At 41.7% G+C, this 263,507-nt stretch overlaps 1 protein-coding gene across 3 annotated transcripts; it reads right to left on the minus strand.

The window, feature by feature from the left end:
• Positions 1-4,437: 4,437 nt before the first annotated feature.
• NKAIN3 (sodium/potassium transporting ATPase interacting 3) lies at positions 4,438-218,710 on the minus strand. 3 transcript variants are annotated; one of them, XR_014159606.1, is made up of 7 exons: positions 218,619-218,710; positions 121,104-121,241; positions 109,836-109,916; positions 71,307-71,504; positions 20,431-20,491; positions 6,942-7,378; positions 4,438-6,891 (listed from the first exon to the last, which is right to left on the minus strand). XR_014159606.1 is itself a non-coding variant. In XM_081874835.1 (6 exons), the coding sequence occupies exons 1-6, from the start codon at positions 218,670-218,672 to the stop codon at positions 7,365-7,367; spliced, it is 546 nt and encodes a 181-aa protein (XP_081730961.1). In that variant the 5' UTR covers positions 218,673-218,710; the 3' UTR covers positions 4,438-7,364. The 3 variants fall into 3 exon arrangements, 2 of the variants coding, with proteins under 2 accessions (XP_081730961.1, XP_081730962.1); XM_081874835.1 differs by having other exon boundaries at positions 4,438-7,378; XM_081874836.1 differs by having other exon boundaries at positions 4,438-7,378; positions 20,383-20,491.
• Between the last annotated feature and the right edge of the window lie 44,797 nt (positions 218,711-263,507).

The following is a 263,507-nucleotide window of genomic DNA, read 5'->3' on the forward strand; positions in this document are numbered from 1 at the left end:
TAAGCTGTAATTAAGCTGCATTTCTGTCTAGAAATACAAGGCAATGCTCAAGTACAGTATTGGGAGTGAAAATGTTTTTTACATTTACATCTTCTTTCTTTTTTTCCACCAAGATCATTGTGTTAAAATAATCTCCCGTAGAAACTTAATTGAAAACCATCTTGAGAACAAACCCTCATAGCAGTTGTGGATGCGAAATCACATTTTCCTTAGAAAAAGCACAAATTAATTCCAGTTTCAGTGTTTACAAACAAGCATCTCCCAACATGAAGTACAGTCAATGATTTGTGTGTTTTAACTTAATTGATTTACATATATGCTTCTTGCATTAGGTGTCAGACAGATGAATGGCTTTTAATTGCTTTTTAGAAGATCAAACCTATCCATTCTGAAGGAAATCAGCCCTGAGTGCTCACTGGAAGGACAGATCATGAAGCTGAGGCTCCAATACTTTGGCCACCACATGAGAAGAGAAGACTCCCTGGAAAAGACCCTGAGTTTGGGAAAGATGGAGGGCACAAGGAGAAGGCGACAACAGAGGGTGAGATGGTTGGACAGTGTTCTCGAAGCTACAAACATGAGTTTGACCAAACTGCAGGAGGCAGTGGAAGACAGGAGTGCCTGGCGTGCTCTGGTCCATGGAGTCATGAAGAGTCGGACACGACTAAACAACAACAACAACCATTTGAACTGCACACTCTGGGTTGCGTTTCTGTATGGAATAGTAGGGAGTTTCTGCTGTGCTAAACTTACACTTGAAGATATTCTTTGTAGTCTAGCATTCTGGATCCTGTGCCATTTACTTCATTTGAATTACTACCCTCATGTTCAGAAGTGGATTTCTTCAGTACTGAGAGCAGGGCTGTAGCCACTGGGTGGAGCTGCAGCTCCCTTAAAGATATTCCAGGTCACTTGCTGCATTTTCAGCTTTCCTTTAAAAGAAAAAGAAAAAGAGTAAGCAGAACAGACATCTTTTCCAGGTGAGGACCTGGCTAACCTGCCCAGAAGTTTTTAACACTATTTAGGACTTCTAACCCTTTATTAGTCTTTGCTCTATGGCTATGCTACAGTTGCTTCCCTAAATACCAGGTGCATTCAGACATGGGGATTATTGTGTTAGGTTTTCTGATTATAATGCTAGAGCTTCTGTTCCAGTTCCCTGCATTCCTTTTACACTGCATTACCTGTTGAGTTATGGAATGGTGACATTTTGATTAATATACCCCCATTCGCCCCAAAGGGTGTGGTGCGACATGACAGCGAGTATCATTAGACATGTAGCCTTTATGCACATATGTGCTTCGGTTCCCTGTGATTCATCCATGGGAATGGTGGGCGGGGAGAACTATATGTTGAGATACCACCCCAAATTTCATCACATGGTATGATTCATGGAAATGGTGGGCAAATTACAGCACAAAACTCCCCCGAGTTAACGGGGTTGCAAAATACTTTTTTACTGGAAGCAATTAATGCAGAAATGAGCACTAAACATCCAATAGATTTCCAGAAATGGGTTTTATGCCATGTGAAAGCCTACATGAAGAAGACCATTAACAGTTAAGGAAACATCAGGAAAACAGAACGAAGCACTGTTTGAATGCAGCCACCAACTTCTAAGTGAAAGTTACTCAGGCACAGTTGGCTGCAATCCTAAACCCATTTACTTGGGAATAAGTCCCACTGAATTCAATGGAACTTACTTCTGAGTAGGTACTGGTGTTCTGAGCCAGCAGCAGGCTCAGACTTACACCCCTGTGGGACATCATTGCCTGTTTTATGACAAAGATGGAATTTGGTTTCAGAGTAATGCTCTTATTGAGGGATGCACTGCTTTTCTTTGGCTTGTTTTCTATGTGGCGACCTGTCTTGTGTCATCTGGTTTGAAAGCGTGTGTGTGTCTCCCAAATGTGTTTTCTGGGATTCCTGTACAGCACAAAACTAGACTTGAGGGGAAGAAGGAAGGTACTTAGTGCTGGGAACCCAAAGCAGGATTTGGATTCTGTTGTGGGTACTGTTTACTCTGCCCAACAGAGCTATTAGATGTTGTTTGAAGGACCTAAAAGGATGCTACTTTACCACAGTGGTGCAAAACAGTCCAGCCATCATATAGGAAGAAGCTGCAAGCCTCTAGTGCAGGGTTGCTATACATCTGGAATTTCCTGGACATACCCGGAAAACTGCAGTTGGAAGCAGTGTCTGGGTGGAAATCGGCAAAATGTCTGGGAAAATCTCAATGCATGGCAACTGATGTTGGCAGCTCAAAAATGTTGATTTTTGTGTGATTTCCCCCCAAAAGCTCAAGCAACCCTACTCTAGTGGTGCAGTCATAATACTGATTTTTTCAGCAAATGCATTCCTAGGATAAAAGCTCTTGATGGCTACACCAGCATGTAATAAAAAAAGAGGATATTTACACTTGCGTTGTAGATGGACAAGCTGATGCAAATGCTTAGGGTCAGAGTGCCAGATGGATGGAGGAAAAACATCACCCAGTTTCTTTCTGCTCAAAGGCTTTTTATGCTGGGAATGGGCTACAATGGGTTCTCAAAGGGAAGATGCAGAAATAATGTTTATACATGACAAATGCTTTACAGGGCTAGGAGGCAATATATTTTTTTCACTGCATAAAACAGCTCCGGGCCTGTAATTTATTATAATGAAACTAAACGAGGCTGAATTTAGGAGGAGGAAGGCCAATTAATTTGGCACATCAATTTTTGTTTGCTACTGTCAAATACTGTAACAGGAACTTGATAGATTGCAGACTTGGATTTTCTAATCAGGTGTTTCTAAAGCAAAAAGGAGGAGAGAGAACTTGACAGAGGAACATATCGTATCATAGATGTCAGGCAGTTTGTGGGTGTTTTCGCAGATTGAAAGAATGCAATGTCTCTTGTTTCCTAGGGCCAAGTTCAGGTGTCCATACAGAGTCCCTTACACAGATGTTACACACAGCTTTTATCATGATTGGCTGTTGCCTCAGACCTGCTCTTTCAAAGCCTGCCCCTCCTGCCCTTGAACTTTGGAATTCCAAAGCAGGAGAGGTCAAAAGTATTATATTTGATAGATATTATTGCATAACTTAGGGACACGGGTGGCGCTGTGGGTTAAACCACAGAGCCTAGGGCTTGCCGATCAGAAGGTTGTTGGTTCGAATCCCCGAGATGGGGTGAGCTCCCGTTGCTCAGTCCCTGCTCCTGCCAACCTAGCAGTTCAAAAGCACATCAAAGTGCAAGTAGATAAATAGGTACCGTTCTGGCGGGAAGGTAAACAGCGTTTCCGTGCGCTGCTCTGGTTCACCAGAAGTGGCTTAGTCATGCTGGCCACATGACTCGGAGGCTGTACGCAGGCTCCCTCGGCCAATAAAGCGAGATGAGCGCCGCAACCCCAGAGTCGGCCACAACTGGACCTAATGGTCAGGGGTCCCTTTACCCCTTTACCTTTACCTTATTGCATAACTTATTTTGCATACAATGAGAAACTTACCTGTGGTATCTGCACTGTGCAATGTTGAGAACTGGTGTAGCCACTCATTTATCGTATAGAAAATGCCTTCAATAAATGAAGGATATATTTTGTTACTAGATATTCCTGTATGCAACAAAATGTGTGATGATGACAATCTTACTGCCAGCTACAGGATTCATCCTGGTGTCTGAGGAAAGCAGGGGAAGCTGGTTGTGTCCTTTTTGTGTGCCCTTTGTTGCCTGCCTCTCTCTCTCTCTCTCTCTCTCTAGCATACACTGTCTGAAGTGAGCTTATTTCTTACACCTGGAAACCTGTGACCCTCCAGACAGAGTTGGGACTTCAGTTCCCATCAGCCTCCAGCTAATGGTCAGGGATGATGGGACTTTTATTCAATTTTTTTTTATGTAGAAAGATTTGTAGACTGCTTAATCACATAACTCTCAGATTGTAGAACACAGCTAAAATCCACAAAACTGTTAACAAAACTAATCTAAGTAAAGTGATCGTCAATAAAGCACATATAAAACCAGTAAATCTTAATATATATAAAGCCAGAATACCTGCCTAAGGTCAATGGGCAGGGAGTTTCAAAGTATAGGTGTTGCAGCTGCACAAAAATATTAACTCCTTGCAAACACAGAATGGAAATTACCGTATATGATACTTGTAAAAGTGCAAGTTCTGCTGACTGAAGTGGTTGAAAAGGCAAACGCAGGCCAAGGTGATCCCTTGTATAAACTGGTTCCAAAATGTTGAGGACTTTAGATACCAATAGTAAAATCTTGAACTTGGTCCAGTAACAAGTTGGTGGCCAGGGCAGATCTATGAGCAGAAGTGCAATAAATGATCTCGCTGCTGTCACAATTGTACTGCAGCATTTCATACTGCAGCTTCTGGAAAGGGAAGCCCCTCACCGAGTGTTGTTGTAAACCATGTTGATATTTTTTTTTTAAAAAAATGATATAGTGGCACAGAAATATTTTAATAACTAAACAGAGTGTGTCACAATAGTCCAGTCTTGAAGCGACCAATATCTGAGCAACTGAGGCCAAGCTATTCCAGTCTACAAATGGATCCAGCAGAATCCCAGGCTGTGTACCTGCTCTTTCAGAAGAAGTGCAATCCCATGTAGGGTAGGCAATTAGGCAATTTCTTGGACATGAGAACTACTCAGCCCCAGAGCCTCTGTCTTGCCAGGATTCAAGCTCAGTTTATTTCCCCACATTCAGGGGCCGGCATAGCCCCTTCTGATACAGATATTACGGAAAAATAGAACTGAGTGTCATCAGAATGATGATGGCACCTTGCCCCAAATCACTCAAATGACTACTCTTAATGGCTTCATGTAGATGTTAAACAACTTTGGGGGATAAAATACAGTTGTGCCCTGTGCTGCCCCATAGCATATTTGCCAGGGAACAGAGCAGCAGTTTCCCAGAGCTATTCTCCTGACTCAGTGTGGGGAGTACAATGGCAGCTAAAGAGGATGTTTGCCATCTCCAACCACATTAAAGGATTTGCAGCAATCTTTCTCTTGCTCATTCATGGGTACCTGCCTTAATCTGCAGCACAGAAAGGTTCTTGACCTACTTGCCATTAGCATCAACCCACCCTGAAATATTTTAATACATAACAGCAAAATTACAAAATATTAGTCATAACCACCAATTGAGAAAGGATATAATCAAACTCTCTGTATTTTTTGAACAATAACCCACTTACTCCCCATTCATGAAGACAGAGAAAACAGACGTTGAATGCAAGAGCACTAGATGGAGTGGGTTACAGAAATCATATTTGTTGTAAATAAAGCAAACACAAATGAAGAGAGAAGTGGATGAACATCACAAATAGGTTCTGAACAGTTCCATGTTCCCTACTAAAAGAGCAGTGATTGGGCCCCTGGGAAAACATATAATTCTGCACCCCGTGAAGAACTGATTTTGTAGACAGCTGGCAAGAGTCCCCAGGAATATGCACCATGGGAACCGAGCTAAACACTTTCCTACAATACACAGAAGAGAAACAAAGACAAGTAACTAATTCAGATAGTGCCAAATATACAGACAAAAGAATCACTTGTGTGCGTCACTTTTTATACCATTGGAAACTAAATTAAAAAACCCAAAATGCCACATTGATGCATATTCATATTCTAAAGGTATTTACAGATAACTTTACAAATTTTTATACATATTTTCATAATTAATGCCTTCTGGCCATCTTTTAAGTTAAGGGCATCATGAACCCTCAGAGGATCATAAGGCTGTAGTTGGTGCCACCCCTTGGCTCTTTACCCCAGTGTAGTATAAATTTCATATTTGGCTCCTTCTTAGGAGAAAAATGAAAAGACCATGTGTGCAAATTACAGTCATCTGCACTGAATTTCTGGAGAATGAAATAGTGTTTCCATTCATTTCTCTACCGATCATCAAGAACAACAGTTAATGCATGTATGGAAGGGGGCAACCTGGGCAAAGAAGCCATATGCAAATTAGGTTATAAATGCTTATGCATACTTAGTTACTTACTTGGGAGAAAGCACCATTGAACTCAGTGGGGCTTCCACTGAGTAAGCACACACAGACCTGGGCTCTTACGATGTTTAGATAACGATGGTGATCATTACAATCAATGGGAAATAATTGCAGCATAGAATTCCTACATACACAGTAGGTTGATCATGGGATTTGAAGTGTCCTCATTGGTCTGTCATGGGAAGCTAATGGCTCATGAACATACAGATTGCTCCTTTGCAAGCGGGAGCAACAAACCACAATCCTTAACATACGAACATGGTTTCTTTCAAAGAAGCAAGCCACTAACAGGAAGCCAAGAACAAACATTGGCTTCAGAACACTTTCTACTCAGAGAGAAACTGACCACCCCCCCTGTTTTGGGCTTCCACATGGCCACTATTTTCAGATGGATTCAACCAGCAAATTCAGGTTGGGCAATTATAGCTTATCTGTAGATCTTGTGCAACAAATCCCCCCCCCCCCATTGGACTTTTTGTGATAAGAAAAGTGGCAGAGAAACGCACTGGAAAGTGTGGGATAATACTTTGAGTCAATACCATCTAACCTCGCTGCAAGCAAATGCTCATCAAACAGTGAATGTTGTCAGCACTCCCTGCAAAGAAGTCAGGATGAATGGTCAATAAACAGGTGGTCTGGAAGTGCCTAAGTATAGGGTTGTGGTTTGTTGCTTTTGCTTGTGCTGGGGGGTGGAGCAAAGCAGGAGTGATCTCCTTGTTCATGGCAAACTATTAACCGTGGCTTCCCATGGCAAACTGTCCCACTGTAAGTGCAGAGCGCAATGTTGTGTCCCAGTTGTAGCTCCCCACCGCTACTGCCCCACAACCTGGTGCTTTTTGAGGAAAGTGTGTGTGCGTGTGTGTGTGTGTGTGTGTGTGTGTGTCTGTCTGTCTGTCTGTCTGTCTGTCTGTCTGTCTCTGTGTGTGAAATAACGACTAGCACATGCAGGTACAGTATGGTCGCATTAGTCCAAAAATACTGGCTGAATTCTGGGGGGGGGGGGACTCCCCCCACCTCACACACATTCAATTATTTCATGCCTTAAACATTAGATATCTGTTTTTAAAAAATTATTTAAAAAGAAAAAAAGTTACAATTTACAAGTGTCCATAAAAGTGAATAATTAAAAGAAAATTCAAGATAATCTAACAGGAATCCACCTAACAACAATGATAAGAAAAATGAGTCTGTGGCTGATCTATTCAGTCCCACGTTGGCAGAGGAATCCACAGTCCAGGTTAAATGCATGTTGCGTCCCTTCTGTAAGACGGTCTTGCAAGGCTGGTGCTCCCTTTGAACAGGTTGATTCCTCAGCAAAATGTTGCTAAAAGTAATGGACAGCTCCATCAGTGCTCATTACTTATTTCGACCTGAAATGAGAATATACAAGTTACTGAGGGGAGGAGAGAAAGGAGGCTGTTTTCTATATTCCATGAGCTCTGTGATGTTGTCAGTGTGTCAACAAACAATGGCAAACATTTTATTCCGGCTAATCTCCTCAGGATCGTTTTACCACTTACGCTTTTCAAATTCAGATTGTGTTTACATTTCAAGTGTTAAGACTAGGTTATGTTGATGTTAACCATGCTGTTATTGTATTTGAGTACTGTTCTGTGTTTTAATCAATTTCTGAAAGCAGTACAGGCGTTTTTACAATTAAGGGAGCAATTCTATACCCATTTGCCTCGGGAAAAGCCCCACTGAACTCAACAGGACTTATTTCTGAGAAGACACATAGCAGTTTCCACTGTTAAGTGAGAGACAAATGTAATAAATGAAATAACAACGTTGAGAGTGCTTTTCTGTTAATATGGGGTATAAATAACCAACAATAGTATTTGTTTCACCAAAATTAAATGGGTGTATTAAAATGTTCAAGAAAAAGAGGATTTATTAGAACTTCAAATTGCTGCTTTGGGTGCCCTTTCAGATGTAAAACTTTAGTTCTTTTGTTTTGTAAACTTTTAGTTCTTTGGTTAAAATTTTTATTTTGAGTCATTAAAAGTAAAGCTGTTGCTCAGTCAAAGAAGATTTGTTAATTGTATGGGTTGGTTTGATCAATTAGTTGACTGACCACTTAATTAGTTAACACTGAAGAAATGTGCACATAGGTGGCTAAGAGACTGAGTTATGAATCAGAAAGCCCCAATCTGAATGTCATCACTAAGCAGGCTTCGGCACAGTCATTCGCCCCCCAGCCCTCCATCCCCATCTTTATAATACAAGATACCAATATTAGCTTTCCCTACAGCTGTAAGTATTACAGGTAGATAAGGCATGTGAAATGTTTTGATCACTTGTAAACACCTATAGTTAAGCATCACCAGTGCTTTTTTTCAGGAGGTATTCAAGGGTACACAGTACTGGCACCTCTTTTTGTTGTTGTTACAAAGTTTGGCCCTTAATGTAACAGTTCCAGGGTGAGTACTGGCACCTATTTTCCCAGAAAAAAAATCACTGGGCATTACTATACTGGAAAAGCAATAGTTCTGGAGATTTTTAGCTGATATTTTTGAACAGGGGTGGGGAACATTCGGCCCACCAGGTCTCCCCATTTGGCCTTCATGCCTATTTTGACCAAGCCATAGAAATGATGCAAAAGTAGGGCAAACCAAACTTCTGGTTGGCAAAAATGAGAAACTGAGAGAATCCAACAGCGACAGCCCCATTGATCCCTACTGGAGGTACACAGTGGGTAACTTTTGTGGAGAATGCAGAGTTAGATGGAGCATGGCAGTTTTAACACAGCATTCAGCAACAGTCAATGTGATTCTGAAAAAGCTGTGCTTTGGCATGCCAATTGCCTAAGGGACATAAATAATACATAATATTCTGTGGGAGGGTGCAGGAATGGATTCACCTTTTAACATCATGTTTCAGCCTGTCTGTTGCATAACCTTTATTCATTTTTAACTGAATAGTTTATTTGTTCTTAATGGATTGTTATCTGCTCTGAGGCTTTGGGATAGGATGAAGCAGAAACCTATATGAATAACTCGGCAGCAAGAATGCCGAGAAATAAAATAAAATCTAAAGGCGCACAAGTGCTTTCAGGTTTGAATGAAAGTTAGAAAATGCCGTTCTTTTCCTCCAGCTCTGAGCATGAAAGAGAGTGGAGTTTTTCACAATTTGGATAGTGAAAGGCCCATTAGCTCTGAACGCAGCAGCTTTCCTGGCCCATTTGCAACAGATACTGATACCAATTATCTTATTGTGAATCCAAGTGGGCAGCCTGCCACACCACCGACAGATCAGAATCGAGAAACTAGGGGATGGCACAGTTCACTGCCTACCCAAATTGTTTTCTGCAGCTTGGCTTTTAATGGAAATTCACCTTGGTCATTGAAATTCTTCATTCTTTAGAGCCTATTTGCAGTCTGTGACTGCACAGGCACACAAGGTCCCTAGGAAAATTTGTTTTTGTATTCTCTCCCCCCAGAGAAAACCAGCAGTGATGGGAACCAGGTCAAGCCCCAGTACTACTCCATACCCTCCAACATTTCTCCAATGAAAATAAGGATGCCCTATATTGTAGTAATAATAATAATAATAATAATAATAATAATAATAATAATAATAATTCCCCACCTATTTGAATAGATAGCTTCCAACATATATTAAAACATAATAAAACATTAAATGTTAAAAAACTTCCCTATACATGGCTGTCTTCTCAAGGTTGTGGAGTTACTTATCTCCTTGGCTCAGGGGTTGCATAACTCCATACCCGCCAACATTTTTCTGATGAAAATAGGGACACGTTAAGAAAAAGTGGGACATTCTGGAATCAAATCAGAAAGCAGGATGGCTTCTGCAAATCTAGGACTGTCCTTGGAAAATAGGGACACTTGGAGGGTCTCCTATTGTACCCAGCCTGGCACTGGGGTCTCAGGTGGAGATTCAGATAATTTTTTAAACATGTATTAAACTGGATAAAAAAAGGTAAAGGGACCACTGACCATTAGGTCCAGTCGTGGCAGACTCTGGGGTTGCGGCGCTCATCTTGCTTTATTGGCCGAGGGAGCCGGCGTACAGCTTCCGGGTCATGTGGCCAGCATGACTAAGCCGCTTCTGGCGAACCAGAGCAGTACACGGAAACGCCGTTTACCTTCCTGCCGGAGCAGTACCTATTTATCTACTTGCACTGCATGCTTTCGAACTGCTAGGTTGGCAGGAGCAGGGACCGAGCAACGGGAGCTCACCCTGCCGCGGGGATTCGAACCGCTGACCTTCTGATCAGCAAGTCCTGGGCTCTGTGGTTCAACCCACAGCGCCACCCGCATCCCTTTAAACTGGATATACTAAAGAATAAATGTTGAAGCTACTGTCATTCTTTTAACATCTTTTAACCTGCTCATTATTGCTGAATCAGAGCAAACAACAGTCTGGATGAGCCCTTACAGACAGAAGGAGATCTTGCTTCTGTCGCTATTGGGAATAACCAGGAGTGAGAAACTCTTGTCAATCTACAGCAAACCCCCTGAAAATCACCCAAAGATCTTGATCTACCTTCTGCCCAGCCCATGAGACTCATGCCTTCCCTCATGCCCACAGATGGATGCTGCTGTTCGGCCAATGGAAGCTACCGATGTGGACTGCAGAGCCTCTTGCATCTGAACCAAGCCAAGGAGGATTGATCACTGAAATGGCTGATGCCTGGGGCCAGTGTGTCTTGGGAAGTTCTTACGCAAAGCAGGAAAAAAAACCCTGCTACATAAAATCTATGGAGCATTCATTGGTAGATCGGATAGCAGTCACATAATGTAAAGTGACTCTGCCGGCACATTTTAAATAGTTATTGCACCTTGAGGGAGTTGGAGATAATGTTAGTAATCTCATGCCAAACCTATCTGAGCAGCAGATTGAAATTTCATTGTAGTTAGGAGGATTAATGTGGTTCTTTTGACCAATCTCTTAATTTACAAGCTTTGCAGGCTTTAACTCAAAATGTTCCAGGGAGTGGGGTTGTTGGTAGAATAAGTGTCAACAAGTTCACCTAGGAAATCAACTGAAAATACAGTGTAGTTCAACATGAATTTGTGGAAATCAATTGTGTACACACTGTCTTAAAATTAAAGTAAATGGAAAACAGTGTAAAATAAGAATTAAATAATGGCTTCGCCTGCATACCTATATCTGAAGTATTCAAGATATTCTGTCATTCTCCCCATTCAGCTTTAACATGATATGCAGATATTGTTCTTTTTTTATATAGAGAATTGAGTTCCATTTTGAGAGATGTTGTGGGGAGGGTGTCCTTACAATTAGCCAGCTGAGGCACCCCCTTTTTTGCCTACTTTACACCGTTCTGTCTGGGAAGCATATCAGCTTGCTAATGTGATTGTTTGCATAAATTATTGTTGGCACGGCTGGTGGGAACAATGTGGGCAGGGAGGGACTACGGAACAGGACACTGAGAATATCTAAATCAAGTACAACTATTATGAGTTATAGCCATCAAAGCAAGCTTTAAAAAAAGACAGGTTTTTGTTTGTTTTTTACATTTAAAGAGTTAATGTATAGACAACATAAACCTTAATAAACTATCCAGTGAAAATGGCATCATTTATTCCAAATATGGCATGGTAAAACCTACTTTATCTATCTTGTGCTAGGTTGATCTCTATAGGTGAAAGCTATTACGGGTCCTCAATATGATAAAAAAAAAGCTTTGAAAGTCACAAATTCTGGGGATATAATCAGACGAAGACACAATCTCCTCTTCTATATAGTCTATAGAAGTTCAAACAGCCTATGCATTGAGAAATAGTTTAGTGGGACCTGTACCTTCTTACTACAAAAAGAGCCCTGTGTGGAGCCCAGCTATTAAGCAATGTCTTGCAGAGTTGAAGAGAGGAGTTTTCCACAACCTGCGGATCACTGCTGGTTGCAGGAGAAACTAGTTGTTTTAGATGCTACTGGCTGCAAAATACAATTTATTTTCCAAGGGCAGCTGCTTTGTAGCTCTGCAGGAATCATAATAGCTGATATCTAAGTCACCTTAAATAATGAAGGTAACGCTGGAAGGAGCTGGTGCCAGAAGGAAGCAATAAAACAATGTAGGAATAAACAGCAGTTGGCAACGAGTCTAAGATTGGCCTTTTGCTTCTTCCCCCTTGGTGCCATCAGCAAGCTAATGCTCTGAACCAGCAACTTTTTGTGCAGGAGAAAAGAAGACCACAAGAGTGGGTGGTACAACCTGCAGTTTTCTGCTATTTCCTATCCCTCTTGAAAATATCTGTATGGTTGATAGCTAGGGCTAAGGTCTCCTTTCATTTGCTGAAAAAAATATAGATGAGTATTACAGATACAGATGAGTAGTGCAATGGGTCAACTGGCTTGGGAGAGTTAGAGGAGGATGACTGTGTCAGGCGGACCCCACCATTAAATGTGGGAAGAGGAGGGACACGTGGCATGGAAGCAGCTGTTTGCTATGAAGCTATTTTATTTGTATCTGAATCTGTTTTACTTGCTGTGGCCTGTAACTGGGGTTAGCTAGCCATGTTTACAATAGAGAGATGTGACACAAGTCATTCAACAAAACAACATGTTCTTAGCTTGCTTCTTCACAGAGGACAGAGCTTCAGGCAGCTCTTAGTTTTGGCTCTTGGTCCTAAAAACCATAGTACATTATGTGGTATCAATGACTGAGAACAGCCTATCCCTCTCACACACCAATTATCAGCTCCCAGAACCTCCCTCTTTCAGTATTTTGGCTGCCCTTTCATCTCCAACACAGTCGTCCTCTGTATTGTAAGTCGTCCTCCTCACCACTTGCCTCTCCGGTGGTCTCTGCAGCTTATAAAGAGGAAGTAGCTTTCCTGCTTGCTTTGTGCCTCTGCTTTCCGAACCCCACTCCTGAAAAGTCCACCTGGGCTTCATTCCAGCCAGTTGGGAGCCAAGCTGTCTCATTGTCTTTCCCAGACTAACCATAGATCATCCTCCTCCTCTTGAAACAACTAATACTAACAGTACAATCATATAATGTCTACTCAAAGGTAAGCCCAAATGAATTTGATAGGATTTGTTCATGGTGAGAATATAGGATAACAACCATGCTAATAGAGCAACTACTACTTCTTTGGATAAACTTAGCCTGTGATAAGGTAGCATGCATGGATGAACACCGAACTGAATTGTCATAGTTGCTGTGGGTTGGATCATCTGAGGTATAGAATGGGATAGCACTATACTGGAAACTGAACTAGTTGAAGGCAGAAACAGTCTAACGATTAAAAGAAAATTACTTTTCTGTCTTTGTCCAACAGATAGTTATCCTTTCTGAAGAAACTGTTTGCTGTTCTAAATTCACAGGCTTTTCAGAAAATGCACCCACTGAGTGTTTCCATGCATCTAATTTTTTTTAAAAAAAGAATGTTTAAAAGTCTTTTAAATTTTGCTCACCCTCCCCTTTTTTTTGAAACACGCACACACTTTCCCAGCAAGAACTGTACTGTATTGTGTTCTCAGTGGAATATAATAGTGCCTTTTCTCACTTCCAGTGGCATTTAGGCTGAGATTTGAGACAGCACAAGGGCCTGTTGCCTTTAAAAGTCCTTAGGCCCCAAAGACACCACATCAAGCTATCAAATCTGACGAAGAATCGTCCTGGGTGGCTGTGCAGTAAGCTCAAATAACCAGCTGCTTCTCTATCTCTATCTTTCCATGTCCACATCTATATATCTTATAAAAGATGCTCAGATATAATCATGACAAGTTGCCAGCCCAATTCTGCATGAATCAGCAGCCCACTACTGCCACCCCAGACAAATATTCAGGTACCTTCTTTCATTCCCTCCTTCAGGCCTCAAATAAAAGCTGATATTCTCTGTCGCAGTTCTGTGTCCTAAACAGCAAAAGGCCCAAGAGAAAAGCCAAGCACTGCATGCTAATATGCTGAGAATGGCAAACTAATTCACTCTTAACAAAACAAAACAGACATATAAAATATTAGGGAGGAAATTTATCTAAACTGAATCCCAAGATCATTCACTGGTATATAATTAAGTTAATTTATGGTCAGGGCACGTCAGGTGTAGGGCCTGATTAATTTACTCTATCATCTATTCTATTCCACACACAGCCTCATAATATATAATTACCTCTCCACCAAGGATGCTGTAATAAAAGCAATGCTGCTGCTAAGGAACGACTCTTGTGTGGTGGGAAAAAAAGAGGCAAAGCCTCAAAATGATGCTTGACATGAAGAAATTTATTAAACAATACAATCTATCCAACCCTAAGTGACATAGAAGAAAATGATATATACTAGAACACAATGGACTTACTGCATCCTTTAATAAACTAATCCCCCCTGAGCATCATTTTGAAGTGATGCCTATATTTTAATTTTCATCCTTGCTACTGCCCCTTCCCTTTTCTTTCTCCAAGATGGTGGGAAACTACTTGACTCTGGCCAATTAGATCGTTTTTATTTATTGGAATTTTACAGATGCACAGCTAAGTCGGTTGAAGCAAAAAGCAGCAGAGGGGTTTGTGACAACTTGCTAACCTTAAAGGCGCCACAATATTATTTGGCGAAACAGTATGTTATGCTTAAGGGGCAGCATGCAGCTCCATCTCCTGATTTTATTTAATTAATTGGGGGTGTGATTATTATCCATAGAGCAGCACACATATTGGTTTATCCTTTCCTATCCAGCTGTAATTGGAATGAAAATCACCCCCTTTGCTGTGCAGCTAGGAAGCTTAGGAAAAGATGGCTTCTAAGTCAAAATATTCCCTCTGCAGAGTTCCATTCAGGTGATATTCCTGCAGTCTAAGGTGGCGACAGAAGTGACCAGGGTCAATTCACTTCCCCCTGCAACCTCCCGTGACACTTTCCCATTGTTCTGGAGGGACAGGGACCCTCTGGAATAGTGTGTGAGGTGACAATGAGGACTGAGAGGAAATTAGCAAAGTCAACTCGCCCCATCAGTGGGATCTCTCTGCTGGACAAAATGTCTCCTTTTGCTGGCTTGAAAGGAGCATTGCCAAGGCAAGGTCTGGATATACAGTGGTGCCCCGCAAGACGAATGCCTCGCAAGACGGAAAACTCGCTAGACGAAAGAGTTTTCCGTTTTGGAGGTGCTTCGCAAAATGAATTTCCTATGGGCTTGCTTCGCAAGATGAAAATGTCTGGAAGAGTGGCAGATGCAGCTGATGGACTATATGCAACTGGCCGAGATGACTGGCAGAATCCGAGATCTGGGAGAAGAAAAGATGGAGGAAGACTGGGAGAAATTCAAGATGTATCTACAAAAACATTGTAACTTGTTTGAATGTTAAGAAGGATGCTAGATTATAAAAAATTGGCCACCACTAAACTAGATTTAAATTTGATGCTAAGTGAGATTAAAGAAAATATAAAAATTTTATTGGAAAAAGTGCTAGATTATATTTGAATGTGTGGACATGTGACTGTAAACAAGTTGATAATTTGTTTGGAAAAAATTTTTTAACGACGTAAATGGGAGAGGGGGACGTGAGGGAGTCCAAAGAAGCGAAGAATTTGTTGTGATAGAAGCAAGATTGTTTTATGTGTGCATTTTATATCTAAAAAAACCTTAATAAATATTTAATAAAAAAAAAAAAAAGGAAAATGTCTTGCGAGTTCCTGCGGTTTTTCCCCCCTTCCCTCCCCCTTCTTCTAAGCCGCTAAGCCACTTATCCGCTTATCCGATAAGCCGCTAAAAGCCGCTAAACCGCTAATAGCGCTAATCTGCTAAGCTGTCAATGGGCTTGCTTCGCAAGACGAAAAAACCGCTAGACGAAGTGACGCGCGGAACGGATTCTTTTCGTCTTGCGAGGCACCACTGTAAATCATCCTCACATTAGGGCACTAATCAATTATCCCCAACTGAATGGGAATTGCAACCTGAGATGCACTCTTGAGCAGTGTCTTGAGAACTATGTAGTCATGAACACACACTGATGTGAATAAACATTTTTCAACTGTACGCGCTGCACAGTTTTCTAAATATTGTTCACCAGAAACCTTTTGCTCTTATGAATAAGTCAGTCAACTGCAATATATACTAAACTTAAGTTTTGAAGCTAATTCATATATTGTTTAAGGCAACTTACTATGGCTGCTCCCAGAAAATAAGTGGAAGGAAATATTGTAATGCCCTCCAGGCCCCCACAAGAAATGTCGCACATGCCAGAAAAGCACTACTTTTAGTTTTGTTTTGAATCAGGTTCACAAAAGCCAGTTATTTGTGACCATACCTGCCTTCCACTGTACCTATCAGATTTGTCCAGTTTATGGCACACCCACATAATATGAGGTGAGTGGGAAAATTGGGACATGTTCTGCTCCCTAGGAATATGGACTTAAAAAGTAGTATCTCAGACACGGAATATGAAGGATACAGCTGGCGTGGAAGTGCCCAATGTCTGTTAGTGTAGAAGCTCTTTTCAAAATACTACTATGCTGTTTACTTCAAAATCCAACCAAATCTAGCAACACTGTTAATGAGAACAACAGGTTTGATCTAGATTAGTTTAGTCTCACTGAAATCAACAGGATAAGTTAATCATCATAAACTTAAGTCCTGTTGCTTTCACTGGGGCTAAAGTGTGCCTAACTTAGTCTGGATCCAACTTGTTCTTGTTAATGTGAATATATTCATGAAAATGCTTTTTTTAATTAAAAGTTACTGAGAAGAAGGGTGCATAACACCTAGCTGTATAAATATTGAATGGAACAACTAAAAACAAACCTCACTTTATTTAGAATGTTAACAACAGATGGCTGGTATTCATGTGTAAATTCTGCATTATATTTCATTTAGTGCAGTCAAATATTACAGCTTGAGAGGAAGGGCAATAATGTATTATGTGTTAATTAATACTATAACAGCTGGCTATTTCTCTGGGGGTGTCAGAAGATTCTGCTATTATGCAACATTCTCCTTCGAGAATTGGCAAAGAATGATATGGGGGCTCCTAGAATATATTAACTTTAAATAATAGCTTGATATAAATTACACTGTGTAACGAATTTAGGAACTGTGACTTCTATTCCTGGACGTTAGAAGAATCTTTTTGATTTCAACTGCTTTTAGGGGCTTAAAAGGTACCTCTACATTGAGGAGCCAATTATGTTTGTAGATTATTTTGTCCATGCCTTTGAACTCAAACGCAACAACAATGCCATATGTACCTCAGGATGCACATATGAAAATGCAGTTAACTTTTATTGAAACAATGGGACATTAAAATGTATCAGTGGCCCCAAGTAAAGAACATGTACACTTTTTTCTCCAGTTGCCTATGACATGTATATGTAAAGCTAAATCATATTCCATTCTCCCATTCCATTCCAGACTGTTCTCAGCCTACCATTTGGCAAGATAATAAGTTTCTGAGTTTGTTTTCTGTCTGCTCTGAGTGTAATTTTAATTCTATATATAGCACAGGTTAAGATTAATACAGATACAAATGAAAGGCTGACAAATTAAAGGAAGTAATTAATATAAACAGACTTTGTTGTTAGTGGGAGAATACAAGTGTGTTGCTGAAATGCTTATTTAACATGTCCCCCACCCATTATAATCCTTTTGAGCTACAATAATCTTTATACTGGACTGATGCATCCTTCCAAATATATGAGCGAAGGTAATGGGAGAACAATAACCTATGGGAACTGGATCTGGCAGAAGAGTCACTAAAAGGGCAAGAATCTGCATTTCATCTCTTTTCTAACCAAACACATTATCCCTTTCTCTTTCTCATGAACATGTGCACACATATATTTCTGAGGATAGTGGGAAGTGAGAGGAAATATATGCTCTCCAAACTTTTACTCCACCTTCCCTTCAACCTACATGTGCCACCCCTGGTAGCACACCACCCCAGTTACTCCACGGAGCTTGTTGGCGCGACTACTAAGAAACCACTCAAGCCATGGCATTTCATCAAATAGTGTGTCTGGCAAACAGAATGCTTGACAAACACTTAGCCCAATAGCCCTCTCACATTGGGCATTAGCACATTTAAAAAAGAGGAGCTTGGACAGGAAAGGGGAGCAATTTCCAGCAGGGAAAATAGTGTGGGGAAAGGATTAACCTCCATACCCCTGAGTCATGGTCTTGACCAGGATCTACCTCTTCTCCGATGGCTGCTTTTTCAAAGTATGTGCAGGGAGACAAACTACACAAAACACTGGAGAGCCAAGAGATCTATACATTTAAGCAAGCAACAGCTGTAGGAAAGACATACAGTACTTCAGCTCAGAACCATAGTGCTGAGAGGCAAGGAATTAATATTTTTGTCCAGTGTTATTTTGCCAAGTGAAACGAGGAGCCTACTATTGCTCCATTGAGGAAAATGGATGTGTACCCAGTTCTACAATATTTCAGAGAGCCATTTTTCTGAGTGTTACTTACTACCTGGGATTCATTAATGGGAAATGAACCTGGGACTGCATACATATGTTGTGACCATTGAATTACAAGCCATTTGAAATAAATAATGAAAGGTGTCCCCATATGAGACAAAAACTAGAAGAGCAATCACTTTAAACAACATTCCTTTATTGCCCTTTGGAATGCATTCATTGGCTGATCCTCAACCATATCCCTTTAAGCCCTGCACGGCAATGAAAGAGGTTGCTATTATTAATTTTTAAGCCTTCCTGCCAGGTTTCAGACCAATAACTTCCGTGAACTGAATAAGGCAAGGATATTTCATTAAGGAAAGTCTTAAAGGCCAGTGCCCATGGGGCCCCTTCTTCACTAGACATTTAAAGTATCATCACACATCATGGCTTCCCCCAAAGAATCATGGCAGATGTAGTTTGTTAAGGGTACTGAGAGATGGTAGGAGACCCTCATTCCCCTCACAGAGCTACCATTTGCAGAGTGGAATTATGGTGCTGGAGGAGACTCTTGAGAGTCCCATGGACTGCAAGAAGATCAAACCTATCCATTCTGAAGGAAATCAGCCCTGAGTGCTCACTGGAAGGACAGATCGTGAAGCTGAGGCTCCAATACTTTGGCCACCTCATGAGAAGAGAAAACTCCCTGGAAAAGACCCTGATGTTGGGAAAGATTGAGGGCACAAGGAGAAGGGGACGACAGAGGACAAGATGGTCGGACAGTGTTCTCGAAGCTACCAACATGAGTTTGACCAAACTGTAGGAAGCAGTGGAAGACAGGAGTGCCTGGTGTGCTCTGGTCCATGGGGTCATGAAGAGTCGGACATGACTAAATGACTAAACAACAACAACAAATAAAAATCAACCCCTCTTCCCTGGGATCTCTGGAAACTGGAGCTTTGCCAGGGCACCCTTTATAAACCACAATCCTCAGGATCCTTTGGGGCAAGTCATTACTGTTTCAAGTGGTATAATAGTGTTTTCAACATTTAGCAAAAATGGGTTCTTGGCTGACAATGCTGGAATTAAGATGTAAAACTATACAATTTTGATGGTTTCCAAAGCTGTGTATCTCTTATATTTAGAGTAAAATCCAGCTGTTATAGATCCTTATGGAGCACAGAGACAAAAGACAGACTACGAGCCAAAAATCATCCATTCCCAAGGATCATGCTGACCCAGAAGACAGTCAGAACAGTGATAAACGTGGTAAGGATGTCAGAGCATTCATTTCAAAGAATTGGTACAGTCATGAGGAAATTGGGTCTTTAGGGATGCTAGAATTGTTTTCCATTCCTTCATATTATGCTCACTGTGGAATCATCTGTCATATGCTCCAACTTTTCAGGAACGAGAAAAATGTCCCTCAATAACTGCAGGTCAAAGTGGGAAGGAAGATAGAGGGGGATAAGTGGATGGCTGGGAGGTGGAGATTCAGACATCCATATAAACACATAGAAAGGACACATAATGGTAATTGCAGGGTCACATTGGCTAGTTCTTGCCTGCCCCCTGCAATGCACAGTGCAGCCACATATCCTGACATCTGTGCAATCACCAGGGGTCAAGAGCTTCTATGCACCGGATGCTGGCTGAATGTGTGGGCAGTGGGGCTGCAGCCACAGTACACAGTGGTGGGGTGGAGCTGGTGCATGAAAGCCCCTCACATATTCTTTCAATGTGTGGGGGTGCTCTCTGGATCCCGCACACGCCAGAATCACATTGCATTACAAGAAATTGCCACTGCAATGGAAAACATAGATTATCACTGATAATCACCATTAACCAAGTTGGCATGCCAAGTATCAATGAAACTGTAGGCACATTTCAGGAAAACGTTGGTTGTGTAAGCCTTTGCAAAGCACATGCACACTTCCTGCAGAAAAAGGACTGATTTAGGACAAAGCTACTGGTGATCAATGAAAGGATGCCTTTTGCAAATATAAGCCACCAGTTCTGAGCAGTTGGCTGTAGCGTAATACTAAATCTCACCCCAGCATTGTGGCTCCAGTGATGGGTAGGTGTGTATTCAGTACTTACAGCTGTCCTCTTCCTCCATGAAAATGCTGATCACGTAACAGGCATAAACAAAGCCAATCAACTGTGGGAAAACAAAAGGAGAAAACCCATTAGTTGTAACTTATGCAGCAGTGCTAAGGCTGCAGTACAATATCATTTACTTTCATTTTCTTTATTTATTATTATTATTTACTTTTAAAAAATGCATTGCTAGAACAGTCCTGAATTCAAACATGCAGGCACTTTCAAGAACGACACCAGTTTTTTAAAATAAATGTTTTGGCCTGAGAATGCAGTACACACTAAAAGCCCATTGAAATTAGTGGTTTTTAAGAGCATTGGTGATTAAGCCTCATTTGTTTTCATGGGATGCAGGCACAGTGAATTCTCAAGTTTGCCAGCACTATTTTTGACTGGTGTTTGATTTGGAATCTAGGGCAAAACTTTCTGTGAACTATAACTTTTCTTTTTCTTGTCCTCATGGCTTCAGTGGGTGGGTGGATTCAAACATCTGCAGCCAGTATCCTCAGAAAGGAATGGAAAGCAAACACCAACTTGAGAGGTACTTGACCTCAATAAGTGTTTAGCATTATTTCAAAACTGTCTGCTACATGCAGGTATTATATAACAGATTTCAAACACTCATTGTTTCAGGCATTTAACTTAGTTGCAAATGCCATGTTCTGATGTGATTCATAAGCTCCAGAAAATTCTTACTGATGGATTTTGGAAACTATCTCAAATACTTTCAGAATCCTAAGGGATGAACCAGACACACTGTGACAATATTTTGAATAAGGTGGTATTCTAAAAACTCACTTAACCTTATACCACTGTCATATGTGCTTCAGGACAAGAGCTTAGGGAATCTAGTTGTTTGTCTTCCAACAATGACAAAATGTTTCCTTAGCTGCAGCCAAGAAAAGAAGCCTTGTCTCTGGGCAAACAATACTTGTTAGAAGAGAGTGCCCCAGATATGTGATAAAGAAAAAATCCAAAGGCAGAACAGCTCTCAGAGTGTTTTCACGGAGTGCTAATCTTGGGTTGTAGGAGACTAATAGTGCAATCCTAACAATTTCTAATCAGAAGGAAGTCCTACTGAATTCAGTGGGGCTTATACCTAGGCATGTAAGGATGGGGAGTGTAGCCTAAGTCATATTCAGGGAGGGCCCACTGAAACCAATGGACTTAAGTTTGAATTTAAATTCATTGAACTCAATGGATCTACTCAAGAGTTTGATTTATTTTTATTTATTTATAATATTTCAAAAATCTCTATGTAGTGTACAGTCTAAAAAGCAAACAAACAAGGAATCATTCAAACAAGAACAAAACTACAACCTATAACAAAAAGTAAAAGAAAAACATTAGTAGTAGTAGTTGTACTAGTAGTAGTAAAAACTGTATACTGCTCTATACTCACAGGTTTCAGGGCAGTACACAGGATAAAATCATATGAAGGCAAATATGACAGACAATTTGAGGATTCAAACATATTATACAAATCTCTTTCTACATAGCAATGCCACGATTTGTTTGAACAAATATATTTCCCCTAAGATAATACACTTCTCAGCTTGAAGGACAATGAGTCAGTTCAAGAAAGCATTAAGCACTTAGTGCCCTGAGTAATTTCCATATACTCAGAGCAGGGGACATGAAGGTTTGGTATGCTTTATTGCTACTAAATAATTACCTAGACCTGTTTGATAAAAGGATCATTGTTTGAACTGTGTTTTCTCTTTGCATGTTGATCTTGGCCTACAAAATTCCTAAACGAAAGTGATTCAACATTTGTAGTTGTAGTTGTCAGTTGCAGATGTTATTGATGTGACATGGAACATCGACCTTGCAAAAGTTCTATACATAGATTTCATCTTCTGAATTGGCCATTTAAGTGCTGTCCTTTCCCCACTGCCACTGTGGGCTCCAATTCCCAATAATAGTAATAATAATTTATTAGTTGTACCCCGCCCATCTGGCTGGGTTTCCCCAGCCACTCTGGGTGGCTTCCATAAAAACCAAAAATACACTAAAATATCACACATTAAAAACTTCCCTGAACAGGGCTGCCTTAAGATGTCTTCTGAATGTCAGGTAGTTGTTTATCGCTTTGACATATGATGAGAGGGCGTTCCACAGGGCAGGCGCCACTACTGAGAAGCCTGGTTCCCTGTAGCTTTGCCTCTTGCAATGAGGGAACCGCCAGAAGGCCCTTGGCGCTGGACCTCAGCATCCGGGCAGAACGATGGGGGTGGAGACGCTCCTTCAGGTATACTGGGCCGAGGCCATTTAGGGCTTTAAAGGTCAACACCAGCACTTTGAATTGTGCTCGGAAACTTACCAGAAAGGGAGAGAGAGAGAAACCCTGAACACTTGCCTTATAAACAGAGTTTATGTCCACTAATACTTAGTTGAAGAAATCAGACACACCAGTAATTAGATGGGTGACTGATGTTTGAGCAAGTTGTGCACACTGAATCAGTGGCGTAGCGTGGGTTGTCAGCACCCGGGGCAAGGAAAGTAATTTGCGCCCCCTAACCCGTGGATTTGCGCCCCCTAACCCGTGGATTTGCCCTAACCCCAGATGTTGCGCCCGGTGCGGCCGGCCCCCCCTGCACCCCCCACGCTACGCCACTGCACTGAATGACTTCCCTACCCAATGGCAAATGTTAAATCCTGCAAATGTAGATATTAAAGGGGGTAGGGGGTGGGGAGTCCACAGCTTGAATGTTGTTAGAAGGAAATTCATTAAGATATTCCCTTTTGCTTTATTAATGGCAATAAAATATTTATTCCTACAAATTACTTTTGGTATCTTGATTAACCCAACTGATGCTTGATTAATAAGGCTGCACTCACAAAAGCCATCTAACTGTTAGGTTAATCACCAATTTGCAGTGGGCCAATTGGTGTGCACTGCTTGGTTTATCGATGTCTTAATGAAAATAGCCTTCCTTGGCAATTTGCCCAGCCTCAATTGGAAGAATGTAACTTGTATTCACTGATAACAAAAGAGAATGTGATGCACCCAATTATTCACAGATAAGTTTGAGATCATCTTGGGGTGGAATAAAGTTTAACTGCAATGACTAAAATAGTAAAGTTTTAAGAAATGTGATTGAGTCTTAACCATTAAAAATAGGCTCCCGCCTCTTCCTGAACATTATCTTCTATTCCACACACTCCTGATGATAGACCCCAAATATTCCCCAACCCACCATTTGCTTGATTTAGAACTATGGTGAATTAACACAAACAATATCTTGTGGCTCAGCGATATCCATTTCTTGGGGGTAGCCCTTCAGATGCTATTGAACGGCAACTCTCATCAGCCCTAGCCAGCACAGACAACAGTATGGGATGATAAAAGTTGTAGTCCAACATTGGGAGGGAACCATATTGGCTACCCCTCGACACCATTTACCCACATAAAATGCCCATTGTTTCCTATCGTGGGCCACAATCTCTATGACACACTCTTGCAGCACCACATCTAAGAAGAAGCAGACACATACTCTGTGCTCCTCTAATTCTGTTTCTGGCAGCTGATCCTCTCCCCTCCTCCACACATGCACACACACTTGCCTCTTCCAGGTGAATGACTCCTAATTCAGTCTCCTCTCACACAAAGTTTATTGGGATGTATAGGGCAAAGCTCAATCCTCTTGAGAAAATCTCTCTCTCTCTTAAAGTACCCATATAAATGTGTTCATTAGTGCTGGTGTTTCTTCATTCTGCAGCTCAGAAGCACTCACCAGGCTTCAGTAAGACCCTGGATTTTATATATCACACTGTAAAATAATTTGATGCAGAACTTATGCAGCTGAGAACTGCCTTACATGATACTTTTTGAAGGCACAGAGATGGACAGAGATGTTTTAAGGTGCAAAGGGACTTTGGAAAGGAGAGCATGTGTGCTTTTTTCTCTACTTAGGCACCAAGGCTGCATTCCAAAGGTGGGTGGGCAAAATCTAAACGTGATTTAAGCATCTCACCCTACACCCTGCAGGGCTAAAATTGACAGGGCAGCAGTGAGGGCAGAGGAACTCTCTATGGTCCTCCATCAACTTCTGGGTTATTATTTTTTAAAATGTATCGGTATACATTCCACTAGAGGCAATGAGAAGGAGAAATCTGGACATTCCTGAGTGTGTCTAAATTTCTTCCCAATGTGGGAGTTGATCAAGGTACTGGGATGACTGTGGATCCAAGCAGATTCTTGGTCCTCTGCTAGCATGCCCCTGATAAGCCATCTTTGTGGCCCAACTGATGTTAGAGTCCCAGTGTTGGCTGGGACAGGGAATCAGGATTCAGGATCAGCAGAGAGGGGTGGATGATGGAACCAACACTCAACTTTCCTTGACAGTACTGGAGTTCTGTCCTTGATGCTGGAGAGGGAATCCAATCTGTCGGATGTTCCTTGGGATGCCCTATCGTGGACCACAGGACTGCAGTCGAAGTGCTCTGTGAACAGTTTTCAGATTACTCCCCCTCCAAATGTCAGAGGTGGATTTAGGACAGTGCAACCAGTTCTGCTACACTGGACACCAAAACTAGGGGCACTGCAGGGCGTCACAACTATGACGTAGTGAATTGAGCAGAATGGAAGGTGAGAGGCTGGGGTGTGTGTACTAAATGTTGACCTTACATAGGGACCCACTGAAATTTGAAAGGCCAAAGTCTTCCCCTGAAAATGTACACCTTTTCTAGAATATAAACAGATCTGTCATTCTACCCATCAAGGGTGACAACTTGAAAAAAAATGGGGGAGACAAGTAAGCTCCACCCCACATAATCAATCACATGATGCAGCACACAAAAACCATTTGAATGCCAATGCCCATCAACTTGGGGGGAGGCTGACCCACTCAAATATTTTATTGGGGCCCCTGAAGGGCCCTCGGCCCCTAGGAGTTGGCTCCTATGCTCCCCATGTTCTTTCTGCAGAATTTTTTAAGCATGGGATTTCAGACATCTTTAAAATATGAATACTTTTGTAGTGGCATCTTGCTTGAGGTGTGATGTGCTAACATTTGCAAACTATGTTAAGTTCCACCACCTATTTTGCACTGTTTAATAAGAGTAAAATGTTAACTCTGCATGTGCTTCCAAGCAATACTTATCATTTTCTGAAATCTATAACCAGGCCTTTAGTATCAATCAACATTACCAGGGCAGCTTACAACAACACAGGGAAGGGAAGGGCTGTAACCTCTGAGGGTTTTGTTTCTTTCTTTCTTTGTTTTTTTACAATCAAGCAGTGTACAAATTTTGTTAAACAAATTAATTAATAAATATTGATAATAAAAATACAGTGGATTAGATCTAGAGAAAAGTGCATAGCTAGGAGCTAGTAGAAGATGACTTACCTCCCCCTCCTCTCCTAATAACCATCATTAACAGCCTCTCTGGGGGCTCAGAGACCTTTGCTGAATGAGGGAGATGCCCTATAATTGGGTATAAGCAACATCTGCAACAGTCGCTCTCCAAATAATTTTATTATATCTTTTGAAACACAATAATAACTATTCAGAATCCTGCAGATCCTGTGTGAGTTTCTAATTTTTCTATATATATATTTAATGTTGAGCACTGTTCAGAATTCTGCTGTACATACCAGTGGAGAAGCACCAATAATGTAGTACTGATTAACATAATTTTGGAACATGGTTTATTTTTTACATATTATGTAGAAGATCTTTTTATGTTCATTCCTAATATCTGTCTTTCTTCTGTAGCACATTGTCCTCTGAATTTATCATTTAGTTAGTGCCTGAAAGTATGCTAAGCTAAAAGACTCAAGTTAGAAAGAACTTAAAGGCTTCTAACAAGATAACTGGAATTTGAGATTAGAAGATGGTGAGCCATATTTCATGGTCTAGTTGATACAACCCATCATTGCCTCCAGCTCTTTAACAGACATTGATTCTTAATACGATGGGTTTGCTACTCTGTCTAGGGATGTCATGTTGACCCAATTAACTTAATGAACTTTCTCTAGTGGGGGAGGCAGATAGCTGCCTCTTACTGGTAAAAAAGGCAGGGTGTGAATGCTCTGAGTTTATGCTATAATTTCCTAGCTTATACTTTCATGTTTGCCATATTTAGATGGAATAGAAGCCAAAGAATGAGTCCAAAATCTGTACACAAACCCTAAACAACTGCAAAGTTTCTAGGCCCTCTGTGCCTCCTTAACATTTGCTGCAGTAGCAACTGATGCCACAGCTGGTGGAAGTCTCTCTCTAGGCATATTTTAAAGGTACAATAGTATTACATGGCTCCAGAATCAAGATTAGCAACCCCGTATTCCCTTGGCTGACTGACACATAGCTGACTCACGCACACCAAATGAGTTTTATTATATTCACTCTTTTACAATATATCCTTCATCTTGCTTATTGCCTCATTGCCTGATCTCATATGCTGACCAAAGCCTTGTCCCCGAAAAACTTATTTTCTATGTGAAAGAAATATTCTGTATGGAGGAGCAATCACTCCTGAGATCTCCTAAGAATGACCATACTGGATCCGAACAAAGTCTTATATAACAGCACACAGAACATATAAAGCTGCTCTATTCTGAATCAGATCTTTTGTCCATCTAGATCAGTACCCAGTGATTGGCTGTGGCTCTCCAGTATTTGATAAAGAGGTCATTTCCCTGCATGCAAATTAGATGTGCTGTGGCTGAGCTAAGACCCTTTCAGCAGCCTGTTTCTGACATTGGCCAACCTGCAGTCTGAAGTGGAACAGCCATTTCAATCAGCGCTAAAGAACACACACTTTCAGGTGACTCATGTCTGATGTTCTGAAGTATGTTGTTTGTTTGTTTACAAAATGCATCCACTGGGGGAGAGGATCCGGTACTTTAACCAGGGAAGTGGTGCAGGGACTTTCCTCTCCAGCACAATTTTCTAAATCAAAGTTTGGGGGTGGGATGGGGTAAGAGAGAAATGCAGATGTCCAGTTCACTTCTGTATTTTCCCCCATGGAGTAAATGGCAGCTCATGGATGGGACAATCTCAATCAAGTAAATTATGGGGCAGGGAAGGGTTAAACACCCTCAAATCAAATGAGCAGCCCCCATGTATGAATTTTAAGAACAACAACAAATTATGAATCTTTCAAAACTAAGTGTGAACCTGCTTGATCTTCTGTCTTCCCAACCTGCTCCCTGGTCTTAGCAGTAACCAGTTTGCTTTGCCCGCATGTCCTGGTTGCAGGTTTCCCATGAGCATCTGATTGATGACTGTGAGAACAGGATGTTGGACTGGATGGACCATTTGCCTAATCCATCAGCCTTTTCTTATGTTCTTATGACCTAATCCTCAAGAGTTCGTGCTTGGCCTGAGCTCAGGGATGAAGAGGCAGGCCCCAGCACATCCAGTTGCAGTTCATTCCAGAATCCCCTAGTAGTATGACTAAGAGTCAGGAAACCAAACAGCCACCACATGGACACTGTTGTGAATTACAGTTGTGGCGGCATAGATCTGCACGGTGAATCATTTCACACTTTCAGGCCACCACATGGAGAGTCCTCCATCATTGGTTACCTAAAGCAGACCTTCGTAGATTCAAGCTCTGTCACATTTCACCCACAGATCAAAACAGTACACATGTTCTGTGATGGGGGGGGGGGGGACACACACACACAAACTTCTACAAGAGAGAAAGGTATGCCTATAGTGTCTTTTGAATTCATTGATTACAGAGCTCCTTTTCAATAACACTTCCACTTTTTTTTTTAAAAAAAAGAACATCCAGATTATATTGCTTTAGGGTTTTTTGTTTTTTTAAAAGCACATTAACATTTAAGACCTGAAGGAACACCAAACTATTTCCATGTACATTAATTTACAAGCATGAGATAAAGACTGTAGAAAATAAATGTTCTACTTGCTCTATTAATGACAGTTACTGAATTCTTCTCTGAAGCTCGCTACATGCCAAGGATGGGCATTCTCCAGAAAACCTAAGGCACCATCAAATCAGCTTATCTCAGGAAATGTTTGAAGATCTAATGGACTGTGTGGTAGCATTTCCCTCTTCCTTTGCCAGGCTGACTTTATTAGCCCCCCTAGTGAAACCTTCAAACAGGAGTTGCGGGAGATGTGGGCAGAGGAATGCACTTCAAAAGCAAGCTCCAGAATCTGAAAGATATTCACTTAGCCCTGGCAATAATTGAAATCACACAACAATGCGTCCAGACAATTCTTAGAGGATGATTAAAGTTTATAGCTGTACAGAATGTTTCAGTCCAGCGCCTCATCAATAGGATAAAGTATGATTTAATCTAACTCCCAGATTTTTAGGTATGGTGGATATTGAGTCTGATAAACCACTTTTAAAAAAGTACCTTTTAACATTCAAGTTCAAACAGAGATGACAGACATTCTCATTTGGAAAGTATTGTTTTGTGTGCGCTCAGAGCAGTGGGATGTTAAGAGTCAGCCTTACATGGCCCCTGTGCATTTACAGGTAGAAAAATAATAATTGTGAACAAGCAGTGAGTACAGACATGACTATAACCCCATTCCTGGATCAATAGGGGTCACAACCTAACAAGCTCAGAAGCCCCCAAGTTGAGCCCTTGTTTCAAACATCCTACCAGCTAGATGTCCACTCAGTTTCCTTTCCTTATGAAGTGCTGTAGTTCACATGCAGATGGTTAGCCCAAGAGATTCTGTTAGTTCACAAACCACACTGCTACGTATAGGACTGTCTGATAATTGATCCAAGGCTCCAGTGAATCACTAGGTTTTACTCTGATCAGTACACTGCCACAAACAAGTTGCACTTTCAAAGGTATGCATGCAAAATCTACCTGATAATAACTAAATATGAATATATGGATTCACAACTCAGACCTGCATGCTTTCTGTACCAATTGCACAATCATAATTCTGTTGTTGAAAATTAGGCACATCGGGTAAAGCCTTGTGGCAGATCTGGATGCTACCTTTCTTCACATATCTACTCTAGCAACACTGTTGCAGGACCATCAAATGTCACCCACATCATTGGGTGTTCATTTGCAACATCAGGGGTTCATTCATCTTCTAATATTATATGTGCCATCATCTGCCAGCAATGCACTTCTGTATTCTACGGTATATAGGACAAACAAGCTGGGATTTACACAAAAGAATGAATGGACACAATTCTGACATCAGAAATGGCAACCTTAAAAAAGGCAGAGGGGAACATTTTAACTCTCCAGGATACACTGTAAATAACACTGAAGTAGCCATATTGAAGCAAAGGAACTCCAAAGCAAGATTGCACCTGTAAAACTGCTGAATTACCATAGACATAGACACTATATGAATGCCAGAACTTGGTTAGAGCACCTGCATAAATAAATTGTGCCACTGAAGTGGCTTTGGGCAGAATAGAAGGCTTACAAATGTCCCCTTCTACTGCCTCCTACAGACCATAGCTGTAAGGTCATCTAATGAGTCATTCTTACTTGGAGTTATCAAAACTGAAACTAAGGAAGCAGCACAGAATCAGCACCAGAGTGTTAAGCTTACTAAGGACCATGAATTAAGACAGGGGTAGGCAACCTAAGGCCCATGAGCCACAAGCAGCCTGCAGGGGTCATTTAACCGGCCCCCAAGCCGCTCCCAAACCGAGCCACCCGTGGCACAGCGTGGCACGGGGACTCGCTTCTGCGGCACCAGAAATTGCGTCTGTGCAATTGCAGATGCCGGAAAACGCAATCTGGCCCATGGAGGGATCTCTGCTGGAGTGAACTGGCCCAGGCAAGGCAAACCTTACCGACCCCTGAATTAGGACAATTAGTTGAGAATCATGGCATAGCACAGGTCACACTTTGGATTGCCAGCATTTTCTAGGATAGTCATTGCTTCTCTTTTGCAACCTAGAGCAGTGGTTCCCAATTAGCTAATTACTGAGGACCACCTATTTCTCAAAAGCCAAGCCACGGACTCCCTACTTTTGAAAATTTTGATAACTCTATGGTAGTCACCTGTGCAAAGCAATGTTTTGAAGAAAATGTGGGGTGGCCCCTAATAAGCATACTAAAAAGCAGGCCATGAAATTTGTGATATTACCACAAATTGCCTTTCCCCAGACAGTAGGAAAAACTTGTCTCCATTGCTCCACTGCAGCTGAATAAATAAAAAGCAATTGTGTCCCTAACTATGTTTTGAACCACTGACCTAGAGTATTCACAACCGGGGACTCTCTCTTTTGCAGCGTTCCTGATCACACAGAGAGAGCAATGTCTGCCGGCTTGTTTACATTGTCAGCTGAACACAGGAAGGTGAGGGTAATAACCAGGACTCTTGATCCTCCTCTGCTTTCCAGTTTTTCCTCTGGTTAGTAGAGTAGGAATAGGTCACAGTGGTTAGTGTGTATCAGCAAGAATGTGAAGATTTGGACTCAAATCTCTGTGAAGCTCACTACATGTCCCTGGGCCAGCCCCTAGCTCACAGTCTCACAGGTCTAGCTTCTGCTTGGTTATTTTTGTCATTTTCTGACTTTCTCTATGCAAATCTGACACAAGCAATAGTAAAACTTGACAGCCTTCTTATCACCTCATTCACTTGCCACAGCAAAGAGGCAATTACCTCTTTGGTGCTTCAACAGATGGCATCTTATCTCCTATGGAAAAAAATTGTGGAGCAGCACTTCCCTGCATTTCCCCTCCATTGCACCACTGCCTATAAACAGTTCTATTTTATTTACAGTTTAATTTACTTTAATTTGCATTTTGCAGCATGCATATAATATTTTGAATGTATAATACCTGCTTATGCAGGTGTGTACAGGAGGCCTCTTCCATTAATCACTTTAATTACATAAATGTAATTTAAAATCAAATACTCATTTGCATATATGTATGTGCAGGGATAAAAGCAATACATTATTCAAGAAACAGACACACCTTTCAAATTCCAAAGTTTTCTTTATAAAAAAGGGTTGCCAATAATTTTTAAGACATATAGTAGCATCTGCCCTGAATTCTAAGACTGAATAGTATTTTCCATATTGATCATTGTATTTCAGTGTGATAAAAATAAAGTTGCCTTTTCAACACACACACACACACACACACACACACACACACACACAGGGGGGAAATAGCAGGGTTAGCTGTCTACACAGGTATTCCCAGTTCAAATTTGTGCTAGAAGGCTTTCGTGTTGCGTTCCCAGTGGGCAGAAAACTATCAAGAACAGCAATGAAGCAACACTTTCTGTCAGGCTGCAGTGCCTAATGAGTTTCAGAGCCTGCCTTTGTAGGTCATATGTAACCCGGTGTGATCCTTTACACTACTTTAGAATGTCACAACTTATAAACTTAGAAGATGTCATTCCCCCATGCTGGGTTTACAGCAGTGATTTCAAGCCCCACTGTTGTTCTCCTGACTGGAGCTGGACTCCACTATACTACCGCAGTCCTATAATTCAAAGAAATGCTGTTAGTCGCAGACAAACACCAGAGGTGATCCAGTTCTCTAACAGAGGCTATTACCATGAATCAACACGGCCAACAGGCTCTCCTGGAATTCAAAGTAATTTTGCGGGCAATAAGTTCTACAGCGAGGTTTACCAGAAGGGATTGGAGTTGTCACAACATTTACATTATTCTCTGGCCCGTATTTATCTTCGTTTAAATTTATTTCGGGGAAGGCAAATGTGAAAGTTAACATTACAAAGGCAGAATGTTTGCTTCCTCCCCCTTGCCTAGAGATAGATAGTAGATGATAGATAGATAGATAGATGATAGATGTTTATGGAGTCAAATAATAATGGTGTCAGACTTTGCCACCCTGGTGCCCCGGGGCTGATGGGAATTGTAGTGCAAAACATCTACAGGGCATCAGGTTGCAAAGCTGGTCTATGCGATACTAACGCTTCACTGGCTAATTGCAGATGAAATATATCTACAAAGTCTAGGCAATTGTCATGTTTCTTACCATGTTTTTCATATAAGCCATTTCATTTATTTAGCAGAATGTTTAATTATATGAGTTTATTGCATTTTCCTAAATATTGATATCCTTGATTCTTGTGAAGCACAAAAGTGAACATCCAGAGGCTTACATCTTGACTTTAAAAACATTCCTCTGGGTATCTCACCAGAGTTGCAAATAAAACTGCCAGAACAGCTACGTCATGAATGATCTATGGACTCACTAAAAGGTAGAATTTTGGGTTGAGATAAAACAACATATTTTCTGTTTTCATTCTTGCCAAACTCTATAGGGTATATTAGTCCTTCTGTTTTGCAGATAAATCAAAGAGATGAAACCCTCTGTTAAGAAACACTATGGAATATTTTAAAGAAGAAAATATATCTCTGGTTATTTCCCCCTAAGATCACTTCTTTTCTTTTTTTTTTGACAGTGCAAGACTGCAGAAGGATTCTACCAGTATTTACATGGTACTTTGAGTACATATGTAAGCTAAGCAGGACTTAGATCTTCTCAATAGAGTTATTCATATTCATCTATTCCCCCCCCCTTTGTTGGACTTGTCCATGATGCATGAATAAGCTTCACTGTGGCATTTCCAGCTGTGGCTTTATGCACAACAGTTATTTTATAAAGCTATTTGGGCTGTACAACATATCACATATTCAAATCCATTTTCTCTTTAAGCTGATACATAATGAAAAGCTATTTCCATTTCCATATATAGCCCTAAACATTAAAAACATCGCATAATAACTGCTTCCTATCTGTCTTTTCTCTAACCTGATTGGGCTGTCTGTCAAAAGACACTAACAGGTCCTCATAAGCTTATAGGGATAAGCTGTGCCTTGTCTTTGTACCATACTGATTTGAGTGTTACAGATTTTGGGAGAAACCAAAATCTGAGTGAGTTTTCTATCTGCCCAGAGCCAGGAGACTAACTGAATGAAACGCCTGAAGTAAATACTGTTGTTCCCATAGCCAAAGGGCAGCATCCAATGAATCTGCCTGCTTGGCCAATGGGACATCTGGTTTTCTTTTCTGCCTTTTCTCCCACCTCTACAGTGGATTTGGGTTATGCATGGGGGGTGGGGGGCTGCAGGGGGAGGAGAGGAAGGAGGAACCCCAGTCCTCAAGCAGATGCCTGTTTGTGGTATGCTGGATTTCAGATGGATCGCACCCAAAGTTCTTTCCCCATATTCTTTTGCAACTCAAATATACCTAACATATACTTCAAAAGAGAGTAACAAATTGCTTTCAGAGGATGTAAATCTTAAAAGGCCCTTTCAGATTCAATGATGACCTGAAATAACTACAGCTCTTAAACATCTTGTGGCTTTTGTATTTCATATTCAAAGCAGTATTTTATCTATGCAAATAATAATTAATACTTCACAGGGAAAATGGATACAGTTAACAAAAGAGCTTCCAGGCTTTAGCAGTGCTGGAATGCAGTGCTGGAATTCAGTCCCTGTGTGCAATGGACTTTGGAAATGAGGGTAATCTTGATCCAGGGGAGATCACCATGGCTGAGACTGAGATTCCTCATTCGTATACCTGTTGCTCTTTCTAAATACAGATGCTCTGCACTCAAGCTCTGAAAAGGGGCAATAGGCCTGGAACTAAAATAAAAATAAAAATACAGAAGAGGTAGGGAAAGAAAACAAACGTACAGAAAGCCAAGTGACTGTGGCAACCATCATACAAGTTTACACAAATTTCAATAGCTAGTGCAGGGAGAGCAGGAGCAATAGTTTCCCAATGACAAAATATTAGGGATTGTTGCACCTTGCACCTTAGTTCATAGAAATATATTCAGTTCCCTTGTACAGGAAACAAGCTGCTGGAGAGGCCTGAAGGGGATTTTGGCTTTTCCTTAATAGCAAATTCTAAGTATGCTATTTACCAGGTGTAGGGGGTGTTAGGGGAGGGGTAATACCTCTGGTGGGGGGCACGCTGTGTTCCTTCTGGGGTAGTTTGTCCACCTTTGGTTCCCATCCTACATTCAGCACTCACCTGTGGCTTCTAGAAGCTGTCAGCATGTGGCAGTGGCCACACCCTGGTGACAACTTCAAATGGCCAGCTAAACCAGGTGAGGGTAGTTGATGGGTCTCAAACCCTCGGTAAGGGACCTCACCCTGCATGCAAAGACAGGCTCCAGCAGATTAAGCAGATGAGACCAATAGTGGTTCCAATGGTCAAAGAAAGGTGGTTTCTGAACATGCTGCAGAAGAAAGTGAGGGACAGATGGGGCTTGTCAAACTGGATAGCCTAGGAGAGGGAATTTAGCACAACCAAGCACTGATGAGTGGAAATGGCGGGGAGGGGGGAGATAGAATTTGGAACACCTCAGTTCGCTAGGCTAGAGAAAGATCAAAGTGCCCTTTGAAATATTCAATATTTGTGAATTAAACCAGAGAATATCATTGTGTAGAGGTAAGGATGATAGCATAAAAGGACACCAAAAAGTAATTGCATAGAGAAAAGGTTACCCTGTTTCTCTCAAAGGAACTCTCAAGGAACTTTTGATCAAACATTGCATCACTGAAATGTTAATACAACATCACTATGATGTGCTAATAAGCAGCTTCAAGATCAAGGGAACCACAAAAGGAGTATCAGAACAAGGATTTTGGACACAAAGAGTGAGCGAGTGGCTGTCTGGTCTGACAGAGAGTGTATCAGTGTATAAGCTATGACAGGAATTGAAAGATAAATAGGAAAAAGAGAGAGAAAGAATGCTGTTGCCCACTATGATGGTCTCCAAGTGATGGGAGAGAATGAATTGGATTGACTTACACCAAATGCATAGGGGGTAGCTATGCCTTCGGGCTTTCCCCCTTTTAATTAATCACACATGCAAATAACCTATAGCTTTTGTTTAACTGTGCTAGATAGGGATGGAGAAGCTGTGGCTCTCCAGATGTTGTTAGACTCCAGCTTCCATCAGCCCCAATGATCAAGGATGATGGGTTTTGTAGTCTAAAAGCATCTGGAGGACTGGAGGTTCCCCACTCCAGCTATATACAATGCTTATGGTGTTATCTCTCTTCTTGAATTTTCAGTCCTCACCTTATCGCAAAGGCTGCCTTTGGGGCCTGTCTGGAGAATAGAACATTATGAAATCAGTCTCCTAAGAAAGCAGCATCAGCCTCCTTTCACAAACAAGGAATTGGGAGGTATTTGTGCATGCAGTGATCCTGGCTTTTATACGTTGCACTGTATTTAGCTGGATGCAGATGGTTTACAGAAGCTCTTACCAGGATGAATGAAAGGTGAGACAGAAAACCTCTGATTTTGCAAGTGCTCACATATTCTTTCATTTCAGACTTTTGAAAAATACAGCAAATCAGAAATTGGAGTGAGTTGGGGGGATGTATAAACCTACTCAAGAATTGCACTGAAATAATTTGAGGGAAGGTACAACTGTGCTGTTTAATTTCAATCATTCCAAGCTATTCATTTGTCCTTTAATAAAGTCTGCTCAATTCCTATCTGGGTTGGATTTCAGACATTAATGAGTCTGGCCATTACATATATGGGAGACTGCCAAAGAAAATCTAAAGTGGTTTCACTTATTCAATAGCTGTTGCTCTTTTCCCTGCATTACCCACTGGCTCTCTAACACCAGTAATTAACACAACTCTTGTAGAAAATTAAAGGGTGGACTTCAATGTCGCGCTGTGATGAATGTTCCGTCTGTGAAAGCATTGCAGCTTGCCAGACAGAACGATCCATCCTCTCCTCCCCCTGCATGGTGTTGGTTCTCCTGACTCCCCCAGGGCCAATTTGGGGGGTGCAAAGGGAGCAGGGGGGAAGCCTCATTGCACAAGCAAAAACCCTAGTGCAGGGCTTCTGTAAATGGGGATCATTGGGTGACTCCCATCCAAAGGCATTAAGATGCTTATGCCTAACTCTTGTGGTCCTTATAGAAGGGTACTCTGACTAATTTTTTGACTGGATTCCATCTTGGAAAATTAACTGGCTTTGATTTCCACTTCAATTGATTTCCTGTATTCAACAGTTTTGAGCTACAGCAACCCCTTGCAGTGAATGCCGGAAGCAGCTTCTGTTTGGAGCCGTCTCTGACAGGTTATATTTCTGTGGCATTGCAGGAGCTTTAATGAGAAGAATTGGAACAGAAAATATCTGTGCTATGAAATAATAGCATGGTTACATAGATATGATTAGAAATATTAAGAGTAACACACAATGGCAAAGATCTTTGAATAAAATCTTACACAGACAAACAAAATCTACCTTTATTGGTAGATTGGTTCGCTTGTCTAAAGATTTCACTTGAAGTAAGTGCCTTTCCCCTATATGCACTTACTCAGTGGCTTCATCCTGCACAGCCTACCACAAAATGCATTTGCAAGGACTTAGTCCTTCAGTGTGGCATCACCTACAACAGCCTGCTGCCCCCCCAACATATGCAGACAGAAGCACTTAAGTGTGACTAAGAAAAAAGCTATTTACACTGGCAAGTAATGGTAAGGCTTGGCAGCAGACACAGAGTTCAGGAGTCAGGATTCAGGACAGAGGCAGATTTAGGGAACTGCAACCAGTTCTGCTGAACTGGGTGCTGAGCCTAGAAGGCGCCGCATGACATCACAACTATGATGTAGTGAATTGATCAGAATGGAAGGCAAGAGGTGGGGGCGCAGAATTTTGGTCTTGCACAGGGTGTCACTGAAATTTGAAAGACCAAAGTCTACCCAATTCAGGAGTTCAGGAATCAGGCAAGGTGTTCAGAACAGGGTAGGAGCAATGAAGATTGGGACATGCCCCACTAGCTAAACTTTTAAAGAGGCATTGTACACTCACTTGTGGGACTCGTTTGCTTTGTGAGGCTGACAGGATTGCAACTGTGTGCTCCTCTGTGGATGGCACTTAGCTCTAGGCAGTAACAGTACATCCTTCTGTTCAGGATCCTGATTGCATGTCACATCCTCCTGAGTTGTATCCTCTCTCAGCTGCCCACGGCCCTCCCCAATCTCCACTGAAACTCTCTGCTCTGCCAGGAGGAAGAACTGGCACCACCGCTTCCCCTTTCAAATTGGGTGAAGCTGAGGCACATTGGGAAGAGCCTCCCTCCTCAGGTTCCAGTTTCAACCAAGCAGGAGCCCCTCTGTTTCTTCCCAATCCTGACAATGCTGTGGGGCTCATGGCATCCACTTTGGAACTCCCTGTCCATTGATATTAAGCAGGTGCTTTCACTGTATTGTTTTTGGCACCTGCTAAAACCTTTTTGTTTTGGCAAGTCTTACCAGACTTAATGGGGGGACGCGGGTGGCGCTGTGGGTTAAACCACACAGCCTAGGACTTGCCGATCAGAAGGTCGGCGGTTCAAATCCCCACAACGGGGTGAGCTCCCGTTGCTTGGTCCCTGCTCCTGCCCACCAGCAGTTCAAGTAGATAAATAGGTACCGCTCCGGCGGGAAGGTAAACGGCGTTTCCGTGCGCTGCTCTGGTTCCCCCTTAGTCATGCTGGCCACATGACCTGTACGCCGGCTCCCTCAGCCAGTAAAGCGAGATGAGCGCCACAACCCCAGAGTCGGTCATGACTGGACCTAATGGTCAGGGGTCCCTTTACCATTACCTTTACTGATCTTATTTGCATTTTGTTTTTAATGTTTTATTTTATTGGTATTTGATATTGTTTTATGCACACCACTTAAGAGGTTTTGTTGATTAGGCGGTATTTAATATTGCCAAATAAATAAAATAAATACATGATCTATACGATATAGAAATGGTTAGATTTTGTATTGTGGGTTGCCAATGTAGTGACCTCCCGATGTTGTTGGACTACAGTTCCCATGAGCCCCAGCTGGCAGGAGCAGTGGTGAGGGATGATGAGAACTATAGTCCAGCAACATCAGGAGGACTATAATCTGTCTCTGTCAGCAAAGATGGAATGAAGGTGTGGACTGAAAGGCACACTTGGGTAAAATGAAGACACTTCAGCTCTTACAAGGTGAGGCTTAGGAATCTCACTAATTCTCACTGTTCCAATGAACTGTTGATCAGTCCGGAAAGAAAGAAGGGAATGTAAAAGAGAGAATTGCTCGTTTTTTGAGCAGAACATGGTTTGCCATTCTTAGGATCTGAGCCAATTGCTTTTCTTGCTCTTTTTATTTATAATGCTCATAACCTTAATTGACTACTGAGGTTACTGTGTGACAGAAGTTACATTTCAAGCTGTTGGGGGGGGGGAAGGTGGGGAGAATTTTGGTTTGGTAAACACAACAACTATAATTTTGTCTGTTTTTTAAAAAAATAAACATTTTTTTTCCCCACCACCACAACCAGGCAGGATTTTCTTAAAGGAGAAAAGCCACTACCAAACACCACAGTTTTGTTGGAAGAGTGACAGTTCACATATGATAATAAAAACAAGTCAATTGAAGACAATGTGAAGATGGGATTGTTACAGGGAAGTATGCCTTTGGATGGACTGTTTTATAGAACAGAAAAGTAGACCATTGCTCATTCCCAACAGAGGTGCCAAAAACAATGTTTGGAAAAGATCCAACAGGTAGCAGAGGAATAATTGCTTGTGGAAGGAAGTGAAGTCTAGACCTATTCTTAATAGAAATTAGTTAAATAAAATAAACGCCTATTTCAAGCTAGGTAAAACTTGCATTTTCTTTTAAGACAACCCTGGGGACATTTAGTTTTATCAAAACATACCAAGAGGATTGAAAGACTATCAGACACATCCAGTTCCCCAGAATACTGCAGGATTCTCCATTCTCATTGCTCTTAACAGTTGCCTCATTGCCATCCAGATTATAGTGTGCTATAAGCCTACCTCCACTGTTGGAGGCGGCATGTGCAGAAAGTGCTGTTGCATTGAGGCCCTGCTTTCAGGTTTCCCACAGGCATCTGGTTGGCCATTGTGAGAACAGGATGCTGGACTAGATAGGTCTTTGGCCTGATCCAGCAGGGCTGTTCTTACATTTTCATCAAGAGCAACTGAAATAGGCAAGGTCAAAACTGCCTTCAGAAAAACACATCCCAATGGCTCAGGCTGTGTGTATGCGTGCGCACATGCGTGCACACGCTCTCTCTCTCTTTTTTTAAAAAATAATATTTATTAACATTTTAAAGACTACAAAAGAAAGAAAAAGAATTAAACAATACAATACAATACAATACAATACAATACAATACAATACAATACAATACAAAAACAAAAACAAAAAAACCACACAACACCAACCCCAAAACATTAAATTAACAAAACCAAACAAACACAATTTAAAACACATCTAATAAGTTCAGTATCTTAACTTTCATTTACTTGTTTCAATGACCTCCTCACACCTCCCTTTTTGTATTCCACTTTAATTAACTATTTCAGGAATTCCTTTCCATCTTCCTCTGTTTTCTGTCCTGTAATTTATCTTAACATATTCTAACCTTATTTTTCCCTTTAATATATAATTGTCTTAACATATTTTAACCTTATTTTCCCTTTAATACTCTAATAATCTATTTGTACTTAATTCCTTGTAACATTTCTACTAAAGCCATATAACTCCTTTCCAACATTTTTCTAACACACATTAATTTTACAATATTTTTATAAATAGTCTTTAAACTTTTTCCAAGCTTCTTCCACCGACTCTTCTCCCTGGTCCCGGATTCTGCCAGTCAAATCCGCCAATTCCCTATAGTCCATCAACCTGGTTATCTTTTGTCCGATGCTCTTAACTCTTTTCCAAGTCCCTTCTGCAAGTCTTCTTCATATTTATACATGAACTTTACTTTGTCTTCCACTGATCTTATTTTCATTTTCCTTCCTTTGAGGCTAATGAGTAGATCTCGGGGAAACTCCCACCTAAAGATAATTTTATTCCTTCTCGACGGGGCAACCAAATCTCCGTAGTTAAATCTAAGATCCAAAAGGTATTTCAGAACGTCTTTCAAAATTTCCACTCTTAACTGTTGTTCTTCTAAGTTCCTCTGGTAGTTCCAACAGTCTCTTATTTTGTTCTACTCTTTTCCCCCTCCTCTTCCAAGTCCAAAGGCCCTCACAGTTTTAATCTCTTCTTGACCCAAGTCCCGGTCCCAAAAGTCATCAAATTCCTGTGTGAGGAAATCTATCAAACTTTCCTTCTCCAGTTCAGGTAGGGCCCTGATCCTCGGAATCTGATTTTCTTTAAATTCAATCATAGCAGGCATCAACTTATAGTCATCAAATTGCATCTGTAAGGCTGGGACTCTCTCTCTCTCCAATTGTGTTACTTTAGGTTCAACAGCAATAACTTTCTCCCTAGCCTTCTCCGCAATTTGCCATGTCAAAGTAGATTCCTGTGTCAGTTTCTGAATAGTTTCTATATTGGTATTCACTTTTTGTCCAAAATTGTCGATTTTAGTAGTTACCACATCCACCTTTTTGTGAAGCTGTTCCAGTGAGTCACTTATCTTACATAATACAACCACTAAGGCCTCTTCTGTCAACATTCTTAACCGATTCAAGGTCCCCAGAATCTCACAGGTTTTATCTTGCAGCTGGAAATTCCCCCAGCTCAACTCTTGTGACAGTTTCAAAGGCTTCCTCTAGAGGGAAACAGTTCTTTTAGAGGGAAACAGTTCCTATTTGTATTAGTCCTTTTAAACTCAATTCAAACAATAAAGTTAGTTTCAATTTTCTGTTACTTTTACTCCTTTTTAAACGCAGACGGAGACAATGGAAACAATGTATTCCTCTTATTTAACTAACTGTCAGTGAACGTTCTAATCACGGTCAGTCCTGTTGGCAGCCCGTTTCCAGGATCGGAGCGGTGGTATATTAACTCTGTTCACTCTCTCCTGCAGGTATACTCAGTCCAAAACTTTTCCCCCTCTTCTCCTGCCACCAAGGGGGGTTTAATATTTTTTACTGATGAAAATTTAGTCCTTTACAATAGACTTTCCGAGACCTCAGCTCAGTGGCGTAGCGTGGGTTGTCAGCACCCGGGGCAAGGCAAGTAATTTGCGCCCCCTAACCCGTGGATTTGCGCCCCCTAACCCGTGGATTTGCGCCCCCTAACCCGTGGATTTGCCCTAACCCCAGATGTTGCGCCCGGTGCGGCCGGCCCCCCCTGCACCCCCCACGCTACGCCACTGCCTCAGCTTGCATCCTCATTGCTTCAATCTATTTACAAAAGGGGAAGGTGGACTTCCTGTTTTAGACCTCCCCGTTTCGGCACCAAATTAAGACGTTTAAAAATCCAATTCTCCGCTCTACTCACGGGTAGTTGCTTTAAGATCAAATTGCCCACAGGAAAAAATCAGCGCTCTCCGGCAACAGCTATGCGGCTTCGCTCCGTGGAAGAAGCAGTCAATTCGAAGCACCGCGCCGCTCACCCCACGTCGCTCCGGATCCCCAAAACCGGGTTTCCCTGCGAGTAGGGGAGGCGCAAAAGGTGCCAGCCGAATCCCACGTTCACAGGCTTCACCCGCCTGCGATTTCTAGTGGGTCTCCGCCTTCGCCATGGCGGCCAGACCCGAATTCCCACAAAGCAAATTTCTCCCGATCAGAGGAATTCCGCCATTACTGGAGGCGCTAACCCGGAAGTCCTCGCGTGCACACGCTCTCTCTCACACAACATGACTTGTGGAAAGCATTTCCCCCCAGACCTCATCTATGGCAATTATTCTTTGTGACGCATGGCTTGTGAGGGTTTTTTCCCCTGTGTTTGGGACACAAAGTGGTAAAGGCAAAGGTAAAGGGACCCCCTGACCATTAGGTCCAGTCGTGGCCGACTCTGGGGTTGCTGTGCTCATCTTGCTTTATTGGCCAAGGGAGCCGGTATACAGCTTCTGGGTCATGTGGCCAGCATGACTAAGCCACTTCTGGCAAACCAGAGCAGTGCACGGAAACGCTGTTTACCTTCCCGCCGGAGTGGTACCTATTTATCTACTTGCACTTTGACGTGCTTTCGAACTGCTAGGTTGGCAGGAGCAGGGACCGAGCAACGGGAGCTCACCCTGTTGTGGGGATGCGAACTGCCGACCTTCTGTTCGGCAAGTCCTAGGCTCTGTGGTTTAACCCACAGTGCCACCCTCATCTATCCTCATCAATGGCAATTATTCTTTGTGACACATGGCTTGTGAGGGGTTTTTTTTCTGTTTGTGTTTGGGGCACAAAGTGGTACGAATCCTCTTATTGATAGTTTAATTATTGCTTCTTACTGTGGGAGCCCATTCCATTACTAGCACTTTTAAGCCGTACACCTAATGCATTATAACAAGTGCATCAGTGTTTGGTGGTGGTGTTTTTTAACCAGCACTTTCATTATTCATTTATATTCCACCAGCTGGCAGCGATTAAAACTTAAGCATGAAAGCAAGGTTCAGAATTAATGCTCCACAAGTAACCCCATTTGGCCCACAGATTGTTACTTAAAAGCACAATGTTTATAATACCAAAAGAGATGGCAAAAAGCTCAGTCTTTTTCTACTGCCGAGCTTGTACTTACCCATCCTTGGCTGCTTATGCTCTGGAAACTGGTGTGTTATAGGGAGATAGCTGACACTGTGTCGATTTCTATTTTCTTTTGAAGAACCACATGGTATTTTATAACAGGGAGCAACGGTGAGACAAACAATATAACTTTAAAAATTGTATTAGGGCAACGCCTTTAGTAGGCCAACCAAAATATCACCAAATAGTATGCAAGCTTTTGAGTACTCCAAAATTCTTTATCACGCCAAAGTATAAACAGTGTAATCTAGGCTGATGAAGAGTTGTGGGGAACTTGAAAGCTTGCACACTATTTGGTGATATTTTGGTTGACCTAATTAAAGGGATTGTCCTAATATGGATTTCTGAATTTTCTTAGGAGCCAAGAGAGCTGCTGTAATTTTAAATAAAACATTTTTGGTGAACTAAGAGGCAAGGCAGACATGACTCCTTTATCTCTCTCCCCCCCCCCCAATCTTGTCAAACTCTGCCCCTTCACCTCCATTCTCCTGCAGTAGTAGATCCAGGTTTTGGAGAGACCTTGGAAAGGTGCTCTGGCACCTACCTGCTGATGCTGCCCAGAGAGTTCCATAATCTGGGTGAAACCAGTGAGAAAGTTTTCTCCATCATCCTGGCCAAATGTACTGCAGTAGAGCCTTCCCCACAGATCTTAATTCATGGGCAAGAAAATAACCTGATCCTAAATGAGCCCTTGTCAACCTGGTGCCTTGCAGGTGTTTTTGACTATAAGTCCCACCAACTCCAGTCAGTATGTGCTGGCTGGAGCTGCAGTCCAAAATATCTAGAGGGCAACATCTAGAGGGCATTAGGTAAAGGTAAAGGGACCCCCTGACCATTAGGTCCAGTCGTGGCCGACTCTGGGGTTGCGGCGCTCATCTTGCTTTATTGGCCAAGGGAGCTGGCATGCAGCTTCTGGGTCATGTGGCCAGCATGACTAAGCCGCTTCTGGCGAACCAGAGCAGCACACGGAAACGCCGTTTACCTTCCCGCCGGAGTGGTACCTATTGATCTACTTGCACTTTGACGTGCTTTCAAACTGCTAGGTTGGCAGGAGCAGGGACCGAGCAACGGGAGCTCACCCCGTTGCGGGGATTCAAACCGCCAACCTTCTGATCGGCAAGTCCTAGGCTCTGTGGTTTAACCCACAGCACCACCCGTGTTCCCTAGAGGGCATTAGGACTGCACAAAATATTTATAAGTCACCCAGGTGGCAAAGGCTGTCTTGAGTTGTATTTCTGCAACAACCAAACACAGGAGTAGCAGAGGCACACAGATCAAAAGTTCCAACAACTAATATGAATACATTGTCCTAAGAGAATTTTTAACAAGTGGGCATATAGTGGGATGATTCTTCAGAAACCTTTCAGAAACTATCAATCCTGGTGGAGGGAAACAAATTACACAGGAAGTGTTTGCAGGATCAAGTGTTTATTTTCTCACTGACAAATGACTGGTTTTGAGTTTGACATTTACGGGATTGCAAACATGCCAGTAGTTACAATCTGTTAATGACAGGCAATATTTCACATTTTAATATTTTGTTGAGATAAAACCAATTGCAGATGGTTAATCTAAAATCCACACAGTCTGGCACGTCAGATTCCTTAAAAGTCTAATTAAACTTTTCTAGATAAGGATGCACTCTAACTAAATGGGATCTTCTAAAGAAAAAGTACTTGCGACAAATGATTGATAAAACTATCTGCCTGATTAATTGCTGCTGTCAGGTTCCCAATAAGGTGCAATCCTGTCATCAGCTCTCTAAGACTAAATCCTACTAACTCCAATGCAATTTTTGGATACAAGATTGACAGTGTGGTGTAGTGGCTAGTGCTACAGTTTAACCAGAGAGCTGGGCTCAAATTCCTGCTGAGCTATGAAATCACAACATGACCATGAGCCAGTTACACACACCCAGGTTAACCTACCTCACAGGTCTGTTGTGAAGATAAAATAGAGGCAGATAGGTTGTATTGATGCCCCAGGGAAAAGGATGGAGGGGGATGAAACTAATTGTCATGATCCAAGACCCCAGCAGTGACCAGGACACCAGATCACAGGCTATAGGGTCACTGACTAAACAGCTGAGCATGGCTTGGACCTGATACTGGTGATCAAGGTCCAACTGAAACGAAGGCTGGCAGGCAGGAAGCTGTTCAACTGGATGCTATGCATGATGGGAACCTTCCCCTGGGCCTGAGGTGCCAGTCACAGTGCTTTGCCAATCCAACAGTGCAGGGAGCAGAACAGGCAGGAAGTCATGGAGCAACAAAGGCACATGTCCTCAGACTGGAGCATGGGTATTTTAAGAGTCTGCAGTTGTCCCACAAGGGCAGCAGACCACACAAGGCTCAAGAGGCCTTCTTCAGAGTAAACTGCTCACTTGGAGCTCTCCATGGTGCTGCAACAACCTTAACTGCCTTGCTGTGTTCTGTAGACTCCTCCTCAGAACTCGAAGAGGGCATAAGTAAATAGATAAAGAAAATGAATCTGGTTATGCATTTTCACTAACAGAAGCTTCCAGTGGGTACAATCCACTAAAGACTGCAGCCTGAGTCCCTGAAGCCAGAACCCATATGCATTAGGATTTCCCATTACAGACTGATATATGGATATAAGAAGCTGCCCTGGATCAGAACACTGAGACATCTAGTCTAATGTATTTCAGGTGGAGATCTTCAGTGGTCCTATTACTCAAGGCTTTTATTTTAAGAAGGGTTTGAACATGCAATTTCAGCATGCAAAGGATGCATCCTACTTAACATGCTGGCTCAGGCATAAATTCTTTTGAAATAAATAGGGCTTGTGCCAGGGAAGCAGTTCAAATTTAAAACTTACTTTGCAAGGGTAGCCTTGATTCATTTAGTATCTGTAGCAGGCCAGCTGCTTAATAATATATAGATATAATTAGTCCTAATTAGACATTTCAATGACCCATGCAGCCTGGTATATTGTTTCTCCAAAGGTGTCCATTTTAAAATAAAATCTTTGAGGCCACCAATAAACCAGCCCCTTATCTGTAGTCCACTCCTAAGTCACAGATAACTGATTAGATAAATGTTATTCAAATATGAGGTGAGTCTCTGTAGAGATGAGCATTTAGTTAAAAAACAATATTTTAAAAGCGAAATAATTTGTCAAAACTGAGTATTTGAATTTTATGCTCTGAATAAGCTTGTGCTTGGGGGAGGACAATTTTCACTGAGATCATGGTGTTTCAATGCTCAAGCACTGATAAAATGCATTGCACCCAAATTTTACAGATGCAAGTTTCTGAAATTCATTCTTCCCCAAGAAGCCCACTTGCGTAATATTTTGAATTTCCCTTTCCAATAAGGGCAGGGATGATGCATTAACTCTGATGTTATGTTCTCTAGTTGTTGAACTTCAGATGTTGTTGTTGTTGTTTAGTCATTTAGTCGTGTCCGACTCTTCGTGACCCCATGGACCAGAGCACGCCAGGCACTTCTGTCTTCCACTGCCTCCCGCAGTTTGGTCAAACTCATGCTGGTAGCTTCGAGAACACTATCCAACCATCTCGTCCTCTGTCGTCCCCTTCTCCTTGTGCCCTCCATCTTTCCCAACATCAGGGTCTTTTCCAGGGAGTCTTCTCTTCTCATGAGGTGGCCAAAGTATTGGATCCTCAGCTTCACGATCTGTCCTTCCAGTGAGCACTCAGGGCTGATTTCCTTCAGAGTGGATGCGTTTGATCTTCTTGCAGTCCATGGGACTGCAATTCAAAAGCATCAATTCTTCGGCGATCAGCCTTCTTTATGGTCCAGCTCTCACTTCCATACATCACTACTGGGAAAACCATGGCTTTAACTATACCGACTTTTGTTGGCAAGGTGATGTCTGCTTTTTAAGATGCTGTCTAGGTTTGCCATCGCCTTTCTCCCAAGGAGCAGGCGTCTTTTAATTTCGTGACTGCTGTCACCATCTGCAGTGATCATGGAGCCCAAGAAAGTAAAATCTCTCACTGCCTCCATTTCTTCCCCTTCTATTTGCCAGGAGGTGATGGGCCCAGTGGCCATGATCTTTGTTTTTTTCCAGAACTTCAGATAAAATGAATTTAAATCAGAATTAATTATTTAAAATTTTGAAAATTTTCTAATTAAAAAATAGCCAAGTCCATTTCCAGTCCAGCTGTATGTCCTTTTTTAACTCAAGGCAAAAACTGTTCTTCCTAATTTAGTCTAAATTATGAATCCAGTTTCATGACGACTATTATCTCAATTAGTAACATTATTAGTATGCTGCAGATAATACAACCCTTTTCTATTGCATTTTAGCTGGTGGAAATTTTATATTCATAATTATATTTATGGGAGGGAAGTTATTAGAGTCTATTTTCAAAAGTCAAACTAAAGGTTAAGAGAACAGCAGGACAAGACCACTATTACCTCCATAACCAGTGAGACTACTTTAAATGGGATTTCCATCTGTAAGTGGTAAGAAATCAAATAGAAAATGAAGCAGCATCCTAGCTGGGGGAGGAAAAGACATTTGTGCCATAATTCACACATAATGAGTTACAAGAATCAACATTCATAGATTGTATGGCAGTTCAGTAATGAAATTCTCCCCTCCCGCTGGTTGAAACACTGGCTACTTCTTGAAGATGCAGATATTTTGGACTTAGAAGGGTATGATAATAACTTTGGATGGCATGCATATTTATGGTATGACAAGGTAAAGGTGCATAAAGGGTTTAAAAACCATATTGTCAGGAAAGCATTGTATAATGTTTGGAACCGATATAAAGATCTATTGGAAAGTAAAACCCCTAGGTGGTTGTCACCAATGGAAGCTAAAGCGGTGAAAAAACTTAATATGGACTCTAATTGGCCAAAATATTGTGAAATCCTAGAACAAGATGGTGAAAAGCTTAAACTTCAGAGTTATGAGAAACTAAAGTTCAAAGTTCGAGATTGGTTATATTACCATCAGATAAATGAGGCATTTAAGCAAGACAGGAAATTAGGATTTCAGAAGGAGAGGTCAAAGCTAGAAACAGAACTGTTAGAACCCAATACTAAGAACTTGTCTAGAATGTATAACTTGCTGTTGAAATGGAATACGCAGGAGGAAACGGTTAAATCAGCTATGATTAAATGGGCTCAGGACTTAGGTCATGACATTATGTTTGCTCACTGGGAACAGTTATGGACCACTGGTATTAAGTTTACGGCGTGTAGTGCCTTAAAAGAGAACATAATGAAAATGATCTACAGGTGGTACATGACCCCAGTCAAGCTCGCAAAAATTTACCATTTGCCCAATAATAAATGCTGGAAATGTAATGAGTCTGAAGGAACCTTCTACCACCTTTGGTGGACCTGCCCAAAGATTAAAGCCTTTTGGGAAATGATCTATAATGAAATTAAGAAAGTCCTTAAGTGGACTTTTTCAAAGAAACCGGAGGCTTTTCTCTTGGGCATGGTTGGCCAATTGGTGCCAAGGAAGGATAGGACATTCTTTATGTATGCAACTACAGCAGCAAGAATTCTTTTGGCAAAGTATTGGAAGATGCAAGAACTACCTACTCTGGAAGAATGGCAGACAAAGGTGACAGAATTCATGGGATTGGCAGAGATGACCGGCAGAATCCGCGACCAGGGGAGAGAGACAGTGGAAGAGGACTGGAAGAAATTCAAAATATATCTCAAAGACTCTTGTAAAATTGAGGATCGTTAAGATGTCAAGGGGTATGAATTAGAGAATTACAGCTGTAAACAATAATTTTAAGTAAATCTAAAGAGAATTAATAAGGAAATTGATCAAAGGGTTGCTAAAGAATTGTGAAATAAGGATGCAGGGAAAGGGAGGTAAGGGGAAGTCATGTTTTATATGTTTTTGTTCTGTGTTCTGTTTGTTTTGTTTTTTGTTGTGATGTGTCAGAAAACTTAATAAAAATTATTTTAAAAGAAATAAAAAAAAATGAAATTCTCCCCTCCCACTCCATACTATGTGATATCATTGTACTGGATAAAATCCCACCTGTTCACTATTGGTGCCTAAGATAGCTCACAAGATATAAGATCACCAGATAAGCCACAATCAATTTACAGTGCAATCCTGTGCATGGTAATATGTAAATACGGCAAAATGCTTTTATTTTGCTTTCTATCAGAGCTAGGTGACGTTAGCATACCGCACACTTAGCTGCATTTCTGGATTTTTTGTAGTTTGATCTCTCTATATATAATAAAAAAAGTTAGACTGGAATTGTGTAGGATTTGTGCAGGATTTGTAGTGTCACATCACAATCCTGGATATGTATGAAGTCAGGGTGGGGTAGAGGAACAAGAGTGAAGGCACAACTGGCATCAGCATGAGAAGTGAGGACATTGAGAGGGGGGAAGTGATGATTTAAAATAGGCATGGCCAAATTTGGCCCTCCAGCTGTTTTGGGACTACAATTCCCATCATCCCTGACCACTGGTCCTGTTAGCTAGGGACGATGGGAATTGTAGTCCCAAAACAGCTGGAGGGCCAGGTTTGGCCATGCCTGGTTTAAAACAATGGCAGAAGTTTAAGTAAAGCAAGGATGGAGAAAACTGAGAGGAAAATGGCAGAATGAAACAATGGCAGGGGTTTGATTAAAGTACTATGTAATATCTGAGGGCTCTGCATGCTTTATCCCTCTCATATGAGGAAGCTGAGGAATGCAAGAAGTTTGAGTACAGTGAAAAGAGAGATACTGAAAAGGGAAAATGGCAGAAGTCTGAGGAAAGCAGGGATGAAGTATCACTGAGGGGAAAACAGCGGTTTTAAAATAGCAAAGCTTTGAGTAAAGCAGAGATAGAGAGATTCTGAGAATCAAAAAGCCCAAATAGCCTCTGAAGTGTCACAGATTCCCCATCTCTGCTCTGTAACATGTTTACTAGAACTGCTACTATTCACTTTGAATCTCACAGGCATGATTTGCCTCTCCAATCAATCAGTGATACTGACCTAATGAAAAAGTAAACTGAAAGTAATGAAACAGGACAAAGAGGAGAAATTTGTTTAGTAAGATCAGCGACTTGGAGTGCCATGGCAATAGCAGAAACCCAAAGAATGCCATCTATAAGTAAGAGTTCTGCAAACACAGTACAAGTGTAACACTAAATAACTGTGTTTGCCTTTTTGTAACTCATTCTGTATCTCAATCTTCTAAAACAGGACATGTTGGTGAATTCGTTATATTTCACCTGCTTTTAAACAATGTGTAAGAGAGCTGAATATTGAAATGTTTTGTATTTGTCAAAGGATAAAACTCAAGGTAATACGCCTGATGTTCTTTACTCCAACAAATGCCACTGTGGTTCATTAGAAGCTAAAGCAAAAGATTCTGCAGTTCAATATCCCCATATGTGCTGTGCTTTATAAATATCAATCTTCAGTAATTAGCAGAACGCCCATCTTTCTGAATATTAATCATCAGTAAAAACATTTCTCTCTTCTAATTAGAAAAATACAAACTGTGAAGAATCCCCACTGACCATTTCACAAGTCTTGTCCAGGTTTCTAAAATACTAATGGGAGAAAGAAATGATTATTTGTTCGGCTTCAGGGAACCTCTCCAAATTCTATTCATGTTTCCTGACTACACATTTCACCTCCCGCACACGCTCCCTGTGCTATTCCATTCCACACCCAATTACCATTCAGCTACAATGCTTCAGTAATCATTAAACTATTGTGACAACTTATTTTGATTTTAAATTCCCATCAACACCACTACCTGCTGTACAGCTTCCGACATTTCCTGGCCATGTTCATTGTAATTTTGTTATCACTTCTGGGTGCTAATGGGCCTTAAATGTTCTTCTGACAGCAGCACATGGGCTAGAATGGTTTCACTTGTTTTGTGTGTTGCATTACCAAGATGTGAGTCACTAGGAACTTTGCATGCCAGCTGCAGAAGTAAATCCCACTCAATTGCTCTCTAGGACAGATTCATGCAGGTATTCGAATTGTGTATTATTGTCATTTCAAACTAGGAGCCTGATCTAATAGTCATGAAAGATAACAGGAAATACAAAGTCACAGAAGTCAATCAGTCAACAAGAAATGTTGCCTTCCCCCTCAAGCACTGACCATAACAAACTGTTCCAGTTTATTAAAATGGTCATAAATGGAAGAAAGGTGCATTGACCATGCCACCAGATGGGATGCAGGGTGTCCAGTAAGTAACACACATTTGCAGGAGAAGTACCTTTGGTTCTTGCAGGCATTGGTAAAAAGAGATGTTTGAGACACTAGCCTCCCACACAAACAATAGCTTTTGAATAGTTATCTATGATGACTGTTCCTGGTGTGTGTTGTTGTTGTTGTTGTTGTTGTTGTTGTTGTTGTTGTTGTCAGTGCAAACATATCACTTCTTTTACACCAACCTAAATCTACAGCACACTCCCCCCCCCCTAGGAAACTGTCCGGACAAAAGTGATTCTGACCCATCTGCAACTCAAAGAAGTGAGGGGAAAGGGGAGGACAGAAAGCAAAATAGTACCACGTTGGCATGCTTATATAATACCACGGTCTTGCACCCAGACACTTCATATTCTCATGTAGGAAAGAAATGGTCTGTGATGGCAGGTCATTTCCTATTACACAAATAAGACATTTCCTCTTACTTATGAAAATGGGATGCCCCTGAGTATATGGAGCCTCTAAATTGTGCCCACAACGCAGCAGAACAAAGTAAAAGATCATGAGAGAGAGAAGCTGAGCATCTTCAAAGTACTCAATTACAACACAAATACTGTATTCAAAGCTTAAGTCTAGGACAGACTGATAGGCACAGTTTGAATTAGGAAAACTATGCTCCAGGGAAGACCTTGCAGAACTGAGCCCTACATTCCTTCACTGCCTATTGAAATGATTTATAATAAGATTAGCACCGGACAGGAAGGAAGGCACACTGAGCAGAAATAATTGGTCTGCACAACGGCTGTTTCCTTTGCTATATAGTTACATTCACTATTCCTCAAAATGCCAGTGAATCCTTGTCTGAATAACTCAAGTGCTCATAGTGCTTCAGGCTTGCCTGCTGGGCAATTACTCACATTGCTCAGCATGAAAAGGGTTTCCACTGCACAGACACCTGTTGGGGTTTAGGCTACTTTACATTTGCTTTTGTTAATTTATGTCAAATATAGTACAGCATGAAGCAACTGCAGGAATCCTACAGCAGAGCTAATTCAGATTAAAGCATTCCTAAATGTAACACCGAAAGCCTGCATATATGAATATCTTGAAATATAAATTGTGATTCTAGCACTCCTGGAAGTATAGCAGGCAGGTGGGGTGGGTATCCCAAATATAAAACAGGAACACGTATCAGCTAGTATTTTTCATATACTACTGGTTCCTGGCTTTCAAAGGTTTAGGTGAATAATGCAGACACACCCCACCAACCTACAGACATACATGGAAGTTGTGAAGGTTGTGGCTACCTTGTTGACTTTTAAAAAGACTTGGATTTGAGCCCCTCCAAATGTAGATCATATACATAGTTAACTATCTGCATTCCATTCAAGATGCACATATACCTAATTAATTAATTAATTAATTAATTAATTGTGTATACAACCCTCCATCTGTAGATCTCAGGGCGGTTTGCAACATACAAATAAACCAATGTGCTAATATGTTCCTCTTCAGATTTACAATTAAACCCTACCAGGGAAGAAAAGGTTCCCATTCCAGTGTACATTGATTAGCATCTGTTCTCTGTTTCAGACAGAAGTCCTTCCTAATCTAGTTTGGCAAATGCCGTTGATTAAACCTAGAGCCTTTAGCATTGAAAGCATATAATCTACCACTGAGCTATAGCTAGATTTGATGATTCAATGTTAGATTCTGTTGTTATATTGATCTCTGAATCATTTTAGTTTAGCTTGTAGGCCCTTGGGGCAGAAAGGAGGAAGTTACAATGCTTTAAATAAATAAAGTGATCAAGGCAGCCAAATCTACTAAAAGCAGCCCACTGTGAACACTTGGCCTTCTCTGAATCTAGATGTTTTTTCTATAGCTCAGCTCAAATCCATGTCTAGCTCTGGAATCTATATTTCATCATTTAATCAGAAGACTATATTGTCAATTCAAGAACTTTCAGAGAGCACTAATTACTTGTGTCATAGGATATGGATTGCCATTGTTCCCAGGTCTCACGAGGCAGACTTTTAACCTTAAGAAACACACAATAGGTACTTTAGGAGAGATTACACACAACTTAATGAAGTGCATAGCCTGCCACTCGGTGCACCTTTCAGTAATCTCAGAAAAATATGTCATAATGTCTTTAGAGAATAATGATTTTTTAAAAAGCAATTTAATAGCTTGCAGAATCAGTTAAAAATGTCAGCAGTTAAAATTACTAGAATATTTGTATCAATCCCGAAATACCACCTCCCAGATTTTGGAACCACCACTTGTCTTCTTTTGACACATCACCCAGTAAATTTGTCAATGCTGAAGACAAAAAAATGGTGTTTACAGCTGACACTGGATATAGAGACTTCTCTGGAGATATGTAAAAACTGTACTGCCAAACAAAGAACCTCTTCGGTCACACTTCTGCCAGGAGAAGTGCTGATTAAGGGAGAAATCCTAAGTATGGGATGTCAGATTAATTTATGTCACTTAAATTAAGCCCATACTCCATTCATGAGAATGGCTGCTTCCGGCTGAGCCAGCCCATGCTTAGAAGGAAAACAAGTTTTTAAAATAGAGTTTGGCTTACAGTACCCTTTTTGAGAAATTTTACTTTCTTGGGCTCCATGATCACTGCAGATGGTGACAGTAGTCACGAAATTAAAAGACACCTGCTTCTTGGGAGAAAAGCAATGACAAACCTAGACAGCATCTTAAAAAGCAGAGACATCACCTTGCCAACAAAGGCCCGTATAGTTATAGCTATGGTTTTTCCAGTAGTGATGTATGGAAGTGAGAGCTGGACCATAAAGAAGGCTGATTGCCGAAGAATTGATGTTTTTGAATTATGGTGCTGGAGGAGACTCTTGAGAGTCCCATGGACTGCAAGAAGATCAAACCTATTCATTCTTAAGGAAATCAGCCCTGAGTGCTCACTGGAAGGACAGATCTTGAAGCTGAGGCTCCAATACTTTGGCCCCCTCATGAGAAGAGAAGACTCCCTGGAAAAGACCCTAATGTTGGGAAAGATGGAGGGCACAAGGAGAAGGGGACGACAGAGGACAAGATGGTTGGACAGTGTTCTCGAAGCTACCAGCATGAGTTTGACCAAAATGTGGGAGGCAGTGGAAGACAGGAGTGCCTGACGTGCTCTGGTCCATGGGGTCACGAAGAATTGGACACGACTAAACGACTAAACAACAACAACACCCTTTTTGCCAAAGTAGGTTCTGCCAGGTTGCTAGGTCATGTGGCCAAGCTAAATGGTGTTAGGATCCAGTTACCTGGTCCTACCCCCGCTAGGACACCAATTTTTCAGGGTTTACACTAGTATTAAGTTCTGCCAGTCTTAGCTCAGACAACTTAGTCCTGCGTGAAATGGGATCAGGGAGTTATGCCAAAGGAGGAGATGGAGCAGCCAGTGGCAGCCAGTTCCTGGTTCTCTTCCTCTGGGCAGATGAGTGGATTTGGCCCAAGAAAGATGGCAAGCAAATGGGCAACAGTGCCAGTGGTGAGTAGAAGGTGGCCACTGAGAGCAAAGTGCCCAAGCCCTACCTGTAGTTATGTACCCATTAATCTATTCAATATATCATCAAATGTTTCTAACTAATAATATATTTTACAGCTTTACTGAGATAATGCAAAAACTATGAGAGAAGCCAAGGGTCAAGTGAAATAAGGAAGTATACCATGTATTAGAAATTACCAAGATCTCAAGGAGAGTAATTCTAAGTGAAAGGGTTATTATTAGTTTGTCACAGAGCAAGGAGGAAGGGAGCTTACCTCTGTAGTTCTCATCCAATTAACCCCTCCTAATTAATGGCCAGGCTCCCCAAATAGAGTTGTCTAAAAGTGTGCTTGTAATGCAGTCATGTGGGCAACTGACATATAGGAAGATCATATGACTCAGACAGGCTGGTTAGCTGGCCTACAGAATCATCTTGACCTTGGGTAATGTGAGGGCAGAGGGATGGAAATGGAATATGCAAGGGGGAAGTGAGGAATTCCAAACCTGGTTGCAAAATAAAGCTGTCAGTCAAGTTAGGAAGTACCGTATTTTTCGCCCTATAGGACGCACTTTTCCCCCTCCAAAAATGAAGGGGAAATCTGGGTGCGTCCTATGGGGCGAATGCAGGCTTTCGCTGAAGCTTGGAGAGCGAGAGGGGTCGGTGCGCACCGACCCCTCTCGCTCTCCAGGCTTCAGGAAGACATCCGCAGCCTAGGCAGCCCTGCGGGAGTTCCCGCAGGACTGTCTAGGCTGCGGATAGCAGTCTGGTTCCCGGAGCGCCGGGCACACTGAAAGCAGAGCACCTGGCACTTCGGGAAGACATCCCGCAGGGCTGTCTAGGCTGCGGATAGCAGCCTGCCACCCGGCGTGAGGGGCACCCTGAAGCAGAGTGCCCCTTGCGCCAGGCAGACATCCGCAGCGTGGGGAGCCCTGCAGGAGTTCCCTGCAGGGCTCCCCACGCTGTGGATAGCAGCCTGCCACCCGGTGGGCAGGGCGCGCTGAAGCAGACAGGGCGTGCTGAAGCAGACATCGGCCAGCCCCACAAGCTCGGGGGACAGCAGGGAGGTGCAGTGCCACCATCCCACTGTTCCTCGACCTGGTTCAGTTTTCCCGACCTGGTTTTGGGGCGGAAATAAAGGAAATTTTTCCCCCTTTCCCCCCCCCAAAAAAAACTAGGTGCGTCCTATGGGACGGAGCGTCCTATGGGACGAAAAATATGGTAAATCTGTTCCCATTCTGAGGCCTTTTGGTGCCCATTTTCAGGAAGATAAGTTTCCTGACCAAGCATCACAGCACTCTTTCCTTTTAAGGTACGGGGGGACAAACCCAATTCAGTTCACATTTAAAGGTGAACCAACCTTATCGGCACTTTCCGAAACAATATTGCAAAACCTTTCAAAATTTTCACTTCTCCAAAATTTGCAGTGCAAGTAATGTGTTTGAAAGTAATGTGTTTGAAAATGCATGTTAGAGTAAAGCACACATAAAAATGTGCATGTTAGAAAATAGTGCACAACAATGCATTGAATCTGAGAAAAATGCTTTGCAGAAAGACTACATTACGCAAAATTGCATGCAATCATGTGCATGTTAAAGAGAAGTTCACACAAAAATGCTGATGAATTTTCAGAAGGACTTCTTTAAAAAATGCAAACTGCTGTGGAAAGGTGGAAAACGGAACTGAAGATTAGAAAAACCAGAAACTGAGAGGAACAATTTCCCCCATCCTTATTATTTTCTTCATTTAAAAATAATAATACTTTATCTTTTGTCATCACTGCTCTGCTCTTCTGCCTTTCCCCTTCCATTGTGAAAGCCTCATTTTTACAGCAGACTAGATTTGAAACTGCGCCCACAATTGCTCACGTCTGCAGGAATGGAAGCCAATGTCTGAGAAGCCAGATCATTATCAATTCCATGCAGAGCACAGAGAAGGAAGGCTCAAGAGAACAAGCTGTCACTGGGCCTACATGAAAATGAAACAAGAACCCTCGTCATTAAAAATGCATGTTAATTCATTACAAGTAATGTTACTTACAAGGTCTAACACTTAGAAAACCTTCTACGATTAGCCAGCTTTTTCCGTAAGAAACAAATACTTGCCAGGTCAGCCTGGAACGGAGAAAGAGAGAAAAAGATCTTTCAGCTAAAAATACCACTCACTGAGGGATAATGATGCCTTGTGCTCTCTGGTTTCCAGTGGGAATCACAACTAATGCTTCAATTGGGCAGGGGTGCATGGGATGAGAACTGGCTCTTTTCTATGCACTGCCCTTGAAATCCTTTTAACAAAGGCTATAATGTTAGTTAAAGGGATGGGGTGGCGCTGTGGGTTAAACCACAGAGCCTAGGACTTGCCGATCAGAAGGTCGGTGGTTCAAATCCCCACGACGGGGTGAGCTCCCGTTGCTCGGTCCCTGCTCCTGCCAACCTAGCAGTTCGAAAGCACCTCAAAGTGCAAGTAGATAAATAGGTACCGCTCCGGCGGGAAGGTAAATGGTGTTTCCGTGCGCTGCTCTGGTTCGCCAGAAGCGGCTTAGTCATGCTGGCCACATGACCCAGAAGCTGTACGCCAGCTCCCTCGGCCAATAAAGTGAGATGAGCGCCGCAACCCCAGAGTCGGCCACGACTGGACCTGATGGTCAGGGGTCCCTTTACCTTTACCTTTATAATGTTAGTATATCATTAAAGAATGTGTACACTCTTTGTACTTCAAATTTAAATCTCTGCATTGTTTGCAGTTTGAACAGTGGTGGAGGAAGGGGGTGCGGCCCACTCCAGGTGTCATCACTGAGGGTGGCTGACAAAATGAGTTTGTTTGTTTTTTTAAAAAATGGGCTCATGAAACTTTTTAGGAGTGATGTGGTGGTTTAGGCACCTGCAGGTTCCGTGCTGCCTGAAATGGCAGCGTGGTACTTGCGTCTGCCTACTCCCTCTCCCTCAGCCACCCTACAGCTGAGGGGGAGGCGACGGAGAGGCTCCAAGTGTCAGAGAGGTTTGCCCTGTCCCCATGGGTGGCTTGTCCTGCCCCCCACCCCCCCGGTTGCAGGACACCATCCTGCACCAGGCACCCGAGCAGCTAGCTACGCCACTGTGTTTGAAGCTGCCAATAAACAGTTACAGTGGTGGAGGAGGGAAGGACCACAATTTACATGGCACATTTCTAATGAAGTCCCTTGACCATTTGCAGTTCTAAGTGTACGTGCAGATCTTTGAACTGTAGACTTCACATGCAATCAGATGGACTTCAGGCCTTAACATGGGAAAAATATTCCATACAGTACATGTGTAATTATTATATACATTATGTATGTATAACTCCTTGATGTTAGTTTTAGATATTTTTTCTATTAGGCTTGCACATACCATTGCTCAGGGATTCTAAACAACAACAACAACAACAACAACAACAACAACAACAACAGTGAAGTTTTGAAAGCTCCAGTCCACCATTTCAATTCAAAACAGCGTCCAACTTTTTCCAAACATTGACAAAAAAATCTGCTCCTTGATCTCCAGAATCATCATGCAAAATTTGGCTACAATCTCTTAAAAGGTATCCAAATGCATAGCAGACAACCAACTTTCCAAACTATGTAGCAGATATTTAAATACTGACTCCCAAAGTAATTTGAGATTACAGTCCATACTAAGGCACTATCCCCCAACCTGGTGCCCTCTGGATGCTTTGGAATACAGCTGCTACCAGCCCCAGCCTCCACAGGAAAGTCTGTACTAATATTTGTGTGGAGTTGTTTATGGCAGACTTTCAGATTCCTGGCAGTTTTGTCATAGTGGAGTGTCCAGGCTCTTTCTTCCTGTCTGGGGAGGTGGGGGCTGGGGAGAGAAGCCTGTGAAAAAGTTGCATCTGCCTGTTTTAAATTACCAAGGCCTGAGTGTTCTGTGTGCTGCTGATTCTCTAAAAGAGAAGACAGATGATATAAGAAGGGCTCAGCGCATGACCTTCAGCAGTGTTGTTTGCAAACCTGCCTCTATGCAATTGAATGACAGGCAGGCATATCAAGTGAACTGAACGCTGGTTGAAACTTACCCTTTCCACTCCCTCATGGCTGCCTCCTCCTGCTCTGATTGGGGAAACTTAACAAAATACCTTGCAGGCAGGTCCCTGAGATTAGAAACTGTCATAGGAACATCCTTGCAGAGTGGTTTGTAAGCCTTCCCCAGTCAGAGCAGAAGGCAGGATAAGCAGCAATGGGGGAATGGATAGAATGGGGTAAGACATATTGTGGAATACTCTTCTGCCAGGTGAGTTATGCAGCAGGCTTAGAATTCTTCCTCTATCTTCCTTTTGGCAACCCGCTAAGGACAGGTGTGTACTTTCACACTATTGTTTGAAAGCTCATGCTGCCTTTAGTACTGTGATTATTCCCATCCGTGAGTTATCCATTCAGTTTCCTGAAATTCTAATAAACATCCTGAAGGCAGATTAACAGAGTACAAAATCTCCTGACGTGAAAAGAGTATGTTTGCCAAGTATCTGGACAAGTCTATGAGTGCATTGCTCTAATGAGATTACTTGAAACTGGGATCATTTCCCATTCTCATTTGAGACTCAAGGTCTTCCTCAGATGTTAGTCCCCATGGAGTCATTAGAGAAATATGGTTGTACAATTAGATGTTTTAGAAATGTCTATTAAATTGAACAAGGTGGTATGTGCCCGTAAGTCATTCATTAGTACAGTGTTATAATGGCAAGTTGGCTCGATTGCCAATGTAGAAGCTATGAAACTCTTCAGCATTTTCTGAATGAAACTGATTTTAATTGCCAAGTACTTTAAATGTCACATTGTTGCAATCTCTTGTTGTAGCTGACAGCATCAAAGGCATTGCCAGGTGTACTGTACTTCCATTTTTCATTATCTCAGGAGTTAGTCATAGTATAAGATTTTTGAATGAGGGTTTTTCACCTCTTATATGTGGAGCTACATCTCAAACTTCGTAAGTACAGGGACCACATTCCAATTATAGCTAAAGCGAATGTTAACTGCTGAATTCCTAATAAGCCTACCGTATTTTTTTCCTTGATTTGACTGGATTGGTCTGGCTCCAGAAATACATTTCCTAAGGGACCTGTTACAGTAGCATAGATGGAGATGATTTTTCACAAGTTATTGCTACAGCATTACTGCAGTGTGAACATACACACAATCATAATATTGTTGCCTTGCCAGGAATGTGGGTGATGATTTTGTGTCAAGGACCCCCATGACCGGCTTTGCCCAGATGGTTGCAGGACTCTAAATATTACAACAGGGTTGTGGGATAACCCACAGAAAAGCAGTTGTCACAGTGCTTCTATAATTTTTTTAAGCAACTTTAACATTTAATGTAGCCTGATCTTTCAGAGCTCTGAAGGAATTTATCTTGGGAGCTTACTGCAGAAAAATGTGCACTGAGATGGAAGGGAAGCAATAAGTCATCTAGATCAAACACTTCCCCTAAGACAAGCTATTTTATATCTAAAGCATTTTTGACGGATCTATTGATCCCCCTCCCTTTGTCTTGAAAACCTTCCAGGAAATATTATACAGCTTTCCATCGTAACCAACCGCAATTCTGTATGTGCATATATCATTACCAATAAAGTTCAGTACACTTAAGCTTTGCATGCTGCCCTTTGGCAATGTGTAATCTATGAGCAAATTCTTTCAAAAGGACTGGTTCACACATGTAGAATCATAGCTTGATGACTATAGCATATGTGAATGAGCCATCACAGTGAAGTCTTCTTCTGCAAATAGCAGGATTGTGTCTAATCCAGCCAACTGTATTCCCACTATACTACAAGTCCTATAATATGCACACCCAAATAATTGAAAGATCGTTGAACCACATGCTTCTACAATGTAGCATTCTGTTCAGCCATGCATTAGTGAAAGACTAAATAAACTTCAGATTTCAGATAATTCTGTGATATAAAATGTATTAATGAAAGGTTTCAACTGTTGAAACAGAAGCAGACACTGAGGGAGTTCATGCTGTTTGTTACTGGTAAGAATGCCTATGTCTGCTTTAGTGGGGGAGAAGGAAGGACAGAAGTTGATGGGATAAATCTGTCCTGCACATCTGTCCAACTACCCAATAGCAAACAGGCTGAGTGCTATGAGAATTGGCAAGGTGTTTCCCCTACCCAGCATATCCACCCAGCCAAGAGTGCAATGGCACTTCAAAGGCCTTTGGGATAACCACAGTTTGTTATGTCACAGCTGAGTGTAAGTGACCATCTGTGAGGCACCTCAGTCTTAACCATGGTTAATGCTAACTATGGCTTAGCATGACATGCAGACATGGAATGGAAGCTAAAAATACTACCAAACAGTAAAAATGAAGAAAGGTGGTGTAAAATGCACGTTGGCTATGCATTACCATAGTAACTGTCGACAATTCAACAACAGCTTTTATCTTTCAAAAAGAAATAAATCAAAATTAGAATGAATCTAAAGTAGGAAGATGCACAAGGATCTGCTGCCAATTGCTCTCTTTGCACTGGCATAGGACAATCAAGTTAAGGAGCCTGCACAGTCTCTCTGAAAGCAGCTCATTAGTTATATCCTTTGGTTTGTGGTGAAAAATGTCAGCAGGTATTGATATTATTTAATTCAGAAATGTCAGGCTTAATTAGAAATGGACAGTGAGAAGCTACTTAGCATAGATTTGAGACCACTGACTTACCCATTGGGCTGAAACTGTAGCCATCTATCAATGCTTTTAACAACATTTTAGAACTCACTGCTGTTCTCTGTGTTTTCTAAAAGCAGCAAAGACATTTAGGACAAAGCAAAGCATAATGGGACCATTAGGCAGATTACTGAGCAAATTACTAGGGTTTTTTCTGCATTCCTTTGAAGCATCCTATCAAGAGCACAGTGGGCCATTAGTATCTTGAAACCTGAGAGCCACAGTTGATGAATGAGACTAGAGAATTGACAATGTTGAGTACTGGGAAGGATGTTTCATTTTTTAAAAAATATATATGAATTGCTTTGTAACAGGGAACAGGCTCCTAATATTGATGATATTTCATTATGTGTCAGAAGAAGAACAATATATATTCAAACTGGGAATGGATTTGCATTTGTCCTGTGGATAAGCGGGGGCCTTTTTAAAAAATTACAATATATGTAACTCTCAGGAACCCTCTTTAGGCATTCAGCCTGAATATGTGAGGGCAAAAGTACATAGAGGCAAGGAGGCACATGCAGATACCTAGCATGTGTGCTAGGCATGCCTACTCCACCCCAGTCTTCATGTGGGCAGCACAAAGGTCTGAAGGTGGTCTGTAAGTACCTTAGAACATGCTTTCAAGCCTTCTGGAGATTGGGGATCTTCATGATAAGGCAAGTTTCTGAAGTGCAAGGAGGTCTAGAAGAGTGCTGAAGGCAAAGGGGTTTGCAAGTTCCCTTCTGACCCATGCACTAAATCTGCAAAGGTTAGGAGTGGAAGGGTTGTACCCAGAAACATTGTGTGTGTTTGCAGGAGGATGACACCCACTATTCTACCCGCTCTTTCCTTGCATGCTCAAGCTGAACACTTCAAGAGGGCTACAATTAACATGCCTTGCACACCAGTAGTTCAGTGATACTACCTGGTGAAACTCTGATGCTCCAAAATATACCCTAGAGTTCACGGAAATTCCTACTGCCCATTTTCTGCTAATGTTTTGGACAGAGGTGCACTTCCATAAAAAAATGAACAGTTCAGTCCCTTAAGTGATACAGTTCATTAAAACTATATTGTGGTGGGAATGGACAGTCCCTGCAGAAAAAATAATAATGAAGGTAATGCGTAAAAAGAAACAAAAACTGCCTTGAGATTGTAGATAGAACTTGAGTTATACCAACAGAATGTGTATTAAATATGTATTTCCTAAAGTTCACCTTGTTATTTAGGGTGGTCTTGCCTTTCAGTTGTTAGATAAAAGAAACCAATGTTATTTGCTGTTTGTATAAAGTCCCTTAGCTGAGACAGACCTGCTCATGTTGATGATTTTTCAAACACTGATTTACTTAGCACATGTGCATCTTGCCCTTCCATGGAACACAGGGCAACACACACAGAGGTTGTTATTTGATCCTTAGAAGAATACAGTTGCATGTGGAGACAGTGGATTACCCATGGCTACCTAGCAGGTTTCATGGCTGGGGAGAGATTTCAAACTGAGGTTTCCACATTGAGTTCTAATGGCCGGACCATAGTACCGTATTTTTTGCACCATAGGACGCACTTTTTCTCTCCTAAAAAGCAAGGGAAAATGTGTGTGCATCTTATGGAGCGAATGCAAGGGGGAGGCAGTCGGGAAAAGCCCCCAAGAGCCGCACACAAGCTCTGTGCGCTCTTGCGGGCTTTTCTCCAGGAGGGAGAAGGGACTGACTGGCCGCATCAGTTGCTTCTCCCACCTCCCAGGAAAGCCAGAAGAAGCCGTGCAGCCCTTTTAAAGTGTGCGTGGCTTCTGCTGGTTTTGCAAAAGGTGAGGGAATCCCCCCACCTCCCAGAAAAGCCAGGAAAGCCCTGCGCAGCATCTCCTGGCAAGGAGAGGCTGCACAGGGCTATGGATTCTATAACCCCATGCAGCCTCTCCCGGGAGGGAGAGGCTGCACGGGGCTAAAGGGGAAGGCAAAACAGCGAGCGGGATCCATCCCGCCCCCTGCCTTGGCTTGCTCCATAGCTACGCGTAACCCCTCCGGCAAGGAGAGGCTGCACGGGGCTAAAGGGGAAGCCAAAACAGCGAGCGGGATCCATCCCACCCCCTGCCTTGGCTTGTGCCATAGCCGTGCGCAACCCCTCCGGAAGGGAGAGGTTGTGCGCAGCCTGTATGCTGCTCTTTGGGGCTGGGGGGGGGAATATATTTTTTTTCTTGATTTCCCCCCCTAAAAACTGGGTGCGCCCTATGGTCCGGTGCGCCCTATGGTGCGAAAAATACGGTAGCTTTTCCTTTGAGCAAATTATCTCTGCGCCTCCTTTGTGCTGCTGATGTTAACATCTGATCATTATCAACGTAGGATGCTCACGAGAGGGATTCGCTTAAATGGAAGGAGCATTCAGACCAATGAAGGCTTTTGTTTTGTTTTTACCATTCACATTACGAATCAATTGAAGCAAGAGCTGCTTTAAGCCTCATGTGTAAAGAAGTCATTTGTTTCTATTCTCCAGATCCCCACTCGGTGTTGCCAAGAATCATCACACATTTGGAAGTGCTCATTAGATGTCTACTAATATATGATTATCACATCATCCCTGCCTCATAGTCAAAGAGTAGCTTAATCCACCTCTGCCTGCTCAAACCCTCCCCATGCTGCCATGTGCACAGGAGACACTCTTGGAAAAAGTGCACACCTCAGAGTCAAACTAGATGACTTGTTACATGTGTGAATGCATTAATGTGCATTTCTGTTAAATAACAGTGTTGGGGGAGAAAAGGACTTGGTGCATAAGGAGGGACTGAAGTGTAAGACTGAAATGCATGCTACCAATCACATATGCAGAATTTTATAATTATATGATGGAAGATGAAACGTTGTCAATGTAAAAAATAACACACACACACTCCAAACAGTAGAAAAATTGCTACAAATGAATCCTGCTGCAGTGGTCTGGCTATCCCCAAAAGTGGGGTGGGGAATGCAATTGGTTGTTATGGATTTTTCTTCTTCTAATATTGGAAAAGAAAATGGAGATGAAGTGACCTAATATCTTCATGAATTTAATTTAACACAGGTATGGTTAGAACACTTGGAAGACTCCATTATTCCTGACAGGTGTAAATGTTCCGACTGCATGTGAGATGCAAACCTTCCCAGTGTGTTTGATCTTGCTCCCCACACAGCTGTAGTTCAATTACAAGGCAAAGGTATTCTAATCATTAGAAAATTCATCAACTAAGAAAAATGCCTGAAGTGCAGATTTCAGCCAAAGTTTGGAAGAAGAGAAATATGAGAGATGAACGGCAGAAAGAAGCACAAATCCGAATTGATATTCTCTTCCTCAAGAGGCTCTCTTTCCAAGAATGAAAGAAATCCCCACTAAAAAGATTTAGTTTTGCAAGGAGACATGAACCATTTTGCCAGGGAAGTGCTTTGCATATGCTATAGGTACAGGCAATGCTTCATTCAAGTATTACTGTTATGATCAAGTATCGCTCAAAACAAAGATATAAGAGTGGCTGCACTGCAACAGGAGCTTCAAAGCTGCCTTGCAAATGTAAGGAGAGTTTGCTCTTCTGCTTGCTCAGTTTGCATTTTTAATTTTGTTACAGGAAAGAGAGAATCAAAGCACCCAGTCAGTCCTTTGAAAATGTTCAATTCCCATAAAAGACTCAGCATGTATTTATCATACAAACGTCCTCCTTAATTTTCTTATGCCTCAGTCTACCTTTCAATCTACTTGAAATATTTAACATCTTTCTTACAAGAAGAACTGAATACCGCAGTCAAAATACATTTTATCTTTTTTTACTAGATGAATGGACCTCCAAGTGTCAGATAACCCTCCCAAAATGTGCTAAGGAACAGGTCACCTATATATGAGGTTGCCAACCACTGAGTTTTTCTTTTTAAAAAAGGTCTTCTTCTTCATAAAAGTTGTATACCATACTTCATCTGAAGGGCACCAGTAACACCCCCCAACACATTTAAAATGACATAGAATGTTAATCAGCCATAGAAATGTTTTCGCCTAAAGATATGTAATGTAGGTGCAAGGCAAGCTCCCTGGGGAGAACATTCTACAAAAAGGCACCTGGTGGGGTCTGGTGGGGACTCCACAGTACAGACAGTCCTGTCCTCCATTACTCCAGAAGGCAAGACTAGATCTAATGGGCTTAAGCTGCAAGAGGGCAGATTTGGGCTGAAAATTATGAGAAACGTCTTGATGGCACGCAAAGTTTGACAATTTTGTCAATTATTTAGAATTGGGGCAGTGGGGTATCCCTTGCTGGAGTTTTCAAAACAGAGGCTGAGCAGCCATTTGCTTGAACTTTGGATTTCCTGCATCAAGGGGGCTCAACTAGACAGCCTACAAGAACCCTAATAAGAATATGAGAAGGTCTCTACCGGAAAAGGCCAAAGGCGTCTCTGGTCAAGCATAGTGGCCAACCAGATGCCAACATGAAACTCACAAGCAGAACTCTCTCACTTTTCACCCCCAGAAACTGGCATTGAGATATATACCACCTCTAATGTTGTTGTTGTTTAGTCGTTTAGTCGTGTCCGACTCTTCGTGACCCCCATGGACCAGAGCACGCCAGGCACTCCTGTCTTCCACTGCCTCCCGCAGTTTGGTTAAAGCTGGTAGCTTCGAGAACACTGTCCAACCATCTCGTCCTCTGTTGGCCCCTTTTCTTTGTGCCCTCCATCTTTCCCAACATCAGGGTATTTTCCAGGGAGTCTTCTCATGAGGTGGCCAAAGTATTGGAGCCTCAGCTTCACGATCTGTCCTTCCAGTGAGCACTCAGGGCTGATTTCCTTCAGAATGGATGGGTTTGATCTTCTTGCAGTCCATGGGACTCTTGAGAGTCTCCTCCAGCACCATAATGTAAAAGCATCAATTTTTCAGTGATCACCTCTAATACTGGAGGTAATATAACCTTCATGACCAGCAGCCAGCTGTATGATTCTATGACAGATCAGGAGGCAGAGTCAAGCAGTAGACCTCAACGGGAGCACAGGCAAGAGCTGCGCAATACCCAAGAGAAGCCAGAACAAGGCACATGTTCAGTAACATGAATTTTGAAATGCCAGTCCCAGCTCTACTTTTTCCTGTCCTTTCAATATTAAAATAACACCACTGAATCACTTGAGATTTTGCAGTCAAGAGCAAAGATTCCTTTCAGTAGTGTGGGGTTACTTTCATTCCAGAGGCATTAGCAGAAGAGCTAGGAAGATACAAAGTCACTTCACGATGAAAAGGAAAATGTCCTGTCTGTGCAGACACACGTGGAGGTGGCTTTTCATCAGTGAATTTCTTTTATAACATATACAGGTACTGGCCTTGCCCCCCCCCCCAATTTTCACCTCTACGCTACATCAGATGTATTCTTCTGTATTTGACTTGCATGCTTCCTTATGCCTTTCCCCCAGTGTACACAGAAAGTAACATCTGAACCAGAAGACCCGTTTTCTCTAGATAATAAACCTGCTTTGTCTTAAATATTTAACACAAAGAACAACAGGTAGTGGTGGTGGTGGGAATGAGGAACTTCTGGCTCAGGAGACAAATGCAGCTCTAGAAGTCTCTTTATCTGGTCTTTCTTAGGACCCTCCCTGGGTCACAACTCCTCCCCAGCCACACGGCTTACTGGTCCTGCTTTACACCTTCCTTGGGTGTTTTTGATTGGCTGCAATGAGTCATTTGAACTCTGATAATGCTTTCTGGATGGAGACAGAGGATGTATGCAACTGTGCATAGAAGGAAAAGAAGACTGAGAGGTGATATGTTAGCCAGCCATCTTCAAATAGCTGAAGGTTTGTCACGTGGAAGATGGTGTGAACTTGTTTTACGCTGCTCCAGAGGATAGGACCTGAACCAATGGATTCAAATTACAAGAAAGGAGATTCTGACTTAATGTTAGGAAGAACTTTCTGGCAGAAGCCACAGTCCTGACAATCATGTGCATATTTACTCAGGAGTATGTCCTCCTGTGGAGCAAGTGAGCATTGGACTGTAGCTCTAGCACACCTAGTGTATCAATCCCAACACACATTTCATCTGTTTTACAGACAGCAAAGGTGTTCAGAAAAACACTTCTAATAAAAATAATTCAAATGTTTTGAGCTAGTGAGGCTCTTCCTTGGGGAACTTTACATCATTTCTCATGCCTTAAAGGAGGAAGGATATCTTTTCCTCTCTCTTTTTACGCCAAGGGCCACATTCTCTTCTGGGCTACCTTCCAGGTGTCACATGAGAGTGGTGGTCAGGACAAGAGACAGAAGTGGGTAGATTTTTGTACAGCAGCCCAGGTATAGAATCTTAGAATTCTATTGGAATGGTCTCCCTTGGGAGGTTGTAGACTCTCCTTCATTGTTGGTTGAAGGAGAGGTTGGGTGGCCATGTGTCATGGATGCTTTAGTTGAGGTTCCTGCATTTCAGGGGGTTGGACTAGATGACTCTTCAGTTCCCTTTCAACTCTACAATTCTATGATATTTGGAAGGGACCCTAGGGGCCATCTGATCCAGGCCCTGCAATGCAGGAATCACAGCTAAAGCTTGCTTGACAGATTACCATCCTATCTCTGCTGGCAAACCTCCAAGCAGGAAAGTCCAGCACCTCCCAAGGGAGACCATTCCACTGTTGAACAGCTCTTACGAATGGGAGATTATAACAATGATCACCCTAGAAAACTAGTCCAGCTCAATCTTCATCTCTATTATACTACATTCTTTTTTAAAAATGTGGCCTTAGTTGCATGTAATAGAAAGTTCTATTTGGTAGGTAGTAAAGCTGAAGCAAAAATAAACCAGTTCTTGCTTGTAAAAGACTTAATAGGGACCTGTAGAGCTAGAGCTTTATTGCTAAAGACTGTGACTTTTAAAACACACACATCAGCAGTTTTCATTCTACACATTCCCAAGCTGCTAATGAATCTTTCAGAAACCTATCGGCTAAATGAAATAGTCATTCCTGTGACTGTCAGTCAAGTCTTTTCACCAGAACTATTATAAATACAAGGTTTCATTTTAGATGGTCTTTTGTTCTGCTTTTTCATGGCAATCTATTTGTTCAGTGCTGTTTTGCTTTCCTGAGCTCTTCTTTTTGTAGCCAAAAAACACAACAGATGTAATTAAACTTAATTAAAAGGGTAACAAGGAACATATTTTGTGTACAAATCCCCAAACACTGAATTGCTGTGTATTGTTTTTAAGAAAGCAGTGGCAACATTAATTACCTATCATGCTCAATTTACAGATTAGAAAGAGGCTACTGATTTTCCTTATCCAATTGGCTATTCCCCCCTTTTTTCAGTCACCTGCAAAATTGATATGAAGTCCTTTTACTGAAGGTTCTGAGTCATATAGTTCTGACTCATAAATCTCTGTTGAGCCCACAAGTAACAGCATTTGATTAATAATTGACATGCTCCTCATTTTAATGGCTGCTGTGCTAAAGATTGCTAATTAAATGGTTGCTAATTAAATTATTTTCTCCCTTTGATGAAATAGCATTTAAGATCACAAAATGTCATAGCTCATCCTCACATTAAATAATCAATGCCTGGCAGATGCTTTGAAAACAGTTGGGAAGAAATCTTTTTAAAAAAAAAATCAAGGAGACTGCACGGTGGTTGTTATGATCTACTGGCTAAAATAGAAACAGATAGCATGGCTATTTAATATAATTTCATTGTTTTTAAAGGGCCAAACCATTTATATTTAAACTCCTGATAAACTGAATCTATGAGAAATAAGGAATAGCAAAGTTGCTTTCATTTTACAAATGAGGATTCTGTATTACCAGGCTTTTACAAACAATTAAGCTGTGAATATCTAAGGTATTGTTATAAAGTTTATAAAGCTATTAAAAATGATCTTTTTGTGGGGAAGGTTAAGCATTAAACTGGATTTATTATGGATATTTTAACTTGGGTGTTCTTGGTAATATTTAAATCACAAACAACAACAAGAACAACATGAGAAACCCATTTCCCATTTTAAAACAATCATATCAGAACATAAGAAGTACCTCCTTTTGCCTGCCCTAATTCCTTGCATGGCTCTGGATTTTAGCTCTGACCAATGGTTTAAAACAATTAGTGACGGATCTCTTTAATAACCCCAAACTGAAATCTGCTAGTCTAGCAAACATGAAAATATAAGCCAAATCATTATTGTTGGTTTTATTCCTGCTTTAATCTTGTATAAAGCCAAACCATACCCATTCAAAGTTAACAAGCCAATAAGTGTCAACAGTTGCACACAGCAGATCTCCAGCCATAGATTTCCATGGCTAAATCTGAAAGTCTGCTGATACCATCTAAAGCTGAATGAGTACAGCAGCCACAAATGCACTAGTAGAATAGCTACTTCCTCCAACTATTGATTTGTTGCAGGTAGACACTTCACCAGTTCTTAGTTCTAATAAATTCTTCAGTTTCAGTTTGGAAAGCTCTGCAATAGAGGCTGCTCTAAGGTTCCATGTATAATACATGGCACTGACTTTCCGAGTCATTGGGCAGAATTAGAAAAGAAGAGGTTAACCTAGTTAGCTTTCTAGCAGCACATACACTACAAGGACAAAGAGACAATTGCCCCAGTATAATCAACCACTTTCCTTTCTTAATGGACAATTACAGGTAACTGACAATGAAAAGATGACTTTTACACTTGTAAATTCAGTTGCTTTGATATTTTGAAGCTTTCCCCAGGAAAATAGGCTTTTTCTGGCTAATTGAAGGACCTTACTGAGTCTTCTTTCCCACTCGTGGTCTCTGTGGTTTCATTTGTGAATTGGTACAATGACACACTAATTTAGATAATAAGGCACTATGGACAGCCTTATTATATGGACAAAATGCCTACCCATTCTAAATGACTTCATTTCTTACAATGCTCTGCTAATTATTGCAGTCATTATTACCTTATCTATTTTTCCCCTTCTCACAAATGACCTAGCTTTTAAAACTAATAAAAATGGTATCAGGTAAGTAAATACAAAGAAGAACCAAGGACCCACTACAAAAATGATTGCATCAATTGGACTAAATATGGTTGAGAACTTCAACTCACAGTATGAACACATTTAGACATGATTACTCTGGGTTTCTGCATATAAATTTTACTTGACATAGTTGAAAACTGCTGCTATGCCAAGAGACCAACATGCTCAGTTTACTGAAAAAAGATAAAAATTCCAGTCTATGAGGCAAACCAGGGCCTCCACATACTTCTTCTTAGCCTTGCAGAACAACTCTAGGAATCTTTAAATTTTTTATCAAACCTGATTTTTTTTTAAAAAAATCCCCATCCACCTGCATAGACATCACCAGCTGTACTGAGCTACCCCTTCTTCAGGACGATTTGCAGCAGGTGGTGAAAAATATTTCTCTTCCATTCCTAGAAGCAGGCTTATTCCTGGGCCAGATGTGCATGTTTCCCAAAGGAAGCCAGCGCCAATGAAATAAATGATTATTTCTGCATTCTAAAGAAATAATTGTGCATACCCTCCCACAAATGCACGAGACCATGTAGTTTGCATAAATGATTAAAAGTGTGTTTCTATCTTTCTACAGATAAGCTTGTGCAGGAGGTGATGCAAATGTTTTCATATGTGAGTCCTTCAATTTTGCCTCTAGGCAAAAGAAGGTTTCCTGACAAACTCAAAACATAAAGCATATGCATAAACAAGCATTAAAGTGTTATAGGAGGCAGGTGCAATCTTTGGCACTGAAAGAGAAATTGAAAATCAAGAGAAGTATCTCTGCTGCTCCCAGCTATTAGCCATATAGCCATGGTGGATATGGATGCCAGAAGTATGGAGCTTCTCCATTGATATGCCACAAACCATCCAATCTGAAACTGTGGTGCCATAAAAACGACCTTAACTTGCAGAAACGTTCCTAGATTTTAATTTAAAAATTGGCACAATCTTCTAAATGCATTTCATATCATAATCCAAAATAGGTTTTTTTTTAAGGGAAAGATTTTCCAGCTGGTGACATCTTCTATGCTTTCATATCCTCTTTTGTAACTCGAGTTAAGACAATATCTAGGCTGTTGAGTAGAGTACGTTACTGTGGCAATATGTAAATTGTATAAGGCAGCAACATAAGAATGGAACAATCTGGTTTGCTCAGCAAACAGTGACTTACAGAGAGTAATATTTGGATGGCGCTGTGAATGACCTCTAGGTATTGGAAGTCTATGATGCAGCCTGTCACAGAGACATAGGAAAAATCATCTAACATCCCAGGAGCTGAAGGACGCACCACTCTTCGTATGCAGCCTGGTCCATGTTCTCGCCACCAGGATCGGTGCATTGAGATGTTAAAAGTCATGAGATCAGTTTCCTAACAAACAAAGAGAGAAGAAGGGTGAAATCTTTCTGTTATAATAATAATAATAATAATAATAATAATAATAATAATAATAATAATAATAATTTATTATTTGTACCCCGCCTATCTGGCTGGGTTTCCCCAGCCACTCTGGGCGGTTTCCAACAGAGATAAAAAATACACTAAAATGTCACATATTAAAAACTTCCCTGAACAGGGCTGCCTTCAGATGTCTTCTGAATGTCAGGTAGTTGTCCATCGCCTTGACATCCGATGGGAGGGCATTCCACAGGGCGGGCGCCACCACCAGTTACAGTGGAGCTCATGCTTTTCTGACATATAGGCCCGGTTCTGATGTAAACTGTCCTGATCTCTCACATGAAATTGAGAACGTATGCTAAGTTTGCATGCTCTCTGACACTTTAACACCATAAAGCACACAAAGTCTGTACTGATTGTAACCCCAACCACGGTTAATGCTGAACAAAATTCCAAACCCATTATAATTCCTGGTTTTGAATGCTGACTTGAAACATTAACCATGGCTAGCATTAATTTCAGCTTAGACCTAATACTGTACTATGGTTAATACAGAAAACTAAAGGGAGAGAGCAACAAATATATGTACCCTGTGTCTTAAGAACAGGAAACACTGCATCTGCATAAGCTGTACTCAGGTGTTCACTAAGGTGTGGGGAACCTTTGGCCCTCCAGATATTGCTGAATGACAACTCCCACCATCCTGGGCCATTGGCAATGTTGGCTGGGGCTGATTGGAACTGTAATTCAGCAACCTCTGAAGCAGCACATCTGCTGTGGACTACAGACCTGCAAAATGGCCCTCTAAAGTTCTTCTTTTGAATATTTGGCAAGCACTTTTTTGCTTTTGCTTTTAGAAAGTTGCTGAAGACATTTCCTTCTCCTCAGTTGTGGTCTTTTATCCTTTATTTCTTTGTTACTTGTTCCATGCATGCATGCATGCATGCATGCATGCATCCATCTCTCTCTCTCTCTCTCTCTCTCTCTCTCTCTCTCTCTCTCCCTCCCTCCCTCCCTCCCCCCCTCCCTCTCTCACACACACTTGTATTACTGCTTCCTATTCTCTCCTCTTCCCCTCATGAGCTGACTAACTGGATTATTTTTACATTTTGTAGAGTGCCCATAGTGTCATAGGTGTTAAATAAATTATATAAAATGATGATAATGATCTGCTGGAATAAAGCCCATTGAAGAAAATGAACTCTTCAACAGCGAAGTGTTCAGATCAGATGGCCTCATTAGAATGATAGATTGACTCATTAGATTCTCATCACTTAATAGTGCATTGTAGTGCTATTAACAACGGAATATTTCTCCTCCCTTGCACAGTGTCATTAGTATTGAGAAGCTGGATATAAACTACTCTTAACTATTCCCTTTGGTGGCTGACTATTCCCACAATAATGCAGAAACAGCAATGCAGAGCAACAACCACCATAAGACATCTATATGCTGCCATTGCATTGCTGATGATGTAGGGATCACTCTAGTACAGTACTGAAAATGGGAAAATGGAAACATTTAAAATCCAAAACATTCACATCCATAACAAACAATGGCCCCTGGAGTGCATGTGGACTACACCTCACACATGTGTGCTTAATTTGATATACTCCTACTTCTGGTGGTTCACTCATAGGGTTGGAGGAGAATTTAGTTTGGTCTGCAGTTTTAAATGCAATTCTTGGCTCAGCCCATACCAAAGTGCATAGAAATGTGCAACTGAAAACAATATATATTTAGAAATATGCAGACAGAGATTTAAAAAAAATGTATTTAAGTCAATATTTAAATAAAAATTTCCATTTTGGATTTTTTAAACATCACAGGTTAATGCAAAAATGAGATGGGACAGACTTATGAAGGAACACATGTAAAATTGGCATTGGCCAGAAATAGAGTGATATATCAATCGCGACTCAATAAACCTTTAAAGTTTGTTAAGACTAATCTGAAAATCATAATATCCTACGATAATGTTCAAAGTATCACAGTAATTAGGTCAAGGACTTTTTACTACATTCTTTTTGCTCAATGTGTAATCAAGGGAAAATTACACCAATTAAAAATAAATATTGGTCATTGGAAAGATGGGGTGCCATCGTTATAAATTAGGATTCTTTGTACTTAGTTTGAATATGCATATGGTCAGATTGTTATTCTAATCGTTTGTCAGCATTAAACTTACCTTTAATGAAAAATTAAATTGAAAACCCTCAAGGGGAAAAATCATATTCAGGCTACACTCCTAAACACGCTTATAGCTATTTATTTCAAAATACATATATGTAGGACTGAAATGTCAAAATCACACTTTTAAAAAATTGTTTTAAAAAATGCAACATTCAACATTTGTATCAAGGCTACTGTTCTAAGCAAGATTATGCAACCTTACACATACACATACACATACACAAAAACGGAAAACAAAATTGAACAACATTTTAAAGCATATAATGAAGTCTGATATCCATTAGAAAAACTTCAGTCTGCAACAAGATGAATATCATGTCCATAACACTGATACTACTAACCCCCAATGTCACTTGTCTAACATTAACATTATAAACATTAGTGAATGACAGGCACATATATTATACACAAGCCCTTTAAACAAATTTAAGAAGACTCCTAAGTTAGAAACATCAACACTTTTCTCCTCCACATCTCCATCACATTAGAAGACAGGATAGTGACTGATCATTTTCAGCAATTGCATAGAACCAGCTGAGTATTAATTCAAACAAGATGTGTAGTATTAGGCTGTATCATATTACTGCCATGTCTGGTGAAATATGGGTACATGGACAGTGAATTTGGTGAAAGGGCATGTTGTACCAAAAAAACCCCACAGCCAAGGCTACTAAGAAAGGAGGCCAAAGCTAGATATCTTGGGTTCTCAAAACCCTCATCTTCATAATTCCAGAACTATCTCTGGAAATATCAACTCTACTGGTGTTGAAAGTGCCATCATGAAGGGTAAGTGAAGATAGGGTTGCCAGGGACCCTGAATGTGTGATGTAGCTAAACTTTCCATCAAAGAATGTGAACTCCAGCACTTAGATGGCCACTGCAAGAAACAGAATTTTGGCTTACATCAGGGGTGCTTTTCAATCCAGAGGTCACATTCCCTTCTGATGCAAAAATGGGCAAAGCAACAATGGTGAATCTTACCTTTGCACAGTAGGCTAGTTTCTACACACACTTGCATGATGATGATGATGATTTATTTGTACCCCACCCATCTGGCTGGGTTTCCCCAGCCACCCTGGGTGGATTCCAACAAAGATTAAAAATACATTAACACATCAGTCATTAAAAACTTCCCTAAGCATGCACTCTTATCCCCCATTGGGGCAAGCTAGAAGCATCCTCAGAATTCAGCAACACATTTTGGTCAGGCATGAACACTCAAGGAGGGTGCAAGACAAAGCCAGCTAGTGGCATGGGAGTGGTGTGTAGCGGTAGAGGGATGTGGCCTGGGCAGGGTGCTGAGGACCAGACTGAAAGGCCTGCTGGAAGGCTGCATTTGGCTCCCTAGGCCTGAGGTTCCTTGTCTCTGGGCTACATGGACTCTCGATCTCATCCAGAAGCAGTATTTTTTTATTCTTATGAGCAGATACCATCCGTCTCTGAGCCCACAGTTCTCTTTCCCTCTGTTTATTCTTAATCCCACTGAAGTAAATTGTAGTTTTAAGATTGGGTGGACTGCCCTATGTTTATGAAAACAATGCTTCCTATTTTAGTGGAACAAACTCGTTGGCTACTTGACAGAATACGTATGGCAGAAAGCTAACTCACAGCATTCGGTGACAGCCTCCCCATATGACCCATAGCTCCTCTTACTTTAACACACCATTATCCCACTGGGTAAACTCATTTGCAGATGCCCATAGTATGAGATGAGATGCTGTTAAAAATGCTGGGAAATTATTCAAACACTTTTGCTGCATTTCAAAGAGCTTTTGTATCCTGCCCCTATGCCCAGTCCAACAAAAGGCATCATGTTCCACTTCTTTTTCTTGCTTTCTACATCTTTACTCATTCTGATCTTCCCTGAGACTGTGATAAATTAGCTTGTGTCTTTGTGCCACTTTCCATTTAAGTAATTTAGAGGAAGGATATCTATTCTAAACTATAGCACATAATTGGTAAGAACAGCTAGTGACCAATGAGACAAATAATATTATGAAATATAGTGGAGACCAGTGCTTTTTTTCTAAAAAAATGTTTAGGGGTACTCTCATTTTCCTATTCATATCGAAATACTGCCCCTCAATGAAGTCAAACTTAGATTAAAAAAAATGTTTAGAGGTATGTGTACCCCTGCGTACCCCCAGAATAAAGCACTGGTGGAGATCATACAAGAGGATTGACTGTGAGCATCTTCTAGGTTTTTAAAATACTTTTCTAAGAATTCAAAACACAGATACAGCCAACTGAGTACTTGGAAAGCTTCCTGGAGTTTACATCTGCCCTAGTATAATAGTTTACATTTCTGAAAACAAGCATTTTGAAGGAGGCATTTTGTCTCAATAAATCCTTGTCGCCAAGGGGATGACAGATGACCATTTTATTTAAAACAATGGAAGTAACTTTCTCCTTAGTCAATTACCTGTAATGAGTGATGTTGTCGCCACTATCCAGCGGCTGCCCATGGCACTTGCACATCTCCTTATGCACAGTGATCTCAACCAAGATGTGCATTCTGTTGGAGACTTACACCTAACAATGGCAGTTTTGAGTACTTGTAAAATGTGATTCCTCAGCATCAGAAATACAATCAGCAAGGGAGCATCTGCTTATTTCTGTGCCCCACCCCAAACACAAAAGCATCTCAATGAAGATATTGACCCAGTGTGCATCAGCTGTGAAAACATGAGTGCCATGGATCATTAAGAAAAGGACTGAAAATAAAACTGCAGGTATCATAATGCTGTTATACAAATCTACAGTGTGACTGCATTTGGACTTCTGGGTACAGTTCTGGTCTCCTAACCTCAAAAGGGATATTACAGGGATAGAAAAGGTTCAGAAAAGGCCAATCAAAATGATATGGGGCAACTCTCCTATGAGGAAAGGTTGCAGTTTCTGGGACTTTTTAGTTTACATAAAAGGCAAGTAAAAGTAAACATGAAAGAAATGTAATATTCCTATGTAATATTACCTATGTAATATACCTATGATCTAATATTTTTATATAACAATCATTCTTACCTTACGGAAGACTATTTGAATATTGCTGTGGCCACATACCGTATTTTTCGCTCTATAGGACGCACCAGACCATAGGACGCACCGGACCATAGGAAGGGGAGAACAGGGGGGAAAAAATCTCCCCCTCTCTGCTCAGCGCCCCTTCAGCGAAGCGGCAGGAGAAACGGAGCCCCTTCCATTTCTCCCCCTGCTTCGCTGAAGGGGTGCTGCACAGAGAGGGAAAACTGTGCAGTGCCTCTCCAGTGAAGCGAAGCCTGGAGAGCAAGAGAGATCAGTGTGCACCGACCCCTCTCGCTTTCCAGGTTTCAGGCGGCTATCCGCAAGCCTTCAGAGCACAGCGGGAACTCCTGCTGTGCTCTGAAAGCTTGCGGATAGCTGCCTGAAGCCCCCGGAGTGCAGCGGGAGTTCCCTGTGCTCCAGGGGCTTCAGGTGGCTTCAACAAAAGCAACGCAAAGCCTCTGGAGTGCGGGGGGAGCTCTCCCTCTGTACTTCGAAGGCTTCGCATTGCTATCACTGAAGCCAAGGAGCCTGCATTCGCTCCATAGGATGCACACACATTTCCCCTTCATTTTTGGAGGGGGGGAAAGTGTGTCCTATAGAGCGAAAAATACAGTATAAAGCAAAGTCTATTTTACTAAGGGAAAATTTGTTTCCATTCACTTAAGATAAAGCATACCCCAATTTTGATGAAAAGTAAGCCTATGAGCTGATGGTATACATTAGGAGAAACCTGGGTGGGTGAGCTGGGTGAATTTGTTTTAACGTTGTTATTCTTATTACTATTGAATTATTATTTTTTATTCTATACAACCTATGTGCCAAAATATCAATCCAGATTTAAAGTATACAACAACATTACTTTCAGTTAACCGGGGTTAGAAATGCAGGCTATGAAACCATGCCATTTGTTAATATTGGTTTAATGAATTGCGCATTATGAGTGTATTATTATTTAAGAAGATGATGAATTATGTGTAGCTTTGCTTTTTAAATAATTGTCTATATATAAATGGAGATTTATTAAGAAAACAGGCAATACACACAAAAAGAAATGCTTTTGCTTGGTGCTAAGAGATGTAACTCCAAGGATTCAATACACATACATCATCTGCTTCCTCAGCCACATTCATTAAGTTAATTCACTACTAAAGAAGGGAGTATCTGGTAGCTGCAGGATGTGACATCATGAACATTTGTTCATTAGAAAAATAGCTTTAAGTAATAGGAAAATAGATCACTCAAGATCATTCATTACTTATCAATTGCTGTGTGATGACTGATTGATTAGAACATTCCTATAGTTCAAAAGACTGTAAGCAATGACTTTAAAGTAATTTGCTCTCATAAAGCAGTCAGTAGCTTAGGGGCAGCTGCACTTTTGGGATGACTTAGTGTCTTTTAACCAATATCTCACACTACATTCATCTGACGGAAAAGATCCTTTGGGGTCTATAACTCTTGCTCTAGCTTGAATTATAATGAGGTAGGTCTAACCCTGTCTTTCACTTCTACATAAAATTATTCCAGGCTGTTATATATAAGGTCAACCTAAATCTTCAGAGATATCGCTTTAACTTTTTCTGCTGAAAAAAATGACTCTACAACTATGAAAAACCAAGGCTTGCAGACTCATTGCCAACTGGGTGTCAGTTGTGGGCAGTCTTATCTTCTGGGCTTAGAAGTGGGTACTGACAGTCTGCAGATACCAGTTGGGCATCATTGTCTACTGTTTTGGAAGGAGGGGCATGCAGTGAGATATGCCAATCATCATGAGTTGCTGTAGGAAGAGTAACACAAACAAGTTTTGAGTTGTACATCTCACCAGATTGACTTGGGACAGATCTTTGGCTTGTACCAATTAACACCAATAACTCTCTTTTTGAAGTAAAGAGGGCTATGAATCCTGCTGCCATGAAGTGGCTAAGAAGAAGGGTCAGTTGTGAGACCACCAGCATTACACATTAGAGAGCTGGTGATTGGTCAAACCAGGCATTATGCAAGGCAACCCCTAATAGTTAAAAAGGGTGTTGTTCCCTATGGGATGTGAGCTCTTTCTAGATGGATTCTAATGCTTATTGAAACTGTTTTGGAGAAAATAAGCAAGAAAAGGTGGATTGATCCCTTCTTGTGACAGATGGAGCAGTGTTGATGTGGGAATGGCTCCCAGGTGAAGGAACATGTGAAGATACCCTAGAAGGATCATGCCCTGAGCACACTCAACTAAGAAGGACAAATGTCTGGCAGTTTAATTCTTTATTGACAAAATCACACATTTATATCAGCTCCTAAGGTGCACACACACACATGCTTCTGATGAATACATAGCTGGCATTAACTTTGCCAGGCTTATGCCCCAGCTGAAAAGTTGAAGCAACAGTAGGGCCACCACCATCCTGGGCTTAAGTACCTTTGTCTGACGGAGTGTGCCCAAGCAACTGGTGACTTCCTCTACATGGGAGGCTGCACTTGCCTCTTCAAGCCCCTCCCAGTTCTAGGAGACAGTGTAGCAGAGGATGACAGGGATTTGACTGCTTCCAACACATTCTGTGTCCTCTCCCCCATCTCTGACTGCTCAGACTCCTCCCCTTCCTTCAGCTGGGTTCCTGCCTCACGCGTGGCACAAAACCTCATAAATTGCTTGTCCCCAGCCTCCAGACCCCTGCCTCTGCCACACACTCCTCAGAACCCTACCAGTCCCTGACAGCTCACCCCTGAAGGATTATGGATAGACTATCATCCACAGGGCTGGGTGATTCTGCTGACTAGGATGCTAAAGGCAGGCAACAGCCAGCAAAGGCTGAGTAAATTCTCATTTGCCTTTCCCCATTGGGTGACAAGACTTCCAAATGTCAAGCTTGCAGTGCCAGAGGGACAGTGCAGAAGACTATTTTTTGAGAATCCTGCTCAACCTTATCTAAGGACAAGTGGGACTCTGCAGTGCTGTGGGGCCTATGAACAGCCCACTGTCAGAGTTAAGCAAACTGATTTACTCAATTTCATAGACACAATGACTGTCCCTCACGCACATGGACTCCCAACTTGGCAGTAGACTCCCCTTCCACCTTCAGTCCTCAATAAAGGAGATATTCTTGGACCTAGCAACAAATCTAGTGCTAGTAAGAGGAGTGCTTGTCTGGAAGCCAGAGAGGTTTGTTTAGGATGTTTTTTTTTAAAGCATTTTCACAGAATTTTTTATATGTGTGTAGATTCCATCCCAGATGATGACCAGGATGTGAGAGCCATTGTCTGAGAACAATCTGATAGTCTTTCCTGGACACTATTATATATCCAGCAAATCCTAGCAGCAGCCTCACTTTAGAGTTCAACCTAGTTCCTGCTCTGTTGGCACACTGTTGAACTATTGGCACACAAAAACCATGTATTTGCTTGTGTAGTGTATTAAGAGTTTTTGACTCCCTTCAACAGTAGCTTCTCACATTACAACCTTTTGGGTTCTTTCGCCATGCTCCTTGGCATAAAGTTGTAGCTTAGCTCAATTCCAGATTTGATGTCTGCCTTCTCATTTCTCTCTCTTTCCATAAGTCTTATTTCTACAATGATTAATTGCCACCTAACCTGCAATTATTATGACAAAACTGATTTGAAGAAGATTGAAAGTAAGAGGTAAAATATTTCTTTGTGAAGGTATCATTTCATCCATTTGTACACTGTAATTACCAAGACCCCACAATGTTAAACTGAAGTAATATGATGGGACAAATAGTGTTAACCATGAATTTTACATTCCAGAAGCAGGTGAATTGAAGTTCATAAATGGAAGTTTTCAAGTGGCAGCGTTTGCTAACACCTGGTCTAGCAGTTTTCTCATATACTGGTCTCGTAAGATTAACCACAAGTTGCTGTAATTTGTTAAACTTGCCAATGTAATCTTGTGTAAATCGTATTATCCTAAACTTCTCATTTTTGGTGTCACCCAAATAAACGAAATTACCCTATGAAAAGCAACAACCCACAAGTCTTTACAGTGAGAACAATTAGGCTTCAAAACACTTTCTCTGTGGGAATATGGTCAAAGCTGTAGTTTAAGGCTAATAATAAAATTCTTGAAAATATACACCAGGGAACACCAGTGTAATGGGAAGGGAATTGAATTAGCTTTATTAGTATTTCTCCCTCTTAATTATGATAATTCTATGGTTAATTCTATGGAGGGAAATATAATATTAACATGATTAAATTGTATTTGCATGTTAAAGAGAGTAGACGGAAATGCTAAAATCTTGATTTGCATGCCCAAGGTCTACAGATGATTATAAGATTTAAAAATCTGTAAATAACAGTGCATTAGCTCAGTAAGCTCAGACGGGTGTTTCAGTGAACAGTCAGATTTTGGTTCTGTTTTTAGTACAAGCTTCCCAGTAATTTGATTTATTTAGACTCATTAATTAAAACAATTTTACCTTGCCCTTCTAATGTACAAAGCAAAGCAACATCCAGTGTGAGGTCAGCACTGTGCAAACACGTTGTTCACTGTGAAGCAGTAGGAGTTGGTGGGGGAATAGGGCTCAACTGACCTCCTGTCACCAGCATTGCTGCAAAGGCTCCAATGAAGCCAATCTGGCACTCCTGGTGTGTTTGCAACTGTGCTGTCATTGTCTGCCTCCCCATAAGCTGCAGTGATGCTGGTGATAGGAGGTCAGGTAAGCACTACCACCCCACCCCCTGCTACTGCTGATAAACCATCTCCTCTGCCCAATGCAGCCATACTTTCACTCGTCCTTCTGATCTTAGGGAGCAAGCATCAGGGGTGATATTATTATTATTATTATTATTATTATTATTATTATTATTATTATTATTATTACCCCGCCCATCTGGCTGAGTTTTCCCAGCCACTCTGGGTGGCTTCCAATAGAGTGTTAAAAACAATACAATACAGCATTAAATATTAAAAACTTCCCTAAACAGGGCTGTCTTCAGATGTCTTTTAAAGATAAGATAGCTGCTTATTTCCTTGACATCTGAAGGGAGGGCTTTCCACAGGGCGGGTGCCACTACCGAGAAGGCCCTCTGTCCGGTTCCCTGTAACCTCACTTCTCGCAATGAGGGAACCGCCAGAAGGCCCTCAGCGCTGGATCTCAGGCTGAACAATGGGGGTGGAGACACTCCTTCAGGTATACAGGACCAAGGCCATTTAGGGATTTACAGGCCATGAATGCCTCTGAGTAAGTGTTCAGGGTGCCTCTGGGTAATTTAAGATGGTGGGTGGATCTCATTAGTGGTGTACACACAGATGTTCTCCAAGCAATGTTTTTAAAAAGTGCAAAAAAGAGGGGGATCAAGAGGTAGAGTATCTCAGGCCTGTCTCCAGAGTTGGGGCTCAGGTTCTCTGCTCCCCATCCCCAATAAAAGCTTTCCTGCTGGGCAAGGTGGTATGAGAAAAGGCTTGTGCATATATAATGTTGGCATCATCATGCTAGGTGAGGAAATCCTTAATTTTTGGTAGTATGAAAGAGAAACAATGGGAAAGCTTCAGAGAGAGAGAGAAGGAAGAATCCAGTGAAAACTGGAAAAGGTGTAAGGAAACTTGTGAAAGGGTGTGAAGATGATGTTATACCACCACCTTAAATACATCGGGGGGAAAGGGGGGAAAGAAGGGATAAAATAGTGCATAATGCACACAGTGTAAAATAGAGATTGGCCAGTTTTAGTAGGGAAAATGAACATGTCCACAGACAGCTTTTCCGGGTCAGCTTTCCAGGCCAGCATAACTAAACCACTTCTGGTGCAACGGGACACCGTGACAGAAACCAGAGCACACGGAAACGCCATTTACCTTCCTGCTGCAGCGGTACCTATTTATCTACTAGCACTGGTGTGCTTTTGAACTGCTATGTTGGCAGGAGCTGGGACAGAGCAATGGGAGCTCACTCCGTTGCAGGGATTCGAACCGCCAACCTTCTGATCAGGAAGCCCAAGAGACTCAGTGGTTTAGACCACAGTGCCACAAGCTGCATAGCAAACCACATATGTGCTATGCAGCAAACAAGCTGCATAGAATGACCACATAAGTGTCTTTCCTACTCCTACCCACCATGGTCACAGGAATCATAGCACCTTTCTAAGCTAGTACTGCCTTGTTCCACTTCCTCCCCACTACATAATTGTGTATTCATATTATAAAACAGGGATGGGGAACCTTTGTCCTTCCAGATGTTCCTAGATTCCCATCACCCCTGATCACTGGACTGGGTTGGCTGGGGCTGATGGGAGTCCAACAACATCTGGAGAGTCACATGTTCTTCATCCCTGCTATAAAAGATCATGTGGAGAAAGTAAGTATGGTTTGGATATGTGAATCAGCTCTCATGTTTAAGACTTAAAGAGAGGTAGAAATTCTATTGACTTCCATGTTTGTTTTTTTCCTAATAAGTGCACTTGACTGTTCTTAGACTTTGTGGGGGGAAATCAGTTTTGAAAAGGCTTTGCAGTCTACACAGAACTGACAAGATTTTTGGCTGGCACATATCCCATTTCTGACCAGTTAAATAGACGTGGTTTTGCATTTGAGCTTAACACATTCATTAAATCAGAAGGTGGAAAGATATTGCCAAATTAATATTCACACACATTGTGAATATTATTATTATTATTATTTATACCCTGCCCATCTGGCTGAGTTTTCCCAGCCACTCTGGGTGGCTTTATTTAAAGCTTATTTCTTGATTCGAAAGCAACTGGAGTGACTGAAAAGAATTTTGTGCACTTCTAAAAAATCAGACTGATATAAATTGGAATCCGCAGAAGCTGGGAAAACAGGAAGTAATGGTCCATAGGATTAGACTGTTCAGTATATCATGCTCAGCATTATGCAATCTGCTTCACTCAGGAACTATAGAGTTTAATGCTGAGTATGTAACATGACAAGGTGTCGGCAGGTGTAAAATCAAACACTGCCATCTTATATGTATGACTTCAGGCAAGGGAATTTACCTTGAAAAACATTGCAGCCAAAGGTTTGCGAAAGACACAGCAACAAAAGGTGCTCAAATTTTGAAAAACTGACTAATGTATATAATTCAAATGATTCTGAAATAAGGGTTTTTTTAAAACTCTGATATAAGCTTCCTTATACCACAAAGCAGGCTAAGCATCTTTAGGCATCAATGTAAAGGCATTTCAGTTACCTGGATGGGCACAAATCCATTTTTGCTTAGGTTTTTGTGAAAGAAGAGAAAAGATAAATGCCACATGGGCCTCTGGTATATGCTAAGGCAGCCTTCACCATCCTGGTGGTCTCTAGATGTTTTGGAATACAACTCCCATCAGCCCAAACCAGCATGCAAAGGCTGTCCTAAGGTTTCTGTAGGATAAGCTTCAGGGGAAAACAGGAAAAGCTTAAATCTCAAACTAGGGGCTCTAGATTCAGTCCACCAGATATGTGTTCTTAGATCTGCTGCAACTTAAATTGGAACAAATTAGAATGCCTCCACCCATTTGGATCTAGTATAGAAGAAGGCAACCACCTTTATCACTGGTTGATGATCTTCGGCGGGCTAGGGACAAAGGTGAGAGCTGTTTCCTAGTTCTGCTGGATCTCTCAGCGGCGTTTGATACCATCGACCATAACATCCTTCTGGACCGTCTTGAGGGGCTGGGAGCTAGGGGCACTGTCATACAGTGGTTCCGCTCCTTCCTCCTGGGCCGTGTTCAGAGAGTGGTGGTGGGGGATGAGTGTTCAGACCCCTGGGCTCTCACTTGTGGGGTGCCTCAGGGTTCTGTCCTCTCCCCCATGCTTTTCAACATTTACATGCAGCCGCTGGGAGAGATCATCAGGAGGTTTGGGCTGGGTGTTCATCAGTATGCGGATGATACCCAGCTCTACCTCTCTTTTAAATCAGAACCAGTGAAGGCGGTGAAGGTCCTGTGTGAGTGTCTGGAGGCGGTTGGAGGATGGATGGCGGCTAACAGATTGAGGTTGAATCCTGACAAGACAGAAGTGCTGTTTTTGGGGGACAGGAGGCGGGCAGGTGTGGAGGATTCCCTGGTCCTGAATGGGGTAACTGTGCCCCTGAAGGACCAGGTACGCAGCCTGGGAGTCATTTTGGACTCACAGCTGTCCATGGAGGCACAGGTCAAATCTGTGTCCAGGGCAGCTGTTTACCAGCTCCATCTGGTACGTAGGCTGAGACCCTATCTGCCTGTGGACTGTCTCGCCAGAGTGGTGCATGCTCTGGTTATCTCCCGCTTGGACTACTGCAATGCACTCTACGTGGGGCTACCTTTGAAGGTGACTCGGAAACTACAACTAATCTAGAATGCGGCAGCTAGACTGGTGACTGGGGGCGGCCGCCGAGACCATATAACACCGGTCTTGAAAGACCTACATTGGCTCCCAGTACGTTTCTGAGCACAATTCAAAGTGTTGGTGCTGACCTTTAAAGCCCTAAACGGCCTCGGTCCAGTATACCTGAAGGAGCGTCTCCACCCCCATCATTCTGCCCGGACGCTGAGGTCCAGCGCCGAGGACCTTCTGGCGGTTCCCTCATTGCGAGAAGTAAAGCTACAGGGAACCAGGCAGAGGGCCTTCTCGGTAGTGGCGCCCGCCCTGTGGAACGCCCTTCCAGCAGATGTCAAAGCGATAAACAACTACCTGACATTCAGAAGACATCTTAAGGCAGCCCTGTTCAGGGAAGTTTTTAACGTGTGATATTTCATTGTATTTTTGCTTTCTATGGAAGCCGCCCAGAGTGGCTGGGGAGGCCCAGCCAGATGGGCGGGGTATAAATAATAAATTATTATTATTATTATTATTATTATTATTATTATTATTATTATTATTATTATATTTGACAGACAGAGGAGCCTAAGGGGTTATAAATAACATGAACTGATGGTAACTCCCCACACACTCCAATCTTAAATTATTTTTTCCAAACTGTTGCATATTGCACTGGAAGTGTCCTTGTGCTGTCAGTCAACTTCATTCTGCCCCAAAAAAGAAAGAAAAAGGCTCCTAGTTCTACTTGTCCTTTGATGACATGGATTTGATGCATATGTTCATCTAAAATGGCAATTTTCCAAAGCTTACTGTGCTAGAGATCTACAGTGAGAATAGCTATTGCTCTTTCACAGTTGCGTTATCACAAATCTGGAAGTAACTACCATGAATCTAACCAAGTCCTTAAATACACTACAGCCTTGCGTAATTGTAATGCTTTTGTACAACATCTCAAAGTCTTGGCAAGATTCCACACTATTCTTGTCTTTTAGGAGGAAGATTCTCTCCATTCTGTTGTACCAGGGAGATGGATCTAAAATGTCAGTTGTTTTAAACTAGCCAAGTGGAAAGAGACAGTGAGGGTATAAGGCAGATCCTCAAAAGCTCATACATTGTCCTTTGAAAATCTCTCCATTTTCCAAAAAAAGAATACCTCTGAGAACTTAAGGGGGGGAAATGTATATTTTGTATGACACTGAATATGAAAAGTACCTTTGTAAGCAAAAGAAGGACTCCTTCAACATAAACACCCAGATGGAAGACGGCAACAATATTTATACACACAGCCATGCAAAGAACCACAGAAAAGATGAACAAGAACAATCACATTTCCTGCAAAGTAAAGTACTCCTGTTTGCACATTTGCTTCTGTGCTGAAACGAGTCCTTTGGTGGATTAGTGATACAGTGTGATCACTGGAAAGAAGAATGAGGAATTTCCAGTCCACTACAATCACTGCAGGATGCTGCTACTATAACACAGGACACTGGTGTTTGGATCACATTATACCTATTCTACCCCAGTTATATTGGCTAGCTATTCATTTTAAGGCACTAGTTATTAGCCTTTAAAACCTTAAATGGCTTCAGAACAGATAATCTGAAGGACCACTTGTACCAATACACACCTGCCTAAGCTTTAAGATAATCATCTGAGGCCCTGCTCCCTGGGCCACTGGTGAGAACTGTGAGATTAGTGTGTACTAGGGGCAGGACGCAGGTGGCGCTGTGGGTAAAACCTCAGCGCCTAGGACTTGCCGATCGCATGGTCGGTGGTTCGAATCCCCGTGGCGGGGTGCGCTCCCGTCGTTCGGTCCCAGCGCCTGCCAACCTAGCAGTTCGAAAGCACCCCCAGGTGCAAGTAGATAAATAGGGACCGCTTACCAGCGGGAAGGTAAACGGCATTCCGTGTGCTGTGCTGGCTTGCCAGATGCAGCTTGTAACGCTGGCCACGTGACCCGCAAGTGTCTGCGGACAGCGCTGGCTCCCAGCCTATAGAGTGAGATGAGTGCACAACCCTAGAGTCTGGCAAGACTGGCCCGTACGGGCAGGGGTACCTTTACCTTTACCTTAGGGGCAGGACCTTTTCTGTGGTGGCACATCTTTGAAATAAGCACTATCCAAGTAATATGTATGCCTAGTATTTAGGAGGATTTTAAAGATCTACATTTTCCAATCTGCAATTGGTTAATTTTAGTGCCTTTAACTAAGGTTTCATCTGCCACTCCTTTATTATTTATTTTAATGAATTATGTATTAAATATGGATTGTTGTTTCTATTATTTTATTATTTACTCTATGAAATATGTTGAAATCCACTTTGTGAAGGTTTTTATTCCCCAGAAATCTAACTGAGAGTAATAATTCTGTACAGTGACATAGGTGTTCTGGAGCACTTTTGAATGCCCTAGGCCAGGCATCCCCAAACTCGACCCTCCAGATGTTTTCGGACTACAACTCCCATCATGCCTATCTAACAGGACCAGTGGTCAGGGATGATGGGAATTGTAGTCCCAAAACATCTGGATATCCAAGTTTGTGTATGCCTGCCCTAGGCACTCTAAGGTCTGGTTTAGCATGTTTGACATTTCCTTTTTAAAAAAAAAAAAAATCATTTTTATTAAGTTTCCCATTTTAACAATCCAATCAAATCACATTGAATGTTCCAAATTATACAAATACATATCAAATAGTCCAAATATTCTACCTAGATTATAATTTTTTTGTTGGGACTTCCCATGCTTTAAGTTCGGGGGGGGGGGGCTCTGATCAGATGCATGTTTGACTTTTCCACCTGAGTTACCTGGTGTAGAAAGAGCTGTTAAGCTGACTGCCTTGCTTGCAAGATAATCTTGCAATCATGATGACAAAGTTATTAAATAGCAACTGATAAGACCCTCCATGAAAATAATGTTTCCCATTTTCCTGCTCTAACTTTTAAAAAGCCTCTCCTATGAATAGAAGCCACTTTCAGAAAGCCATATGTGAAGCCAACCTACAGCCTTTTGTCTAGTGTGTTTCAGGATAATCTCCAAACTGGGAAATCAGAACTATGTTTAGGTCTCAAGGTGCAATAACTAAGCAGAAACTAGACATTAGGTTTCTAAAACTACCAGAGCAAGAAATCAGGAAGCCACATTAAGCCATAAAGTAGTATCTAAATCAGGGACTGAAGCAGGTTGCAGAGTGAGAGCCAGCGAGGAATAACTCACAGGCAGTCAGATGCAGTAAAGAACACATCCTCCGTCCAGCCACTTAAGCCAGGGATTTGTCACACTGAACTGTTTATTGCCATAACAGTTACATAAAAGGCCTTTAGATAATTTAGAAAGAGATTACTAAACACAGATGCCATGAATCTGAAGCTACACCCTGGATTAACAGGATTTGGAATAAACTAGCCTATTCAGTCACTGCCATTGTACGTCCACATGATAGCTGCACATTAATGCAATAATCCTTGTCATTCTGTTATGGACTAAAGGCATTCAACCTATCCCAAATTTCCCATTTGGGTAAAATCAACAGTGTTTCTGCTGCTCAGAAGTACCAATCTACCACTCATGCTTCCAAAGCCTTGTTCTTTATGCTGTGCAGACCCTTCCTAAAATCAAAAGTCACAAACTAAATAACATCCACTGGAATGACACTGTATTCATTAACAATACACTGCTACAAAGATTCTTCTCACGACACCTATAAATACGCTATTTGGCCACTGCTGTGTGAAATGTGAATGATGTTCCTTTGTTGGTGAAGCTTCAGTGATGCAGAATACAGAACTATATCTGATGTCACTGCACAAGAAACCCCACCACCAACAAAAAGAATAGCTGCTTCCACTTCCAAATCTAAAATTACTTTCACTGTTCCTTTCTCTTAATGATGCCATCATGTAAAGATACATGATCACAACAGAAAAAATGACATCTACTGACAAATCAATTTACTGTATTCATTACAAGAAAGATTTCTGCTCATAAATAATTCCAAAACTGCAAAGACACAAAACAAATAGCAGCAACTTCCACTTGTGGTCAAAATAGTTTCTAAACAAGACTGTAAGTAAATCTATAATTAAATAAGAGAGGCCACACACCCCAACCTCAGCTTATGTATCTCCCCCATCCAGCCTGCTTCTGCTCCTCCTCTTCTGGTCCTGGGAGACAATACAGCAGGAGAGGTGGGAAGTGTGGAAGCCCTTGACTCAAGACAAGCTTGACCTATCTCTCCTTCCTTCTGCACCTGTTCTTTACTCTCCAGTCCTGCAGCTTCTTCTGCCTCTGCCTCTATCTTCCTGGCAGTTACAGGCTCCCCCAGATCACCTGATCCATTCCCACAAGTCACTCTCCAACCCCATTTTTCCAGGTGCCCACTCATCAGTATCCAGCCACCACACTGGCACCACACTGTTAAGATTCATTCCCCATGCTGCAGTCATGGGATTGTCCTGCCAGTCCCTGACATCCAGAGACCAAGGTCCGAGGTCAAGTTGCGGGGAGGACAATGAGAGGAGCAAAGCTGAATCACAGGAGAAGTGCATATATACTGGGGATTCAAGTTCACAACATGGCAACGCAGTCAGTCAAGAACCTGAAAGCATTGTTCAAGCAACTTCTGAAGGGATCAAAGGAGCCAACTCCTAGGGGCCAAAGGGGTCTTTGCCCTCCTCTCCCAATAACATGTTTGAGAGGACTGGGCTGCCCCAAAGTTGATTGGCATTTCCATTCAAATGGTGTCCCTGAACAACATCGTGTGACTGATTATGTGGTGTAGGGCTTGCTTGTGCCTCCCCCCATATTTTATTCAGGTTGTAATCCCTGGAAGGGATTGCAGGGACTGGAGAAGCCTACCTAGCCCTACCCTAAGCACATCTGGTAGTTATCAGTTATCTGAGAAGTTTGGTCTATTCATTTTGCTGGGCATTTTCTTCCACATTATTAGCTGCTAGCAATGAAGGGGTGAAATAAACAGCACTTCAGTGTAATGTTGATGTTATCTAGCAGGGCAGCAAGGCACAAAGTTACCTGCAGCTTGCTGTCATTGCTTACCTGCTAACTGTAACCTGTAAGGGATATGGACTGGAGTGTTCCCCCCCCCCATATCTGAGATGTTAAGGTCCTAATTATATTACTGAGTGTGGGGAACATTGGGGAGGGATGTTTTTAACACAGAGGCCAAAAATTTCAGCACTGAGGTGATTCCATTAAGAAAGGAATTACAGAATCACACTGATGCTCTGCCATGAAAACAGCCAAGCCCTATTATTCATTTGCTTTACAAAAGACAATGGCAGGATCTCTTAAAATGGTGAATGTTAGAAGATTATGGTAATTTTTTCGAGAGAGGTTTATTTTATTTCTGCTTTGCTCTTTGGATTCTTCATGAACAATTCAGACTTTCAAGAGGGGACTTTCAAAAAGATGTGGCACTCTTTTATCATGCAAATATGAATGCAAAATGTGAATAGGAATTAAACCACAGGTTACACAGAAAATAAAGGGAAAACATATCAAAGTTGCTCTGAAAAGCCCACTTCTCCCCAGGGAAATTAAACTTGCAAATATATTCCCTTTTCCTTTTAAACAGACTTTTTCCTATGTGTGCAGGTGGTGGTGGGAAGTAACTAAAGGTATTCAAATGCAGATTCAGTTCAAAAATATACATCTTATTGGAGACTATATGCACTGCATGCCTTTAATGCAGTTCAAAGGCTCAATTAAGACAGTGCAAGGAAACAAAGGAACAGCTCTTTTAATAGAAGCTGCTCCTGCAGAGAACAAAATATAGATGGTCCATCTAAAAAGGTAAGGCAATGTACAACCTAAAAGAACCATCAAAGTCTTTATTTTGAAACACCCCTGTGTGAGTGATGAGAATGCAGAAAGCAATTGCTAAACATGTGTGTGACATTCAGCTATCAGCATTTTTTAAACACACACCTACCCACCCAACAACATACCTTGCCTGTCTTCCTGCTGACATATCCCTTCTCCTCAAATCAATACAGTGGTACCTCAGGTTACAGACACTTCAGGTTACAGACTCCGATAACCCAGAAATAGTACCTCAGGTTAAGAACTTTGCTTCAGGAGGAGAACAGAAATCGCGCGGAGGCAGCGGGAGGCCCCATTAGCTAAAGTGGTACCTCAGGTTAAGAACAGTTTCAGGTTAAGAATGGACCTCCAGAACGAATTAAGTTCTTAACCCGAAGTACCACTGTACTGTAATGGAGCACAGCAATGACATGTACTGAAGTTTATTGATGATCAACAAAGAAAAATCAATCGTACAGATAGCAGCCTGTTACAGCTTCCACACACACTCAATTAGAAGCCTTTTGCTCAGAGACACCAGAATGAGAATAAGATACAGTGCTAAAACATTTAAATAAAAGCACCTGAAAAGGGGGGAATCCATCCCTACTGTTGGATATCCTTATAAAGGGTGTGTGTAGGGGAAAATTATTGCAGCCCAAGACTCTAGTGTTGAATCTTCATTGACACAGACAAAGCAGAGGCAAGGACCCTGCAAGCATAGGATCAAAGTCCATAAGGACTGGAGAGTTTATTAGAGACAAGGTCCCTCAGAGAACAAATGGAAGGCTGCAAATCTATCTATATCCTGGAATATATGAGTCCTCTTTTCCTGAAAGGAGCTGCTCTGCAAGAAACCCATTTTACTTAGAGCTATGTGTGCAAATTATAATTAACTGAAGTTGATTGTGGCACAACATTAACTGACATTCACTCTTTTTTCTCTAACAACCACTGATGTTCAGTCATTCATTAAGTCCCAGGGTGCAAGAGTGTTTGGTTACTATTCTTTAGCTCTGTGCCACCCTTAGTATATAAATTCATGTGGCAAAGTTATTGTGATGGTTATAAGGGGTTACTTGTGCGTAAGTTGCCGTTACTTTCGGCTAGATTGCCTGGCTAACCATGCCTTGGCTGACAGCCCTCCACTCCGTGGCCGGTCAGTCGCTTGCAGAATCCGTCAGTGGGCGTTTCTTGAACCTCTTCCAGCATAGAAGCTGTTTGACGCCCAATCTCCGCCTACTCTCCCTGCGCGGAACTCTTCTGCGCAAGGAAGGACTGGGCAGAGGTGTGCCTGCGCTCTCTCCACTAGTTTCGGTCGAAGAGTCTTGGAGACCCCTCTCCGAATCCTCCATCTCCCTCCCTTCTCTGCTGGTGTTGCGCTGAATTCCTTTCCCTCTGCTGGTCCCCTCTCCTGCATCACTTGGAAGCCTTGCCTCCACCTCTCGCTCCGATGTCAGTTCCCTGACAGTTATTAATCCTGGAACACATTCTAAATCTTCATCAGATTCTAAAATGATTAGGTAGAATCATATTGGTCTTCCTAGCACCAAAGCCACAGCAGTTTACCCTAATCAAAGAGAGGGGATTTTTGTCAGTTCCCATTCCCCTCACCAAAAAACCTTTTGGGAGGTTTGGGACACCTTGCGTTTGTAGAAGGACACCAACTGAATACAGCCCATTTATTTTGAATTATAGTAAAACCACAAATCAATGAGGTTTCAAAAACAAACAAACTGGCTTTTAAAACATTATCAGGAAGAATTTATGTTTTATGAGACTTTATGTTTTATGAAGCAGTTGTGCTTGCAGCATCTGTACTAGGTTCACAATCAAGATTCCCGCTATGAACAGCAGACATGCTTTCTTAAGCACCTGTGTACATGTATTGGGTGGGGGGGGTGTTAAGGGAGGGGTAGTACCTCTGCTGGAGGCCACATTGTGCTCCTTCTGGGGTAGTTTGTCCAGCTTTGGTACCCACTCTGCACTCAACTCTCACTGGTGGCTACTAGAAGCTGTCAACATGCAACAGTGGCCACACTCTGGGAATGGCTTTGACTGGCTGGCTAAACCAGGGGAGGGTAGCCGATGGGTTTCAAACCTTTGGTGAGTTAGGGCCTTTCCCTGAATGCAAAGTCAGACTCTGGCAGATTGAGTGGACGAGGCCAGCAGTGGGTCCAATACAAAGAAGGTGGTTTCTGCATGTGCTGCAAAAGGAAGTGAGGGACAGATGGGGCTTGCCCACCTGGGAAGGTAGGTAGCTCATCTAGGAGAAGGAAAATGCAGATCCTAAATCTCCATTGCCTTGAAGAATATCTTTGGGAGGACAAAAGGCTAAGGAGTAAACTCTACACAAATCCAGAGTGGAAGGCCTAAAATGGTTGGATGGTTGTGTGGCTCCTTCCAGCAATTCCTGCAGCCAAGCTGGTGCCAAAAGTATTGCTCTGCTTTCCTTAGGACTACAGCAGTGAGGCCGAAAAGGGGGATCTTGTCTCCTGGGCAGCCCAGGACCTCCTCACACACTCCCCAGGCTTGCACTCCAGGGAGGTCACTTAGGTGTTGCTAACACAGTGGTTCGACTTCACCCCCAGAGGCACACTCCATTATGTTTCAAGACAGACGGATGCCAGTGCAACAATATGTACAGTGGTACCTCGGGTTAAGTACTTAATTCATTCCGGAGGTCCGTTCTTAACATGAAACTGTTCTTAACCTGAAGCACCACTTTAGATAATGGAGCCTCCTGCTGCTGCTGCGCTGCTGGAGCATGATTTCTGTTCTCATCCTGAAGCAAAGTTCTTAACCCGAGGTACTATTTCTGGGTTAGCGGAGTCTGTAACCTGAAGCGTAAGTAACCTGAAGTGTATGTAACTGTGGTGACAGTTATCACTAAGCCTCTCACAGCACCATTGCATGTTTTGTAACCAATTTACATGTTAGTTGACTTCAGTCTGTGTATTTTTTATTTTTAAAAAAAGCCATGTTCATGAGAGTACTATGTCCTACATTAAGGGACATCAGTGGCACAGTGGTCTAAACCACTGAGCCTCTTGGGCTTACCGATCAGAAAGTTAGTGGTTTGAATCCCCACGATGGAGTGAACTCACGTTGCTCTGTTTCAGCTCCTGCCAACCTAGCAGTTCGAAAGCATGCCAATGCAAGTCGATAAATAGGTATTGCTGCAGTGGGAAGGTAAATGGCATTTCTGTGCACTTTGGTTTCCATCACAGTGTCCTGTTGTGCCAGAAGTGATTTAGTCATGCTGGCCACATGACCTGGAAACCTGTCTGTGGAGAAATACCGTCTCCCTCAGCCGGAAAGCGAGATGAGCGCCACAACCCCATAGTCGCCTTTGCCTGGACTTAACCATCCAGGGGTCCTTTTATGTCCTACATTACTTATCTGAGAACATTTACTTTTTACTTCTTCTCCATCAGCAATTATTACTGTGTATTCCTGTTATTAGTTTGTGCAGTCATAAATTTTTTATGCAGTGTTTGTTTGGCTGCCAAAGTAGATTAATTGAAAAGCGCTGTCACTTCTTCCCATTTGGTCACATTCATTATTCTATCTGCTGCTTTATTGCCTACTAAATACTGGCTGATTATGACGTTTTTCAACTGATTTAAGTATTCTAATCTGGCATTGCTGCTGTGGAGGAAGAATTATTAAAAGGACTGGGGACTATACTAGAAAAAAAATCTGTCTGTTTCCTATATGAGACTCTAAGACTGACGTACATTTGCTCATAGTAAGTCATCTGACTGACACATAACTGGTAACCTAGTTATTATTTCCTAGACAGGCAGGCATCATTTATGTAGCAGAATCTATTATGTATATTTCCCAGAGCTGAACCAATAGTGTATGCACACAGGCACACTTACTTCTCTGTAGCTCTTGGCTTGGATTTGCAAGTATATCTGTGAGAGCCTAAAACAAGCACGCATACTTGTGCAAAGGGAGCACTCCAAATTTTCATAGATTTTCCATTTCTGCTACACACAACATGTCCTGCTACTATAGCACATCTCTTTGAATCATTATTTCACTGCTTCCTTTAGCTGGACAAAAGTCCACCCAGCACTTCAGCTGAATTCCCCCTAGGTTTTGGGATTCCAGAAGGGCTTTATCTCTGAACACAGAGAAGTAGATTTCAGATGTGTATAGAGACCTCTGTAATGAGCAAGCATGGTAACAAAGTTTCCCACTCCAATTTGGGCTCCCAACACATCCTCACATGGGGGGCATGTCTTAGGACTCAGCTATAAAGCTGCAAATAAAAAGTTTTAAGTGTGTTTTAAGTGCAATACACAATGTGACACTAGATGGTTACGGTGAGCCTTATGGAAAATTCAATGTATTTTTAAAAATGCCTTTTAAAAAAGCACCATAGTTATATAGGAGGCAAGTGTATTAATGGTTATCTGTCCAGAACTGTTAAATCTTATGCAGAGTTTTGGGGATTTGGGCTATTAGTCCACTCATGCATTTTGACTTCTCCTTCTTTTTCTCTCTCTGCCCTACTCCAAGCAAAAAACAAAAAACAAAACAAAACAAAACAAAAAAACTCTGCTTCAGAATTTTCTCCAACTTTCTGAAGCAGATTTTGAGAGTGTGCAGAGGCTGCAAGGAAAGGAAGAGATAGTGGAGTTCTGCTGCGCAAACAGAAGTTTGTTGCATGAGTGGAACAGCAGTGCTGGATACAACCAATGTTGTTCCGAATGTCAGTATTGATCCAGGCACCTGGAAAGGACAAAGAAGGCATCCCATAAGGTGTCCTTGCTGCTGCCCCACCACCCCTGGTCTCACAGAAAACAGCATGGTGGAATTTTTGATTTTGACATACGGCTTGGAAAAAGCAAGTCATCACAAACTTTCTTGTACAACAGTTTCATTTTCTGAGCTCACTTCCAAATCAACTGAAATTGGTCCATCACTACAACATTGCACTAACTGCAAATTTACCTGTTTTCACCTATTAAATATTGGATGGCATGAGACAACTTATTTATACATCACAAAGGAGAAGGTTCTGCACGCCTAGATCTATTCCTAGCTCAGCTCTCTAATTATTTCCTCTTGTTTTCATTTTTACTTTGAGATCAAACCGAATCAAAAATTGGTTTCTTATTTCTGCCAGATACAATTTAAAAGGTTTCTGGGATTTTTACCAGGAGACTGAAGCTTTTAAGAAGTATGTCTGACAGTTAGTCTTCTAAACTCTGAGATTTTTCCTTTAAACTGTCCACACAGCTCAGGTTAATGGTCCCTTCTCTCTCTTATTACTACACCCCACAAACTCAGTTCTTATAGCTTTGACAAATCCAATGACATTTCTCATCTGTTAACATGGGAATAACTTTTCCACTATGTTAGCATGGCAGGGCAGGGCAGACAGTTCCAGTAATCAGTTTTGGCACTTACAAAAGAGCCTCTTACAGACAGTTTCAGGCTGCTTTCTCAGATGACATGAAGTCTCGCTTTAGCTTTAAATTTAATGTTGTGCTACAGATCACTGAAGCTTTTAAAAATTTACTTTACACTCTCTGTGGAGGTCAGTTTCCTTGGATATTTCCCCCAAAATGTGGAACTGACATAAGGGTAATAATGTCCAAATCCCCCCAACAAGATGAAAATTAAAGGTTATCTGGATCATTTCCCAACTACCTTCATAATGAAGTGGGTCATGATATTCCTAGCTTCACTGAACTGCTACTTAGGTTTCGTTTGAGACTGCAATGGTTTGCTTATTTTAGAATTGGAAATTATTAGGGGGATTAAGATCTCCAGGTCTGAGTGATTAGACTTGCATGACAAAATGGGCTTTACTATGTACATTCAAAATGTCCCTGCTGTAGGCAACACTGAGCTAAATGGACCAATGGTTTCAATGAGTATAATGGTTCTAACACTGTTTACTCTTTAAATAAGTTGGAGCACTTCAATAAATCCTATGGGACAAGTTAAGAGCTACTTTTAGGGTTTTAACCAAAGCTGTGCAGCACAAATGCAACTGTGAGATGCAATAGTAAGCCTGGACATGACTTTTTCTTTCCAGTACCAGAAATAGACTGAGGATAGCGCCTGTGGCTGGGAAGGCCTAGTTTCCAATTCCATTAATAATTAACTTTATCACCAGCAGCCACTTCCCATTTTCTGACAAGAAGTCTGTAAAATGTCGTTCTTTATCAGCTCCAGATGATAAAATGTTCCCTATAGTCAAGGAAGAATGATGCAAGCCTCCTCATTTTTCAAAATTGCAATGGCATTTCTAAAAAGAAAAAAACCTGAGAAATAGACATGGAAACCTAGTTGTGGGAAGGCAATGGAGCAGTTAGACATTGTTCTTCTCTTTAGAAATCTCCTGCTATTACTGATTCACAAAGGCAAGAAAGATGGAGTTATCATGTTTAAAGCTGCTTGGAAAGAAAAACATATCACTGTAAATGCACCCGGACATTAACATGCCCCCTTCAGAAGACAAGTGTGCTAGTCATTAGAAACGATGTAGAATCTGGCAACCAACAAGTGAGATTACAATTCATATGGATGTGCGAAAATAATCAGGGCCAATCAATTGCCCTGATATTTTCAAGAAAAATACCATATGTTCCGACGTATAAGGCGACTTTTTAACCCAGGAAAATCACCCCAAAAGTCAGGGGTCATCATATACGCCGGGTATACATGGAGCCACCTGTTGGGAAGGAAGAGAGGGAGCCGGTGAGCAGAGGCACCCCTTCTGCCATCGCTCCTCCTTCCTCCCCACAGAAGGGGACGCAGCCTCATGTGACGCAGTGCGAGGCCCCGCCTCTTCCGTACCGGCACAGTGCGTGTTCATTGGCCGCTGCTCTCTCCTTACTGTGGAAAGTCCTTCCGAGCATGGCACTCATCCACCCGCCCGTCTGCTGCTGCCGTCGTGGGAGCCGGATCCGGCCTCCGCCGTGGCCGTGCAGGGTTTCGCTTAGCTCGCGGGTGCCATGAAGAGCCTGCTGCGGCAAGGTGGTACATGGCTTCAGCCGGGGCTCTAAGGAGCTGGGCATCCCCACAGGTGAGGGCGGTGGAGGCCGAGGCGGCCGCTCACAGCCTTTTCCTGGAGGGAGGGAGGGAGCCGGGCCAGGCCTCCCTCCCTCCGGGTGGCGGGTTTCAGTTTCGTTCCACCCACCAAACGCCTCGCCTCAGGCTGCTACTGCTGCAACAGCAGAGGCAGCGGAGGGGTGCGCGCTCTGCCCCTGGCGGTGCTTGGTGGGCGGCCAAACTCTATAATTTAACAGCAAAAGTTGTCTTATATGCCCAGTCGCCTAATACGCCGGAACATATGGTAGTTTGAGGGAATCTCATTATTGCTTCAGTACTCTCCAAAATGTACTGGGTCATGCTCTAATTTGGACCTTTTAAGTGACAGATTACAATCCTAGAAGTACACTAGATTAGAGAGTAACTCCTACTGAATTGACGATTGCAATCAGTGACTGCTTAAACACCTTTCAGGGGGAAAGAGACATCCTACAACAAAATAGGATTAAGGATAGAATACCCTGAACACAGTGTCAGAAGCGAACACGTAGAAATGCACTAAAACGATGGGCAAATAGACCCTGTGTTATCTTCAAGAAGAGACCCCATCACTTTCTACTGAGCTATTTATTTATGGTGTGTCAACGTATGGTTCAAAGCCTCCTAAAGCAGTCTTCTGGCTTAAGATGCTTTCTGCGTCTTCCCCTTTAGTCTACAGTTGACATGTGGGGTCAAAAGACATCAAGGTTGCAATTCTAAGCATATTTCAACTGTTTTCCTTCCTTCCATATTCTTTCCGCTTGTGTAAATTCCCCCCCCCCCCTTCCTTGCCAGCTCCTCTCCTTGTGTGGGTGTGTGGGATATTGATTTTATTATTGCATTTTGTATTTTGTGTTTTTATGTTGTAAACCGCCCTGTGATCTTCGGGTGAAGGGCAGTATATAAATTTAATATTTATTTAAGTAGACTCCTACTCTGTCGTTGTTGTTAGAATTTATATACCGCCCTATACCCAGCGGTGTCAGGGCGGTTCACAGAAAGAATAAAATCAAAATATAAAACCACAAAATACATAATCAAAATAAAAACAAACCCCCCTCCAAAAAACCCCCCAGATTTTAAAAGGGCATAGGATGTCAATCAAATCAACCAAAGGCCTAGTTAAATGGAACATTTCCCCCTGGTGCCTAAAGGTGTATAATGAAGGCGCCAGACGAACATCCCTGGGAAGAGCATTCCACAGACACGCAGCCACTACAGAAAAGACCTGTTCTCACGTTGCCACCCTCCAACCTCTCGAGGAGGAGGCACACAAAGAAGGGCCTCAGAAGATGATCTCAGGGTCCAGGTAGGTTCATATGGAAAGAGGCACAATACCTTGAGGTATTGTGGTCCTGAGCTGTTTAAGGTTTTATAGGTCAAAACCATCACTGTGAATTGAGCCTAGAAGCTAACTGGTAGCCAGTGCAGTCGGACCAGGATCAGTGTAATATGCTCAAACCGTGAGCAACCTGGCTGCTGAATTCTGCACTAGCTGAAGTTTCCAAACCGTCTTCAGATGCAGCCCTACGTATAACGCATTGCAGTAATCTAACCTTGAGGTGACCAGAGCATAGACAACAGTAGTTAGGCTGTCCCTGTCCAGATAGGGGCGTAGCTGGGCCACCAGCCGAAGCTGATGGAAGGCACTCTGGGCCACTGAGGCCACCTGAGCCTCAAGAGACAGCAAAGGATACAGGAGTACCCCCAAGCTATGAACCTGCTCCTTCAGAGGAAGTGTAACCCCATCAAGAGCAGGCAACCTCCCACTTATCCTGTCTAGGGAACCATCCACTAACAGCGCCTCAGTCTTATCTGGATTGAATTTCAGTTTGTTGGCTCTCATCCAGTCCATTACCTGCAGATGTAAAGGAGGAATAGAGCTGAGCGTCATCAGCATACTGCTGACAACATACTCCAGACCTCCCGATAACCCCACCCAGCTGTTTCATGTAGATGTTAAACAACGTAGGGGATAGGATTGAGCCCTGCAGAACCCCACATTGAAGGTAACATGGGGCTGAAAAGCAACACCATCTGGGAATGACCATCCAAGTAGGACTGGAAACACCGCAAAGTGGTGCCACCCACCCCTAGTTCTGACACTTGCTCCAGAAGGATACCATGGTTAATGGTATCGAAAACCAATGAGAGGTCAAGGAGAATTTACAGGGAAGTTTCCCTTGTCTCCCTCTTGACATAGGTCATCATACAGGGCAACTAAAGCAGTTTCTGTGCCAAAACTGGGCCTAAAGGCCAATTGAAATTGATCCAGAAAATCAGTTTCTTTCAACAGTGCCTGGATCTGGTCTACGATCATTCGCTCCAGAACCTTGCTCAGGAAAGGGAGATTAGCAACTGGCCGGTAGTTAGTTAGGTTTTCCGAATTCTTAAGGAGTGGTTTTACCACTGCCTCCTTCGAACAGGCAGGGACCACCCCCTCTCATAAAGAGGCATTGGTCACCTGCCTGGTCCAGTCAGCTGTTCCCTCCTTGCTGGTTTTCATCAGCCAAGAGGGGCAAGGGTCTAGAGCGCAAGTGGTTGCCCTAACTGATCCGAGCACCTTGTCCACATCCTTGAGCCTTACCAACTGAAACTCATCCAACACAACTGTAGCTTACAGTTAGGGTTGTTGGAGAATTCTGTTTGAAACAGGAGTGGCAGCGACATTGTCGTACGCACAAAGATGGAAAGATACAGCCCTACCTACTATGGAGGAATGCTTGATAAAATTATTAGACTTAGCTGAGATGGAAAAGTTAACATGCTTAATCAGAGAAAAATCTTTTTGACATTTATTAAGGATTGGAAACTTCTTATGGACTTTTTGCGTGAAAGAGAAAATGAACTTGTAATATGTGGATCTAAAGATTGAAAAAATATTGGCTTATAGAAAATAGGATAGTTGGCTGTCAAAGAGTGAACAAGTTACTATATTTAGCTGACAGATGGAGAATCAGAAGTCTTTTCATCTTCCTTTTCTCCCTCGCTCCTTTTTCTTTTTTTACTTTTCTCCTCTTTCCTCAATTTTGAAAGTATTTCTTTTATTCAGGTGCATTATAAAAATATATTTTGTATTGGATATAAACTTTTGTATATCTTGTGGTTTCCAGCAACTAGTATTTAGAAAGCATACTGCTGCTGACTGAGGAAGCAGAGCATATCCATCAGGGACAGTAGTTATTAAATGATTATGTGAATAATTGCACAATTAATCAGATTTGTTTCTGGCATAGTGGACAGTGAGATGGGGGGGGGGGAGCTGTAATTTGATACACACCTAGTTCAACACATGGTGATAACAGAAAAACCTGAAAACAGGATGGAACCTTGCCATGTAGCAGGGAAAAGCCAGCTACCATAATTCCTATTTGAAGTTGCAGCACTTTCTCCAAGTTTAGTAAAAATCAATGGTGTGGCAAAATTCACTGGGCAAAATCAGTGGCAACTTGTGAGCTTGTCGTTTTCATTCTAAAGAAAGAGCTATGTAGTCTTAGTCTATATTTCCTTTGGGCAGATCACTGCAAATGTGTGTGCTGAAACTTGATCTGGGAGGAGTTCTGTGCATGTACTTGGCCACTTTCAATCTGACATGCTGGAGAACTTGGCATGGACTTGCTGTCCTTTACTACCACATGCTGAGCTGGTTATAAGAGGCCCTTAGCCCTGCAGTTATCAGAACGAGTTGACGTATGGCTGCTTGGTAATACAATCTTTTAAAAAAGGAGGGTATTAACGTTTCATAAAATAGGATAGCAACTGCCAAGCCAATGAAATGAGCTCTCAGCTGTTAGGCATGATTGTCACTTAAATATATCCTTTTTAAGGCACACGATAAGCATCTAATAGCATATCACTCCAGACGAGAGTAGTGGCAATTTCTTTGCTGTTACTTATATATGGCTTTCCCCCTTGCTTCTGACAGGAAGGAATGTGCTATTACATTCCTGTACGTCGGATTATTATCATTTTTGTGAACATATAAAATATCTTAAGTAACATTTATTTCACACCATATGCTGAGTCTTACCATGGTTCTATTTTAACAATAAAAGACAGTGTAAAGATGTTAAAGAAGGCATTAAAACAGAGGTGGGAAAACTCAGGCTTGGGGGTCAAATGCAGCCTCCCCCAGCCCTCTGGCCCTCCCCCTGCTCCCGGGACTCTTCCCAGGCCACCCCCACCCCACCCCCTGGTTCTGGTTCACACCCTTATTCCTGGAAAATAAAATATTGCTCAAAGGGATTGTACAATAAAGGAATTTCCTTAGGGGATTTCCAGATAAAAAGAGAAATGGCAACAACAAACATTTGGGATCATCAAAGGTAGTGTTAAAGCAATGTTTATCCAATGAGGCATAGTAGCAGAACGTTAGGCATTTTCACTCTGGATTTGGGTGCAAACAGCATGGTTGCAGAAGGAAGATGTTACAAGGGGACAAAAATACAAAGTGTGTGTATTTTTCAATCCTGAAAAAAAGCAATGTACAGCCTATAAGACTTTTTAATTTTAATACGGTATAAATGGCGGGGTGGGGTGGGGAAAACAGACGAGGGACAAGCAAATGATGGAGCAAAGCTATGACAGAGAAAGGTTGGTCATGTGCTCAACCTCTAAAAGTCACAGGCAGAAAAACTGGATCATTTTCAAAGACTAGATGTTAACCAGCAGGGGCAGACTTTGGTCTTTCAAATTTCAGAGGTGCCCTGTGCAAGCCCAAAATTTGGCACCCCCTTAGTTCTTGCCTTCTGCTTAATTCACTATGTCATAGTTGCAATGCCCTGTGATGCCCTGTAGGTGTGGTGCTCAGTGTGGCAGAACAGTCACGCTGCCTTAAATCCACCTCTGCAACCAGGAGATTTCTAGCTTAGAGTCTCCAGTGTCCACAAATCCCCACTGAAAGCTCCACTTCCAATATGCCATCCCTTTCCATCATGAAGCAGGAGTCCCGAGTCAATTGAGGAGGCAAATTCTGCCTAGCCCTCAGACAACATTTCCCACTATCTGCTTATCTATATTTCATCCCTACATGGAACACACCCACGCCCATTTTTGTTGAATATAAATCCTGCAGAAATAAATTCTTATTGATATTTTTTTTTTAAAAAAAAAAGATGCTATGGCACAATGATGACCAAATATCACACTAAGAGGAAAGCAAGTTGCTACATGTACAGAAATGATGTATTTTGCCTTTTTCTGTTTCTTTTGTTGTATTTTCTCACCCTTTTCTTCAGGTTATTTTTTTATCGTTTCTGAACTTTAGTGAACATGTGACCCTGTGAACAAAAAGACTGAAAACTGAGGACCACCAACGGAAAAAGAAAAAAGAGATACCGTAGCTCAAGCTTCTCTGAAGGTCACATGCATGGAAACTCTGTCTCACATTCCAGCAGTGGGGCAGGCTGTACTTTTTCAGGTTTTAGGGACATGCATTCTGCATGTGTTAGACAGCACTCTCAGCAGCTACTACTTTAAAACTTTTGGGACACTGAAAGCAACTTTTGGACCTGAATCCTGGCTCCAAGACAGACATAGAGGCAAATGTGATTTACTATGGCTCTCTAGCTTGCATAAAGCTGCTAAATGTTAATTTATCCAAACCCAAAACTCATGAGCAGTTGCTTACCAAGTGCCAATAGCAGTTTAACACCACATCTTTCACGCAGTGAGAATTCTGAATCTCTAAAATGTGAATATCTTTAGGCTTACATATCCAAGCATTAAAAGAACCACTTTGGTTTGAATTGCAGTCATCAAAAATCCTTGATTCAGAAGTCATAGTGAGGTAATAAAACATGACATTACATAAGATGGCCTGATAAATCAAGGATGCTGTACATACTGCAGTGGAGAAAGAAATACACTGAAAGGGCTTGTATTCTATATAGCATCAATGAAGTTAGTTGGACTTGACACAAGTTCAAAAAGGGTTCTACGGACGCAGGAGCATTCAGCTGGCTATCTAAGTAAACTTTATAACAGCAGAGAGACAGACACGTTTTACTGTATTGGTTTCTTAGATTTCAGAAAAATGCTCTTCTTATCAGGTAAGAATCTCATGATCCTGCCAACAAGTATCTTTCATCCTCCAGAAGCTGGAGCTCACTTTGATGTGCAAAGTGTCAACCGCAGGGGTGTGTGGGTGTGGGTGTATTCACCTTTTGGGGGCCCACTTCTGTATTATTGCTTTTTCCAACTGAATAAGAGGCACTTATTGGCAAGAGAGTGTTACATCTGGGAAAACAGGGTCAGTTAGGATCCTGGATGCAACACAGTGACAGGTGCTGGCTGGAGCATTTTCTCTCACTCACAAGGAGAGCTGTTGCCCCAGCAGAGTACAGAAGCTTTTTGATGGCTGGTTCTGCAGGGACCCACCCCTAGCAGGAACCATCAATCTCAGAGGGTCATGGTCTATATCTCCAGCCATTGCATTCTATACCATAGGGATAATGAAGCATGTATTCAGTGGCTATGTACATGCCATACATTGCCATGATTCTCTGATGTTCCGCAAAGAATCATGGAAGCTGTAGTTTATCCCTTACAGGGCTGCAATTCCAAGCATCCTTACACCAGCAGACTTCATTCTGTTTGCACATACCCCACTTAATACTATATTGAATTCCACCAGTAATTTTTATCTACTTCACTCTTATATGCCTACAATATTTACCATGAAATTTAAGAAAAAGAGTTTCAACACTTAGAAATGAAATGCAGTAGGTGGCTGGCCCGTGCCATTCCAGATTTTGTCGGACTCAACTACCATTGGTCCCAATAAGCAGGGCCAATAGTCAGGCATGATGGGAGTTGTCTTGCAACATCTGGAAAGCCAAAGGTATATAAACCTGTTGACATTGAACTGTGATTTCCTAGAAATTGCATGACTCAAGCTTAAAATTAAATTGGATGATTCAACTTTTACTTACTTTAATTTTAAGTTGAAGGAATTCTGTGCATTCCAAATGGACCTGATTTTGCCATAACCTCAAGTTACTGCTATGTGTATTTTGTGCTGTGTAATAAACAGTTCCTTCAAACAAACAAAAAACACATTGCCTGGTGACAGAATGTGGAGTGATCTATGTGAAACAAGTCAACACGAAACCCAGAATTTAGTTTGGAAACTAATCTGGCTACAGAAATCATTGTAAAGCTTGTTGTATATGATCCCATTTAAAGAATCATTATCGAGACTAGTGTCTTTACATATAAAGCAACTAGAAAGGTGCTGCATGAGTTTAAGTGGAGTTGATTTTTGATAACCTAAAAATAAATTAATCCTGAGCATTATTTCTAGAAAGACAGGTTGAGATAAAAGCAGTATATATTGTTGTGGTGCCAGCTGTCTGAAACACTTACTATCAAACTTCTGGCATATCCTTAGAACAGTGTTGATATTTAAGAAATATGTTATTGTACTTAGGAGATGTAAAATGTCAGTGCTGTAGCATATACCGCCACATCACATGAATGCCAAAAGAGACCACATGCAATTTCCTTTGAAAATGCAAATCTGCATACACACATACTTCAACTTCTGCGCTTGGCTTTTAACAAGCAAAAAAAAATAAAACTGAAGCTCAGCTTAAAAAAAAATTTAAAAATCCACTAAACTTTATATGCTCTCTCCAACTCCAGATCTCTCTTAACAGCTTTTCAGAATGACAGTTTAAATCAAGAAAATGTCACACATTGTATAGTAACAGCCCTAATCTTTCCTGTAAATTGCTGCTTGTGGTTTTCAAAAACATAGGAAATTGCTGGCAATTGACAATGTGTCGCACAAGGATAACTTGACTTTTGCACATTTAAACAAAACAGTCTTAAATTATTCATGCATATCATTCAACACTTAGGCAATTCTCAGAATCATTGATTTCAGAAACCTTAAGCCTTCCTTTTATACTAGACTCTCTTCTCCTTCTGCACTAAATAAATAAAAGAAATTCAAAACATTTCAGGGCTCACTCATCATATTTACGTGGTCAATTTTACAACAACCCTAACAATTATAAGAGAGCACAATAAGGGAGGTTTTGTTTAAGTGCCAACCTCAAATGGGAGAAGAGTCTCAAGAAGCAAGCATTTTACAAGTGGGTTTCCACCTGAATTTTAAAGAATACAAAAACCAAAGGCATCTATTGTAGTATCCAACAAAGGCCATTCATCTCATTTTAAATAGGGTTTGAATAGGAGCTGCAGATAATTGTATCACACATATTTTCTTTATCTTAGCTGTAAGATATATCTGCAAAATGTGCACTCTCCTTCCTTGGAAGTTTTTGAGCAGAGGCTAAATCTGACATGTACGCTTTAGCTGAGATTCCTGCACTGCAGGGGGTTATACTAGATGACCCCTGGGGTCCCTTCCAAATCTACAATTCTATGATTATATAGTACAAAAGTATTTAGGATTGGCTGAAATATGTTTTGGACAGCACTAGACAGCAAGGAAGTAAGGCAGAACTGCATTCAAAAGCAACACCCCTGCTTTGAGTTCTCCCTCTGCTGGCATGGGTACCCACAGAGATTTTTCCCAGGAGGTGGGGTGGTAAAAACTGTGAAAGGGTAACTAGCACAAGAAAACAGGTCTATCCTTTCTGGTCAACCTGGTAAAAGACTGGTGATGGGGCATGAACATACCTGGCCTCTGGGAAACTTTCATCCCAGGTCTACCTCTCAGTTGATTCTCAATAGGTAGAACTGCTAAGAGAGGCAGATTTAGGGTAGCGTGACTGGTTCCACCATACTGCATGTCAAGCCTAGGGAGCACTGCAAGGTGCCACAACTATGATGTAAGTGAATTGAGCAGAATGGAAGGTGACAGGTGGGGTGGCACCAGTGGTGGAGTGTGTGTGGGGGGGGGGTACAAGGGTGGTTGCCCAGAGTGCAAAATTGTTTGGGGCACAAAACGTCAACACTTGGTGCTGCCTCGATACAGCTGTACACTTCCATTGCTGGGTTTCATTGAAAATGGCTTCTCCATGAGAGCCAGGAAATGACCTCTCCATACGATGGAAGGACTCCTCTTTTCTTATCTCTGTGGCTGCAATCTCCTGGGTGACACAGACACTGTTAGGCAGTTGAATGTGCATGCATATTTCCCTCCCACCATCCCTCACCTCCACACAGCCCTGGGCACTGGCAACCCATGTTAAATTTTGGCCTTCTGAAGACCGAAGTCCACCCTTGCTACTATCCATCTACAGATAGATCCTGAATCCAGGTAATGTTTTTCTATCCACCATCGAAACCCTCAGTTCTTTCCCTTGCAGTTGCAGAATGGGATACTGTGGTATAATAAAAGAAAATGAATTTCCTACTTAAAACAATATTGCTGTTTTATGATCCTGTTTTTATGCAATTCTATGAAACCACTGTAAATGTCACCTGGGAAAATACAAAACTATTTTTGGCACCATCTGGAAAGGCTTTCTAATTAAGTCGTCAGGAATGCAGTTGTATAAGTGAAGCATACCTACAAAAAGTTATTCTGAAGCTTGCAGGGAGTGAAGAAAGACTTTGAGGGACTCTTGTTCCATAGCATAGGCAACCAGTTGAGCCATAGGCTGGATGCACCTCATGTGGCCTCACCATCTCGCTCACAGCAGCCCCTCCTGAGTTAGCCTCTCCACTAGTTAGATATTTTCTAATGCCTAACTGTAGCGTGAGGTTGCTTTAAGGAGGGTGGGGTCGCTGCTGGGACAGGAAAGGTTAAGCATCCACATGCTGTGTGCAGTGATTGCATGTGGGGAGGGGAGATATGCTGGGGGTGGAGGTGCAATGTGTGTGGGTTTGCGTGTGGTATAGCACGCCCATTCTTGTTTTGACCTCACTCACCACTAGCTCAGCAGCATCATAGTCTGCAACACTGAAACAGATGCAAGCTGGCATCTCTGATAGTAAGCCTGGTTGAGAATGGAGGCAATGATTGAGATTGGAGGAAATGAGGTGACTTTCGGCTTCTGAAACTCAAGCATCTCTTTCCATCACCGCACTTGGTCCTGCATTGTCTGGTTATACAGTATATACTTCTAGCTCAGTCACTGGTTTAGCCTCACCAGTCTGTTTTGTTTGAAATAATAGTAAAAACATAACCTCACCTCTTCCCAAACTCATTAACTATCAGTGAATAGCAGAGCATTACAAAGCTTTGTTTAAAAAAAACCTAGCATGCTGGTCTGTTCGTGTTCCACTGAGGAGCCTACAGGGCAAGGCAGCAAGGGAGGTCGGCTACTGCAGCACCATGGACAGTTCCTCGTGAGCCACTTGCTCTACCTAGATCAGAACTGTAGAGGCCTTTTGAGACATGCACATATTAACACCTTTCCCACTTTGAAGTTTTCATACCTTCTTGCCAAACTACAGATTGAACTCTGACAACTTCTGAAAACAGAACTCTGGTTGTACATGCACGGAACAAGCATAAAATCTCCCCTCAACATTGGATCTTGCCTAAAAAGTTTATATTTTCAATACAAACCAAAAATCATGCAAAATTGTCTGAAACAGAAAAGGGTGAATATAATAAAGAACATCAGAAAGAAAGGCTAACTCAGATATCTTGGAGACTTTTGCTCCAAAATGAAATTTATAATCAAAACTGTGGTGTAATAAAAGAAAATGAAGGTTCACTCTGAAAGTCTACCTTGAAAAAAAAAACACAGACTAAAAACAAAAAACAAAAAACGCTGTAGAAAAAATGATCAGACTAACAATAAACCTTCAGGACCAGAAATACAAATACACCAAAACAACACCTGGATATTATTTAGGTATGATGATTAAAATAGTCAGAAAACCCAGAATGAACTTTATTACCATGAAATACTATAGGACTTGTGGGGTCTATGATGTAGCTGAAAGATTAGGAGAAACCACATGAGCAGAAGAAAAGAAACAGAGGACCCACCAGGTCAGCTGACATTGTGTGTGTAAGAAACTTGCATAGATATTTTAATGCTTTAGACACTGATTAGAACAAGTTCTTCTCTGTTACTATGCCATGTACTTGCCGATTTCATTAAATATATACACATTTACTTTTTTATTAGAATTCTTCTGTGCCAAAGGTTCATTCACACTCACCCTGCCCACCCACTCCCATGCTACTGAATAGGTGACAGAATAATTCTTGGGATTTATATTAACATTTCCTTTTCAGTTTGTTTATTATTAACTTAAAAATACTACTGTATTTCCTTTATTGGGCATTCTCAGAGGCCTATTCAAACTACTGAGCTGATGGGAGATGGTTTGGATTTTGTAAAAAAAGCTTTGGGGTGGGGTCCCTGTACCCCGAGCAGTTACACATTCTGAAAGTAAAAGATACTGCTGTTAACTCTCCAGGAAACCAAAATAACATGTAGGCTCTCATCTGTGATTTTTATTTAATATTGTGAAATAGAAATAGAATTATAGTCATGAAATAGCATTAGGCTGTTTTTGCATAATGGTGCTCCAAACAGCTGTTGGTACTTGTTTTCATGCTGTTATGCGTTAAAATGCTACACTATTTAAAATGTTACTTATATATTTAAAACATTTTTAGCCCACTCTTATTTGCAAAATGCAATTCCAGAGCGACCAATAACCAGTGCTATTTTTCTAGAAAAAAAAGGTGCCAGAACTCACAATGAACACCTCTCTTATAATACAATGGCACCCACCTGAGAGGTGCCAGAACTGAGTTCCCTTGAATTCCAGCAGAAAAGAAAGCCCTGTTAGTAACTAATATGTTTCCCGTGGCCAGCTGTACTCAGTGATCACCCTCTACAAGAAAAAATAGGTGAGGCAGCCCAAACATTTACTATAACAGACAGACTGGCAAATGATCAGCAAAGCAACCCAATGATGTCTGATGGTTTTGTTTTGTTTTTTTAAAAAAGAATATTCCTTCTGTAATGTTATTATCAAAACATCATTGTCCTATCCTCCCCAAAACCAGGATTTACATGGAACCTACCTTAGAAAGCCCACCTACTTCCAAATAGAAGCAGATAATGAAAACATTCCATGTGACCCAGATAGCAGTCCATACCGAGTACTAGGGTGGAGAAAAAGAGAAAAAGAGAAGATGAAAACACTGTACACAAGGTATAGATCAATAATATAAAAAGATCAATAGGTACAGCACTTCTGGGAACCATGAGCAGGAGATTTCTCTTGGCAGAAAGCCCCTAGAACTGTAGCCAATTGCAAATCCAATATTCTTTCCTTCTGCAATGAAACACAAGGAAAAGCTAGATTTATTATTTATGGTGCTAGATTAACCTATTGACACCAGTAAATTCCAAAACATTGAGTGATTTACAGTTTTTGTATTCTACCTTTTCCTCTTCACAATGTATCTATACATAGAAATGCACTGAAATAATCGCAATACAGTCAAACCTCAGATCCCGAATGCCTCCGTTTTAGAATGTTTCGGCTCCCGAAAGCCGAAAACCCGGAAGTAGATGCTCCAGTTTTCGAACATTTTTCAGAAGCCGAACATCCGACGTGGCTTCCGCTTGAGTGCAGGAAGCTCCTGTAACCAATTGGAAGCCACATCTCAGTTGTCAAACATTTTGGAAGCCGAATGGGCTTCTGGAAAGGGTTATGTTTGACAACCAAGGTTTGATTGTATAGCCTTATTCTGCTAAATGGCCTGAAAAGTTGGGAATCAGTGCTGGGATAAATTTTGCTAAAGAATTGCTAGCATTAGATTACACTAACTTCAAATCACATGGAGAACATATGTGCAGATATAAAAGTGCAAATAAAAAAAGGGGGGGAGCCTGAATTTTGGTTGGTTGTATCTTTTATATCCTACCATATCATGAGTGTTTATTATAGCAAGGCACACACACATGCATCCATACATATATGCCTGAAGGCTGGAGGGAGGAAGTTACAGGTGAAAAAAATGCTTGGTAGAAGTGAGGGATGCTACACTTGGAACCACAGAAACTATCATTGGAAAACACAGGCTGCACTTAGATATCGAAAAGTGCTTTTGATCTTATTTTGTGCTGGTTTGCAAAATTCAAAGTTAATTTGCAGGACAGAAAGCATTGTCAATGGAAAATCTTTGTTGACTAATAGGAATGGTTTGGTGCAAACAATCCAAATGTACTAGTTCAGAAGCAGTGAAGCAAGGTCGAAAAAACATCCAAATGCATAATATAATGAAATCATAGCTTCATGGTGCTCAGTGATCACATCCTCTGCACATTCAAGTGAAGCTGTGAACCAAATCAACATAAAGTTGGGGACTCTACCCCTCCCCCAAAGCATAGCGACTCTGTGTGCATTTAGGAATCTGTTCACAAGCCAGTTGAAAGCACAATGGCTTGAGCTTGCAGCCAAGAGGTGCAATCCCACTCCACCCTCCACATGTGATGATAGACATTTAAAAAGTAGCAAGTACCTTGTTAAAAGGTAAAGGGACCCCTGACCATTAGGTCCAGTCACGGATGACTCTGGGATTGCGGCGCTCATCTCACTTTATTGGCCGAGGGAGCCAGCGTACAGCTTCTGGGTCATGTGGCCAGCATGACTAATTTGCTTCTGGCGAACCAGAGCAGCGCACGGAAACACCATTTAACTTCCCGCTGGAGCAGTACTTATTTATCTACTTGCACTTCGTGCTTTTGAGCTGCTAGATTGGCAGGAAATCAGAAATATCTGATAGGAAATCAAGAACTCATATAGTAGGACTATGCCAATTGTAGACTATGCAGGGAGCACCAGAGTGTGTGGAATTCTGTGGAGTGGCTGATAAGAAATCTATCCAGTCACACTGTCATTGTAGCTGTTCAATCAGTCGTTGCCTTCAGATCAGATCAAAACTTTATTAGCAAAGCCAACAGGCCACAGCTATACAAGAATTAAAAATAAAAATAAGAATAAAAAGAAGAAAAGAGCAGGCAAAAGGAGGTCCGTCAGATGAACAAGTCTGTCACTCAGATGGTGGCCCTCAATTTCACAGCTCTCTCGATGTACCTCGCGACCTTCTCTGTTATCTGACTATCCGTATCAGATAAGAGAAAATACAGTGTAATGTCTGGTGAGCGGCCGGGGTTGGAGAGAATGAGTGGAGTAATAATCTCATTCCTTAGGTCTTTGTAAATGGGGCAGGATAGGAGGACGTGGGACACTGTTTCCGTGTTACCATCTCCACATGGGCAGAGACGTTTTTCAAATGGAGTCTTTTGATAACGACCTTCGAGTACGGCAGAAGGAAGAACATCCCATCTAGCCAATGTAAAGGCACGTCTGTATTTTGGGATGGTTAATTTAAACAGATATGAAGCTGGGGAGTCAAAATGAGAAGGGGGAGAGTAGGTATACCATGGGCACAGTTTCTTTAAGATAGTCAGGTTGTTTTGCCGTTCAATGTCTTTCAGGCGCTGGCCTATTAGACTCTTTGCTTTAATGAGGCCCATTGATAGTAGGGACTGTGAATGCAAACCGCATGTAAGGAGTTTTTGATGCACAGTTTTGAACCACTTGCTTTTGTGAGGGTCTTGCATTACTAGAGGCAGTAGACCAGGTGGATTTAGATTAAGACGAAGCCAATAGTTGAATGTTCTTTGCCAGGTCTGAGTTTCTACAGATGGAAGGCAGGCCTCGAGTCGTAATGCTGCGTTTGGAACACAGGTGGGGACGCAGAATATCTGCCTTAGGAATTTAGACTGAACAGTTTCAAGACTGGAGCAGTGGTTCCCCGTCCAGATTTGTGCCCCATACAGTAACTGCGCCAGAGGTTTTGCTTGAAAAACTTCAAGGGCTGCTGGGATGTATCTGCCCCCCTTTGTGTAAAAGAAGCGGGACAGCATCTTAATACTTTGAGCTGCTTTTTCTTTGGCACATTTTTGATGGACATCCCAGGACCCAGTCGACTGGAAAACGATGCCCAGATATTTGAAGGCTTTAACCTGTTCAATTGTCTGGTTATCCATCCTCCAGCTGTACTGTCTGTGTTTCCTTGCAAAAACCATAATTTTGGTTTTCTGATAGTTTATTGCCAGTTGCTCTCTCCTGCAGTATGCTGAAAGTTCACCTATGAGCCTATTTAAGCCTATTCTTGTTCGAGATAGGAGTATCGCATCATCAGCATACAAAAGTACTGATATTGATTTGTCAGCCAGTTTGGGGGCGTGGAAGTCCGGAGATGACAAACAGTTAACCATATCATTGATGTAAAAGTTGAATAGAACTGGGGCCAGGATGCAACCTTGCTTGACCCCCTTGCTGACAGGAACTGGTCCTATAAGATGGCCATTTAACGAAGTTCTTACATGCAGCACCGTGTCTTTATATAAACAGCTGATCAGAAATAATAGTCTTTTGTCTATACTTGATGTGCTCAATTTATCCCAGAGTCTTGCACGTGGAATTGAATCGAAAGCAGCCTTTAGATCGATAAAGGCTGCATATAGCACCCCACGGGTTTTTTTGGCATATTTGTCAATTAAATAGGCTAGGGTGAAGCAATGGTCTATGGTGGATCTGCCTTGTCTGAAACCCGCTTGCTCTTCCGCTAGAATAGCTTCAGTTTCCAGCCAGCTAGTTAGCTTAATATAAAGATGTTTGGCATATAGTTTGCTGGGTATAGGCAGAAGGCTGATTGGTCTATAGCTCGCCGGGTCTGGCATAGGTCCTTTTTTATAGATTGGAATAACTATTGCCTCAGTCCAACCATCTGGGAGTAAACCCGTTGAGTCGATCCAAGAGAATAAAGACGCCAGCAGGGGGGCCCACCAGCCAATGTTGGACTTCAGAAGTTCGGCAGGGATGTAATCATTCCCTGGGGCCTTGTTGTTCTTTAATTGTGCGATTAAGTTCTCAACTTCCTTTACAGTTACTGGTGGCCAATGAGGTAGGTCCTCCAATTGAATGCATAGTTTGTAATGTTGGGCTTCCTGGTCATAGAACAGAGATTGAAAATGGTGCAACCACTCCATTGGTTCCACTGTACAGATGGAATTAGTACGCTCCTGATCCAGTAGACCAGATATGGTTCGCCAAAAGCAAGTAGTATCTTTCTCGTGTGATGCCTTAACCAAACTGTGCCATGCGGCTCTTTCAGCTTCCAGTTTCTTTCTCCTTAGTAATTGTTTGTAAGACCGTCTCAGATAAATATAAGCATTAAGTAGGGGAGCAGTCCCTAATTTCCTATATCTCTGGTAGGCTGTTCTCATTTGTCTCCTTGTTTGCCTGCACTCCAGGTCGAACCAGCTAGCTCCGTCCTTTGCCCTCTTTGTAGCGGCGCTTTGTATCACTGTTGTTAAATGGGGTTTCAATCTTTCCGAAAGTAATTTAAAGCGTTCCATAATCGCATCTACTGAATTGCCTGACACAATAGCGGAGCGAATAAGCTTTAACTCCACTGACTGAAGAAGGAGGGTTAGATTTTCATTCAGTATTGGGGACCATTTGAGTCTTTTGGGAGCAGGTATACCCAAATTTACAGAAGGTATATATTGTGGCTCGGCAATAGAATAGTCAAAAGGCCGACCTGCAAGCTCTAAAATTAGAGGTAGGTGATCACTCAGAGTATTGTGGCCCACTTGAAACTTCCTTACAAGGCTGTGAGCAAATCTTGAGATTAGAATATAATCTATAACGCTTCCCCCAGCCTTGGAAAAATGGGTATATTCCCCGGGGCGATCCCCCTCTATGTTGCCGTTTAATATCAGCAGTTCCCTCCGTCTGGCAGCCTGCACTAAGCAGAGACCTGAAAAATTACTTCTGCTATCTTTGGACAGTCGTGTCGCACCAATATCCGTCTGTTCTTCAGGGTCCATAAATAGGTTGAAGTGAGTGTATAGACTATTGTCATCTGTTCCTATACGAGCGTTAAAGTCTCCACACACAATAGTCAGGGCAGACGGGTAAGTAGATTCGAGAGGCTCTAAAAACGCCTCTAGCTCAGCCCATGTAGCCTTGGCCACGGGATTTTTTTGGCCTGGGGGAATATAGACATTGACCAGCAGAAGAGTAGTTCTCTTGAAGCTAAGTAGAGCGGCTGTTGCTAAAGAATTGCAGCTGGGTAGGGCTGTTAGAGAATGCGCCAGCTCCGTGGAAATGAAGCAAGCTAGGCCACCACTAGATCTGCCGCCCCTTAGAGATGGAGAGGCAGGCAGGTAGTGGCAGTTATACCCATTGAGAAATATAGGGTCATTCTGCCATGTCTCCTGAAAGAAGATGATGTCAAATTGCTTAAGGTAGCACAAAAATTGTTGGTTGTTTTTCTTGGCGTGCCAACCCGCGATATTCCAAGACAGCACTTTTAGGCCCCGGGCCCTTCGGGGAGCTGGGTCTATGTCACCACGTCCAGCAATTCTTTGGTGTCTAAAAAAACACACCCATTGGCTCTTTTCGAGGATGACTGCTTGGAGAGAGTGTAGTGATCCTCTCTTCTTGGTGATTTGGGGCTAGATTTTGGAGTTGGGGGGGAAGCTAATTCGTTCGGAGACAATTTAAGATAGCTGTGCCAGGAGCTTTGAGATTTCACACCTTGATTTGGTCTTACTTTATTGTACATCACAGGGGGCTCAGATTGTAATTCCACGTCTACACATTTAAAGGTGCCTCCCACTGTCTTCTTATCCACTAGACATTTGGGAGATATGGGCTGCACATGCGGGTCCTTCATTGTCTCACCTTGGTCATCCTTTTTTTCTAGTCTGCTTCGAAGTAAATCAAGTCTTTTCAGGATCTCAGTTTGAGCTGGAGAATGCAGTGACCAGAATCGCTTTATCAGCGAGAGTTCTTCCTCCAAAACGGAGTCCTCACTATCACACGTGCGAGGCCAGACGCCAGTTGGATGTGGAGCTTCCTTTTTTTCATTTGGTACTGTTTGATGGAGATGATCCTGCTGGAACTTATGCTTTCTATTTTGATGGTTTTGGTGGTTGGTTTTTTCCCTTTTATGAGCTTCCATTCCTATGCCCTTGGGCCCCATCAGAGAGGTTAAAGGTGCTCTATTTTCAAATATTCTTAATAGGACTATTCTTTCTTTTTTGAATAGGTTTTTAGCTCTAAAAATAAGGCTGGCCAGATTATGATCTAAAAAGGTAATCAATGCTCGTACCGAGCAATCATCTTGATGTAGATACTCTATAGCGGCTATGTCGGATGCTTTTACTACCCCCGGTAAAATGCCACTTATAATGGACAAAAAGTGGTCTATACGGTCCGACCCTGCATAAAATCTAGGCGGTTTAGGGTAATTAGCAAAGACAAGCTTTTGTGGGATTAGGACTAAACTCCATTCTCTTTTGGGACACAACATCTGTCGAGCTTGAGAGGAGTGGTTCCCCTCAATAGTTTGGGTCGCCAGCTCACCTCTGTCTACAGATTCTGTGCTGGCCATAAGAGGACTCTGGGGCGGTATAATTGTAGCTGGATTAGTTCCTTTGTCCCAGCTCGGTGTTAATTCTTCAAAACTTGGTTTAGATTCTTTTATAGGTGTATCTACTTTACGTGTCTCTTTGATGGCACTCGAGTTGGATTTGTTTGTTCCACTTGTAGAAAGGGATGGAAGAAGGTTAAAGAGCTTCTGCCAATATTTTTTACAGGTACGGTGAGTTGTCTTAAGCCGCCTTAGATTTTTCATATTTTTGCTTTTCTTCATCTTAGGCTCAGCTTTTTTTTTCCTCCGGGGTTTGCTGGGGAGTGGTGGGTCCGGGCTGGCTAGGGTATTTGTATTCTGGACTGAAGCGCTCACATGTTGTTTGAAATTATCCACTAGGGTCAGGAGAAGCCCGTTTGTTATCGCTAAAAAATTTTTGACGTTAAGGAGATCCGTAGAGATCTGGTATATCTGCTCCTGAAGATAATCACCCCGCATTTCTGTTCCGCTGTCATTGGCTTTCAGCCAATGGGTTGAAAGGTTGCTTCCAAGTTCCAGCGGTGACAAATGAGGATTAGCATCAGGTGTGTTGGCTGTATTAGCCTTTGTAGCATTCTCTGCTATGGCAAGTTCTTGGGCCAAATTTGTTGGATGGTTTGTCCTCTTGTTGTTTGTTTGCAAGTCCTTTAGCTGTGTTGACCAATCCAACACTGTGAGTGGCAAAGGCATAGCTACATCTAGAATACTCTCATTCTGAGTTCTCTTACTCGAGTCTTTTTGAGGAAAGTAGCTGGTAATTTTACCAGAGTGTGTGGAATTCTGTGGAGTGGCTGATAAGAAATCTATCCAGTCACACTGTCATTGTAGCTGTTCAATCAGTCGTTGCCTTCAGCAAAGCACCAAGAATGCCAGCTCCAGGCTCATACACCTTCAAAATGCCTTTTACAATAATCCGTGACCCAGTCTAGCTTGGCTTGTGATTGACCAGGGAAATTACAGGACAAGACAATAGGACAGAACATTCCTCAAAATCACTTTTTCCACAGAAAAGCTCTGCCTTATCAAACATATTTTTGAATTCAGTGTGGAATTGCCTTTCTTGTTGCTCTCTGCTGTCCAAGCTGGCTTAAATCCAAGTAATCTGGTTTCACTTCTTGTACGTATTGCATTTATTACTCTCAAAAGATTTGGTTTCTTTCCCGCCCTAATCTAACTCTTTCTCTTTAGGCATTTATATTACATACATTCCGACTTTGCAAGAGACACTAGGTAGCATAAAATGATCTATGCAAATATTAAATCCCTCTGTGCTCCCCTGGAGGGAAAACATGTCCTATTTTCATTTCTTGGAGAAACGTGTAAATTGATTTTATTTCATTCCCCCACCCCCCGGACTATATTTGGCCAATTTTAGCTATGTGAAGCATCACTTCACAGATGTAAAACACCAGTGGTACTAAGAGAAAACTGAGCAAATACACTCTTATCATCCTTAATCAGTAACAGCTTGGGAATCTCCCATGCTATGAGAAAATGTGGAAGGAATATAAAAAAAAATTTGAACTGAAAAGCACTTTCTTGAAACAGCTGAAGCTTTGCCATATATCAAACAAAGAAATTGGCCGGGGGGGGGGGAGAGGTAGTTTTGCAAAAGTGTGCTTGTAGGATAATTACAGGGGAAACTTGGAAAATTAGAATATCGTGGAAAAGTTCATTTATTTCAGTAATTCAACTTAAAAGGTGAAACTAATATATGAGATAGACTCACGACATGCAAAGCGAGATATGTCAAGCCTTTATTTGTTATAATTGTGATGTTCATGGTGCACAGCTGATGAAAACCCCAAATTAACAATCTCAGAAATTTAGAATATTAAATGGAATCAGCAAAACAAGGATTGCAAGTAGAGCAATATTGGCCCTCTGAGAAGTAGAAGCATGCATATCTACTCAGTACTTGGTTTGGGCCCCTTTTGCATCAATTACTGCCTCAATGAAGCGTGGCATGGATGCTATCAGCCTGTGGCACTGCTGAGGTGTTATGGAAGACCAGGAAGCTTCAATAGCAGCCTTCAGCTCTTCTGCATTGCTCGGTCTCATGTCTCTCATCTTTCTCTTGGCAATGCCCCATAGATTCTCCATGGGGTTCAGGTCAGGCGAGTTTGCTGGCCAATCAAGCACAGTAATCCCATGGGCACTGAACCATGTTTTGGTACTTTTGGCAGTGTGGGCAGGTGCCAAAGTCCTGCTGGAAAATGAAGTCAGCATCCCCATAAAGCTCGTCTGTGGAAGCATGAAGTGCTCCAAAATCTCCTGGTAGACGGCTGCGTTGACCCTGGACTTAATGAAGCACAGTGGACCAACACCAGCTGATGACATGGCTCCCCAAATCAACACAGACTGTGGAAACTTCACACTGGACTTCAAGCATCTGGCATTGTGTGCTTCTCCATTCTTCCTCCAGATGCTGGGGCCTTGGTTTCCAAATGAGATGCAAAAGCTGTGCCTCTCCCAACCGGGCTCCTATGCCTGCTCTTGCGAGCAGCAGAGGCAGCAGCAGCAGGACGAGCGGCTGCTCCTTCCTCCTCCTCTGCCTTTCCTGCTGTCAGGGTCAGTGGAGAGGGAAGCAGCAGCCCAAAAGGAGCCCTTTCGCCTGCTCCTTCCTCCTCCTCCGCCTCTGCCGCTGTCGGTGGTGGAGGAGGAGCGAGCAGCCCGAAAGCAGCCCTTTCAGGCTGCTTGTTCTTCCTCCTCTGCTGCCGCCACCACCAGGTTTGTGGTGTGGTAAACTGGCTTATACTCAAGTCAATAAGTTTTCCCAGTTTTCCCCCTAAAATTAGGTGCCTCAGCTTATATTCGGGTCGGCTTATACTCGAGTATATACGGTACATGAAGCATCCTTAAGTTTTCTACAGCCTTGGTATATATAAGAAATAAGAATCAGAAATTCAGGCTGACTGGCCCCATTCTGAAGCTGAGTGAATTAATTTGTGGGATTCTGTACCTGCGCAAGTATTATGCCAGCTACTTAACACACTATTCACCAAGACTGTACTTACGACAAGATGTCTCTGCATAATGACTTACAGTAATTAGGAAGTCCAAGGGTAAAGCCTTTCCAGTCTTATTTGCACCCATTTCTACCCATTCTGGAGAGGACTGGGCAGTGGTGGGACAGGGGTCAATGGGGTGGGGGGCAGAGAAAGAATGTTGAATTTTATGGTAATGCACAGAAGGCAATTAGGACCTTTTCAAATGTTTTCCAGCTGAGAAGGTAAAGCTGATTTTTCAAAAGCACCCCCAACCACATGAAAATTATGCCTCCCCAAAAAAACCCCTTAAGGTCCTCCGACAAAGGGCTAGTCTTCATCAAGACTTTCATTCTGAAGGTCTCTGCGGTGTCACCATACTTAAAGAACTACAGGACTCAAATCATCAATACAGAAATAAACTTTAAAAGCATGCTTTATAAAAATTCTCCAATAGATATCCTTTAAAAAAGAAGTAGTGATCTTTATACCTCAAAAGCCATTACCGATAAAATTACAGAGAGATCCCAAACGCTGACATTTTCAGGGGGAAAGCAATAAGCATTCAACCTTTCCAGCCAGCGAGGGGTCAGCGGTATGTGAAGGAAGCTAGTTTTTCAGATGGCTTCAGAATGCTTGATTTCTGGATAGGTTAAGCTGTAGAGATCCCCTGTTCTTTCCCCTTTGTTCCAGTGGAAAACTATGCAGCTGAAAGTTATACATGGCCTGTGCTTAGAATTGTGGAAGTTTACATAATTGATGTAAAAGCCTATGGGCACTCCAGTGTTATTTATTTTTTTAAATTCCTATCTTTCACTGCCTTCAGGCTCAGTCACTAAAGTCTGCAGGAATTCAAAGCAGTCTCACATGACCTCCAAAACTCAATTAATTGGTTGGGGAAGGGAGTGTGAATTGCAGAAAGAGTGAATTCACTGGGGAGGAGGTTCTCTTCTGAGTCTATTTAAAAGGTCATGATAAAAATCAGAAATGGTAAACAAATGAAGGGCAGAGCTATCCAAATTGGTTGGCCGGGGCGGGGGAGAGAAAAAAGGTGGATATACAGCTATATCCCAAAACCTAGAGGTTCATGCCAGCTAGAAAAGTGGGTTAAGTTTTTCTTGCCCCACCCCTTTTCATTCCATCAGCTCCAGGCTAGTGTAGCTGGCCAGCCCAAGGATCTGTGGGGCTTTACATCCATAAGGAATTCTTGTCACATACCAAGGAATTTATCTTGTTTTAGTTCATGACTGCAAAAATTACTTTAAAATGGGTCTAAAGCTGCTGGTGTCCCACCCTTAGCTGTCAAATGTCATGTATTGGGCCTTCCTGTTGGCTTTCTGCCTGCTTGGACACAGCAGTGGTGGAGCTTCTCCATCCATGGAACTCCTCTCTGGTGGTAGGAAGGTATCAGTGCTACATACTAGCTGCCTCCATTCATCAATACTGGCTGGGGGCAGGGAGTGTCATATCCTCTGGGACTGCTTCTCTTACCAATGCCCAGCCAGCTATTAGGGAGACCTGAATGCAGAACTGCTTGAGATGTCCTACAAGGTCAATTACCCCAACTAAGGTGTGACATTTTCAGAGGATACTGCTTGTAGAACATATTTGCATCTGTTTCACATTTTTGCGGACATATGGTTTAATTCTAATATTCTACTCAGGTTTTAGTACTTATTTTCCTGCTCAAAAGGAGATTGACAATATTCATGGTATAAATAGATGAAACATACTGGAGAACTGAACAAAAATGTAATGTTGCATTTAAAAAAAGCCACCCACATTATTCAGTTGTTTAAAATTATAACTGAGCTGAAATATTATATTATCCATTTTAATAAAAATCAATGAACTCAAAACTTACCACAACTATATACCGAGGTCTGTATTGTATGGTTCCAAACAAACCCAAAATGACAACTATTATGTGCAGGAAATTACCAAGGATAGGAGCCCACTGGAAGCCAAGAAAGTCAAAGATTTGTCTCTCCAGGGCAGCTAACTGTAAAGAAACAGAACATAAAAATACCTCAGTTAGGATTAAATCAGTCATTCACAGTGTAAGTATCACTCTTAAGACCTAGTCAAAAAGACTGGTAATTATTCCATTACTTTTGTTGCATAAGGAATTTATCTTGTTAACTGGCCATGCAGAAAATCAAGGCTAGAAAAGTTTTCACATCTCAAACTGTGTTGGCACCAGACTGATAACTTTTACAACAAAAACTGGGAACTCTCACATCCTAATACATGTACAAAAGCATACCCAGAAATAAAAGAATCACACTGGTTTAATGTTTCCAAATGGAAATCCTTCATATAGTAGTTACATCATGTGTTCTCTGTGTACCTGTTCACCTGCTTCTGTTTCTATTTTCACATTCCCCTTTCATTCTCCATATTTTCCAAATTGTTGTATAAACATGTCAAATGTGTGATGGGAACCTGACATTTTAGACAAGCTTACTGAAACCATGGAGGTAGCATCAAATGTCAGATTGCCTCAGATACTCAGTTTCACCTAAGTCCTTCACTATTCAACATACTCAGCAGCCATCATGGGACAAGTAAAGATGGTGAAAATACAACTATTATTTCAATTTCTGCCATCATATCTGTCCTTCACAGAGTCGACTGAAGGCCAAAGTATGGCTTTTCTTGGGAATGAGACATGTTCTCTTGCCTTGGGCTCTTATCATCATCACCACCACACTGCTTCAAGGCATATGCCATAGCTTGAATTTTCACAACTATGTATAGAAAAACAGCCCCACAGTGCTAGTGTAGAAGATAGCTGTAATGGTTAAATGCTGGAAGGAAGCAAACCCCAGGAGTATCATCTGTCCTGCAGTTGATTTGTCAGTGAATTTCACAGAATCTCTTATTGGTAAAGAGCTACATGTTGAAATGGACTTGTAACTTACATTCCTAATAATTATTGATACAGCTCTCTTTTTAAAATACTCATGTGAATATAAAATCCTCAAAAATGTGTGTGCTCAGTGAATGATTGGGCAAAGTCTTCACAAACAAAAAAGAAAAATTCAAGTGAAAATATATGCTTTTTCTGGAGGGGGGACATGTCAAAAATAGATACATTGTTTGCCAAGATAACATTTACAAGTCATCTTTACGCCCATTAGTAACAAAGTTCTACAATCTGACAGCTGACAGAATTTGGTGTCCTGAAAATCTTAAAAAACTAACATGGATACTTCTGGGAAATTTATTACTGAAAGGCCTTTAAGTTTGCACCACAGACTTCCCCTGTCCCCAGCCCTCAACTCTCATTCTGCTACAGTCGAAAATAAAATTTGTGAGTTGGCACCATATATGCAAAACTATACATGTTTTGCTTACTTTTGGACACAGCCTTTGTGTTGGGGGGGTTGGATGTAAAATTTGAATTTCCTTGATACAGACTATGATAGTGCTGTGGCCCACATGTTAGTAGTGCTTGCTGGCAGGCAGGCTGGGTAGGGGCTGCAGCCAAACTCATCTTGTCATGCACATCTTGGGATATTACATAGATCAAGAATTGCTCGGTAATCACATGACACTAAAAATGTGAGAAATCAAAGTCAATTCATGAATCAAAGGAAGAGTGCCATTACCTCACCTGTCAACGAATGCCAAATTGCAATTCAAGTTGAAACCATTAAAAGGCTGCTAAAGATCCAAGTATCAGAGGCAGCCTAAGAACTATAATCATCAAATGGCAATCCTCACATGTTCACACATTCCTGCTGAATCCTCACACTTCCTAATTCCCCTCTTCTACTATATATATATATTTGTGTGCTGTTGTAATGAGAATAAGAATTAAAATTAAGCAAACATATGCACATTTTCTTAAATGAATTCATGGTGCTGGTGGGATTGAGGGGGTGTATATAATCTGCTGCATCTGAATTGCTTTATTGTCTGCCTTTAGTTGGTTTTAATAATTGTATTTTCAAAAGATTGAGCACCAGTTGTTGCTGGGGGGGGGAAGGTACATAAACATTTAAAAAGTGAAACTGCATGGTTTGTTTTGGCTAAACCCTTCTGTAGAGAGATCTTTGAGGAAAATGGATGCTCAGCGGACTATTGTGGTGTAATTGTCTTGGACCAGGGAAACCTGGATTCAAATCATGGCTCAAACAGTGAAAGCAAATCTAATGACCAGGCCAGATGAAAAATGGGTATCCAACTGGAACTTCAGCTATCGAGTTCAAAAACATCATTGCTTAAAACTCTTTGTCAGCAAAAGGAAACATTTATCAAAATTATTTCCTAACACACATCTGTCAAAGACTATTTATGTTTTCTATTGCATTACTTTACAGATTGACTGCTGCATTTTCACTAAGCAAATATTTTAAAACTAAAGCTGCACTCTGTGAAAGAGATACTCTGGTCTAGTAGTAGTCTAGCTACTGTAATGAAGACCCACAGGACCAACATATTATGGAAAAGGGGTTTAAAATTGTATTACAACTCTTCCATGCAGCTGTAACTGACCAAAAAACAGTAGCATTGAGACTTTTGGCTGAATCCCACAAACACCTGGAATAATGCGCATATAATGGAATTTCAGACAAAGAACATAATACTATTTAAATGCCAGTGCACCCTATGCAAAGGATCATGAAATTTACAGCTTTTCCATCCCTGAAAGAATTGCTAGCCATACAAAAGAGTAGATCACTGATCCAAAACCCAACTCTAATTCTCTGTTTGTCATGGTCTACACATTATAAAGCACTAGATACAATTTATAGAAGTATCAAATCAATGCATTTTTCTATCCTAATAGACCACTCCTATCAGAACAGGCAAATATCCAGAGATGGCTATTGTGCTCAGCTGACAAGAAAAGTAAATCTTTTGAGTCAATGGGAAGTCTTCTGCTACTCAGGTAATAAAAACAAAGCTTCATGTGATGAAATGGTGAAGAAAACCAGAGAGGCATTCTGCACATCCCCTGTGGAATGACAGGAGCCAAAGGAGATCTAGTAAAATAACATAATCTGGGTTAGCACGGGGCATAGAGTTTCTCACCCAAGGAGATTCTTTTCCACTGCCCACTACAGGCTCTCACCCTGAACTGGTCAAGTGGCTGTGTCCTGCACTCCATGCTCTACACACAACCAGTCTCTCACGCCAGCAAAAACTCATTCCAATGAATAGGCTACAGAGAGCCACCAAACATTCCAGGATAAAAGCAAACACAGGTAGACTCTTCAGCTTCAGAATTACACCCTTTGGAGCCAAATCTCAGCACTGGCTTGCAACTGGACAGCAGCAGGACTTATCCAGCTCCCCAGAGCACTAATTGAAGCCAAGCTTCCCTTTGGGGCTTTTGCTGCTAGTGAATTGTGGGTCAGATTTTTCTGCCTCCTCTCCTATCCCACTCAATGGCAGATAGCAACCAGGTAAGCTATCTAGGAAAGTAAACACATCTTCATGCTATGGAATTTGGTCCAGTATGTATATACTGAAGCCAAGTGTATGAAAGAACGGCCTCGGCCCAGTATACCTGAAGGAGCGTCTCCACCCCCATTGTTCAGCTGAGGTCCAGCTCTGAGGGCCTTCTGGTGGTTCCCTCACTGTGAGAAGCAAAGTTACAGGGAACCAGGCAGAAGGCCTCAGCAGAGGTGCCCATCCTGTGGAATGCCCTCCCATCAGATGTCAAGGAAATAAACAACTATCTGACTTTCAGAAGACATCTGAAGGCAGCCCTGTTTAGGGAAGCTTTTAATGTTTGATGTTTTGTTGTATTTTTAATATTTTGTTGGAAGTTGCCCAGAGTGGCTGGGGAAACCCAGCCAGATGGGCAGGGTATAAGTAATAATAATAATAATAATTTATTACTATTATTATTATTATTCCTTGTTTGAAAGGCACTCATAATCTCAGGTTTGCACAAAACCTCACCCCACCACTCTCCCAGGGAGAAAAGTACATATAAGGCATTGCAATATTGAATTTCACTTTCCGTGGGATCTCTCTGAATTTGCTGTCTGTGTTCCTCATTCAAACATGAAACAGCGATAGCAAGACTTTTCTTAAGAGGCATGTGTACCTCAAAACCAGCTTGACTGAATAGTTCTGGAGCCAAGAAAAAGGAGCAGCAAAGTGACCCCAAAATTTTTCTCTTTTTTTCACCTCAGTCTTTTTGAAACTCATTGAATTACTGCTGAAGTCCCACAAGCTTGGAAGAAAAGAAAAGAAAGGGAAAAAATATGTGGTGACCTTTCATTTTATGGGTTCAGGCACAAAGCTTTGTGCGGTGCAGTGATCTGTGCAATGTGTCCTTTGTACAGCAATATTTTTCATTTAGACAACTTTGGTTAAAAAAAACCCCTGCTCTTCCAATTTTGACAGAAACCCAGAACCCTCCATGAACCTTTCTGTGGCCAACTGCTCTCCACTGTGGCAATTAGTACTGTTTCCTTCTTGCAGAAAGAAAGGGGGGGGGAGAGGGAGACAGAAAAAATAAAATTAAATTAAGGATAGCATTCAGCTAAGTTTTACTTAGTGGAGCCCTATTGAAATTAATGGACCTAACCCAGTCCAATAGTTTCATTCAGTCTACCCTGAGTAAAAGATAATTGAATTCTACACTAAGTCAATAGCTACTAGTTACAATGGTTGTGTACTATCTCTGAAAACCAGTGGTTGGAGAATGCAAGTGAAGAGAGGCTTATTTGTGCTCACTTCAAGTTTATGGGTTTCCCATTTGCCTTTGACTGACCACTGTGGGGAAAGAATACTGCACTAGGTGAGTCTTTTATCTGATCCATTTGTGGGAATGTTGAGGGTGGCAGGAGATGATACATTGTTTAGTAATATCCTTCCTAGCTTGCGCTAGCAAGTTCCTTCACTTAGCAGAGTGCATTCCCCTTCTTACGTAGCAGAAAGCTGGTTGCAAACTCGTGTGAGTTTCTTAAGACAACAAGCGATTCAATCTGGCTTGTCTAGACTGAGATATGTTCTATTATTCTAAGATTCCTGGTAAGACCCCTTTTGAATCCCTCCTAAAAGAATAAAGACGCCACAGTCTTATTCATAGTAACAAAAAGTAGTTTCACTCACGATCAGGCAGAGCAGTGTGACCCCTTAAGGCAGGCTTTAGGCTTACAGTTACAAACATGTACGAACAGGTTTACCCCATATGGGGATAACCTGGGAAGACTGCTTGGCTGGCAGCCAGCAGTGAGGAGATTTCACCCCTCCCATACCCAAGAATCTCCTGAGAATCTCCTGAGGTCTCTGCTGACTCTACAGAGAGGAGGAGCAATGTATTGCTCTCTACTTAATTAGTCAAGTGAGTGAGTCAGTCTGTGTGTGAGTGTGAGTCAGTCAGTGTGTCGGAGAGAGAGTGCAAGAGATCGTGTTTATAGATAAGATTGCTGCTAAGAGCAGCTGCAGGCACTCAGAGTATAGCATTGATTTATGCTCAGAATATTTAGCTCTGTATATAGTTTGTATCATAGCTGTAGTTATAGAATAAAGGAGGATATTTTACAGAGCTGCTCTCCGAGTGGTTTATACTCTGCAAGACTCTGCAAAACGCTGCTGCGCGACGACTGTATAATTGAGACAGTGAATCCGGTGCTCTCAGCTCCAAGCTGTGAGTCCACAGCACTGTGACCTGTTCCTGTGGGAAAGGAGGTCTCTGGCAGTGCTACCCAGCTCGCCTAGCCCAGTCGGGGCTGTAGTGCATGAGTCCAGTTGGCGCACTGGCTCAAGGGCGATGCTGACATCGGTTATGGGCCCAGTCGTCTGACCAGTCGTTGTTCCAGTCATCCCAGTCGTCCCAGTCGCCAGAGGTTTCTGTTGCTGATCGCTGGACGGCGGAACGGAGGCTGCATGCTGGACTGATTTGTGGTGCCTAGAAGCAGAGCTGTGTTGGAGCAGAGTGCTCAAGCTGCCGCTGTTGCTGTTGCTGCTGCTTGAGGTATGTTGCTGACTGCCAAAGAAAGAAAATAGCATCCCTGTTTGCCTGTTAATTGCGCTTTGAGTGGGAGAGAGAGTGGCTGAAGAAGTCCAAGGCTTTATCTGTGTTTGCACGAGGGAAGTGTCTTGCTCTAAGTAATAGCAGACATGGCCTGTGCACATTCTGGCCAGCACTAAAGTTGAAGCGGTGCTAAAGTTGAAGCGGTGCTTTTCATGTGGAGCACAAGGCCATTTGAGTTTCCAGTGCTGCAAGAAATCTTCAAAGAAAAAGGGAAACTTCAGAGGCAGAGGGGGAGGAGGACGAAATCCCCAAGCACCTGCTACTTCAAAGGCCTTGATCTCTCGCTGCTCCAATCAACGTGGGCGGAGTTTCTTCGTGATCGACTCTGGCTGTTCTAACCACGTAGCCAAAGATAAAGATCTCTTTGTTCAGCTTGAGAAGCAAGAGAAAGAAATTCATCAAGCAGATGGGACAGTTCTCATGAGTGAGGCTAAGGGAACTGTGTTCTTAAAGAGCCTGAATGCAACAATTAAGAATGTCCTGTATGCGCCTGATATTCAGGACAATTTGTTGAGTGTTTCCCAGCTTGATCGTCAGGGTTTTAAGGTGGTGTTTGCTAAATCTCGCTGTGAAATTCGTCAAGATGGCAAGCTCATTCTATATGCAAAATGTGTAAATGGTCTGTATCAATTGCCTTTTGTTTCAGGTACAGGTACTGCAGAAGCAACTGAGAAAGAGTGTTGCAATTTGTCTATTGATAAGAATGAGAAGATGCATGACCAATGTATTCATTATTACCACCGTGTTTATGGTCATTTGAATTTCCAGGCTGTGGCAAAAATGCCTGATATGGTTCAGGGTATGAAGCTAAAAGAATGTCCCTACCACATGAAATGTGTTTCTTGTGCTGAGAGTAAGGCAAAGCAAGCTCCCAAAGGTACAGAGTCTGGGAGAGAGGCCAAGAAACCATATGAAGTCATTCATGCAGACTTAGTGGGGCCTCTAGCGCTCTCTAGAGGCAATTCAAGGTTTTTCATGGTTTTGATAGACTCCTACTCTAAATATGCATGGGTCTATTTGCTGCAGAAAAAGTCTGAAGCCTTTACTAAGTTTCGTCAGTTTTGTAAATGGCTCAGGAATGTACATAATGAGAATGTATGTTATCTTTTCACTGACAGGGGTGGAGAGTTTTGTTCAGAAGAGTTTGAGGCTTTTCTTTCTGAACAGGGCATTGAGCATAGGACCGCCACGCCCAGATCGCCCTGGCAGAATGGTTTATGTGAGAGAATGAACCAGACCCTGCAGCAAGGAATTAGAACACTGTTACATGATTCAGGGCTGCCCAATCCTTTTTGGGCCGAAGCTCTTTCGTTTTTCTGTCACGTGTATAACAGGAGGTACCAGTCTAGTGTAAATTGCACCCCATATGAGATGCTTCACGGAAGGAAGCCATGTGTGAAGCACTTTAAAATTTTTGGTTGGAGGTTTGGGTGCACACCTCGCAGGGTGACAAACTGAGTAAGCGTGGAGAACATGGTGTTTTCCTAGGATATGAGAAAGGGTCTTATCGTGTCCTGATCACAGACACGAAAACCATAAGGCTGACCAGGAGTATTGACGACAATCCACAATGGGACAGAGTTGGCGTTTTTCAGTGCCATCCCATTTGTGATGATGGTGCAAAAGGGGCAAAGAAAGTTAAGAGGGAGGCAAGTTCTGATGTGATTGATAATCCTGATGCCAATGTAGATCCAGATGATGGCACAGATTATCAGAGCCCAAGAGCCTCAGGTGAGTCTGCCGCTGATTCAGACTTAGCAGCTTCATATACTTTAGCTCCCCATTCTCCCAAAGAGGAGGAAGCACCAGAACAAGAGGATCAGAGAGTTTTGCGCAGATCTGAGAGAACAACCAAGGGTGTACCACCGAAAAGGTTTTCTGAAGAGTTTGCAAAGGCTGCGGTCACATGCAACTCTGGTGGGGTTTTTAAACCTAGCATGAAGTGTGCTGAGAGTAGTAGCACAAAACGCTTCATTTATTTCCTTACCTGACATTTGAAGGATCAGGATTGAAGGAGCAAGCATGTGTTTAAAGTGGTTTGTTCAAATCTGCCTAATTAGAAATGTCAATTTGTATCTGAGAGGAAGAAATGTGTATGAAGATTTTTCTAGAAGCTGCTTATTCATTTGTATATTCACAATGTGTATTTTGTGTAAACTACAGGTTGAGATTTATGCTTTAACTCTTTCCTAATAGACACAGAGAGGTTATAGTAACTGTTTAATGATGTGATAAAGTGTCTTAGATAAGGGGAGAGAGAGATACCTGCAAATATGTTTACCAAGGTTGTAAGCAGAGAACAACTTTTGGAGTGTGTGTGTAAATTGCAGTTATGTTAAAGATTCTTGAATGGTCGGATGAAATGGGGGAGGATGAGGAGATTTCACCCCTCCCATACCCAAGAATCTCCTGAGAATCTCCTGAGGTCTCTGCTGACTCTACAGAGAGGAGGAGCAATGTACTGCTCTCTACTTAATTAGTCAAGTGAGTGAGTCAGTCTGTGTGTGAGTGTGAGTCAGTCAGTGTGTCGGAGAGAGAGTGCAAGAGATCGTGTTTATAGATAAGATTGCTGCTAAGAGCAGCTGCAGGCACTCAGAGTATAGCATTGATTTATGCTCAGAATATTTAGCTCTGTATATAGTTTGTATCATAGCTGTAGTTATAGAATAAAGGAGGATATTCTACAGAGCTGCTCTCCGAGTGGTTTATACTCTGCAAGACTCTGCAAAACGCTGCTGCGCGACGACTGTATAATTGAGACAGTGAATCCGGTGCTCTCAGCTCCAAGCTGTGAGTCCACAGCACTGTGACCTGTTCCTGTGGGAAAGGAGGTCTCTGGCAGTGCTACCCAGCTCGCCTAGCCCAGTCGGGGCTGTAGTGCATGAGTCCAGTTGGCGCACTGGCTCAAGGGCGATGCTGACAAGCAGTTCAGTCCAGGAAGTTCGCAGGACAAAAGAGAAGATGGAAGAGAGAGAGGTGGCAGTGTGACTGGACCTTTTACCAGGTCAAGTAAGGTCACATCCACCTACTAGTCACATGCAAGGAAGGATGCTCCAGGCCAGGAGAAATAGGAAGTTTAACTGGATGGACCAAGCATTCCCATGCATGTCCACTCTAGCAAAACAAGGAATGTTGTACTTGACTGCTCCCGGTAGATTACACCCCACATCATTACGGCTCCTCTTATATTCTTATAACTTCTTAAAAAACTACTTTGGCAAATGTTTCTCAAAGTAATTTAAACAGCAGATGATAACGTGAAATTTGGGGGAGGGGTACATAACATAAGCCTTAGTGGCACATATCTAATTGTACAAGAACATTAATGGATAGATGCATCCCAGCATGTATTAGAATAAGCATCCAATCAAAGCAAATAGTGTACTGTGGTACTTTGGTTTAGGAACAGCTTAGTTTATGAACAGCTTGGATTAAGAACGCTGCAAACCTGGAAGTAGGTGTTTTGGTTTGTAAACTTTGCCTTGGAAGCAGAACATGTTTTTCTTCCTGTTGAGTGTGTTCCATTTGTAAACTGAGTCCCCCGCTGCTATGGGAAAGCACGCCTTGGTTTAAGAATGCTTTGGTTTAAGAATGGACTTCCAAACGGATTAAGTTTGTAAACCAAGGTACCACTGTATTTTTATTTCATTGTGCATTCAGGTGGGCATCTGATTTATACATATGGTTCCTAATCCAGCAAGTACATCTTACACAGATATCCATAGATGGGCAAATATCTTCTGCAGAAATTATATACAGTATAAAGATATGAAGCAAAACAAAACTGATGCATTGTAGGCTCATTAGCCAATTAAGAAGAGAAACGCACATGTTAATAATTTTCTAAGGTCAATGATCAAGCACCATAATCTGGTTACTTCATTATTTTAGAAACATTAAGCATAAAGAGGATTTCAACAGCAGAGGTATTAAGGAAGAGTTTACCATGCCTCAGATAGAATGGTGCATTCACACTTTTCTATAGCATATGTTAAAGACAAAGGGCAGACATAATCATTAATAAACAGCACCTTAATTCTCCCAGTGAATGGCACATGACTGTTTCAAGCAAACTTACAGCTGCCTCTTTGAATTTAAAATGCAGCAATATCTCATTAAAATATTTAGAAGCACTCTAGAGAAAACACTAAAAAAGGGCAAAAGTCACGGTCAGAGAGGGGTGGTTAAGAAACACAGAAAGCTGTCAGAGCATTTGCTCCATCTGGTCCAATATTGCCTGCTCTGGCAGCAGCTCACCAGAGTCTCAGTCAAGAGGCATTCCCAGCCCTACCCAGAGATTGAACCTAGAACCTTCTGCATGAAGCAGATGCTCTTACAGTAGTACCTCGGGTTAAGTACTTAATTCGTTCCGAGGGCCTGTTCTTAACCTGAAACTGTTCCTAACCTGAAGCACCACTTTAGCTTATGGGACCTCCTGCTGCCGCAGCACAATTTCTGTTCTCATCCTGAAGCAACCTGAAACTGTTCTTAACCTGAAGCACTATTTCTGGGGTAGCAGAGTCTGTAACCTGAAGCATATGTAACCTGAAGCGTATGTAACCCAAGGTACCACTGTATTCCACTTTTCCACAACAAGTCGTGCCCAAAATGACTTACAGCAAACATTTGAAACATCAAAATAGAAAACATTTGAAATACAAATACAGTGGTACCTTGGGTTACATACGCTTCAGGTTACATATGCTTCAGGTTACAGACTCCGCTAACCCAGAAATAGTACCTCAGGTTAAGAACTTTGCTTCAGGATGAGAACAGAAATTGTGTTCTGGCAGTGCGGAAGCAGCGGGAGGCCCCATTATCTAAAGTGGTGCTTCAGGTTAAGAACAGTTTCAGGTTAAGAATGGACCTCCGGAACGAATTAAGTACTTAACCCGAGGTACCACTGTATACAAAATACAGAACATGTCAGTACAGTTTTAGGACTCTCATTATTATTTCTATTAATGTTCACAGTTCTCCTTTCAAATACTTAGCACCCCTCCCCAATCTTTACAACAATATGAGCTGTATTGGTTTGGGGTTTTCATTTGTTATTATGAACCTCCCCTAGATCCTACTCTGTTCAACACAGATCTAGCAATTATCAGAAATTTCCTTGCTATTACCATCCACACTCAATTAGCCTTCTATTGCACTTTACCATTCATTGTTTGGAGAGGGTAGGTTGTGCTATTTAGCAGAATAATGCTTCAGCAGAATTCTCCATGATGTATCCCAGCAGTATTCCTACAGTCATATAATGCTCCTGCTGTTCTTTTGCCTGTTTATGACTCTAGTTGACAAACATACCAATTTCTGTCAACTGCTGTTTCTAAAAAAACGATGTATACTGTAGCACTGAGACACTGCATCAATCAGTATGTGTGTGAAACACTGTGTGTGCATACATATGTATACAACATCCAGAGGGCAGCATGAAATTAGACTGGGGGTCACAGGTTCCCCATCACTACTCTAGGTATCTAAACACACACATACACACAGACACGGTTCTAATATAAAATAGTAATTGGGCTTGCCAATCAGAAGGTCGACGGTTCGAATCTATGCAACTGGGAGAGATCCCATTGCTCTATCCCAGATTCTGCCAATCTAGCAGTTTGAAAGCATACCAGTGCAAGCAGATAAATAGGTACCACTGTGGTGGAAAGGAAAAGGTTTCCGTGCATTCTGGCACTCGCCACAGTATCCCATTGCATCATGGTTTAGTCATGCTGGCCACATGATCCAGAAAGCAGTCTGTGGACAAACGCCGGCTCCCTTAGCCTGAAGTGAGATGAGTACTGCATCTCATATTCACCTTTGACCAGACTTAACCATCCAGGTGTCCTTAACCTTTTCACCTTTAATATAAAATACCCTGAAATTTTAATAGGACAATTTATTCCAGTGTTGTTTTCTTTCCCCATAAGGTGTGCTTCTTTCAAAATGTAAGTTATAATGTCTACCATCCACACTTTGGTACAAATTCTCTAAGCAGCACTTTTTAGTGCAATCAGCTCTCATTAGGAGGCCTTCTGGTAGAAATCTCCTTACAACACTCTCTATTAAAGCTAGGATTGATGACTTGATGGCCCACAGCCAAAACGATTATGCCAATGTTGATTGAAGAAGTTTACATGCATTTGCTCACTACTCCACCCTCCTGCCTTCCCTCTCTATATCACTTGTCTCATTGTAAACCAAGATGATATTAATGGATTGCTATTGAGTGAGCTCTGTTTTCCAAGGCCCTTCAGTCAGTGTTAATCACGAAGTGCAGTTAATACATTTTTAATACAACTGTATGCGTAGCTAGATTATGCACCTGCTGGATGTGAGCATAACACCCACCCTCTGGAGACCCGTGTTCGTTTTCAAAATGTCAAGATGTGCCTGGTAGCAAGCATGCAGCAGGCTGTACTTCATACAGAGCGGAAAGAATGCTCTTTAAATAAAAGACATTAAATATCACACTTGTTATGTTTTAAAGGAAAGCCAAATAACATGAGAATCCTGAAGACTTAATGGTGGCATGCTGGAGAAATACAGTATTTCCTCTACACAATATTACACAGTCACAACTGCTTGAAACAGTAGAGGTTAATGAATGCTTATACAGTGAAAGGCAACATAGACTGGAGGTTAATTTGTTCATATTGGCCCAATTTCCTACTTGAAACCATCACTTCCTCATTCCTTCAGCTAACACTGAAGAGAGGAATGCCCATCTCCTTTGAAACTGTTTTCTTTCAGCACAGTTATTTGCCGCTCAATCAATAATTAACTGGAAGACTGACGGAATGGAGGCACCTACAACACAAAGCACTTTCCAAAGGGACTGTGTCAAAAAATGGCAAGCAATTAAGAAACCCGTCATTAATTCACTGTGTTTGTTTTTGGGATTTTGTTCTTCTTTGCCTTGAAATAATACAATGACAAAATCTGTATAGCAAGTCAGAAGCAACTGTGAGACTTTATTAGCATGCTAATTCATAACTGCTGGGTAGTGCTCAGTAAAGATGTTATGGATGCTTCTTAAGTTCATAGCGGAAGTTTGGCTTTTTTGTGGCTTTTAAAATGTACTTCTGAACCCTTCCGCTTCTTAGATACTCTGAAATTGGTAATTCATTTAGAACAATTTCTCAAAGCGATACTGTTTCTTCCAAGTTCCATTTTATTATACAAATAGCAATTACCTCAAATTGCCAATTTTCTCTCTCTCTTTAACATGAAAACAGGAGACAAATTTCCACAGGCTAAAGCAAGAGCACAGAACTTGTGCCCACCCCACCTCTATTATTGTTGGACAACAACTCTCATCATCTCTGACTACTGGCCATGCTGGCTGGGGCTAATGGAAGCTGAGTCAAGCAGCAACTGGAGGGCCACAGGTTCCTCATCTGGACTGAAGGTTGGTCATTCCAGGCTTGAATCAAACCACAAGTGTTGATGGCTTGCAGAAAAATAAGCTTCCCCTTGGAAGGAAATAGATATTTGGGGACTGGAAGAGCTCCAGAATTTTATTCTATTACCTAACATCCCAAGGACAGAAAACAACCAACAACCTTGTTTATTACTATTATGCAGGACTCCTGAAATAAGCACCAAAAACTTACTCTGATATGGTAAGTGAGGAAAGTTAATAAATCTGGGCAGATAATCCAAAGCCCTGATCTTCCATACTAGAGGGAGTTTGGATGAGGCAAATTTGTTCCTGTACCCAGTCTTGTCCAGATCTGCTTGCCTCTTCCATCAGGGGAGCTATGCTACCAGTAGATATGTACTACAAGTAGCATACAGAAACTACCTATGGTAGTATCCCTTCAGAGAGTACATGCCCTCTAACATTTCTCTGGTGAAAATAGGGACTTCCTATTTCATATCCTCCAACATTTCTCCATTGAAAATAGGGGTGTCCTAAGGAAAAGTGGGACATTACAGCATCAAATCAGAAACCAGGATGTAAATCTTGGACTGTCCTTAGGAAATAGGGACACTTGGAGGGTCTGAGCGTAGCCAATAGAAGTGTCAGACACCATAGGATCCTGAGCTCACCCTACTACCTACCATCACTTGATGGCAATGGGCCCAATCCAGGCCTTTTCATTATACCATTCCAGGAGCTGGCACAGTAAAGAGACTTTTGCCCTGCCCTCCCTCCACCTTGTGTGGTGTGAGCAGCAGGGCTGTGGATGTAACAGTGGCTATTAAGTCCTGCCATAGCTGGCAAGGGGATGGGATTCTAGGCTTTGTTTCTCAGACAATGGGAAAAAATTGTTTCACTTCTGTAAAGTGATACAACCATGGGCCAGATGAACTGCATCCAAGAGTATTAAAAGAACTGGCAGATGTGATCTCAGAACCACTGGCAGTCATCTTTGAGAATTCCTGGAGAACAGGCGAAGTCCCGGCAGACTGGAGGAGGGCAAATGTTGTCCCTATTTTTAAAAAGGGGAAAAGAGAGGACCCAAATAATTACCGCCCAGTCAGTCTGACATCAATACCAGGGAAGATTCTGGAGCAGATCATTAAGCAAACAGTCTGTGAGCACCTAGAAAGGAATACTGTGATCACCAATAGTCAGCATGGATTTCTGAAAAATAAGTCATGTCAGACTAACCTGATCTTGTTTTTTGACAGAATTACAAGCCTGGTAGATGAAGGGAACGCAGTGGATGTAGCCTACCTTGATTTCAGCAAGGCATTTGACAAGGTGCCCCATGATATTCTTGTAAAGAAGTTGGTAAAATGCGGACTTGACTATGCTACCACTCAGTGGATTTGTAACTGGCTGACTGACCAAACCCAAAGGATGCTCATCAATGGTTCCTCTTCATCCTGGAGAAGAGTGACTAGTGGGGTGCCACAGGGTTCTGTCTTGGGCCCGGTCTTATTCAACATCTTTATCAACGACTTGGATGATGGACTCAAGGGCATCCTGATCAAATTTGCAGATGACACCAAACTGGGAGTGGTGGCTAACACCCCAGAGGACAGGATCACACTTCAAAACGACCTTGACAGATTAGAGAACTGGGCCAAAACAAACAAGATGAATTTTAACAGGGAGAAATGTAAAGTATTGCACTTGGGCAAAAAAAATGAGAGGCACAAATACAAGATGGGTGACACCTGGCTTGAGAGCAGTACATGTGAAAAGGATCTAGGAGTCTTGGTTGACCACAAACTTGACATGAGCCAACAGTGTGATGCGGCAGCTAAAAAAGCCAATGCAATTCTGGGCTACATCAATAGGAGTATAGCATCTAGATCAAGGGAAGTAATAGTGCAACTGTATTCTGCTCTGGTCAGACCTCACCTGGAGTACTGTGTCCAGTTCTGGGCACCACAGTTCAAGAAGGACACTGACAAACTGGAACGTGTCCAGAGGAGGGCAACCAAAATGGTCAAAGGCCTGGAAACGATGCCTTATGAGGAACGGCTAAGGGAGCTGGGCATGTTTAGCCTGGAGAAGAGGAGGTTAAGGGGTGATATGATAGCCATGTTCAAATATATAAAAGGATGTCACATAGAGGAGGGAGAAAGGTTGTTTTCTGCTGCTCCAGAGAAGCGGACACGGAGCAATGGCTCCAAACTACAAGAAAGAAGATTCCACCTAAACATTAGGAAGAACTTCCTGACAGTAAGAGCTGTTCGACAGTGGAATTTGCTGCCAAGGAGTGTGGTGGAGTCTCCTTCTTTGGAGGTCTTTAAGCAGAGGCTTGACAACCATATGTCAGGAGTGCTCTGATGGTGTTTCCTGCTTGGCAGGGGGTTGGACTCGATGGCCCTTGTGGTCTCTTCCAACTCTATGATTCTATGATTCTAGGTTTTTGTAAAAAGCATAAAAGTGAATGATTCTTTGTAGATCCTAATCCTTTGGAGCTTCAGAATACTGGACTGGGTAGTGCTCAGTAAAAATAATATTAAAATTATTATTGACTGCAAGTTTGAGGGTGCAAGTTAATAATAATAATAATAATCTTGAAGTACATTGAGCACTAGAATTTATTTATTTTTACATCTGTACTGCAGACATGGGATATTCAATCTTGAAAAATGAACAATGGAAATTTACAAAAAATAACCAATCTAATAATACCAAACCTTATTCAAAGGGACTAAAGTATAATACAGGAAGATGCATCTTCATTTACAATGATCATATTTAAAGCCAGAAAAGGAAATTAAAGCATCACTTTCAAGCAAATCTTTTTCTTTCTTTTTCTGGGTCGGTGGGGACAGGGTCTTGAAACAAATGGGACAAAACCTATGGTATCACAGGGAAAAATATATGTTTACTTGCCATCACTGCTTGGGAGAGTAACTATACCTTTCCCCCAGTGAAACCACTGGATTTGCCCTGAGACACTGAAATGCTTTGTCTTTTCTGTATGATCAACAAGTAATCACCTCACGAAAATGCCAGTGTGTTATACTCCTGTTGCATGGTGAGAGGAATAATCAATCCTGATACTGTGACTAGAATACATATTTGCAGTTTAGCATGAGCTGGACTTTCCCCTTCTGTTGTGTATGTGAGTGAGGTGTGTACAGTGGAAGTTTGTGGTACCCTTAGCTCCCTTTCACTACAGATGTTTAGGGATGATAAAGATTTTCAGCTCTTATTACAGTCAACAGAAGCCCTACCAGAACATTATCAAAGATATTTGATAGTCCTGGAAACATGTTAAGATTTCCAATGACTACCTCTTAATTTGGCAGCTGCATTTTCCATATTCATGACCTCCAAGTGGGATTTGTAGAGTTTTTTTGTGGAATCAGAACATGGAAGGAAACACTATACAAGAGAAAGATATTGTGCAAGTATCTTCTGTTTCTGCCAATTCCACCCCTCAGTGCAGACCCCCCACTATCACCACATTACGTGCCATTCCAGGGAACGCTCACAAACAACTTTCAATCAGGTGCGAGGGCCTGAAATAGGAAGGAGATTGTTGTGCAAGCCATAGACAGCAAGTATGACAGAGAAAGGGATCTCTTCTCCATCAGAAAGAAGCAAGAAAAACACATACAGTAAGATGTCATGTTGTACTAACCGTGAGTAACTTAAGTGTCATTACTTTCAATGGATCTAGTTTGAGTTGGGCTTAGTCGAATACAACCCTTAAGATCTGGAAATTACAGTGGTACCTTGCATTACATTTTGGTATCTGAAGAAGTGTGCATGCACACGAAAGCTCATACCAAGAACTGACTTAGTTGGTCTTTAAGGTGCTACTGGAAGGAATTTTTTTTTGTTTTGACTATGGCAGACCAACACGGCTACCTATCTGTAAGTGGTACCTTGGTTCTTAAACACCTTGGAACTCAAACAACATGGAACCCAAACACTGCAAACCCAGAAGTAAGTTTTCTGGTTTACAAACGTTTTTCAGAAGCCAAACATTCTCCGTTTTGAGTGTTACGCTGTCAATTTGAGTGTCACACTTCCGTTTTGAATTCCACACTTCCATTTTGAGTGCCACACTCCCGTTTTGAGTGTTATGCTGAGGTCTGTCTGTTTTTGCTATTTATTATGTGTGTGTTTTTGTGACTGTGTGGAACCCAGTTCAACTACTGATTGATTGATTGATTGATTGATTGTGTGACTGCAGTACATTGTTTATTGCTTTCATTTTATGGCTCAATGGTCTCATTAGTAAAATCCATGTTAAACTGCTGTTTTAGGGATTGTTTTTAAAAGTCTGGAATGGATTAATCCATTTTGCATTACTTTCTATGGGAAAGCGTGCCTTGGTTTTGGAACGCTTTGGTTTTGGAATGGACTTCCAGAACGGATTAAGTTTGAGAACCAAGGTATCACTGTATTTGTTTATTTTTTATTATTGTTCCCACTTGCCTTCTTTTAAACTACTGTTTGTATATTATTAGACACCACATGTTTGCATATATATTTCTATGTACTGTACAACCAGGGCAGAATTTGTCTGCACATATACAGGAAAAAGGGACGTGGGTGGCGCTGTGGGTTAAACCACAGAGCCTAGGAATTGCTGATCAGAAGGTCGGCGGTTTAAATCCCCGTGACGGGGTGAGCTCCCGTTGCTCGGTCCCAGCTCCTGCCAACCTAGCAGTTCAAAAGTACATCAGAGTGCAAGTAGATAAATAGGTACTGCTCCAGCGGGAAGGTAAACGGCATTTCCGTGCGCTGCTCTGGTTCGCCAGAAGCGGCTTAGTCATGCTGGCCACATGACCCAAAAGCTGTATGCCGGCTCCCTCGGCCAATAAAGCGAGATGAGCGCCTGCAACCCCAGAGTCGTCCACGACTGGACCTAACGGTCAGGGGTCCCTTTACCTTTATCCAGAAAAAAGGGTGGCTAGTAAATGTGCATCTGAAAACATACAGCATTCAGGTGGTGGTGATGTAGATGTATTTTTCCATTAAACCTTTCTCTCCTCCAAGGAGCTTAAGGAGATGGGCATGTCTCCCCAGCCCCCACTCTTTTTATCCTGGTAAAAACAGTGTAGCAGTAGGTTAGGCTGAAAAATAGTGACTGGCTTCATGGCTAAATAGAGATTTGAACCCCTCAATCCTAGCCCTCTGCTCTATCCAAAATACCACAGTGACTCTCAAGACTGAGATTAAGCATTAAAGAGGGATTCAAAGATATATTCCATATTCATAGCTCATTTTCACAGCAGGCTGGTTATGCAACTGAGTTCTCAGTTTCCTACCTATAAAATATCCTGTTCCTAGTGTGGCTTATTTCATCCATTTTCATGAAGCAGTAATGGGCTTTACCTAAAAAGCCTGAAGCCAAATTCCATGTATCTGTATTTCCCCGCACCCCACCCTGCAATTACCATTCCCGATACTCTAGGTTCATTGCCCACATAAAACAATACCTTTTCATTTAAAGATTTTATTCTACCATCATAAGACGTTGCTTTTAGTGCTTGGAATCATCATCAGCTCTGTCATGCCTAAGAAAAAAACAATTATTATCATTTGCTTCTGGCACAGCAATCCCCATTTTGTGAGTAATGAATTATGAATTTAATACTTGTAAGAGCATTACAAGATTAAATTAAAGTAATTAAATTCAAAATTACCTTTTAAAAAGAAGAGGAAGAGCTCTGCCAGAGCCCATCTAATTGTTTCCACAATTACACATTTAAACCAATGCAGAACATCATCTTCATCATCCCGCCTTTTAACCTAAGGTCCCAGGCAGATTACAACAATTTTAAAAACAACATTAAATACCATGCAAAACAACTCAGTCACAAAAGTAGGATGGGCTCTAAAAAGAATATGGAGGCATCTGAAAAGCATCCATGAACATGGGGACGCTTAGGGACCAGCGATGTCCCTCTTCTTGCTCAGCGCGGCTGCCATCACCCTAAGCTTGAGAATGATTGCTTGGTGGACCATGCTCTCATGACACCAAGGATTTAAAAGCATTAAAAACTCCATTAAAAACCACTGGGTGTTTGACCACAGAATTAGTAAATCCTGAATTGGGGACACTTATCAGCCTGCCAGTGAGCCACATTCCTCAGCAGAACAGAGGGCATAAAGGCAGACAAGCCCCCAACTCCAAAAAAGTCTGAAACATTGACCCATCTCCAAGCAATTTATTGATCCTTCTGATCTGGTTTGGTTATAACAACTTCCAGATCAAGCCTGGGTCTTCTCTACTTGGCCTGACCTGACTGTCTTCCTTTCCTCCTGCTGCATTTGACCCCAGCCTGCCCTTTTCCCCAAACTATTTGCCATCTCTACAATGCTGGCTTCTGTTCTCCTTGGATGGGTCCCTGGCTGGTGAAGATAAGTAACTCTGACATAAACAAAAACTTTTTTTAAAAAAGAGAGAAAAGGCATTTTAGTAATATCTATTTCTTGCTATGGCATTGAAGCCTTGTTGGTTTAATCCTGCAAACAGAACTGCTCATTTCTAAACAGGAACAATTTTAGTTAGTCTCAGTTCAGGAGAGTGTATTACCTTCTCAAAAAAAGAGATCAGATAGATATGTTTAATGATTTTAGGTCAGTGTTTAAGGTGAGAATAAAGACTGTTTACCCACTTTTTGAAGACACAGCCACATATACAGAGCACCACATTTAGCAAGTGCCAGCTTTCTGTGGTACCTGTATGGGTTGCATTAATGGTGTCCATGTGCAGATAGAATGGGATGCTTGGGGAACGAAAGGAAGGTGAAGTACTATTGCATGAATGAAAACCCATTCATGCATTGTTGGATTCCATCCTGTGTTTTTTTGGACACTTGGGATTGCCAGTGTTTACAATCAAATGCTGATATTCATCCAACCACAAATATTCACTATAATGCACCTAACTCAGAATAAGTCTCCAGGTGAATTTATAACGTTTTCCTTTCTACCAATTTTGGCTTCACATTATGTTATAGAAGCAAATGCAACTACCTGTGGAATAAACTGAATGTGTATGGAAAGCCCAGATGTCATGTTTGCCAAAGGTTTGCTGTCCTGCAATTCCAACTCATTGCCTGAGCTTACTTTCACATGGAGCTGGGCTGGGAAGCAAGCAAAGGCACAAGATCTTGCCATTCCACAGCCAGCAATGAAAACATTCTCATTACCTGGAATTTGCCACCCACTACTATTCTGAGAAGCATGCAGCCAGTTTACTATGTGTTCAGCAGGCCTTCCTCACCACTTTTTAATATATTTATCCTGCGAATTTTGGTTTAAGCCAGTAAATAAGGAATACACAAGAGCTTCTATGGACCCAAAGATGATCAATGGGCTAAGGTTTTATGTATTGATTCTAAACAATAGATTCTTGTGTGCACGTGCACTGAACATGTATATCCATTATTCATACATCCACTGAACATAGGGATGCCATACATCTGGATTTTCCTGGACATTACCGGGATTTCAAAGGTGGAATTGACGACTTGGGGGAATTTGCGAAAAGTGGTGCTTTGTCCTGGATCTTAGGCAAGTCAATTGAAAAATCACGTTTTTTGGCGTTTTTGAAATATGGCAACCCTAACTGAACACATCATCAGTGTTTTTAGCTATGAGATTGCTGGTTTCATGTTTGAGATAGAGAGTCACTGATCTCATTCAAAGCACTGGCAATTTTTTAAGAAGACTAGTTCCAGTTAAGTACACTGTGCATATGATCCCATGTGCCTGATGCATGTATTTTAACACTGTACAACACCCTTTGGCTAAGTCAGTTGAAAATCTGAACACTTAACCTCCCTTCTTCCATATGCATATTTCCTGTAATAATTTATAAAATAGCACATTAGGTTTTGGTCAAATATTAAAGTAGCTTTTTTTTACCATGTTGTTAATATATATATTTGCACCTATATATAAAAAAGACACACTGGAATCAAATATCTGTATTTCAGACAAGTTGTGAGTTTCAGTAATGCTTGAGGGAATTGGGTATGCTTAGACTGGATAAGAGCAGACTGTGAGGAGATATGATAGCCATCTTCAAATATCTAAAGGGCTGTCACATGAAACAAGCTTGTCTTCTACACTGGAGGGTAGGGCCCAAACAAATGGATTCAAGTTACAACATCTGGAAGAACTTTCTGACGGTAAGAGCTGTTCAACAGTGGAACAGACTCCCTAGGGAGGTGGTGGACTCTCTTTCACTGGAGGCTTTTAAGCAGATGTTGGATGGCCATTTCTCATGGATTCTTACATTGCAGGGGGTTGGACTAGATGACCCTCAGGATCCCTTCCAACTCTACAATTCCATTATTTTCATGTCAACACAAATGCTTATTCTAAAGTAAAGAGGGAGAGAATCCTCTTTAGATTATTCATATAAGTTACATTGGGAAAATGTATTTCTTTTTTCATCTTTCAAAAAGACCTTGAATTGGTGCCTTCTTAATTATGAAATGTATAGAGCATTTTCAGAAATGACACCATTCTCTAATGCTCCTGTCCATTAATGAAGCAGATTCATTATTCATATTATGATGGCAAAGAATCATTACACTGCTGTGGATAAGGTTGGAAAATTGAAATATTCCCTGCTAAGAAACTAATTGCATTTAAATAAAGTTAAATTTAAGAATGCAATGCTGGATTAAGTTCAACTGATTGTAGTCAGACCACATGACAATGCAAGCTTCAGTACACATATGTGATGCCAAACACCACACGTTCTCCATATATATACTCTGTTGACAGATGTGCAGTGCATATCCTATACATGTCAACCCAATGTAAGAAAACTAAAGCAGTGAACTGAGGTCTGGAACTGAGCAGTTGGGTGAAGTCACATATAACATTTTAAGTCTAGAAGTAGCGTCAGCACACATTTGCCACCTTGGGGGGAAAACAGTTTCAGAATGTAGTAAAGTGTGCATTCAGAAACCACTTTCACCACAAATAAAATGCAACATATGGCTTCACTAAAGATGCTCAGGCCTGAGAACAGGATTCAGAAACTCAGTAATGCTTGCCTCAAGTAGAAGGTAAATATTAGAAGCCTCCAGATTCTTACCTGGATTGCATTAAAATCTGCACTAGAAAGACTCATCCATTTAGCCCCTACTTTAATGAGATACACCTAGGAAAATTCATGGGAACTGTCTGACCCTGTGCAGGAGACTCTCTTGCACCAAGGAATGTCTGTATGGGTGAAACAGCTGCAGTCAGGGGAAACTGAGCAAATTCAGATTGATTCAGAGCTTAGCTGAGCTGCTTCTCATTTTTTTTGGGGGGGGGAGGAAATTAGCTCATTTTCAAGCTAATCTGATGTGAGCTGGTAAAATCTTGAGTACACCTTGTCTTCACCCACAGGTTGTCCTAGCTCAAAACATTCCAGGAAACAAGCCAAACAATGAGCTTTATGGACAGTCTAGGATAGGTAGAGGCAAACTCGGCCCTCCAGATGTTTTAGGACTGCAACTCCCATCATGGCTCCCAGGGTTGGAAAAACACAGTGACAGAAAACAAACATATTCCAGTTTTTCTTTCAATATACCCAGTAAACAATTTAAAGTGTGGGAGATAGATTTCACTTCTTTATTTAAAAAGCTCCCAAGCTGAATACCACCTTTACGAAACAGACCACAGTCACTGACAAGTAGATACTGAAAAAAATACCCCCTTTAATAAAAAGTTTGTCAGTGTGAGCTGATAAAGAGGTAAACATTACAACATTATTGGAAGTGGTGATTGTGCATTTCTTATATAATTATAAGTATTAACAGTTCACTGGCAGCTTGCTTTTCTCGCAGCCAAGGGAGGGGCAGTCAAATGAAGTGAGCCAGAAATGATTCTATAAGAGACAGTGAGCAAAACAACAAACTGGCTAGTAGATTTCAGTGTTTTATTTCCAATCTGTTTTTCATTTCAGCTAGGTCTAGAATGTGCAATAATTCTTTTTAAAAAAATGTTTACGCCATCAGTGTTGTTGGAGAGCCTTTTGTGCTGTTAGCCTAATTATATGTCACAATCGTTGCAGTACAATAAAATTTTGCATTAACAAGGCACTTGGCAACCTCTGTTGTAGATACATAATGGATCCAGAAGACTGAGCATTTGGTAAACAACAAAAAGCTGAGCTTTAGGACAAATATTACTTGTAATTGTATTCTTACATCTAAGAATGTAAAACTTGGGGACTTGGATGATGGGCAGTGCAATCCAGAAGGGGTAGGATGGGGCTGAGGAGAAATGAAGGGGAATACACTGTTCTTGCCAAGAGGGCAGAAGGGATGTGTTTTCCCCTTTCTCCTTTTTGTGTGTGTGTGTGGTTTTGTTTTGTTTTGTTTTGTTTTTTTGTTTTTTTTTGCATAAGAAAGTTTCTCTGCCATAGATTTTAATGGAAGGGAAATAATCCATTTCCAAAGGTGTGTCAGACAAATCATGGGGCTGTAGATCCTGCAAATCCACAGCTTCTTCTGACATGCCCTCAGATTGTCTTCTTTTTGTCCTCTCTGATAGCAGTTGAACATTGGAGAGGAATAGGCCATGGAACTTTTCACAGCCTCATGGAAAATGCATCTGATGTCAGATCTCCTTGTCCAAGGGCAGATCTGTCTCTCTATCTATTGCTGGAGAGGAAAATCTAGTACTTCTCCTGGGAGTACTGCACTGCAACATACATTTCCTGGATGCAACACCAGCTACAAAGCAGAGACAGGGCCAATGTAGCATGGGTCCAGGGACCAAGAAACTGCTATTTGGGGGCAAACAGGAGATAGAGACACTCAGCCCAGCCATCCCCCTCTGAAGGGGAGGGGAAAAAGGCCCAAAAAAGCTTATTCCTCACCAGACTGCTGCACATGTTGTGTTGGTGCATCTGGCAGCTTTACTGCTACAATTGTTTTAACTGTTTTTAATTTGTGTGGGGTTGTTGTTGATTGTTTTTATGGAGGGAGGGCAGATATGCCTGAGAGGAGAGGAGCTGGGGAGAGCAGGGGGGCCCACTCACAGTGGTTCAGGGTAGGGGGAGGTATGGTATGGGAGGTGGGGCAGCCTGGGTAAAGGGCACACAGCACAAGCAGTTAGTGACTGTGCTAACCCCTTCTCCAATCTGGGGAATTGCGGTGAATTGCATTCTGCCCAGGCTTCTGACTCTCACTTCACTAACAGTGGGCTGTGATAGGAGGACATCCCTCTCTTTCCTCTCCCCTTGGCTGAGGAACATTCTAGCAACCACTTACTCCCTGAAATGAAAATGTAAACCTCCCAATGGTTTCTGGGTGCAGCATTAGCCAGACACAGCTGCCTCTTTATCAAAAAAAACTAGGCCAACCAAGAGCCTCCCACTAGGTGGGCAACACTGCATCAGGCAAAGGGTGGCAAGCCGTATTCTCCCAGTGAGTCTCTGCTGTTTGTAGTGGAGCACCACTTCAGGCTTTATCTGGCCTTCTGAGTTCCATCTGGGAGTTTAAACCTGTCTTTTGCTCCGCTAGCTCCTTTGCAATACAATGGTATTGCTGAGAAACATTTTACGCCAGAGATCTTCTAAGAGGTGTTAGTTTTGGTGTATAAAGTCCCAACCAGCTTGAGACAAGGGTATCTGACACCACCTTCTTCTGTATAGAGCTGCCCAAGTCACTGCAGTCTGTGGTTCTGAATTACACAGTCTCTGCTTAGTGTAGTGGTGGTGGTGGTTTTCTCTGTTGTGCTGCCTACCATGTGGAATGTTCTCTCTTCTGAGATCAGGCAAGCACCAACAGGTAGGTCTTCAACTGATGTTTCCACCATCAGTCGAGGACCTAAGTGTTCCCCCAGGCTTTCAGTGATCCTTAACATTATTAGTTCTGGTTCCCGATGCCCTCATTCATTGTGGTGATTTGACTAATTCTATTGATGATTATTTTTATTCATTGTTGCTATGCTTTATTATTGTGTGAGCTGCTTTGGTATTTCTTTTCGTAAATGAAAAGTGGTATAGAAATATTTGAATGAATAGTTAAGCTGTAAATAGGAGGATCCACTTCATTTGCCAATTTGCACTACAAAATTCCTGTTTCTTTATTTTTACAACCTTGTGTTTTATGATTTGGCTATGCTGAGGTAAAGGTATAGATACAGGGTCCATAATTATTTTTCCATTAAGATAACCAAACAAATATTTCAATTTCTTGTAGTTAAAATGAATAATAAGTTGAATAGAAATACACTTCTCCAGCAAATGAGTACCACTGTGATTGTCGGGTGTTTTTTTTTAAGTGCTGCTACTTCAGTGAACACATCATTTCTGCAATCTCTTCAGACACCCAGGCATGCCAAGAGCTAATTAACTAGATGACAACTGCAAGAAGTGGAAACATAATTCACAAGGTTTTTTTGAATAACTGCAAGGTGTTTAATTTGAATAAAAGAAGAATTAAGCATCAGTAGTTAGAACTGATAGCAGCAGGTAGCATGCCTATATCTGAAAAGGGGTGTTGTTGTTTTTTACAGAAAGTGCAGGCAGTCTGAAAGCTGTAGATTGAAACTAGAAATTAGATTTAATTGGCGGGAGCAGTTATAAAAGGCATTTTCACATAGCCTAGAGTGTGCCATTTTATTACCAAGCTCAGCCATGTATAAAGAACTACTTGATTAAGTCAAGTACAACAGGTGCCCTGATCCTCAGACCCAGAGGAGGGCCTGGTGTGGTGAAGGGATACCAAAGAAGGATGTCAAAAAATGCCTGAATGGCCAATTCTACTACTTTATCAAAGAAAGATGTAAACTTGCAACACAACCCATGAAGTCCTGCTACCTTTACAGATCTTGGGGTGGACGCTGAAGCAGCAAGCAGTCATCATGACTTGTCTGCACCTGGGGAAGCATTTAGGCATTACTTATAATACAAAAGCCAGCTATGTAAGCTGGCACCAACAGCCCCATTAACCCACTTCCTGGCTTGGAGGTCCCTTCCCAACTCTCATCCATCTCCCACATAAGGGAGCAGCTGGCTGGTAGCCAGTGTGAGAAGCCTCCCCTCTCCTGACTAGCTAAGTGTCCCAAGCCCATAGATAAACATAGCATCAAAGCAAGCCAATTAGCATATATCAAAGCAAGTGAGTAAACATATTCTTGCAGTAACTAACAGTTAGTCCCAGGCTTGAATACCAAGATGACATTTACAGGCTTTCTGAAACACTTCCATCATTTGGTTCTACGCAACAGGCTTCATATATTCAATACTGTCGATTTTGGGACAAGTATTTTGTGAAACAAGGTTTCACAATAAAACAACAAGGTTTCACAATAAAACAATAAGTACAAGTATTTTGTGAAACAAGGTTTTAACAATAAAACATTGTTACAATTAACAGCAGTTAGTTTATGATTTATATACCACCTCTATCTTCCAATAATCTCAGGGTGGCGTACATGGTTCTCTTCTTCACAACAACCTTGTGAGTTTGGTTAGGCTAAGAGATGGTGACTGGCCCAAGATCACCAAGTAAGCTTCACGGCTGTGTGGAGATTCAAACCCTACTCTCCCAGATCCTAGACCAACACACTAACAATTATGCCACACTTGTTCTTTCCAATTTAGACATAAAAATAATTAAGATTTCCTCTTCATGGCCATATTAAAGAAAGAGAGGGGACAAGACAGCATACATGCCCAAGGTCTCAGCAGCTCATTTCCATGATGCTAAGCTATTGTTTAGTGCTACATCCAAACTCTGCTGGTGTTGTGAGTCCCTAGTTAGCCCCCACCTGCTGGGTTGGCAGAATGAGCTAAATTACATAAGCATGAGCAGATCTGGGGTCATAGAGTCATAGTAATGGTTCTACATATTACTGTGTGTTAGCTGCCATATTTATTATAGGAGAAATTGTTATTTTTATTATATTAACTTGTAGCACAAGTACCGTACATTCTAAAATTAAAATTGTTTAATTTGAGGAAATCAAAAGATTTTCAGACACCATGGCCTTTTACCTATTCAGTATTATCGTCTTATGGCTCTAATGCCAACAGCAGGAGTACAGCACATTTAAACAGCATCTCAAAAAAATGAAATGAAAAGGCTACTTTTAGTTATATTTCACATTTATGTGTGATGAAAATGGGATTGTTAAAATGCTGTCTGTGTCAAGAGTTATTTTCAGCTTTTTGTATTCCATCATCACACTTTGATTTCGCAATGCACATCACAATCAGATGAAAGATAGTTAAAACCAACACAGAGAAGAATAGAAACCTATTCATAGTAATGCACAGGAAAGAAAAGGAAGCTATTCACATATTGATACAATTGTTTAGAAGAACTTGTAATGGGGTAAATAATAATAATAACAATAGTAATAATAGACTTATTAGTCACTTATTACAAAAAAGTCTCTATATGACCCTCTGTCACCCAGTAGCATTTCTCTGTCTTCTACATTTTCTTGTTCTTCCTCTTACTTCAGACATAGCTATAGAAACCTTTTTAAAATTATTTTTAACCTCTCTTGCAAGCCTGAGCTCATTCGGAGCTTTGGCCCATCTGACATTCATCCTGCAACTCTTTGTTACACATTCCTCCTTCATGAGCTCCTCTTTCTTCCATTTCTTATACATGCTCTTCTTAAATCTCCGCTCATCTGTAAGCTTTGTATGCAGTCACACTAGTTTCTTTAGATATCTCCCACTTTTCTTTCTTGTTGGAATTGTCTGCATTTGTACCTTCAATAGTTCACCTTTAAGAAATTCCCATCCGTCTTGGACTGTCTTCTGACCATGGGATCTCACCAGCAGTTCCTTAAGCTTTTTGAAATTGGCCTTCGTAAAGTTCAGAGCGCACGTCTTACTACACTCAGTTTTCCCTTGCTTTTGTACCATGAAACCCAGGAGGACATGAACATTTCCTCCCAGGTTTCCCAGAGATGGACATGGCTAGGCTGCAATATGCAGGTATGCAAGAAGAAATGATCACAGATGACAGTGAGACAAGCATACAGAGAGCAAGAATTATACATACTCTTATTTTCAAGGTATCTGGTAAAAAGAGGAAGTAATCCCACTCGCTGTTAATCTCTGATCATTTCATAAAGAGACACCCTAATTGAAAAACAAAAGAAAAACCTTTTGGTAATCAATGATTAAATTGTTACAGCCACTTTGGCAATTCTGACCACAAGTTTAACATGTGAGAAAAATAGAAATCATCCAAATGCCACCTAAATAGAAATTAATTGAACATTAAGCAACTCCTAATGATTACGCCGTGACAAAATGATTTGCTAGATACTGCAGGTTATGAACAATAACTGTCTCTCTGACAGGATCCCACTTCAAGTGTAAATTAGAATCAGTGATAAATTCTTCGCTCAGCTGCTTTATTGATTACACTCTGAATGTGTTTCTGAAATACAAGCATAGGGTTTTGTTATGTCACCTTCTCTTCTCAATTATTTAGAATAATACTAGAATGCATTTTTAAAAAATAATTTTTAAAAATTTACTCAGCATTGCCACTATTAGCATTTCTAGTGCATGTCCTGGGGGCGTGGCGCACATTTCTAGTGCGGAAGGAAACCATTCACAGGAAATACAGCACAAATAACCTGGCAGTGGAAAACTGGCATATATACAGTGTGATAAAATCCCTTGTCTAGATTTGACCCACAAGTGATCACATTGAACTGGATAAGCAAGAAAAAGAGACTTTTTAAAAAAGAGAGAAAAGGTGCTTTAATTGCAGGGAGAAAACAACCTTATATGAAGGATACTTTCTACCATGTCTCTAGTTGGTATTATTTCATAATAAGTTAGCATTATGTGTTTAAAAACATTATTGCACATACACTCTCCTCTTCGCCCAATTCTCTCCAATCATTTTGCTCAGGTGGCAAAGCATAGCATGGAAGGCCCACATACAGAGAGTACTAATGGGTTTTCTTGAGCCCAAAGAGAAGTTTCATAACAAATCACATAAATTATTCTGCTCTAAACTTCAATACTGTCAAGATCAGTTCATGCTGTCAAATTGGCAAGGTAAAATGTAAGCTGTAGATTTACTTTTAAAAACAAACCACACAAACGGTCAGCTCATCTAGCCCAAGTTAATTTCCATTTCAAAATTATGAATGTGCTCCAACTGCGATAAGCAATTCCTTTTTTAAAAGAAATAAGTTTTTTCAGTTTTATGATGCAGTTCACTGAGAAGAAAACAGTGGTTCCAGCTACTGTGCACTGTCATGCAATGCAATGGGGTGGTAATGCATGTACAGAAGGGAGCATGTCGGCAATTCACAGGGCTTTAAATATTTTATACCTTCACCATTTATTAACTCTCTCAGTCAACTATGGAAAGAAATAAGGATGCAGTCATCTGAGTGGAGCAGTCATTGATGAAGTTAAATTGCATGCAGAATGTATCAGCGAAAGCTGCTGAGTTTTCCGTGAAAATATAAACCCAAAGTAAGACACAATTTCATAGAACTTGGCATTCAGCCCCAGGAGTGTCACCACTGTCCAGTCTCCACCAGAAACACCACAAACCCTTCACTACATCTCAGCTGGAAGCAGCTCTCCTCTTTTATGATATTGTCATCCACACAGTCATGCACTTTCAGGATGAAAAAAAACCTGAAGATCTTGTTTGAGGTGCTAAGGAAATTTTGCTGCTGATTTTTCCAGAACTGATTAAAATAAACAGTAAGCTAAGAACAGATTAAAACAAGACAGGTCCCTGCTAAAGCTTTTTGTAATGTAAGATTATTTTTTTTTCAATTCAGTAGGCAATTAGGGCATAGTTTTTGAGCTCACTATTTGGGATTCTTAGTGTGTTAATGTCATGAACTGGCAGGACTAATGGGGAGGACCAAGAGGATCCTGGCCAGGGCTGTAGCTGGGACTGGGACACACCAAAGCAAGCAGGGGATGGGGATGAAAATACGGGGTGATGGAGGATGGTGAGTGGATGGGGGTCAGTGAACAGGAACCAGAGCAGCAGGACCCATCACCAGAGCCAGAGGAGTCCCTGTCCCAAGAACATGGTGGGCTCTGAGGTGTAGGGAGCAGCGGGAGGGGTTCTCTAGGAGGCTGAGGCAGGCAAGGGCCCAGAACCCAGCTCCCTAGTAGCTGGACAGGTGGGGCTCACTAGCTTTGCGAGGATGTGTGATTTCTCATCTGGAGTAGGCTCTGAACAGGTGAGGGTCACATGCCTTATCAAGCCCTGATGCTGCATTCAGCAGGTAAAGCAAACCTGAGATGTTGTGTCTGTTCAACTGCCCATGTCGATAGACCTTGGCTTGGATGCTCCTGGACCGTATCCTGATTGCTGGTCTTAAGTTGACTACTTGGATTGACCTTGGATTGCATTTCCTGACTTTGGACTTGACACACTGACTGGCTGGACCTGTGTGGATTGACCCCTAGACTTTGGACTTGGCATAGTGACTTGCTGCCAGGTAGGCCAGAGGGTCAGGAGAATTAATGCTATCATCCATTGCTATTTTTAGTAACTTGTTGCATCATTTTTTATGATTTCTGGATTTTTAAAAATGAATGCTGTTAGCCACTCTTTCTCAGTAGAGAAGCAGAATAAAAAACCAACAAATACACTTTAAGATAACCAAGTTAAAATGTCACTCCAATGTTGAGAGTGTCTCATAGTTTAGAAGCTCCAGATGCCTTACGTTGGCAGGATCATTGCTCTTTATTCAAAATTAGTAAGTTTTTTCACTCAGTTAATTTATGAATGAAGACTGAAAATTCACCTGCTCAAGAGTAGTTTCAGTAGTGATCTACTCTAGACAAAGTAGTGTCAAGATGAGGCATCGCAATGTCAGCGGAAGATGTTTCATGTTTTCAAACCCAAAGGTAGTCCTAGAATAACTATGAATATTGTGTCAGTTCCATACCTTATACATTTTCTGCCAAGAGAACATTAATAGCTCCAGGCATTCGACAATGGCCTTTGTAAGCTGAGCTGCTTTATAACAGTTACAGCTTTTTGCTGTCTTTTGTCATGAATGCAACCAGGCATTAGAAGAGAGAAGCGCAGAGGCCAAGACAATAACAATAGGCATGACACTGTTGTATTTTTAACACTCATGTGTTTGTTTGTTTTAAAATCTATTTATTGTGAACAAATTGATCCTCCAGATTTGGCATTTGTTTCTGTGTGTATGTTGGTGCCCGCACACATTCAAAGTTGCACATATATTACATGCTATGCATGTTCCTTCCTACTGACATTGGCATACTCCCTCTCACAGCCCAGGGATTGCTGAACTATATGAATTCCTCCACGTCTGTATTCTATCTAAGAAGGTGTTTATGGCTGCCACTGCATAGCCACCCCTTCAATAATGGGTTGAGGACCCCTCCTATATGTATGCATTCCTTCTATGCTTGGCTTGAGTGGAAGACTGGTCTCTGTTACAAGATCAACTGTGTGTAGTAAATTTCAACTTTCTACCTGCTGTACAAGTACTTGAACAATTTTCATAAAATGAGTCACTCAATGCCTGAATCTATATATACACATAAAGGAGATGCACTGTGTGTATGCTTGTTGTTGTTTAGTCATTTAGTCATGTCTGACTCTTCGTGACCCCATGGACCAGAGCACGCCAGGCATTCCTGTCTTCCACTGCCTCCCGCAGTTTGTTCAAATTCATGCTGGTAGCTTCGAGAACACTGTCCAACCATCTCGTCCTCTGTCGTCCCCTTCTCCTGGTGCCCTCCATCTTTCACAACATCAGAGTCTTTTCCAGGGAGTCTTCTCTTCTCATGAGGTGACCAAAGTATTGGAGCCTCAGTTTCACGATCTGTCCTTCCAGTGAGCACTCAGGGCTGATTTCCTTAAGAATGGAGAGGTTTGATCTTCTTGCAGTCCATGGGACTCTCAAGAGTCGCCTCCAGCACCATGATTCAAAAGCATCATTTCTTCTGTGATCAGCCTTCTTTATGGTTCAGCTCTCACTTCCATACATCACTACCCACTTTAAAAACACCTTTTAAAGGCTGCAATCCTAAAAGTACTTTCTACGTTGCAAGCCCTGCTAAACACAATGGGTCTTACTTCTGAGTAAGCATACGTAGGTAAGCACTGTTTCTATTTTCATTTTGCAGGCTATCTTGGCTATTTTGCCAATTGCCACATGAGCTCTTGAACTGAGGATTGTCTGGATTTCTGCCCCTCTCCTCAAAAGCCTTTGTCATTATTAATTATAGGTTGAATTCAACAGTAATTTGCCAGAATAACCTTACTTTTCATTTGACAGTTATTGAGTCTCTGCTTTCCATGAAACTTTATTACTTCATATTGCAAATAGAATCAAATTAATCCTCCTGCACTATGTGCAAAAAAGAAGAAAAATATCAAATAACATCCAATTCAAATGCATCATTCATGATGGTTTTATCACGTTCCTTTGTTTACAACAGAAATGAGCCTGAGTTTATTATTCCAATTATGACAATGACATGTCAACAAACGCTCAAGATGAGGAGCGCATTGTGGACACTGAGCCATATCACTTTAATGCAAGTGCTGTCTCCTGATATGCCTGTCATTTAAACCAATATTCTGCAGTGTTGTGCACTGCCTAGCATAGGTAAAGAGACTGAAAAACTTGGACCTGTTCTTCATCCCACTCTTCCAACACACAAAGGATTTTTTCAAAGAACTGGAATTTGTTTTTTGTCTCATGCCCTGATGATCGGCACCATCAGAGAACAAGTTCTTGTTGCATGAAATTGGAGATTAAAACTGCCCCACCGAGCCTTCGTGTAGTTATTTTGGACAGTTGCATATGGCTCATCTGATAGCACTCCTTGCATCCCTAACTTTACAAACAGGCACTGAAGATAGGAAAATGATGCCGCAGGAATGAATTATTCCTTTATCTCTGGTAAAGCCATCTTAGGAGGTGCTCTCACTTGCTCAGATTTAACTATGCCCTGAATAATAATAACTCTCATATTTTGAGATAAAACTGAGGCCATAAAAGAATGATGATCCACCTATGGTGGTATAAGAATGTAATACATTGGTTCTACCAGTATAGGACATGTAGTTTTTTGGCCACGGCATCAGCTTGTTTGCAATGAAACAATGAAACTCAGCTGCAATGAAACAAAAGAAATAAAAACTCTAAAAGCTGACAACTGTTCACAAATCCAGTATTATTGTTCTGTGTTCTGCCTGTCAAGTGGTATATTTGCTTCTGAAGATGAAGCAAATAACACTCACAGATCAAGGTTCAATGACCCAGCCTTGTCATTTTCAGAAGTTAAAAAAAGCATCTTAATTCTGACTTCTGTTATTTTCCAACATCTTGCACATATTTTCTTGGCTTGAAGAAATCTATTCCATGAGACAAATCTCATTTTCCTTCTCTAAATTATTCAGGTTACATTACAGTTTCCCCCTTTTTCAAATCAGGAAAGAGCACAAGAGAATCTATACTCTGTTTCCTAATGTTTCCCTGAAGACAGAGATAAAGCCTATCTAGGTCTTATCTGTTTTTCTGTTTTTCTTGGAATGACTGTACAGTTCATTATACAGTTTGATGCTATTATCCTAGCTTTCCAGTATTCTCTATGGTCCGTTCACTCAGCTCAACAAGTTATTAAACTCTAAGTAGACAAATGAGGCTATTCTCATTTGTAAATCTGTTTGAGCTTTAAGTGTTGAAAATTTACACTCACAGCAATAATGATTAAAACAAATCCATTAAGGGCAACTTATTGAGATTAACCCCACGTGAGTGGAAAGAAGCACTGGGTGTGTCAAACTCTGCCAAAGGGATAAATGAAAAGTTCTGGTATCTTCCAAGTAGAGATTTTAAATTACAGAAGTTCTTTATACCCGAAAATACTATTTGTCCATCTAGCCCAATATTGTCTACTCAAGCTCACAGCAGCACTCCAAGTCTTTCATGTCACCTGCTTCCCCATCCTTTTACCTTTATTGTCAATGTTCATGGCTCATCTCATGAACAACAATACTGAGATCTCTGGGCCCCTAGTTATAGCCTAAGTACCCCCTCTTGTATTCCTGATAAACCATACTTTGTTAATTGCTTGAAGGTCTCACACAATTAACAAAATATCCTAGCCTAGCCCCTAGATGCTATTGGACCCAGCCTAGCTAATTTTCAGCAATGATGGGAGTCCAACAGTAGCTAGGGACCCATTTTTAAAAAAACTATGTCATAACCTCTACACCAGTGTTTCCCAACCTTGGGCCTCCAGCTGTTTTTGGACTACAACTCCCATCACCCCTAGCTAGCAAGACCAGTGGTCAGGGATGATGGGAATTGTAGTTTAAAAACAGCTGGAGGCCCAAGGTTGGGAAACACTGCTCTACACAACTACTATTTAGATATCAGCCAGGTCGTCCCTGCAACTCCAGAAAGTTCACTTTCACAGTAAAGGCATGAAACAGAGTTCATCTGGGTTCTTTTTAAATTTATGCCAACCATTTGCATTTTCTTCATGGTGGTTATTCCTAGCACTGAACTCTGCACTCCAAAAAAGAGGATCAAAGGCAGCATGCAAAAGTTCAATCATAAGCCCAACAAGACAGAACATCAAATATCATGCTAATATGCACTATGTGCTGCAGATTAATTTTAGTGCGCACGCCTTGGGGTCATATCAACAGCACAGAGAGTTTTCTGGATCACTAAACTAAAAGACATACAGCACTTGCATTTGACAGAGAGAGTTCATTAAGTAACTCACTTTGCTTTCAACTAAGAACCTTATCATGCTCAAAACAGATGTTTTCAAGACTGTATGTTCAAATTTAGCTGACCTAAAACAATGGCTCTGATATCCAAGGAGGACAAGCAGTAAATTGGGAAATTAAACTAAATGGTATTTTAAAACTTAATCCTAAAGTAAAGCAAGGGAAAAGCATTGGGCACAAATCCAGTGTGAGGGCAAAAGTTGGTGATGATAATGTATAAGTGCACTATCAAAGATCTGTCAGTTCTTCTGAGTTTTCTCAAATATACAAGACTGGAATAGCCCAGATTTATCAGAATAACATTTCTGTGGCTTATTTAGATGATTAAGCCCTCCATGTGAACAGTGCTGTATTCGAAATAGCAGTTTTGATAAATGGCCTGTCATGCAGAGATACATGTACAGGACAGCTATAAAACTCTTATCATGTCACTACTTAGCTTATTTTAAATTCTCTTGTTTGCCTCAATTATGAGCAAAACTGTTAGATTTTTTTAAAAGAACTCCCCTCTCAGACTCAGAAATTAATGTTTTTATGGTAATTGTTAACACCTGTTCTTTTGATACCTTTAGAGCAAACAGAGTTACAGGTTGAGTTTTGTTGTGTGCAGCCTCTAGCCAATTTCAAACACTAAGCAGAACAAAACAGTTACCTTTGTTTAAATTGCTGGAATACATTTTTTAAAAGCTTTTATTAGTGGAGAATTATTTGTCTCTGCAAGCAAATAATTACTTTTCAGTGCATTACAGTGGGAGGAATGAGGGTGAACAGAAAACCACAGCTACTAATAAATGATATGCATAATATTTTGAAACTACTTACCAACACGTGTGCTAGACTCACATCCTAATTTGACCTAATAAAATGCACAATTATCAAACGTTGAGTTTAGCATTAGTCCTCAACATTCTGAATGGAAGCAGATGAAAATTAGGGCAAAAGATCAAGATGAGACAGAGCCAAAGCACATGCAATACAAGAGATGCAAGATCAGGGATCCCAATTTATGGATTGCCGTTCTTTGTTTAATTAAATCAGATGCAAAAGGTTCTGAATTTGATTGGATGGGTGGGTTGTGCTGGGCTGAAATATTCATCCCAGCAAACTATGCTAAACTGAAAACAGTGCTAAGGTGAAAACAAAGACTGGGTTAATATTCAGAAGGCAAGCAAAAGTGAAGTATTCTACCTTAAATAGGAGAAGAGATTTCTTTCACTTTCTTTGAACAACAAAAAGAGCCTTGTTGCTGCTTCATGCTTGGAAAAACAGAAAATGACACTGGAAGGAAGGAAGGAAGGAAGGAAGGAAGGAAGGAAGGAAGGAAGGAAGTTGTAGCGTGGGGAGAAGGGGATCGAATTGGCTACCTTGCATTTAGTGCAAGTCAAAAATTCTGAAATCCCCACCTCTCCCCCCGTCACCTAATATTGTTGCATCCTTTTGCAGAAGACGAACAGTGTAGGTGTGTGGTATTCAGCCTAGCACCAGTTTAACCTATCCTTCAATCTAAACTACTTTGCAAAGCTGCTATAAGGCTCATGGTGGATGGGTGGAGAATAGAGGAACAACATCTGTATATTAATTTAACTGCCTCCCCAACATGGAACTAAGGAAGCAGCATGACTAGGGGCAGAGAATTAAACACCCCATACCCTAGCATTATGGGACACGGGTGGTGCTGTGGGTTAAACCACAAAGCCTAGGACTTGCCAATCAGAAGGTCGGCGGTTTGAATCCCAGCGACGGAGTGAGCTCCCATTGCTCGGTCCCTGCTCCTGCCAACCTAGCATTTCAAAAGCACGTCAAAGTGCAAGTAGATAAATAGGTACCGCTCTGGTGGGAAGGTAAACGGTGTTTCAGTGTGCTGCTCTGGTTCGCCAGAAGTGGCTTAGTCATGCTAGCCACATGACCCGGAAGCTGTACACCAGCTCCCTTGGCCAGGAAAGCGAGATGAGCGCCGCAACCCCAGAGTCAGCCACGACTGGACCTAATGGTCAGGGATACCTTTACCTTTACCTTTACCTTTACCCTAGCATTGTTGGCTCAATAATACTCAAGACACCCTATTCCTTATGTTAAGATTTCTTAAAAGTCAGAAATTTCCTTGCATCATATGTAGATTGGTCTTCTTAGTCATTGACACTTTCTGAATATTATACTAATTGTTGAGCATCAAAGAGAAAATGTTAATTCCCCTGTTTATATTTTGTGTAGAAAGTAATCATGCTATTATCGATACAACTATGGCCTTTTTAAATAAAAAATGGATATGTGTGAGAGTGTGCATTAAGGAATATAATATATATCATTGAACTCTCACTGCTATGTCTATTAAACATCTCTGGGAAGCTGAAAAATCCTCTTGAATAAGATTGGTTCAGGATATAGAAAAGATAAATGAACTGTCCTCATGAATCAGCCTTTTTGAAGCAGACAAAAGGTATCAAGAGACTCTGAGGCAGCCAGCAAATTGACAAGAAGTACATTTGTGCATAAACTTCAGTCAACTCGGACACAAAAAACTCGAAAGGACCTAAAATACAGATGCATCACTCTGATATATTTCACCAACAAAGCCATCCTGAGACAAACATTTTGTCATACTATGGCCGGGGGGGTGGGGGTTGTTATTGAAGGAAATATTGTTGAAGGAGATGGGAATCTTACGTTAGTTTCTTGAGTTTTTTTGTCTTTTTAAATTCTACTTTGTCTATTCGACTCCCACTGGACTTTGCCATCTAGTGGCAGGCAAGGAAAGCAGCAAAGGGGAGCTCTTCTCACTATCTTTCTCCTTTTCTTTCTTTTTAAAGTTATTTTAGTTCATTTCTACCCCACTCCAACTGCTCAAGGCAGGTTAAATATACAATAGAAGTGTAGATCTAAGCATATTCCCAACGAAAACAAGCTAAACTTTCCTTGAAGAAGCCCCCTGATTCCTGATGGTCTCACCTACATAACCTCATCTCATCTGCTGACATGCACAGTGTCCTCTTCACAGGGTTTCCCAGAAGCTCAACAACTTTGGCTCCCCCCCCACCCCGAGCAAAAACCCTGGCCATGGATATATGCTCACTTAAGAAGTATGTAACATTCCCTTGACCACTTTGAAATGGAGGCTAAAGGGAAGGATGGTATATATCTGTGTATTGTACATACACTGGTTAATCCCTAAAGCCCATCTACACAACAAGTAACTGAAAAGAACACTTTTCATTCTGTTGGTTAGAGCCCTTTGATCTTGTTGCAATAATGTGCTTGGCTTTCAAGCTGAAAGGTTTGAAACCCACTGACCTGGCATGATTCAGTTTTATAAGACACAGGCACCTTGAGATTTCAGCTCACGGTCTGAAGTGAACATTTTAGTTGGTTTGTTCGATATAAATTTGACTGCACCAATTTCTGCAACATATACTTTCAGCTGTTGTGTTTTTTTTAGGTTTAATGTGGACGTGAGCAAACACTGTAGCTTGTATCTAATAATGCCCTTCATGATAACCAAAGGATCCTTGATACAGCATAAGAGAACAGGAAGAAAGGCAATTTTGTCATTTTGTTCTATTCTATTCGTTTGTCTTCCATAAACCCTCCAAATCTTCGCTAGAGAGTTGGGACACCCTTCAGAACAGCATAGAAGGTAGTAGGGAGAGAGGAAAATCAGAGGGGGAGAATCCTGTTCTACTGAATCAAAGGAACCTTTCATCAGCATGAAGAACATCATTGAATGGAACTGTCTCACAAGAAGATGACTCATTAATTTGCTATCCATAGCATACTCAAGAAATTCAAAAATGAAAATATTAGTTAAGATTAGATAAAACTCAAATCGGAAAGCACTAATAAAGTAGCAATAAAATTAAAGAGAGCAATAAAATACCTACTAAAAGCCTGACTAGATTAAAGTTCTCATCATATGAACTTGGAAATGATTTTAGAAATGAAGAAGTCTTCTTCCTCCAGTGAAAGCAAGTGATAGAGGTTGATGGAATTTGCTTGATTCCAGTACTGTAATTTCTACACTGACTTTGTTTTGTCTTGAGTGTTTAATTGCCATTGAAAAACAAACAGCCATTGATATTGTTAACAAAATCCTAAGTATTATTCTTGTTTACAAAAATGACCAGGCACCAAATATAAGCTCCATCTGCCAAGGAACAATTGGGAGTACATTTAAAAAGCTTGTACAGACAAAAAACCAGACTCACTCTACAGTATTTATCTGGCTGAACTTTTGATCTCTTCTGGTATTAGAATTACACCACATTAACAATTTGCCTCCTATCACCGAATTAGTACTTCACAGAACTCTGAAGTTCACAGGCCACAGTCTCGCATGCTTATCATTTTCTCAATTTAATCAGACATTCTTTCTTGCATTGCTTTGCTGCGCTTTTCTTTAATAATGCCTCAAAACCTTGTTACGCTGCATCTCCTTAAGGAACAGAGTGCTTAAATGATCTGCTTTCCACTTCTCTACAAAACAGCTTTCTCACAAACAAAGAAAAAGTGACAAACTTCTTGAAGAACCGTATCTGAAGAAACTGGGGCTCAGAACATCAATCTGCTATTGTGAAAGCAAGCCTCTGAGGTTATGCAAGAAATATAATTGAACAGAATAAGAAACGTGTGTGAGAAAGCTCGAACTGCCATTTAGAGACATTTCAAAGAATGTGTCTTGCCTTCATACAATAGCTGCACAGGATAACTCTTCCTAATTGGATTCTGCATTGTGTGAGCTAAATATATTTCCCACTTAGCCTAGCCTTTGAAAAACAAGCTACATTTTCATTTTTAAAAGCTAGAAAAGGAACCGAAGATTAAGACAGAGGAAAAATAAAAAAACTTTGTTCATGACTATTAAGGAGCTGATTCTGCAAGTGTTTCAGTTGCTTGCAACTGACGGAAGCACTCATTCCTTAGCTTCAGCAAGTCTACATCCTCTCACCCTCCTGACCATCAAAAAACAGAAAACCCTAATCCCTTTGTGCTCCAGATGATACTGCAAAATATCAATGCAGATGCAAGGAGTTCATTGCCAGTATTGGCCCTTGGAATGGCATTGTATGGTATGAGTAGGCATTGCCCCAACAGTGTGCCTTCGTCTATCATGTTCCAGTGCCACATAGAGCTTGAAAGAACAGACAGGACAGAGATGTGAGCATAGAACAACCAGGGAAAAGTCTGACAAGTTGCAAACTTTGGACTGAATTATCTGCCCAGAAGCAACAAAATTCCTGAATAATTACTGTAGCTGCTTGGGGAGCTTTGGAGGACGAGATGCCTGCATAAGAAACATCTCCCACAGTTGCCAAGAGCTGCAGTACCAGCATCTCAGCAGCAGGAGCACTGCCGTTTACTGGGAAGGAAAGGGAGGGAGGGAAGGAAGGAGTCTGTGCAGCACTGGAACTTCAGATCTACTAGTGCAACTGCACCATGCCAACCTCACTGCCACCTTACCCCTCCACCGCCAAATATCACCTCCACTGCTGGGAAGCTAATACTGTGGCCCAGTGGGCATCCTACTTCCCAACTGCCACTCAGTTCAGGTACTCCATTTGCAAGCCAATCACACTGCATGGGGCATTATTATTATTATTATTAATAATAATAATAATAATAATAATAATAATAATACCCCACCCATCTGGCTGGGTTTCCCCAGCCACTCTGGGCAGCTTCCAACAAAATATTAAAATACAATAGTCATTAAACATTAAAAGCTTCCCTAAACAGGGCTGCCTTCAGATGTCTTCTAAAAGTCTGATAGTTGTTTTTCTCTTTGACATCTGGTGGGAGGGTGTTCCACAGGGCAGATGCCACCACCAAGAAGGCCCTCTGCCTGGTTCCCTGTAACTTGGCTTCTCACAGTGAGGGAACTGCCAAAAGGCCCTCGGCACTAGACCTCAGTGTCTGGGCAGAACGATGGGGGTATATCTCCTTCAGGTATATTGGACCGAGACTGTTTAGGGCTTTAAAGGTCAGCACCAACACTTTGAATTGTGCCCAGAAATGTACTGGGAGCCAATGTAGGTCTTCACCTAAGAAGGTAAAGGTAAAGGTACCCCTGCCCGTACGGGCCAGTCGTGTCCGACTCTAGGGTTGTGCGCCCATCTCACTTAAGAGGCCGGGGGCCAGCGCTGTCCGCAGACACTTCTGGGTCACGTGGCCAGCGTGACGAAGCTGCTCTGGCGAGCCAGCACCAGCGCAGCACACAGAAACGCCGTTTACCTTCCCGCTATAAAGCGGTACCTATTTATCTACTTGCACTTATGGGTGCTTTCGAACTGATAGGTGGGCAGGAGCTGGGACCGAAGGACTGGAGCTCACCCCGCCGCGGGGATTCGAACCGCCGACCATGCGATCAGCAAGCCCTAGGCGCTGAGGTTTTACCCACAGCGCCACCCGCGTCCCTTTAGGTCTTCACTTACTAAAGCCAATTTAGTGTTACTCCTGACATGTAGGCATTACTACTTATAGCAAAAAGACTCCAGTTGCAAGCCCCTGACACAAATCTGCACGCTAATTAATATGTATAGATGCCAGTGTGGACAGCTGGAGCATGCTCAGCAACTCTGTAGGCAAAGTGGGGGTGCAGGTTGAGGTTGTTTTGTAAGTCTAAAAGCAGGTGAGGGCAGGAGATCTGAGGCACATAACCAAAGGGCAAGGGCTTGAGCCCCTTGAGGAGGACCCGCCCATTTCATGGGAGCCGTCCTTCTGCGGATAACTATTATTACTATTACAGATAGGTAGCCGTGTTGGTCTGCCATGGTCAAAACAAAATAAAAAAATTCCTTCCAGTAGCACCTTAAAGACCAACTGAGTTAGTTCTAGGTATGAGCTTTCGTGTGCATGCACACTTCTTCAGATACACTGAAACATCCGGTGACTTCTGTTTCAGTGTATCTGAAGAAGTGTGCATGCACACGAAAGCTCATACCTAGAACTAACTCAGTTGGTCTTTAAGGTGCTACTGGAAGGAATTTTATTATTACTATTATTATTATTATTTACATTTATGGACTGCCCATCATCCATTGATCACAGGGTGGTTTAGCCAAAAAGATACATACCATCCATTGATCACAGGGTGGTTAGCCAAAAAGATACATACCATAGTAACAATAACTCCCCCCTACACCTATACACACACACACACACACACACACACACACACACACACACTTACAGTTAAAAAGGCCATAGATTTGTTTAATTAGCCAAAGGCCTGCTCACAGCAGATTTCAGTTCAACTTGTGATGAAAGCTCCCAGCCCCAAGCTGCCCAGACAATAACCACATTCATTATTAGAACATGGCTGTCTAAACCAACCCCATCTCCTTTTCCAGTTTGTTGCTTTTTGATGGCTATGAGCAGATGTATATCTAAATTATCTCTGCTCTTTGTTTAGAAGTCTTCAAACAGTCTTGCCTTTGACTTTCAAATATTTTTGCCTCTTAATCAGATTAAGAGTGATTTCCTGTTTTCATTTTTTCCAGCCTTCCTATAGATTCCACCCAAAATGTATTCTTTCAGGAACTTGAGCTCGATAACCACACTCTTTAATAAAGTTAGCAGTCTCATGAAACGGAGGCTAATTTTCCTAACGTGATTAACCAAAGGGTGAGTATTTGGTCTCCTGTAATTACTCTTGTACCCAGCCTGCTAGCCAAATCAATTACCAATTTCAATTATCTCAATTATTGATATTACTGGATTAAGAGCAAATGGGATTAACGCTTCAACATCACCATTTCCTCCTACAATTAAGATGTGCAAATGAGATCTTATTATTTTGTCCTAGTTGCAACTGGGTATGTAAATAAATTTAGAAATCAGAATGTGTTGTTGAAACCTGCAGATAACAAACCTGCAGATATTCAAAGCACTGCTATCAAAATATAAGTAGCATTTTACAAAGCTGATATAGTTTGTTAGGGTAGTGTCCAATTAAGTCATAGTCTGAGTAGACAGATTGGGTGGAATTCAAAGTTGTGCTCTTCCAAGTGTTCCATCCGAACAAACATTTCAGCTTGTCAGACAAACAGAAGTTCATTGATGGGTTCAACCCCATGCGGATGGTTAGGGAAATCCCACTCACTGAAGGCAATAGGCCCATTGATTTCTATGGGTCTCCTCTGAAGAGAAGAAGAGTTTGAATTTGATATCCCGCTTTATCACTACCCGAAGGAGTCTCAAAGCGGCTCACATTCTCCTTTCCCTTCCTCCCCCACAACAAACACTCTGTGAGGTGAGTGGGGCTGAGAGACTTCAGAGAAGTGTGACTAGCCCAAGGTCACCCAGCAGCTGCATGTGGAGGAGCGGAGACGCAAACCCGGTTCCCCAGATTACGAGTCTATCGCTCTTAACCACTACACCACACTGGCTCTGAGTAAAAGGTAGTTGGATACTACCCCTGCTAATGAAGTGGCAGAATTTATTTCTGTGTGAATTTCAGTGGCATAATACCAAAAATCTAATTTTCTAGGACATCACTGATACTTTACAGATTTAAGGGGGAGGTGAACCTTCCTCTGAATTATGTTCTTTCTGATACCATCATATTACATCAACATCTTGTACATGCATGTTAATCCACTCTTTTTGTAGCTGCCATCCCCCAAAGTCAACATTCATGCATTTGTTTGTGTGTGAATAATTTATCCCCGTCTTGGTCCACCAACCAATTTTACTGGCATCTAAACACGGACTAGTCCCAATCACATAGTCATTAATATTGAAGAAATGTAAAACTAGGCCATGAGTCTCAAGTGCATCAATGAAATTCTTAGCTCAGACTGCAACAACTACATCTTCACTTCATACTCATTCTACTCCTTTACTAAATTTAGGATTATGGGGAGTCTGATCCGCCTCTCAAATTCATGACAATATAAACAAGTAACTAGAATTGTCATGTGTGCTGAATGATTTGCTTTTCTAGCTTTCAAATGATGTGTGATGTTTCAGGCTTATTGATAACTGAATAGTCTGTACATTTTTAGGAACTACCATATGCTTTTTGCCAAAGTTGTTGAATTAAAAACAGATGAAGGTCTGTTCCATACCTTTGCATGCAAAAATTGTTACAGGGTAGAGGAGTGTGGATCTGAATGTATATTGTTTTCCTATTCAATCAGATTTTATTTACTATTAAAGGCTTGTCATATCCTGAGCTAGTAGCTTTGACCCTTGACCTAAAGCAGAACATTTCTAGTTGGCCTGTCAGGATATTTAATCTGGCATTTCTAACAAGCACACAAAGTCTATTGGCTGGATGCAGCCTGCTAAACAGGGTTCCCCATCCCTGAATTAAGGGAAAGATGACAAGGAACAATAGGATTAAAGAAACTTTTCATTCCATCATCAAGTTAAAAATACTGATACCAGAAAGCATTGTCTAGGCTTTTTGCTCAAAATTAGCTTTTTATTAAGTGAAATGATTTCCTGAACTCCACAAGGAAGGATCTGCTAAAAGATATCTACACAGCCAACAGAGGATGCTCTGTATCAACTTTTCCCAGCATGTCACCCTCCAGAAGTTGTTGACTCCAGCTTCCATCAGTTCCAGCCATTAGGTTTAGTCAGCCGTGCCGGGTATAAAGGGCAGAGGGGGCTTCAACTCCCCCAATATTTTTGAGCAGGGGGGAATGCACCCCAATATTGAGGGGGCCACCGCTGCCACCAGGTCTCTGGGCAAGGGCTGACTTACGTGCTTTTGTAATAATACTGAGCTATTTGTAAAAAGAAGCAGCTAATATCTGCTTTATCTATTGTGCAGGCTGAAGTACTCAGAATAAACTCTCTTGTTATTTTACACACACCCACACACACACCCCTTCCAAATTCTGAATCAATCATGTGGCTGACTGACTTTATAAAATGCTGACACAGAGACAGACAGCATGAACTATAAACCATGTGAGAACATAACATTTCAGAGCCACTCTCTCAGAAATGCAGGGACATATCAACATAGGGAAGCTATGGCTAATCACTGCCCTTCTGGAAATTTAAGAATAGCTGCAGAACTTATGGGGCTTCAGGAAAGAGATAGACAATTTGTTGCTCACATCAGGAACTTACATGAGTCCATATTGTGATACCTACCTAGCATGTGATGGTCACTTTTGCGTGGATAACTGTGTGAAGCAAGTGGAAGAATTCAGAACGCTTAATTCACTCTTGTGTCAAATGGATTAAATTTTGGAAGGGAAAACAATTTGTACATTTCAAAAGCTAATTAATGAATTCCTTGTTAAAACTAAACTTCAAAGAGAGAGAAGTAAAAGAAAAAAGAAAAAAGCTTTGAAGATCAACCTGAGCAGATCAAATGGAAATTTAACTTCTTTCTCCTTCATTTGTTATTCTAAACAGTGTTTTTATGAACCAGAGATGGATCTTCATATTTCTTTAAATAAAAAAAAAATACATTTGAAAGTGCTAAGAAAAATATGCAGGCAGTATCATTGCCTCTATTTATGAAAATGAACGTCAGTGCTTTCAATCCCTTAAGTACATATCAGCAGGCTTAGTAGAACCTCAAAATTGCAGAAGTACCAAAAATACACCCTTCCTGTACAAGCAAGAACTCAAACAAGAGAAAGCGGGGGGGGGGGGGGCGCGCAGGCCCATGCAAACCAGAGTGTGGTCAAAGCTCCTCCCTTTGCCCCAAGCACCTGCCTGCAAGCTTCTTTGGCGAATTCAGAGGGCAAAAACATCTCACAGCACTTCTAGCCTCTCCTTAAGTGCTTCTGCCTGTCTGGAATGTGTCCTGGGGCTGTGACAATGACCTTTTGTTTGCCTGGATTGAGAGAGGGGTATAAAAACCTCTCAATTGTGCATGCCTCGAATGCAGCCTACCTTACAAAGGCAAAGGTCACATCATCTTTTTCTCCACCCATTTCTGGCCTCTGGGCACACCAGCAACATTTTCTTCTACCCAACTACTCAGTTAGGAATACAATTCCTCAGAGTTTGTTCCAGAAATTTTGCTTTCCAAAGAGGAACAGCATTTTTGTTAACCCCCCCCCCAAAAAAACCCTCCCCAAGTTAAGGTGCCTCTAACCAAAGTCTGGCCAAGTAATTATTGAACCCAAGGCTGAATACTCCACAAACACCACTTGCCACGGGAGGGGATGTAAACATTCAACAAAAAATGAAACAATATTCTACCCTTTCATGCCAGCAGCTTCCTTCTGCCTAATGGTAGAGGTAGCCTTGTCTTTTGCATTGTTCCAACTGATGGAAAGCTCTGCTGTTTATTGGCAAGCAAAGGAAAAGAAAGTCCCACCTCACTATCCTCTCAAGCAACACATGGACCAATGGCGGGGGGGGGGGAGGAAAGGGCAGGATTTACGTTCTTTCTCCTCAATCACCATAGCTTTTGTTGTTGTTCTTGTTGGCTATTGATCCCTCATTTCCCTGGCTGGCAAGGTGGATATTAATTTGGATTTCCTCGAGTCACAAACAAATTGATGAACACCTGGCACTTTTTAATTTAATTAAATTTAAATATTAATGGCTATTATTTTGTGAGTTACACTTCAATCCACCCCCAGTTTAAATGCCTCACTGTGTATATTCTGGAGACAGGGAAAATGTCCAGACACTGAGAAAAATATTGCTGTTTTGTATCATTCGACTGCTTTGTAAAGATTTTCAAGCTCGTCTGGCAGAATGTACCTAGAAGGCGGGGGAGCTATTGACTTGAGTGTAACATTCATGGAACATGTGCATCTCAGCAGTGTCATGAAGGGAAAGCAGTAAAAAGGATTGATTTTTTAAAAGAGTCGCAGCAGCAGACAAAGTCATCCTTTCCCCTCATGTTCAGCATGACTCTTCCTATTCCAGTAGTCAGGATCCAAAGACTGTGCATGGACACACTTCCTGGATCTTGTCCATCACCAGCCAACCATGCTGTTGTGTGTGATGTACCTTCAGCTGCGTGATCTCTTTTCCTTTACTTCCTATGAAAAAAGGCATTTGTTTAAAGGATTCATGGAAAGTACAACTGTGTAACTGAACATCTACGTAGCAGCTGAAGACGCGTCTATTCCATCTGGCGTTGGGGATTTTGGAGATGGCTGGCTGTTCGGTTCACTGTGAAATTATATAGAGCTGAAGTTAAAATTTGTGGAAGCATTTTTGTGTTTATTTATGATTGTATAGCTTTAATGTCAATATTTTTATTTGGTGTTTTATTCTAGGGTTTGCACACCATGCTAAAAGACTTGGTTGAAGGGTGGGTATAAAATGTTAATCATTATTTCCATGCTGGAACATTCTCAAGTGCCATATCAAGCTACAGAGGCTGGGTTTATTGTGATCCTCCTGTAAATCACTACATTTATTTATTATGGATGGCACATGCCGTTATGCTCCCCGTGATACAAATGTAAATTTGGAGCAACTGCACTTTCTTCTGAAGGGTTATTATTATTATTTATAAGATTTATATACACCACCTTTTATCAAGAAAAATTCCAGGGCAGTGTACAACATTAAGAACACATTGTATGGAGCATCAATGATAAAAACATAATAAAAAGCACAATGGCAGACAGCATAATAAGAAAATAATCATAATAACAGTCCCCACTCCCCACAGCTTTAACAGGCCATAGATTATTTAATGGCGAAAGACCTGGGTAAATAGGAATGTTTTTGCCTGGTTCCTAAAAACATGTAACGATGGTGACAGGCAAGCCTCTCTGGGGAGAGCATTCCACAGTCAGGGAACCACCAAAGAAAAGACCTTTTCTCTTGTTGCCACCTTCTAAGCCATAGGGTCTGGGTCCGTTTCTTATGGGGAGAGATGGTTTGAATTTTTACCTGCCCCTCACATTTCAAAACTGTCTGCTTATTATACACCACTGCCAGGTGGTAATTTTCTCTCTCTCAATCTGTGTATACAAATGTGTACATACAAATGTGTAGCATGCAGCATGCAGAAGGTTGTCAGGCATTATCAAACACTTTACACTTGACTTGTGATTCGCTTTCCAGAACTGGCTGCTGGTTTCCCCAGGGGTGTTAAAAGACTACTGCACACATTCCCAAATGGATCCACACTTATCATACAGACTCAGGTACTTTAGAGGGATGGAACATCTTTGAAACCCACCTAAGAGGAATTATAAATCAAACTTTGACTCATCACCTATCCCTACTGATTTCCCTTCTGCTAATGCTAACACTTATTTCCATTAAAGATATGCAAATTAACATCCTTGGGAGCTGAAGGATCATACTGTTAAGAGGCTGGATGCTGATTCATCAATTATTGGCTTGCCCTAATTAGTTTGCTAATGCTGGAGTGCAATCAGAAGAAGGAAATGGTTCACATGTCTGTCTTTATTAATGAACACAACCAGCTGCCGTTACTATAAAATATAGTCTGTTCCAATCATTTGTTTGGCACCTGAATTCTAGAGGGGAGAAAAATGAGTTCAGCAAATTAATTCCATCATTCCCATATAGTTTAATATGTGAAATCTGTACCCTGTTGGATACACATGGCCCTCTAGGGGATTGGAGTCAAGATGGCGCCTGAAGCAAGTCTCATGTGAGCCTCAGCAGAGTGAGTAGGAGTTTAAAAAAAAAAAATAAGGGAAAAAGACACATTCCCGGAAAAAAGCTTATATCCCAGCCAGATAAGGACTCTGGGAGTCGCCGGACGGCATTTTAAACATCCTCCCTTCCTTTGAGGTTCTTTTAAAGCCCTTTTAAATCCCACTGAAGCCAATCTAGACCAAGCTTGAAGCTGCACGGCGAGAAACTCCCCTGTTCAAGATCTAAATAGACCTAAATTGCCAGCCTGTGAGGGTGATGGTGAAGACGCCGACTTTTATATGAACAGACAGTGAAATATACCCTCACTGCAAGTGCTGGTTGGCTAGAAGGAAATATTTGTCACCTGAGTTGACGCTGAAATACTACCTCCCCCTCTTCTCGATATCTGAATTATGGGATATGGGAAACGTCTTAGAGATTCTGAGGAGATAGTCCCCGCTCCCTTTCCGAGATCAAAGCAAACAAGGGTTGAACCATGTCACTTTAAAGAAGGGAGTAATCTACTGGATTGTTCCTACATGGTAGAAACGCAGAACCGTTTCAACCCACTGATTGATTGCGCGTCAGCACTTAAAGACGAAGAGCGATTAATTCCACAAACAACAAGCGATGTGGCCAACAGTAAGAGTGTAGTCTCTTCTCAGAAGGAGGAACTGGTCCTTGGCACAGCCAATCATATGACATTTGAACAGTCCCATTTAATAATCAAAACCTTGCACTGTATATTCAAAAGACTAGACGATCTTACGTCCCAGCTGCACAGCCTCCAACAAAAGCTAGTTACTACTTCCCCAGCATCAGCCGGTGTTAAGTCCCTTGAAGAGAGGAAGGGGACGAGGAGTTTGTCCTTAAATAACAAACGTACTGACAAATTTAAATACAACCTTAACCTTCAATTAGGTCATCAATCCTTGATCTTAACACCAAGGAAAGTGAGCCTAACTATACAAAATGGGGACCCAAGATGGAGAACTCTGGGGGGTGCCAAGGATCTTCTAAAGGTGCTTTTAAATATGGAGGCAACACAAATTGACCTCTGTGCAGTCCTCCCCCTTGTCCATCATCATAAATCCCAGAGAGTCTTGCTTGCGTTCCAATCCACAAAAATTCCCACTATCATACTACGCAAGAAAGCATCCTTGTTTCGCTGGGGGATAGTACCAACGAGAGCTTTTATAGACTCTACGCCTAAACCCCTACTGTTGGAGGCAATATCCAAAGAGGGCTCAAAATCTGCTAAACCCAATCCACCAGTGGTCACCGGAGGGGGTGTTCTACCCCAGGAGAAGAGCTATGTAGCCTCCTCTCCCCTAGCAAAGAACAATGACCATCCGGAAAGTGGCCTGACACCACCAGAAGAGATCAAACTCATTGCCTCCTTTGCAGATTTACCAGTGGTGGAACAAAAAGAAATTATTAAAAGACTGGAATCGCTTAAAACCCAACTTATTAGGAAGCTCAGCACCAGAGTACTCACGTACAGCGAATATGACCCTCTAGAAGAACCAGATCATATGGATCTTTCAATATCTAATGCTAAATGTATGTCGGCAATGGAGGAGAAGATACAACCCCAAGAAGCAACTACCAGTCCTTCACTCCAAGTAGAACAACCCTCTGTGCTCTTAATAGATTTACATGACCGTCCATCGAAAAACATACCTGAAGAAAGTAGCACACAACAGGAAAAGTCCCCTTCCACACATTCATCAATGCCAGACTTGGGACCTTCTTATAGCACTGACCAATCAAGAGAAGAGGTGCCCTTGCCAACCTTCCCAAATACCTCTCTCGCCCAGCCTTATCCCGCTTTGCGGAGTATTATGGATTCAACAGCAAGACCAGTGACGGAACTGATTGAAGACCCAACAGGCCACATAAATCATGTAGCCCAAAAGACCAGTAGCAGGCTACAGAGAGACCAAACTTCCGACGTGATAGCTGGTCCACCCCGGGTGGCCCACCAAACTCTTTTGGAAAAGGGGTCCGCCCCTGTTCAAGGTCCTACTCCTAGCAGTTTGAGTGGCCAAGCTCAACAGTCAGATGACCTTGTAAGTCCCACTCAGCCTTTATGAGAGGTTTTTCAGCAGAGGAAGATAACTGATTTTTTTTACTGGCTCTCCTCTTCCCGTATCAAAGTTGAGCCAATTTCCCGAATGACAGTCAATTGGAGGAACGGGGAAACCCCAGCCTTCAATATTAAGTTGGAACATTGCTGGATGGAAAAGTAAAAAATTAGATCCAGAATTCCAAAAATATATTAATTCCTTTCTTATCATACTATTACAAGAAACTTGGGTGGAGGAGGAAATTGAGTTAAATGGCTTTGAGTTTATATGTTTGCCTGCTAGCCCGTCAACGAATGGTGGCCGCCCTAAAGGTGGCCTTACAATTGGTATCTCCCTTAAACTTCGGGCTAAACTTTCACTAGTGCATGCATTTCCGCCTTATGCTATTACCGGACTGATCTCCAGTGGAAACTTCTCTTTATTGGTTACAAATGTCTATTTCCCTCCGGGAGGGTTAGCAGCTGACCTTACTTCTAGATGGGAATCCCTAGAGGATTTTTTACTCTCTTGTTATCTTAAATATCCCAATGTCCCCTCCATTACTGGAGGCGATTTTAACGCTCAGATAGCCTCAAATTGGGAGGCTCTTAAAAAGTCTAAGTGGTGGATTGACCCTGGCGCTCAAACTTACGATCTAGCATACACCCCCACTAGAATATCAAAGGATGTAAAAGTCAATAAGGCGGGAGTGCAGCTTTATCAGATGACTCTACGCCTTAATTTAATTATATTAAATGGCAGGTGTCCTCCAGACATACCAGGAGAGTTCACCCACCTGGGGCTAAAATCAAACAGTGTTCTCGACTATGTTCTGGTTTCCCGGGATTTATTTTTGAATGTCACCTCTTTTAAAATTGATAATGCCCAATTTAGTGACCATCTTCCCCTGACAACCAAGTTATGTGTTGACTGGCAGTTGCTCGACCGCTCCCACCCAATCCCGGTGACTGTGGAGTCGTCCACTAAAACAAAGGGGACTAGATGGTCCCCTGACCTCGCTCATAGATATATGGATTTTATCAAAGAAAAGTTTCCGGGTGATCAGCCGGATGTAGGAATAGTCCCGCGTGATCCTATTACCTGTATGAATTTTTTTTCTTGCCTGATAGAAGTTTTAACTCGCTTTTTTACTTCTCCAACCTATGGAGTTAAAAACGATTATTTTAAATTTGGCGCCCCTTGGTTCAACTCTGCTTGCAAACTAGCCAGACTCCATATACATACAATATATAATGACTATAAACTTTCCGGCGCACCGGCCTTACCTCCATCTTATTCCCTGGCTAAAAAAGCATACAAACAGGCCCAGAAATCGGCCAAACGGGAATGGCATTTAAATCATTGGCAGACTATAATTTCTGCCTCAAAATCTCATAACTCCCGGAAATTTTGGTCCTTATTAAAGGGAAGAAACATGAAATATCCCTTAACGGTGATCCCGGCCCCTACATGGGAGCAGTTCCTGAGAAAATATTTCTCAGTGGTAGAAGCTCCGGCCACTCATTGGAGACCTTCTAATCCCCTTCCCGTCTGGCCCAATACCGACCCTGCTGAAATCCTAGAATTGATAGCTGAGCTGAAAACTGGTAGGGCCCCTGGGCCAGATTTGGTCCCTGTTGAGGCTATAAAGCTTCATTCGGCATGGTGGGCAGGGATTTTAGCTAAAACGTTCGACGCAATAAATGCCACGGGCTTAATTCCAGGAATGTGGAAGGAGGCCATTATAATTCCTATCTACAAAAAAGGCCCTCCCAGTGACCCAGGGAATTATCGGAATATTAGTCTGCTATCGTCCATTGGGAAAATATATGCCCGTTTTTTGCTGGCAAGGTTGATGAAGTGGTCAGTTGAGGCTGACCTGATTGGACATGAGCAAACTGGATTTAGATTAAACCGATCTACAACAGACCAGGCAATTATTCTTTATCACTTAGCCCGGAAATACTCGACACCTAGACGGGGCCAACTTTGCGCAGCTTTCATAGATTTGAAAGCTGCATTTGATAGTATCCCAAGGAAATTACTATGGGATAAACTTGCCAGTTGGGGGATAGATAGAAGGCTCCTGTGGCTTATCTCCCAACTTCATGCCGGGTCCGTGGCCAGGGTGAGATTATCCCCTGCTGGAGACCTGACTAACCCAGTGCCAGTAAATAAGGGTGTACTCCAGGGTTGTATTTTAGCGCCGCTTCTTTTTAACTTATTTATCAGTGATATGAGGAACCCATTAGCCGTCTCACAAAAATTTATCCACACCCCTCGTATAGCAGATTACCGTTGTCCTTTACTTCTCTACGCAGATGATGCTGTACTACTCTCTTACTCCAGAGTGGGTTTAAGGAGGGCACTAAAGATTTTTGCGACATATTGCCTTTCTAATCATCTGTCTATCAACCATACCAAGTCCAAAGTACTGATATTTTCAAGGAGTCGAAAACTTTATTCATGGAAACTGGAGGGAACGAAAATCGAACAAGTACACAAATTTAAATATTTAGGAATTTATTTTCAATATAATTTAGGGTGGAAAGCGCATATTGAATATCTTCAAAACAAGACAAAAGCCCTATCACACTCCCTCCTTCGTTTTTTCTACTCTGAGGGGGCCTTATTCATCCCTGCGGCCCTGAAGATGTATAGCATTAAAGTGATGGCCACAATGGCCTATGCTGCACCTTTATGGGCTGCCTTTGCAAACCTCTCACCATTAGAGTCACTTCAAAGCCAATTCTTACGCCAACTTTTAAAACTACCAACATGCGTAAGTAATGCTGCTATTCGCTTAGAAATGAAGATCCCCTCAGTGGAGTTAGTTATATGGAGGAGAGTTTTGATTTATTGGATATCCCTATGGCATAAACTCCCGAACCACTATCTCATTCAATGCATGTGGCGAGATGACTTCACAAATTTGTGGTCAGGAAAAATCCATGCCAAATTGCTGTCCTATGAGATCTCGCCCACCGAATTGCTCAAACTGGATCTAAATGTGGCAAAGAGGTGTATAAATCAAAGGCTGGATGATGCGGAGCTATACCAAAATTTCGTAGCTGGTGGTGGAGTCTGCTCGCTGTTAAATTTCGGCATAACCCCTATCTACCGCGCTCCGTCCTACTTAACATCGCTTATGGCAGCGTCTCACTGATATGCCTTCATTAGAGCTAGGTTCAATGTCTTTCCAACAAACGTGCTGAGGCATAGATTCACTAAGGGCCAAGTCCCTTCAATGTGTGCTTGTGAAATGAAAACATCTGAATCTCTGCATCATGTTATGTTTATCTGCCCTTTGTACAGTTCAGCCCGTGCTAGTATACTAAACTCCATAATCCAGCCTATGGCTGACAAACCAGTAGACCTACAGCTTGCCTGGGTTCTTCAAGATGTGGATCCTTATATTACCCTACAGGTTGCTAAATTCCTAGCAGCCGTCCTCTCGTACAGGAGATGGAATGGAATGTTAGCTGATTATTGATAGCTATAAGAATTTTTTATAACGACATCAGATATTGATTTTAGTGTAGTGCAAAAAATAGTTTTAATTTTAATTTTAATCTTAAACGTTTCTTATGAATGGCTAATATTTGTCCTTGTGAGTTGTGAACTGTGTTATACTATTTGTGGCTTGTACGAGTCCGTTGTTTTATTTGATTTGTTTTGTTGTTGTTGCGTTTCATAATGGGTGTAAAGCCAAATAAACATTTTGACTTAGGCCCTCTAGGGCAGTGTTTCCCAACCTTGGGCCTCCAGCTGTTTTTGGACTACAACTCCCATCATCCCTAGCTAGCAAGACCAGTGGTCAGGGGTGATGGGAATTGTAGTTCAAAAACAGCTGGAGGCCCAAGGTTGGGAAACACTGCTCTAGGGCATATAGGTTTGTGTGCTAGAAGGTGCCATACTGGTATGGTTTATTAATAAATGGAAGAGCATGTGCTGTGCTTGGAAATGGTTCCAGGCTCAATTTCCAGTATTTCCAGATAGGGATGAGAAAGACTCATGAATGAAACCCTGAAGAGCTGCTGTCTATCAATGCAGGTGACACTGAAGGAGGTGAGCCAATGGCCTGAATTTCGGAACGTGCAGGAGCGGCATGCTTTCCTTCTCTATTTTTAGCCTTTTCTATCTCTGAGGAGGTTACCCAAAGTAACTTGTGAAAAAACATATACAATGAACAATAGTTCTTTAAAAACAGCAGATCCCGCATTTCAAGCTAGTTGAAATAATGAAGTTTTCAGAAGCCTTCTAAAAATGGAAAGAGAGATGTAGTGGATCACCACAGGGAGGATATCCCACAAGATCCTGCCTCTTCTTCCTACCCATCTAATATCACAAAACAATGAAGCAGAGAACAGCGCCTCTGAGGCTGATTCCAAAATCTGGGTAGGTACATGTAGAAACTGACAGTTCCTGGTCTGAAGACATTTAGCATCTTAAAGGTTAACATGACCACTTCAGCATAAAAAAAGCTAAACCTAGAACAGTCTGTGAGACTGTAGATAGGATTATTTCAAATGCAAGTCAATAGTGTTTCCTAGCCTAGTATGGATCCCAGCCAACCACCTAGCATGGATCTTGTTGGTCCGCCACCCAGCTACCTGTTACCTTGATGAGCTAGATATGCTTTCCCCACCATTTAGTCCTCACTTTGTCTATGCTGCAACCAGATTAATTCGAACCTCTTTTTTTCAGTAGCTATGGATGGAAGTGGGACAAAACTAGGTTTCCAGTTAAAATCAAGAGACTGAAACTCAATTCTTAATAGTAATACGCTGTAATGTTTGTTTAAAGGATTGCTTACAAAGCCTTGTGGTTTTATTTAGTCACTGTTATTTGACACACCACTGCATAAGCAATATGGTTACTATCCCATTAAAATATGTGAGATTACTGTTTCACTCCCTACTTAAACTGTAGCAATTTCCCCTATCAGTCTCCTTTTCCAATTAACACACAACTCACTACATGAGAACTTCATGTACCATCTTCAACTCTGTCCACACTTCCTTCACTGAAGTCTTCCAGGCTTCCCTCAGAATTGCAGTTACTGTTTTCAAGCTGGTCCAGCAGTAACTGTCACCGCAAGTTCACAACAACCAGCTGTAACTTGGCAGTAGCTCTTTTGTGAAGTTTGCTAGAGGGCCTTGCTCTTTCCTTAGCAGAACTTCAGCTATTTGGCTCAGTGGTACCAGTTCCTGGGTTGGATGTTTAGCTCCATTGCTGCTTCTGGCTTCCTTCCTTCTGGCTTCCCCAAGCCTCTCCTAAGTGCCTTGCCATTTTATTCTATTCCTGTTGACTTCAGCACCAACAGTTGCTCTTTCACCAGTACTCAAACTGGCTGTTTATTTACACCAGGCAGGCCCCTCTACCCAATCACTACAATTTCTGGTTGAGAGTTGTAGTTGCTGGAATAGGACCCCAGCAGTGGGTGAAATAGTAAGTGAGAAGAACAGTCTCATCTAACTCAGGAGACTGCAGGGCAGACTTGAAGGCCTGGCACCCACCAGAAGACACCAAGTAGTTTGGCTACTTGATAGCTTTTTGCAAGACACTACAGTGGAACCTTCGTTCTCAAATGGCTTAGTTGACAAACTAAGTTGGCTCCTGGACGCTGAAAACCCAGAAGTAAATGTTCCAGTTTGTGAACGTTTTTTGGAAGCCAGATGTCTGATGCAGCTTCTGCTTGAGTGCAGGAACCTCCTGCAGCCAATCGGAAGTCACGCCTTGGTTTTCAAACGTTTTGGAAGTCAAACGGACTTCCGGAACGGATTACGTTCGAGAACCAAGGTCCCACTGTATATTTACTTTTGCCTTCCAAGTCCAATTTTCATTCTGCACAGCCAGAAAAGTCTGACTACATATTTAATTTCATTCTGCAATATATTCTACACCTTGCAAGTCAGTAACCATGCGACCAAGAGCCTCACGTGCTGTTTAGTAATAAATGTGATCCTGCCTACAATACTGCTGCCAAGGAGATGAGCAGCACTGAATATGAAACCAATTTTACCATTTCAGATTGTATTCTTCTTCCTTCTACTATTGTTGTGGAAGATGGGCATATGATTTACATTTAATTCTAATCTGTAACTTTAAAAAAGATGAAAAGCATATGGGAATTATAACAAAGAAGACTAGATGAACCATTAGAGGAAAAGTTGGGCTATGCCATTCAGCCTGACAAACAGAGGCAACATTCTGACAGCTAATCACTGTGCGTTTCAAATAAAAAAATATAAAAAATCTGCATCTACCCAAGTTCCAAGCTGACCTATTAATTTTAATAGGCTGGAGGACTCCCATTTAATGGTTCAATGGTTATAATATACCGGTGCTTTCCTTTGCATAATCAAGAGGCTCAGTAAGCAAAATAACTTTTTAAACTTAATATATCAAAAAGGTTTCTGAAAATGTTAAAAGCATTTCAATTTTTCTTTAGAATTATTAAACTCTTATCTAAATACTTCTCAGAATAGTTATATGCTTTCAGCCCCATGAATACATTTTCCCCTTTCCCCACAATACCTTATCTGTAGGCACAGATATTACTAAAGATGCATATCCATAATAAAACTATGGAGTCTCATCATGCTGCCTTCAACCCCATTGGCAATCTACAGTGTCAGGCTCTTCTCCAAAGAGGCCCATAATCATTTTCAAGGTCAAATTCTTTGCTCTGTGAATGCTTGCCCAGTTTCAGAAACACATGTGATGCTTCTCTTGCAGTTTTGGAGTAGACATATGGTATCTAATGCATGCCTGAGATCCAGGAATTCAAATGGTTGAGAAAGCGTTAAGAGCTTAAGGCTACAATCCTGAAGTTGCTTAGTTTAGAATCACTGCAGGTCAGGTCATTTCAAAACGGCAGCCTTAAATCTCCCTGAGCTCTGTTGTATTTCAAAGCATGTCAGTGTTTGGGGTGAAAGGTGAAAGGTCCATGCCACCTGAAGCCATGGAGGCAGGTGAGATCTGCCCCTGCCACCACCTGAGGGATACACTCACCCCTCTCTGAGACAAAGACTCTTACACCATCATCACCACCACCACCACCCCACTCAGGTTCCTGGAGGCACCATCCAGGAGTGCCAGCATCTTCCTAAGATCAACAGGTAAAAATACAGTTCCAAGGAAAGCAGGGCACCATATGGGCTGCACAGAGAAGTCCTGCAGCCTAGACATGCTTCCACATTCAGGGTCCATAACAGAATACATGGGTATGACTTGGAAGTACCAGCAATTAAACTCTCAATAAAATGTGATCTCATGGAAAATAATATTTATATCATTCATTGAATTAGATATGCTATTTCTTAAATCGTACCAATGTACAATGAAAATTTTCCAAATGTTACAGAAGAAAAGATAGCTCAGTTGCTACTGATTTATGCTGTTAAAAAAAAAAAGTTGGATTGGAATCAGACAAAATGAGTTAATTTAGCTCCCATTCAAATAAATGATACTTGACTTCTGACAGTGATTTCAAATGGAACGATACTGCAAAACTTACTCTGGATCCAATCCTTTGCTTTAACCATGTGTGCACAGCATCGGGGGAAATAGATTGCATTACGGTGCAGCATGAAGTTAAATCACTCAAAACACCCAATTTTAGTTTTCATTCTAGCGCTTGGGATTATTTGTATCTTCCTTGCCTCAAGCAACCTACTATTACCAAACAAGAAACTTTTAAAAATAGAAAACAGCTTCCCTTTTTTGCTCCTACTATTCCGTCTGAAGAGAAAAACACTTTGAAAATTGTCACTTTGCATTGTGCAACCTGTCAAAACAACCACCTGAAAAGAGTAACATGCCTTTGGACACTGATGGCAAAATGTGTATATTCAGGTGTATCAAGGGAAGCACAATAGGGGAAATTACATTTATTTGCAGCCCATAACATAAGGGCTGCCTATGAAGTTACTAAGAAATATATACTCAAGTTTTGAAGTGGTATGTATTGTTAATTTAGATAACTCCAATGCTATAACTGAGCTAATACTAGCTGACTGATAATATGCTTTGAAACAGATTATGACAAAATGCTTTTAACTTTTTACTCTTATTGTTCAGTCATCATACAAATCCTTTATTAAGCTGCTAAGAACTTAAGAGAGTTTCTCTTCCTAGAGAAGTGCAAAATGATGCTGAAGCTCTGGTACTTAACCAAGGATACATACAAACTAACCTGTTGGTAGCACAAAAATGCAGCAGTTGTTTGTTTTCCCCCCAATCTGGAATTGTTCATGCTCCTCATCTACAAGTCACTTTCAATCTGGATTGATTCTAGATCCTGCCCAGTGCTTTTCTCCCAGGGGGAGCACTGATCCTACCATCCACAAGAGTGGGTGTGTGGTTACATGATACATGTTTTAAGGCCCTTTGATTAGGTTATCTGTACATTTTCCTCTCTGTACATGTCCCAAGTGAATGAAGATGGAAATGATAACTGCAATCTTGGTATAGGCCCATCCACAGCATTATTGGGCAGGTGTGGAAACACACACCATTGTGTGTGGGCTACATAGAAAAAACAAGTACTTGGTTTCCATGGATTCTGGGGGGAAATGCTGTGTGTATATAGCCCAAATCTGAGGGGCCTTGAGTTATCCCAGAAAGGGATACATTATTTCAGTATACAACAGCAACACATGGAGGGCAGAAACGGCAACGCTTGTGTGCAAAGTAGGGCTTATCCACACTTCTGTTTGCCCCATGGCTAGAAAGTATGGGTCCAATAAGTTTTCCTCTTGTTCCATGCTTTCTAGGCATGGGTCCAAGCAGTTTCCTGTTTACACTGCCACTTTCCCCAGGGAAAACTTGCTCTTCACTACTGAATTGGAGTAAATGTCAATCCGCAGAAAACCCAATTGACATTTGCTCCGATTCAGCGATAAAGAACATGTTCTCCCTGGGTGGAAAGCAGGGGGACAAGCAAAAGTGGACATGGTTCTCCCCCACAGCAATCCTATGCGTTAGGTTAGGCTGAGAAGTAGTGGCTTCTCACCCAATGAATATGTGCTGGGAACCTGCAGCCAAGCAAACCCACAGTGTTTCACACTCCATTGTACATAACCACAAGTACATGCACTGTGAGCTCCCTTAACACTGTAACGCATAGGTGGGGAAGGAACCTTTGGCCCTTCAGATGTTGTAGGACTACAACTCCCATCAGCCCTAGCTAGTATCTTCAACAAGATCTGGAGAGCCACTTTACAGTGTTTGCTGCTAGTGTGTATGCAATAACACACTTAGCATATGGAATGCAAAATTAACATTTTAGTAACCAGTTCATCGTTCCATTTGATCCACAATCCAGGTATGACTAGAGCTTCCATTAACACCAGTCTCCTCTGAGATGTCTGGTTATTATCAAATCCCCGCTATTCAGATGCACATTTACTAATGCACCTCACATGTCCATCCAGTTTATCTATTCTCCTACCATTCATAGATAACAGACAACATTAGATTTAATGGCTCTAACTATTCTTTTAGCTTTTTATGGAATAAAAGCCAGAGACTTCAATAATTAGCTGAGAGGAAACATGACGTGATTAGACGCTGCAGTTGAAAGCTCTCTCATGCAGACAGAAATTAAATAGCTCTATAGATAGCACATACTGCAACGGCACATTGCTGCTCTGTTCACCCTCCCATTTGTCCATAGCTAGTGGGGAAAACACACTCCACCTATCAGGAAGAATTAGCCACAATAAGAGCAAAAGCACAAATCAAACAAGCTGTGTTGCAGGTATCATTGTTAGTATCAAGCAGATAATAGGAAGACAAGTCAAACAGGAAGACAGGGGTGGAAGGAAAGGTCATTCAAAACTTGTGAAAAGAGAGTGCTAATGTTGCAATCCTAAACACACAATTTTACAGCTTAAGTGATAAAAAGTATGTATCTGAACTTTTCAACACAGATATTTAATGCAAACCTACCAGGTCCCCAAAATAAGTTAAAGGTACAATATATTTCCCCTTTTAAGGTTAAAATTGTCACCTAAACTCAACAGCAAAAGAAATCACCCCTCTCTCATCTCCACCAGATGCTGCACTGCCTAGAGAAACTAGAAAGCAGCTGTGTCAGTGTTAGAAACTGAGATATGAAAGCTAGGAGCAAAATGGCACCTTAAACCTTGGTTATGGGTGCAGCAATGAAATATCTAGGCATGCTTTTTAATAAGAAAAATACAAAGCTGAAAGTGCATACAAAAATGCAAAGCGCAAATATTATGTTCATTTTTCAAATGGTCTAGTCCTTCCCCTGCCCACCCCCTAATATTCTTAAGAGGGTCTTTTCTCCAGTCTTCAGAGAGTGGCGGGAAGTGGGGAGGCAGGAAAAGGTCCTCCTTTCCTTCCTTCCACTCTACAGTTTTAATCTGAATTCTTAGGCATAGTACTGCCCCCAGAACTCAGAAACTACTCGCGCTAATGAAATTCCCTGTCACAAAATGTGCCTAGAACAATGCAAGTTTCGAACACTGAGCTGTGCTTGCCTCCCTTTACATTGCTGCAGCAATTCAACCATATTTGCTTCTCCCAGGGGAGCATCCAGGCAATAGTCTATCATCCTTGGCCTTGGTCAGAACTGAGGGTTGTGAGTTTTTACAGGAAAGGTTTTAATAACTTCATTGTGCCATTATGGCAAAATATTATCTGTCGTAAAGATTCAGATTTCTCTAACATTGTGCCATGACCTAGCAGCAGCTGAGTGTACATGGCCAGGATATAACGAGCACAGTCTAAGAATCTTCCTTCTTTCCTACCATGCTTCCCATAAGCCTATTCTCAAATTTAAAAGATCAGTTTGGCAAGGCAAATGAAGACATTAACTGGAGTAACTAGGGAGAAAGCCGTAGCAGTTGCGCTGTTCTAGGCATCATGCAAAGACAACAGTTCACTTCACAGTAAATTCATAAATGTCTTTTTCCATGTCTGGGCTGGTATGATGCCTGCACTTCATGAAATAAAATTTGTGTATCTGTGTGTTCCCAGAAATGTAGTGTTCTCTGTTGTCCTGTCAGGAACAGCAATGGCCAGATGTTCTGCTTCTTTAGACAGGCATGGGATACCTTTTTCAGCTTAAGGGCCATATTCCTTCATGTACAACTTAATGGGGGACACATGCCAGTGGTTGGTGGGGCCAGAGGAAAATTGGACAGAGCAATGCACATTTTACCTTTATATAGTAAGTTGAATTCTTACCATACATAACTCAGAGATTGACATTCCCTCCCTCCCTCCCTCCCTCCCTCCCTCCCTCCCTCCTCCTCCTCTCTCTCTCTCTCTCCTCCATTGTGGCAAAGGAGGCATTCTCACACTTCCAGCACACATTCTAGCCAGGCAAAAGCACTCAGGGATGTTGCAGAGCAGGGCCACACCTGGGGAATAGCCCAAGAGCCAGAAAGAGCTTCTTGGAGAGCAGTATCCAATCAGAAAACACAAAGCACATCTTAACTGCCTGTCAAATCATGGAAACAGGAAATGTTACATCTACCACATAAATCAACTAGAATAGTCACCTTTCTAGGGACTATCATTCAACTTAAAAGATGGCTCTTGAATTATATCCTATATTTATCACACTTGTACTTTTTTCTTCAAATAAAAAAAAAATCTACTTAGCAGTACTATAGTGGATTCTTCCTTTGCATGCTAGGTGAATAATGGAATGGAAATCAATATGATTTATCAGATGGACTGCTAAAACATGATGACTCTTGGCACAGTTTTTATGCATTTTACAGGAATATCACTATGACAAAATGACTTGGGAAGCTTTCAGTTGCACTGACCCATTCAATCAGAAGTGGTACCTCAAAGAACAATATATCAGGTCATACTCTCCAAATTTATTCACCAAATATTACTTTTACAGCTCCATTCTAAGCATGAAGCGATGAGGCACAACAGGAGGGTTTACCTGAAGTAACTTTACCTCTTTTCCCTTTTAACTAGCTTCCAATGAACTTTAAAAGACCCATTCTGTCCAAACTTCTATCCCCACAGGAACCAACCAGATGGCCATGGGAGGTTCACAAGCAGGACATGAGCACAATAGCACTTTCCTACTCAACACTTCCAGCAACTGAAGTTTGGAGGCATGTTGTCTTTGATCCTGGAGGTAGTACATAGCCATCTCATCAAGTAGCATTGCTAGCAGCCATGAATTTAAAGCTATCCAAATTGGTGGTCATTACTAGATATTATGGTAGCAAAGTCAATAATTTCACTCAGTGTTGTGAGAAGTACATCCTTTAGTCTGTCCTGAATCCTCCAGCATTCAGTTTCAGCCCTGTTCCTAAGGGCTTATCAACACTTAACTTTGTTCCACACTTTCTAGGCACACATCCGGCATTCCAGGTCTGTATCTGAGTGTTTTTGTAGCAGTTGTTGTCCCAGTGCATTTCCCTGGAAAACTAGTGTTTTACTTCTGAACCAGAGCAAATAGCAACCCGCTGAAAACATGATTGCAATTTGCTCTGATTCAGCAGTAAAACGTGGGTTTTCCTAGGGAAAACTCTGGGATGGGGTAGTGGGGATGCTCAGACCTGGACAGTCTGGACCTGTACCTAGAAACAACACGCAAAAGGAAGTGTGGATGATCCTTAATCAAGACAAATTCTAATGGATTGTCAACAGAAAAAAACCCTACCAAACCACATAGGAAAGCTTTTATGTTCAGGAAGCATATTTCATGGAAGAGTCTGTAAATGACAAAATGCCAACCAGTTAAATAAAACCCCTTACTTTTTCCTGAAAAATCCATATGTTGTTATGCAGTATATTTTGTACACTCATTCCCTTACCTTAACTTTTTAAAATAAAGAGACAAAACAACTCCCTCATTAGTGAATATGACCAAAATTCATAGTTGTTTACAAAGGGGAACACAAGGAGAAGCAGCAAGGAATTAGAGCAATGCCCTTACTTCACAGAGCAACGCCCTTGCTTTTAAACAGAGATGGCACAAAAACTAAATGGTATCCTGTCTTCCTCACACGAGGCAGAGCCACTGAGGCATTCCTAAATTGAGATATATACTATTCTGTCAGAGCAAGGATTCTGGAACCCTTCAAAAGTGACACAACAACATGATATATAGATGGTACATGACCCCAGTTAAACTTGCCAAAATATACCATTCGTCTGATAATAAATGTTGGAAATGTAAAGAAAATGAAGAAACATTCTTTCACCTCTGGTGGACATGCCCTAAGGTGAAGGCCTTCTGGGAAATGATATATAATGAGCTGAAAAAGGTATTTAAGTATACCTTCACTAAGAAACCAGAGGCCTTCCTTCTGGGTATTGTCGGCCAGAAGGTGCTAAAGAAGGACCGAACATTCTTTATGTATGCAACAACAGCAGCAAGGATACTCATCGCAAAAAACTGGAAAACTCAAGATCTACCCACACTGGAAGAGTGGCAGATGCAGCTGATGGACTATATGCAACTGGCTGAGATGACTGGCAGAATCCGAGACCTGGGAGAAGAGAAGATGGAGGAAGACTGGAAGAAATTTAAGATGTATCTACAAAAACATTGTAATTTGGTTGAATGTTAAGAAGGATGCTAGATTATAAAAAATTGGCCACCACTAAATTAGATTTAAATTTGATGATAAGTGAGATTAAAGAAAATATAAATTTTTTTGGAAGAATTGCTAGATTATATTTGAATGAGTGGACACGAGATTGTAAACAAGTTGATAATTTGTTTGGAAAAATCTTTTAACGATGCAAATGGGAGCGGGAGATGCGAGGGAGCCCAAAGAAGTGATGAAACTATGTTTGTGACAGAAGTAAGATTGTTTATTATTTGTGCATTTATATTCAAAAATTTTAATAAATATTTATAAAAAAACAAAACAAAAGTGACACAACAACAACAACAGTAACAACAGTAACAACAAAACAATCCAATAGAAATATTTGTTCAACATCTGCTAAAGATCTGAGGCATTGCACTGCACAGCCAAATTGATACATTCAGGGAATATTTTGTAGCAGGAATCTTGAAGGTCTCTGAAAAAGACAAGATACAGTGGTACCTCGGGTTACATACGCTTCAGGTTACATGCGCTTCAGGTTACAGACTCCGCTAACCCAGAAATATTACCTCGGGTTAAGAACTTTACTTCAGGATGAGAACAGAAATCGTGCTCTGGCAGCACGGCAGCAGCGGGAGGCCCCATTAGCTAAAGTGGTGCTTCAAGTTAAGAACAGTTTCAGGTTAAGAACGGACCTCCAGAACGAATTAAGTACTTAACCTGAGGTACCACTGTATGAAAACTCCCCAATTTAAACACAAATCAATGGGAAGCTTAGAGAATATTACCTCTTTTTTAATTGATTTGCCTGATCTGTCTGGAAATGAGGAGTTTTCCTCCCCAATGCCTTTGGGGAGTAAAATATCATCTGAAAAAATCTGAATGGGAAACATACTAGCCACTGTAATCAATGTAGAAATGAAATTAAATGAATCAAATGATAACAGAAGGGAAATGAAACAAATGAGACAATGAATGAAAAGCAAATTCAAAGCGGATTCCAAAAGTGAAATGAAAAATTGGTGAAAAAACTTTTTACAGCTGAAGATTCCTGTACTCCATCTTTTTATGGTACCTTCTGCTTGCTGCAAGCTTCAGCTTCCAGCTTCAGCCACTGACTTCAGGAAATATGAACTACATAACACAAATACCGTGGTTCTGTTTGATTACAGCTGCTCTTTTTTGCTCAGCCTGTCCTTAACAGAAACGGGATGTTAATTGTGCAAAATGTAGCATTAAATAATATTGCTCTAAGCCACCTATCTATGTGCAGCTCCTCTGCGTGGAGCACCATTGAGCCAAATGCTGGAGCTTCTCATTTAAGCACTTCCTGGCTCTGAACTTACTGCCTACCCAGACTGACCATTGGATTATTCCAGGCAACAAGAGTATAAATAGAAAGCTTCCTGTTCCATTTCAGCCATGCTGGAGCAACACAGTCTTTCTAAGCTGTGAAGTGTTCTTGTATCATTGGTTCTTCAATATCAGGGGTAGGCAACCCAAGGCCCATGGGCCACAAGCGGCCCATGGGGGTCGTTTAACTGGCCCCCGAGCCGCCCCGAACCGAGCCACCTGCTCGGCAAGTCCCTGCATGCTGCGCTAAACTAGCGCACCGTGGCACAGGGACTCGTTTCCGCGGCGCCAGAAATTGCATCTGCGCAGACGCAGACACCGGAAATCGCGACTGCGCAGATGCACACACACGCAATATGGCCCATGGAGGGATCTCCACTGGAGTGAACTGGCCTAGGCGAGGTAAACCTTGCCGACCCCTGTTCAATATCATTGGCTCTATCTTGCACCTCAGACTTATCTCCTGGTTTGTCCTGACTTACAGTGTAATGCTAACCATGTCTACTCAAAAGTTTGTCCTAATGGCTTCAAAGAGGTGTTCTTCCAGGAAAGTAGGGTTAGGATTGTAATCTTATTCTTTGTCCCCAATGTTCCTGGCTCACCTCAGAAAGCCACCCATGGCTCAGCCCTCACACCTATGCATACATTTCTGGTCAATAAAATCAGATATTTATTTTTACATTTCTGGTCATTCAACCATTATAATAATATACAGTATATTAATTGTTCCTCTTCCCTCTGCCTGGCATGTGCAAACTTCTGGAACACATGTTTGCAGCAAGTTGATTATTTCAATAAACATTAACAAAGTAACATACAACCTGGAAATCATGTAAACACTATGAAAAATGCTATGTTGTATAGAATACAATTAATGAATGCAACTAAAATTGCAATAATTCAGATGGATGATCATGGATAATTTGAGCAATTATAATTTGATCAACTATAATTTGATAGCCAAGGAACTCTTGCATATAAGAAAGTTTTCATCTGGAGTAAGGAAAAGGGAAGATCTCCCTAGGCTGAGAGTCCAGAGATAGATGCAGTCATGGAAAGGGTCCTCTCTTTGTGCCCAATTCAGTAAGAACTAACACAAAGCAGGGCTTTTCATTCCAGTCTGAGAGGTAATAGTAGGCATTCTTTATGGATCTCAATAGGTACTCAAGTGAAAAAGCAGAAAAACAAAACAAAAGTCGTATTGGCATTACCTCTATATCTTAAGGAACAGGAAAAGAATAAGTTGTCTTTTCCAGTGAAGGCATTGCCTACACTACATCATCGTACTGCAGGACAAGAGCTAACACTGTCAAATAATATAGCCAGATCACATAAGAAGGAGCATAATTTTACGATCAGCATTTTGCAGTTTACAATCTGTTAAATGTCAGCCTTAAAAAGTTATGACTGACATTGCACCCTAGCTTTGAATGGATGAGAATTGCTTCTCTAGCTTCAGATATGACACAATAGTGCTTCCCATTCAACATTTCTATAGCAAAGAACTGATTTCTCAGAAGGTGTCAAAGAAATAAAGGACAGAGTACTGTATCACTCTCCTCCCCCTACAAAAACCACATGACTTTGAATGGAAAGATGTTGGAGAGAGGAAAAGACTGAAGCAAGAGAGGGAACAGGATATGGATATGGATAACAATAAGGTGAATAATAGCTGTATCCTTTCTCCCTCCAAAACCACACTATCCAATCCATCAATTCAGCCTAATGCTATAATACAGGTGTCACTTTAATGCTGATCCAAATCCATTGCTTTGAATACTGGGAAGCTCGCACATTTGATTTTCTGAATTCTTTTTAAAAACTGTTGTAATTCCCCTTTAAGGCATTACAGCAAATTTTATCTTGTTAATTGACTTTCCATATGCTAATCATGTTACACCACATTAAGTAATGCACTAATTGGCTTTAATGCTCTCACTTAGTGTGAAAAAAATGTGGCACACATAGGAACGTACAGACACATTTGTATAAGCAACAAATCTTTTGTACACGAAAGGTGTTAAACAGGAGTGAGGAGTGCCCTTGGCTGTGGGACAGAAGTAACAGTGGGGGAAACATGAAAAAGTTGCATTATACTTCTTGGACAGTTCTCTACTGCTGGATTCTTTGGGTTCTTTTACTCCAGGGTACAGGGAAAGTTAGCACCTTAATTAGACATTAGAGGAAATACACTGGATGCCTGGGAGGAGTAATTATGGTTTGAATTTATACAAGGCAATCATCTTTAGGTTGTGCCTACTATTACATTGGCACTTGGAGAGTGCTATAAAATGGAACAGCCATGCTACAGCACAGAACTCTGTGCACAGCCTGGTGACAATCAGAAACATGAAGGAAGCTGAGCATTTTCATGGATCTGGTTTCCAGTGGCCCCAAGACACTGTCTCTGTATATCTAGCAGGTGCTCCCAAAATCAAAATAGTAAGCTACCATGTGTGCACTCTTGACCAAGAACCCATTTCCATCTTTTGCATCTTATCTTTCAACACATTTCCCTTTATAAACCCAGAGAGTTGCAATAATTGTGAACCCCATCCTTAAATCCTGAACCACAACCCAGATTTGCATATCACCACGCAGAAGCATGCTTTCACATGTCAGCTAAACACCCTGCATTCAGCAATCAGGGCTGAGTGCAAAAATCTGAGCACACTGGATTAGGAATTGTGAATGCAGTATCCAACGTATGAGCTGTGTACATAGGGTACAGAGCTGTTGATGCACATACAATGCATGAGGTGTTCCTATGACCTTTCCATCTGACTTCTGATACAAGTGGGACTGTTCGTTCCCATCTGGCATGAGGTCACACACAATGTTGTGAACAGCAAAATTTGCAGCATGGTGTTGTGCTCAATTAGCTCTGGACTAAGACCTGAAATGCATCTGTCTGAACCTGAGCAACATTAAGTCGAATTACTGTTGTTGTTTGCTTTGGGGTCATTCCAAGTATTTATCTTTGTGCCAAGTGACTTTTAAATTTCTTCCCAACAGAAGATACTATAGGAGTGCATAGAACAGCCTGTTATGTCAATTTTAAAACAGAATAGCTTACCAACTGGGGGGTAGAGAATCAGAAGAAACTTTTTCTTCCTTTTAAGTTTATCTGAGTTGAGCCCTGCAGCAAAGCTGAGAATTGGAATTTAAATCCTGCCTTGATGTATGAGAAACATACAAATGGGAAGCAAAAATACTTTGGAAAAGAAATAACTTCACACAGCACATAGTTAAATTATGGAACTTACTCCCCCAAGGTGCTATTTCCATATTTTAACATTAGTAACATGGTTTGTTTACATAGCTTGTAATGGTTTCAGATGGCCCGCTTGTCCAGGGCTGGTACCATTGTGGGGAAATCTAACAGCACCCCCAATGGCATCAGAAACCATTCAGAGAACAGTACACAAAACATTTTCCTTTTGCAGTGTGCCATTTCCTTTGTATTAAGATATCATACGCTTTAGCGTGCCTTCTTTTCTGTGTAAAATGGGTGGCAGCCAGAGATGGTGACAGTACTCTCTGATTAAAAGGTTTAGCAACAGAAGCTGTGCATCAAGGTAAATATAAACTGAATTAAACAACATCAATACCCCCCCCACCAGCTTTAATTCCAGTAGCAGCTTTATTTATGGAGAAAGTGTAAAAAGCACTTTCCCCCGTTGACATCATAGCATGAGCACAGTGTGTCAAATGATCTTGTGGAAAACTTAAGTCACCTAAACATTAAGGGTTGCTGGCATCAGCAGAACTAATAGTATCCCAAACAATTACATTGTCTAGGTTCATGTGAGAACAAGCTTCAGTACTGGAATTCAAATGACAAAAAATGCAAATGTAGGACCCATTTGTGCCTACACATTTAATGCATAATGGAATAAAACATCTACTTTTGGCTTACATAGCACTTTGCACCTTATCTGCTACCATTAAAATGCATTAAATGGCACTAATAACGATGCACAATTGACCCGCATGGTGCTGCAGCATTTTCTAATCATCTCCACTTTCTTTCTAAATATGAAGAACAGTAATTATCAAACTACTACCTTCAGGCCTTCAGGGTATTAAGAACTAGAAACACATTAATTAGTTTCAACTACATGTTTCACAAACCTGGCCACCAGTGGCTTCTGCAAAATATGTTAGCCCTTATTTAAAACACATTTGCTACTGTTAGTTCCAGCTGTGAAAGATTAAAAAATGGCAGAAGAGAAAGAAAGGCCTTTGTCCCTGCTGGTTGTTTATAACTTAACAGGTCAGAGATTGGTTTTACCAGTTCTAGTTGGCTTTGCAAAAATAAGTTTTTTTAAAAAAATATCCATCATAGCTGCGTTAACACCCTCTCATGAATAAAAGCAGTTTTCACACAGTGCAAGGTATTTCCACGTGGACTGTGGAGCAGGGATGCACTTTTAGACTAAACCCCTCCAAAAAATAGCAACTTCTTTCTGCAGCAACCACAAAATGTGCGTGGTTCGCTGCATAAAGCCCCCAGTGTGCAAGCTCCTGGTTGTGTGAGGGGCTCCGTGCATTCAGGACTTCCAGTTATGCGGGGCACTTTCTGTTGTAGAGCGCAGCTTCTATGGCGCTTTTGGGTGGTCTTTGAGTAAGGGGTTGGGCCACTTCTAAAGTCTTTAAAAATTGTTACGCACCTTCATGGGCGTAGTCAGGATTTTTGTGGGCAGGCCTTTTGTTGGGGAGGGGAGCAGGCCCTCAGTTTGCTACACCCATGCACACCTTTGCTCTGGGTCCTCACCTCCTTGCAAGTGGGGGGTTTACTGTGTTGCAACAGAAAATAAAGATCTGCCTTGCTTTGAATGGTTCCTGCCTCCACTCATTCTTCTCTGACCAATAATGGACTTAGGAGATACTGGGTCCCTTGTTGAGGAGTTGGGCTGTAAAAGCCAACCCCAATTTTTTCTTATCTCACACCTAATGCAAGGGTGAACATAAGAACACTTGGAGAGAAGGGCACTTGTGAATGTCATCAAACAAACCCTGGCTTCAAATGTTCTGAACTAGAGGAAGCACATGTGAGTTCTAGTCACGATTTCAGCGTATTGCACAAAAAAGAACTTGCCAGGATAAATAGGAAGATAGATATGCAAGCTCTGGACATGGACACACTTTGCACATTTTTATCTTGGATGGCAAACTGAAGCTGATGGCCTCTCTCTTTTCAATAAGAATCTGCTTGCTCTTATCCTTTAGCAGGCCCCGCTTTGCATCTATCCTCCTCCCAAATAATCTTCAGCGATTAGGCAAGTTCCTTTTTAACACTGCAAGGCAAGGCCTCTTCTGTCAATCCAAGCTTTGGAAGTCTTTCAGATTTTTTTAAAATGGCATTGTGATGGAAATGAACAATCTTTACTAGAGGGCTTTTGGATGATTTAGTTTTGCCTTATCTTTCCTGATGGTTTACAGGCAATGTCTCTGTTTCTGTGGATTCTGCTATGATTCTTTATTGTATCTGTATGTTCATGTGTGCACATGTGTGCATGTTACACTTTTTCAGGCTGCTCGGTGTGAAATGAACAGAAAACCAGCAGATAATTTTTTCAGAATAAACAATTGCTACATGTTACAGATGGGTAGCCGTGTTGGTCTGCCATAGTCAAAACAAAATAAAAAAATTCCTTCCAGTAGCACCTTAAAGACCAACTAAGTTAGTTCTAGGTATGAACTAACTTAGTTCTAGGTATGAACTAATTAGTTCTAGGTATGAACTAATTAGTTCTAGGTATGAACTAATTGCTACATGTACAGCAATGTTTCCTACAAGACACACACAGCACCTTTAAACACAAATTGTGTGCCTTCCCCCAAGTTCTCACATGTATCTGTGTTTACAGGAACACATCTCAGCCATATTTTATGGCTTTGCTGCAGGAAACAGCAGTAAGTGTAAAGTGGCTGGGGCAACCCAGTCAGCTGAGTGGGGCAAAAGTAATAATGCCACCAACAGTGTTGGGCAATTGCTGGCTATTTCTCTTAATGTAAATGAGAATGTTTACTTCTGTTGCCTAAGACAACGTATTAGCTGAGCAGCTCCAACGACTGCATACATTCTATTTTGGTTTTAAGTCAGGAGTCTGGAGTCAGGCCAACTGCAAGGCATCTTCTTGCTCTGAAAAACTGTTTTCTAATTTTAGAAATTTACATGCACCGATTGATTTTGAGATTCTGACTTTTGGGTTTTTGAGTCTCTGGTACAAAGAGAGAGGAGTAGCTCTCCATTCCTGGGTTCTGCCCTAAATTGTTTACAACTCAAACTAGTTGCTAGTTAGTGCATTATTACTTTCTTTGTGGTGGCAAAGACAGGATCAGAACTGTTTAATGCACAAGATCCAAGAAGTGTATAGAGTTCAAAGGGGCTTCCTTCCCAATTATTGCATCTAGCACACCAAGCTTCAAGTGAATATTTTAGACTGAAATATGTTCATGGTCTGGCTCCTCAGCTTTCAATTTATTTGTGATAGATTCAAAGGAAAGTAGTCCTACACTGCTACTCCTGTTTTTAAGATGTACCAAGCTATCAGCTTTCATTCTTTTCCACAATTATTTCCAGCTTCCTTCATTCTTTGATAGATAGCAACTGTACTACTGTGTTTGTGCACACGCACACACATATTTTGGCAAAAGATGGATGCTCTCCCCAGATTCTCATGCTACATTTACTGCATGATTGGTTTGTTTATGACTATCTTAAAGCATTTAAGCAGAGTTGGAAATAAAGAGAAACAATGTCTGAATCTGTACGCCTATTAAGCAAACAAATCAGAAATGCACACAATTCAGGAGATATTTCACTGTCGATGGGTTTGAAAATCCTTTAGAAGATAATGCTGAGCTTAGTGGAGTGCAATACAAAAACTCCATTAGTATAATAATAGGTTTGTCTGCTGGCACTGTTTCCCAGATACAGTGCATTAAATGTCATTTAACTGTTCCAATAAATTCAGGCTCATGGGTGCAATTGATAAGCATTTTCTCCCTGTTTAAGAATGGAAGAGGAAAGCATAATAAGGTGGATCAATACACAATGCAAGGACATAATGAGCAGTTAATGTGTCAGGGACAGAAGTAATATGAAAAATCATTATTAACTTAATTGTTTTTGAATTATAATTTAGTAAAAAATGATCTTTGAAATTAATAGTTAATTTATTACATACAGTTACATTAGTGTACAGTTAAAATTTCAAGAGAACGATTACCAGAGCTCAGTTTGCAAATGGGAAAAGAGCACTTGCAACTAAACCAAAATGAATGTACTCCAGTGACAGATCTGAACTCATAAACAAAGCTGTTAGCACTGTGTTTTAAAAGGAAAGCTCAATGTTTCCAGTGTTTTTGCAAGTTAGTGTGAAAGACATGAGTGCATTAAGAGGCTCCCTAAAGAATCATAACTTTTGGTTATGGAAGGGTGAGTTTTCAGAGGGATTGATGTTTTCACAACTCAGCTGCTTTCAACTAAACATTTCCAAGTGGAAGGTTTTTTTAAGGGCATGGTTTAATTTACTTCCTACAGCTTTGGCTAAGCTGCAGCATTCCAGTTAACTGGTATCTAAGTAAATTAGGTACAAAGTCCCAACATCCACCAGACTGAAACAGACAGAGGAATTCTGTTTGCCGGTTGAATTGTCTGCAATATAGCAGGCTCTCTGCAAAATTCTTATGGGGTACTATCACTTATCACAATTTTCAAAACTTCTCAATTCTGTGTTAGGGTTGCCTAACACTGCTTCCGACTGCAGTATTCCAGTTATGTCCGGGAAATTCCGGACGTATAGCAACCCTTAATTTATGCACAGTGTTTCAGACTGCCTAGTGATACTTGTCCACACTGGAGTTTACTGTATGTTTGCAGCTGTTTACATTCCCATTTCATCTGCATAGTTCCCATGATGTTACACTCACATTATCAGTCTTGATGCTTTCTCCCTGCAAATTCAGATTTACCCGAATACAGCGATAATCTAATGAACTGGGGGAAATGGGCTCCAAACCTCTGCACTAGAGATAACAGACTATTTATTTTGCTATTTGGGGTGGGTGGGTTAATCGGCACTTTCAGCTACACCTCCCTTTCAACACACCCTATTTCCTCAATTCTTTCATTTATTTTCTGGCCATTCACATAACTATTTCTAGTGCTTTTGAATTATTTACACACACACCTTTCAATCCGTCATATTTGTACAAAACCAGAAAGCTGCACAAGAAAACCACATTAAAAGTTTTTACAACAGATATTGCAAAAATAAAATAGTGTGTGCTTTTCAATTTCCCCCCACCCATGCTGTGGTATGCCCTTGAATGGAAAATATGCGTGTGTGTGTGTGTATTTGTGTGTGTGTGTGTGTTTCTTTTGAACCCTCAGATTTGCACAAAACCAGAAAACTGCAAAAGTGTATGCTGAGCATTTACAATTGCCCAACTGTGCTTTTCAACAATTCCTGAACAGGGTGATTTTTTTAAACAAATAAAGTGTGTGTATAGCTATCAGCACACATTGCATGTCAGTACTTAACTGGCATAATAGAACCAACAAATTAGAAGGTGGGGATAAGCACAGCAGGGAACACCTGTTGGCATGAGCAGGAAAGAGTGAATTTGCTTTTCATATACAAATTCAAATATGGGTGCGTGTGGACCAATCAGGTCTCATTTGAATGCAGGGGAATGGATTGTCAACTGAATTATGCTGAAATATAGACAACCTTCTTGACTGAGATCCTATACCTCTGTCTGGTTTGGTCGGGGGAAGTTAGCAGAAAAAGGCTCATATTGCCTGTGGTACTTTTAACAGGGAATGGTGCAAGCAAGTCTATCCACATTATATGGGGCAAGTCAGCCAGATGGGCAGGATACAAATATAACAATAAAAAACAAACAATTCCTTTCTTTTTTTAATACTGTTATATACTGAGCTCATTCAGCTTTCTTTACTGAAGCAGGAGTTCTCCTTTCTTTGTTTTAACTTTCTCCTTCCTTTTCCATAAACCTCCTGTTCACCTTCACATACAGTATCTGTTCCTTCAATGAGTTCTCACAGTTCAAGGAACCACTCTTTTAAGCTCATTTGAAATTCAGTGCTCCTTTTCCTGTGTAACTGAGTCACTTTCTCCCTTTAAATCTTTCCTGGAATGCTTCATTCCCTGTTGCTTACAAATGTATTCATTGTATATCATTTTCCAATACAGTGCATGCTGTAAGCCATGTGAAATAAATTGTATCTTTTTCTGTTTGCAGAAATCTCAGTCCAAGATTTCAAGCAGACATACTCAGCAAAATAAGAATTAACAGACACAAAATGTTTTTGCTGTGTTGCCTTCTGAACCAGAAAATCTTCTTCACTGATTTCAACTGAGAATCTGGCCCTTTCTTCTCTCCCTCCTCCACCGATCTGTTAATAATGTTAACCTTTGAGCAACTACCTTATGTTAAAAGTCCAACAAAGTAAACAACGAGGAGCCAGTCGGAGGAAGTATTGGAGAGCCATTGCCAGTAAGTGTAGATAATGTGCAGATCACAGGCAGATCACAATATTCACTCTGTACAAGGCAGGTTCCTTTGTTCCTATGGTCCAGGGGTCAGCAAACTTTTTCAGCAGGGGGCCGGTCCACTGTCCCTCAGGCCTTGTGGGGGCTGGACTCTATTTTGAAGAAGAAAAATGAACGACTTTGATGTGCTTTCGAACTGCTAGGTTGGCGGTTGGCAGGAGCAGGGACCGAGCAACATGAGCTCACCCTGTCACAGGGATTCAAACCGTCAACCTTCCAATCGGCAAGCCCTATGCTCAGTGGTTTAGACAACATCGCCACCCGTGTCCCTATTCCTTAGGTTACATGTGCTAAATAGGGCTTCCCCATGAAACCCACCGGCTCCCTCCTGATCACATACCCCACACAGCAATAAGCCTTGGCAGCAATTTTGGGCTTTTTTCAAGCGTGATCGCCATGTAGATATGAGCTTTTCTGGGGAGTATGCTACTGTAGCCCAACCCTTTCTATGTGCTCCATGTTGCCCCACACAGCATTTAGCCTTGAAAAACAGGTGTTTAGCATTCTGTGGCCACTGAGCATGCTCAGTCCTTGATGAGCTCAAGGTGGGTTTTTCCACCACCACCATTAACACAGTTTATTCCTAAAGATGTTTTGCACTTCTGCAAATCCTAAGGTTTCCCTGAGCCTTGCAATACCTCCCTGTGTGTATGGTGCCATTATGGCTGTATAAGGATCCACACATTATGAGTTCTCTATGGGTATAGATTTATCCTCTGTGAACATGCCCACTCCATTCTGAAAGCTATTTAAGGTAGTGGCTATTCACAACAAACATGACAGCAAATTTCATAAGTGAATTAAGTGTCTTATGATGAAATATTTTATCTTGGGTGTCGTGAACAGAGTGTCAATCAACTTTTATTGGGAGAGAATGAATCAACCCACCATAAATGCCGCATCACCCATTTCATTCATGCCCCCACCACCACACACTCAAATGTGCAAGGCAGCAAGATGTAGTTGATTGCCTTGACAGGGATTTGCAATTGGCGACCTTTCACTTTGATCTCCATAAGAACCTAAACTTAACAATGAATAAACAATCATGTGTAAAATGCAAGGTTATGTGTACGGTTCTATAAAATTACTACTTTGGGGTTCCTTGACTCATTAACCTACAAATCCTGAAAAACAGCCACAGTTTTAAGGCAATCTTCTTCACAATAAAATAGAACGATCCCTGCTGTGGAAGCTCACCAGGATATTGTAAAATATAGTTAGGCTCTGCTAAAAAACTAATTTAATTTTTTTGTTTGGTTCAGATTAAAAATGCATGAACTCTGGGCTAAGCAAGCTAGAAATTAGATCTGCAGGGTGAAAGGCTATATTTCATGGGTGTTATGATAACTTCTGCAAATTAAAAGGAAAAGATCTGTTTCCCACTAGAAATTGTCAACAATTTTACTGTGCTTCTACAGAGATAATTTGGCAGTTTCTCACATTTCATCTTAATTGTCACAGAATTACTCTGATAACTGACTACAGCAGCTTTCAGAAGAAACATTTACTCAACTAGAGTTTGGATTGTTTGAATATATTTACTGAACAGCTAAAACATTTCAACTGAGGATACCTAATCCTGGAACACATCTGCTCAACAGCTATCATTTAATTCTACAAATATTCCCGTTCTAGGACATATTTATTTTCTAGGATACTGCTTACTGTTCTCAAAACAAGCTATTACGCTTGCAAAGGTTATCTACACTTATTTTGCCATCGTTTTGAATCCTTGGAGAAGTTTATACCTTGACAACTTGAAAGAATGATGTATTTAAGGAACTAGAAAGAAAATCAAAATAAACTGATAAATCTGCATTGTAAATATGAAAGACTAGGTAAATTTAACACACCGAGAAGACAGAAGAATACTTTTTTAATGGTGACTGTACTTTGAAACTGTATAAAAGCTTCTCATGTTCAGCCTATCAATAAGCTGATTTGCATGTCTGTAAGCACTAAAAGCTGGAGTGGGGAACCTCTGGCCCATGTTCCTTTGCTGGTCCAACAGTGCACCAGCTGATGGGTAGTAGGAGCAAGTAGGTATGAGTCATGCAGGGAGGTTTGCAAAGCATAGGGCCAACATTGCCCCTTGTGAACCCTACTCAAGGGATTTTAATAGGTGAATGGAACTCTAAGTGCACTGATGGTGTTTCCTGCTTGGCAGGGGGTTGGACTCGATGGCCCTTGTGGTCTCTTCCAACTCTATGATTCTATGATTCTATGATTCTATGATTCCCAACTCTTGCCTTGTTTGAATTCAAGCACTTTCCATCCTGTATCTTAGAAAGACAGCATGGTAACACTTGCAAACCTTTGATTGTTTACACATTTTTTAAAATAAAATATACATTAGGGCAGAAGGGGAACTATGAACATCACAATGAATCCATAAGATGCTGTCAGACTATTGCTCTTCCAAGCATAAACAATTTCTTTTGACAAAATAAAGGCAAAACAGAAATACAGGCAGAAAACAAACTGGAAGATACTTGTTACTGGCAGGTATTTTATGTTCAATTATGTTAAAATTATTGCTCGATAGCCAACTAAGTCATACTCAGAAGTCCAATGATTTCAATGAGTATGTTCTTCTGACAGAGATGAGGGATGCAGATTGCAGAAATCTTGAACTAAGGAGAACAAGGTATGGCACAGGACACATCAAGATCCAGCAGGAAAGGATCAGAAAAATCTCAAACTGATGTCTGAAGTGGAAAAATTATTATTAGAAAAGATTATTAAAGAAATGTGTCCAACTTATTTTGATGTACAGTGGTACCTCGGGTTAAGTACTTAATTCATTCTGGAGGCCCGTTCTTAACCTGAAACTATTCTTAACCTGAAGCACCACTTTAAGCTAATGGGGCCTCCTGCTGCCGCTGCGCCGCCAGAGCACAATTTCTGTTCTCATCCTGAAGCAAAGTTCTTAATCTTTGAAGGAGCGTCTCCACCCCCATCGTTCTACCCAGACACTGAGGTCCAGCACCGAGGGCCTTCTGGCGGTTCCCTCACTGTGAGAGGCCAAGTTACAGGGAACCAGGCAGAGGGCCTTCTCGGTAGTGGCGCCCTCCCTGTGGAATGCCCTCCCAAAGAGGAGAACAACTACCAGACTTTTAGAAGACATCTGAAGGCAGCCCTGTTTAGGGAAGCTTTTAATGTTTAATGACTATTGTATTTTAATATTTTTTTGGAAGCCGCCCAGAGTGGCTGGGGAAGCCCAGCCAGATGGGCGGGGTATAAATAATAAATTATTATTATTATTATTATTATTATTATTATTATTATTATTATTAATCTGAAGCAGTATTTCTGGGTTAGTGGAGTCTGTAACCTGAAGCATATGTAACCTGAAGCGTATGTAACCTGAGGTACTACTGTATTGCCTTCTGGTGTTTGTATTCCATTTATTGTGGTATTTTACTTAATTATCTTGGCTAAATTTTCAAACCCCAAGAATACCTAGCTGTACCATCATCTGTTAACCTCTCCTCCTTTAGTAAGGTGATTTCCCCACCTTCTTAGGAAGTGGAAGGATTAAAAGGTAGCTGGAAAGGTTGTTATTATCAGGTTTTTCAAGTGTTCAGTTGGAGCACTTGGAAAGTAAAGTTCATTTTCAGAGTAAGCCTATCCCTCATCACCCCTAATTACTGTCCACTCAAAACAGATCAACCTTCTTTTTATGAAAGCTCAATAACTTTCATTATGTTTGCTAGAGCAGTGGGTACAATAATAGTTAAGGAAACACTTTGGGTTCTTTTTGCTTTCAAGTTCTTTGATTTACACCAATCAATACTTAACAGCATCAAAAACTGAGAATAAATGCTCTCATCTTTAGGTAACTGGAAGTGGTGTCTTTCCAAAATATGAGAAAGGCAGTTTATTAAGGCAAAAGATTTCTCTAGCAAGCATAGCCAAGTCTCTTTAGTAGTTCACAAATTGCCACACTTCATTTTGCAGAAATTTTATGTGCTGGGGGTGAAATTCTTAGAAAAATGCCATACAAATAAGGGTTTGATGTTGGAGGGGAACTGATGTTTGCAAAAGAACTGAAATGCAGAAGCAAGGAACCAAAGCAGAAGCCTTTTCTTTACGCACAAGCCTATCACATGTCACATTAAATAAAAAGTAAGCTATGAAAACCACACCAGCTCCTATTAAAAATAATTGGCATAAGCCAGATGACTGTTCTGAAGCACATGTGCAAATACATTTGCTCCTTTATTATACAGATTTGTGGAATCTGAGATATACTCTCTTATGTCTCAGAGAGCACAGCTGCAATTCCTTTTCTGCTAAGTGACCAAGGAATACATTGTATGACAAATTGCAGACTAACTGAATGACCCACATCCAGTTCTAGTGCTATATTTAAACAGCTTTAACATATAGGCCAGAATCCATAGGCCTAAACACACATGCAGAGTAATTGCAAATGCATACATGCAGAGCAATTACATATGCATACTGTATGCGTGCACACATGCTGATTTTCCATTTTAGAACAACCTAATATGTTCCAGATAGCCATCTAGCCTTGCTCTAAAATGCAAGGTACAGTACTGGGAAGGTTCTTGAACCAGGAGTCCCAGGAGTCAGCTTCCAGTACCTTATATTCTGGACCATTAAATTGGTTTTGAAAGCAGACCTGGGAGGCTTAGCTTTGAGCTGCAATGGGACCATCCAGTCTGTAGTATCATACAACCCGAGTCTCCAGTCAACTGACTCCAAAAGCGTTTTTTTTTTTTTTAATTAATTGCACATGCAGAGTGCTGAAAAAGTGCTGGATAAGACAGCCGCAGCAGCCATGGTCACCAACACTCTCCCTATTGCCCCTGGGCAACCCTGACATGTATCTCAAAGGTGAGGCACGATGATGCTGGCAACACCTCATCAAAGCAGAAGCCTGACCAAAAACCAAAGAAAAGGACCTCTCTTCTTTTGGGTGGGTGGCGATTCCTGAAATAATGAAGGGGATAGCTTGCAATAATCTCTAACTGCTTACTTTTAGGCCAAAAGCTACAGGAGAAGTGGTCACTAGTCAGCATCCACCTACCATGCTCTGGGCATTCCATTTAATTTTTGTTGGGGGAGGGGGAATCAAAGTTGCTAGAAGAATATGAGGTGATACTCATCTTCTGTCAATGCCCACAGTACCACAAGCAAAAACAGCTTCCCTGCATCACCTTCTATCTAGTAAGACTGCAAGAGGAAGAGACAAGCCTGTGTGAAGGACAACCTCACAGAAAGCCATGGACAGCACCTTGCCCAGCACCCTCTCAAAGCAGGAGCCAGCCCTGAGCCGAGTGCCTCTCTATGCTCAATCAGATTGTTACTATTAATGTTTGATGTTTTTATGCGTTGGAAGCTGCCCAGAGTGGCTGGGGCAACCCAGCCAGATGGGTGGGGTATAAATTATCATCATCATCATCATCATGTTTCCTCTTCCATCCTTAATTCAACACTTTACATTAAATACAGAAAAGTGTGGTTACCAGGAGCAGAACAAGCTAGCATAATAAACCATGATTTGAAGTTGTTCAGGTCTTGGTTATCATAGTTTCCTGGATCAGATATAATGGGAAACTATGGTCAATTGACCCAAGAAAAACTGAATCCCGAAATACTGAAAAGGGCATTACAAATACAGATTGTGCAATCACATGGGTTTTGCAAGTTACAGCTGAAAACACTGATATATATATACATTCAAACCAGAATATACCCATGCAGTTATCAAAATTTTCCTGACAACTTCTTATTCAGCAGCTCCATCATTGAACAGCTTCGTAAAACTATAAAATATATATGCAGCACCAACATTATTTCTGTGGAACAACAACAAGTCAAACTAAAAGGCAAAAGTAAAACTAATATGATTAGATCACTAGAGACAGTGCAAACTGAGTGAAGATTTATTAAGGAGGTAGGCTTGTTCACACCAGGTCATAATTGTTAGCCTAGTCAGCTTAATAGACATCCCAGTTATATGAGGAAGAAATGTCAGCCATTAATAAATCCTAGGCTCCCGCTCTGACATCAGCACCAAACATGGTCTTAAGAAAATCACTTCTCTCATCTATAAAAGGAGCACAGTTATGATGCTTACTAGCCTGGTAGAGAGATGGGAGGATTAATTCATTAATATTTATAACGCAGTGAAGTATAAGCTGCATAAACACAAACCATACCAATCAGATATCTTAAGTGGATGGCCTTTTCAATTATCTTAATACAAATGTGCTATATGAGGAAGCTGAGCAGCCCATGGTTCCTTCATTATCAATCATCTGCATGCAAATGGAGACTTAGTGCAATTTTCTACAGGACTTTCACTCTTAAGTCTTGTTAAGCAAGAGAGTTAACAATGCAATCCATCAAGCACAACCTCCATTCATTCAGGAGGAGGTAGCGGTGTCAGTTTGCTACAACAAAAACAAAAAAGAGTCTTGCAGTACCTTAAAGACTAAAAGAGTTATTGCATCATAAACTTTCATGGACTAGAATCCACTTGATCAGATGCATGAAGTGTTATACTCAGCTGGCAGATATATATTATATAGAGAGACTGTAAACAGTGAAGCCAAACACTTTGAAACGCAAGAGGCACAGTCCATGACATTACGATGCAAAGCTCAAATACAGACAAGATAAACATAGTAAAAACTAAGAGTGGCAACAATTAGCACTAACATTACCTTTCTAACTTCAGGAAACTAATATAAAACCTGTATGTAGTGGGAAATAGGAGCAGCATGCATGAGCTTTATCCAAGTCTCAGCATTACCAGGCAATTCTCTCTACTGCACCAGGAAAAAATTCAAGGCACAAGCCACTAGAACGCCCTCACATATACAGTGCAAGAAGACTGCTGTTGGGTAGTTTCCTTAGGCAACATAAATAAGAGATGCAGAATCGTATTTGCATTGGAAAGCTGCTTCCTTTTCCTTTCTCAACATTATTGTTTCATTTCTTCTATTGTTTTCTCTTCCCGCCCCCCTTCCACCCACCTCAAATCCTGCCTCTACATTTTCTGTTTCCATTCAAGCATTGATAATTACTTCCCAATGTGCTGTAACAAATGGCAACCATGATCTAGCCATTAAAATCTGTAACTGAAGTATTTCTGAGACATAGCAATTGCATGGTTTGCATTTATTTCCTGCCTGCATTTAATTAGATTGTTATCTGTCAATATGTACTAATAACATATGCCACTTAAGTGGAAAGACACTGACAAGTGTGGAGGGAGTGGGCAGCTGCAAGTAATAAACCTGGGAAAGTAGGGGTTGGAGGGGAGCTCAGATGTTCTAGTGTAAACATGACCTCTCTCTGCCAAGACACATGAAATTTACCTTTATTTTATATGCAAATAAAACATTCTTTTTAATACAATTAGAAACTCATCCATGGTAATTTTGATATAACTCACTTATTTGATGACATAGAAAGTCAACAAAGTTACACAACCCTGCTTCTAATCTCTTTTCTTTCTCCCCCAACCATTTCCTGATCTTATCTATTTGTTTTTTTTTTTCCAGTACAGTGGTACCTTGGGTTACAGACACTTCAGGTTACAGACTCCGCTAACCCAGAAATAGTACCTCGGGTTAAGAACTTTGCTTCAGGATGAGAACAGAAATTGTGCGGCGGCTGCACAGCAGCAGCGGGAGGCCCCATTAGCTAAAGTGGTACCTCAGGTTAAGAACAGTTTCAGGTTAAGAATGGACCTCCAGAAGGAATTAAGTTCTTAACCCGAGGTACCACTGTACTTAAAATATTTAAAAGCTTTCCAAACTTTTCATGTTGGTGACACACTTTTTAAACATGCATCATTTCTCAACACAGTAGTACTTCAGTTCCACATCATTTTGCGACACAGTAATTCAATTTTACTAGCAAAACAGAGGCTAAACTAACCACTTTCCAGCCCTGGAAGGAGTGTGGGGAGCGTTCGCATGGCACATAGTTTGGAAAGCTCTGCTCTCAAAAACCATAGACTGCCAGGCATTTTCAGTCCCCATACTATCCCAGTTTAATACAGGTGAGTGGCAACCCCTGCAAGCTGTGTGCCTATGTGTGATGATATCTCAATTATACTTTGTACAGTGCCATCAATGAAGGAGCAGGGGACGAGAACATTCCCAAGCAAATCTGTCATTAACAGCTAGAAGTGATACCAGTTTTACAGAGCTACAATAAAGCTGTTATAGCTCCTGGCTGTGAAAGGCAGATTTCCTTAGGAATATTCATACTTCCTGCTGAAAAGTTAAGTATGTCACTAATACAGCACCTGGTGCTCTTGCAGGAATCATTAAATAATGATTCTGGACAAATGTAGGTTTTGATTTTCTGAAAAAGAATGTTAACTATAAAGTTATGTCTGAGATTCTGATTGGATCAGAGAACACTAAACTGTGCTTCTCACAGTTTCTATAATGAAGCTCCCTAACAAAACTACAGCATTAGCTACCTACACCTACTTCCAATGTATATCTTTCATCTACTTCAGTACTCTATGAGACAAGACCTAAGGAGAACAGGAAAATCAGCATAATATGAGCAATAGGAAGATCTGGGAGCCTGAAGAGCTCTGTCACAGACATGCCCAGTTTTATTTTTTAATCCAACAGATCTGAAGCTGAGCTGAAACAGCTATTGCCATTTCAGCTCTGTTAATTTTCTGAAAGATGACCAAGCCCTAAAGATTTTTAGATGCCCTACTAAAAGCTTCTAAAATAATTGTAGGCTAGGCTGGATGGCATAGCAACAGCAAGAAGCCAATTCATAAGTCCAGCTCCCTCACCACAAAGTTGTCAGTGGCAGATAACGTTCTAACACTAAAAGACATTTTGGGGGAATGCTGGCCATTTAAAGATGAGAAAGTAAGGAGGACCCTAGTGGGTCAACCCAAAAGGCCCACTTGTATTAGCATTCTGTTCTCACCAAATGCCTATGCAAAGCCCGCAAGCAGAAGATGAGCACAATCACACTCTCCTCAATTGTGATCCTCACCAACTGGTAATCAGGGACACATTGTTTTGGATACTGAACACTAGTAGATTTTTATTGTCTTGTCTTCCATGAATATTCCCTCCTGCCTGATGGCTAAATTTATTTGACTAGACTAATTGATCAAAATGTATTTTGTTGTGACCAATCAACTGGGAATCCTTTTTAATACATGTATTTTTAAAGCTGCAAGTGGAAGGAATCCTCTTAAAATAGCATTTCCCCATTTGTCATGAGCATAAGAGAATGCCTTTTCTTTGACACCTGCTATGACCCAGGTCCATAAATAGGCTGCCCCCACCCAAAAAATTACTGTTGTATTAGAGTTTTAAATAAATTCAATAGAGAATTTATAGAGAGAAATAAATTCAAAAGCGAATAGCAGTAGAATGGGGAATCAAATGCACAGGTATAGCATGGGGAATACCTAGCTTGGCAGAAGTGCATATAAAAAAAGATGTTGGCAAAAAATTGTAGTTGGCACAATCACAACGTGATCAGCAGTTTGCTGTTACTGCAATGAAGCCTACTATGAACATAATAAATGCATTAGTCTTTAAGGTTCCATGAAATTCTTGGGACAGGCAGATGAAAAAGTAAGGCAGAGTGGGTGCTATCTGCACGTTGATGGCATTTCATCCCCAAACCTCGGAATGACTTCTCCTAGCAGGTTCACTGTAGATGTTAAAAAGCATGGGCTTACTACCGATTAATGGTTCTTATTTGCTTGTAGTGATAGCAGGGGAAACCTCACTCAATATTTGTTTTACCATTAGGCGTGCAGAGTGCAACAAATCTGACAGGTGAACACAGAAATTATCTTTTTTTGCAAAGGCAGTTTACAGCAGTTAAGGTAGAAGCCTTTTCTGATTACAAGACCGGATAGGATCAAAATCTGGGACACTTCTAGGAAAATCAATAGTGACCTTGCTTTGTGTACATTCAAGATGATTTTGTATCCCAGGCATAAAAATAAATAGCAGCAGTAGGCAGCAGGAGTCTTCCAACAGCAGAGGGGGTTAAAAGAAGTATGAATAATGAGAACATACTTTTAGCCAGGCAAAATTGCTCGTATGTTAATAATAGATGACCCAAGATACGCAGCATGGTGTCAATATCTGTGAAACATTACAAAGTGAAACCCTCATAGTAGTGAAATGCTAGATAGTAGTGCTGGCAGGCTTGGTATGTTTGAAAGAAATCTTCCCCAGGGGATGATCCCAGTGTGTATGCTCAACCGCAACATTTTTAGATTAGAAAAAAACACAGTTCCTCCCCCACATCCAGCCTCCTGATGGTTCAATGACTTCATCTAATGGTCCTACCTAATAGTGCCTGCACTTACACAACCTATTCAGTGGCATGGTTACAGTAGTTAAGTGCCTTCTGAAAAGTACTAAACATTGCCATTTTCCATTGTTTCAAGTGAAGAGCTGCAAATGGAAGTTCTTTGAAGAATTAGGCTATAAGCCTCTCTGTTCCAGGCTCTTTATATAACTATGGGATATTATTTTGTGGGGCGGGGGAACACCTTAGACACTGGAAATAATGTGTGGCTATTTATGAAAGAAAACAGAATTGCACTTGCAAACAGGCTGCTCCAGGTCTATCTGCATTCCTGGGGTTCAGTTCACTGTTTCAAAAAGCACTACTAGTCCAGCTGACCCACTCAACCTTCAGATTGGGACTTTGTCCAGTAAACCTATAATGTATTTTAATAATAATAATAATAATAATAATAATAATAATAATAATAATAAATTATTTATACCTTGCCCATCTGGCTGAGTTTCCCCAGTCACTCTGGGTGGCTTCCAACAATATATTAAAAATACAATAAAACTTCAGTCATTAAAAACTTCCCTAAACAGGGTTGCCTTCAGATATCTTCTAAACGTCAGATAGTTGCTTATTTCCTTGACATCTGGTGGGAGGGTGTTCCACAAGGCAGGCACCACTACCAAGAAGGCCCTCTGCCTGGTTCCCTGTAAACTGCCCTGCGGTCATCAGATGAAGGGTGGTACAGTGGTACCTCAGGTTACATACGCTTCAGGTTACATACACTTCAGGCTATAGACTCCACTAACCCAGAAATAGTACCTCAGGTTAATAACTTTGCTTCAGGATGAGAACAGAAATCATGCTCCAGCAGCGCGGTGGCAGCAGGAGGCCCCATTAGTGGTGCTTCAGGTTAAGAACAGTTTCAGGTTAAGAATGGACCTCCGGAACGAATTAAGTATGTAACCAGAGGTACCACTGTATATAAATTTAATAAATAAGCGAACAAAAAATGAGTCCTCCTAATACATTCATTTTTTGAAAACTAAAAGCAGGCAAGAAACAACACTGTGGGCGAAAATGCCACAAAAGGCACATGAAGAGATATGGGTCCAAGTCCCACATTGGGTAGCAGATTCCTGCACTTTAGGGGGGTTGGAATAGATGATTCTCGTAGTCTCTTCCAACTCTACAATTCTGCTACAGATAGGTAGCCGTGTTGGTCTGCCATGGTCAAAACAAAATAAAAAAAATTCCTTCCAGTAGCACCTTAAAGACCAACTGAGTTAGTTCTAGGTATGAGCTTTCGTGTGCATGCACACGAAAGCTCATACCTAGAACTAACTCAGTTGGTCTTTAAGGTGCTACTGGAAGGAATTTTTTTTATTTTGTTTCTACAATTCTGCGTTTCTGTGGAAAAATAGTCCTTAAAATCAGCTAGTTGGTGGAAATCACATGTTTGGCACAGTTAAAATAATCCATGCATGTCGTTAACTACTTAATTCCAGGCAAAAAAAATTAAAAAGGAAGCTTTTTCACATTCACTGTATAGTGCATGATGAGGGATCCCTGACCATTAGGTCCAGTCGTGGCTGACTCTGGGGTTGCGGCGCTCATCTCGCTTTACTGGCCAAGGGAGCCGGCGTACAGCTTCCGGGCCGTGTGGCCAGCATGTCTAAGCCGCTTCTGGCGAACCAGAGTAGCGCACGGAAACGCCATTTACCTTCCCGCTGGAGCAGTACCTATTTATCTACTTGCACTGCATGCTTTCGAACTGCTAGGTTGGCAGGAGCTGGGACTGAACAACGGGAGCTCACCCCATCGCGGGGATTCGAACCGCCGACCTTCTGATCAGCAAGTCCTAGGCTCTGTGGTTTAACCCACAGCGCCACCCATGTCCCAATAGTGCATGATGCAGCATGACTTTAGCAATATGAACTAATAGTCGCCTCCTCCATGACTGTTCTGGATATGTTGAATGTTTGGATTGGGCAATGCTGTAAATTTCTCAGATGTTAACTCCAGCATCTAATTTATTATTTGGCTTGTTTTATTATCCCTAACTGGGGTCATTGCATTCAGCAAATGGCTATTTTCTATGCATTCTCTGTTGATAAACAGCAGAACTGAGATACGTGCAATAAATCTTAACTATAGTTCCATATCTGAGAAAATAGTAAGGCATAATATGAGTGACAATGTTAGCAATTCTATCTTTAAAATGAGAATGAGCAACGTAATGGCAGAGGAAGAGATGCACCCAAAGTATATACTCAAGGTGTTGAAGGCCCCTTGTGGGAGTGGGGGCGGGGGGAGAGGGTAGTTTCACAGAAACTGCCATAAGGCACAGATTCCTAGCAAGATCATAAGGATATAACTGAGTGCAAGCAGCCAAGAAAGCAAATAAAAGATCACACTAAAAACTGTGATATTGCCTCTAGCATTGTTCCAGCATAGGGAATTGCAATTCGTGGACAGAGAAACAGAATATAATTCTAAATTCTCTGATACCTCCTTGAGTAAAGAAAGCTTTAAATTAAGGTTACCAGATTTTTTTCAATGAATACAGGGACACTTTTCAACTTCAATTGATTTTGTATGGGGCCTGATTTGTAAATCCGGGGACTGTCCCCGGGAAACAGGGACGTCTGGTAACCTTACTTTAAATTATTTTGATGTAATCAGATTCACAATTTCATCGAAGGGCTTGCTCGCATGCCCATTTAATGGAATAAAGAATAAATATCTCAAGAGTAATCACTTTTCATATTTTGGACAGAAATGCTTTGACTCGTCTTAGGGTAGAATTGCATATTCTAAGAAATATGGAGCTGATGCTGAAAACAGCAGCTCTAAGCTACCCTCTGCCCTTCTGTCATGAACAACAGCTTACCCTGGCAACACTAAGACATGACATTTCACCCCCTTCACAGGAGGGAGGCAGGGAATGAACAATCTACCAACAACTGACCTAGAACTTCCAACATCACTTGTGTCAGCTAATTACCAACGCCATGTACCACAATTGTGTGTGTGTAATATTTTTTAGCCACTTTCTTCAGCTTATAAGCACAGACATTGAAAATAGGTATAACAACAAGAGTGGCCTCAATCTAGTTAAAAATAGTCATGAGATTGAACACAGCAATCCTATATACACTTACCCAGGAATAAGCCCCACTAAAGTCAGCAAGACTTACTGCAGGGTATACATACATAGTTGAAGCTACCTTGTTTCCTCTTGAACTTCATCAAAGTTTAGCAGAATTAGGGCAATGGGGTGGGTTCCCTCTCCCCAAAAAGGAAATGGTTTAGTCAGATGATATTTATTGTTTGCAAATCAGACATTATAATATATACGAATGGAGGCAAAATAAATTTTTTTAAACCCAGATTTTGTTTCTAGGTTCCCAAGACAGTGAAGTCAAACATCTTCAATTAACTCTCCTTACATTTCCTCTAAGCCCTTTGCATTTAAAAAAAATGTAATTATTTAAATTTTTGTTACAGGGGAGCACAGTCATATCTCCTAGATATTCACAGCTGTGTCTGAATTTATGAATATAAATAATACATTTAATGTACACTGTAAAGAAAGATTACCTCAATGGAGTGAATTATTCAGTGGCAAAAATTATTTGAAAAAGAAGCAAAGAGAGGTTACTTTTTGTAAATGCAGCACTACAATATATACACTTTTCTGCAACTCAGATGTAAATTAACAAGAATATGATCTAGTTCTTACATACAACACAAGAGTAATTCCTATTTCTTATCTGAGCTTTTTTAGACTGACAAAGGTGCCAACTTCTGACGCACATTGAGGGGACCCAACCATGCCTGGCTCCAACAATGGGGGAGCCTGCCCCCCTCAAAAAACAACAACACTGAGGGGGTCTACAGCGCCTTCAACCCCCTGGAGCCAGCACCTTTGGTAGGTGGATCTCATGAGTAAAAGCTCCTCCATACAATAAGTCTTAGAATCTAGATGTCAAGAAGAAAGCTCTTCTCCCTGGCATCTTGCTTTCAATGTAGAGGACTCTGTATATCTATTTCTTTAGCGTGGAGAACATTTAAGTCACACAAATTCCCACCTGCAGTCTAAAGCTTCTCAATTGGAATACAGGTTGGCCTCCTTCTTTGCTGGAAGTACAAGCCTGAAATTTGAATCAGTTCTCCAGATAACCTCCACCAGACACCCATTCGCACTTGAAGACACCCTGGTCCAAAGGGATGATTCCAACAGCAATTTGCAACACAGAAAGTTGACTATAGCAATTTACTCTGCACAACACACCAGGAACCATCTCTGGGTATATACAAGCCTGAAATCATGAAGGGAATGTGAAGTCTAAATTAACTCATCCACTGATGCAGCTAGAGTGACAAAGCAGTGATTTCCATCAATTTTAAGCTATTGCAATTGAAGAAATTCCTGTCATATATATGGATGTGTCTGTTCAGAGGTTACATTTGCCACATTCCTGGAACAGTCAGTTTACCTCAAGTGGGCCCAATTTTAACTGAAAGCACAACTATGCATGTCTACTTAGAAGTAGTCTCATTGTGAGCATAGGTCTGCTATGTGTCTAAACCATATGCTGGGGGGGGGGAATGGGACAGATGAGGGGGAATATTAACTCCAGCTTGAAAAGAAAGAGGATGGCTACCAGCTGAATCTTAGCAAAGGTACTCAGGCAGATTTGCTTTTGCTTTTGACCCTACAGAGATAAAGGAGCCTTGGTGTTAAAACATTTATCCAAATAACACTTTGTAATTATGTTAAGAGAAATGTTGCCTTCAAGAGTTATTTGAACTGAGATTTTTTTGACAAGGAAACATGCTTAATTCACAAGTGCCTACTTTTTGTAGGTTGTCATCAACATTTTTCTTTTTCAGTGCATTTTCATGTATTGAACTGGACTTTTCAGATAGAAAAGAGAGGAAGAGCAAAAATATACATCAACCCTGCACTGAGCAAATGCAGGGGAAATCATACCCAGCTGTTGTATGTACCAAATAATTAGCTGAGAGCAAAAGAAGGTGCTAGGTCAGAGACAGACAACCATTCTGGCTCAAGGCCTGTGGTGGGCTCATGTGCTTGCACACAATAGAGGGCAATCCCTTCGCACACACACCCATTCCCAGATGACTGGCACTGACAGTCAAGATCTCCACAGCCCACCAAGCAGCTGCATGGTGGGCTAAAGGGAGCGAAACTGTGATGAGAAGACACAACAGAGAGAGAGAGTGTGTGTCGCTCTTGTGTGCCTCACTTCCCATGGGAGCTGCACTGCCTTCAGCCCAGGAAACAGATGCTTTGGCAGACTGGGGTGGGGAGCAGGTGGCAAGGTGAAATTGGGCAATCTGTGGGTACAGCCTCTGTGGGACACACAAAGCTGACATGTGCTAGGAATTCTAGTATTAACTATACATTATACTATATAGCTTACAAATGGCCCAAGGCAGTAGTACTGTGCTCCTTAGTCACGACTGAGGTTTGCCACTTCACCTCCAATTCTTGATTTCTGATCTGCCCTGTTCCAAATCACACAAATGGATGTTGATATTTGGGTTGATATGAAAACAACTGTTGTGGTTGCTTTTTTACATTCTGTTACCAAACACAAACATCTAGATTAATATTGTCTTTGAAGTAGCAAAGTTTTAAAATTATGCTCTAAAAGACCGTAACAGTTCTCAGTCTCAAAAACCACTACACAGTTGGAGAAATGAAGGTTTAGAGCAGCTGATCTCAATTCCCATCCCTACTTGAAAATTGTTGGGGGTCTTGACAGACCACTTAATAAACTTCTTTTTATTCAGCACTTACATTTAAAAAGTGCAATATTATGAAAACCATCAGTCCTATCCCAGACTACTGAGAAATGCCTCTTCAAATGGTAATTTTTAATGAGGAAAATATTAGACTGCGCCAGGCACAGGCCCTAGTTCAAGTTCTTGTTAGCCTGTTTGATAAATCCAGTCCTGTCAAAAGAGACTTGATCTCCATTGTCACCAAATATTAAAGTAATACAGGGACAAGTACACATATTATTAACAGCTCTGCAACTTTCCTGCAGACCAGTACAGTGGTACCTCGGGTTACATACACTTCGGGTTACATACGCTTCAGGTTACAGACTCCGCTAACCCAGAAATAGTACCTCAGGTTAAGAACTTTGCTTCAGGATGAGAACAGAAATCGTGCTCCAGCGGCATGGCGACAGCAGGAGGCCTCATTAGCTAAAGTGGTGCTTCAGGTTAAGAACAGTTTCATGTTAAGAACAGACCTCCGGAACAAATTAAGTACGTAACCAGGTGTACCACTGTAGTCTCTGTGGACCATAATTTGAGGAGCTCTGGTTTAGAGAATTTATCACTCCATTTGCATTCAATTTCAACAGCTTGGATACACTTTCCACCCACATATGCCTATAATGTGAAGATAATAGATATGAAAGCAGCAAGGAAACAATTTTACTACTACATGTGAATGGAGACATTGTTTTCCCATTCTCAGCATAACTTAAAAGGAAAATTATAGAGTTGGGGCTTGTTAAAATCAGAAGGAGGGAGATGTAAAACTGGAGCAACAGAATCATGCTGAAATAAAGTTGGTTATCACATTAGAAATTATATTCTTCTTGTCCTTACATTGAACACTGAATACTTATCTGTAGCTTAGTATGATGCAGTCTAAGTACAGAGTTCTCAATAGGAGGGCAATTGTAGTACTTAAAACTGGTTTGAAGTGATTTCCATTCCAGACAATAGAAAAATCTATACATGTGTATATCATTTTTGAAATAGACATTACCCATGGAGCTGTGAGTTACACACAGCCATATGGCACACTTGTCCAATACACATTTGGCAATTCCGTGTTTACAAAGAATGGTAAACTGTCTGAATGCTCAGGTGATGCCTACATATTTTTGTTTCTAATAGTCACATAAAACTGTGGACTTTTTATTTTTTATTTTTTTTAAATAATATTTATTACTTTTAAACCTTACAATAAAGAAGAAAAAGAAAGGAAAAAAAGAAGCAAAAGAAAGGGGGGGGGAAATACGATACAATATATAAACAATACACAATGCAACATTAACACATTAGACTAAACAAAACAAAGCAAAAACAATTTAAAAACATACATCATACCATTTCAATGCCTTATCTTTCATTCCCTTGTTTCATCGACCTCCTCTCACCTCCCTTTTTGTATTCCACTTCTATTAATTGTTCCAGCAATTCCTTTCCATCCTTCTATATTTTCTGTCGTATAATTATCTTAACTTATTTTAACCTTATTTTCCATTAATACTATAATACTTATTTATGCTTAACTCCTTATAACATTTCTACTAAAGCCTTATAATTTCATTCCAACATTTTTCTGACACTCATTAATTTTACAGTATTTCTATAAATAAACTTTAAACTTTTCCCAATCTTCTTCCACCGTCTCTTCTCCCTGGTCTCAGATTCTGCCAGTCATTTCCGTCAATTCCATATAGTTCATCAACCTGGTGATCTTCTGTCCGAGGCTCTTAACTCTTTTCCAAGTCCCTTCTGCAGGTCTTCTTCATATTTATACATGCACTTTACTTTGTCTTCTACTGATCTTGTTCTTATTTTCCTTCCTTTGATGCTGAAGAGCAGATCTCGGGGAAGCTCCGACCTAGCAATGTTTTTATTCCTTCTCGACAGGTCAGCCAAATCTCCGTAATTAAAACTAAAATCCAAAAGATATTTCAGGACGTGTTTCAAAATCCCTCCAAATCTGAAAGTCCCCACAACTCCAATCTCCTCCTGACCCAGGTCCAGGTCCCAAAGGTCAGTAAATCCCTGCATGAGGTGATCTATCCAACTTTCCTTCTCCAGTCCAAGCAGGGCTCCAATCCTCAAAATCTGACCTTCTCTGAATTCAATCATAGAAGGCAACAACTTATAGTCATCAAATTGCCTCTGTAAGGCTGGGGCTCTCTCCCTCTCCACCCGTATTACTTTAGGTTCAACAACAACAACTTTCTCCCTCGCCTTCTCCACAGCCTGCCACGCCAAAGTAGATTCCTGCATCGATTCCTGAACGGCTTCTGTATAGATGTTCACTCTTTGTCCCAAATTAGTCACTTTTTGTCCCAAGTTATCAACTTTAATAGTCATCAAATCCATCTTCTTGTGGAGCTGTTCCAATGAATCACTTATCTTACATAATGCAATCACTAAGGCTTCTTCTGTCGACATTCTTAACCTATCCAAGGTCAATCCCTGGTTCTCACGGTTTTTTATCTTGCAGCTGGAGATTCCACCAGCTCAACTCTTGTAAGTTTCAAATGCTCCCTCTAGAAGGAAACAATTTCTATTTGTATCAATCCTTTTAAGCACAGTTCAAGCAATAAAATTAGTTTCAATTTTCAGTTACTTTTACTCCTTTTTAAACGCAGAAGGAGACAATGGAAACAATGTATTTCTCTTATTTAACTAGCTGTCAAGATACGTTTTATTCACAGTCAATGAACTTTCCCAAAACGTCAGTCTTACTAGCAGCCCGTTTCCAGGTTCAGAGCGGTGGTAATTTAACTTTCTTCACTCTCTCCTGCAGGCTTACGTGATCCCAAATTTCCCCCCCTCTTCTCCTGCTTCCAAGGGAGGTTTAATGATTTTAGCCGATGGAAGTTTAATCCTTTACAGAGGACTTTCCAAGACTTTAGCTTGCAAGCTCTTTGCTTCAATCTATTTACAAAGGGGGGAGGCGGACTTCCTGTTTGAAACCTCCCCATTTCGGTGCCAAATTAAGATGTTTAAAAATCCAGTTTTCCGTTCTACTCACGGGTAGTTGTTTAGGATCAAATTGTCCACAGGAAAAAGTCAGCGCTCTCCAGCAACAGCAGTACGGCTTCACTCCGTGAAAGAAGCAGTCAATTCGAAGCACCGCGCCATTCACCGCACGTCGCTCCGGATCCCCGGAACTGGGTCTCCCCGTGAGTAGGGGAGGCGCAAAAGGTGCCAGCCGAATCCCACGTTCACAGGCTTCTCCCGCCTGTGATTTTTAGTGGGTCTCCACCTCCGCCGTGGCGGCCAGACCCTGATTTCCACGGAGCAAATTCCTCCCGATCAGAGGAATTCTGCCATTGTTGGAGGCGCCAACCCAGAAGTCCCCAAACTGTGGACTTTTTAATATAGAATCTTCTTCACCTACATTGTCGATGATTTTGTTGCATTGGAAGGGATTCCAAGGGTCATCTAGTCCAACCCCTGGCAAACAGGCATTCTGTTGTAGCAACTGTAACCAAGGCTTAAGGTGCCATTTGTCCCCTAGCTTGTGCGTCTGGGTTTCTAACACTGCTGTATAATTCATTCCATTTTATGACAACATCCAGGGCACCTCAGATGTCAGCTACAGTTATGCCATACTCTCCTACTGCCTCTCTTGAAACAGCTCCAGCCACCACTGAAAAATTAATACTAATCAGATATAAACACACCACCTAGTACAAGTACAACCAACAGGAGCCATTTAGGGAAAGCACAGTTATCACCAATCAATTTCTGTAATTTATCTGTATATTTTTGTACTGTTTAATATGATTATACACACACACACACACACACAAACAATTAAACAGAATCAATACAAAACAATATTCAATAGAGCGTCTTAAAAATTAGATCAAAACATACCATGTGATTCCACAAGGACATTATGCTGTGCCACAACAAAAACTCATGAAATACTCTTTCCTTAACCCTGCCTATTTATTCCAGAGCAAGCATTTGAACCTTGTTAGCCCCTGCCTATTATTAAGAGGAAAACCATACTATGTGCACAAGCTATCAAGTTAATAGAACTGAAACAATGTTCTACAACAGGGATGGGGAACCTGTAGCCCTCCAGATGTTGAGGGACTCCAACCCCCATCCAGCCCAGCCAGTCATAGGTTGAACCACAAGATATCCACAATTGGTCCACAACGACTAAAGACCAATAAACTGTGGAAGGAGCCATGCTCTTTTAGGCGGCAATTTTATCAACTGACATGGGAGTAAGCCACATTAGGGACATAGGAAGCTGCCTTACATGGAGCCAGAGCATTGGGTCCATTGAGCTTTGCACTGTTTGCATTGACACTGTCTTCAGGGTTTTAAGCAAGGTTATCTCCCACCTCTATCTGCTGGAGGGATGGAGCTTGGAACCTCCTGCACACAGAGCAGATGCTCTACCAATGAGCTGTAGTCCCTTTCCATCTCAATGGGTCTGAGTTCAGAGTCAAATCTTTCAACAGCTATTTGCACTGGAATAGTTATATCAGCTTCAACAAGGAACGGAAACCCAACAAGTAGAAATGAAGTTATATGGCACAGAGGCATGCACACATACAGTCAGGGCAAACCAAAGGGTGAGACTGGATGCACCATACAGCATAAACCAGGCCCTTTGCCATGCAGCCACCGTGGAGCTAGAGCAAAATATTCATCTCAGTGGTGCTATCAACCGAATACACAGAAAGCTCTCTTCATTTTATCTCCTTTGAAAGAAACAAAGCAGTGACTCTTGATAACATGAAAACCAAGTGTCAAACCCAAACAAAAGCAGCCTTTAAATGATGTTACAAATTGCAACTTCTGTAGGGGGAGGAACATGTCTCAGCTGTGAGCAGAGGTAAGATTTCATCTTTGAGCCGCAAAGCCATCAAAAGGCATGCAGTACCCCCATCAGGTGCTTCCGGAACACCTTGACCTCACATTGATCATGAAGTGGTTTTAATACCCAGTTGTCAAGTTGATACAATGGGAACAAACAAGGTTTTCATACAACTGTGCAACATTTAAATATCTGATTTAAGCACTCTGCAGGGGAGAGAGGAAATCTCTTCCTCACAACAGACAGACATTTCAAACTGCCTTGAAGTGAAGCCAGAATGAGAATCCACCTTCAAAGTGCAGGATGTGCAGGAATAAAAAACGGTACACAAGAGACCAAAAATAAGGAATGGGTGGGGAATTAGACAGCATTACCTGGAATCCTCCTTTACAATGGGAAAGCACCATCATCCAACGAACATAAAAAGGGGGAGGGGGGAACCTAGCATACTTCGTAGCGAACACAATTGACTACTTGCAAATATATACACACTGTCTAACTCTAAGCGCAATGAGCACCAGAACTGGCCTTGCTTTTGATCTTATGGGCAACACGCAGTGGCTTTTCTAGAAATCGTTATTCCCTAGGCGAAGGAAAAGCTTTACGATCCACGCGGCATGAAAAGGCCCTCGGTCCTCACATCTCTCGCCGAGGGCGGAGGGAGGCCGTGGCAGCTGCTAAAGAGCCGTGTGGCTCCAGGGAGCGATCCTGCGAGCCAACTCCGACATGCCCGGGAGAATCAAGCGAGTCCGCCAAGCGCTGTAATTGACCTTCTGGGAAAGGGCTCGCGCTGCCGGACGGACGGACTTCCCAGCTCCCCGGCCCAAGCGAGGCCAGCAGGAGGAGGGGCTGGGAAGGGAGCTGCCCCCCCCCCCCACACACACACCTGGGACAGCGGCTGCGAGGCTGGGCTCGCCAGCCTCCCGGGGTCAGTTGCAGGAGAGTTGAGGCTGCTGGCGGAGCGCGAGGCGGAGCAGCTCTCCAGCTGCAGCTTGCGGGGGGGATCCGTCTCATCTGGGCTGCAGGGCGGGATTCAAGGGGGAAATCAATACCAGACCTGGGGGGGTGGGAAGGGAGAAGAGGGAGGCGAGACGCCGAGAGCGAGAGGGTCCCGCTCGCCCCCGCGATCCTTCGCCAAAGGGCAGCTAGCTACTCACCAGCTGCAGCGTGCAGAGGAAGATCAGCGTGCAGCGCCCCGAGCAGCAGCCCATGGTGGAAGGCGAGGGGGCGAGACGCCGGCCGGCCGGCCTCGCTCACCGCATCCGGACGGAGCCCCTCGCCGCCCTCGCCTCGTGCGCCGGCCAAATCCCTTTGTTCGCGCCTGAGGAGGAGGAGGAACGCGAGGAAGAGGCGGCGGTCGTCCCCTCAGCCCCGGCGAAGGCGTTCAAGAGCGCAGCCTGGCCGCCGAGCGAAGCATCCGGCGCTGGCGAAGGCTGCGGGGAGGTGGGCGTGGGGCTGCTGCCGGGGCCGGCGACGCGCGCGCGCCTCTGGAAAGCCAGCCTATGAATGGGACTTCGGAACTGAGGCGGCGGCGGCGGGGGGGGGGGGGCGAGTGGGAATTGTCAATGGTTCCGCGGGTGAAGAAGCGGGAAGGGCTGGCAGCAGGTGCCCAGGGAGGGAGGGGAGCCGAGGGCGGGTTTGTGGCGCCTCGGCGGGCAGCTGGCGAATGGCGAGGGGCGCTCGCCTCCTCGAGGGGGGCTCTTGTCGAGCGAGGGGCGACCAGACGGTCCGCTTGAGACGGGGCTTCTTCAGTTTAGGGTCTCGGAAGGAAAAGGCAGGAGCCGCAGGCGGCGCGAGGAGCTAAAGCGACCACCGAGGTGCGCGGGCAAGCGGCGTGATTGGCGCGCTGCTCCTCCCAGGCTGCCAGCCAGCGCTCGCGCCCACCGCGGCTCTCCCCGGGAAAGTTGAACGGCGTGGCGAAGAAGAGAGCCTGATTGGCTCGGAGGGAGAGTAAGGGGCGGGGCGTGAGGGGCGGGGCGCTCCCGCCCTTTACCCGCGAGGAGAAAAGAAAGGAAGGAAGGAAGGTGTCTTGGACAGTATTCGGAGGGCTCCGGGAAAGCGACGCATTCGGAACGCAATAAAAAATATTTTAAAAAGTGTGAATGAGCAAGAAAAAGTGAAAAGTAGCCCTCATCATTCTCTCGGCCCAGCCTATACTTCGTAGGACGGCGTGGTTTTGTTTCAGAAACAGATAAATTGCGTCACTCAGCAGTGCAATCCTATGCCTGCCTACTCGGAAGTAAGGGTCATTGACTTCCATGGCGCTTTCTCCCAGGAAAGTGTTTCTAGGAATTCATCTTCAGCCAGGGACTATTAGATCAACTTCTAATATCCATCCTAACATGAGCCCCCAAATGCAGGGAAAGTGTGGCAGTCTTTATAGTAGTAAACTGGAGGTTGATTTTAGGAAGCCAGCTCAGCAGGGGTCCCAACTTGAATAAAATATTGGGGTGGGCCAAGTAAGTCCCACCCCTCCTAATCAATCCTATGACATGGTGGCTGTTTGGTGTTCACTCTTGTGTTGGGTGGTGATGGATACTTTTATGTTTTTAGATGATTAAAACAACAGCACTGCTGTCCTATGTGCCTATTGCATTGTTACTACTTTAACAAATGCTTGGTTATATATTTTCCTTCCTTAATTTTATTTCTCGTCCTGTAAATCACTTTGGGACTTCAGCTGGTTGTGAGAAGCAATCAACTAATTTAATACACCAAACTCAAATAAACTTCTGGGGCAGATGCCTCTGGGAACTGTTTGCTCATGTTTTTATGTGTGATGTGCTGTAAACCAGATAAGGTGGCTAAATCCATACAGAGGCTGATACGTTGTGTGCCTGCAGTTCAATGCTTGGATGGTCTCACCTTGGGTATGGTCTAGATGGGCTATGGTCCCTTGGAAACCCTATCAATTTTAGAGTTTCCTATTGCATAAAATATGTGCTGCAAAATCCTCTCTCTCAGTAATTGCCTTTGCTGTCCTTTCATTCCTCTGAACTAATTATTCTGTTGTCGGTCCCGTCTGGATGCTCTGGGCTGGTGCTCATATTCGTAACTCCTTCTCTTTAGCCATTTAGGGGGAGGAGGAGAGTGAGATGGGAAGTTGGGAATTTTTCCATGGCAACGCCTTTGTGCCGTCACCACCAGACGGATTAAGGCGATCACAGGTTCCCGTGTTCAGTTTTGAAAAGACCCCTGGGGAGAAGGGCTTAGCCCAATGAATAATTTAATTTGGCAAGGGTAAAATGAATCGGACTGCTGCCAAATCGAATGCCTACATAAAAAGATGAGGGGTGACAACCTCTCCTGCCTGAGTCACAGTCCTGAGGGCCTGAACCTCAATCCGTTCAAGTGAGCAGGAGCTTTCCCACCATATTCTAGTAGCTTTAGAACACAATATAGAACTTCTGCGTGGTGTGAAGAAAGTGGATAGGGAGACATTTTTATCTCTCTCCCATAATCAGTGGCGTAGCTAGCTGCTCGGGTGCCCGGTGTGGCACATGTCTCCTGCAGCCAGGGGGCGAGGCGAGCTGCCCATGTGGGTGGGGTGAGCAAAGGCAGGGCATGGGGCCTCTCCGCAGCCTCCCCCTCAGCTGTAGAGCGGCTGAGGCGGTGGGCAGACGCAAGTCCACCCGCCGCCTCCCCCTCAGGAGAGATGTGTGTCTCAGGCACGCTGCAGGCCCCACAGTGTGGCACTCAGTGCCCCCCGCCTCACCTAGCTCCAGTGGCATAGGAAGGGGGGTGCGGGAGTTGTTGTTGTTTTTTTTAAAAAAGTGTTGTGAGCCCAATTTTTAAATTTGTTTTAAAAACACATATTTTTCCCAATTTGTCACCCCCTCAGTGATGACACCTGGGGCGGCCAGCACCCACCGCACCCCCATTCCTATTCCACTGCTCATAATAATTGAGCTCAGGGTCATCCAGTAAAGATTCAGGCAAAAGGACAAAAGGAACTACTTCACACAGCACATATTTAAACTCTAGAACTGGCTCCCACAAGAGGCAATGATGACCAGCAACTTGGATGGCTTTCAAAGAGGATTAGGCAAATTCATGGAAGACACGGCTATCAGTGGCTACTGAGATAGCTATGGTCTACCTCTGCAGTTGGGGACTGTGTGCCTCTGCATCTCACTTCCTAGGAACCACAAGCTGAGAGAATACTGTTGTGCTTATGTCCTGCTTGTGGGCTTCCCATAGGCCTCTGGTTGACCACTGTGGGAATAGGATGCTACGTGAGCATCTTTGGCCTGATCCAGCAGGGCTTTTCTTATGCTGGTGGTGAGAGTTTGATTGCAAGATTATGAGCCTCAAGCACACTGGCCTTCATTTATGCCACCGTTAAAACAAAGTGGTGTTCCACAGACCACCAAGCCATCATCTGTTGGTCTCTGCTGACTCCACCCAATCCAGGTTGGGTGGCATGCTTCAGGGACCAAATATGGTACCAGTCCCTGGCACACTGGGACAGGGGAAGGAATTGCCAGTCCACCACATCAGAGAGTTTGAGAAGCACTGACTTATGTTATGCATTGCATTTAAGGCCATCAACAGGGACAAATGGTATGAAGAATAGGGAATGATGGAGAAGATAAAAAATGGAAGGGAGGAGGGAAATTAAATGCTGCTAAGCTGCCACACTGTTATAGCGATGGTGAAAGGCTGCTTTTTTGTAGGGGAAGATCAGGTACAGAAAACCCTTTCTATAACCTGAATGCTTAAATGAGCTGATAAATATGGTTCTCTGTCCACCTGCCCTGTGCAAATATTTTATTTTATATTTTGTTTTGTTTATTAAATTTGTATACTGCCCTATACCCGCAGGTCTCGGGGCGGTTCACAGGATAAAATAGACTAAATAACACTGTTTTCCACACCACACTCTTTTCATGTGGACACAGAAGCCTACCCCATAAAAGTGACATGAAGAAAAGCCATATAAAACTGCAACTTATACAGATATTACTGGCAGAGGTGTACCTTAATAATTCTATGATATGTTCTTTCCATAGGCTCTCAAAATCCAATACTGTCCTTTAGATACAGATCTAAAGTTTGACAGCCATAATAAGCAGACATGCAAAAGGTATCAGGAACTTTCCAGCTCAGGAAATCATCTGTGTTTGCTGCACTAATTACTGAATTTGAAAACTACAAACTTTCCCAACTTCATAAGAAGCAATCACCTGTAAATCCCTCATCTCCAAAACCTCAAAATCCATTAGCTCTTCTACAACCATGCATGCACAGAGAAGATTTTGTGCCTTTCCTCATTATCCAGCTACAAACAAAAGTCAGGTACAATTCAACTGCATCTTTGTATCTATTTTGATTGTATTTTTATATTTTGCTACTTTTCTTTCCTTCAAGGGAGATTGCAACATGAGAAATAGCCAGCTATACACTTCTCTCTCCCCCCGCCCCCGCTTTCCCTAGAATAAATGTTTTCTAAAGCATCTACAAATTATCATTAGGAGTGGAAGGTAGAGTATAATGATGTATACATAAGATAATTTCACTTTTACTCTCTATCCAATCTCTGAAATGAGTTTTGCATAAAGTAATTTAAAACAGACAGAGTAAACTTGAAGTACATAATTATATGTCACTCTGAAATAAATATATTTTCAGCATTCAATTTCTGTAACTGAGCACAACAAAAACAAATGTATCTCTTTTGTGTGTGTTTCTTTATTTTTTTTCCCTACAGACCTGTTTTATATTTATATGGAGAGAAAAACTTCACAAGAAACCTCAGCAAAACAAAGTAGCAGTGAGCAGAAGTTAGCACTTAAAAGATTCAGGCAATCTGACTCAATATGGCAGAACTTGAGAGAGGTATCAGGGATAGCAAGAATCAATCCAGCAGTCAGAAACTTAGTCGATTCCTGTGCACCTAAACAGGGTCTTGCAACTGCCAGTGTGAAGTCACAATTAATTCAAATAATGCAGTATCACTATATTGATTCAGATATATGCCTCTTTCCTTCTCCAACAAGAACTTAGAGAAGAAAAATTATGTTTATTTCAGTAGTATTTATACTAATTATATTAATTCCTTGGAAGGCATATTACATAAAGTGCATACAGCTTGGAATTTCTCCAAGGTCTACAGCCACGCGGCCAGAAAGAAGCACACCAGAATTAGGCATTTAATGAGAAAGCATACATTTACATAAAATTCTCAATGCAAAATGCAAGCATTTTGATGTCAGCATATTTCTCGGAAATGCGGCCATTTGTCAAGCAAATTTGTTTTCATGCACATAGTTTGTTCAATCTAATGATGAGTCTGGGCTTTCCCTATAAGGAAAATAAGCCAGGGATGTGTAGAAGCTGACTGCAAACTAGAAATAAATTTAATAGGGATTATGTGTTACAGTTAGGTGTCACCTCTCCCTGGGCATTAAGACAGTCCCATAATGGTCTGCAAGTGGTCTTCCTCAAGAGCACCACAGCATCTAGTAAATATAGCTCAGCCATTCTCAGTCTTCCACTCAACCTTGCACAGGGCTTCTGCTAACCAGTGAATCCCGTCCAGAGTTGTGACATATGGCCAACTACAGATGTTACCTGTAAGGGCTGTAGCTCACTGGAAGAGCATTTGCTTTGTACACCAGCAGGCCCAAGTTCAATCACCAGTGTCTCCAGGTAGGGTGAGAAACATCCCAAGTCTGAAATGCCAGTAATGTCAACAATACTAAGATGATGGTGGTGGTCATTTATATGGCACCCATCTGACTGGGTTGCCCCAGCCGCTCTGGGTGGCTTCCAACAAGTTAAACTCATTAAGCATAGTAAAAACCAACCATTAAAAGCTTCCCTATACAGGGCTGCCTTCATATGACTTTTAGAAAAGTTAGATAGTTGTTTATTTCCTTGACGTCTGATGGGAGGGCGTTCCGCAGGGTGGGCGCGACTACCGAGAAGGCCCTCTGCCTGGTTTCCTGTAGCTTCACTTCTTGCAGAGAAGGAACCACCAGAAGGCCCTCAGAGCTGGATCTCAGTGTCTGGGCTGAACAATGGGGGCAAAGACGCTCCTTCAGGTATACAAGACTTGGTATAAATCAGCTTCTTGTGTCTCTGCATCTTCCCCCTAAACAATTTTACTCCCTCTCTGATACAGACCGCAACCACATTAAAGAATACAGTCAATACCTTGGGTTACAGACGCTTCGGGTTGTGCGATTCAGGTTGTGCACCGCGCCAAACCCAGAAGTACCGGAACGGGTTACTTCCGGGTTCCAGCGCTTGCGCATGTGCAGAAGCACTAAATTGTGCTTTGCGCATGTGCAGAAGCACCGAATCGTGACCCACGCATGCACAGACGCGCTGCTGCGGGTTGCAAACACTGCGAGTTGCGAACGTGCTTCCTGCACGGATCACGTTCACAACCCGAGCATCCACTGTATGGTTGGTTTTCAGTGAAAAGGTTCAATGTGGGTTTAGTTGTTTCAGTGTGTAACAATGTGTTTATAAGGACGGGTGATTATGTGAAGAAATTACATAGATTTCTCAACTTGTGGTGAAGAGTATCAGTCTTTGTGATGTTCAAGCACAGACTCTATTTATTTATCTATCTATCTATCTATCTATCTATCTATCTATCTATCTATTTATTTATTTAAATGATGCTGGGTAAAGCAACACTGTTCAGTCAGTTGTGCCCATTATCACTGGCTTTAATTAAGTCACAGCCAAGTTTTCCTTATTTCTTCACAGGACAAGGGGAAAGGGTACACTGCTAGCACATATTGCTGGCTGGAACATTTTCTCAGAAATAAATGCAACAAAGGGAAAAGGCATGATGTCATTTGTTTACTAAACTATCACATTTTTCAAAATAAATGTTCCATTTTGTACTTCTAAATGTCAGTATTTAATAGGAAATGTCACTTTTCCAAAAAATAAAATAAAATAAGAGGTTTGAAATATCATAATGAAACCACAATAAGACTCTGGATATGAGATTGACCCACAAGTTGCTTGTTCTTCTTGCAAGTGGAGAACTTTATTAGCCCAAGGAAGAGAGACTATGGTCTGGCCCAAGTAGCTACACACAGGGACCAATCAAAAGTCAATGCCAGAATGCCCTGGGCATGTTTCACATTTTGTGTTGGCCAGTGTGCTATGAGATTTGGTTCCTTTCGGCTTCGCAAGAAAGGAAAATTTATAAAAAAGTGCAGTGGGCCAATTCTGTTTATTTGCAATCATGAAAGGAGCAGAGGAAGAAGGTTGCTTCACAATTTCAGTAAGGTATATTTTGCAAGTCTTATTAGACTCTGCCTGTCCTCCTTTCTTAAGGAATATTGGAAATAGATCCTAAGGTATAAGAAGACAAGACATCCTCTTCCCATCCCTGTTGCTTTGATCTTGTTTCGTGCTGCTCCTTCCAACTGACATATGATGCACAGAACTGGAACGAGCATATTTTGTGCTCTGAAGGTCAATGGACATGACTGGACTGTTAATAGGGATCTATAAGGATGGAGGGGTGTGGGGAGAGAGAGACTCTATGCTCAGTGAAGACAGCAATTTATTGTCAGAAATGGGAGGTTTTCAGCTTGCAGAGGACTTAGTCAGGATTGGGCTGAGGAGGTTCAACTCCAGTCGCCTCTGTCTAGCTGGCTGCACAGTGCTACCACTTTGAGCTTCAGCTAGAACAGCAAAGAACTTGCCACCTGCTGTCCTTGATCTCGCGTGCTGATTTGTGAGGAGCAGGACAATTTGAATCTGAAGCCCCAGCCCTTACCACTGCTCTCCCAGCCAATCTTCATTCTGGCTGCCACCTCCTGGTTTCTTGATTTCGCATTCCAGCACAATGGCAATGGGAGAATTTTTTTTCCACCTGTAGGACCTGACAATGAAGTCTCAACATTTCCCTGTCTCAAAGTATGTGGTCTTTTGTTAATTGTCTGGGTGGCTGAATCAGGTACACTCGTCAAAGTCTGACAACATAATATACTTTTGATTCCAGAGGTCCCTATTTACACACCAAGATTGCCGCACCACTGTCAGAAGTAATAAACCACCCTCTGGCCCCATATTGGTTTACCTGTATGAGTTCTTTGTCTGTTTGTTGGAGGCATTCCCTCTCTAGTGCTGTCTCAAAACTAATTAAATCTAAAGAATTAACTATGCATTCTAAGAGCTGCAGAATCAATACCACTGAAGTCAATAGATGAATTTCTGTTGGATGAACTACAAAGTTTGACAAACATATCAATGGGTCTACTGGCAGTTGTATCTCTGGTATTCAGAGGTGGCACCAGAAGAAAGAGGCACTGAAGGATCAAAGTATATTTCTGGGTGGGCAAGTTGTGTCCCACATGTTAAGATCTCTTAAAGAAGAAAAAACAGTATGTATAAATGATAGGAGCCCAACAATGGGGCCAAGCAGAAGGGTGAGCTCCTTATTTGGGGGGTTTCTCCTCAGAGCCATCTATGCTGGCATTGCTGATATGGCCTTAGTAAACATTTCCTAAAATGTTTTAGCTTATGTATAAAGCACTCCATTTCAATAAAGTCTCTTATCATAATGACAACCCTGTACTCAAATTTATATATTTTCCCTATTTTCTAAGGTGTGAAATGTGACTGCTTAGTCAATTTAAAAACAGCTCCCCCTTAAGTTCAGTCCAATTCTAAATCGAGACATTCTAAACATAGAGGCCAACTTGAGGGATATTATATTCCCTTTTTGCACTTGTTTGTGCATTATTTAAGCCATGTTCTCTCAACGACTAATAATATTCACCTTAATGATGCAGTCATGAGCTTTTCTGTTTCTGTGGGCTTATAAAACAATTCAAATTCTGCATCATTAGGCAAGATATTTTTATGTTGATACAGGTCATGCTTTCCCCATGTATCAAAGCTACCTAAATGCTGTTCTCCCTTTAAATACAAAAGCCAGCAGGAAATAGCAAGTGCTAGTTTATTCCTGTTTACTTGTCCCAGAAGAACCATAAAGTACTATCAATATAGTTATATTTTTTCATAAATGATTCTCTATTTCCATTAGCTGTGGGCTCTTACTACAGGGTACTTCAAAAGTAAAAAATATCCCATTAAATAATAATAATAATTTTATGTATTAATTTATTCTCATCTTCTTGAATCCAATCAAGGAAGCACACCAATTTAGCTAAATTATAAGAAAGGATGCTGCCCTCAGTGGAATGCCAATAACCCACCCCACTCCTCCATAATCCTCTGCTCCATTATGTAAAAATGCTATTTGAAAAAAGTTTCCCCATCCAATGTAACTACCCTGTGAACATTTAAAAACTGCTGGCAAGATGTTAAAGATGTCGACTTTAAAATTCTAAAAACTATGTCACAACTAATAAAGCGGCTAAAATTTACTGAAAAGCATTGGAGGAAAAGATAGTGCATGATAATAATATGAATTCTTTTTCAGCTCAAAGGTCACATTCTCTTCCTGGGGTCACATGTCAGTGATGGTTGGGACCAGAGGTAAGAATGGCTGTATTTTTTCCCCTTTGTACCATAGGCTAGTTCCTGTACAAACATACCCCACTCTATCCTCCATCCAAGGAAGCAAGAGGCACTTTCCAACCAAGGCAAAACCCTCCAGGAGAGTGCCAAGCAGGGCCTGTAAGGAATGTGGCTGCAGAGGGCATGCAGCCTTGAAAATGTCTGGAGGGCTGCATTTGATTCTTGAGGCTGAGTTACCCAACTGTTGTAATGCCTGATAATAAAGGGTAGGGTGCCAGGTGGCTATGAAGTGCCAGCTACACCACCATTTTCAAAGCTCTTCCAGCTCATGCCAGCCAAGGTGGGAGGTGTGGGTGGGTGGGTGGTGAGGCAAACAAACGAAGAGGCTGGACAGGGCAGCCCCCCACCAGAGGAGGAGAGATGTTAGACCATCCAGAGGACAAAGTGGTGGGTTTAGGAGGTGCTCGAAGGAGCAAGGATGGAGAAGGAGCAGCAGGAGGGTGGGAGTGGAAAGGACTAGGCAATGGGCCCATCTTGCCATAGCAACTTAGGTCACAGTGTGGGGAAAGGAAAAGGCAGTAATTCTGGGGCTAGCTGCCCCAATGGTGAGTCAAGGAGGAAAGGGGGAAACCAAAAGTAGGAAGAGGCTGTTTATACACCTGGTAATATGGGAATCAATGGAGAAGCAAGATAGCTTAAATAGTCAGATGTGAGAAGGATTCTGGGGATGAGAATGGCTCTAAGCTCATTTGAGAAGAGAGCTCCCTGGATGCTTTCTGAAGGCACAAGAACCCCTGGGGGCTCTGAACGCCCTTGGGATCCATAGTTGGAGGGCAGAAGCTCTCACAGATAAATTCTTGGAGCCAGTTCATCTTGGAATTGCGCCAATTGCTTCAGGAAGAAGAAACTGAGTGTTTCCTAATGAGGCAGAAGTGTCGAACTACTACACTCAGGATAGATATATGAACAGAATGGCCACTCATGCTTTTCTACTTCTTTGAACATGCCTTAGAAAAGTGCTGCTTGTTGAGATCTCAGTGCTTAATTGCACAAGCATCACCGCAAAGGAAACATAAGTGCTCTATCTGGGCTCCAGCGGAGTGGATGGAAATGGCTAAACAACTTGCGCTTAAGCCCCTTTTAAAATTTCTGGCTGTGACACAATGAAAACAAGTTATAATCAGTGATCTATTGTCTTTGGGAAGCTTTATCATGAAGGCGGTGCACATAAACAGCATAGCAAAATGAAAAGCTGTATAATCACAACTCTACGACATTTGGATTTTTCAAAGAAAAGGAAATCATTTATTCAGTTTGAATGTTTCCCTCTTGTCAAAAATGTTTTACTTCAAAGCCCGTCTGGGAGGCGCATGTCTCTGTACTGCATCAAAACGTCAAGAATTTTAGGAACCCTTGAATGCTCTCCCTATAAAGATGCACTAGTGTACAACTATAGCATGCTTGCAAGAGATGCACTGCCACCTGCAGATCTCCCTGCTCACAGAGGGCCATCCAGCATCTTCATTGCACAGCTGTTGCCTCCTGCTGAGGACACGCCTCTTTGCACTGATGGTGCATTTTGTTTTGTGGGATGCACCTCTTTTGCCGAACATACCATATTTTTCTGTATATAACATGACCCCATATATTAGATGAACCCTATTTTGGGGAGCTCAAAATGAAGAAATTTAAAAATTAAGAAAGTTGTTGAGGTTTTTTGGGGGGGAACTCGCAAAAAACAGTTGTTGAGCTTCTTTTGTAAGTTCACTGAGCTATTTTTCCACAATCCCCCACTCTGGCTGATGGAACTGGTGCCATAATTCACCTCGTACTGGCATTCACCACATACTCTTCCTAAGCCGAGAACAGCGAGAAAGCAGCTTCCTCACTGACGTTCCCTGCTACTGCTTTGGCTCCAGCCCTCGCTTACTTACTGTATTAACCCATGTATAAGACGACGCACAATTTATCACTATTCCCCCCCCCCCAAAAAAAGGTCGTCTTATACATGGAAAAATACAGTACATTGTTCTGGTCCATTTCTTAATTTCAATTGCGTTTGTTTGTTTTTGAAATTGTATCTTCCATTGTTGTAACCCACCCTGGGACCTTATGGTGAAAGGCAGGTAAGAAAACTAATAAATAAATTGATAGAAAGATGAATCACCTGAGCTAGCACAGAACAATTCCTTTACTACCATATGGTTCACAGAATCAGAAGTGTGTTGTGTCTGCCAAAAACTGAGCTTCCCTTTGTATGGGCATAAGTTCCTTTGTCTGTGTTGGGGATGCTGCTCCCTGCTGTGAAATGTTGTATTCCATGTGGCAAGGGAGGTAGTCATAGTAGTTAAATGCAACAGAAGCTGTTCTCCCTCTCTTTCTTGCCTGAGTAGAGTGCTTTGTCCTGTCAAAGGAAGGGAGCCACATTTCCAGTATTAAAGAATGGATTGATCTGCATGTGCATCTGATGAAGTGAGCTTTAATCCATGAAAGCTTATGTCATCACAATCAATCTGTTCCACTTTAAAGGTGTCACAAGACTCCTCTGTGTGTACGTATTTGCTATAACAAACGATTGCCCACTGTGGGATTTCTGACAAATGGGTTCACATCACGTGTTAAAATATGTCTTTCTTTAGTTATATGAGTATTCTGAACATCATAAAAGGAAGTTGCATAAGTAGATGCATCCATGACATATGCGAATCTATCACTTGCTTCCTATGTCAACAAATTTCAGTATAATTGCTCCTAAAATATGGGCTTCTAAATTATTGCTATATTTCAATGACAACAGTAAAAGCACTAGGGTAATATTACCGACATTTTCCAATCTTCTATTTAGAAATGAAATATACCTCCACTAGGACCAAGAACACTATTAACAAGTCATTCTTTCCCTTTGGGCCATGCATCAGATGTCTGGCATATATTTCTCAACCTGTTTCTATTCCCACAGCTTTAACTATGATTAATAATTGTGTCCATATCCTTGTTCTGTCTTAGAATGGACTGGCTTAACCATTCTAGCAGCACAGGACTCCATTTAAACTGGGTTCACTAATATGGTGGTTCAAGTATATGCTTTCCTGCACAGCTATTGGGCCCACATTGAGTTTCCCCATATGGATCATGGCTCAGATTCCCCATATAGGAAGTCATATGTTAGGTGGGGTCCAACTCAGCACATTGGAGCAAAAGCCATTCACTGAAATTGGAAATAACACAAGCTTTTTGCCTAACATTAAGGAGGGAAATGGTCATCTTCTTTCTACTGCTTTACAACACAATTCTATACCTTGGTATTCAGACGATACATTGTTATTTTTCTGACCATTATCGTCTCTCACTAAGATGGATTTTTTAAAAATAGGATATAAAAACCTGCAAAACCTGTTTGATAACAGACCATACTGTTATAGAACCACTGGCAATGAAAGCTCTGCCATATCTCCTTTAATTCTCTGAAGAGGACAATAGAGGGTGGAATTCCATGTTGCACTATTACAGATGTTCCAGATGTGCAAGCAATTCCACTTGCAAGATGGAATGATTCCCCCTCTACTTCACCCACATACTGTTCTGGAGCTTCTCCTGACGCACACCTACCCCACCTATTTCTGGTGTGAGGTGGACACACAGGAAGGAAAGGGGGGAAATTCTTAACTCCTCAAGCTGGGGGCTTTCTTCATGTCCAGGTTAGCCCATCTGTCAAATGTTGTGCCAGACCTTCCTGCCCCATCTCCTTTTAACAGCAAAAAATGAACCAAATAAATGCCCACCAGGAATGGGAATGGGAACAACATTCCATTCTAACACCAAATCAAGTGAGGCGGTGGGGGAGGGGGGAGAGTATTTCCAGCTTATAGAAGAGGAAAAGGTTCATTTCCTACACATCATCAAAATTTACAGGATCTTGACCACTTATTTATATTTATGCAACTTTATCAAGGCAAAGTATAACAGATGGAGCAGAGAGCAGACTCACCACCTACCCCTTACTCCACTTCTTTCCCTTTGAGATCATACCTAGATTTATTCATACCTGCCTTTGAATACTGCTGGAAATATTGTACTAACAGCATTTTCATTGGCAGTCAGTCATAGCTTGTTCTTTTGCCTGGCTAGAATGTGTCCTTGAAGTGTAATAATGTCCTGATTGGATGGAGTGATCTTTGTGGAGGAAGGCGTGTAGAAACCTTTGCCTTTTGTCTGGCAAGAGTCACACCTGTTGTGGCACCCATTTTGCCTCTGGCCCCTCCCACCACTGGCATGCTGCAGGCCCTTGGTGATACTAGTTATTTGCTCTTGGGTCACGGCTATAAATTCAGAGCTGGATGCTTAATGATTCAGGATGAAGATCAGCAGCCCAAAGGATCTTCTTATCAAGCCAAATACTTTTTCAGATGTAGCTGTATTTCTTGTATGGTACAGATGCCAACAGAGCAACATAAAACTTAACATAAACCTGGTATGCTCATGATTTATTTGACAGATCACCAAACAGCTATTACACAGAACACAAATCTGCAACAGAAGTCCCCTTTTGTTGGCAGAGCCTTGTGAAAACAAAGAGACTACACTGTACACTATGCATGAGTCTATAATGGTATTAAGGTGGAGACTTCAAGACAGTAAATTTGCCTTCATGGCTTAATATGGCACAATGAAATGTGATCTACTTTTTCCTAGAGTAGGGATGGTGATCCTGTGACCCAACAGATATTGTTGGACTATATTTTCCATGATCTTTTATCACTGGTCACCCTGGCTGAATTCTGTGGCCTGTGTGTGCTATGAAACTTTAGTAACTAGGGATACAGGGGAAATTTGTACTTTCCAAAACAATATCCTTACCAATATCCTTTGATATTCACATTTCTCTGAATTTTGCAATGCGGTTCTTCAGCCAAGTAATGTGTACAGAAATGCATATTCCAGGGTAATGGATATGTTAATGAAAACAAGTCTTTGTTGTAGCCTACATGCAGTTTAGCTCTGAGATTCTCTGGTTTCTTGATTTCGTAGCCTGTATCAAATTCAGATGTGGCTTTACCTTCACATTTACACAGAATCTCCGAAATAAACACAGCCCTGACAGCAGCCATATCAAATGACCACTGTTGTGTGGGATAAAATACTCAAGAACAGAAACGGGGGAATCACTGAACCATTTAGTGCTTTTGTCAACTGACACTGTCAAACCAGATTATTAAACAAATCCCAGAGCTATATATTTAAAGGACACAAAGCCACCTGAGATAGTTGCTTCAAAGCCACCATTCATTTTAAGGATTGTGTAGGAATCCCCTGCAAACCCCACTGAAATGAATGCAAGACCATGCAGCAACAATGGTTGCTGGAAGGCACCTTGAATTTCTAACATGATCAGCTTCAATTACACTGAAGGCGTTTCTAGATGATTCCAAAATACTGCTTTTATGCGAAACTTTATTCTCCATATACAATTAATAGAAAGTGAAGCAAGGATTCTTTCCTTGACACACCCTAAAATAAAACAATCCCCGTTTTCTGGTTTGCACTTAAAGACACCCCCTTTAATTCATTAGTTCATTCACTCATTCACTTCCAATTCCCTCCAATTTTCCTCTAGACTTGCATTCTATCCAACCGTTACTCCTTGCCTGGAAGCAAAATCCTTCTGTAGTCAATGACAATCTGAAGAAACCTGAAGAACAATGGGAATAAGGTTATCCCCCCCCCCATGGCTGCTGAGACAGTCACACACAGTACATGATGATTTGGAACTAATATGAAAGCTGAAAATTCTTCCATTTAGGGGAAAAATGGGTTTGATAGAAATAGGCTGCTACTTAAATAATAGAGCAGACCATCAATAAGAATTCTGCTCTGCCTGGCACATCAGGAAATGAGATTATTATACACTTCTGCTGGATGAAAAAAGGAGTAGCATATGCACAGGATTTCAATGGGCTTAATTTTTCTGGTGATGAAAGTCACACAATTCAGGGGTTTTTGACATTTTATTGCTGTACAAATGATATCTAAAAAGCTCAAGGGTGGCCATGGCTTTGTTTATTTGTTCGTTTATTGTTTGGATTAGTGGCATTTTCAGGCTGTTCCTTCACAGAAATTTCACTGAGTAGTTTATTATGTGATGATTAATTAAATCAGTTTCCCCCAGTCTTGGGTTACCAACTGCTGTTGAACTCCAACTCCCATCTTTCCCAGTAAGGATAGCCATAGTATACCTTCCAACATTTCTCCAATGAAAATAGGGATGTCCCATTCCATAATGATAATTTTATTATTTATACCCCACACATCTTACTGGGTTGACCCAGACACTCTGGGAAGTTTCCAAAATATATAAAAACATAATAAAACATTAAACATTTTTTAAAAAAACTTCTCTATACAGGATTGCCTTCCGACATCTCGGGGTTTGGATAACTCCATACCCTCCAACATTTCTCCAATGAAAATTGGGACATCATAAGGAAAAGTGGGACCTGCCAGGATCAAATCAGAAACTAGAATGGCTTCTCTAAATCAGGGGTGTCCTTGGAAAATAGGGACACTTGGCGGGTCTGCCAGAGGTGACGGGATATGTGATCCTTCAACATCTGAGAATCCAAATCCGGGGAAGGGTAGAGTAAATGGTGGCATAGATATGGGCCATGAGTGAGAAACAGAGAAAGAAGGGATTAATCAGTTGATCTGTGGCAGTGTGGCTCCTCTGGTTGCAAAACTCTAGAAATGCTGACAGCCTTGATAGTCCCCTATGAAACATAGGAAACTGCCTTTTATGGCATCAAGCCATTGATCCATCTAGCTCTACATTGTCTACATTGACTGACAGCAGCTCTCAGGAGTCCTTCTGAGTCTTCCTTGGAGATCCAAAACATGAGCTACAGCCCATCCCCAAGAAAGGACTCCTTAGCGTGTTTTTCCAATAATTTAAGAATATAAAAGTAATATGAGGAAAATTGGATTGTATCTCTTTTGCACTATTTAGCTCAATGCTAGAAAAAGTTTTGCTTGATATTTCCCTGGCAACTAAATAAAGCAAAGCAAAGGGGGCAGTAATAGAGAAAAAGCAGTGCAACTCTAAAGGCATATGATTTAATGCTGCTCCTTTCCTTTTCTCAGCAAAGGTGCTAAAAAGATTGCTGTGCGGAACACACAGGTGCCATCCCGAGCATGGAAGTAAAGGCTGTGTTCTCACCTTTCAATTGTATTCAATATAATTACCCTTTATTCTACTCTTCCATTGCACTCTGTGTTAACTGGCATCACCATGGTCCTCTTCCCACTCACCTATTGAACAGTAATGTTCCTCTTTGAAAATATGCTTATGAAAACCAGGTCCCAAATTACATGCTATAGGGAGAGGCGTGAGTGCTGCTGACCTGCATCTGTGCCTACATGACCCCTGGCACTATGTAGCTGAAAATGTCCTTCTAATTCCATGTTACTGGGGAGATGGAGGTGAGGATGGAATGCCAGTGTGTGGTCTTCATAAGGTGTAGCTTGGACTTTAGGAAGCGCTGAAGGAGATATTCCTCCTGAGACAAACTCTGAATAAAAGGACCGCTGGAAGTTATCAAAAGATGATATATATATATATATATGTGAGTGCATTGGCTGAACAATGATTTATGCTGGTATGAATAAGCGTTGTCTTCTTAACAGCCAGTTTCCTTATGCTACCATATGCTGCAATCTATTTATAGTTCCATGTTTATGATATCATCATGGATTGATACCAAAATGCAAACGCAAATATTGTGCTGTTAGTGTGAAGCTGTAGGAGAACTATGCTAAGGAACAACAAATTCAAATCAAGGTCACCCCCATTTCCCCTTCTCTTCCCTAATCATAAAGTCTGAAATACTTCTGAGATTCTTGCAGAAAACTATAGCCCTAAAGTTATTTTGCTCGTATTTTATACAGGAACCCTTCTGCAGAATATTAGAAGGCAGAACTGGGGGGACAGAATACAGATACCCTGTTGGAAAATGTTGCATGTGCAAAATACCGTATTTTTCACCCTATAGGACGCACTTTTTCCCCTCCAAAAATGAAGGGGAAATGTGTGTGCATCCTATGGGGCGAATGCAGGCTTTCTCTGAAGCCTGGAGAGGGAGAGGGGTCATTGCGCACTTTCCCCTCTCGCTCTCCAGGCTTCAGGAAGCTATCTGCAAGCCTTGGGAGCCCGCGGGAGTTCCCGCTGGGCTCCCTAGGCTTGCGGATAGCAGCCTGCACCCCGAAGCCCGGGGCGCGCTGAGCAGCTATAGGTGCGCATCGACCCCTATCACTCTCCAGGCTTCGGGCAGATATCCGCAAGCCTGGAGAGCCCGGTGGGAGTTCCCGCCGGGCTCCCACGGCTTGCGGATAGCAGCCTGTTCTGGGGGCTGGGGTCAGGGGAAGCTCGGGCTTCCCCCACCCCAGCCCTGCGCCTGGGGAAAAAATATTTTCTTTTCTTTATCCCCCTCCCCCCAAATTAGGTGCGCCCTATGGGCCGGTGCGCCCTATGGGGCGAAAAATATGGTAGTTCCACTGTTTTGGCGCTAGTGAAAGAGACTCACAGGACTAAACACTCTATTGGCTAAAGACAGACAATAGTTTTTTCAGACAAATGATGACATCGTTTTTCAATGTGTGTATACTTATATTGCTATCACCTCTGCTGCTGCCTGTTTGGTGATCTATATCTGGAAACCTGAGTCTTTGGCAACAGCAGCAAAACCAGTGTGTGGGAAGGAGAAATGGCAGCTGGAACTCACCTGCTTACATCTTTGGCGACTCCAGTGGCAGCTGGTGCTCATTGGGACTGGTATGGTGGAAGGCATAGGGAGCAACTGTATCATTGGCCAGGGCCAATGATAGGCACAGCCAACTCATTTTATTTTTGTCCCAGTCCTTCTCCCTGCTGAATTGTAGAAGGGGAGGGGGAGGAGGAAGCTGTCAGACAGCTCCACCTCCTAGAAGAGTTGTGAATAAAAAGGCAGGCAGCCAGGGTTGGGCAGAGGGCAGACTGAGGTTAGAATGGCAGTCCCTTATTTGCCCAACCAAACAATCCTCCACTGTGCCATTATCTGCTTCTGCCTCTCTGGGTAGGCTGAGAAAGACCCCTTCTTGAAATCTGGGAGAGCTGCTGACAATCACTGTCAACATATTTAGCCTAAGCGGACCACTGATCCAACTCAGTGTAAGGCAGCTTCCTATTCTGGTTGGTGAGGAGGGTGGCTGCCTTTTTCCTGGAGGAGATGTGTCCCTTTTTTCTCTTTGTTATTTTTGATGATTATTTTTATCATTATACCCCAGCCACTCTGATTTGTGTATTTAGGTGATTTGTGTATTTAGATTGTGTATTTATGCAGTGCCGGTTTCATCTGCTCAGGAAAGGAGAGGGTTAAAGCGGAGGGGGCAGAGACATCAAATGAGAATGCCTCGCCTCTTCTGCTGGAAAAGGGGCGTGCGTAAGTCACTCCGAGAATCTGACTCACAGGATTCGGACGTATAATTATGTGTACTGCTTGTACATATGTAAAATAAAGGATGTATATATGTATCTCTGAGTGAGCAGAGGCATTTCTTACGGAGAGCACTCACAAGCCATCACACCACCCAAGGCAAGCAAATCCCACAATTCAGTGTGAGGGAAAAAAAGGATTGTATTTATTTATTGTGTGCATGAGTCACTCTAAAATGAAGTCCTCTGAGTGACAAACAAAATCAAACAGCTTAACAAAACCGTAAAATACAAACAAAAAATACAAATAGCTAAATCAGAATAATAAATATCTAATAATACCTGCTGACATAAAATTTAAGCATGCAAGAAGCTTCCTTCCTCATATATCTAAGAAATTTCACCAGTTATGCAAAACCTTTAGCTTTACATTGAAATTCCCCAAACATTTTGAACAAATACACCAAAAGCAATGTGAAGAAAGCTAATTGACAGTACATGGATAGAATACAGTCTGGTGAAATTATCTAAATACAGTGTTGTTTACTAAAGTCTACGACTGAAGAAGTCACCATCATTTTCTGGGATCAGCTGTATCAGTGGACTCCTAAATGAATATTGGCAGATTCATTCAGGGTCAGCCCAAAACATCTTGCTGCCTGAGGTGAAGGATACGATGGCACCTCCCTCTGTTATTTCATATATTGAGGCCAACTGGATCTTACTTTAACACTGATGATAGAAAAGAGCTAGTGTGATAAAGTGGTTAGAGTGCTCAACTAAGGACTGGTCCACCTCATACAGTTAAATAACATGAACCCCACCCCCCTCAAATCCTGGGAACTACATTCCCCCTCCAGATCTACAATTCCTAGTACACTGGGGGAAATGGCCCAGTCCTCAGCCTACCTCTGATGTTGGGGTGCTGCGTGGTCAGCTGTGCATGCATAAGAACACAAGAAGAGCTTGCTAGATTGGGCAGTGGCCCATCCAGTCAAGCATCCTGTTCTCACAGTGGCCAACCAGATGATTGTGGGAAACTGGCAAGCAGGACCCAAGCACAAGAGTCCTCTCTCTTCCTGTGGTTTCCAGCAACTGATATTCAGAAGCATTGCAGCCTCCAATCGTGTAGTCAGAGCAGAGCCATCATGGTTAGTAGCCATCGATAGCCCTCTCTTCCATGAATTTGTCTAATCCTCTTTGAAAGTCATCTAAGTGGGTGACTATCACTGCCTCCTGTGGGAGTGAGCACCATAGTTTAACTGTGGACTGCATAGTCATGCAGGCTTTTTCTTTGCAGATGACCACACTAGCACATGGACATGTGGAGGTAGGGTGTCCTGAGCACTCCCAGCCCCCCAATGAGGACACACAATTGGAAGTCTAATTCTTTTTGGTAAAGCACTTGATTGTGTCATCTCCTAAGGGGAAAGAATTGCATGCATCATTGATGCTAAATGGTTAGTTTTGCAAGCAACCGACAACTTCTCCTGCAAGGCATCTCTAGCTGCTCCTGTACTTTAAGCCCCTTTTCATCCTTGGATAGAGTGGGGGATGGAACAGAGGAGATCCTAACAGATCCTATTTTGAGATCAAGAGAGGAAAGAGATAAGATATTAGGCCTACATTTTAAAAAATCTTTGGAGATAGAAGGTAAAAAGGCTGAAATCTACAGAGATATACCCAAACATCTATTGGATCTTAGGACCACTTACACAGACCTGACCAAATTGTTAAGACACAACGCAATTCCTTATAGGTGGGAGTTCCCACAAGGACTATCATTTACCTATAAAGGAAGGAAGGTAAGAATCAAAACACCTGAGGATCAACAGAAGTTCCTACACGACCACGAGGAGGACCTCCAAAAAGGAGCTGCAGCTTCTTGGCCACCACCACCATCGGGACCACCACCAAAACCTACACCGTCTGGATCTGGACCAGCACCACCACCTCCGGGATCGGAGGAAAACCTAGACACCCCATTGTAAGACCCACCAATTAAACCAGGATGTCTCTGCAGCTTCTCAGCTGGAATATAAATGGTGGAAACTCTCCGGAAAAAAGAAGAAAAGTATTTCATATTTTGAAAAAAGAACAATTGGACATTATTTGCTTGCAAGAAACACATGTGACAAGGCTCCACAGAAAAGTGTTAATTAATAAAAGATTAGGCCAAGAATTTATTTCTTCGGATAAAGTCAAGAAAAGAGGAGTGGTGATATATGCAAAGGAGAGCCTGTCACCGAAATTTTTATTTAAAGATGAACATGGCAGAATTTTGGCGATTGAAATTCAGACACAAGGAGAAAATTTTTTGATATTAGGAATATATGCTCCAAATGAAGGAAAATCGGAATTTTTTAGGAAGCTGCATGAGATTATGCTGGGCTACTTAGACTATAACAACATCATTATGTTGGGTGATATGAATGGGGTCACATCTGTAAACATGGATAAGTCGCAAAGTGCTAACATAACGAAAGATGGCAGACTACCTAAAACTTTTTTTGAAATGACTGACAACATGGACTTAATTGACATATGGAGGGTTAAGAACCCCCTAGGAAAAGAAGGAACTTTCTTTTCTGAAGCTCATCTGACATGGACACGAATCTCAAAATAACCAAACAGTCTCTGGCCTTATCTTTCTTTACCGATCTTCCCAGTCTAAAGGCCGTCACGATTTTGAAATCTTTGTCTTCCTCAATTCCCCAGAATTTGGAAAATAGAAGTGTCAGAAATCCCTCTAAATTACCTACCTCCAATTCTGGGATGGCCCTTAACCTGAGATTATTTTCCTTACTTTTCAATTCAACCAGTGACAGGTAGGCTTGTTGTTCCCCTACCTGTCTTTTCAGAGGCCTTACTTCCCCCTTAATCTCATCAACTTTTTTGTTTGCCTGCTCTGCTTTTTGATTGGCTTCCACAGCTAATTTATAATTTTCAGCCGTAGCTCCTTGCAAATTGTCAATTGCCTGAGTATGCTGGGAAACCTGATCAGATAATTTACTAATAGAGGATGTAGCTTGGTCAATTTTTGATGATTGATTGTCCACCTTTTGGTTTAAAATTGCCAGTTGCTCCAAAATTTGTTTCAGGACTGTTTCAGATCCTCCAGTTGCCATATCTTCTGTAGCAGGCTGCTCAATTTCCACCTCCTGTGCTGTTAGCACAGTTGGGACAGATGATCTACGTTGATGAGTTAAAGTTGTTTGAACAAGTTGCACAGATTTCTTTTCTTTTTCTTTTTCTTTAGCTTTGGCTGCTCTTGTTTTCCCTGAGCCGCTCATTCCACACCTGCCTCAGTTCAAGGTCAAATTGTCTTTTATTCCATAAGAGAGACAAGTCCAAAATATAAACAATTAAACCACAAGAAGTCTCAATAAAGTACAGTTCCCAGGCCTCTATGTCTCCACAATCCTCTAGGGGGAGTATTTCAGAGTTTCAAGGAAGGAGAAAACTCTTTTCCGCCATTAAAGTTCCTATATTCCCCGTATTAAGTCTTTGTAATTCCGGAGTACAAAAGGAAGGTTCCCAAGGCTTTCTTTTTCTTGAATAAAGGCCACAAGGTGTCAAGAATGGTCCCAGCAACAATGTTTAAACGTTAGTATCTCAGTCTATGTAACAGTTTAAACTTCAGCAACAGTATCAGCAGTTTGACAGTTCTCTATTACGCTCTGGCAGCCCGACGACTAGGTTGTCCCTTTTAGCTCCGTATAGCTCAAAAATAGGAAGAAAGTTCTGAAAATAGAATCCACAGGTTTAACAAAGATTTCCCTTTTGACTTCTAAAAACAAAGTCTATCAATGCGCCTTTGTTCTGCTTTTACGATCCTTTTTGGACGCTACAGCACTCTTCAGAGCCCTTGCTTTGATCTAGTTAGCAGGATCGGAAGACGGACTTCCTGTTACTCGCCTCCCGTTTTCAGTCAAAATCCTCAAATTTAGTCCAAAATTTAGTACCCCTTACTCACGGGCATGTAGCTGTCAAATTCGATGTTTTCAAGAAGAAAGGTCAGCGCTCATCGGCAGCAGCAGCGCGGCTTTGCATCCACGAAAAGAGCGATGAACTCACAGCGCCGCTCCCCCTTTCACGTTCCGGAGCCCCTTACGAGGTTCCTTCTTCGTTTCTGGGGGGGCTTTTGGCGCCCGCCGAGTCCCACGGCCACAGGCTCGCTCTGCCTGTGGTTTTTCTTGGTGGGTCTCCGCTTTGCCGCAGCGGACGACCCTTTTTCGCGGAGCCCCTCTTCACAGAGTAAAGAGGACCGCCATTGCCGTTTTGCGCCGCCTCCGGAAGCCCAGCAATGCCCCTAACAGGCCAACTCTCTGGGAGCCTCTCTTTCACCTCTGCACCTCCCTGCAGCTCTTTCCCTGCCTCCCCTTTTCCCATCTCTGACTGCCCAGCCTCTTCCTCTTCCCCCACATAACAGGTGGCACAGAACCCCACAAATCTCTGACCACTTTCCTGGATCATCGTCCTGCCTCCCTGCCTCCTCTGTTCACCCTTTCAACTCCTGCCTGCACCTGACACTGGGTCAGGCAGTGTGCCTGATTCCAGGGGCAGGAGCACAGCGCCACTCCCCAGTACTTGTGGGATGCTGATGAAGAGAACCAGGGAAGAAAACAACAGAGATTACTGTATTTACTTGAATGTAATGCACCATCAAATTGAATGTGCACCCTAATTTGGAAAAGAAAGACGTGCATTACATTCAAGTAAATATGGTAGATTCCAATGAACCAGTCTCAGCAATCCTAAACACCTTTTTATCTCCCTGGAATTTACATTTTAATTATGCATCTTTAGGATCAGACTGCTGCACTCAGAACAATAGCAAACCTTGGGGGATCAGGCACAGCTTTCAAACTGAATGTAGAATGGAAATGGTTGTTTATGATGCCTACTTCAGTGCAATACAAAGCAGCAATATATTCCAAGTATTGGCTTTCAAATAAAAGTTCCAGATTGGGGAGATTTTTATTACTTTTCACACAAAACCTGTGTGCAACTTCAGACTTAGAAGAATCATGGCTTTTATGGACAATCCTATGTGGTTTCCAGAGCTGGGCAGAGGAGTCCATTTTCATAAATGATGCCTTTGCAGAATGGAAATGGAAATAGTTTCGAGAAAGCCCAAGTTGTCTATTTATCACAGAGGGAGGCAGCATAAGTGAGCATCTGAGCTTCAAGGTCAGAGATACAGAAAAGCCACAGAGTTTCTGCATTGTTAGTGCAGAAAGTGAACAGCATTATGCCAACCAATCAGCCAAAGGAACCAAACACTGATGTGACAATTCAGATGCTGACTAGAATGTGTAGCAGTGAGCACCAGTTAGGAATGTGAGAAGTTGCTTTATATCAAGTTGGTCTAGTTCAGTATTGCCTATGCTAATAGATAGTGGCTCTCTAGGATTTCAGAAAGTGGGCTCTCACAGTCCTACCTGGAGAAGGATGCCAGACCTTGCTCAAAGGAATACACCGAAGGAGCAATGGCTGATGGAGGGTGTGGAGTAATTCACAATGAATTCAGGCAATGCAGTGTTAAAAAGAAAGGGCCCAGCAGCAGAGGTGACACTGAAGAAGGGCAGTGGCTGCTTGCCATGTACTAGGCAGGATATATAAATGTCTTGTTCTGTGATTAGGTTTTGGTATTCTGTAGGGTTTTCAAATTTTATGGGCACTTAGCTGCCTAATTAAAAAGGATCATGGAGCCGACCAAACTGGGAGCGCATATTGTAAGCATGCCTGAGGGGGAAGAGATAATTGTGGCTACTAATGGCTTCTGTGAGATACACTCATAGGACTGCGCAATATGGTGCAATGTGCTACCATATTCCAAGGTTCTAGTCTCATATGGGATTCCTAAAACTCATTAAAGGGAGAAGTTAATGGCAAAAGCAGTAAACTGTTGCTGAATTCTTTAAATGGCAAGATGGACGCATGCTATCCTAACTGATAGGAGAACTAAAGTTCAGGACAGGATCTTATTTTAATTTGTCTTTAGCAAAACTCTACTAACTGGACAGAAAGGGGTAGAGATAATTTTCAGGTATTCTTCCTTCCCCTTCACACAAAATCTGCTCTGAGGGTTCAGAGACCCTCTGGAGCCACTGTGGGAAGTGACACGGAGAACTGCAGGGAAAAGGAGAGATAGACAGTAACCTATTTCTGCCCCTTCCCATGGGACGCATCCAGTTGACAGATTTAAAGCCATTGCTGGATGGGAGCTCCATCCATGAATAGAAAGAGTCCTTCTGCTCATGGAGGGAGATGTCTGGATCCAACCAGTGCTATTTTTCTAGAAAAAGAGGTGCTGGAACTCCTTTGTTCTCCTTTGCTCTCTTATAATGACAATAGTCATTCCCAGTAGTGATGTATGGAAGTGAGAGCTGGACCATAAAGAAGGCTGATCGCCAAAGAATTGATGCTTTTGAATTATGGTGCTGGAGGAGACTCAAGAGTTCCATGGACTGTAAGAAGAACAAACCGATCCATTCTTAAGGAAATCAGCCCTGAGTGGTCACTGGAAGGACAGATTGTGAAGCTGAGGCTCCAATACTTTGGCCACCTCATGAGAAGAGAAGACTACCTGGAAAAGACCCTGATGTTGGGAAAGATGGAGGGCACAAGGAGAAGGGGATGACAGAGGACGAGATGGTTGGACAGTGTTCTTGAAGCCACAAACATGAGTCTGACCAAACTGCGGGCGGGAGTGCCTGGCGTGTTCTGGTCCATGGGGTCATGAAGAGACGGACACGACTAAACAACTAAGCAAAATGACAATGGCACCCATTGCCAGCACTGAGTTCTGGGTGAAAAAAAGCCCTGGATCCAACCCAACATTTTTTTCCCTTTCCCAGTTTTGTAGTGTTGACAGCATTTCAAAATGAAGGCATGGGAATATCCTTCAAATCGTCCTTTGGGATGAAAACAAACAGAAGCATATTATCCAAATGACAAGACATGCATTTGAAGCTAAACTAGATATGGGGAAGAGCCATAGCTTAGTGGGAGAGCATCTGCCTTGCATGCACAAGGTCCCGGGTTCAGTCCCTAGCATCTCCAGGTAGGGCTGAGAATGGCCCCTGTTGGAAACCCTGGAGAGCCTCTGCCAGTCGCTGTAGACAGTTCTGAGCCAGAAGGACCATTGGTCTGACTCAGTGTAAGGCAGCTTCCTGTGTGATGGCAGCAGGTTCATGTCCCCACTTCATTTCAGTCTAATGACTCCCCCCCCACACACACAACTTTTTGTACTTAGGGATGTAGAGCAGGAGAGAGAAATGTAGGAATGGTGGCATATACATATAATAAATAAAATGCAACTTGATTTGGGGCACATTTTAACCCCCCAAGTTGCTCTTTCTGAAACAATAGGCGAACTGAAGCTCGGCTTCTTTTGAAACCCACACTTCTCTGAATTTTGTGATGCAGTTCTCCCACATGCTCCCCCTCACTATGTGACCCTTGCCCCCTCAAATGGCTTGGGGGGTGGTCAAGGGAACCCTTGGGACAGCAAACAGGGAGAGGGGGCACAGATCACCCCATCAGGCAAGTTTATACTGATGGAGCAATCTGCTTAGCACTATGTTGAATTCCTCCAATAAACTATAGCAAGGTAAGCTATGAACTGGCGAGGAAGAGTTCTGCATTCCTTTCTTATGCATACTTCCACACCCCCACACCCATTTCCTCTCTGATTGGAGGCAATTCTGTCTTTAGTCTGCATCTAGTCTGGCTTTTAGTTCAAGTGTGGGTCCAGGGTCAGCCAAAGACATTTTGCTGCTTGAGGCAAAACAGAAAATGCCCCCACACCACCACCACCTAAGGCAAATGGCAGTGACCCACGGAAGCCATGGTGCACTGAAGGTAGCAGGGGTGGGAAACAGAGGCTGGAGAGTAGCAGGCAGCAGTGGCCCTGCTTTTCAGATGAGGCAGTGAGTGGCATGATCCTCAGGGGGTTTCAGAGCTGCACAGAGAAGCAGAGGAGCAGAGGAGGAGAGTCTGGGCGGGCAGGCAGCTGTTGAGGCTCCTTAGATCTGCCCCACCTCCATCGTGTCCCCAGCCTGCTCCCTGAAGTGACTGGCTCAGTGGGACTAATGGGTCGGCCTGGCCTGGCTGGTCTTGCTTTATGACTAGCACCACAACTTGTCATTGAGATAATATGGTCCCATGTACACACTCAAATGCTTCTTCTTGTTCTTCTTCTTCTTCTTCACAAACAACAACAACAACAACAACAACAACAACAACAACAACCCATCTTTTTCCCTGGCAGGACTCAAGGCAATTTACAGATAAAAATAAGAACTAAAAAAAATCATTAAAAGACAATTAAACATTGATAGAACTGGAGCATGATAGTACTTAATGGTGTGTGCATTCTTGGCAGCACATAACCAAACAAACACCTATGACTGAGATCTTAGAAAATCACAGCATCATTTAAACTGAAGAATCAAAATAGCGTATGATAAGATTTATAGGCATGACCCATTCATCTCATCAAGTAAATATCAAGAAATGGGATTACTTAAAAGCTCCAAAGGATGTGCTTTGAAAACAGGAAAGAATAATGAATTTAGCAAGGCTTTCCCCATGAGCTGAATAATGTGCCACAAACTGTCTGCATTCCCCTTTAGGATTCTGTGGTGATGGTCTGATTCATGAGTCTTCCTAATGGCTCTGCAGTGCTATTTAGAGGCTGAGAACTGCAAAGGAAAGCTAGCGCTGAACATTCAGAAATGGCAGCTGTTGCTAATGCCAGCCAAAGAAGTCACACTAGTACAGAGCGTGTAGATTTCAAAAAGAAGCTAGGACCCCAGTTTTGGTCAGAGAAGAACCCCAAGTGGTCAAAACTCAGCTCCACTCCCTGAATTCACCCCACATCACTGTTTAGCAGAATGTTGTTTCTGAGTGCTCAGAAAGATTATAGGACATTACCGCTGTGATTGCCTTTAATTGTGTTACTTCTCTCCTAGGAAGGAGAGCACTCTCTAAAAGAGAAAAAAGAAGGCAGATCAATCATGAGCACTGTTTGACTGCTTTTAGCAGTTCTGTCTTGGGCTCCTGCTCCTGAATGCTAGCTTCTTAAAATTAGATTCCCTGCCTTTCACATAATCTTTTGCTGCTCTAGAAAGGGGAAATTAGCAGAAGGGGAAACTACAGATTAGGTTATTGTTTTGTTATTGGACATGAACATTAGAGCAAGATGCAGAAGAGGATCATATCCGATTATTTAAAAATTCTAACAGTTCCATGTGTTCTGATAATGCAGTTACCTAATGACAAGTGTAGAATGAAGCCCAATACAGAATAAATTGGTAGAGTTACATTAGAAAGTAACCCTTCAGTCATCCAAGAGATTAATTGCACACACTGAAGTAGGGATGAACAACCTGGGCATTCCAGTTGTTGTTGTTGGACTCCAAATCCCATCAGCCTCAGTCAACATAACCAATGGTCAGAGATTATGGGATCTGGAGTCCAACAACATCTGGAGGGTGAGAAGTTAGTCACTCTTGCATTAAAGGAAACTATTTGGCCCACAACAGACTTGAACATCCAAAAAGTTCAATAGTTCTACTACAAACTGTCCTGACAAGTTAAAACAGCCTGCAACCAGGGGTAGCCAACGTGGTATAATCCAGATGTTTCTAGATTACAATTCCCATCAATGGTAGCCCACATGGTCAATGGTCAGCGATGCTGGGGAATGGATTACTATATTCCCATTCAGTATCAGAGCTCCCATGCCTGCAATTTGCATGGGACAAACATTTCCATCCACTTCCATTGTATTGGACAATAGCTCATGGTGGGCAAAGGTTAAAGCCTACCAAGACTACACAGTAAGGTCTTGATCAGGGTTGGATCTCTGTGCTGGCAATTTATTGTGGAAATCATCACTTGTAGTTTGGCCCGTAGGACCAGGAAATCAGTGGGGAAAAGACTATGATGTACTTGAATGCATGGCCTTTCACCTGAGAAACTTATATGCATCCACTCAAACTTGGTGAAAACACATTGTTGTTCCAGAGATTCTTTGTATATTTCAGCGAGACACAGGCTGCAAGGCAACACAACACCAGACCTTGAGCTTATAAGCTGCCACTTCTTCCGCACAATTTAAAATAAAACTCAATTTTTTTACCCTCTGAGTGCTCATAAACAAGTTTTATAGTGCCTTCAACTAGAGTCTATTGTATATTGCTGGTGAATTACAAGTGGCTTGGGTTTAAGCCTCTCTCCTAAGTCATCAAACAGAAACAGAAAATGTTGCAGTTTTTATCTTTACTGAAAAGCTTCCCAAACTTCTTAAAACTGAGAGTCAGCCCCCCCCCCCATGTAATTCTGTACTTACATAGACACATACAAACACAACACCTTGTAACGGAGAAAGATTGAGAAGTGCATAATTTGCCTAATTATCCATCTACATTCCATTTAGCTCTGAAACACAGCACAAAATTCAGATCAAATTTTTAGTTTTCAGGGCCCCACTTTCCTTTAGTTAATTCAGTGTTACAGATTAGTAACACTGACTGACAGCAGCTCTCCAGGATTTCAGACAGAGAAGTGTTTCCAGCCCTACCTGGAGATGCAGGGATTAAACCTGAGACCTTCTACATTTTAATTTTATTTAGTTATTGGATTTATATACAACCCTGAGGTCACAGGGCAGTTCACAGAATGCAATACATGCAATACAGATGCTCTACCGCTGAACTATAGCTTTCTCCTGTGGTGTTCCTTTGTTATATTTGCCTCCGTCCTTCATCCCCTCCATCTCCTCTGTTGTCTCCACCCTCAGTTAAAACTGCCCTAGGTCTTTCTGCTTACATTATTTGGGTAATGCTAGAAGCTGCTTGTCTGGTGAGGTGGTTACAATGGTCGCTTCCTGGCAGCGGTGTTGCTGTCACTTACCCAAGAGGAGGAGAACCAAAGTGGTGAGGAGGACAGTATGTCATGGGCATACTGGTGGGGGAACACAATTTTGTTGCATGATTTGACATTTTTTTGTTTTCCCACAACAATCTCTATACTGTTTGTGTTTCTTAGTTTTGCCGTGAGGGTTCAGTACTTTTGCTTATGCTGATATAAATCTTCTGCTCAGGATATGAACAATTACCCTTAGTTAATAAGTAATTGATTACTACATGACCAGCTCAGTTGGTAAGAGCACGAGACTCTTAATCTCAGGCTTGTGAGTTTGAGCCCCTACAGATTCCTGCATTGCAGGGAGGTAGACAGGATGACTCTTGTGGTCCCTTCCAACTCTACAATTCTATGATTCTGTGTCCATTTTCTGTTCTACTTTTGTATGGCCAAAGCTTCATTCACCTTTGTGAATGGAACTAGTTAGCTCATCTAAATTGGAATGTCAGAAGCAGTAGTTAAAAGATGAGGGGAAACCAACTGATGCTGCAAAGGCTTTTGTAAACAAAGCAACTTGAAGATTGGGTGGGGGGGAGAAGCTTCTCTGAACCATTTATCCCGTTTCACAGTTTTAAAAGCCAATCTGTTTGTGATCAACTATTTCAGAGGGCTGCCTAATCGATGCTACTTATTTGGGGCCTCACATTTTCTACAATTTTATGCTTACACCATCAGTGCTGCCATCAGACCTTAACACACACACCCCATTCACTTCCGTGATGCCTCATCTTAAATATAAAAGCGCCTTTCTCAAAGCAGACTTCCTGACAGGGTTGCCAATGGTAAACTTTTCTGAGGGGAGCAGGTCTTTTTGACTTCACAGCTTCTCCCATATGTACGTTCAGGTTTTGTAGGAGCTTCAGTATGAGGGAGTCTGTGTGCTTGCAGACAAGAAGCAAAAGGAATCAGAATCAGAGGGTCACGGGGAAAAGTGAAAGAACAGTCGGTTTGTGTCTGCCTGCTGCAAGTCTTATAAGGCATGAGGTGCAGTGCTAGGAGAAGAAGGAATTTCAACAACCTTCCAAGCCAAAGAGCTAATTCAAATGTACAAGCATTCATGTGGTATTACCTCTGACTGTAATGCTTCTGGGATGTACATAAGAGATCAGAGTGGTGGTGTTTTGTTTTGTGTTGTTTTGTTTTTTGAATCACATCCTGTTCAAGCTCTCTTCTCTGACATGGACATCCTCCTGACTTCATTTTTATTCTGCATTCATGATGATTTGTGCTTGTGATGGTGTTGGGGTGTGGATACATTTCCAACACGGTTTATTCCTGCAAATGTTTTAGGGTGGACATACTGCCTCAATTGTTCTTGTTCAACTTCCTGCTGAAACCCTGACACAGAATGCCACAAACATTCTGCTCTTGCTGTTTTTCACCCTCCTTTTGTTAACACAAGTGTCCCCCTTAAGATGGCAGTAATGCAATAACACTGGGGAAATGTCTCAGAACTAATAAAGCAGAATGTGGACCGCCCAGTATAAATCCACCACCAATGCACTATTATTGCATCAATGGCACGTTGTAAAATATATCTGCAAGAAACTCCACTCTGAAGGAGCCGATGTGCAATGAATATTTCCTTCTTAGCTATTTATTTGCTCAAAATCACAGGAAGAGCATCTACTTTGCATACAAAAGGTCCCAAGTTCAATCCTTGATATCTCGTGGTAGGGCTGGGAGAGAAACCTGCCTGAAACCCTAAATAGGCACAGCCAATAGACCAGAGGTGGCCAACTCCCAAGAGACTGCGACCCCTACTCACAGAGTTAACAACTGGCAGTGATCTACCCCCTTTTGGGGGGGTTCAGGTCAAGGTTGTTGAGCTTTTTTTAGGGGAACCAAGCTTCTTTGGGGGGGAGCCAGTGATCTACCAGTTGGACATGCCTGCTATAGACAATACTCAGTTGGATGGACCTTTGGTATGACTTTGCATAAGAGAGATTCCTAGGTTCTTGAATTCCGTATTACATCCCCCAGAAGCTGCTTGTCTCCCTAAGAGTTGGTGTATCTTTTTTTCATTAGGAAAAAAAAGCAACTGGGTTTAAATTTGAGTAGAGCAATGGTTGGGAAGGATAGGGCTAAACAGGCTCTCCATCTCCCTACATTGGTCCTGACCTCAGTGTGAGTTGTTTTACCTGATAAAAAGGAACCCTATGGGTATATATGTTGGATCAATCCATCAACTTCTGATGGATGATACAATACGATAATCTTTATTGTCATTGTCCCATATAGAACAATGAAATTGAAAAATCTACATAAGACATTCAAAACCCAACAAGCCTGCTATCCCAGCTATCCCAACCTGGATTGAGAAGGATTGGGTCCGGCATCACTTTCGCTGTGTATGTGTGCCAGTATCCACACTCAGCAGAGTTACATTTCCACACAGCTCCTTCCTTGGAAGCGTATTCAGGGTAGAAGGTACACACAGTAGGCAATAAACACTCATGGACACCATAAAGATTCAATCAAGTGTAGAAGTTTACTTGACAGGCATAAAAGCATATTGGTAGCAAATATATACAGACATTCATCACTGCCATGGTCAAGGCATGCTTAGAGTCCAATAAGAGCCCAAGACTCTCTCTCTCTGCTTCTCTCACTGCAAGATGCAAGCAAGAGACTCACAATAAGTTACAAGAAGTTACACAGAACCATTATCAGTACTTCCTGTCACACTGCACATGTCCAAAAAACAGTTCCCACAAAAAATGTCCTTGCATAGACAAAACAATCTCAGCCTGCTGCTGCTGCTTGAAACATCTTCTTTGTTCCTGGAACAAATGATTCTCTCTCACACAGAGAGAATATCCAACAATATACCAAAGTTGGTGAACCTGTGGCCCTCTGGATGCTGTTGGGCTCCAACTCGCATAAGCTCCAGCTAACATGGGCAACAGTCAGAGGTGGTGGAACTTGTTGTCCTACATCATCTGGAATGTGTTGTGGATTTCTATCCCTGGCATAGACCTCTGGGATCACATGTAGCATGTAGTTCCATTCTCTGAGCCAGTGTGAGCCAGTTCTGTTTGCATGTCTCATCTTTTCATACTTAAAGGAGCCCTGTGAAGGCATCCGGCCCAAGACCTCCAGAATCCTGGAGCAGGCACTGCACATTAGAGGTCAGTAAGAAATCAATGATTTGTTTGTTTCCTGTATTCAGTGCTCATTACAGTGGCTGCATGGAAGCAGCTCGCTTTTAATTATGGCCGAGGCAGATTTATTTTGTAGCATCATTGAGTGATAAGTCAGCCTTTGCCTTTCAAAATGTGAAACTGTTTATTGTTGGCAATGAAACCACTGAGCAGAGAAGCAAGTCTCAAAATGGATTTGTGTATTATTTTGCCCAGATCTTTTGTGGGCAGATGATGAAAGAGATATTAATGTGGACTTCTGTCTAAAGATGCAGTTCAATAGTTGTGTGATATAACTGGCCATGTGCCATTGCTCCATTCAGTTCTACCATCAATCCATAGGGAAGAAGCATATAATAACAATAACAATAACAATAGCAAGCAGCTCTGGGCTAAATATAAAGCAGGACACCTGGTGACATTTCATTTCATAGTTTCGGTAGTGTGATCCTTGCCCTGTTTAGGTCTCTACACAGATGTGATTTGAATGGTAAGTAGAATAAAAGTACATTTATAAGTATCATGGCTACAAGACCCCACATCAAGCTTCTTCTTCTTTTAATTACAAATTTCACAAGTCCGCTAACATTTAACATTGGCCAGGGCATTTATATTTAATGGCAAACCTAAATTTTTGGGTAAGGACTTTTTTTGAAAGATTACATTGTCCCTGGGATAAGTGAAGCAGTCCTAGGAGGAAAAGATTCTTTTGCATTAAGCATCAACACTGGCACCCAAAGCACACCCAACCTGTCAATCTGTTCTTCTCAAACAAGGATAACCACCATTTCATTCTCTCATTTCCCAAGTACCCTTGGCTGCAATAATCACTGATGAAAGGAAAATAGAGCATATGTTGCTCATGAGGTTTGCTTAAGTTAATGGTGCAATTGGTCATTAGTGTGACTAATGGCAATAGCCCCCCTCTGATGAATTATTTGTTCAAAAGGCTCCAGCTGCTTCGGCTTGGCGTTAGTCCATCAGGTATAACATATCTGGCTTCCTGGTGTCTTATAAAGTGATCTTTGTATAATTGATAAATATTTGAGCTAAGTTGGCCTTGTGGATATTTCAGTGTTCTGAGCCCCCCGCTCCCTGCTCAACAGGGGAGGCAAATGTCTGATAGTTAAGTCTTCACTGATAAAGAAGCACTTACAGCAGCTCCCATGGTGCTCTATACACACACACACACACACACACACACACACACACACACACTAGATTCTAGGCAGCTGTCCTCAGATTTGCTCTCAGCTCTGTGGAGCAGTTGCAGCAAGGGGAGGACCATGCCCTCCACCAGCTTAAGTACCCTCAACTGATGGAGAGGTATGTGTGTGTGACCTGAGGCTCCTCCTACATGGAAGCTGTCACTGCTCTTTCCTCTTCAAGCCCCTCCTATTTCTAGGAGACGGTGGGGTAGGGAGTGGCAGGGACTCTACTAGCTCATCCCTTGCCTAAACAGTCTCTTTCTCCTCTGCCACATCCTGCACGCCTCCTTCCATCTCAGACTGCCCTGACCCCTCTTCCTCTTCCTCTTCCTCTTCCTCCTCCGGCTCCTGCCTTGCAGGCAGCATGAAACCCCATAAAATAAATCACTGACCCATTCTCCTGGGTCACTGTCCTGGCCCCTGCCTCCACCACACATGCTTCTGAGCCCTGCCAATTCCTTACACACAGCCGTTATAAATGTGCTAGTATTCTAGAAGGTATAGGATAGCAGTTACCCCAGGATCACCCTATAATGTCTACTGCAGGCATAGGCAAACCCGGCCCTCCAGATGTTTCGGGACTACAACTCCCATGATCCCTAGCTAACAGGACCAGTGGTCAGGGATGATGGGAATTGTAGTCCCAAAACATCTGGAGGGCCGAGTTTGCCTATGCCTGGTCTACTCCCAGGGATGGGACACAACTCAGTGGTAGACCATCTACCTTGCATGCAGGTTTTTTTTAAAGACACCATAGTGCCAGTTATATTACTATATTTTAATTTTTCCCTTCCCCATCCTATAAATTCTAATTGTTATTGATACAAAATGCCTTTTACTTATGGTCACCAGTCTAAGCAACACACACTATGTTGCATCATTTCATAAGTGTGATAATTGTAATTATTTTGGAATATAGACTTCGACACAACTTTGTTAATATAGTCAAAAACATTTGAACTTTTGTTGTTTTCTTTTCATTTTCATGTGAGTGTTGCATGTCACATGCTCTCATATAAACCAAGATATATTTCAATGCAACCATGTTAAACAGTATAAAGAAGAAAATGAATAAAAAATACGTTACAGACACACATTCCAGTCACAACTGAAATGCTGGAAAGCGGCTGCCAGTAAGTGCAGACAGTATTGTGCTAGATAGACCAATGGTTGGACATTGCTTGGAAGCCTTCCCCTTGCATTCAAGTGGGACATACACTAAGTTTTTTTGCTTAGGATCACAATCTTAAAGCAATCCTGTTCACGTTTACTTCGGGCTCGTCCACACTCCTGCGTGTTCTGTTTCCAGAAAATACAGGTCTGAGCACTTTTCTGCTTGTCCCGTACTTTCTTGGCACAATTCTGAGTGGTTTTGCCTTTGCCCCGATGCTCCCCGACCCCCTCACAGAAAACCTGATCTTTAGCGCCAACTTGGAACAAACAGCAATCTTTGGAAAACTCAGTTGTTGTTTGTTCCACATAGGTAAAGTTAAAGGGACCCCTGAGCATTAGGTCCAGTCATGACCAACTCTGGGGTTGTAGCGCTATTCTCGCTTTATTGGCCGACGGAGCCGGCGTACAGCTTCCAGGTCATGTGGCCAGCATGACTAAGCCACTTCTGGCGAACCAGAGCAGCGCACGGAAACGCCGTTTACCTTCCCGCCGGAGCGGTACCTATTTATCTACTTGCACTTTGACATGCTTTTGAACTGCTAGGTTGGCAGGAGCAGGGACTGAGCAAGGGGAGCTCACCCCATCGCGGGGATTCGAACCGCCGACCTTCTGATCAGCAAGTCCTAGGCTCTGTGGTTTAACCCACAGCACCACTAACCACATGTAAGCATACAAATGTGATACCACACGTCTGCATTGCAATGGCTGGCAGTGGCAGCAGCTCCTCTTCCTCCTCCTCTCTGCAGCCAGCAAGGCACCCTTTTCCACTGGGAGGGCCCCCCATGAAAAGGGTGCCTTGCTCCCTGGCTGTGGAGAGCAGAGCTGAACTGCTTCTCTCTCAGAGGCAGCACCGCTGCCACCTACCAGCTTTGCTCATTGACTTTGTGGGTGCCCAGCCCCCACAATTATATTATTGTGGGTGCTCAAGCACCCATGACCCCCTGGAGTTGTCTCCTATGAGCGCTAAATTTTTCCAGGGAAAAGAGGCAGAGCAAATGGAGGTGTGGCTAAGGCCTCAGAAGTAAATCTATGTTCAGCAATGCTTGGTCCTAGTTAAGTGGGAACGAGATCCAATTTAAATCTATGTAGCTTAGGGGTTTTTGGGAAAAGGTACTAATTATTTTTTAGGTTGGTCTTCTTATAAAGGTAGAAATAGGTACCATATATTTGGTTCACTGCTTTCTAAATCACAAAGACCACCTAAATTCAATGGCAGTACTTTGAACATCGGCTATGTAGCAACAAGGTGGCTATAAACATACAATTAATATAACAGTTCAACAACTTGATTGCTTTGAGTTACCAGATCTATTTCATCTTTGTATGAGAACATAGGAGAGATTATTCTCTCCCACCATCATTGTTAGGAGTTATTCTTGTATAGAACTATTTCTGTGAGGAAATACAGAGTAAAACACCAAGAAGTCTCTTTTGCTTAGGAATTAATGATCAGCAGAATCTGCCACTGAGGTTATGAATAAAACACCCACACAACTCTGTAAGAGCTTGGGGCATTGGCATCAAACTGTAAGGTCAAGTTTATCAACCTGACACGCAAAAGTCTTCAGAAAAATGAGCTTGATCTGAAAAGAAAGATGTTTGGGGATATGCACAGTAGCCTTATGGGCACAAGGCAGTCCCTGAAGCATTCATTTAAAAAAGAAAAGAAAATTACCATTTCTCAAAAGTGAAAGCTGACATTGTTACGCTCTGTAACAATGTGGACATGTTTTTTTTATTTATTTATACCAGTGCAAGCCTTTAAACAGGTCACCTAAAATTGTAAGATCTTTAAGTAAGATAAATGATTTGGTTTCCAAGTTACAATATTTGCCAACCAGAATGCTCTGCAAATAATTCATTGATGAAATAATATACCGTAGGTTGGGATCCAGGAAGCTATTGGTGACTTTATTTCTTGGAACGACAGACCTTCATGCCATGTCACAATTGGCCTTTGAAAGTCCTTAAAAAAAAAAAAAAGTCCATTCAATAGGCTGCTTTTGTGAACAAGAACTCCAAAGCCTCCTTAGCTGTATAATACTAGTTGTGCAGTTAGTTGGGTCCCAGCTGTCTGCTCACAAATCAGGTGCACAAACAAGTCTTTTAGGCCCTTGGGTGAATATCATGTAATGGACAATATGCTTATACAGTGATACCTCGGGTTACAGATGCTTCAGGTTACAGACGCTTCAGGTTACAGACTCCACCAACCCAGAAATAGTACCTCAGGTTAAGAACTTTGCTCCAGGATGAGAACAGAAATCGCACGGTGGCGACGCAGCGGCAGCAGGAGGCCCCATTAGCTAAAGTGGTACCTCAGGTTAAGAACAGTTTCAGGTTAAGAACGGACCTCCAGAACAAATTAAGTTCTCAACCCGAGGTACCACTGTAGCACCCTTTCAGCCAGAAGACTGAAAAAAATTACCAAGTCAAACCCTGAAGATATTTTTAACCCAGGAGATTTGGCAGGTCAGAGGGCTCCGAGAACCCAAATGATGCATAGGACTGGGTGGGATGTGTCTGTTCTCAGAGACATTTTCAAAGCAGTAGTAATAGTGAGAATTATTACAGCAGAAGTAGAATGTTTAAAATCAAGAACTGATTAGCCATATTGTCATTCATATTGTAAATATTCAGGGATAAAAAAAGACTGGGTTTTAAGGGAAGAGTTAAGGTGCTTATAGATTTTCTTATGTGTCAAAAAAGCACAACAATTACAACTTAATGCGCCACTGCTTACTTTCCATGCCATGCAAGCAGGGAGAGGTGCTCGTTCTATTTATAGCCTGTCATGAACTGGCAGGGCAACCGAGAGGAGTAAGAGAATCCCAGAGAAGGGTGTAGCCAGGACTGGGATACACTGGGGCAAGCTGGGGATGGGGAAGGAGAGGTTGGTGTAGGAAGTACTCACAGGGTGACAGAGGATGACGAGGGGATGGGGGTCAGTGCACAGGACCCAGAGCAGCAGGACCCATCAGCAGATGGGTCATTCAAAAGTGGCATTGATACAGAAATGGACAGCAGTGGTCTAAAATTTATGTCAATCAAAAATAATATCTCAAGTAGAACTACAGGCACACCTTGTCTTAAAGAATAATTTTATAATGCAGGAATTATAATCACTACTGCCCCAATTACTTTTATTTTGTATGCTTTACAGGAATTTCATATCGTTATTTTCATAGATAATACTTATCAGGTGGCCCTGTGCACAGTCCTACGCTTGTCTTCAATTAATTTTCCCAGTTAGAAATTTATGGAGAGACTCTTGCTAACAGAGTCATATTTGATATGTTCTCATGAGTTTGTCACTTGGTTTTGTACTTGCCCTGTGTCTTCTGCAGTGAAACTGATAAGCAATTAACCAACCAAATGTGAACATCAACTCCAAGCTAAAATACAAGTTCTAAAACTGGGGTTTGATAAAGAATGGTCATCTCAGAGATGGTGACTGTAAACAGCTTCAACTAAAGATGACTGATGGCAACAGAAGACTCGAGATTGTGTTACTTCAGTCTCTAATATGAAATCCTATGTATGTTTACTTAGAGACAACCCATGTTGGATTCAGGGTACTTTGTTCTCTCTCACTTCCTAAATACAGTATGAAAGCTAGTTTCTAAACTGTCCTTTTCTGCTGCAACACTGACCTCTGCTGAGCAGCTTCAATATACTGCAGATTCCAACTGCAACCCAACCTTTCCAAAATGGAAAATCACAGCAGGATTACAATGACAAACTCTTACAGAAATTTCAATTCAGTGTGCATCAGATTCCCAGTAAATGAAAAGCTACACACAGGGAGCTGGTATCAGCAGCAATCAAAATGTTGATAAATGCAGCATAATTCTGGACTCCAGACTACTTCCCATATGCAACATTTCCATGTAAAGGCAGACTTCCACACACCCCTGCACATCAAGTATTCCTCACCGCCACCTGCCTATAAAGTTGTATTCTGCTTGTGCTGGCTAACCTCCAGCAGACCGTATATTTCACAGAATTACAAAAATTGCTACTATATTATTATTGTGATGAAAAGAAAAATGTCATCACCCCCCACTTCAGGACAAAGCTCACCACCTTCATATTTGATATTTCCCAGATTAATACACCACCACAACAGATGCCTCAATTTAGTTGACGACCAGCCAAATACCTTAATCTGGCCTCACCTGCGAGAAGTGAAGCTACAAGGAACCAGGCAGAGGGTCTTTTTGGTGGTGGCACCCGCCCTGTGGAACGCCCTCTCATCAGATCTCAAGGAAATAAACAACTACCTGACTTTTAGAAGACATCTGAAGGCAGCCCTGTTTAGGGAAGCTTTTAATGTTTGACATTTTATCACTTTATTTATTTATTATTATTTTCTGTAGGGAACCGCCCAGAGTGGCCTGGTGGGGTATAAATAATAAATTATTATTATTAATACAAGTTCAGTGTGGAAGTAACAAACCTGTACGTCTATGGGCCAAACTACCTGTGATACTAAACCCTGCCCTCAGCCAGTCCCCATCAGTCTGCCTTTCTTACAACTAGTCCAGCAGGTAGCACTGGCCATCAGCTTCCTCCTCCTTAGGCTCAGGGTTGCACTTGTGAAAAGCAGCAAGGGGGAAGATGGGTTCAACACCAGAAAGAGTTGGCTCTGCCTATCATTGGCTCTGGTTCTACCTACTGTTGGCCTCCCTGCCCTACCTGTCTGAATGTGTAATCCATATTTTTGTGTTTGGGTTTTTTGTAAAGACAGTTGCAGAGGTTGCAAGACCTGAACAGGAGAGCTAGGCAGAGTACTACCCATATCTTTTCCACCATGGAGGATGAAAAAACAGCTTGGTGGGGAACAATTAATTTTTTTAAAATGACTGGGACAAAAAAGGTTAAGAAGATCCCCACTCTAAGTGCTTGTTTGCAGTGGCTTGTTTGCAAACTGAAAGTCCCCCCTACAGTTCTGAGAGGAAAACTGCAACCCATTCAGCATCCCATGTAGATTGGTCAACACTGTGTGTTAAGTTTCAATATTTGACTATCAATTTGAAAGTGTCTATTAAAATATGTCACTTAATGAAAATCAATAAAATTTGCAAATGAAATGAAAGTTACAGTTTCAATTCATGAGTTACAGTTTATACCTCTTTGGTCGATGAAAAACTTTTTACCCATCATACTTTCTCATATGTGTAGTTTGATATAAACAGTTATTTGCTAGGATTAACAGGTCTGTAAACTCTTCCAAACATGTACAATAATATTCTTATGGCATCTACAGTACTTCTGATGGTGGCAAATGTTTGCTTTGCACAAAAGCCTCTTCACCACAAAGGAAAAGTTCGTACGTCACAAAGTAGGAAGCAAAGTAGTCCACATCACTACCTATTCAAGGTACTGTAAGGGTTCTAACAAAGTATTTGCATAAGATACAATCTCTTCCTTCTGAGAGTGAGACTAGGCCTAACTGATAGTTTGATGTAACCTTTGACAGGTGGTTGTGATATACTGAGTTAGACTTTACAACTGGCCAAACAGCCCAAATCTGGACTGTTCAGATCAAATGTCAGTGCCTGATAAGTCAAAGTATTGCAGCATGATGTTGTCAAATGAAGCTTGGGGCAAGGCAAGTGCTATTGCCCATCCTGTTTAAGCAGATTTAAGCAAACATGTTGACAAGTTATGAAGATTGCCAAAAATGAAAGAATCTTATAAAATATTGCTGTTACTTAACCAGTAAAGAGGATTTCTGACTTTGAATACTGTAATAACAAAGCAGATTTTTTTTTTTTTTACCATATCTCTTCTTTATGGCCCAAATGTAAATTAAACTGGTTCCTGCAAAATTTAATACTTGCTCACATAATTGGGGGGGGGGTCTCATGTACCATAGTAGTTAACAGTAAAAACTGTTCAACTATACACTTCCATGAAATTCAAATAAATGATTGATCTATCTTTTAAAGGGCTGAAATATTTTGTGATTATTTAAATGCACCTACAGCAAAGCAAGGTTTGAACATGAGAACAGCTAACTTGCATAAGATTATAAGCTCAAGGGCAGAAGCTGATTACCTACTGAGATCAGGATGGAAATTTCCTTAAAGTTACAGAGATGTCGGACTACATTATAGTTTTATTTTTGGTTTCAATAACTCTTAAGAGCAAAATCCTCACAGCATTTTTCCAGGAAGAAATTCTTCTGACTATAATGGCTTTGCTGGCTTGTGCTACAAAGCTTGATTTAGGAACTACTGGATATTTCTGCACCCAAGATGCTGGATTTCAAGGAACTATGACCCACGTTTGTATTCCAAAATGTTTTCCCCATAATCACCCAATCTCAGTATACCAGACGTCATGCTTTTAAAAGATCTTTTTACACATCATCAACTTGATCCACCAACTCCAGCTGTTAAAATGGAGGATTATGATTTATGTTACTCTCACTAAAATCAGTGCTTTTTTCCCCAAGAAAAATTGCTGCTGAAATTCACCATGAAGTTGGTCCAGTAAGTCGCTGGGCAACTTGGGACAGCCCTAAATGGATGCTGATTTAACAACAACTGCATTCACCACTCGCAAAGATGCTAAAACTCTGACAAGCTGTTTTCCTAGTTGGTTTGGGGGTTGCCACTGGTTCTGGTGCAGGTCAAATGAATATACCCTCACTTTCCTTAATTCTCTTAGATTCAGGAAGATGTCTAGGGTAGCTTGGAAGGGCCTTTGTGAAAACATGCAGCTGTAGAGGCCTGGCCCTGGAGATTGACCAGTTGCAGCTAGGAGTGGCTAGGTGCAATCATAGATGTGTGTGTGTGTGTGTGGGCACACACATGCTGGCCAGCTTTCACTTTGACTTGAAATGTTCGTTTTGGGCTTCTCAGAAGTACATACATGCAAAGAGTGCCAGCCTGCAATGACACCCACTTGAGAGGTGCTGGACCTGTGCTCCAGCATGCTGCGGCTGAAAAGCAGCACTGATTAAAATTCGCTTCTGCTGTCAATGCAATTACACTGGTTAAAATTCAAATACTCAGGGTTTGACTCTCCAGTCAATAATGCTGAAGATAAAACTTAAAAGTTCCGCAAAGTGTACTTGATTGAATTCCAACTGTACTTTCCAGCAATCTTCACATATCACTAGATAATTCATTCTTACAGGGGTTTTGAGATCAACCTTTTGTTTAGTTATCAGCAACAGTTTCAGTAGCTTGCACTAGAAGGTCACAACACTTTCTAATTAAGTGTGGGTGAGGCAAAACTATTCCTTCACACTGAAGACAGATGAGGCTTCTTATTGAGTTTGCTATAATTCCTCATTATGCTTTACATTTAAACATTAATAAGAAGGGTGTCATTGGAGAACAAAATACATTATTCCCATTCATCAAAGTTAATAGTGATGTATATGTGTCGATTTATCAAGGTTAACAGTGATTTATATGCATTGTTTCCAACATATACGACAGTTTATCCTCAGAAAATTAACTTAAGGACATTGTTTTTCTTGTACACTGTAGAACATTTTACAGCAGTGAAGAGCCTATTAAGCTCACTGATAACTGAGGAATGTCATAATCAAAATGAAAGAAAACTATTGTCTTCTAATGGTAGGAAGCCAACTTTGCAAAACAGGCTGAACAAAAATAAACAGAAACAATGGGACAAGTTCAGAATCAAGGTAGCTGATTTGCTCGTTTGGACTCTAAGCCAGCTGCTCCATGGTTTGTTTCCATACTGGGCTAAGGCAGGAGCAAAGTGGAAGCACTAGAGATGTGTGCACTAGCACGTAGCTCAGGCATATTAAGGGTGAAACAAACTGTACTTTGTGGCTTCTCATTATGCTAAAATGCAACCAGTATTAAATAAGTTGATTGAGCTGCAGTGGTCTTCAGTGAGTGTACTGGAATGCTAAACAACAGCCTCCCCCTACTTGAGCTCTCCAGATGTTTTGACAACTCCCATCAGTTCAAGGCTGGGAAAGACTGAGATAAAGTCTTGTAAACCTACATACTGCTTTACTGTACTGCAGTCACAAGCAAAACAACTTTCAAAGGCTGGTGTACAACTAAGTTCTACTCAGAGTAGACTCACTGAATTTAATGAACACAGCTAAGTTGGTCCATTAATTTAAATGGGTTTACTCGGAGTAAAACTTAATTGAAAACCACTAATATGTCTAATGGCCTATAGCCACAGCTGTCTCCCACATCTTTCTTTTGGGTGACTCAGAGTAGACCAACTAAAACTAATGGACTAAATTAAGTCATGACTAATTTGACTGATTTCAATGGGTTTTCTATTAATGTGGGTCAGCCATAGCTGCACCCCTTATTCAAAATTATTTCATTTTTACTGTTTTTCCCTTAGTATTCTGGATGGTGGTAAATTTCCCAGCTCTATATGCTGTGAACATTCCAGAATTCTAAAAGTCACAATTTATTTTGAGAAGTCCTACAATATACACCCTCACAAACTGATTTAATCTCCAAGATCAGCATACTTCAAGTTTCCAGAAAATTCATGTTCTCATTTAAACCAATATTGAACAGTTTCTCAGAACATTTTAAACTTAAAACAGTTCAAAATATTCAGGATTTAACTGAAATATTTGCTGTTCAGCTACTGAAAGTTAAGAAGCCTAAGAAGCCATTGACGAGTGTATGAGCGAGACACTTGCACACAATTCCTGGACAAGAATGCACACCCAAATTTCCTTCTTAGTAAATTATTAACATTATTTTTTTCCCTTGTTGATATTTCACTCTACCCTGTTACTTATCAAACCTTCTTGTTAAGGGAGAGAAATTCTCAAATGAGTGTGCAAAAAATACATTTATTCCTGTTAGATTTTCAAAACGTTTACTGCATCCTGGTGGAAAGAAATGTTGCAAAGATATTTCCTGCCTGATTTCAATAACTTTGAAATTTTATGCAACATTATTGAGTTTTTATTTGTTTATTAATTAAATTTATACAGTATCCTCCTAAAGGTTCCCAGGTTTGCAATGACCTTGGTCATTCATTAAAACATATTCAATGAATGTCTCTGGATTATATACAGGAATAGTTAGAAACTTTCAACCCAGCTACATCTTTTAAAAATCAGCATTGAACTGATTGGGGATAATATGCAGTCTTCTCTGCATTTCTCAAGAAAAGCTGACTGATTTTTAGCTGAAGGTACATAAGCATGTATGTCATAGTCAATACAAAATATACATGTGTACAAATCAAATGAAACAAATAAGACTTTGATGGTATCAAAGTATCATTAGGATTGCAGTGCTATTTTGTAACATGAAACAGGATCAGGCTTGACTGCATTATACAAAAGATACTTCAGAGGAGCAGATATACTGTAACATGCTATGCAATGCACTTCAGCAGTGGTTGCGAAGGAACCCAGGATGCATTACGGCGCACTTTGCCCTACAGTTAAGCTCACTGAACAGAAACGTAGTTCTACAGACCTAAGTAAATGAGATGCTAGGCATGTGATTTGAGTTTCTGCTCACTAAAACAAAACACCTGTGGGAGTGATTCTGATGGGAACCACAGTATGGGAGGCGAACAGATGCAATCCTGACCTGAATCTCCACCGTGCAACTGATAAATTGACCCAGCGGTGGGGGGAAAAACCTCGGCAGCAAATCCCGCTGAATGGAATAGGGT

The sequence above is a fragment of the Podarcis erhardii genome, assembly GCF_964252035.2.
Source record: "Podarcis erhardii genome assembly, chromosome: 8".
Taxonomy (NCBI): Eukaryota; Metazoa; Chordata; class Lepidosauria; order Squamata; family Lacertidae; genus Podarcis; species Podarcis erhardii.

What these genes read in the sequence shown, in the direction of transcription:
- NKAIN3 (XM_081874835.1), bottom strand. Translation starts at nt 218,672, where the DNA reads ATGGGCTGCTGCTCGGGGCGCTGCACGCTGATCTTCCTCTGCACGCTG. An exon ending in AAGTAGGTGGGCTTTCTAAG is followed by an intron (nt 71,505 to 109,835) that starts GTAGGTTCCATG and finishes TTTGTTTGTTAG; the next exon opens with GAAACTGATCTCATGACTTT. An exon ending in CCATCCAAATATTACTCTCT is followed by an intron (nt 20,492 to 71,306) that starts GTAAGTCACTGT and finishes GTTTTCCCACAG; the next exon opens with TTGATTGGCTTTGTTTATGC.